Source organism: Carassius auratus, chromosome 23 (genome assembly GCF_003368295.1).
Source record: "Carassius auratus strain Wakin chromosome 23, ASM336829v1, whole genome shotgun sequence".
NCBI lineage: Eukaryota > Metazoa > Chordata > Actinopteri > Cypriniformes > Cyprinidae > Carassius > Carassius auratus.
In genome coordinates, this window is record NC_039265.1 from 10,916,472 (window position 1) to 11,189,416 (window position 272,945).

At 36.7% G+C, this 272,945-nt stretch overlaps 15 protein-coding genes across 32 annotated transcripts; 8 read left to right on the forward strand and 7 right to left on the reverse strand.

Annotated features, from left to right (window-relative positions):
• Positions 1-1,764: 1,764 nt before the first annotated feature.
• map7b (microtubule-associated protein 7b) lies at positions 1,765-34,052 on the forward strand. Of its 8 annotated transcripts, XM_026199735.1 has the most exons (20): positions 5,657-6,108; positions 16,979-17,101; positions 17,201-17,275; positions 19,503-19,666; positions 19,870-19,984; positions 20,897-20,995; positions 21,846-21,956; positions 22,121-22,222; positions 23,721-23,837; positions 25,134-25,315; positions 25,507-25,649; positions 28,163-28,386; positions 29,261-29,411; positions 29,490-29,658; positions 30,613-30,717; positions 30,793-30,834; positions 30,949-31,003; positions 31,124-31,262; positions 31,731-31,951; positions 32,033-34,052. In XM_026199735.1, the coding sequence occupies exons 1-19, from the start codon at positions 5,991-5,993 to the stop codon at positions 31,942-31,944; spliced, it is 2,448 nt and encodes an 815-aa protein (XP_026055520.1). In that variant the 5' UTR covers positions 5,657-5,990; the 3' UTR covers positions 31,945-31,951; positions 32,033-34,052. The 8 variants fall into 8 exon arrangements, with proteins under 8 accessions (XP_026055522.1, XP_026055520.1, XP_026055519.1 ...); XM_026199737.1 differs by lacking the exon at positions 5,657-6,108 and adding an exon at positions 1,765-1,874 and having other exon boundaries at positions 31,731-34,047; XM_026199734.1 differs by having other exon boundaries at positions 5,658-6,108; positions 31,731-34,050.
• A 333-nt stretch (positions 34,053-34,385) lies between these two features.
• On the reverse strand, positions 34,386-36,007 carry LOC113041749 (chemokine XC receptor 1-like). The gene is made up of 2 exons (XM_026200389.1): positions 35,732-36,007; positions 34,386-35,620 (listed from the first exon to the last, which is right to left on the reverse strand). The coding sequence occupies exon 2, from the start codon at positions 35,610-35,612 to the stop codon at positions 34,686-34,688; it is 927 nt and encodes a 308-aa protein (XP_026056174.1). The 5' UTR covers positions 35,613-35,620; positions 35,732-36,007; the 3' UTR covers positions 34,386-34,685.
• Positions 36,008-36,214: 207 nt separating this feature from the next.
• Positions 36,215-38,320, reverse strand: LOC113041750 (chemokine XC receptor 1-like). Its single transcript, XM_026200390.1, has 2 exons — positions 38,027-38,320; positions 36,215-37,794 (listed from the first exon to the last, which is right to left on the reverse strand). Exon 2 carries the CDS (start codon positions 37,737-37,739, stop codon positions 36,825-36,827), a length of 915 nt encoding a protein of 304 aa, XP_026056175.1. The 5' UTR covers positions 37,740-37,794; positions 38,027-38,320; the 3' UTR covers positions 36,215-36,824.
• Positions 38,321-44,687: 6,367 nt separating this feature from the next.
• LOC113041751 (chemokine XC receptor 1-like) lies at positions 44,688-45,578 on the reverse strand. Its single transcript, XM_026200391.1, has one exon. The coding sequence runs from the start codon at positions 45,576-45,578 to the stop codon at positions 44,688-44,690; it is 891 nt and encodes a 296-aa protein (XP_026056176.1).
• Positions 45,579-50,644: 5,066 nt separating this feature from the next.
• LOC113041291 (chemokine XC receptor 1-like) lies at positions 50,645-52,376 on the reverse strand. Its single transcript, XM_026199743.1, has 2 exons — positions 52,230-52,376; positions 50,645-52,101 (listed from the first exon to the last, which is right to left on the reverse strand). Exon 2 carries the CDS (start codon positions 52,008-52,010, stop codon positions 51,033-51,035), a length of 978 nt encoding a protein of 325 aa, XP_026055528.1. The 5' UTR covers positions 52,011-52,101; positions 52,230-52,376; the 3' UTR covers positions 50,645-51,032.
• Positions 52,377-55,318: 2,942 nt separating this feature from the next.
• LOC113041292 (FYVE and coiled-coil domain-containing protein 1-like) lies at positions 55,319-80,495 on the forward strand. Of its 5 annotated transcripts, none has more exons than XM_026199746.1 (18): positions 55,319-55,369; positions 57,216-57,325; positions 57,684-57,790; positions 59,321-59,446; positions 61,635-61,741; positions 64,957-65,100; positions 65,285-65,378; positions 65,516-68,002; positions 68,602-68,694; positions 69,513-69,631; positions 69,811-69,978; positions 71,044-71,196; positions 72,195-72,418; positions 73,739-73,880; positions 76,372-76,464; positions 76,548-76,758; positions 78,449-78,558; positions 79,391-80,495. In XM_026199746.1, the coding sequence occupies exons 2-18, from the start codon at positions 57,265-57,267 to the stop codon at positions 79,464-79,466; spliced, it is 4,515 nt and encodes a 1,504-aa protein (XP_026055531.1). In that variant the 5' UTR covers positions 55,319-55,369; positions 57,216-57,264; the 3' UTR covers positions 79,467-80,495. The 5 variants fall into 5 exon arrangements, with proteins under 5 accessions (XP_026055531.1, XP_026055532.1, XP_026055529.1 ...); XM_026199747.1 differs by having other exon boundaries at positions 55,329-55,369; positions 57,219-57,325; XM_026199744.1 differs by lacking the exon at positions 55,319-55,369 and adding an exon at positions 55,394-55,567.
• Positions 80,496-81,832: 1,337 nt separating this feature from the next.
• ghrhrl (growth hormone releasing hormone receptor, like) lies at positions 81,833-114,154 on the forward strand. Its single transcript, XM_026199071.1, has 14 exons — positions 81,833-81,853; positions 82,489-82,602; positions 96,089-96,197; positions 97,082-97,189; positions 98,836-98,927; positions 100,046-100,143; positions 100,946-101,078; positions 102,202-102,355; positions 106,003-106,063; positions 106,514-106,583; positions 106,674-106,765; positions 108,551-108,680; positions 111,694-111,735; positions 112,465-114,154. The coding sequence occupies exons 1-14, from the start codon at positions 81,833-81,835 to the stop codon at positions 112,564-112,566; spliced, it is 1,326 nt and encodes a 441-aa protein (XP_026054856.1). The 3' UTR covers positions 112,567-114,154.
• Positions 114,155-129,350: 15,196 nt separating this feature from the next.
• On the forward strand, positions 129,351-150,156 carry LOC113041294 (G-protein-signaling modulator 2-like). 4 transcript variants are annotated; one of them, XM_026199749.1, is made up of 15 exons: positions 129,367-129,490; positions 136,756-136,823; positions 142,236-142,457; positions 142,550-142,685; positions 143,999-144,138; positions 144,339-144,462; positions 144,768-144,883; positions 145,608-145,763; positions 145,859-145,967; positions 146,945-147,083; positions 147,504-147,580; positions 147,670-147,930; positions 148,050-148,209; positions 149,133-149,353; positions 149,439-150,156. In XM_026199749.1, exons 1-15 carry the CDS (start codon positions 129,404-129,406, stop codon positions 149,610-149,612), a joined length of 2,190 nt encoding a protein of 729 aa, XP_026055534.1. In that variant the 5' UTR covers positions 129,367-129,403; the 3' UTR covers positions 149,613-150,156. The 4 variants fall into 4 exon arrangements, with proteins under 4 accessions (XP_026055537.1, XP_026055534.1, XP_026055536.1 ...); XM_026199751.1 differs by having other exon boundaries at positions 147,733-147,930; positions 149,439-150,151; XM_026199752.1 differs by lacking the exon at positions 136,756-136,823 and having other exon boundaries at positions 129,351-129,490; positions 149,439-150,150.
• A 404-nt stretch (positions 150,157-150,560) lies between these two features.
• LOC113041295 (protein-glutamine gamma-glutamyltransferase K) lies at positions 150,561-154,714 on the reverse strand. Its single transcript, XM_026199753.1, has 13 exons — positions 153,994-154,714; positions 153,679-153,870; positions 153,302-153,553; positions 153,084-153,202; positions 152,872-152,979; positions 152,579-152,756; positions 152,351-152,489; positions 152,071-152,263; positions 151,833-151,986; positions 151,413-151,697; positions 151,130-151,290; positions 150,902-151,038; positions 150,561-150,734 (listed from the first exon to the last, which is right to left on the reverse strand). The coding sequence occupies exons 1-13, from the start codon at positions 154,355-154,357 to the stop codon at positions 150,587-150,589; spliced, it is 2,430 nt and encodes an 809-aa protein (XP_026055538.1). The 5' UTR covers positions 154,358-154,714; the 3' UTR covers positions 150,561-150,586.
• A 9,216-nt stretch (positions 154,715-163,930) lies between these two features.
• Positions 163,931-168,501, reverse strand: tgm1l3 (transglutaminase 1 like 3). The gene is made up of 12 exons (XM_026199072.1): positions 168,201-168,501; positions 167,938-168,129; positions 167,601-167,852; positions 167,152-167,270; positions 166,893-167,000; positions 166,605-166,782; positions 166,377-166,515; positions 165,602-165,794; positions 165,263-165,416; positions 164,898-165,182; positions 164,256-164,416; positions 163,931-163,936 (listed from the first exon to the last, which is right to left on the reverse strand). The coding sequence occupies exons 1-12, from the start codon at positions 168,499-168,501 to the stop codon at positions 163,931-163,933; spliced, it is 2,088 nt and encodes a 695-aa protein (XP_026054857.1).
• An 8,879-nt stretch (positions 168,502-177,380) lies between these two features.
• Positions 177,381-182,095, forward strand: LOC113041296 (terminal nucleotidyltransferase 5A-like). The gene is made up of 3 exons (XM_026199754.1): positions 177,381-177,465; positions 177,577-178,381; positions 179,266-182,095. Exons 2-3 carry the CDS (start codon positions 177,995-177,997, stop codon positions 180,046-180,048), a joined length of 1,170 nt encoding a protein of 389 aa, XP_026055539.1. The 5' UTR covers positions 177,381-177,465; positions 177,577-177,994; the 3' UTR covers positions 180,049-182,095.
• A 6,419-nt stretch (positions 182,096-188,514) lies between these two features.
• On the reverse strand, positions 188,515-194,407 carry LOC113040873 (uncharacterized). Its single transcript, XM_026199073.1, has 4 exons — positions 194,109-194,407; positions 191,693-194,007; positions 188,705-190,900; positions 188,515-188,603 (listed from the first exon to the last, which is right to left on the reverse strand). The coding sequence occupies exons 2-3, from the start codon at positions 193,308-193,310 to the stop codon at positions 189,372-189,374; spliced, it is 3,147 nt and encodes a 1,048-aa protein (XP_026054858.1). The 5' UTR covers positions 193,311-194,007; positions 194,109-194,407; the 3' UTR covers positions 188,515-188,603; positions 188,705-189,371.
• A 37,731-nt stretch (positions 194,408-232,138) lies between these two features.
• On the forward strand, positions 232,139-239,806 carry elovl4b (ELOVL fatty acid elongase 4b). The gene is made up of 7 exons (XM_026199755.1): positions 232,139-232,360; positions 234,699-234,789; positions 234,877-235,064; positions 236,046-236,126; positions 236,861-237,032; positions 237,821-237,948; positions 238,479-239,806. The coding sequence occupies exons 2-7, from the start codon at positions 234,723-234,725 to the stop codon at positions 238,743-238,745; spliced, it is 903 nt and encodes a 300-aa protein (XP_026055540.1). The 5' UTR covers positions 232,139-232,360; positions 234,699-234,722; the 3' UTR covers positions 238,746-239,806.
• Positions 239,807-247,330: 7,524 nt separating this feature from the next.
• Positions 247,331-255,285, forward strand: LOC113041299 (protein SOGA3-like). Of its 2 annotated transcripts, none has more exons than XM_026199756.1 (6): positions 247,331-248,014; positions 251,589-251,813; positions 252,074-252,232; positions 252,328-252,393; positions 252,811-254,043; positions 255,018-255,285. In XM_026199756.1, the coding sequence occupies exons 1-6, from the start codon at positions 247,346-247,348 to the stop codon at positions 255,261-255,263; spliced, it is 2,598 nt and encodes an 865-aa protein (XP_026055541.1). In that variant the 5' UTR covers positions 247,331-247,345; the 3' UTR covers positions 255,264-255,285. The 2 variants fall into 2 exon arrangements, with proteins under 2 accessions (XP_026055541.1, XP_026055542.1); XM_026199757.1 differs by having other exon boundaries at positions 254,885-255,137.
• Positions 255,286-255,360: 75 nt separating this feature from the next.
• On the forward strand, positions 255,361-262,173 carry LOC113041300 (uncharacterized). Of its 3 annotated transcripts, none has more exons than XM_026199759.1 (6): positions 255,361-255,487; positions 258,386-258,621; positions 258,995-259,405; positions 259,513-259,586; positions 259,730-260,600; positions 261,069-262,173. In XM_026199759.1, exons 2-6 carry the CDS (start codon positions 258,478-258,480, stop codon positions 261,270-261,272), a joined length of 1,704 nt encoding a protein of 567 aa, XP_026055544.1. In that variant the 5' UTR covers positions 255,361-255,487; positions 258,386-258,477; the 3' UTR covers positions 261,273-262,173. The 3 variants fall into 3 exon arrangements, with proteins under 3 accessions (XP_026055544.1, XP_026055545.1, XP_026055543.1); XM_026199760.1 differs by lacking the exon at positions 255,361-255,487 and adding an exon at positions 256,846-257,186 and having other exon boundaries at positions 259,733-260,600; XM_026199758.1 differs by lacking the exon at positions 255,361-255,487 and adding an exon at positions 256,853-257,186.
• Positions 262,174-272,945: the final 10,772 nt, after the last annotated feature.

Consider the following 272,945-nt stretch of genomic DNA (forward strand, 5'->3'; position numbering starts at 1 on the left):
TATACTTATTTTGCAGTTAGTTTGACTGCAATCTCATCCTCTCAGAGTATACAGCGTAATTTCACTGAGTCATCCGGAGAAAAAAATTAACAATTCAATACTTCAAATTGTGTAAAGAATATTTGTTTTGTAGTGGTGTATTTGGGGCAGACATGAAGAAAGTGTTTCTTATCCTCTATTTGATTTAAGTCACAGTGTCTGCATAGTTGCTGTTCTCTCGGTATCCAGGATTTTTATATCTTCCCTTCTCTCTCTCTCTCTCTCTCTTTCTCTCTCTATCAAAATATGATATGAAACAATACATAGAATACAATACACATGCAGGTGGAGTATAAACACGTGTAAACAAAGGAAAACAGGTAAATCGTGTGACACCCACATGATCTTCCAGAAAAACTTGTCCTGGTTTACAAATCAAATGTATATTTCAGCTGAGAAAGACTTGTCTGTGTTAGGTGTGTTATGTCGCTACAGATGTGTGCTTGTATGTTAGAGGGGAGCTGAGGTCAGCGCTTCAGAGTGATAGAGGAGAATGAGGAGAGAAAGTGTTCAGGGCTTATATAACTTAATGAAACTCCCACTAATGAGATGGCCCAGTCCCAAAACACCAGTGCTGTTCTAGAAAGAGAACAAGAGAGGCTGAGGGAGAGAGATGTAGTACCTTCATGTTCCCATTTATCTAGTTTATAATGCTTCTTAATAACCATGTGGGAAGCATGACGTATGTCAGCAGCCAGGGTGAGGGATTGGTAGACAAGAAGCATGGGGGTGCGTGTATGTGGATTAGAGGTTATCCGGGGATATCAATATTAAACCATCCAATCCAAAAATACGCGGCTTATTGTTCTGTTTTTGTACATTCTGTGTTAAGCTGAACCAAACAATTCTCCGAAGTATTTATTTTCTGATATTTTATCCATTTGTTTGTTTGTAAAAGACAGTGGTATCAAATGATGTCACTTCCAAAAAATAACAACTGGTTTAACACACAAGTCACACACACTCACAGACACCCACACTCACATATCACATGATGGTGCACAAGGACAGTTTATATTCGTATATAATAAATATGATACATTCTTATATGTGTAATTTTCATGTTGAGATCATGGAGTTCCAGATGGTGGATTTTCTTCATATTTTGAAGTTGTGGAAGTGTACTGTAAACTGCTGCCATCTTCTGGATATGTCATGATATTACCAAGGAAAACAAACACCTAAAAAAATAAAATTAAAATAAAGATCATATAAAGTATAGGTAAAACAGTAGTGTGTAGACTACTTAAAATGCTAGCTTTACAGTGAGGGGAACGTGAATAAACATAACATGAAAATACATAACCACTAGATGGCAACACAATGATGTAAGTGCATGCTAACACTCAAAGACAAATTTGTCTTTAAGATATTAAGTGTATTATTAATTATTAAAATATGTTATTAAAATGTTAAAATATGTATAGTAATTGTTATATTATATTATGAAATAATTAAAATATAATTCATGCATATTTTTATACAAAATTAATCTAAATAATAATATACAAATACTTCATAAAATACAAAATTATATAAATAATAAAAAACATTAACATTTAACGTTAACATTTAAAAGAAATATATAAAAAACGATATATAGGCCTATATAAACATACAGTTGCAATTACACAGATATATTAAATATTTAAAACTAATAATGTAATTATCAATAATCATTAAAAATGGACATTCTTGGACATTACTGTTATTCTGCACCTGTCCGCTAGAGGCGCGTAACACTTTTGTACTAGCGCGCGCTCTAATCCTCTCATGTGACGTCGGTGAAATGGCGGAGCGGGATGGAAGGGACGCCTGTCAGAGCTCAAGCCAAGGTGAGAGTTTATTTATTTAACGTAAAGTTTGTCTGAAAGTACTGTCCCGATTCCAGACGAGTGTACCAAACCCTTGTCTGTTTTTAAAGCTGGTTGGTTATACTTGTCACGAAATAAAACACTTTTAACTCAGAAACAGTGCGAGCCGGTCAGAGGAAAGGGATTAAATCAGTAAATCAGGCTAAACGCTGAACCAGAGCACTGTCAGCGGGTGTTTACACCAGTTATTACGAAGAAAACGATTGGTTTATGTTTTGATATGGTTTGGTGCTGTTTAATTTATACTCGTTTAAATGCCTTTGAAGCCGTTTTGAGCAGAGCACCTGTTACGTGCACGCGCGCGCGCGCTCTGGGTGATCACATTTAACGTAATGTTAGATATAACGTTTTATATCTGTCGTATTTTACTCGTGCTGTTGTTTTATTTGTGCAGTCATGTAAATATCGCGAAACTAGCTCTTTAAAAATTCTAGTGCAGTCTTCCCATCTTCATTTGTTTTGTTTGTTTGATAAATATTCTCGAGATTGATTTACGTTGTCTTTAGACGTAGATTACTCATATCTCATATACTTCATATCCATTTTATTATCCACTGATAAATTTTCTTATTTGTCTTCATCCTGGTGATTAAAATGTCTGAAACAACTTAAATTAAAAAAAAAAAAAGTTTTGTGTCTGCAGTGCATTGGTTTAAAGTGATTCTTATGTAAGTCTATTTTGACAATAATCAGATATATTACTTATCCCCTTTGGTTTACAAAATCTACCAATAGCTTGGTCTGTGGATTGTAGGCAAAAGCAACAACCGTGTTACTGATTAAAGTGTAAGGTTACTGTCTGTCTTGGGCCCAGAGGGGCAAAGATCAGATTCCTGTGTCTCTTCTGTTATGAACTGAGAAAAATAAGACACGTATAGATGGAGAATAGGTGGATGATCATGATAGTGTGTGTTTTACTATGTATTGATATACAAATAAATATTGATTACTGTTATAAATTTGAAGATGATTGATTATTATCAGCATCAGCTCAAAACATATTTTCTTTGCTAATTAGTATAAGCATTAAAGGAATAGTTTACCCAAAAATTTATTTTGATGAAAATGTACCCACACTCAGGCAATCCGAGATTGTTTCTTCATCACAACAGTGCTCATCAGTGGATCCTCTGCAGTGAATGGGTGCCGTCAGAATGACAGCTGATTAAAACATTACAATATACCATAATAATTGTACATCTTGGGAAGTGACAAGCTTTAATTTTAACTTCAAATCATAACTTCCAGCTAAAATACAAGTCCTCTGTCTATAATATTGCATCTTATGGCCAGAAGTAATGATGCAAAGTTAACATCATATTGGTAAACTTGTTTTTATTACAAACACACTGATTTTCGTTTCACAAGATGTTAACTGATGGACTGGAGTTATGTGGATTTGGATTATTGTGATGTTTTTATCAGCTGTTTGGACTCTCATTCTGACGGCACCCATTCACTGCAGAGGATCTATTTTTGAGCAAGAGATGTAATGCTACATTTCTCCAAATCTGTTCCTGTGGAGAAACAAACTATTTAACATCTTGAAAGCCCTGAAAATGAGCATATTTTCTGCAAATTTTATTTTTGGGTGGCGAATTATTTATTAAACATGGTGTAATGAACCTTGCATACTACAAAGTTATATTTTTCACATGTTTTTAATAAATTTCTTGTAAATATTGTGTAGTCGAGCATAATGGAATGGGAAAAAAGCAATTGTTTTTGTATTTGACTGAAGCTGGTTTATGAGAAGCCCTGATGACGGCTTCGATGTAGCTATGCTAATCGTATCCCCGTTTTCTTGTGTTAAATGAGTTCTCTAAATGAATCCAACCTCTCCAGTTATGAGTGCTAAATGCAGATTTTTGTGTTTATTTGCTTTCAGCAATAAACAATGTAAAAAAAATAAAAGAAAAATGACACGTGTATAAATGCATTTTTAGTGTTGACATATATCACGTTCTTAAAAGCATGAAATTCATATAGTCAACCGGGAATGATTTTTAAACAGGCTGCTAACCTGACTTTCAGCATTTGAATAGTCTGTTTAATGTTTACCAATAAAGACAGATGGTTATCATTACAATGTTTGCTTATGCAGTTTTATGGATTTAGTGCACATACGATTATCAGGTATTGGCTTGTTCATGCAACATGCATCAATGTTTAAGGCTACAGACAGTAGGGCTGTAGCAATACACTAATCTCACGATACGATACAATATATATCACAATACTCAGCCAACGAGACGGTCCGATATAATTCAATACGATTCTATATAATTCGATACGCTTACATCATTTTCTGATAAAGGGGGACAGAGTGATTTTGGTGACATCTTGTGAGTGTCTCATTTACTTGGATTTAATTATTAATTGACTTGCAAAATAAATGCTGGACAAAATTAATCAAAGATGTGTTGAGAAAATAAACTATGGCAGCCAGACAATAATATCCTCACTCTGACTTGGTAAACAGGAAGAGGTAGATGTCTTCGTCTGTGTAAAGTTAGTATGGGTAACTTGCTCTACAGCAACACTAGCGGCTGGCTGACCAAATCGCTTTTCCTGCAAAGCGAATGGGGGTCAACATGGGGGATTTAAAGGGGACGTATGTATCGATGCTCGTGGCTAAAAAATCTATACTTTCTGGAAAAAAATAACGATTAATATCGCAAAATTGCCTAGCCCTAACAGACAGTGTATGTTAACAGTCTCTTATATGTTTAAGAGACCATGTTTTAGATTTAGTCTTACAGTGAGTTTTGAGTAGTTGAGGAAAAGGAGGATTTGCAGTAGCAATCATTTAGTGGTTTTAGTCGACTGTGCATTGCATGTCAAATGGGATCAAATGACAGTTTTCATTACTGCATCTGTTCTGTGTTTGTGAGTCGTATGCAATACTTTTCAGTTCGCAGTATGTCATATATTGATCTTCACGTGTCATTCACCCGTGTTGGCTGTAAACTAACTATCAGCTGTTTCTCATTCATAAACACACACACTCACTCTTATCCGCTGACAGTAAAGGGTGGGACACAGGTGATAACTGCTCTGATGGATTCAGTATCTCATTACACTGATTCCAAACATTAACTTTGAATCAGGCTGTTTGTTTTTGCACACCGCCAGCAAATACAACACAATGGAAAGATGTTGTACCCCATTCTTTTGACTCATCACATTCAGTTTGAGCTCTTTTGATGTTTGAGCGCTGCTGAATGGCTAGGCGATCACCCCGACCCATCCCTATAGCTTGTGTATTTGAGTTTTGTGTACATTGTAGCCACAGTGAGTGTGGGATGACTGTCTTCATGTGCGATCACATCTAGCATTGCATTGGTTGGTGAATTTTCATGTGTGAAATCCAGTCATTTCATAGGAATCTAGAATTTTTTTCTTGCAGATCTCACAGCCAATCGAGTTTTTGGTCATTTTTTGTTTTTGAAATTCTGCAAAAAATGTGTTAATGTGACTGCATCTTTAACAGAGAGAATAAGTGCTCTTTACATTGGATAGGCTTTAATTAATCTCTTCCCAGTCAACTTTATCCTACTATTCTGAGTCCTGTAACTGTGGTGTCTGTTAATCTGCTGACTCACCTTGCTGGTCTTCATACTAAATATTTCAGTAGGAAACAGAGAAGTGTGTGAGTGTGAGGCAGTGTTTCAGTGCATTTGACAGTCTGTAGTACTTTCTCTATAAGGGCCTGAGAGAGAGAGAGATAGAGATAGAGAGAGAGAGAGAGAGTGAGTAAGACAGACCTGGATAGAGACAGTGGCAGCATCAGCAACTAGAGCAGCCCAGGCGTGTCTCTCAGGCTTAAGGAAGAAGAGAGCCAGCCGCTTCTGTGGATTACAGGAACGTCAGTAAACCAGGCTGGACTGGAAGGAGTTTTGACACATTTCTCTTTCCTTTCAATCTGTCCTGCCGCGTTTTTCCAGCTCTTAATGTGTCAGTTACTCTTCCTACTGTGTGCTGTGTCATCTGAGATCATTCAGAAGAGATGTGTGGGATGCTAGCTGTTAGCAGCGCTGGGTACTGAGAGAGAGAGGCACAGGAGAAGAGGGAAGGATGCCGGCCCCCCTCAGGTTGAGGAGGGGGGCCTGCAGGTCAGCTATCCCATCTCTCTCCACCATCGCTGAGGAAGAGGAGGGACAGCGGAGCCGCAAGAGACGAAGGAAAGGAGGAGGTACGTGGGAGGTCAGGATAGGAAAGATTAAAAAGGTTGAAATAAAACACTCTGGGGTTGTGCTCTCAGGGGTGCCAAGCTAAAACCTGGCCTATTAAGTGATCAATGTGTCTGTTTGTTTTCTATTTTGCAAAAGTGTTTCAGAACTGGTATGTGCCATCCAGATGATGTCATAGCAGTGCAGGGTTAATGATATGCATGCAGACGTTACTGTTTTTATATATGTAATATAGAATAGTATGTAGTTTGTATGTATATACACAATTATATAAATATAACATTATTTTGACAGATTACATGGAATATATATTTGAGATTTATTTGTCACTATGTGAAACTGCAAACAAGGGTTACACTCTAAAGAAACACATTTTTCCTCATACAATCATTCAAATTTGAGTCTTCAGGGAAACCAAAAGACAAGCAATCCAATATGTCTTTGTGAGAATTCAGGACAACCTCTTTTTAGAGCCCTGATTCAATAACTAAATGTGTGTTAAGGAAAGTGTGGCCTTAATACTCCGTTGCTAACAGCTTCAGATTGAGTTTCTTTTAGGTTTGTGTCTGAAGGGGTGGGTGATATGAGCTAACATTCATATCACAATATTTTACACTGTCCAGGCAATATTAATTGGACAAAGACCTGAAAAGTCTTTTTCTTTTTTTGTGCCATTGTTTTTCTCAAAAAGTGCAAACGTGCAACAAGAGGTAGGCCTGTATGAATTAAATTAAATTAAATTAAATATTGTGTGTTTTGGCCAGTGGTTCCCAAACTTTTTCTGCCGGGTTTTCTGGTTTAGTGCCCACCCCTAGTATATGTACTGACATTTGTTTGTCTATGGATGAGCCTTAAAACTTAAAAACACAACAATTTTGAGCATCATAGGTGTGATGCTTAAAAGCGCATTCTAGTTAGGCAGCTTACAAGGTTTTAAGGCTCTGTTAGTTCTGGACTTCTCATCCTTGACTATGACCTAAAATACAAAAATATGTTTGTAAATGTTTAGTTAGATAATTGTAAGTAATTAGTTCATTTTACTGGCTAATCAGGTTGTTTCAGTTATTTTGTTTTGAGTATCCTCGTGAGCTGATTTCTGCTAGTATTTGTTCGTCTAAATATTACTAAGTATTAATGGCAGTTTTGTGGATACGGACTGAGATGATGTCATTGAGTCTAGAGTGAGCTTTAGCATCATATCGGTTACACCTTTAGTGGAGATAAACACATTTATTAGTCTTGAGTGTCAATTTTAGCACCGCTTCTACTGAGCAGGGAAAGATTGTTGCTCTCTTTACTGGTTGGGAGTGACGGTTTTGCCCCACCCATTGTCGCTACAGCAATGGCAGATGACTGACAAGTTGGACAGGATGCCCTGGGCTGTGGGTGGGTCACATGACCACCAGGAAGTGGAATGTAAACAGCAGCACAGCTCTGTAAACTGATTGGAAGGATCCACATAGAGCTGGATAGGACTGTTTGGACTGAGGCTAAAGGCTTTACATTTGAATTAGGAATGTAGGTTAATGCTCACATTCAGTATTTTCATTTCTAGATCTAAAATGACATCTCTTTCTATGAGGAATCACTATGTAAGCTTTCTGATAACATTTAGCCTAAATCACCTAACGTTGAAACATAAAGCAAACATGCTTCAGTCTATGAGGTCTGACTCCTGTTTGGCTTTTCACATGCTCGGATTTGGGTCACAAGACTACAATCAGCTGGGACAAAAATCCCTCTGAACTCAAAACACCGCTGCCTCATGGGAGCTAATGCTGGAGGCATTACACACATACACTCTCAGGCTACGTTCAGATTTTTTTTGTGGGGTAACTCAGGATGTTCTGGTAACTCAGTAATGGAGAAATGGGCTGTGTGCCATTTTAGAGATTTTATATCCAGTCACAAGCAACTAACACCTGGTTATTTTTAGAAAACCTGTGCCGAACGTGTCCCTAGGAAGTGGCACGTCTGGTCACCTTAGTTTGTGGTCACTGAATAGTTTTTTTTTTTCTTTTTTCTGAGGTAATTGTGTCATTGTTTACAAGCTGTTATAATGGCTTTGTTTAGATGGTGCATTAGTGGTTAAACCACTGATTCATTGATTACATGAGACATTATACAGATATACAGTACCATTGTACTCTTTCTTTTAACAAACCTTTGAATGTTTTTTTCATGCTGTAACTGGTATAAATGCCGAGGAGATGATCAGTTCAAGTGTGTTTCACTACAGTGATCTGTCACTCAACGTTAAACATTGCCAAAATGGTGTTTGGATGGTTTGAAAATTGTAATAAGATAAACTTTGAAATCAAGTAGAATTTGATCAAGAATATAATTCTTTCTATTCTATTCAGAATATAATATAATTTTTCAAATAGAATTTGAAATCTGAGACGGTGTTTGATATTTAACATAACATAAAGCACAAGTTTATTGTGATTTATTGGATGGGAGGCTTGCTACAATGTTCCATTCCTTTACTGAATAGAGGCAAGACTAATCGATTCTTTGGACTTAAGCATCAATATTATTTTTCAGACATGAGAATTTCTGTATCTGAACCTGTAATTAAATCTGTATTTTTTTTTATTTATTTTTTTAAACCTAGTCCTAATTGAATAGGGCCTTCGGTATTTGAGCAGATCTTTATTTAGCTGTTGTACGAACAGGACATTTCAAACAGTCATGCCTTTTTTAGTAAATGCAGTTGTCAACCCCAAAAACTGAATGTGAAAGTAACCTTGGTCTGTACTCTGACACTGTGTTGCTATGCTGTGGTTTATTTCTTGTACATTTCCCAAAGTGCTCATTGGATAAACTAGCACCCCATTGTTTTGCGGTGGAGGAAGGGCAGTAAATCTAGACCAAAATCTGTCCAAGCTGCTTATTGGAATACTTGCTGAGAGAAAAACTGCATTCAAGGGAAAATGTGTTAAGTTAAAGAAACAATATGTCTACTTTATTGAACCCCATGTGGAAATTCAAACTCAAATTGACTTGCATACTTGTTTCTTTCATTTCACATTGTTTTGATGAATCATTATTCTGAATGTTAGGTGGTGTAAAATCCTGTAGATGTTGTCTGACACACCCTGGAATAGTATAATGGGTTAAATTAAGTCCTGTTTGATTTGTACTTGTACTGGTTGGTGAGGGTAAGGCTCCTCTGCTCTCTCTTCTGCTCTCTGTAAGCCTAACATTAGCTGCTGCTAAGCTTCTCAGATCTCTGAGGCTTCCCACCCCAATACACACACACACACACACACACACACACACTCACACGTATCCTGGTGCCATGTTGAGAATTGCACTCTAATCGCTGATCTCTCTCGCTTTCTCTCTCCCTCTCTCTCTCTCTCTTTAATCTTGTATTTGGTCTGTACTGGACACACAGAAATCACACACACAATTGTGATTTTTAATCTCACATTTACACGCTCAAAGAGGGGGATCTACTGTCTCCTCTCGAAAAGTCTCAGTCTGATTGAAGGGGTTGGGTGAAAGTCCAGTTTTTCCTCATCCATGTCTCCATATTCCTCTCTTTATTTGACCATAAATGAGCACACACATAATCAGCAGCATATGATGGATGTTGCATCCTTTGGACTTTGTGCATGCATGCATGAGTTTGTGTCTGATGTATTGGATAAGGATGGCTTTCTTGGTGATGTAGACAAGAGGTTTGCATGAGATTGTCCAGTATTCTCCAAAACTATGGGTGAGATTCAAGGTAAGAGCTGTCAGTGATGTGCATTCTTAGACCAGATGTTTTTAAGTTTTTTTTAATGCAGTTAATAAAATTCCCTCAAATATTTTAGTCCTCTTTGCAAGGAAACTGTAAAAATGTAAAGGAAGTAAAATATTATTTTATTTATGAACAAATATGCATTCTAGATGTTTTTTTTTTAGATGTTAAACTTTCAAAAGTAAAAGATTTGTCATTTTCCTAAAGCTAAATATTATTTAATTAATATAACATGTTTGAATTTTACATAATACATTTTGTTAAATTATTAGCAAAATGCATTTTTATTTAGATAGAATGTTAAGGATAAAAAGGATGAAAAAGGTTAAGCGTAAATTTTTTTCCCCTCACAATTCTGAATTTTATGAAATAGTTCAAGTTATGAAATAAAAAGTTGTAATTATTTTATTTTAATCCTTGGTGCAAATGGGCTTCCATAAGTTTTTCTCCATATAAATTTTTTTTTTGAAATTGTGCTTTTTCACGTTTTCTTGTTTTTTTTTTTTTTTTTTACATTTACATATTCTATTATTTCTTGCTTTTTTTGTGTACCCCCAGCACCATTTTTGAGGCCTTTTTGCAGGTTAATGATGGACAGCAGAAGTCGTTAAGGTTTATATAGACCCCTTAATCGCCTACCTCACTGTGACATCACCGCTCTAGCTGGAGGCAAAACATAAGACAGAACTCATTGCAGGTGCGCTAAAAGTTTGAGGTTTTGACTTTAAAATGTCTTCTTGTTGGGTTTTTGGCTGCCAGAATAGAAGGAACAGTACTTTTGTTTCAAAATTTAAGTTTTACCGGATCCTAGCAGACAGTCCTTCACAGAAATCAAGAAGACAATCGTGGTTGAATGCAATATGGCGTACAGACTGGACGGAGATGATCATAAATAATGCTCGTGTTTGCAGTGCACACTTCATATCAGGTAATATAATCTATGCATATGAACTGGTGTGTTGGTTTTATCTAGTAAATCAGCAAGTTTCTTTTTTATAGGTGAAAAGTCGCCAACCTTCAGCGCACTAGCTAATTTAAATGTTAAACAAACATACAGCAATAGATGTGTGTGCCATCCTTTGAATGGTCTCTTAAAATAATACACATTGCTAATTATAGTTAGCCCAGCAATAGGTTACATTAGAAAATAAGCCTTGACGAAATTCCCCATACCACCCAAAAGTAATTCATATGGCCGTATGGCATACGGGTCAGGTAGCCTGCTTCCATCCGTGAGAGTTAATAAAAAAAAAAAAATGCTGTCACGGTCCCACAGAGTCAGGGACTGTACATATTTGGACAGTTCCGAACCTTCTTCTGGATCCACATTTAATAAATCCCTCCTAAAACGTGCTAGCTTACGCTTGTCAACATTGCGTCCGCGCCTCTTTTTGCCTCCAGCTAAGCCCCGCCCACCCGGAGATGTTGGAATGTTTACAAACTTTTAAGGGGTCTATTTGTAGCAATAAATTAAGCAGTTCCTCCTCAAAATCAAACTATGATAGTCTCCATGATTATAGTTTAAATGTTTAGTCGAGTTATGTTACTTGCTCACAATAATCAAACACAAGGTACTCTACTGTTGGATTCTGGATTGTGTTTGTAAATCTGATTGTGCCACGTGAAGATGTTTTCCATTTACCCTGATTAAAGCATGCACCGTAGGTAGGGGGTAAAGACTTGTTATTGGTCGCATTTAATTTCATAAATGCGTCAGTGTTCCCACAAACAGGTGAACTCAAGGTCAGTGACACAAGACTCAACCCTGACCTTTGCCCCTAAAGTTGGATCATCTGACACCTGGGAAACAGGAAGATGCTCCTGTAGCCTGTAGCATGAAGCAAGATGAAAAATTAAGAGTTGCAGAGTAAGTTTTGAGTTGGCAAAACCCGAAAAAGCCAACCTGGTTTAGATCAGGGTTCACCGGGCTCACAAAGCTTGATATAAATGTTCTCTGTCAACTTTCAAGTTTTGAACCAGAGTTTGTGATTCAATTCTTGCGAGAGTCAGCGCAATTCACTTTTCTGCTTAAGATTAAGGGATGTTGTTATTAAATAATTAATAAATGTAAATACATTTACAAGGCAGGAATGAACACTTCTAATGCAGCAAATGTTTGGCATCATAAAGAAAATATGACTATTCAAAGGAATCAACTGTATTTAATTATTATATAGCCTATAGTTTCAAACGTAGCTCAAAAGAAAAACAGTTTAAGTTTAGTCATCTTAAAGCTTACACACACACACACACACACACACACACACACACACACACATATATATATAAATTTCTAACCGGCTCCGGAGCAGTTACCTTGGTGATTAAACCCACTCAAAACCTATCCATCTTCTTGAGCCCAAAAATGTAGAGTTTGCACAAACTAAACGTGAACTTGCCTGGGTAAAAACTGAAACCGGCTTTGTGCTACAGGCCACTGGACACCATTCAGATTCTTTGCAAAGTTATGTGTGACACATTACACCTAATCTGATGTTATTTTGGAAGGATGGTGTGAAAATTTAGATTTTGCAGCACATACAAAATTGGCTAGTAAGATGGTAAACAAGCATTCAGTTTTAACAAGTATCTTTCTTTTCCCTTCTTCCATATATTATCTTGTGTAACAAAAGCAGGCTCCTGATTTACATAGCATTTATCCAATGTTTTGTCTTTGGACCTCTGCAGTTCTTCTTCACTGCACACACTGGCATGGAAACCGTTCTCAGCAGAGCCAAGATGTTCAACATCGACAGCAGTAAAAATAAAAAGGGCTACTGCTGTCACACACTGCATGTGTGCCTGTGTTTGTATTTTAATTTGCCAAGACTAAATTTGTCCCATTTCATGTAATCTATTCGTAAATATTGACAAGTGCAAACAAGGGGAGGACACCCACACAGGGGTGCACGTTAAGAGGTAAACTGAAAATTGATAGTTTACTATTGTAATATTGCATTATTGACACTTTTTTTCTAATTAATATTGCAAAGTTGTGGAAAAGTTCAAAACTAAAATTGTGAAACGCACCAATTCACCACAAATCATCTCAATCTCTCAAATCATTTCCACAACATTCTAATTTATTGAGATGCACCTGTACTGTACATTTAAATTTGAGACAAAAGTCACAATTGCATTTATTTATTTATTATTCTTTTATTTCATGGTAGAAGCAGGCTTCCATAAGAGTCATTGTGCACTAACAACACTTCTTGGACTTAATTACTAGTATGGTTGTTTAAAATGCTGTAAGCTTTCATGTTGAGCCCTGTTCATCATTACTTTATTTGTTGGCTAAACAACTGAATATGCTAAAGTGTGACTACCTTAATATGATTTCATCAATACTGTTAGCTGCTGTAGGTTGGTGCCTGTGTACTCTTCTTGTTTATTCTGTTCTGCCGTCACTACATACTAAACCAGCCCGCGCAGACCAGCATTCAGGACACAGATTAGTAAGCTAATCAGGCATGGGCCTCAGAGCAAAGGTTCATGCGCTGGTAGAATTTTATGTCCTGTGCTGGAATGGAGAGAAAATGCTAGAGAAAGTGTTCAAAACCTGCTAGAACAGGCTCAGTTTTCATGCATTTTATGTCTAATCTCGAGAGGAAAGGTTTCATGGTACTGTAACTATGCAAACAGGTCTATCTTTTGTCTCATGAAGTATAGACTAGTTGATATTGACTTCGTTCAGAGCTTTGGTTGTTTTTGCACCCCTTGGGCATATATGGGTCGAATGAAAAGCTTTTATTAGTGAGCTACATGAAGGCAAAATCAGTTGTTCACACAAACACGCCCCACAGGTGTCAGGTTAAAGGCACAATGGCCTGGTGTTTATTTAGATGCTGCATATGTCGGATGATTTCAGTCACACTCGGATGCTAATAATGACATTTACTAACGATCAAACCCAATGAGGTAGCAGATGTTTAGGATTGTTTTTGCATTTTTATAAGCCGCATAAAGCTTAAAGTTTGAAGTGTCTGTAACACTTAAGCTTGCGATTTCAGATTTGCTGTCAGGTCATTTCTGGGTTAAACACCACTGGGTCTCCCTTACCATCAAGTAATGAGCTAAAACCTTGACACGCACACACATACAGACTCATTTTTAGGCTTTACATCCTCTTAGGGATTGATAAACATGTATGCTGCTTTATAATAAGTCTCAGCGGAGACCTGATAACTCCAGGTCTGATTACTGTAGTAATGAGGTCGTGTGTTTCTTTTCAGAGCTGGTAGAAACTGAGGTGATCCTTTCTGAATGAAAAGTGAAACAATGATGACTTTTTATCAAGATTTGTTCCTTTTTCTGGAATGGTATATTTTCAGAAATTACCTTAGTATTAATTTGAGACCTTGCCCATTGTTTGTCTCAGAAAGGTGATATCTTGCGGTTTTGGAAAGCGTGTAAAATGGGTCAGACAGAGTTTGGCCTGGGATAAATCAGGAGCAGCATTGTCCTGGAATCTAGAGCAAGTGACAGCCGTTTCAGTTCCATCTCTTCAGGGATCACACACGGAAATAGATCGAATAATATCACAATAGCTCTGTTCTAACATGTAATGAGCTACCTGAGTAGACCGCATCCTAAAGTCATGGAACCTCTTTAGCATGTACGTTTTCCAAAAGTGATTTTTTCATAAAATTGAATTGTGTGTATATATATTTTATGAAAAAATCACTTTTGGAAAACGTGCATCCTAAAGAGGTTCCATGATTTTAGGATGCTGTCTACTCAGGCAGCTCATTACGTGTTAGAACATGTTAGAACATAGAACATAGAATTTCTTTTTTTTTTTTTTTTTGGAAGGAATTAGGAGTTTGTGATGTTCAAATGTGTATTAGGGCCCTATGACCCCCCCCCCCCCATTTCTGTTTTGTTTTTTCTTTAAAGGAATATGCCAAAGAAAACCACCAAACACTTCCATGTTTTCCCTGTTTAAAGATGGTTACATGAGTAGTGACACGAGTAAGTATGGTGACCCAAAGTAAAACGTGGCGATTTTCTAAGCGGATAAAAAGTGATAAGTATAATGTATGGCGGAAGAGCACTTCACAGCACTTCAACCTCTGCACAGTGATATCATCACTTGTGAATCCTCTTCACGTTGGTTGTAATGAAGTTGGAGGGGGGGGGCTTTCAGGAGTGATGCTATTACTGCACCGAGGTCGAAGTGCTGCAAAGTGCATCACTGTTTGGATCCTAAACTAATGCCAGTATAATGGCACCGTGCTGCACTGAGAAGGAGAGGTACGTATCAACTCGTCTAAGTTGAGGGAAGGACATAGTGGAATATCGAAAGAAGGTGGCGTTTTCCTTAAAGTTTTCTGAATACCATTTTAATGAAAATAAAAAATCAAAAAGCACGTCTAATTAATTTAATTCATTAAACCTGAACAAGCAAATAGTTTATTTAAATTGTAACAATTATGAAACATTTTCTTTTCTATAATTTTTTTTCTGAATTCCTAACAATTCCTTTTTTCTGAATATTTTATAATTTAATGCATGGTGGTAATCAATAAATGCATAAAATATATATATAATATACATAAAATTAATGTAATCAAATGGATTTTTTTTTAACAAACAGTGCTGCATTACAGAGGTTTATAGTTTAAATCAAAACGTAGATGTAAAATGATTGTGTGATATTTCTTAAAATAATATTTTAATAAATTGTATTGTTATCAGAACATTCTACTATATAGTATTAATATATTTATGTTAATTTCTTCAAGTTAAACCTTTATTTTGATGAGACTTTTAAATATTCAAAGACACCAGTCCAATTTAATTGCATTTTAATAATACAGTCCTACTTTTGATTTATTCATCTATTTTGTTAAGTTTTAGTTTCATGACTGGATTCCTTTTGCATTGAAATCACAGGACCATAGTTTATTAGGAAGAAAAGGATGCTTAGTTTTTGGCATGAGTCATCATCAATGACTTTGGCTAAAATGTTCTTTGCTCGTTTTGATTGTTTTTGTCCTTTTATCTATTACCTCCTCGTCTAGACACACCATCTGCCCATGGCTTGTTCATCCCCTCCTCCCCCACTGTGGAATTATGGGTAGCAATGTTTAAAGATCACAGTTTGTGGGAGCTATAATACACGCTAGCATGTGGGTGTTATTTGTTGGAAGGCTTCTTATAACGTGTTTGAATTTTGAATGTTACAATTGCTACAGAAATGGCTTTGTACCTCATTTGTATTTAGGATATTATTCTGAAACAAGATGCATAACCAAGTTAATTGAGGGATGTTGTGTTCTGTTTCATAAGTTTGTATGATAAATCATGATGCAGCACAACAAGATGATACATAACTATTATTGACTGATGCGTGTGATGGTGCTCACAGTAGGAGGTTGATTGCTTTTATAGTGGGGGTATCATGAACACGATTTAACCAGTTTGCTGATTCTGACATGTTACTGATCACAGGAAGCTTGCAGAGACCTGATTATAGTTACAGTACAAATACACTTTCTGTCTGTAGATGGTTAAACCTTCTCAAGCCATATACTTTATATGTTTACCAATGGATTCAAAAACCTATCTGGCACCTGTTTTCAAGGAAATGTTTACTGCTCAGGCTTGAAGTCTGTCAGGACATAAACCTTCTTACAGTCCCTTCCTAAAAGAGTATGAGAGGGTCTTTGAACAAGTCAACACTATGTAGAGTACACAACTTTGCTTTTTGACACTGCTTTGGTGCTAATAAAAATGTAAATAATTAATTCAGTTTTCCAGTTTATAAATGTCAACATAAGATGAGTATGTGTGCAGTGCTTGACATTTTGCCATTTTATCATGTTTACTTAAAGTACTATAAAGTAAAAATGTTGAAATCATTCCTCTTAATATATAAATTATCCATATTTTATGTTTTTATATTTTGTATTATATTAATATTTATTATTATATATTTAATGTTTCATGTTTAATTGTTATATTTAGACCACCGATGCAATTGATTACAACAGCTATAAATCGTCTTGGGTGTTTCACTCACTTTGTATTTTCACTTTCTCTTTTTCTTCATTCTCGATATAGTGATGAATAAACAGCTTGGGTTTTCCCTCTTCTTTGTCTTTGTCATTTAGGCTCTGACTACCTTTCTAGAGCAGATGACAAGTCATCATGGAGTCGACCGGACTCCTCAGCCTCTGGACGGTACACCTACACCATTCCCAGCCCTACAGAGATCCCCATCGTTACCAGACCAGGTCAGACACACACCACACATACTGCTCGCTGTACATGCGTGCAGACATCTCCCAACGTTATTCTCAGAGCTCATCCAGCATTTGTGTGCTTGTTTGCAGAGCCTCTGATGCTGAAGAATGACGAAAGGCAGAGACTCGCCCGTGAACGGAGGGAGGAGCTGGAGAAGCAGAATGGTATGACAAACATGCGAGCGTTGTCTTTAAAGACAACATGAAAGTGTTTGATACACAATTCCGATTTCCTTAATTTGACACATTTCAGAACCAAGCAGTATTTTAAGTGTGAAATTCATTACAATGATTTTAGGATTGATTGCCACGTTATTTTGGTTTTGATTGTAATTACCATGTCATATGCATTTTTGTTATTTTTGGTCAGGAAAGAAGTGACACATTGGGCAATTTCATATTTATCCTCTAAACTGATTTTCTTAGTGGCACTACAACAAAACCAATTTGGTGTGTTTTTGAAGCCTACTTTGTTTTTAATCACTCTGATGTTAAAAATGATGGGAAAAATACTTTGGTCATGCGAGACCTTAGCTATTCTTCACCCACAGAATGTTAAAAACAACAATCACAGCTGAAATGTCACACTGACAGCTTGATATTTTGTTCTCATAAATAACAATCATTAGCTTTTGTTACATATTTAATTGATACACGTCCAGGCACGACGGAAGTGGCGCTCACGCACATCATATTTTTGGTTGGACTTAAATCATCATATGAAAAAAGTCCTTGAGGTCATATGCTTGGTCATGATGTCACGCTGCCTTGAGGAGACACAGTGGTTTACTATGAAAATGCACAAATTCTTTAGAAAGGACCTTTGATCAGAGACTAACTCGATCCTGATCAAAGTCTTAATGGGTAAAAAGTGTAGCCTAAAGCAAAGTTAGATGTTTTTGTATTGTTTGTATAATTCAGTAAATCATGTGAATTTGTATGTCAAAACAGATCTTCTTACCCTGAATGTAAAGGGTTACATTTCTTGCTGATTTGACCCAGTTTGTTCTCTCTTGTGTCTGTCTGTAACTGCATGACTAACCGGATGGGGCAGGTTGCTGTGGTGTGGGGCAGTGGTTATGTGAACTCTTGGCGAGGTGGTTACCAGGACAGACAGTTTTATGTGAGGGGTCGAAGCCAGGACAGAGAGGACAGAGAGATTGACGGATTAGTTATGCTCCCTTTACTGAAGTGATTGGACGCTAATGAAATTGATAATCCACAATTTTGATTATTAACATCTGCCTTTCTTCATATTTGGTCCATTTTCCACCTTTTCTCTGAGCTGTAGCATTAAACTGATTTCTTTTTGCAACTGTACCTTTAAGACTTGTTATAATTAGCAAATATTTGTTAATTGAGTAACACTTTGTGAGGATTGTGGAGTCTATTATAGTTGTGCTGCCCCGTCCTTCAATTACAGCCTTTTTCGACAATTGAAAAACAAAGAGAAAAGTTCAAAAGCCTTGAACTTAAATGTTTGTTGGTCTTATGATAAAATAGATAGAACAATGGCTGGATGGATGGTTAGATGAATAGATAGAATGATTTCCAGAATCCTTTACACACTTGAATAGGAAAAAGTTGAAATTATAAACAGATCCCAGATTTTCCAGCAGGCATTTCTACATATATAGTTGCCATAGAGTTATAGGGCTAACAAAAATAATAATAATAATAATTTTCTTAATTAAGGGAATTCATTTGTGATGATTTCAGATGATGCCAACATGTGCAAGGACTCCAGATGATAGCAACTTTGGGTCGACATATAAAGTAGTTAAATATTTTACTACCTAATCATTACTAGAATAAGCTGTATTGTCTGCTGAACACATTCAAAATGTTGCATAATGAGTAGGGATGCACGATAATATCGGCACAACATCGGTATCGGCCGATAAAAGCTTAAAATGACCATTATCGGTATCGGTCGATATGAATATTTCTGCCGATGAGCCAAACCGATATTCTCCAAGTGAAATAATTGACCTGTTTTTCAGATGTGAATGTCTGTCTACATTTGTAAAATAATAAATTTATGGTAGAATCAGTACAGAAGAGATACATGGATTTCTCTTCAGTAAAATGAAAGTTTAAATATATCAGTATATATTTGTATATATATCGATTTCGTTATCGGCATCGGCCAAAATTATTTAGAAAATATCGGCATATCGAATATCGGCCAAAATCCAATATCGTGCATCCCTAATAATGAGTTATCTTATACCTGCATATTACACATGAAGATAACCTTGATGCACTCAGGTTTGGCTGATGTTTCCTAATTGTAACAGAAAAAAGAATCTTCTTTAAGTGTTTTAAAAAAAAATTATGTATTGAGAAAAGAATTAAACAAATAAACTTAAACTGAATTTTGTATGTGCAGCTGCAAAGGGTTCCAAGTGGTTGGAGAGAGAGGAAAGAGCCCGACAGTTTCATGAGAGACAGCTGGAGGAGCGCAGGAAGAAGCTGGAGGAGCAGCGAGTGAAGGAGGAGAGGAAACACGCTGCTGTGGAGGAGAAACGACGGCAGAAACTAGAGGAGGAGAAGGTGGCTGATTGTCATAACTGTGAATATATATACAGAGACCATTTTTTAGTATTGTAAAGAAAATACTAAAGGTGAACCATACGTGTTGTAAAAAAAAAAAAAGTGATGTGCGTTTGTTAGAGGGTGGATGTACAGGATAAATTCTTGAAAAACTAAATAATTAAATACTCTCCAGAATGAGGAAGTCTCTGTGTGTGTTCCAGGCCCGGTATGAGGCTGCTATCAGGAGGACCATGGAGAGGGGTCGGAGAGCCCGTCCCAACTCAAACCGCTGGAGCTGGGGTGGAACGCTCCCTGCTAGCACCTCACACAACAATGGTAAACACACACGCAAACACACGTGCACAGAAGGTCAATATGGTTATACCGAATAAAAAGATTCTTGACAAATACTCAAACATCAGATGATGTGGCTTGTTGTATATAGGTGAGCTTAGAGTTATAACATATTCCCATTTTCATCCTTTCAATTTTTGTCTGGAGGACAATAAAATAGAGACACACACATAAAATACTGGGAATGTTTGAACCCAAGTAAGTTGCTTGCTGGTGCAGAACATTATATTTTGCACCTAAAAGTGCCACTCAGAAATTATAAACATTTAGTGTAATACATTCTAGGGCTGCACAATGTTGGCAAAATTTGTTTTGTTTATTCCCTGATTAAAATTTGAGGTTACAACTTGAAACATAATTATTATTACTGTTAAATAAGAAATTACTATTATACTTTTCTCTGTAATTAAAAAATTAGGTATTTAAGAAAAACAATAATAGAATAATAATTGTATTTAACAGTGCAGATAGAATTGTAAAATGAAAATACTAAGATTTATGAATGTATTAATTTATTTTTAAATGTAAAACAGTTAAGCTTTTATTTAGTTGGAATAATCCCGGAAGGCCTTAAAACGTTTCTCTTGTATCAGATTTCAGTTGCTTTTTGATTAATTGTGCAGCCCAAGTATGAGCTCACTTTATTCTGTTTTTAGGATTTAAAGTCCTAATATTTGTGCTTTAAAATGTTTAAATTCATATTGTTTGCAGTACAGCATATTTCTTTGCTTTGCTCACATGTGCTGAGTCAGAGCCATGAGCTTACTGCACACTCCCTTTGTTTCCTTTATTTACTGCTCCATCAATATCTCTCCCTCTCTTTCTCTCTGTATGCATTCTGTATCCATCCTTCTCTCCTCTCTCTCACTGCTTCACTCTATCTTTATCTCTCAGGTTTTGATGATTCAGATCTCTTTTCATTGGATCTAGCTGGGCTGGAGCACTATCATGGTGTTTACAGCTTGGCGCGACAGCAGCAGTTTCAATCGAAATGTGAATATAATAATCCATGTAGAGCAGCAGACTAGCAGCACTAGCTAAAGCTTGTAGCGTCACCCATAATCACCCTGCCAGCAGTTAGCATGGAGCCAGAAACACAAACTGCTTAACCAATAGTGTGTAATATGTGACTTCTAGCTATTTTGTAGAGTCCGTTTCAAAGCGGCCATTTATCTTTTGTCACTTTTTTTTCTTTATAGTCCATCATCTTTTATTTTTTCATTTAGGTTTAAATTTTTTGCTATTACACTTTTAAGATTAACATATTATATGTATTGACCTGTAATGACTGATGGTTAATACATAGATAGTAACTGTAGTAAAATAGTTTTGTAAATATATAAATTCACTTTTTTTTTGTCTACTAAACTAATTTCAAGAATTATAACTTAAGCCTTTAGATCAACTTTTTTAAATATATAAATACTGACTAGTTTTGTACATGAATGTCTTTTTATTTTTCATTATATGAAGTCTGGTAATGTCGATATTGGTGATGCTAGATCATTTTGTAGGTGTTTAAAGACATCACAGATGTCCTGCTAGTTTTAAAGCCGTCAATGTGTCTGTCCATTCTGGGACACACAGATGGAAGGCAAGATTGTGAGCATTAAGCAGATGAGTGTGTCGTCATCTACTGTAGTTTTTAGTATATGCAGCTAAGCATTTTTCCTAACTTAAAAATTAGCATCCCTAAACTGCAGTAGAAAAAGTCTTAGTAAAGCCTCTTATGCCCTCTTCCTCATTTTCTATCTCCCTTTAGTCCTTTTTTTTAGTGCATTTGTCAGTATTATGCCTTTAAGGTGTGCATCTGATGTTGTATCTTTCATCTGTGTGTTCGTAGATACGGACAGAAGGTCAGTCTCCACTGTGAATCTGTCCAAACCCACAGATCCAGTCATTTCCAAACGCCTGTCATCTTCCTCGGCCACCCTGCTGAATTCACCAGATAGAGGTAAACACGCACACAAATCTCTTTACGTTTTACACAATCAGTCACATAGCTAAATCAGGTTTTTGTTTTCTTTTTTGAATAGTTTAATAAAAATCTCTTTGTTGAATTGATGTTGTCTTTGTGTGTGTGTATTTGTGTTGTGTGATTGTGCTGTACCGTCCAAGCCTTACAGAAGCAGACATCTCTCTCGTCGTCTTGCTTGATTAAAAAAACACAATCTAAATCCCAAATCTCCAAAGAGAAGATACCTCAGGACAAACCAGCAGGTTGATTTCAGAAATCCAGGAATCTTTCTTGATGCTTTCCTACTGGGTTCAAGCCTGTGCTGTCCGGGGCTCCAGACTATAAATAAAATAATCATAAATGAAAAATACAAACCCCTGAATTAACAGTTCTCAGAACAATCAATTACAAAACCGTTGTGTCAGTATAGTTACATATATATAGCATTTCTTTAAAAAGCATGCCTTTTGCTCCCTCACAGTACACAGTAACTGTTGGAAGAGAAGTAACTTGTTAAAGTAAGAAGCTTTGCACTCAATGAAGTGCATATTCTGTTTCAATGTAGACATTACCATTGCTTCTACACAATGTGAGCATGACCAAGTGCTTCTTAAAAAACAAGTCTTTAATCAAACAATTCTGTAATTTGTAGTTTTCAGTCTTGAGCCCTGGTTAACACAACTCTGGAATCATGTGATGTCTACCAGTATTTACAATTATTGCATGTTAGTTTATATAAGTTAGTTTATAAACGTTAAAAATTATTTATTCTTTTGCAAACAATAATTTGTCTATAACAATAATGGGAAAAGGTTCTACTGTGTGTGCATGCTGCATGCTTGATTTTACTATATTGTTTACATGTTTTGATAATTGATGTTTTTCCTCCAGCAGTTTGCAAGCTTTTTTTTAAAGACAACATGAAATCAAAATAGATTTACTTTTTAATGTCAAATTGTGCACAATTTATCAGTGCGTCTTATTTTAAAACTCACTTTTCATGGTCAGATCGAATCCTGATGGATAACATCAGGTCCTGCCCAAAAAATTATCTCAATTAAAAATATTGCACACATTAAATGGGTTGTGACTGTAGTTTCATGTTGTCTTTTCACACGTGGTTAAGTTTATGGTAACAAACCCGGTTTCTTTTTTATTCACTGGTTTTAACTTAAAGAAATAGTTCTCCCAAAAAGGAAAATTTGCTGGAAATGTGGTCCCCCTCAAGCTATCCAAGTCATAAGTTTGTTTCGTCATCAAAATCAATTTTGAGAAATGTAGCATTACATCCCTTGCTCACCACAAAACTGCATTTTAGCATTCTAAAATTGTCCTGTTTCAATATATATATATATATATATATATATATAAAAAAAAAAAACTCACCTACTGTCTTGGATGGCCTGAAATTAAGTAAATCTGCAGCAAATTTTCATTTTTGTGTAACTTATTCCTTTAAATGGGTTGCAATTACAATTTCATGTCTTTCTGCTAGCGGTTATGTTTAAGGTAAAAAAAAAATCCTGTATTTCCTTTATTGGTCTCGTTCAACATAAAAGATGCATGATTCACTATCACCAGCAGATTATGCTAATAGGTAACCTGTTCTGGGCATTATGAATACATGTGATGCATCTGTGTCAGTTGCTCTACTGTTGCATGTGCAAACTACTTTTTAGCATTTTGTGCCTGGACAACCAAATATTTCCTTTCACTAACAATGGCAGTAAATAAGAGAAAATGTGCATGTGTGTTGTCCAGGTATGCGTCGCATGCCTCTTACAGCATGGGAGAATACAGTGATCAGTCGACTTCAGACACCAACACACTCCTACCTGGCCAGGAGTCGCAGCGCCATGTCTTTGTCTGGAGAAGCAGGTAATTGCTTAAAAAAAAAAAGAAGGTAATTCCAACATTTATCTCATGATTATGGGACCAAAAGTCAGAAGCAGTTCCTAAAAGAAAAATCTGCATTGTGAGATAAACCTAAGATAAATGTCAAATTTTGTTGTTATTATTACTAAACTAACACAATCGCGAGATATAAAATGAGAATTCTAAGAAAAACAAGTCTAAATTGCCAGATATAAACTCACATTTATTGGTTTTGAGCTTGTAATTGCAAGTTATCTTTTAAATATTCAATTCTATGGTGGGCTTCCATTCCTATCCTAAAACAAAACACCCTTTTCAGACTTTTCTCTCAGCAACAGCCTAGCTGCTGCCAACTTCATCTTAAACTGACGTGTATGTGTGTGTGTTTGTGTGTTTGTGTGTGTGTGTGTGTGTGTGTGTGTGTGTGTGCGCGCGCTCACAAATGGACCTGATGCTTTGCTAATCTCTCGGTGGCTTGTGTCTCTTGCTAATCGTTTGGTGTGTTTTTTTTCTGGTTGGGGATGCTATTATCAACTGATTACATTTTAACGTGCAATAGCTTCATCACTGACTCAGAAATTAAAGTGTCTGTGTCGTTCAGAATGAAATACTACCTCACTGTTTACTGCATACTGTGCCGTACTATTTACTGCCTGCTGTTTTTAGAATCATGTGTGAAACACTTTGCAGTGTGAATACATATTTCAAACAATAAGTATGCTATAAGTTTACCTCATTTCATTTTATTTTTATTGTTGTAGATCTAAATGATGTCCAGTTTTTGTCTCTGAATTAAAAATTTTTTTTTGCATTTTGATTCCAATTTCAGTCAAATCCAATAATTAGTTAATGGCATTGTAGAATCACATAATACAGTATATTTTTCCTAGTTCATTTGTCAAGCAAAAAATGTCTAGTGCATTGCATTATATGATATAATTTGCCACTCCATGTGTTCTGGCTGTATATTTAATATTTTGGCAATGCCAGTTCCTTGCATACAGTACATGTACCCATTGAGCACAGTATACATCATGCATACTGTGAAAATAGTTTGGTAGTATGCCATTCTGAATGTCCTCCCTACAGTGATGGATGATTTCTTCCTAAAGCTTTGTAGAAACTAATACACACTTTCTTTTTCTCCCTTTCCACTATTTCATCACTCATTCACCCCGTTTTAACCCTTTTCTTTTGCACAACTGCCTCCTTCCCTGTCGCTCCTCTTGTCCATATTGAATCAATTTATTTATCCCATAATACTCCCTGGTCGGTTGGTTAAACTTGCCTGTGGTACAGTGACCCCCGTTTGTCCTCGCTCAGCCTCCTGTCATCCAATGAGCTCCACGTCCTTCAAGTCCATCCAGTCACGCAGTGCTGAGCGACCAATCAAAGCAGGCCTTAATCTAGAGAGACCAATCAGAGCAGGGTTCATCCCTCTGGATGGCAGCACCCGCAGAAAGACCACACAGAATTTGCCGGTAAGTAAACACACAAAATGAGTTATTGCTGTACATTAATTGTGTTATTTTTCTGTGCCTGTACAAGTGCCATATGCTTTAAAAGTATTTCTTATGGTAACCAATTGAAGTGTGTTGATCTTTGTATTATGTAGTATGGAAGTAGCGTAGATGTCTCTCTAAGGATGTATTTTGTGTGTTTCTTTGGGCAGATTGACAGGAAGGATAAGGACAGTGTGAGAAAGTCATGGAGTAACCTGTCATATCCAACTCCCAATCTGAGCTTGTTCACACCCAAGAGATCTCTTTCACCGGTCGGTCGTCACAGCAGGGTCAGCAATCCATCCCCCAACAGGTAGAAGTCCCATTTTTACCATGAAAACAAGATTGTAAAGAATAATATACAAGTATAGAAGTATCAGCTGGGCTTTTTTAGACAGAAAATGTGTGTATATATTAAAATAAATTCATATTTGCATAATCAATGATCTTTAGTCAAGCAAGTCATTTAATTTTTGAGAAATATACAGGTTCCAAAGAAAAAATATCAGCATATTATAATGATTTCTGAAGGATCATGTGACACTTTATCCTGGAGTAATGGCTGATGAACATTCAGCTTTTTATCACACAAATAAATTATATTTGAAAGTATATTAAAATAGAAACCTTTAATTTATATTGTAAAAACATTTCACAATATAACCGTTTTTTAATCAAATAAATGCAGACTTTATGAGTAAGTAATTTTAATTTATAAAGCACATTTACACGCAGCGCCAAACTGACCAAAGTGCTGTACAATGATTAGCTAAAAAGACAATAAAAATATAAACACATAGATTGAATAATCATAATTATATAAAACATTAATAAAAATAAGCCTTCAATATCACGTCACACAACACAGAAATACAGAAAACAAACAGAGATACCAGGTTAGGGAACAAGGAAAGCCAATGAATAAAAATGAGTTTTTAACCTGGATTTGAATGTAGCAATGGAGGGGGCAGATCTAATATCCTGGGGGAGCTGGTTCCACAAACGTGGGGCAGCAACTGCAAAGGCTCTGTCACCTCTCTGTTTAAGCCGTGAGCGCGGCACAAGCAGGAGCCCTTTGTTTGAGGATCTTAGTGACCTTTGAACCGAGTATGGTTGTACAAGGTTGGTGATATAGGTCGGGGCGAGCCCATTAAGTGCCTTAAAAACAAACAATAAAACTTTAAACTGAATCCTAAAAGGAACTGGAAGCCAATGCAAAGATGCCAAAATGGGGGTGACGTGCTCGTGCCTCCTAGTGCCAGTTAAAAGACGCGCTGCTGCGTTTTGTACTAACTGCAGACGTCTAAGTGATGATTGTGGGAGGCCCAAGTAGAGGGAATTGCAATAATCCAGCCGTGATGTAATAAAGGCATGGATAACTGTCTCAAGATCGTTGAAAGATAGGAATGACTTCAGGTGGGAAATCATTCTGAGCTGGTAAAAACTATTTTTAACAACAGAACTAATCTGTTTGTCAAGGCAGAGTTCTGAGTCAAGAATGACACCCAAATTTCTAGCATAGGGTTTGATAAATGGAGTGAAGTTACCTTAATGTTGTACCACAGTGCATCTTGCCTTGGGAGAACCAAAAACAATCACCTCTGTCTTGTCACTGTTTAACTGGAGAAAGTTATTAACCATCCAAGTTTTAATGTCTTGGAGACAGGCCAGAAGAGATTGTATGGAATCCCTAGATTTTAGAGGCAAGTACAACTGTGAATCATCTGCATAGAGATGAAAAGAGATGTTATGCTTCCTTATGATGTCACCCAGTGGGAGCATATACAGGCTAAAAAGCATAGGACCCAAGATGGATCCCTGAGGGACCCCATATAAAACAGAAGAAGAAGCAGAGGATGAGGAGAACTTGCCAATAGATACTGAGAAAGTCCTATCATTGAGATAGGAACGGAACCAAAGTAATGCAGTCTCCCTAATGCCCACCTGCTGATCAAGGCGAGTAAGGCGGATGTTGTGATCGATAGTGTCGAAGGCGGCACTAAGATCCAATAATATCAGGATGGCACTATCACCTGAATCTAGTGTAAGGAGAAGATCATTGGTTACTTTGAACAGAGCGGTTTCAGTACTATGAAATGATCTAAAACCTGACTGAAAAGGTTCTAGTATATTGTGAGTGGTCAAAAAGGGGAGCACCTGTGACAGAACGGCTTTTTCCAAAATTTTAGAGATAAAAGGAAGTTTGGAAATGGGACGGTAGTTATTTAGGAGTTTAACATCGAGATCATGTTTTTTGAGCAGGGGCTGGACAACCGCATGCTTAAAACATGTAGGGACAGTGCCGGATGCAAGACATAGATTTAAGATGACCAGAATGGAGGGACCGACTACATCAAAAACATCCTTTATAATAGAAGAGGGGATAGAATCAAAAGTTGAGCATAAGATACTTCTTTAAAAAAAGAGTCGTACTGATCCCAAAATTTTGAACAGGTGTGTGTGTGTGTGTGTGTGTGTGTGTGTGTGTGTGTGTGTGTGTGTGTGTGTGTATGTATATATATATATATATATATATATATATATATACATACATACACACACTACTGTTCACACTATTTTTTTTTTTTATTTATCAATCATTTCATGATGTTAGAATTCCTCTTACAGTATTTGAGAGATGTTAGTAAATAATTATAGAAATTAATTTCTTATTAATATTTGCTAAAACTAAGACTAAAATATATAACCATAAACTATAAAGTATATAACAATAGAATAGAGTCTATATAATAAAACCTGCACTAAAAGACAAGTTTCTAAACAACCTTTTGCTTAATGATTGATTTGTTGTTTTCTGTTCGTCAGGGGCTCTACTACTAAACCCCCTCAGAAGACACCTAACCCCAAAAAGTCCAGGTCTCCACCTCCTCCAGCATCGATTCCTCTGTCTCCTAGTAATCCGTCTTTATTGGCAGGCAATCTCAGGCCTAACAGAGTGACATCAGAGAGCCCGAGAGCAACTCCAGAAGGACAGGGGGACAAAAACGGAGAACCAGAGTCTCCTGCAACTAAACAGGAGCCTTCTGCCGGTCTGTAATGCTGCACAACCATTAGTAGGGACCTGTGAAATCACTTTTAGTTTTTCTCAAATTCGGTTTCATTTTTTTCCAAATTTAGTTTTTCCATTTAAATTTTTCTGGATTCCATTTCTTTCCATTTTCATTTTTTTAAATGGTTAAATTAAATGTATTAATCAAAAGGATATCTAATTAATTTAAATCATGAAACTTGAATGAATTTATTGGAAGTTTTACCAAAATTACATGCTAAGGGCCCTATGAATTATTTTTTTCTTAGCTTATGTTTTATTGTTAACCATATCTGAGAGATACCCATTTGTTCTTAATATCAGCCTTCTTTGTTGTGTATTTAATTGTTTCTGCCTATCAAATGAAGGCATAAAACATATTTGTGAAAAAAAAAAAAAATGTTTTGTGATTTATTCCTTAGAAAATAAAGTTGTAATAATTTTAGTAGTAGTAGTATTACGTACATTCTACTGAACAAAATAGTAATATATTTCTGGCACGATGTCTTCAAGTTAAACCAAACTATTATTTTTACGGGTTGCCGTGAATACCTTTAAATTTTCTTTGTGCATATGATTCGACGCTAAGTGTTAGTTTTACTCAAATGAAATGGTAAAATGCTCATGAAGCACTCCAAGAGCAGTTCTGGAAATTTTACATGTAATGAGCTACTTTTGATCATTTAATTCAAACTTTGATCAATTCTGTGACATTCCACGTTAAACATTAAATTCCATTTTTAAGGACTGGATTCCATGATTCCATCCACATTTTCTGCATCGCGGAAATCATAGGGCCCTACATCAGTGTACCATCACGGTCAATTAAATTTGCATCGTTTATTCTAATCCTATACCTTTTTCTGGTTTTGTAGAAGGATCTGGAAGTCCTCCAACAACACGGCCCTCTGCAGGCACAACAGATCCTGAGGAGGCATCACGTCTGCTGGCTGAGAAACGACGGCAGGCCAGAGAACAAAGAGAAAGAGAAGAGGAGGAGAAGAGACAGCAGGAAGAGGCTGAACGGTGTGTGTGAGACACAGCCAAACCTAAGCAACAAACACACATTTATTTTGAAATCATTATGTGGCTGTGTGTATGCAGGCGCAGCAGGGAGGAGATGGCCCGCAGGAAGGCAGAGGAGCGGGCGAAGAGAGAGGAGGAGGCACAGCGGCAGGCTGAAGAGAAGAAGAGACGAGAAGAGGAGGCGAAGCGTTTAGAAGAGGAGAAAGCACAGAGGGAGAGAGAGGAAGCTGAACGCCTGCAGAAACAGGTGTACACAACATTCTCCTTCATTACTCGCTCCAGACCGATCAATAAACACTCAGCACTCACTGTCTGCTTCAGTAAGATAACCTGTGAACATCAGGCCTGTAAATAGATGGAAAAAAATGGTGATAAATCTTAAGATATGTTAGTAGATAATTCTTGAAGGAGAATTTATTAATAATATATACACTATCGTTCAAAAGTTTAGATTTAAAAAAAAAAGTAATTAATAGTTTTATTTAGCATGGATGAAATACATTTATTTATAATGATATAATTTTGAATTTTACAAAAGATTTATATTGCATTGTAGCAGACACTTTTACCCAAAGTTACTTGAAGTTCTTTTGGACTGTTATTTTGAACGTTTTATTTATCAGAGAATCCTGAATAAAAATGTATTATGGTTTCCACAAAAAAGAAATCAACTGTTCTGAGATGAGAAATGAGACCAAAGTAATGATGAAAATGCAGTTTTGAATCGCAAGAGTACATTACAGGAATAAATATTCTCAAATAGAAAACATTTCTTTTAAATTGTAATAATATTATGCAATGTTTTTGTATGTTTTTTATTTTGTTTTATAAAATCAATGCAGCCATGATGAGCAGAAAAGGCTTATAAAACATTAAAAAACTTATCAACCCCAAACATCTGAATGATAGTGTGTATATTTATGTAATTTGCTAATGCATTCATTGTGTACTGTAGAGCATAGATAAAGGCTTTAATCATAGAGCTATGCATTTAGAGCATATATTAAGGTTTAATGATATACAAATTTTCCCTTATAGTCACTTATATGAATATGTGTGCTAGCTAGCATTAAACATGTAATTAGTCTCAATAACATGTTTTGTTTGACAATCCTAAAGTAAATGCATGCTAATTTTATACATTTTTATAAGTACAATTTTTCTAAATGTTTTTTTTTTTTTTGTGGCTCTGTATGTTCAGAAAGAGGAAGAGGAGGCTCGCCAGAGAGAAGAGGCAGAGCGTTTGCGCCTGGAGAGAGAGAAACACTTCCAGAAAGAGGAGGCGGAGAGAATGGAGAGGAAGAAGGTAAGCTCATTTCATTTTGAGTGCTTTTAAAGAAATGGCAGGGTTTAAATGTTATCTGAATCTTCTCTGTCACAGCGCCTTGAGGAAATTATGAAACGCACACGCCGATCTGATCAGGTAAGATGTAATATCTGCAAGCGATTGCTTACCTCTTTTTAGCATCGTTACCTCTAATTTTAAGTTCTGGCTCTTCACTAACACAATTTCTATTTATTCATTTACGTTTTGAAGAAAACCACCCCACAGAGAAATGGCGATGTCAGCCAGCAGAGTGGACAGAATTCAGGTGATTTGTGATTTTTGCATTTACATGTGCACCAGTGCTTCCTTACTCTGACATGACATTTACAAGTTATGATGCCTGTTGTGAATCTGACATCTCTAACTTCCCACTCTCTTGTCTTAGAGAGTTCAGTATCCAGCAGCACTTCAGTGACCGTGTCGACCCCTCAGGCTCCGGAGACCTCTGAGACAGTATGCAGTGACAGTAACGGACACATGGGGCCCAGCTGCATTACACCCATACTGCCCTCATCAGGTCACAGGTGAGACCAGAGTTCATATGTGTGTATATGTACATATAGTGAGAGAGAGAGATTAAACAGTTGTTCATTTTTATTTTTAGATGTTGTTTTTATTGGGTAGCTTACTGCACATTCACTGTCCCTGTTTATTTTTTACTTATTTATAAAAAAAAAAAATATATTGCTTTTATTTGTCCTCATTTCAAATTCCCTTTGGATAGTTATTTGCTAAATGGATCAGTGTACTGTAGTAAATGAATCTCTCCCGCCCTCTACTGGTGATAGGAGGAACTCCAACTTGTTTATTCTTTTATAAGAACTTTAGATAATTAGTTTACACACAGTATGAGCACCGTTTCCGTTTATTAATTTAGTAGACACTACTGTATTGAGAATACAAGAACAGTCATTCAAGCCAAGAAGATGTTGAGGAACTCAAACTTGATGTAAAAACAGTTTGTAATCTCTGGCACCTTTCTTCACTTCAAGTGTGGCGGCCCAGCTCAGAGAAAACGGCACTGTTGCAGAGGCTTTCGAGGAGGTCATAGAGGTTCCCGTGGGGACCAAACTGTCCCGTCAAGATGGAGATGGAGAGGAGGTGGAAAATGAAGAAGAGGAGAAGAGAAAGGTTCCCTTATTGGCTTTCAGAGAGAATGGCAGCATGCATAATGTGAGTGGACTGGAGGAAAACCCGGCACAGTAAAGTTCAGGTCAGTTAGTCCGGACACAACGTGGATTTGGGGTGACCTGCGATGGCCCCTGTACCTTATTTAGATTTTTTCCCATTATAGATGTATGAATGTTTATAATGGTGGGAATGCAACATGCAACACAGGAATGAAAGAAAAACGAGTCGGAGGGAGACCCCCCTCTATGCACTCTCCCTCTTTTGACACTAAAATGGCAAAGAGAAATTACGAAATGAAGATCTCTTGGCTTTTACTTTCTGTAATCAGCTCCTGTTTCCTCAAACTGAAGTGGTGCACCTTAGGAACCACATCTGTTTTTTTTTTTCCAATACTTGAAGAAAGTGTCATCGCTGTCGTGGAAGCTCCTGTGAAGTGCTAACCATAAGAAATGTGTGGAAAAAAAAGTTTGTTGATTTATGGCAAAACATTGTAGTTTTGCTCTCCTTATGCCAGCAATTCAGTGGATGAACTCTCTGCTTAGTTTTATAATTATTGTTCAAATGAAGAGAACATATTTTCTTTCCTCTTTGCGAAGCTTGAACAGATTTTTGCCTCTTGGATTATGAATTTCGATATGGTTTGCAAAGACCTCATCTCACTCCGCCTCAGTGTACGGCTCTCTGCACAGTCTGAGCGTAGCAAAACTGTCATTCTCATTTCTCTTTTTTTTTTCTGACTTTCTCAGGAACATATCCATGATATGTTTAACTCAAAATGAAATGGAAAAAAAGTATAAACGTTTAAATTAAGCACACCCTTTAATTTTTTTTTATTACAGTAATTGTGGGAAAAATTATTATATATTATGTAAAGTGTGAAGTTTGTACATTTTGTAAAAAGTTGTTCTATTGCCTGTAACTGATGCTGATTCAAGTAAAACGTTTTATAAAACCTTTTTTCCATTCGATTTTGGGATGAAATGTGACCTGGATGTGTTTTTGTGAGATTCACGCTGCGGTTGTTTTCAGTAGCATTAATCACTGACATCCGAAAGCATATTGTGCTATAGAAACATATGCTGTTATATTCCTTACATTAAATATAATGTCTATTTCATCAGTAGAAACCGATAGAAGCTAATGGTTAAAATCCTTCAAAAGTAATCATAATGTAGTAAAAAATGAGCAGAACCTCTTTAAATTGAAATGCTGCTACCCATGTCTTTCCTCTGCCTTATCAGATGAAGTCAAGTTTTGAGGATTTGTTAAAGGGCTGATATGTTTTTTAGTTTTTAAACTCCAATTCATCATTAAGCTCTTATCACATGACACCACCATCAATAGTTAACAGGGCTTATGAAAAACGTATCCTATATAGGACTTATTATAAAGCGAATTATCTTACAAAAGACCATCTCAGTTTGTTTTTGTTGTAGTCCGTATCAGTGGATGGTCAGTGGACGCCATGCAACAAAAAAAAGAAAAAAAGAAGCAGGGATCAATTACATATCTTGAAACCTAGAAACTGTAAATCTTGATATGCAAATGCTAAAGAAGAATGCATAAATGTTGCACAACATCTGTTTGTAAGAGGCTGGGTGAAGGTTTCAAACAAACACTACTTGTTTACTGAGACGTCAGGGACAGATTTCTCAGTGAAGAAAGAGCACTTCTGATAAAGCTCCCATGTGCCCTTGCCCTAACCAACAGCACTGAGTACCACTTTACAAAAACTGAAGCGGTTTCTCCCAACCAACTCAACCTATATGCATGTGCAAATGATGGAAATCAATAAAGTTTTCTTCTGGAAACAACAAAGGCTGCTTTGTTCATGTGTTTGTGTCAAATGAAGTTGTCATAGAAAATCACTGCTGTGGTTATGCAATATGCAAGTTTTATTTTTTTATTAAAAAAATGTATTGTATATCTTGCTGGCCTGGATTAAACGTTTGCAAGTGAAACGATTTGATGTTAAGATTCAGTCGTGGTTTATATGGTCCCAAAGTGAAGCTTGACCCCCACCACTCACCCACTGAGGTTTAAATGTTTGAGAAAACCATGCCAACTTTCATTTTCTTACGAACAGGGATCTAAACCTTTTCAGTGGTTTTCAGCAAAATGCCACAGATGTTGTCAATCAAGCTTTTATTTAATGTAGAGTATTTCTCTACACATTTGTTCTTAGGGAACAAAAATTTGTATTTCAACTAACTATGGAGAAGTATGTTTGCCCTGAAGAAGGTTCATGCTTGCTAAAATATGAATCAAAAAATATATTTTTAATGTATAATCAATTATATGATCTACTAATAAATATTAAAGATATATAGTATAATGTAAGCACCATTTGAAATGTTTTTTTTTTTAATCGTATAAAAGCTGAATTTATTTGATTAAAAAATACAGTAAAAGCCGCAATATGGTGAAATATTATTATAATATAACTGTTTTCTATTTAAATATATTTTAAAACATAATTTATTCCCACGATGAAAAGCTCATTTTTCAGCATCATTACTCCAGTCTTCAGTGTTATTTTATTCTAATTCTAATGCTGATATTAATATGTATGCTGATATCAATGTTGAACAGCATTTATTTCAAATAGAAATCTTAACATTCGTAAGATTGTAAATATCTTTACTTTTACTCTTGATCAATTTAATGCATCTTTGCTGGGCCGAGTATTAATAAAAAAAGAATTTGCCACAACATTTTGAGTGGTAGTCTATATCATATGCATTGTGAGATTTGTTGCATTTAACAAACACACCAAAACCAACGAGTCGTTTGTCTCAGGATAGGTCAGAATTGCTTTATTTTGAACATATTTTCTTCAATATTGTTTGTAAATGTTTCTGAAATTTTTCTCCAATTAGAGCATAAAGCACTGGGTTAAAGCAGGAATGTGAAAAAGCCAACAGCCTGCAAGAGTAAAATGCATAATCAAGATTATTGGATACATTACAGTCTAGAAATGAAGGCCATTCATAATCCTGCAGAATTCTCAAGAACATAACTATGTTGTATGGAGCCCAACCGATGAAGAATACCAGCCCAATGCAGAATATCAGTTTGATAGTCTTGTGTCGCCCCTTTGTTTGGGATCGTGTGATTGTCTGGAACATTCTAACATGACAAAATCCCATGATGCAAAATGCAATCAAGAAGAAAACATTTTGAAAATAAACATCGGCATGTTTTGCTTCGAAACTGCTAAATTCACAATAAAGATTCTCTTCATTTTCTAAGACTTGGCTGTGAAGGGAGACTAACAGTGCAGCTGTTCCACTCAACATCCATATGATAAAGGGAGCAACTGAAAACCCTCTGCATCTCTCCCAGTCGGACAGCGAATGAACCACTGCCATGTAACGCTGAACGGTCATTAGAGTCAAGAACAACACGCTGCTGTAAAAACCCAGAGAGAACAGAAACTTCACAGCTTTGCAGCCAGCATCTCCAAATGTCCAACCCCAGACGAAGTACGAAGCCCAAAATGGAAGTCCAAAAGTGAACACCAGATCTGACACGGCTAAATTGAAGATCAGGATGTTGACCAGCAATCTAAACTTCTCATACAGCACCAGGATGACCAGAACCAGCAGGTTACCAATGCAACTACACACAACCAGAACAACAACGAAAACCGGAATAACAATGGATCCAGCTTTGACCACCTCTTCTTTGTGACACAGTTGGTTTTCTGTATCCTGAGTATATTCTCTATACTCTTCAGTCATGATGTTTTCTGTATAATCATATTCATTTTGTCATTAGAATGTATTGTTGTATTTAATGAATTTGAAATATTTAATTCATACATTTATTTATCAATAAATAATAAGAAGACCATTCTTACCTTAATTGTTTGTGAGTTCTGTGTGTATTTATATGACTAAAAACTGGCAAACTGAAGCCCACAGCAAACTGAGGCTAATTTGTAGTGTTATGGATTATTTGAATGGGATATTTGAGTGATTTTATGTTGAGTGGGACTGTTACAGACTCCAACCTCAAACTCTGCCATTTCTCTTTTCCTTAAAAAAGTGAAATGAAAGTATCGTTTTCACAATGAAAGTAGTGTTGTAGCAATTCCTAATATTTTAAGGTCATTTCAAGTGAATGGGAAGTTTCAAAACTGCTGGTTTACATAACAGGAATCACATGATTTGTTTAACTTTGATCTTAATAAGTAAAACAGCCTAGCTCTAGTCCCTTGCTTTTGCTTCAAGTTTAAAGCCAGTAGTAGAACAGACTCAATAAATACATGAAGAAACCGCTTTCTAATCATCTGATTATTTCATAAGACTATTTAAAAAGCTGTAAAAGGTTGTTGCTTTTATAAAAGTGATAAGATCTTGGCATCTCATGTTCAGTATGTATTCTAAAAACATACTAATATTTACCTGTCTAAAAATTAGATGCAAGAAATAAGTTTGGTATGTTCTCAAATCTTCCATTTTCCTGTTTAAATAGGTCAATGATGATGCTGTGCTTCCTTCCACAGACCACAATTTACACTTTGTCACGTGAAAGAAAAGCAGTCAACTTCCGGTCATGGTTACATTTGACATATTTCACTGCATAAAAACAAAACTGCATAATCTGCATTTTCGCTAACAGTTGTCATGGTTTATTTTACAGTAATTTTAGGTGGGAGTATCCGAGAAGTTTACAACACTTCATTCAAAACATATTTTCCTTGAAATATTGCCTTGTTACTCTTGTGCATTCAAATTAGAACATGCTTTTAAACAGATATATAGCACTGAACATTTTTGTTTTCAGGTGTTCTTTGTATTTAGTTTAATATGTTGACCCCATGTGCAAACAGATACTTCAATCTTCATTGTTATCTTACAAATTTTTTAATTAATAATTCACACAAAAATATGAATTATTAAAAAAAAAGTTCCTATTATATTGTTTGTAACAAAAATAAAAATGTATATTTATTCATACTTTACACAAAACAAAACCTCCTTGAAATTCTTAAAAAACTTTGCATCTGCAAAAACAAAAATCACTGGGTTTATGCAACAGTGGGAGAAAGCTAACATTCGACAAGAATAATATGCATAGTCAAGTCTTATGCTTACTTCACAGTCTGTGAATGGATGGATTGTCAAAGATTTTAAGAACATGACAATGTTATATGGAGCCCAACCGATAAAAAACACCAGCACGATAAAAAATATTAGTCTAACCTTGTGTTTCTTCTTAGTCCGTGATTTTGAGATCGTCCGAAGCATTCTGCCACAGCAGTAACCCATGATCACAAATCCAATGAAGAAAAAAGCATTTTGAAAATAAGCAATGCCGGTTTTCCATTTAATGCTGCCATATTCACAGTATAGGCTGCCAGATTCTATCATGACTTCACTTTGAAGTGAACCGAGCAGTGCAACCGTTAAACTCAGGATCCAAACGATATAAGGAGATAAAGAAAGGCCTCTGGATCTCTCCCAGTCGGACAGAGGATGAACCACTGCCATGTAACGCTGAACGGTCATTAGAGTCAAGAAAAACACGCTGCTGTAAAAGCCCAAATAGAAGAGAAACTTCACAGCTTTACAGCCAGCATCTCCAAATGTCCAACCCCAGACATAGTACGAGGCCCAGAATGGAAGTCCAATAGTGAACAGCAGATCTGACACAGCTAAATTGAGGATGAAGACTTTGGTCAGGCACCTGAACTTTTTGCAGAGTGCAATGAAAACCAGAACGAAGATGTTGCCGATGCAGCTCAATACAACCAGTGCTGTGAAAAAGAATGGAATGACAATAGATCCAACCTTTACCACCTCCTCTTTGCGACACAACTGGTCTTCATAGTAATCGGTGTAGTTGTAAATGTCCTCAGTCATGTTGTGCCGCAGTCACAAACTGGCCAGAACAGATCAGACCAGGTTCAGGTCTTTGCTGTTTGTACATAAATAAAGTACTTTTAATTAGAATTTTCTTGTAAAGTTTAGAAATAATTACAAAGAAATGTTAAGTTATGCTGATTTCTTTTAAAACATGGTTCAGTTGATTTTGTTTTACTTAAAACTTCTACTCAATACAATCCTATGACATCAATGCAATCCTTATGCAAACATTAATACTGTATCTAGGGAAAATGTGTATTAGCTATAATATATAAAAGACTTACCTGAATTCTTGATGATCCTGTAGAGCACAATGATGATCATAACTCACTAACTGATCACGGCAGACAACCACAATCTCTAGTATAAAATGAAATATATTTTTTAGATCAACCAACTATGCTAACTGCAGTTTGTATGAATGTACCATATTAGTGAATCTCAAAAGGGCAGCGTTATTGTTCTGGTGATTTCTGAGAGATGTTTGTATGATAGATAAATATCATACATCCTCCCTCAAACCTCAGACTCGGAATCCTTTCATCTCACATGCTGAAAGGAAGCTGAAGTGGCTTTGTGATCTTTACACTTGACGTAACTGATCTAAGAGGCAACCAATAAAATAAGAAAAACACCTGCTTTCTCACGAGCAAAAGATCCAAATGATGTGTGTGTGTGTGTGTTATCGTGTAGCTTCATAAGAGAGCCACATGAGCTCAAATTTTCCAAGAAAACAAGTTTTTTAATGAAAAGTAATAGTCATTTGGTTTGTTACGTCATTTGCTATTATAATGGGGGGAATTAAGTCACATTTACTTGATAAAAGCTAGTGAACAAATTTTCCCTTTCAGTCACAAAAACATTTAAACTATCCTATTACTTTTTCCCACTTTTTGTTTTAACACTGAAGTGCTTGCGAACTGTCCATTTACACTCAAAAAAATATTTAAACACAAAAGTTAAAACTTATTTAATTCAATTAGATGTCAATTTTCCATCCAATGTAATCACATAAATCCAACGCAAAAGTTAATATTTGTTTAAGCTTCACCTTTTCACGTTCAGTTAACGTAAATGAATTAAATACATTTTATGAAAACTGATGAACTGTGATTTAAGCTTGTATAATACATAAACTTTACTCATTTTCAATAACTTATTGTTACTTGCTTTATATAAGCACCTTACATTTTCTTAATTCTATTAAATAAATGGACAAAACATGTTACATTTTCAAACCTTTATTGTTGTAATTGAAAGTGACAAAAGTGCAAGTGACGTGGCATTCAGCCAAGTATGGTGACCCATACTCAGAATTTGTGCTCTGCATTTAACCCATCCGAAGTGCACACACACAGAGCAATGAACACACACACACACACTGTGAGCACACACCTGAAACAGTGGGCAGCCATTTATGCTGCGGCACCCGGGGTGGCAGTTGAACTGTATATGCACTCCCCCCACCCACAATTCTTGCCGGCCCAAGACTCAAACTCACAACTTTTCGAGTGCCAATCCGATTCTAACCATTGGGCCTCAACTTTCCTATTTTTATATTTTTATCTGACTTGGCAGGTCCTCAACCCAACCACAAGCTCCACACTTCACCACAATGCTAACTCGACACAAAATACACCAATATAAAGTTGTTTAAAATGCCCACATAATAGAGCATTAGACATGAAAAAGTCTCCTTATTATCACATTTTACTAAAAACTGCATAAAATAAGACTTTATTTCAACTTTTTCTCTCCCCATATCCAGTCCTGTGCAAAGCATGATGGGAAGTGTAAAACTTATTTTGAGGTACTTGATTGAAACGTTCTTTCAAAATGAAAACTTTATGTTAAACTAATGAGTGACAGTTTTAAGTCAGTTTAACATGACACAATCATGTTGAACTGAAAAATAGCCAAAATGGCATTAATTCAACATGAATTGTTCAGGTAAAGTGAACAAAACTGAAAAATCATTTTTTTGAGTGTAGCTGCTTTTGGCTTTTGCAAACATAATTGCATTTACTTAAACGTGTGACTCTACACTCAAATGTATATTTCTACCCAGACAGATGCTGTCACTCACCACAACCTTGACCTCTGTAGAGCGAAACTGATGTTACACCAAAGTACATAATGGACATAAACATCCGTTATAACCCTGTTAGTGTTCTAGATTATTCTTTTAAAGCATGGCTCTTTATGGAACCTTATAAAAAGGGTTTAAAAAGTGCTCCAAAAGTGTTTACACTTGGCATTGGCATCACTGTTTTTTAGAGGGGGGTCAGAATGGTAATTTTGATTCAGAGAATCAGAGCCAAATTACAGGGGGTTAAAATTACTTAAGAAAGATGGCAGCATAATGATATTTTTACAAAGAGATTGGTGGATCTATCAGTAAAATCTGTTGACTTTAGCCATCTTTGTTGTAAAGTGTGCCAATGGTGACCATTCAAAACTGGGGAAACAACACTTTTCAAAAGTTTCTCCAAAGTTTGCATGCCTGTAACTCAAGAGGTATTTAAGATATCGTAATGTCCTTTTAGACACTGAGTCTCAACAAACTTTCCTTTTATATTAATTTTTAAGGTCCTAATTGCATTAAACATGCCTGTCTGAGTCCTTTTCCAAAGTTTCTGTGCATATAACTCAATAAGTATTAAAGATATCACAACATGATTTTGGATTCTATCTTAATTTTCAAGGTCCTGCATCATTCAGTCCCAGAGATATGAGCAACTCAATGAGGCTCCATTTTCAGATTGTTGGATATGACCTTTTTTTCAGTGCTTGAAAACCAAATGTCACTTTACATGCAGCTGATTCTATTTAAAGCAAAATGTCTGAGGAATAAGTAATGCTGAAACTAGAAATGTATTTTGTTTCTCTCTGTCAAAACAATTTTATAGGATATACCTGAGTATCATAAAATGTGTAACTCAAGAAGTATTTAATTTATCTATGATTGAAGTTCCCAAGAACTTTTCTTTTGAAAAATTCTTTTTTAAGGCCCTGCATGGTTTAATCCCATAGATATTATCTCAAGGCAGCTCCTAGTCCAAATTTAGTATCCCTACCCATTTTCAATTGTCAAAAACCAAATGTGGTTTTGTGTTTATCTTGTCATCACAGTTGACAATGATATTCAATGCAAATAATAACAACAGCCCAGGGTTTATGAATGTACAGTGTGACACGTCAGACTATGAATGACCAGGATTAATTGTTAACCCTAAGCAAAGTATGAACAGTGTGAAATGCAAAGTAAGATTACGCAGGATCCCATTTACTTAGGGTTTAGAACTTTTTAAATATTTTTATATACTGAAATAGTAAGTAAATTTTATTTATATAGCACATTAAATATAGCAAAGCTATCCAAAGTGCTGAACAATGTAAAATAAAATTTGAAGTAAGAGGAAACACCGAAAAGAACAAACAAGATAATACAATAAAACAGCAATGAAGTGAAATTAAAATGCTAAGGAGAAAAGATACGTTTTAAAAATGGTAATGGAAGATGCAAGGCGGCAGTCTAGAGGCAGTTGGTTCCACAGACGGGGAGCAGTGACTGAAAAGGCTCTGTCACCCTTAGTTTTCATACGGGAAAAATAAAAATGGACTACAGGGTGAGTTCAAATACAGGTTTGAGAGCGGTGAAGTAAAAGCGAATAAGTGAATGGCACACACTTTGTCAACAAAAAATCCCAAAAAATTCTCACAGAGCCCTGCTAATGGCTCCCTAGAGAACTGGGATTTCGGATTAAAAACTGAATTTATTGTGGATAATAAAACCCTAGGTCTATGACAGTGTGCGCGGTAATCAGTTCTGAAAAATATTTCGATCTTGCTGACTTAGCAGCACTCTGAAACTTAACCAGACAATCTTTAAAAATCCCAAGAGACACAGTAAGATGATCAGTCTTCCATCTCCTCTCTGCTTTATGGCACGCCTGTCTAAGAGAGCGAGCATTGTCATCCAACCAATAAAAAGATTTTATCTTAGATTGTTTAACTTTAAAAGGAGCAATAGAATCTAAGATATTAGAACAAACTGTGTAAAACGGAGAAATCAAATCATCAGACCCATAGGATGCCTTTGCAGCATGCAAGATAGATTTTTCAACAGCATTAGCTAGATAGTCATCATTGAACTGAGAAACAGTCACTGAGCTTATAAAACGAGAATAAAAACCAGCAGGCTTATTACCAGTAGCAGAGATAACAGCAGGAACCTTAAAAAGAATGGGTTTGTGATCAGAGAAGGAAGCATCATCAATGACAACATCAACTACAACGGAACCATGTGACATTATAAGAACATGAGTTGCTTGATTTATATGTTGAGAAAAGCAGAACGAGTCCAAGTAATTACAAAACTCAGCAACCAAAGGACGCCCCGGGCAGCAAAGATGTATATTAAAATCAACTAGAAACAACATACGATAATTTTTTTGCAGGATTAAACATAATTAAGCAGACACAACTTTTCCAAAATTTTAGTTTGAAATAGGCCTATAATTTGCCAGTTCACTAGGATCTAGCTGTGGTTTCTTTATAAGAGGCTTAATAACCGCCAGCTTGAATGGTTTTGGGATGTGACCTAAAAATAACGATATTGAGAAGCAGTTCTTCTACTACAGGTAACAACTCCTTCAGTATAGTGGGTACAGGATCTAATAATAATGATGGGGTGGTGTTGGCGCAGTGAATAAGACACATGCCTTTGTGTGAGAGACCCCGGATAGAATCCACTGTGAGACACCAATGTGTCCCTGAGCAAGACGCTTAACCCCTAGTTGCTCCAGAGGCGTGCGACCTCTGACATATATAGCAATTGTAAGTTGCTTTGGATAAAAGCTAAACATGTTGTTGGTTTAGAAGTTTATTTATGGTTATTTTATTTAAGGCCTAATGGTTAGAGAGTTGGACTTAGAATCGGAGGGTTGTGAGTTCAAGTCTCGGGCTGGCAGGAATTGTAGGTTGGGGGGAGTGCATGTACAGTGCTCTCGCCACCTTCAATACCACGACTGAGGTGACCTTGAGCAAGACACTGAACCCCAGGCGCCGCAGCATAAATGGCTGCCCACTGCTGTGTGTGTGTGTGTGTGTGTGTGTGTGTGTGTGTGTGTGTGTACGTGTGTGTACGTGCGTGCGTGTTCACTGCTGTGTGTGTACACTTGGGTTAAAAGCAGAGCACGAATTCTGAGTATGGGTCACCATACTTGGCTGTATGGCACTTTCACTCTTTGGGTGCGATGGATGAAACTGAAGTGTTAGACGCTGTATAATCTTCATTTGTTATTGTATTTCTGATCTTATCTATTTTATCAGAAGAATTCATAAAGTCATTACTATTAAATGTTGATGGAATATTTGAATCAGGTGGCGTCTGGTAATTTGTTTATTTAGCCACTGTGCTAAATAAAAACCTTGGATTGTTTTGGTTACTTTCAATGAGTTTGTGGATATGCTCTGCCATGTCAGTTTTTAGAGCTGTTTATAGCAGGACATGTTGTTTTGTCCACACAGTTCTAAAAACTTTAGAATTTTTCTCCATTTGCGTTCAAGACTACAAGTTTCTTTCTTGAGAGAGTGAGTATTATTGTTATGCCATGGCACAGTACGTTTTTCTCTAACCTTTTTAATTTGATGGGGGCATGGCTTCTAATGTATTACAGAAAATAGTGCCCATGTTGCCACTTATTTTGTGTAGTTCATGTGTATTTTTGGGTACACATAGCAGTTGAGATAAATCAGGCAGGTTATTTGTAAATCTGTCTTTGTTGGGTAAGTACATCCCCCTCAAACCTCAGACTCTAAATATTTTATTTCACATGTTCAGAGGAAGCTGAAGTGGTTTTGTGTTCTATAGAAGTAAATACTCTGCTTAAACCATTTTTTATGACAGACGAAGCAACAAATACAACAAGAAAGTACTTGCTTTCTCAACAGCAAGACCCAAGGAATGTCATACATTATGTGTCTTCTAGCTTCATAAGAGTTATATGTAATTACATTTTTCAAGAAAACTAATTTTGCAATCAAAAGTCATAGCTATTTGGGTTGCAGCCACAATTGCTATTCCCAGCAGGTACTTTGAAATCAATTTGATGTCAAATTTTAGTGAAGATCTGATCAAGATTTTGTAACAACATTTTAAATTCATATTTAACAGCAAAGTCTTCTAGTGGTAATTGGGTGAAAATAGGAAGTTAATCCCACACTGAAATATTTAGGCAATATGTTTGATGTTCAATTTACATCAAATCAGCCTCATGTCAAGTTTTGGATGTCAGTTTTATTAGCAATTTTTTTTTACATCAAATTTGATCTGAGGCCTTAACATTAATTGTATTATACTGGGAAAAATTTAGTAGGATTTATCAGACAGAAATCTAGGAAACAATTGGTGAATTTCACAATTTCAAAGAAATGGAAAGTATTTAGTGAGTAAAATTCCAAACAGAAGATTGAAATAGTATTTGTACTAATCTTTGTTTCATTTGCAACTTTGAAATAATTTTTAAGGTATCAGTCAAGTTATATGTTAGCTAAATATTTAGCTCATTCAGATTTAGAGACAGCATTATTACTTTTTGTATGCAAAGAAAATAAAAATAACTTTATACAACAATCCATCTCCTTTGAGTTATTTTTGTTTTCTTTGCATACAAAAAGTATTCTCCTATAGCTTGTAAAATTACAGTTGAACCCCTGATGTCACATGGGTAATTTTACCGATCTCTTTGCTATGTTTCTGGACCTTGACCATTGTAATTTGCTGTCTATGAGAGGGTCAGAGAGCGCTCAGAATGCATCAAAAATATCTTAATTTGTGCTGTGAAAATGAGGTTGTACGGGTTTAGAACAAGTAATGACAGAATTTTCATTTTTGGAAGAACTATCCTTTTAAATGTTTACACAAAACTTCCTTGGAATTGCTCATAAACTATTGCGGAACCTTCCATCTGCAAAAACTAAAAACACAACAGTGTGCACAAAACACTGTGTAACAGCTAAAATTCGGCATGCATAATATTTGGCATGGTCCAGTCTTATGCTTACTTCACAGTCTGTGAATGGAGAGAAGGTCAAAGATTTTAAGAACATGACAATGTTATATGGAGCCCAACCGATAAAAAACACCAGCACAATAAAAAATATTAGTCTAACAGTCTTGTGTCTGTTATTAGTCCGTGATTTTGTGATCGTCTGATGCATTCTGCCATAGCAGTAACCTATTATCACAAATGCAATGAAGAAAAAAGCATTTTGAAAATAAGCAATGCCGGTTTTCCATTCAATGCTGCCATATTCACAGTATAGGCTGCCAGATTCTATCATGACTTCACTTTGAAGTGAACCGAGCAGTGCAACCGTTAAACTCAGAATCCAAACGATAAAAGGAGAGATTAAAAGGCCTCTGCATCTCTCCCAGTCGGTCAGAGAATGAACCACTGCCATGTAACGCTGAACTGTCATTAGAGTCAAGAACAACACGCTGCTGTAAAAGCCCAAATAGAAGAGGAGCTTCTCAGCTTTACAGTAAGCCTCTCCAAATGTCCAACCCCAGTAGTATGAGACATGAAACAGAAGTCCAAACGTGAACAGCAGATTTGACACAGCTAAATTGAGGAAAAAAACACTGGTCAGGGATCTAAGGTTCTCATGGAGTGCAAGGAAAACCAGAAAAAGGATGTCACGGATGCAGCTCAACACAACCACTGAAATGAAAAGGAGTGGAATAGATGCGTCTTTCACCCCAACCTCTTTGCGACACAACAGGGCTTCATATTCTGTGACATAGTCGTATGTTGTGTTCTCATCAGTCATGTTTTGATTTGTTCTGGTTTAATTCTTTGCTCTTTGAACACAGAAAAAACACAGCTTTAAAATGCTTGTAATTTTCTGAAATAATTACAAAGAAATGGCAAGTAGGACAACAAATAAAACATTACATTTGTATGCAGAAATACAATCTTGGTATTTTTTTGCAGTGTATATAGAAAAAAAAAATCTATATATTTTCCTCAGAAGAAACATCAAGTTCCAAACTAAATTAAAAATGTTTTTTTTTTTTTTTGGTAGAAAAGCAAAAATCAAATTTTCTTGTAAAACAGTTTTTACTTCTAAAAATAATTTGTAAAAGTATAGAGGATGTTTATGGAAAGAGATTAATAAAATCTCTGTCTTTTCATCAGAGGAGAAAATAAGTTATAGCAATGAATGTAACTTGAATAACATATTCAAATGAAATGACTTACCTGAATTAACTTAAATCTTACAGAGTACAGTGATGATCAGAACAGCTCATTAACTGATCACTGCAGACAACCACAATCTCTAGTATAAAATGAACTGGAATTTCAGGAACCGTTAATAGATCAACTATTAGTAACTGCAAGTTGTAAAAACGTACCCAATCAATGAATCAAAAAAAAAAACAGCATTATTGTTTTTGTGATTTCTGAGTGATGTTTATATGATGGGGAAGCAAATAAATGTGACCTCAAACCTCAAACTCTAAATCGTCATTTCTCATGCACAGAGGAAGCTGAAGTGGCTTTGAGATCTTTACACCAAGTGCTCTGCTTAGAAAATTTTGTAACGTCAGACTAGTCAACAAATACAGTGCTGTGAAAAAGTTTATTTTTTATTTTTTTAACGTCACATTTAAAAGATTCAGATCATTAAACAATTTTTTTAATAACACAAAGATAACTCGAGTAAAAATAAAATTCAGTTATAAAATAATGATTTCATTTATTAAGGGCAAAAAGCTGTCCGAACCTGCCTAGCACTACGTGAAAAAGTAATTGCCCCCTAAAATCTAATACTTGGTTGTGCCACCCTTGGCAGCAACATCTGCAATCAAGCGTTTCTGATAACTGGCAATGAGTCTTTCACATCCCTGAGGAATTTTGGCCCACTCTATTTTGTAGAATTGTTTTAATTCAGCCACATTGGAGGGTTTTTATAGCATAAATGGACTGTTTAAGGTCATGCCAGAGCATCTAAATCAGATTTAAGTCCGGACTTTGATTTGGTCACTCCAAACCTTAATATAGTTTTTCTTGAGCCATTCAGAGGTGGAGTAGCTGCTGTGTTTGGGCTCATTATCCTGCTGCATAACCCAAGTGCGCTTGAGCTTGAGGTCACAAACTAACGGCCGGACATTCTAACTATTAGAGCAGAATTCATAGTTCCATTAATTATGGCAAGTCGTCCAGATCCTGAAGCTGCAAAGCAGCCTAAGACCATCACACTACCATCACCATGTTTGACTTCTGGCATGATCTTCTGATTATGAAATCCTGTGTTGGTTTTACATCAGATGTTAACGGGACACACACCTTCCAAAAAGTTCAACTTATGTCTCAATTTTGTCTTGGACCTCTCCCATGGATGCTGTTTTGGCCCATTCTCTTTCTTATTGTTGAATCATGAACACTGAACTTAATTGAGGCGAGTGAGGCCTGCAGTTCTTTAGATGTGGGTTCTTTCATACCTCCTGGATGAGTAATCGTTGCACTCTTGGAGTAATTTTGGTTGGCCAGCCTCACCTGGGAAGGTTCACCACTGTTCCAAGTTTTCTCTGTTTGTAGATAATGGCTTTGACCGTGGTTCACTGGAGCCCCAAAGCCTTAGAAATGACTTTATAACCCTTTCCAGACTGATACATGTCAACTATATTTCTAATTAGATGGTGGCATGATGTGTTGCTCTTTAAGCATGCTTCACTTTATCAGACAGGTTTTATTTAAGTGATTTCTTGATTTAACAGGTCAGTAATCATGCCTGTGTGTGGCTAGTGAAAATTAACTCAGCTTTCTAAAATAATGTGGTTAATCACAGTCCTTACATGATTTAACCAGAGGGGGCAATTAATTTTACATGTAGGGCCAGGTAGATTTGGACAGCTTTTATTCCTTAATAAATTAAATCATCATATAAAAACTCCATTTTGTATTTACTTGCATTATTTTTGTGTAATATTAAATTAGGTTTGATGATCCAAATCTTTTAAGTGTGACAAATATGCAAAAAATAAAAACTGCGCTATACCATAGAAAAATCACCTGCTTCCTCATGAGCAAAAGACCCAAAGACTGTCAAATGTGTCTGTTCTTCTCTGCAGTAATGACTAAGCATTTGTTAGTGGGGTTCATTACGTACTTTCAGTTATACTTTTATATGCAAAACTGAGAACTTAAGGACAAAAAAAGAAGAACACTTTTTTTGCAAATGTCAGAAATAATGACAAGAAACAGAAGGAAACATTTAACAATTTTTTTTCCATTTTAGATAAGTCATCACAAAGTTAAACATTGTTCATTCAGATTTATAGACAGTATGGTTTATTTTACATTTTACACTTGTGTTTCCCACTAATTCCTTTGCTGGAAAACAGAAAGAGCATCTTCAGTAACTTGAGGCAGAATTTCTGAGGATATAAACCTGATTGGATGTAAAACTTGCATAGCTTTGGTGCCTAATATGTGATTCTGTGGATGCGAATTCATTTCTGACTGTTGATTTACCCTGCTGTAAGTTGAGAAGGGTAATTATTCCACTGATAAATACACTCTAAAAAGAGGTTCTTTACACTTAGTAACAGTTCTATTTAGAACCATATTGTCCTGAAGAGCCATGATTTTGTGTGCGTTAGACTGTAGGGTTCTTTTCCATGCCTTTTGGCTTTTTAAATCTGTAACTGTCAAAAATTATTTCAAAACCACCTCATTATTGATTTTCTGGAGCTCAACCATCCAGCTAGAGCTAGACAGACTACAAATGTCAACTTGTAACTGGTATCAAATATCAGTCATGTCTCTTTTTATTTTGTTAAACAGAAAATGTACAGTAAGTGTGATCAACTCCATTCAGTCAGTGATACTTCTCTCTTCTTCTCCACTAAGTGAGTAAATGACAGATATTAATACTCAATTTTATGTTAGCTATTTCTTGGGTTTCTGTATGCCCAGTGACACAAAACATCAAAGTTATCCAATGATTACACACAAAGACATATTTTTCAGATGATGTCACTCCACACAACCTCATCATCTGCAGAAAGAAACTGGCACTCAATTACACTAAAATACATGACAGACTTAAATATTCTTCATAGCACCATTTCTATACAACACTCTCAAAGCATGGTTCTTTATGGAACGGAACCTTATAAAAATTTATTATTTAACACCCAAAAAAGGTTCTGCTATTTTTACAAACTGAAGAACCATATCTGGTATCATAAACAACCATTTTGATGTAAAACAAATGTTAATAGTCATTTTTAACCACAAAACTGACCACACTCTTAAAAATCTAAATTTTTTTTTTTTTTTTGCAGCAATGTCATTGAAGAACCATTTTTGGTTCTCCAAAGAACCGTTAATAAGTGAACAATTCCTTCCTAGTTTGAAGAATATTTGTATAATCTATATTTTTATCATTCGAAAGAATCTTTTCTTTAATGAAAAGATTCAATGGATACTAAAGGTTGTTCACTACTACAGATGCCAATAAACCTTTATTTTTAAGAGTGCGTAATAGCAGATGGTTTATAACTGGACTCATACTTCATGCTCATGCAGTTTATCTACTCTGCATTATCCATTTAACAAACCGTACAGGCAGTGACATAAACATGAAAGTCATACAGTAGTACACAGTGATGGGAATAACGGCGTTATAAATAACGGCGTTACTAACGGCATTACTTTTTCCAGTAACGAGTAATCTAATTGATTACTCTTCTCATCTTAATTACGCCGTTACCGTTACTGCCAAAAAATGCGGCGCGTTACTATAACTGATGATGAAGCTGTTTTTTTTTTATTCATCAGACCAACTAGATCTCTACTGTTCTTCCTTGGTTAGTGGGCAGAGCACGAGACAAGCGCATAAATGCTGACGATTGGCTGAGGTAGAGTAAAATTTCATTGTAAGCCAATCAGAGGTAGAGTTGGGCGGGTTTTCGAAAGCACGCATAGTAGTGATGGGAATTCGGCTCTTTTGACTCAGCTCACTGAAAAGAGCCGGCTCTTTGGCTCACAAACGGCTCTTTAAATGACTTTGACTATAATATTTCAATTTTTATTTCATAATTATTTAATTTCTATAGGCTAAATTTGAAAAAATAGAGTTGGCTCTTCAGATATGCGAGCCAGCTCCCGAAGTTCAACTAAAAAAGCCGGCTCTTAGAGTCGGCTCATTCGCGAATCGCGAACGACTCATCAAAAGCTCATTCGCGAACGACTCGATCCATCATCACTAACGCTCATTCGCGAACGACCCATCATCGGACAGGACAGGACACACAACGAACAACACAAGCCAGTCAGTCAACGAGAGACAGGTATGGCGACGAGCCCAAATAATCCAAAAGTAGCCTTCTCTAAATAGAAGTATATACATTACTTTTTCCTTCAAGAAATTAAAGAAACAATAAAAGGAAATATCAAAAGTTCCCAAAAATCTATCTTGTTATTTGCATTGATCCACTATATAAACATAATATCTACATACATGCCATTTGATTGGAGGCTAGTCTCACTTTGTCCCACAGCAACTTTTTTTTTTAGATGTGTGTACAATGTTTCATGTTTCTGTTAATAATGTATTGTATTAAGTGTCCATTTCATTATAATATTCAGATTTATCATAAATAATTGAACATGCACATGTATTTTAAGTTCCTTTAAAGAGGGGTAGAGGTGGGGTCACGTTTGAGCATTTAAAATTTAATTTTACTTGAAAGTAACGCAATAGTTACTTTCTTAAGTAACTAGTTACTTTAAAAATTTGTAACTGAGTTACTAATTTAGTTACTTTTTGGAAGAAGTAACTAGTAACTGTAACTAATTACTTTTTAAAAGTAACTTGCCCAACACTGGTAGTACATGCAAGAAGGTAAATCGATTTAATTTAGTTTAGTGTAGAAATTGTTTCTTCATTAATGACTACACATTTGTTGGTTCTTCCATTACTTACTTTAAGCTATTTTTACATAGAAAAAAATGAGAACTTTAACCACAAAAATAAGAAAACTGATTATAATTTACAACTGAATGCTTGATAAAGCAGGGAATTCTCCTGCAAAATGGCACTTTATTTGAATTTTAATCAAGCAGATCAGGTTGTAATAATCAATTCCAGCATATTAACAATAATAATAATAAAAAAATTACAACAGCATCTCTATGTACATCATTCAAACAGTATTTTAACACTCCAAATAAGTTGGTTCGCTGCAATTGGTAAAAGTACTTGAGTTTTCTCTCAGTAAATTGAACCCTGCGACTGCATTTTTCCCTCTGTGGCTTGGAGTTTTTTTTTTTTTTGAATGAGCTTCTGCAGAATCATTTTTAGATGATTCCTGAATTTTACGCCAACAAAAACATAAAACACAGGGTTCAAGCAACAGTGGGAGAAGGCTATCATTCGGCAAGCATAATATGCGTAGTCAAGTCTTTTGCTTACTTCACAGTCTGTCAATGGAGGGATGGCCAAAGATCTTAGGAACACGACTATGTTATATGGAGCCCAACCGATAAAAAACACCATTGCGATGGAGAATATTAGTCTAACAGTCTTGTGTTTCTTCTTAGTCCGTGATTTTGAGATCGTCCGAAGCATTCTGCCATAGCAGTAACCCATGATTACAAATCCAATGAAGAAAAAAACATTTTGAAAATAAGCAATGCTGGTTTTCCATTCAATGCTGCCATATTCACAGTATAGGCTGCCAGATTCTATCATGACTTCACTTTGAAGTGAACCGAGCAGTGCAACCGTTAAACTCAGGATCCAAACGATATAAGGAGATAAAGAAAGGCCTCTGGATCTCTCCCAGTCGGACAGAGGATGAACCACTGCCATGTAACGCTGAACGGTCATTAGAGTCAAGAACAACACGCTGCTGTAAAAGCCCAAATAGAAGAAGAACTTCACAGCTTTACAGCCAGCATCTCCAAATGTCCAACCCCGGACATAGTACGAGGCCCAGAATGGAAGTCCAATAGTGAACAGCAGATCTGACACGGCTAAATTGAGGATGAAGAAATTGGTCAGGGGTTTGATGCTCTCATAGAGTGCAAGGATTATCAAAACGAGGATGTTACCAATGCAGCTCAATACAACCACTGCTGTGAAAAAAATTGGAATAATAATGGATCCAATTTTTACCATCTGCTCTTTGCGACACAGTTGGTCATCATATTCTGTGACATAGTCGTATGTTGTATTCTCATCAGTCATGTTGTCTGCAGTTGGAAACTACCAGATCAGAGTCGGTTCTTTGTTCCCTTTCAACATTTTCTGTTTAGAATATGCTCCAGAACAAATCTGCCTTTTTATTTAGACAAAAAAAGAAAAATGTTAGTTAATCAGTAATTAATTATCAGTTATTAATCAATGTATCTACATTTATTACTGTGTGAATATACTAAATTAGTTGACTAAATATTTAGTTCTTACCTGCTTCTTTCAGGGATGGTTTACAAGACAATAAACTGTCTCATCTCTAACTAAATGGGATCAAACCCGTCTGATATGAAATATATAAAACCCCCACAAATTTTTTAAGTTCTTTCTTCTTGTCTAGTTGACAGCTGATCAGAGAAGTGGAAGATAAGTTTAAATTGTTCAAATTTATACTGACAGAAGATTCAGTTCCTCTTTCTGTTATAAGACAGCTACAGTCAGTCAGACTTTTAATCGAAGGGTTGTGACTTTGAGTCTCAGGCCGGACGGAATTGTGGGTGGGGGGAGTGTATGTACAGTGCTCTCTCCACCTTCAATACCACGACTTAGGTGCCCTTGAGCAAGGCACTGAACCCCAACTGCTCCCACTGCTCCGGGTGTGTTTTCACAGTGTGTGTGTGTGTTCATTGCTGTGTGTGTGCACTTTGAATGGGTTAAAAGCAGAGCACGAATTCTGAGTATGGGTCACCATACTTGGCTGTATGGCACTTTCACACTTCACTACTGTACACTGTAGGCAGGGCTTGACATTAACTTTTTTGATTTTCCAAATTCTCTTTGTTCTAGTCATAGCATAACGGTGAAAATCAATAGTAGATTTGAAGTCCAACAGTTTAACTCCAGTATGGGGCATAAACAAACACATTAAATATAACGTAAGCAATTCAAAACAGGTAAGTCATTTGGAATAAAGGTGAATTGAACTGATGCATCAGTCATACAGCACTCCGGACTGTGCACTTCATGACAAACTCGACGCACCGCTACAGAAACATGAGTGGGAGGCATTCTAACATAACTGTGGCATTAAACTCAGTTAGCGAGGGCTCGTTTAAAATATTGCACATACAGTATATAGGCCATTCAGATTACTTGTTAAAGTGCAATGAAATACCTTATATCTGCAGACGATGTACGTCTGTTTGTGGACTTCATTGGCTACACGCGCTAATCCTCATTCGGCGCGCATGTCTGAAATGCGGTGCTGAAATGAAATAGCTGGGCAGTTCGATAGCTGAATTATAAAAGGTTGCCTCATAACCTGCGGGTCGGGTAAGGAAATTTTACTTTATTTGCGGTGCGGGCAAATTATTTTCATAAAAGCAGGATCCGCGGGTTGGAAAAAACCCTGACCCTCGCATCACCAGTGTGCAGGTAATAGGCTACTCATGGGAGTCGTAGTGTCACACTACAATATGGCTTATTTCAGATGCCTTTTAAAAACACTACAATTATTCAACCAGCCAAAGTGGCTAGTTGGAGTCACTGTGTTACCCGCCACGAGCAAAATCCACCCGCATTTGGTGGGTTGGTGTTCTTGTCAAACCCTGTCTGTAGGTATGATTTTAACATTGGTGGGGCATAACAGCAGACAATGGCGTTGTCAATATTGTTTAACATTCATGACCGTCTTTTTAGCACAATTTCAAGTCATCCATTGCTATTGTAGCCAATATAAGTAATGGTATTATTAACTATGGTAGCCAGCATTCTCCAAATTAATAAAGATCTTTTTATGTTAGCCTCAGAGTACTGGGTGTTTTAATGAGGCTTTACATCATTTTATATTAATATAAAAAATGAATTGGACCAATGATATTTCTGTTGCTGTAGTAACGAATGCAACCTTCACCTCATCTGATTGACAGATAAATCACTCATTCTTTTTCCAGTGTTTTTTTTTTTTCAGCTAACAGTTTGCTTTGTACATTCAGTTTAACAACATTCAATTAACTGAATTGTCCACATGTTTTAAAGGGGTGGTTGACAGATTTTTTTAAGTAGTATATAATGTTGCTGTTTGAGTATAAACAATAGCTAGGCCATATGTTTCCATCCAAAGATTTGAATTAAACATATGCGCAAAACTGGAATATCGCATAGAACATTTTTCGAATAAAGTGCTGTTTTTGCTAAATAGCGTAAGCTGCCTGCCTTAAACTCATATTCTCCAAGATGGAGACTAATGCAGATGGACTAATATGATGACGTCTTTCATACTTTTCTGGACCTTAACAGTGTAATTTACTTGGCAGTTTATGGGACAGTTACAAGCCTCCCGGTTTTCATCCAAAATATCTTAAATTGTGTTTTGTAGACTAACTAAGCTTGGAACGACATGGGGGTAAGTTAATGACTAAATGACAAAATTTTCATTTTGGGGTGGAGTATACCTTTAACTTACCATCTGTTAAACCCTGAACTGTTGGTTAACATACCAGCTGTTAACCCAAACCTTGCTTACTTGAGGTATGTTGTTTCCAAAATCACATCCAGGAGTAAGTTCATTCAACCCAGAGTAAGAGGCTTACAAAACATTCTCAACAATGCTATGTACCAACGGAAACTGATGCTAAGTCTGTATCCCAGTGTGCATGCTACACATTCTAAATTCTGTGATATTGGACAATTTAATACTACTTAGGGCAGATAGGGTGGATAGTATGCACAAGGGCATGAAGGGTAAGAAAAAGTATGCCATATACTTCGTTCTTTTTTTTCTGTTCGAAGGCCATGTGCATTTTGGTTCATATCTCCAATCTTTATCAGTAATCTGCCACGCTCACTGAACTCTGGTCAGCAGGTCACGCATGATGGCGCTGAAGTAAGATAACCCCGAAACAGAACATACTCTGGAGCAGGTTATGTTCAGAGAGAAAGTTGCTATGGTTATTTAGTAACCTCGGTTTTTGCAACTGAAAGCTGATTTTATCTGCTTACAGGGGCGGACTTGGGCCAAAAAGTGGTCATGGACTTTTTGGCACAGAGTTGCCCTCCAAACCCAGTCTGCAACACAACTGTACCACACCATAATAGACAGACATTATTTTTGCATTATAATGCAGGGGGCAGGGTTTAATGCAAGATTCGGTGGGTGATTTAGATTTCTCTTGGCACAGCTAATAGAAGACTTACAATTGTCAGGTATCTCACGTGACATCTACGTCATCAAGATCAGTTTGAGTCTGCGCAGTACGCTCGACCCCCAGGAAGTGCGTGCTTCTAATTGACTTCACTTGTCTCCGTTGAATCCAGTGGGGTCGCTGTGTCCATTTATTTTACTGTCTATGGATATACCCGAACGATGAACTAATCAATTATCTTTTCGGCTCAGACTGCATTGATTGACACAGGTGAATTACTACTAGCGAACAGAACCTATAGATTATTGCGCATGCGCGACTGAACGAATCACCCCCCGAGACGACTCGTTCTTCCCGAGTCACATTAAAGATTTGTTCAAAATGAACGAATCGTTCAAGAACGACACATCACATTACTGTGACGATGTAAACTAAAAGAGGACCTTTCGGATCCTTACGAAAGCTAAAGTATGTTCGCTTCTTATTTTTCACTTTCAAGACATTTATCACACTTCCCCACTGTTGTACATACATGCTAACTTCAGTCTAAAACCGCGTTTATCTGGACATGTCATCCTGTGCGTGACGGGCTGTTGAGCCCTTTGAATTCTTGACTGAACTTTTATACAGTTGTTCGTTATTATTATTATATATATATATATATATTATTTAAATCTAGTTTCTATGGCAACAAAAGGCTGTTCCAAAAACTCGTTCTCTTTCATTTGAATTAAAAACTCAAAGGAATAATATGTGAGAGAACGCCGACTCTCTTTGTTTACATTTAAAAACAGCTGTTTCTAGTGTTGTTGTGTAACGTTAATCGAACAGTACAGTAAATATGCATGTTATTGTTTCTCTCAGAGGTCTTTCTGTACCACTCTGATGGTTTAGATGCCATATATGTGATCTTTTTGAATCTTGATATTTATAATTAAGTTAGTTAGTCATAAATTCTCAGAAACAAACAGTAGACGCAGTGAATGTAATTTCACTATTTAAAAAGAACTAGTGTAGTTAATACATTTATATCTATCTGTCTATCTAGCTCTCTAAGTAGGCTATATATAGAATCAGCACGGTCAACACAATTTAAAGTTTTAGTATTTTTGTTCCTCAGAATCGTTACTAAACCACTGTATAGACCAACTATTAAAATAGATTAGAGAAATAGGTTTGCCCTACCATATTTAAAATTATCTTTAGCTTGCAATTGATACATTTTTAGTAATTCCTTGTAGTTCCTGTATTTCTTTTTTTATCACCAGATGCCAGATACCCCGGTATCTGCTTAACAAGATTCTTAGTTTACCACAGACTTTCAAGACATCTGATAGATGACATCCCTTTGTATTTAAGCATTCACTCCAGTTTTTGTCCTGTCACCATTGCTGTTACTAACTGATGTTGCACATTGCTTACTTGTAATGAGAAAGAAGACACTTTGGCCTTAACTATAGTTATTTGTATGCTAAATTGTTGGTTATCATAAGAGAGAAATACTGAGATCCTTATTTGTGGCCTTGTGAATTGAACCAATGAGCCTGATTATAGCCGAAAACCAATTTAACCAGCGATATTATTTATCTGTACAATTTTAAAAATAGGTAATTCATGCATGGAAACGCTAAACTTGACTTTAAAACATTATAAATGTACAATCAGACTTAAGTATAAGCACTAATAATGATGCTTGATTTAAAGGAATATTTCACTCAAATGGGTGCCCTCAGAATCCAAACATCTGATAAAAACATCACAATAATCCACATGATTCAAGTCCATCAGTAAACATCTTGTGAAGTAAAAAGCTGTGTTTGTAAGAAACAAATCCATCGTTAAGCCGTTTTCAACTTCAAAACATTGCTTCCGGATGAAATGCAAGTCCTCTATCCATAACATTGCTTCATCTAGTGAAAAGCATAGATCATGCACAGTTTACAAGCAAAAACAGTTCTAAACAAATATGTCAGTGGATTCTAATGGGAGAGGACAAAAGGCGATGCCACTTAAAATCACCAATGTGACCGATGTATCGTGCTTCTTCTCTATAAATAAATATAAATGTGCATGTCAAATGTGAGTTATCTGTTGTCACTGTGATTCTTTTACTCAGCAGACTACAGATGACCTCGTGACCCCGTTGGCAGGAAGCTAGTCACACCATGGCCGCTGGTGCTGCAGTCGGGGAGGGTCAGATCCAACGGATTATCAGAGATCTGCATGGTACGGATGTGCATTGCCCTTAATGAGAGAGGCAAAGCTATTGTTTAGAGAGTAAAATGAAAAACGGTGGACCTTGGTGGAGCACCAGCAATTGTAATTCTCAGGGTGCTGGTTTTCAACATGGGGGAAAGAGAAGTGCATAACGAGAGAGACCTGCGTGTCAGAGTTCAACCCTAATGCGTGCCGTTTCAGTTCCTGAGGTGGATGAAAAGCAGTTCTTAAACCCTTGAAAAATTACTATAAAGTTTTGTTTTGTTGCCTGTGATCATTGTTAACTACAGTATATCCCTCTGAAATTGTTTTAAAATGTGATTTAGGTATTTTTGATGTGCTTCATTCTCATGATCTTTCTTTATAGATGCTGTATCAGAACTGACAAAGGAGTATAAGGAGAACGGCGAGCCCATTACAGATGACAGCTCCAGTCTGCACAAGTTCTCCTACAAACTGGAGTACCTGCTTCAGGTCAGAGACGCATAGACACAGAAAACAGGTGTAAAGTAGACAGAAATGTGTGTGATTACATTGCATATTGCATATATAACAAAACAGTACTGCATACTCACCTGACAATCGAATGTTTTGCTAAAATAAGGATTTTAAACTTACACTGATATGTGTGGGTTTAAACTAAAAAAAAAGTGTAAAAATTAAATAAAATAAAGTTCAGGTCATATGACAGTGTCTTAAGTTGCACTTTCACAAATGAAGGCCTTAAAAGGGCCCTGAATCAGAGCAGGAAGTCATGGCATTAAATGTTGCACACTTTGGAAAAAGAAATCTTCTTTAGTATTTTTTTTTTTTTTTATAGAAATATACAAACATCCTTAAATTCAGATATATTTACTGGTGCAAATGTAAAATGTCTTGGAAAGATTGAACAAGAATATCGTTCAGTGGGTTATGAAAACATGTTTCCCCTTTGATTTTGTTTTGAACCCACTGACGATAATGTTTTTGTTGGAAACTCAGAAGCGAAGACCAGGGGACATTGGGATATCTTTCACACAGAAGTTCCTCTTTATGGAGGACTCACTGTGCGTTGCTGCAGTAATCCAAGTCTCACCAAAGCAATGATACTTTTGAGATTTTATACATTCAAGTGGGAGGGATACATACAGTAGAGGTGGATACAATTTAAACAAAGCATCCAAATTGAATACAGGGATCCGCCAAATACTGGCCATTTTCCCATCTTTGGTCTTATCAGCATAACAGTGTCATTTAAATACAGAGGTGCTTGACCGTGTCGCTGATACCTTCACATTATCATAGACACAAAGGCACAGCTGTGTTTTGAGCTTCGGTCAGGAAGAGGTCATTAGCAAGACATCTGAGCTTCCTGATTTGATCTTTTAGAAGTGTCATCCTTTTTACCTCACAATGTATATAACTTTTTCATTTAACATTTTATAAATTTGCAATCCCACATTTTCTTGTTTTAATCAGGAACTCACTTTTTTTTGTAGTTTTGCTGAAAACAAGACTTCTTATTTGTTATTTTGCTTCTCACAGAAATGCATCTTGATTAAATCATCTATAGATATTTCTACTGGAAAACAAGACAAAAAAAGGAAGGACATATTTTTTTGCAGTAATGAAGAATTTCACTGAGATTAGGTAACAAAAGTGCTTTATTTTTTTAATTTCTGGTGCTTTAATTTTTGTGTATGATGTGCCAGACGTATTTAGTCACAGAATGGGAAACCTTGCTTTGATTAAACCCAACCACAAGTGATCACAGGAGATGCATGGTAATATCAGGTGTAAATGACAATGTCTCTGCCGACAACTTGGGATCTGATCAGCTGCAACGGATGCTAATACCAAGTGTGAAGTGGGCTATGGATGTACTCCAACTCTCTAATCATGCAAGATGAGACCCATGCTGTCCCTAAAGGCCTTGAACATTTTCCATTGAAACTTCTTTGAGTCTGTTTTTAAGATGTTTCACAGTCATTTTTCTGAAAGTTATGTTATTATTATGTTGCTCAGTTTGACCAGAAAGAGAAAACAACATTTCTGGGATCCAGAAAAGACTACTGGGATTACTTCAGTGACTGTCTGGCCAAAATCAAAGGAGCAAACGATGGAATCCGTTTTGTTAAATCAATTCCAGAGGTAAACATTTTCACTTATCTTCACTTCCCACTTCGAACACCAACATCTGAGCAGCTTTTTTCTGAGTGACATACTAAATATTGCATCTAAAACTACATTGCTGTTTTTAACCTACTCCTATTTTTATTTTTATTATAACAAAATAATTTATTAATAATAACAATAGTGTAGGTGTATAATATATAATACAGAAATGTGATATAATAATGTAATGATGATATAAAAATATTTATTAAACTTAATTCATAAAAAGTAAATACCAGTTTATAATATAATATAATATAATATAATATAATATAATATAATATAATATAATATAATATAATATAATATAATACAATAATAGTGCTAATAAAAACTGTTTTTTAAAGCATCTTTAAAAGTAGCTTCTCAAAGCACTTTACATAATAAATCTACATTGTTAGCAACAAAAACATTGCAAACTAATGCAACTACATAAACGTAATAAAAATACATAGATATGTGTCATTCACATTCACGTATAAATATGAACAATAATAACTTACTAATACTACTACTATTTTGTTATTCATATATACTAATAATTAGTGATGCATGATTATGACAAAAGTAGTAATTGCGATTATTCATTTTCACAATTTAAAATGAATCATTTGTTTACCATTGTTTGAAGCAACAACCTACCATATTATTAGATGAAAATAAACAAGCTGAAAACACTCTAAATGAAATAGTTGTGTTGCTTTTCTAGTATTAAGCCTCAAATGTCAACTTTACATTGCATTGGTTTAAAATAATGATGGTAATATGTTATACTAAAACTAAAATTAACACAATGGAAAACCCCTTGACATAACCTGTAGAAAGAAAAAAAAGCAAATCTTAAGCACACAGAATAACATAAGTGGACTTTGAAAGATTAATTACCACTTTAAACGATTATGTAATTGTGGCATCCGTAATTGTAATAACAATAGAAATTAAATTAATTGTGCAGTCCTACTAAAAATACCGTTTATGTTTATTATTCTTTTTATTGCATAGGCATTAAAAAGTGGTAAATGTCCACGTTAACTACTCTTTTTTTTGTTGTTTAAACAAATGTTCCAATCAGAATTGTACAGTTCCGTTTTTCTCACTAAAACACAAGAAATTTTGGTGGTGCTATTGATTAGGTTGTTCCTTGTTTTGCCCACATGAAACACGGATCTAAATGCCAAGTTCTTTTTAAAAGAACCACTTCCACGCTTGATATTGTCCAGAGCTAAATTCATATTTGTATTATCTTGATGCTGAGCTGAATGCTATAGTGGTGACCAGCTTGTCTTGTATTCTCTTCTCTTGTAGATACCTAACTTTGACCAAGTTACTGGTAAAAGTCTATGCGTAGGCAAATGTATAAAAAAACACTGCATGTTCTTCACTTGTGTAAATTAGATAACTATTTCTTTTTATTAAAGTTATAGAAGAGATTTAGTCAAAAGGAATGAGATTTTCTCTGTTTTGTTGTTTGATTAACATGAATGACATACTGCAGGAATATTAGACTGCAGTCACTTTAAGAGCTACCCGGATCCAATATTCTGTTACACGTGATTTCTTCCTCAACTGTTTGCTTTAACTTAAGATCTAATTTACTTACTGCATTTACAAGAATACTTTCAAAGATGGGCATTTTTTTACAAATACAAATCGGTTTATTCAACCATTCATGGCCATTCAATTGGCAAAAGAAACTCCCAAAAATAACATTCAATACTTCCCATGTTTAAGTCTCTGACAGCGCACGGAAACAGCGAAATGAGTTTCACTGCTGATTACATTATAGTGGTTTAAAATCACTTTCTTTTAAACAGAAATGCTTAAAAACACTTGCAAATGAAATGTTTTTGTGACCACTTAGCACAGAAACGTTACGTGAGTGTGTAACTGTGATCTCTAACTGAAAATCTCAGCTTTTCATGTCTACCTATATATTACCCAACCCTAATATCCATCAATTTAAAAGCAAAAAATAAATAAAAATACTGTCAATTGAAAAGCATTAATTACGTAAAAAGTCCACCCAAAACGTCCTAGCAACCACTTGTCGAAAATGTAAAACAAACAAAATAAAAAAGATCTGTTGTCATTCATATTTTTTAAAAGGGACAGATATGTTTTGGGCCACTGTAAATTCTGGAGTGATGTTCTTTTTCTCTCTTAGCTGAAGACATCTCTGGGTAAAGGCCGAGCATTTCTCCGTTACTCGCTTGTGCATCAGCGGCTGGCAGACACACTCCAGCAGTGCCTCATGAACCACAGGGTCACCAGGTAACACTTCACGGTCCCCTCGTCTGTCATGTTGCTCATCTTTTTCCATAAACATTGAATTTACTATTCAGACCCTTAGTCAATCCTTTGATTTTGGAGTTCCAAATATTACACTCAAATGTTGTCCTTTTGATATTATTAAATAGTTTTTGTTTCAAAATAAAGAGAATGAAAAACTGTGTATCTGTGCAATATTTCCTAATGTAGGTTTATAACAAATCATATATAACATGGATTAATACAATATTTGACTAAAGTTTGGAAATGTTTCTGAATAAGAAGTATCTTATGCTCACCAAGGCTGCATTCATGTACAGAATACAGAAAAAAAAACAGTTATATTGTGAAATAGAATTACAATTTAAGTTTTCTTTTGCATTGAAATGTAATTTGTTCATGTGATGCAAAGTGGATTTTTTTGCCTCATTACTCCAGTCTTCAGTGTCACATAATCAAATAAGCAGATTTGCTGCTCACGAAACATTTCTTATTATTAGGGACTTTAAGCATCAGCTGCAAATCGAACGGCTACAGCGACCGGAAGTTTGCCGTCACACCGCCGTAGCCAAGAACGTAAAAATCACTAAGCAACGGTAAACAGGACAGCGCAACGCGGCATTTATTTATTTATTGAGATACAAAAAAATGTAATTTAAAAAAGCAAGAGAAGGATTGCTTTTGTTGTTAAATGACAATCTTTTGTCAGAAGAGGAGTTTTTAATATTGTATGATGTAAATAAGTCTAAAAACCTAGATTTACCATGTAAGCAATACTTGCCTTTTAACCTTGATTACATGGAGGAAGACGAATGCTTAAATGAATTTCATGTCAGAAAATGTGACCTACCAATTCTGGTAGATGTTCTCGGGATTCCCAATGAGATAGTTTGTTATCAGACAATCATAAACTGATGCAAATTACAGTGTCATATGCCATGAAACATAACATTTATTTACCTAACCTCTCACGTTGTAGCGACTCCGGCAAATCAGCTGTTCTCCCGTAGTACACCGTTAAAGTAGAACGTCACAAAGTAGCAGTTAAATTCGCGCATGCGCAATATAACGCAGGACTGGTGTTGCCGTTCCACAAGAGGCTGTTGCTTAAAGTCCCTATTATCAGTGATGAAAACGGTTGTTTTACTATGATATACTACCATTCAAATGTTTGGGGTATGTTTGTGTGTGTGTATGTGTTTTAATATAAATTAGCAAAGTAGTTTGAAAAACTGGAGTAATGATGCTGAAAATTCAGCATTGCGAAAAGTTGACATCCCTACTATGCTTCACTGATTTTTTCAGTACTTTTATTTTTCTTCCTCTTTCTCTGTATAAGTGGACGGTTTCATGGCATCTGTTTGTACATAGTTCTATTGAACTTTGACTTGTGATTTATTTCTGAAAGTGAAATTAATCTGAATAAAAATGTTGATCACACAAAAAAAATTCTGCATTGCATCACAGAAATAAATTACATGTTAAAATATATATATAAAAAAACAAAGCATTTCACATTACTGCTGTTTTTACAGCAGTTTTGATCCAATAATCGCAACCTTGGTGAGCAAAGGAGACTTTCAAACTGTAGACAAGTACTGTATACATAATGGGCATTAGGATTATAAATACAATAATTATAGTTCCAATGATACTGATAAACTTGTATTGTGTATGACAAATATGGATATATATATATATATATATATATATATATATATATATATATATATATATATATATATATATATATATATATATATATATATATATATATTATAGATTTACACATTTGTATTAAATACTTTATATGGACATTTTAAATAATAAATGTCATAATAATCAACTATTACTGCACTTTTAGAAGTAGCGTCTTAAAGTACTTTACATAGTAAAAACAGTCTTAACAATACAAACATTACAAATGAATGAAAATTATAAAGCATGCAATTAAAATGTGTATGTACTTGTATATGTTATAGTATATGTTGCAGTGTGTGATTTGTATTTTTAATCATGGCAGTAAATTATATATGTTACTTTATTTAATAATTTAAAATGGTAATTTAAAACTTGATATTCTGTAAGGAAGGTAAATCATTTAATCAAATGACCTTAACCTTTTGTAATTCAACATTTGTATTCTAAAGTTTATCAAACACACACACTGTTTTATGCAGCGATTATGGAGAAATGGCACCTGTCCCATCATAGCTGACGCATGTTGGTGTTCACCATCTAAACCAAAAAAGGCGAAAACTTGAACATAACCTATCATTTCCTCATGTTCTAGTTAGCAATACAGCTTAATTCATTAGAAACAATACTAAGAATGGAGTTTTACTTCTTTAAATGGCTTCCCTGTTTTAAGAGAACACTATTTCAGGTTAGTGGGTTTGTGCTATTTGAATACCAGCTTAATGTGAGCTTCCTTATTTTTTATAATAATTTATTAATTCTTAGACAGTGTAGTGCTTGTGATGAATACATGGCATGATAACCCATGGCGAGATTGAATTAATATGGCCAGTACAATGTAATTTGATATCTGGTAAGTTTGCACTTAATCTGTAGATATTGTGGTCTTCTTTCAGATGCATGCCTCATTAGGGATGTGAGATTAAAGTTAACCTGCAATAAAGCATCCCAGTTCATATTCTTCTACTATGCACTTACTGTATGTACTATCCTGGTTATGCTGGAGTAGTTAAAGCAAACTAAGTTAACCAACAACTGTCATAAACTTTTGTGCAACCGGTTGTTGTAAGTTACATTAGCCAAAACTACTTGCATTAATGAATACACATTTTAAAATGCTTTTTGAAATAGTTTGGGATTCTGCGAGGCTTTAAAAGGTTTGGTTTTGGTTTTCAGGTAAATGTAACTTTATTTAATTATTTTAGACATTTGTACTGGGAAAACAAGAACCTTTTTTGTGATCAGAAAATATAATAATATAATAAACATTATTTCCATATTCTAGAATTATTCAAGGTTTACTTTATTTGTATTTTTTTTTTCTTAGATTAATGGAGATGTGTTGGAATTTTCATTTTCAAACTTTGAAGCATTGCTTATACAAGACATTTACACTTAGAGAACACATTGATGTGTTTAATTGGTCTTAAAAAGTCTTGAGGTTTAGAGCGCCATAATTTTTCTGTCTCATTGGAGAGTTAGATTATGTTTTCCAATGTTCTACTGGTGTTCCTCTGTAGTGACTGGTATAATTCCCGGAGTCCATTTCTCAAACCCCATCTCAGTGTGGACATCATTAATTACCTCTATGAGCTGAATGATGTTCAGTTTGATGTGGCATCCAGGGGTCATGACCTTGACTCAGAATGGCCCACCTTTGCCAGGTAAGAGCATGCTGTCATTTTGTAAAGTAGATTAATACAAAAAAACATTGGCACAAAAATAATGCTCCTAATTTATAGTCCATTTGTCATGATTGGTAATAGTTTGTTTGTGAATGCATTTCAATCAGCAGACTGATGTCCAGTTAAGTTGATTTAAAATTAATAAAAAACAAATGTCACACAGGAGGACATTGGGAATGACTAGCTCCCCCAGTCACACTTGGAAACCACTGAGTCGTAGTTCCAGCATCAACAGTCTAGCCAGCACGTACTCACAGGTACCAGCACATCTTAAGAAGTTTCAATATTATATCCAGTAGATGGCAGTGTTTGTCTCAAATCTGCTCTGAATCTGTTTTTATTCTTTTGTTTATGTGCATTCCCTCTCACAAACATTAATTCTCAAACCTTTTAGCAGGCCCATGAGTTCCCAGGCAGTCCAGACTTTGGACCTGGGCTTGTATCAGACATTTCTATCCAAAACTCCAGTGGACTAAATGATTCTTCCATCAGTGCTATAGATGAGCTCCGTCTGGAGCTGGACCAATCTGAATTAAAGCAAAGAGATCTCCTTGACCAGGTTCAGCAGTTAGGCAGTGAAGCGGGTGAACTCCGAGGGGTTGTGGTAGACCTCCAAAGGCAGCTGGATGTCTCTCTAGCTGCCCAAGGTAACCGTCAGGAGCTCCAGCTGAAACTGGAGGTGCTAGCTGAGAGTGAACGTGCTCTATCCCATGAGCTGGAGGTCTTGAGGGGACAAGAGACTGTCAGGGAGGCCTCCTTTAAGGACCTCCAAGACATTTTGGCAGCCGTTGAGCGTAAAAATGAGGAATTGATGGCAAGGCTAGATGGAGTATTGGATGAGAAAGGCCAGAAGGCGGCCAGTGACTTCAACTCTGCCCAAAAGATTCACAAATTGTTGAATGAATTGAAAGAGGCTGAGAAGGGAAGGATAGATGCTCTGGCAGAAGGAGAAGAAAGGAGGAGGCAGGCAGAACAGCTGGCTGAGAAAGTCAGAATGAAGGATGAAGCACTCAAAGAGGCTGAGGTAAAAATGGCAGCTTGGATGATAAAGGGTGAACAGCTGCAAACCAGGGCAGAAGAGCACCGTAACGTCATGGACAAACTTCAAGGGGCACTTGGCGTGCGAGAGGAGGAGACCAGCAACCTGCAGAAGCAACAGCAAGATCTCCAGCACTCTTTGGAAACTATGGAAAAGCAAGCCAAAGTGGAGCGGAAGGAAATGCAAGCGGATAAAGAAGAGCTTGAGAAAAAGATGAGTGGTCTGGTAGAGAAGTTGCAAACATTGCGGACACAGTTGAAGGCTAAGGAGTCCAATCTTCTCTCCAGTACCAAGAGAGTCCAGTTTTTGGAGAAGGAATCAGAGAAGCTTAAAAGCGACACACAAAGTCTGAGAGAAACCATGTCTGAACTGGAGAACAACACAAAAGAACAGGCCAAGAAGATTGTAGAGTACAAAGATAGCTGTGCCAAGTTAATGGAGGAAAAGAGTAAGCTCCTCCAGATGGTGAACAAGAATGAAGAAACCAAGAAGGAGTTGCTTGAAAACAAATCTTCCCTGGAGAGTGAGCTGGCTGGATTGAAGGCTTCGGAGAAGCAGTTGCGAGCACAAATTGATGATGCCAAAGTTTCTGTAGATGAACGAGAGCAGCGGCTCAGAGAGGAGAACAGAAGTCTGGATGAAAGTCTTCATAAGGCCAATATGCAGTTGGAGGAATCCAAAAGTGCAGTTTGCCAACTGAAACTGGAGAACAAGGACCTCATGGAGGTCCAGGTCACTCTTAAAGCATCTCTTACAGCAATGCAGGAGGAGATACGCAACGTCAACAGCCAGAATGCTGAACTTGAGAAGAGTCTTGGAGCTGCAAGATGCAATGAGGCAAACCTGATGGCACAGCTTAAAGATAAGGATTCCCAATTGGGGGATCAGGAGAAGCTCTATGAGGAGCTCCAGGGAAGGGTGGAAGAACTTGAAGGTCGGGAGAAGGATTTAGAAGTGGAGAAGGCAAAGGCAGAAAGAGCCTTTGTCAAACAAACAGAGATGATTAAGAGTCTGGAGGTCCAGAGGAAGGCTGCAGAGAAGGTCCAACTTGAGCAGAGTGCATGCCAGGCTAAAGAAACTCAAGAGATGGCCTCAAAAGTGACTCTCCTGGAAGATCAGCTGGGACTGAATGTGAAAGAGGTTTCTAGGCTTCAAAAGGAGGTGCTCGATCTCAGGGCTAAACTCCACAGTGCCGTAGAGGAAAAGGAAAAGACCCAAGCAAAGCTGGATGTCACTGAGGCTTCCTGTACAGAACTACGAACCTTGACTGAGCAGTTGAAAAAGCAGGCAGAGGAGCAGAATCGACTGCATGTGAAAGAGCTGCTGCAGTCTAGCGAACAGGTAAAAGCAATAACTTTGCATCTGAATCAGGAGACATCCACATGCAAGAAAACAACTGCCGAACTCACTTCAGCCCAAGAGGAGCTGGCAGAGGTCAAGGCCCAGAATGAAAGGTTGGTTCTGGAGAATGCTGAGACCAGAGAGGGGCTCCATCGTGTCAACACAGAAATGGCAGAGTTGGGAATGACAATTTGCAAGCTCACTGCAGAACGGGAAGAAGCCCGGCAACAATGGGCTGCCGAAGCTGCCCGGATCAAAGAACTTCAACAGCAGGGAGAGAAGGAAACAGAAAGACTTAATGCCAGCTTGGCGGCTCTTAACCATGAAAACTCTAGTCTGCAAGAAGAGCTCCAGCAGACAGAGAAACTTTCAGAAACTCTCCTGGAGCTAAAGGAGCTGCTGGACAAAACTGGGGGTGAACGGGATGCTGCTCGAGAAGAGATCACCGCAGTGAAATTTCAGATGAGCATGGAGAACATGACTCTCAAAAACCAGATAAAGGTAAAATTAGTTCATAATCATCAGTCACTATCAATTCGAGTCTATTCTGTCAAATACTTCTGCTGCGTTCATGTCATGGTAGAATTACCATAATTACAAGTGGACAACTCTACTCTGCACAAGCTCTCTGAAATAATTTGTTTCTATGGTAACAGTCTTAATGCAAAATGCATTAAATGTATCAGACTTTGATGTTGATTTGCCATATTTATATCTGCTTACTGTATTAATTAATAATAGTAAAATTAGAAGAAATATAAATTAGAAATATATAACATACTTTTTTCTATCACAACCTTTTTTATTAAATTTTTTATACATGTCACAGCATTAAAGTGAGATAAATTGCTCTCAATTCGGGTTCAACAATGTGAATGCAATTTACAAGGCAAGAACTCATAATTACAGTAATTCTGACTTGATATGAATGAATGCAGCATTTCCAGTCGACTTTAGTGATGTTTTATCTGATTTACTTTGTGATTAAAAGTAATCCAAGTACTTTTCATGGAAAATTGTGACTCATAGTGACTATTAAATTTTTTTTTAATACTTAATCTATAATTCTTGATATAATTAATATTATGTTTTTAACCTAGAGCCTTAATGAAGAGATTGAGGGCTTGAAAACTCAGCTAGACGTGGAGTTGAAGAAGACATCTGAGCTGGAGGCCAAATTATCAGAGTTAGAGGTATGTAAATGTTGAGCCAGGTGACGATTGACTAATATCATCACTTTTAATACTTTCATTTCTATTATCTACATGATTCTTTTTGCATACCAGCATGTGAATGATTATTATTCATCTCTGTTGGCTGATAACACTGATATTAGTAGGTGATGAATGTCTGATCTCCTGCTGCTCCTTTTGTTCCCGGTCATTGGAGACCCACTGTGCGAGACAGTGGAACAGAAGACAAGAGTTTGGGGTTAATTGCTAGACAGTGATGAATAATTTACTTCTCATTAGGTCTAAAATTAGGAGCAGTGCAGACTGTTACCTGCAGATATTAGTCAATTAGAGTACAAGTGCCACTGTAATTTTTTTCTAAAATAATGTTCCTCCAATTGTGCAGCTTTTTGGAACAATAAAACTTATGTTGTTGTAAGTTTTTTCACTTTGTTATTTTGGTTTGCTTTACTGTTTATTGGAAGTACAGTTATAAAGTGATGGTATTTGATGATAAAACCATGATGCTGAATTATACCATATTTACTTGGTATTTTAGAGAACACCACAAACGGTATTCCCTCACAAAAAGCAGTTTGGTGGTACCATGGTATAGAAGTGATTTTACACTGTGGTGCCTTAAAAATGTATAATATGCATGTATTTAATAATGATAATATGCATGATAATATGCATGTCCAAAATACCACTGTTGTACAAACAACCCTGATTAAACCGATTAAACAAAAATTGATTGAACATTGTCTAGATATGCAATTATTTGATGTTTCTGTGTACAGATTGTGTTCATGCTTTTAGCTGTTTGTTCGTGTGTTCAGGCAGTAAATGTTGAATACTCTCGTCTGATTGCTGAAAAAGACTCTCACATCACTGACTGTGAGACTCGGATGCGTGAGAGTGAGTGTGAGACGCAGCAATTGCAGGAAAGTGTATCAAGGTGAGCATTCACAAACACAATAGGAGGGTTAATGCAGCACAGATAATGGATTTGCACTAATGGATTTCCAAATGGATCTTCATGGGGATTTCTTGGAGCATGGAAGAGATTCAGTTTGAGTAATTATTGGTCAGGTTATGCATTATTATGAACTTCCATTTTCTTTTTCTCTCCTTTAGTACCAAGGAGGCGCTTAGTGAAGTACAGAAAGAGAGGAAAGAACTAAAGCAGAAATTGGACAAGGTGTTGACAGAGGCTCAGAATCAGCAGCTTCAGATGTCTGCGGAGCTGGAGGATCTGGGCCAAACCAAAGTCAATCTGGAGGAACGGCTCATCGAACTTATTAGGTCTGTATAACACTTGCACTTCAGGTTTAGCTTCTTTTACTTTACCTAAAAAAAAAGGTTATTTAATTGTTTATGATTAGCTAGCGTGTTTCATGACTATAGGGTAGGTTTCAACTTTATCCAGTTTTCCTAAATAAAATACTTTTAATTAGTTTGATGCAACAAAGTATTTTTGTTATTCTTTTGAAGGTTAGATGTGAAAATCATTTGATGATTTTTGTGGTAGATTGTTTTCCATTTTTCATTTGGATTTTTTTTTCTTTTTTTTCTCACTTTAAAAATAGTTTTCGAATGAAAATTATCGGACAATTTTTGCTGGAATTTTTTCAAATATTCTATACATAATTTTTTTTTATATTCCTTTTATAATTTTTCTTAATAAAGATGACGATGGAAGTCCCTTAATTTATTTAACTACTTTGGTCATACATGTTATCTTGTACTGCATGAAATAAAAAGCTCCGGTCATGCTTCTGGGAAGAGAAACAAAAAAATTAAAAAGACTTAAAACTATTTTACAGATGAATTAACTTGAATTCTCAATTAGATGTTAAGAAAGACTGATAATGGTGGTGAGAAGTGCGTGTATATCAAAATACACGAAGCACAAGTTAAAGCAGGTCAAGAGCCTGTTCTCAGCTGCTGGATTGTTGTTACTCCATCTCTGTTTAATTCAGTTCCCGCCACATTCACCCACAAGCAAATTTGTTATTTGCTCTTTTTAAGTGTATGGTTTATTAATTTCTAGAGGTTTGTAAGGTAATTCTCTTTAATTCTCAGTGAGAGCTGGACTGCTGCGTAGAAACCCAATCAAACAAATATAAAGGTGCTGGTGCCACAGAAGGAACTTACATAAGCATTCCATTTTTTGATGAAATATGCAGTTCAGTATGAATAAAATTATTCACATAATCAAATGCTGGCAGATGTTATAAAACTTTACCCTTGACATGAAATGGAAATAAAGCATGAAAGGTGCTTTAAGACATTGAGGACCCAAGAGACAAAAGAGAAGCAAAGAGATTGTCTTTATTTCTCACCTCCTCCTTTCTCTCTGTGGTTCAGGGATAAGGATGCTCTGTGGCAGAAATCGGATGCTCTGGAGTTCGAGCAGAAGCTTAGAGCGGAGGAGCAGTGGTGGCTGGTTGATAAAGAAGCCACACATTGTCTGGGCTGCCAGGGCCAGTTCACGTGGTGGCTGCGGCGCCATCACTGCAGGTGGGCAATCAACAAACACCCACTCTGATCTCAAGCTAGAAGTCAAGTGAACTGCAAAGGAATGCAGAAAATACATTAAAGTTAAGGAAAGTAGAAGTACTGTATTGTACAGATTTGTTGAAGAAAGGCTCTGAAAGACTTGCCAAATCATGTTAAAGTATTTCGCAATGCCAATGTTTTTTGTTGGAGCATTTTTAATATTTCTTTAAATTAAAGTAATATTTTGTTAAATGATGCAAATACATTTATGCATTTTGAGTGAGATTTGAGTGTCCCAAAGCTTTTTGATTCATCTGTTTGTGCAGGTTTTGCACTGGAGGTTTTAAATTGAAGGATTGTCTTTTTTCTGGGTTTGCTTTGCTTCCTGATCTGCATAATGACTTTAGTCAATCCGGCTGAAACAATGCAGACAAAGCATGCAAATAAATACATCACAGAGAAATTCATTCTTAGTCAATCCTCACCTCGTGTCTTTTAGACACATACTGAGGTTTTGATGGCAATTCTTTGAGTACATTAAAAGACTAGTTCACCCAGAAATGGAAATTTGCTCAAAATGCACTTACCCTCAGGATGTAGATTTTGATGATATGAAAAAAAAGGATGAGTTTGTTTTGAAGAAATTTAGCTCTACATCACTTGCTCACCATCGGATCCTGCAGTGAATGGGTGCCGTCAGAATGAGAGTACAAACAGCTGATAAAAACATTAAATAAACCCCAAATAGTCCACACAACAGAAGCGATGATTTAATGATGGTTTTGTTTCTTACAAACATGCACCTTTCAATTTACAAGACATTAATTGATTTGTCAACAATTTTCTGCTACAGAACTATTTACACAGGGTCAGAATTTTTCATCAACCTCAGCAAAATATGTTTGGACTTCTGAATTGACTCAAAACGTTCATCATAGGACAGTATTTCAGACTCTGTATTAGTGATGTGTTGTTTGGTGCCAGATATTTGGAGTGATGTTATTCTGTGTTCCTGGCAGGCTGTGTGGACGTATCTTCTGTTACTACTGCAGCAATAATTATGTGATGACAAAAAACTCCAAGAAGGAGCGCTGCTGTCGAGAGTGCTACACACAGCACAGCGCTGTGGTGGAAAGATTTACGAAGGCTGAACTCAACAGCTTGTCAGAGAATCCTCCACTGCCTCATGCAAACACTGCCGGTCAACCACTACCACCGTATATACCCACACCTAGAGTTACAGGTACAGATACATCTGAAAACAGATCCTAAAAACATGAGTTGATTGCACATGAATGCCACCTTAACATTATATTACAACTGTGAATGTTAACTGTGTAGTTTAGATTGCATGCAATTTGTTGGTGAAGAGTGGCCAGAAAACACTAGTCATTTAGCTGATTCATGAGAACAGACGTGTGCAATCAACTTGTATTTCTCAAGATAGATAAAACTTAAATTACACACCAATTTTGCATCCTTTGCTCCTCATTGTGTTGCATTAGTGCTAAAAAGCTTTCAGCCTCATGACAGTAAAAAAAGACAAATTTGAAAATGTTCATTTTATTCTTTATTATATCATAGTTGCGGTCTTGTAAGAAGAAACTCCCCAAGAGTCTTGCATGTAAAATTACTTGAGTTGTTATTCTTTATGTTTTAAATTCAGGAAACTTTTCCATTTAAGAGCACCTCAAAACTCCCTTAGCAAGCATAAAACTTATTTTCCTTTCTCTCTACGTAAGTGCTGATAACAAAGGTGCTGTCAACATCGAGTGGGTTTTTCATACAGCAGCACATATGATTGAGAGAACCTTCAGATACTTAAATATATTGTTCTGTCTGGCATTCATCTTTTGTGATTGAAGATTGTCTTTATGAATGGATTGAATGGGCTAGAAGTCCATTCTTGAATGCTAAAGATCAGGATTTTGCTACAGAGAGCTTTGTTTTTAACATGCGTCATTGTAATTGGCAGGAAAATGTCACGAATTTGTCTTGACTGTAACAAGCAGTCCTGTCATTGATGTCGAGTGAATATTGTTTGTTAATTAATGTTTCTGTATGTCTTTCTCAATGGGGTGCTTGATGGTTCAAAAAGTCACATTCAGTAAAAATCCTGACATTTGAAAGGAGTGTAACAGAAAAGTTACACTTCATGTGACAGAGCCATCTACGTATCATTAATAATTCAAACCTGAATTATGATACTTAGAAAGAGCCACCTAGTGTTCTTTTAATATTATTTATATACGTACATCATTTTTCTTTTTTCTTTTGTACAGATTTTGATTCAGCTTGAATTTATTTTTATTTAAGTTTTATTCGTAGTAATTGTAGTACTTTTTTCAGTTAGTTTATAAGGCTTTTTTAAGTTTTTCGTCTAATAGTTATGTTTTATTTCAGCTTGATTTAAATAAAAGAAATACATTTAACAGTTTTAGTTAAACATAACAACACAACCACACTTACAGGTCCCTTTCTCAATGCTAATGCTCACTTCTTCCATTTCTCATGGGTTGATCTCGTACTGAGGCTGATAATGTCCTCCTGTCCTGACTTGCAGTTACAGATCCTGGTGAGAAACTGGATGATGGAGCGTTTGACATCATAACAGATGAGGAAGTGAATGAGATTTATGACAGTGACTCGCGCACCACCACTGGGTCACTGGAGGAAGAAGGAGATGGAGGACAAACTGGAGACCTGTAAGGACACACACACACACACACACAAACAAATAATCCTAGACAACACTTACGGTATATACACAAATGTTTAGAAATTTGGTTTCAGTAAGATAAAAAAAAGAAACCTTTCACTCAGCAAGGATGCATTAAATTTAAGCGACAGTAAAGATATTTATAATGCTACAAAAGATTTCTGTTAAAAAATAAGCTGTTCTTTTGAACTTTCTGCTCCTCGAATAATACTGAAAGGAAAAAAAAGAACAACTGATTTCAACATTGATAGTAAGAACTATTTCTTGAGCTGTAAATCATTAGAATGAGATCTGAAGGATCATGTGACACAAGACAGGAGTAATGATGCTGAAAATACCATTTGAAAAAATAAAAAATGTAAAATGTATAATAATTTTTATTATATTTTGCATAAGACTTCAAAAACATTTTTGTAAAAATCTTACAGACACCTAACTTTTAAACGGTACTGTACGTGGTGAGCTAATCTAGCTCAAACTTTAAACCTGGCTTTCAGATATGCTTCTGCCATTTGAATAAATGTAAAAGTAAACAAAAATACATTTATGTCACATATACAGTCTGCCTAAGACGTGTAGTTTCAGCAAATAAAGCTTATTTTTGCAATAAGGCTATGTGATGCTAGATGTATCTTTTTATTGCTTGACATTTTCCATTCTTTTAAAAGAACTGCATTTATCAAATGAAATCTGATTTTTAAAAAATGTTCGTTTCTGTATGCATTGTGCACAAATATACACACAAAAAGAAGTGACAATAGATTCGCTAAAACAGTCCCATGTTCACAATCTCACTCAGAATGGTCCACTTTATAGCAGTGTTATCAAGATTCCCCAGGCTGCATCACTGGGCCTCCTTTTAGAAAATTGGGCTGTGATGCTTCCTCAAATAAGTGTTACAGGCAGACAGGAAGTCCTGCCGGGAGATTGATTGCGGGGGGAAGATGACTGTCAATTTATGCATACATTTCCTAACATTTGTCACTCTGAGATGAGCACCTGCCTGGCATATAATTCTAAAGCAACCTCAAAAGAGCATTTTCCTGTGTGTGAGCGAGGTTTCCGTAATTACACACACTCCATGGGAAAGGAGATGGTTTTAATGGAAAGATTTTTATTTTTGATCATTTAGGGTTTTTTTGTTTTTCCCTTATTATTTGCATCAAACACATAATATGTTAATTACTCTTCTTTTTTGTAGCCGCTGTGCCTTTAAGAGCTTGATGCATACACCATTTTTGCATTTGAATTAAAAATGCTACTTATAGTTTTGCTTTTGGGCCCAATTTAGATTTTGGCTGCTCTATCCTTCAATAACAGTCTCTCTGCAAAGCTACGTTACGTTACTTTTCCAAAACAATTGAAACCGAAATGTGCCACACAACCTATAAATAATATTATGCAGCACAACTGTTTTCAGTACAGTTAATAAGAGATGTTTGGATTGGCATGCATTTGCATACTGGAATGATTTCTGAAGGATAATGTGACACTAGCTATGTTTCCATTCATCTTATATTGCATAACATTTTTGGGATGGAAATTCTAAAAATGTGCATAAAAACTCAACTAAGTTGCATACATTTCTCATCTAATAAGAAAACATGCACATAAAGTATGAAGGAAGTACTTTTACTGAATCAGTTCCTTAATGCATATCAGAAAAGACATCTACTTGACTTTGTAATGGAACAGCATAAAACTGGACCAACCAACGGAATGATGTCATCGCACAACATCTGAAATTCTAGTTTTGTCATTCCAAAATCTCATCAAAGTGCTTAATATACTTTAACTTCCAGAACTGCGTTCCCAAATAGCAGGCTCTGAAAATAAGATAACATGACCCACTGCATGCTCTGAAGCTCAGAATTTATTGTATAGAAATTTTTATTAGATATTCCAATTTTGCATATAAGTTTAATTCGTAACTTCGGATGGAAGCATAGCTACTGAAGACTAGAGTAATGATGCTGAGAATTAAGCTTTGCATCACAGGAATGAATAACATTTTAACATACTGTATATGTTAAACAGTTATTTTAAATTGTAATAATATTCTACAATTACAGTTTTTGCTTTTTTTATGATCAAATAAGTGCAGCCTTTTGAGCAAAAAAGACTTTATATGTTATTTGTATTATTTTTATTCTTTTATAATTACTATATTATTTAGATATAATAAATAATACAGCTGCACAAATTCAGAAGGGCAATTTTTTTAAGCTTAGTTCTTGTATTGTAAAGTTTTGAGATCCAGAATGGTTTAAAAGTTGAACTTATTTAAAAAAACAAAAACAAAAACGTTTGAATTTTTTTTTGACAGTTTAGACATAAGAGCAGGTTTTTGTTTATGACATCTAGCAACCCATTAACAAGCATTCAAACCCCATCATGCCAACATCCAGGAAACCATTATGAACAATCCATAAAAAAAACTATTTATGGTTGGTTGTAATTATCGTGTTTTACTGTAGCATATCGAGTGACGTGACCGCTGATGAACAGGAAGAGATGGTCCCTGCTGTACAGGATGCAGAAATCACCCTCCTCAAATCAGGAGAACTCACGTTAGTATATGCCAACAGAACACCACATGCACACTCATCTGGCTATTATTATTGATGATAATTGGGTGCGTGTCTTTGTGTAGTGCCTCTGTGCCTCTGGACATAGATGAGATTCCTCATTTCGGCAATGGTTCCCATGAACTGTTTGTCAAGTCCAGTTGCTATAGTGCCATTCCCATCACTGTGGGCGACTGCGGGCCCATCATCAGCTGGGTTTTCTCTTCCGAGCCCAAGAGCATCTCCTTCACTGTGGTGTACAGAGAGACACTTGACACACCTGTTGAGCAGGCCAAGGTAACAAACACACACATACATGCCCTTCAACACCTATTTGTTATGCAGAGGTTTGCATACCAAACAACTTGAACTCATCCTCATTCACATGTGCACGTGCATAAGCTGTAAAATATGGCCTTGTTACAGTGCTGCTCGAGTAGTTCATGAAAAACCTAGTTATAGTTGTCTCTGTTTTAAAACCTGATTTCTCAGATCACTGCTTTAAATATTGCCCATTTGCTGGAGAGTAACAAATTAATTAGAAAAAACATTCTAATATTATAATTTTCATTATTTACTTTTGACTTTCTTCTGTGGAGAAAGGGGTCTTTTTTTAAATTATATGGAGAAAATCTGAAGAACTTTTCCCAAACAATAGAATGAAAACAAGGCTTTCAAGTAGGGGTGCTCCGATCACGATCGGCCGATCGTTATGCGCATCTCGTCAGTAAAGCCGGTTCTCTAATCAGCGGTTAATTCCATCAGGTGCGTGATTTCACATAGAGCAGCTGTTACTACACAGAGCCGTTGTTAATAGAGAAGATGCGCAAATCCACTTCATTTTCAGCGTTTTTTGGTGCATCTTCTCTATTAACAACGGCTCCGTGTAGTAACAGCTGCTCTATGTGAAATCACACACCTGATGCAATTAACCAGCTAATTAGAGAACCGGCTTTACTGACGAGATGCGCATTAACGATCGGCCGATCGTGATCGGAGCACCCCTACTTTCAAGCTTCAAAAAGAAGGCAAAGAAACATAAAACCTTTTGCTTTTAAAATTTATTGCAAATTCTGTGTTTATTATTCATTAGTTCAATTTAGGAATATTTTGTGTGCACTTTAGATGCATTGACCTAAATTTACATTCTGATTGTTTCTCTGTAAATTGAGTTCTGCCAGAAATCTGCCAGAGAAAAAAAAAAGACTAAATAATCCCTGCTTTAATGTAATTAGCTACTTTATGTTTGTTAACTTTTAGTCATTGTTATTTTAGTATTAATTACTATTTTGAATTAGCTTTTATGTATATATTTCAGTTTGCATTAAAATTTTAAGTTTTGTCAATTTTATGTTCTTTTGTCATTTATATTAGTTTTGTTTATTGATTTAAAAATTGTTATGTTTAAGTTACATTTCAGTTTTAGTTTAGTATTAGTATTTCAACTTTTTCTGTTTAGCTGTAGTGTTTAAACTTATTTAAACTGAAGATTTGTACATTTTCAATTAATACTCAGATTACTTTACACTTTTGCTTTATCTCAATGAATGAAAACTATTTTTACTAGGTAATGTAGTTTCCCCAACATTGGCTGCTTTGTTATTCACAGTAAATTATAGTGTGTGTGATAACTGTATGTTGAACTCTATGTGTTCCTGTAGCTCAACTCAACACATGATAGGTAAAAATTGATAGCCTGAATGCACTGTAAGTCGCTTTGGATAAAAGTGGCTGCTAAATGCATAAATGTAAATGAATAATAATCAGTTAGGATAATGCAAAGTGCTGCAGGCTGCATGTCCTCGCAAGCATCACAGGCACTGCATCAGCTTGCATTATCACATCTCTTCAGTGTGGCAGCATCTAAAATGCATCCCTATTTTTATCTTCTGGAAGCCGTTCTCACTCTTTGAAATGACGAGCATAAATCCTAGCAGCCCTTTTACTTCGTAGAGTGCTAAATCTATTTGATGTCCCTGTGGTTCAGGTTCTGATTCCTCTCACACGCTGTAACTCACACAAAGAGACCATACAGGGCCAGCTGAAAGTCCGCAGTCCTGGAGTCTATGCGCTCATCTTTGATAACTCGTTTTCCAGGTACAGTAACACACAGCTGACATTTACACACTCCAGGAAACCTTTCAGAGCTTTTGTGCTTCTCAGAAAATATCTACCCCTTTGACTAATAGAATTTTGCTGATATTTAAGGCAGTTTCAGATGCAGTGCATTTTACAGGGTTTCTGTTGGTCAAAAAAAAAAGTATAAATTGACACATTTACAAATTATAGCTTTAAAAAGACAGAAAATCTTAAATTCATAGTCATGGCATTATATGTTGCATGCACTGCCAAAAATTGTTTTCAAGCTGTTCCTCCGTTTTTGTCTTGTTCCAAACATGTTTAAAATCAAGACATATTTACTTGAGATAATTAAAGTCTTATTTTCTAAGTTACTGATCAAATTTAAGTGAGAGAATAAAAACTTTTTTTTTATTATTTGAATTAAGTAGATTTTTCTGGTCCCACTGGAAAATGTTTGTTCATGTTTTAGTCATAAATAAAAAATAAAAAAAACTCCCTTTACATTCACATTTAGAGAACATATTGACCCCTTAAATGTATTCCTTAAATGACTGTTCTTTACTTGGTCTTAAAAGGGTCTTCAATTCACTCGCATAAAGTTTAAAAGGTGTAGAAACAATATTCACAGAAGAATTCCAGTAAATTTGCACACAGTTACAAAGAAACAGTAAGCAAGACATTGAACACGTGAAATTTTGAAGTAGGAAAATGGAAATAGCCTTTTCTTTTCAAACATAATGCACTAATCTGTTTTATTTGTAACTTTGAACTTTTTTTACAGCGTTGTTATTAACAGGAAAGATGGAATGCAACAATCACTGCTTCTCCTGTGTTTTCTTTTCCGTAGATTTCTGTCCAAGAAGGTCAACTACCAGCTGACCATTGAGAAGCCCATCATCTACGATGGAAGTGACTTCCCTTAAATGTGGCTTTGTGGTGTGTAGCGTCCTCGTGGGAACTTGATGTGTTTTATTTTTATCCTTATTCACTTCAGACCTGTTCCTGTGTGCCAAGGGTTTCCGTTTTATAGTTTTATGGGTTAGTATAGTATTAGATGTTTTATTGCTGATAGCATTAAGGTTATCTGTGGTGACCTGAGTTAAGTGTTATGAAGGGCTTTCTACAGAACTTTCTATGGTACTTATTGGAAGAGGATTGTTTGCTTTTGATGAATCTTTTTTTGTGGGTTATATTTTACTTGTGCATTCAATATTTTAAAATGATTTTACAAACACTAAAGGTGATTTTAAAGCACAGTTGAAGCTCACATGGGTAAGTGTTTAAAGAAAGTGAGAAAATTGCAAATTAAGCTTAAAAAAATAATTTACCCAAAACTGAAAAACAAAATGCTGAAAATATACTCACTTTGAGGCCATCCAAGACATAGATACATTTGTTTCTTCTGCAGAATAGATGTGGAGAAATTTAGCATCAGTTGCTAACCAGTTGGTCCATTACAGTGAATGGGTGCCATCAGAATAAGTCCAAACAGCTGATAAAAACATCACAATAATCCACAAGACACCAGTTTATCAGTTGACTTCTTATGAAATAAAAAGCTGCATGTTTGAAACAAACAAATCTATCAAGACATTTTAACTTTAAACTGCTTCCAGCTAAAATATGAGTCTTTTATCAATAATATGGCTTTTTCCAGTGAAAAAAGTCTGAATCAGGAGTGAAATATGCACAGATCAAGCACCATTTGCAAGCGAAACTAGTCCAAAAGAGTTCTTATCATGTGTGTGGATTTTGATGTGAGAGGACAAGAGATGGACTTTTTCACTTTTTCTGCAGGAACTTACTATGGAATTTGTCCAGAAGCAACAGTCTCTTAATGATAGATTTGTTTCTATCAAACATGCAGCTTTTCAACTGACAAGATGTTAATTGATGGTCTGGAGTGGTTTGGATAACTTGTGGATTATTGTGATATTTTTATCATCTATTTGGAGTCTCATTTTGACGGCACCCATTCACTGCAGAGGATCCACTGGTGAGCAAGTGACATAATGCTACATTTCTCCAAATCTGTTCCGATGAAGTAGCAAACTCATCTACATCCATCTTGAGTGGCCTAAGGGTGAGTACATTTTTAGCAAATTTTAATTTTGGTTGAACTATTCCTTTAAAAGATATCACACTACACTTCTACTACAGATGTCCGACAAAATACTATATTCTCAGAGTTGTGGTTATTTTGGAGTATTTTCTTTTAAGAAATGCTGCATTAGACTTTTTTTATAAAAACATGAAAATTTAATACAAGGTACATCTATAAAAGCAATAGGCACATCAAGTTTATATGCCTTTAAAACACTAGTTTTTTTTTTTTTTTTTCAAAGCCGGATGGTAAGATATTGTGTCATTTTTTTTTACTTTTTATGGTCCCCAACAACTAGGTCAGGTGGTAAGACAGCAGTAGAACTATTTAAATACTTACTATTCTTGGTTCAGCTATACTGTTTTATATTCACCATTTATAAATACATAAATGGCACTTTTTAAAAATTGAATCTATTCCATGCAGTAATGTTTTTGCCAATAGAAGTCTGTCAGTTTTTAGATCTGCTAAAATTGGTTTACTGATGCTCAGATACATTATATTTTTTTGGCATGTTCAATTTTAATGCCTCTTGATGGTACATCATCAAATATTAGAAAAATGAACACTAAGGCTGTTAAATGTGCATTTAATGAACTTTCTCGCTTTGTTTAGTTTGTTTATGCAAACACTAAAGCACATATGCAGGACACATGTTTATTCAGGTCTAAGGGTCAAATAATTTTCCAGGTGACAAAGCTGAACAAAACTGCTGCTCTGAAGATCTGTTACTATATTTATATCTCAAGCTCCTTTTTGAACTGTGTGCAATTTTAAATACTTTCCTAATACGACTTGTTCTTTTGCAAGAGTTTTAAAATGGTATTTTAAATAAACTGATGCTTTTGAAAGCACTTTTTAAAAGCTGTTGTTCAGGAAATTGTGAATACATAATGAATGTCACTGAATTTAATATCTGTGAATCTATGCAATCACAGTGCAATGTTTACAAACTGCAGAACCTTTAAGTGTAATAAAGTTGTATTGTATAATTTTAAGTGTATAAATGTCCATGCATGCACATGATGATAAACAGACTTTTTATATTTTTATGACTAGGCCTAATTGAAATCTCTAAATCTTTATTGGGAAGATTATGTGACGTGTTGCTCACTAGATCTATAGATCATATTTCTGCTAGTAATTTGGTGGTTTTCGTGACATCGCTGGTCATGTGATGTCAGCATGAGGGGCCGCCTTCTCCATGTAGAATACATTTTCTGGGAGAGTAAATACATTTCATGTAAGTGTACATCGTTAAATATATATATATATATATATATATATATATATATATATATATATATATATATATATATATATATATATATATATATATATATATATATATATATATATGCTATTAATTTCTTTAGATTTACCAAAAAATACTGAGTCCACCATTTAAGTGCATTTAAAAAAGTACATTGACAATAAAACATTTCGCATCACTTTGTGGCGAACAGATACTGTGCGTGGAGGAGCGCACATACACGGACTCTTGTTATTGTCCTTGGTGACTTTAACAAAGGAAAACTCACAATTGAACTCCCCCAATACAGACAATCTATTAAATGTCCTACCAGATGAGAACATTCTGGACCACTGCTACATTAACAGTGAGCAGTGCCAATCACGCCGTCCCTCGTGAAAGGGGGGGATGGAGCTTTGCAAACTTAATTGCCCCCCAAAAAACCCAGGATCACAGCTCTAAATGACTACAGACCTGTGAGGTTCTTGTCTGTCTGGTTTGAGGAGTGTTAGAATTCCTGTCTGCAGCAGAGATGCAGTGGTTCGAGCTGGATTATGAATGATGTGCTCTCTCTCCTCTGATTGGTCAGAGTCAGTCTATAAAGCATTCGATCCAACTACTGCTGTCAGCGCGCGCTGTGGACACGACTGGAGACATGCGCTCGTGGGTTCGCGGGATCCTGTGGTTGTCATCTTTTACAACTGTGAGTACCCACAACCTCGTGTATTTATTCACCCATTCACAGTCGTGGAATGCACTTTTTACAATGCACATTTGTGGGAGAATCATCTTCATAACTAGGGCTTACTTTTAATCGGTTGTTTGTGGTCTGGCAGGCTAATTATATATATATAATTAGCCTGCCAGACAGATAAATAAATAAATATATATATATATATATGTGTGTGTGTGTGTGTGTGTATGTATGCATGTATGTATTCGCGTGTTAAGAACGAAGACCGTGCTTTGTGTCTTCTCCGTATCTCCTGTGCTAACTTTGTACTGTTTTGCAAAATATTATTTTGGGCTCTGTGAAAATATGATTGCAATCTTAATTCATTATAGTGCATGTTTGCTCACCAGATGATGCGCTTCCTCAGAGGTGGAGTAAATGTTTGTTTTTCCAAACCTGTTTCGCTAAATATAGAAAAAGAGACTGCGGAGCCAATTAGAATACGTGGGCAATCAAGAAGACTCTTTACCTGTCAATCATTTGACGTTCTGGAGTTTTGTCAGCAGGTCGTCTGATATAGCTTTGGAGGGCGGGGTTTTCAGCTGGCTTTTATTTTATTTTATCTATTTTTTTTGTTAAAGATAATTCATTATTGTGTGAATTAAAAATAATATTTAGTTAAATTAGACTACAAGTGTACCGTACTGCATAGTACTCTCTGCTGCTTACTATTGTAGTCGAAACCGTGTGCAACGAATCATTCAAGTGCAGTGTTCTTTTCATTATATAAGTCCAGGGAAGTTTGACATTTCTGTCTGTATCTTGGAGCTCATTTAAGCCACTGCGTTCAAAGTGTGATTCATACTAGTTACAAGTGCTTAAATGCCAAGGCTGTTATCTTTGCAGCACAAACAGAAATGCGTAGTTTGGTAAGGTTTGAAATGTTCAAATTCACCTCATAGTTCAGGTTAGTTGTAACACACCCTGGGGGACATGTGACGATATGATATCCACCTGGGAGAGATGTAACATTATGCAACAAGGATTAATAAAAAAAAATAAAAAAAATAAAAATTGAAACTTTCTATTCAGCACTTGACTTAATTAAAACATAATTTTCAACAGAATATGAGATACCCCTTGGTCTGGACTTTTTCTTCCAAGACCTGAAAGGCATACTGAAAACCAGGGGTGGTTCTAGGGTGAGTGGAGATCCGGGGCTTAGCCCAGAAAAAATCCATGTATGTGACTTTTTATTTGAATAAATCAGAAAGATTTACCTTGTTTAAAATCTACAAAAACAAATTTAAAACATTTATTTAAAGTATTGAGGAAAATACATTTGCTTTTTGCAAACAAAAATTAAGAATTGCAAAACAAATGAAACAGCGCGAAAGCAATGATTTTGCCATGGTCATATCTATGAAATTATTTGCAACGCTGCTTTTATTTTGCGTGTCAGTCTAGTTTGAGCTTGCAATACCATTTTTCCTTTGCGCTTCACTTTTCAGCACGTCTCTCTTTGTGGCACTGTTTTGACGTGGGGGCGGAGTCAACGGACGGGGGCGTGTACAACATGCCTCCATGGAAGTGACGTCATCGGCCCGAGACGCAGCTCACTGATCCAGGTCCTGTCATGAGCAGAGACTTTCGAGTGGATCCTTTATTTTTATTCAGTAGCAGTAAAAAAAAATAATTCAGTAAAAAAATCATGTTTTCGTTTTATTTACTTTATTAACAAATGTATGTGTATAAGCAGCGTTTGCTCAAGTTAAAGAAGTTGTTAACATGAACATCTGCTGTTTATTTCTCTCAATGTGCACACTTTTATAGCATTATGTGTATTGGGATCGCAAATCATTTGAGTCATTTTGGGAGTTCGTAACGGCTTCGCGAATCATTTGAGTCAGTTCGGGAGTTCGTAGCTGGTTCGCGAATCATTTGAGTAATTTCGGGAGTTCGTAGCGGGATCGCGAATCATTTGAGACAGTTCGGGAGTTCGGAGCGGGATCGCGAATCATTTGAGTCAATTTGGGGATCGCGAATCATTTGAATAAGTTCGGGAGTTCGTAGCGGGATCGCGAATCATTTGAGTCATCTGACTCCAGTTTGGGAGTTCGTAATGGGTTCGCGAATCATTTGAGTCAGTTCGGGAGCTCGTAGCGGGTTCGCGAATCATTTGAGTCAGTTTGGGGATCGCAAATCATTTGAATCAGTTCGGGAGTTCGTAGCGGGTTCGCGAATCATTTGAGTCAATTTGGGGATCGTGAATCATTTGAATCAGTTCGGGAGTTCGTAGCGGGTTCGCGAATCATTTGAGTCAGCTCGGGAGTTCGTAGTGGGTTCGCGAATCATTTGAGTCAGTTTGGGGATCGCAAATCATTTGAATCAGTTCGGGAGTTCGTAGCGGGTTCACGAATCATTTGAGTTATGGGGATAGCGAATCATTTGAGTCAGTTCGGGAGTTCGTTGCGGTTTCGCGAATCATTTGAGTCAGTTTGGGGTTCGCGAATCATAGCTGTATATGGATAGGCATTTTTAACAAATTTAGTAGCTAGTTATAATTACGATTTCCACGCTTGTTTAGGTCTGAAATGTGAACTCGTATTTTTTGTTTTAATGATGTGCCTTTTAACAGTATCAAGTATATTAAAAAAATATTAAAAAACTAAACAAATCGTGCCTAAAAAGTGCCTGCATATAGGCTAATGTAAAGTTACATAATGAAGTCATACTAGTGCGCGTGTGCATTTTGAGTGCGTTCTTTCACTGCATTATTCGGTGTATTCAAATGCATTTATGAATGCATGTGAATGATCACAAAATTCAAGATATGAACCCTTTGTGCCAAAAGGGTTCTTTCTTGTCATTATAGAACCTTTTTAGCATAAAAGGTTCTTTGGAGTTGAGTAAAGAACCCTATGGTTCTATATAGAACCCCAATGATCCCTTTCTTCTAACAGTTTGTTGTGAAAACCTATAAATAAAACAAAATTTTTTGGACTAAGTTCTAATATGTTTTATTGATGTTATAACTAACCCCGAGTCTTGATGTTACCAATATCCCAGAGTCTTCTATCCATAAACTAGATTACCTTACAGCTAACAGCCAAAGCATTGGCAGCTTGCATGAAAAATATCTTCACACAGACACACAATAAATATAATTTAACTTCGATGAGTTTAACTACAAAGCAGGAACAGTCATCACAAAAAATCAATAAAATATCAACTATCCTACAAAATCTGCTGTGTCTGCCACAGGGCTCTATTTCCTCAAATTTGGAATAAGGACTAAACTGAGAATGTGTGAAGTGAATTAGGTGATTTGTAAATTATTTCTTATTTGAGAAATCAGAAGTGTTCCAATTGCCCTGTGTTCCAACTATCCCACTGCACATTTGGACATTTTGGCACAGTTTGCTCCTACAGCACATTTGGGTAATATATTGAAACAAGTGTGCAAACATCTTTAGAAATTTGTGTTTGAACTTCTTTTTTGATATAGCTCTATAAGAGTTTGATGAGAGGGTCTGTATTACTCACTATTGTAGAAAGCATAATGGCTAACTTGGATCATGTGTGCCTTAATAACCAATCACATTACAGCCTTGACGTCATTGTATTCAGCCGTTTACGGTTACCTTAGAAATGAATGACAAGTGCCATAAGCTGAAATCCCACCTGTTGTAAAAAGTTAGTGACTTTTCTTATAAAACAGCCATTTATTTTTGTGGTAATCTCATAAAAAAGGTGGGATTCAGCTTATGACACTTGTCATTCATTTCGGTATACATAAACATCACCCTAGCACCATTTTGGAGGGTATACACTGAACGCAAACAGCATATGTTGTTCTGTGTCAGCTGTGCACAAGGATTGTTGTTTGTTTTGTATATTTAATCTTGGATAGTTATTTGAATGCTGTTATTTGCAGTAGTTCAGGGGATTGTAGTTCTCTCCCTCATTGAAGCGGTTACATACATAGTCTTGTACCTTTTGTCTTTTTGTCTGATTTTCACATACTTTATTGCTTCAAATAAAAGTTTGCTGGTTTGGTTCAAGGATTATAGTGCTTTTATGAAGACTTTTTTTTTTCTTTTCTTTTTTTTTTGAAAATGATTGGAGAAACCAGCGCTGATGAGAAAGCGTGCAGGCACTGTTACATTCTGTATGACCGTGCGTAAAGTTTCATTGTTAAATGTAATGGCCAGAAAACGTATCCTTTTTTTCCCACCCGAGGCAGCTAATGGTCTTCCTCTATCACCTGCGTCCGTGTGTTTTAGCCACTCTGAACTCCAGCACTGATGGAAAACAGAAATTGCAACACTTCTGATGTCAAGGTTGCTATCTGGGGTCGAGCTTAGAGAATGAAAAAGAAAAGAGAAAACCACAAAAGAGTCTTTTGTGGAGTGTTAAATTCTCATTTGTCAATGGCGGGTTTGAGAGCAAGTCAAAATGACTTCAGGTATTTTTGGACACGTCTAATTTTTCTCTCAGAAAAGGGCGTTAGTTCATCTCTCTGTGTTGGATATTCTGGCTTCTTCTGTTTCACGATGACTTTTAGTTTTTGAGTTATCCATTACGTCTCCTGCAGCAGCTGGTAAATTCAGGTGTATGTGAATTTTGTCACCAGGAGAAGGCTTTGAAATGATCTCGGGCTTTCTCACTGTCAAAAATAAGTAAGCACTCGACTTTCCTCTGGTGCATTTGGTTGTGCACTAGTGCACCCATTCCCCTGGCAACTGCACAGCAAAACCTCTATATAAAGTAAATGTGGAGGCACAAGCGGCATCTGCGAACTGAACTGGGGGACCCTTCTTGAAAACGGGGCAGTTAATGGATCTGTGTGCTGTCCTGTAGAATGGAGATGAATGTTCTCCAGGGAGGATGCACGTAGAGCTCTCTGTAAGCGAGACAGCTGGTTTAATATGGCGCAGGTGTTTTTTTCTGAGTGCCTGTACAAATATGCGTTTTCTTTTTCAATTTCTTTGCTGAAGCACATTAACATCTCAGGCCTTTGGAATTCATCAATGGAATCAGTGGTTCGGCTGGTGTGACATTTTCAGATTTTTAAAGCGGTGGTGTTTCATCAGTTTCAAAAAGTTTGCCCTATTTTGATACTCTTGGATATAAATGGTTTTTACAAAGCTGCACATGCAATAAAGATCTACTTTGTCATTGACAAATGATAGAAGACATTTGCAAGTGTTGTTTTCTACAACAAGATATCCCTGCTCTTTTTGTTATATCTACCTTGTACTGAATCACAAACAATTCACACCTTTTCACAAATTCGTTTGGCTGATTAGAAAAAAAGAGTGATTCATCTGTGAATCTGAAGAATATTCTTTAACAGCTGATAGAAAATACAAGTGTATATATAGTTGTGAAATATTATCAGGATAAATTATTCTCAGATCGTTATATGCTTATCTTCACTGGTATATCATATAAGGATTTATCAATAAGTGAAATAAAATATGATATAAAACTTATTTCAGCTTCAACATTTCTTAGTTTAACTTGATTTACTAAAATGACTAAAAACTAAAATTAAAACTGAAAAAAATGTATATATATACTAGGGGTGTAACGATACGCGTATTCGTATTGAACCGTTCGGTACGACGCTTTCGGTTCGGTACGCGGTACGCATTACGTATACCGAACGGTTCGTTGGAGTAATTAATTATATTTGAAAAAAAAAAAAAAGAGAGAGAGAGAGAGAAATATAATGATATGCGTTCAACAAGGTAGCCCAATAACCCAAACAACGTAACAGGCAACGCCCCTGACACTCCCGAAGAAGAAAAAAACACCATCTTATATGTTTATGTTAGGCTACTCAGCAGGCGCTCGCTCACTCAGTACGCGCTGCAGGCTCGTTGCAAAATAGCCAATGCGTTGAACAGACTAGAAATGAGAAGATCCTCCAATAACCAACAGGTCTGGTTCACATATCGTGCCTAAAAACGCATGGAAAACGCTAAGCGCGTCTTTCTCCTCCTTTCCAAAGCGCTCGGGCAGAAGCGCTCATGAGGCGTCTGTCTTTGCTAAGCAACAATGACGTGCTCTCTCCATGAGACACGGAAATTTCAGCGAAGGATAAATGGATTTGCAGCTCTAAAAATCGCTTGCAGTAGCTCTGCTACTAAATTTATTTCAAAATTGCAATCCATATACAACTATGATCAGCTGTTCCTTCATCTTGGCTGAGCTCTCAACGTTGTTACGGGAAAGGATGAAGCTGATTGGTTGGTTCTTGTCACATGACCCGCGGTGCGCTTGCGGCATTCTGAAAAGTTGAGATGTTTTTGCATTTTGCTGTATCTAAAACGTATCGAACCAAACCGAACCGAACCGTGACATCAGTGTATCGTATCGAACCGAACCGTGAATTTTGTGAACCGTTACACCCCTAATATATACTAAAATGTACAAAAACAAATGACTAAAACTTTCATTAAAATTAAAAAAAAAAGTTACCAAAATTACACTCAACAATTTTTTCAAAATTCTTTTTAACATTAAAAATAAAAGTTTTTTGAGCAGCAAATCAGCATATTATAATGATTTAAGAAGGATCATGTGAGTTTTTGAAAACAGAATTGTAGTAATATTTCACAACAATTCTGTTTTAACAGAATTTGTGATCAAATAAATGCAGCCCTGGTGAAAACCTTGTGCTCTCATGGCTGAATACTGTGAAGTGCTGCTGTTTTGCAGCTCAGGATCAAAACCATTAAGTAAAAGCCCATAATAGTATTTAATTGTTTTGATGAAATGCATTCTTTAATAGCAGGAAGAGAGAAATAAAACACAGACAGAAGAGCGTGTTGGCTAAAATATCCACAGGGTGCAGCTCTGAAATCCACGGAATTCAAATGTGAGTGATGTCATAGTAACAGCATGAATGCAATTATGGGCTTTCTTTTTAGTTCATGTCCAGAGAATCAAAAGCATTAGTGACAAAAGCACTGGCTCTCTTCTATCCTTTTTACACTAATTAAACCGATTGTGGCTCTGAACACGGCGGAGCATCCAGGTCAAGTTAAGCAACTGGCAGTATTAGATGTAAATGGGTGTTGAACATGGGGGTAAGCGTAAATATTTCCTTTGTGTAATGAAGAGGGCATGAGACTTTATGAATGGAGAGAGACCTTAAATATGCTGCTTGCTTACAAATCAACTCTGACTAATATATTAGAAATACTTTACAGAGTCAGTGCTGATTCAATTACTGCTTGCACTGTCAGTTATTATGAGCAACAACTCAAACAGAGGTTTAATTACTTTTATGATCATGCATAAACCCGGTCAAAGGACTGCATTAGTTTAAACCGCATGATACTACATGAATGACTCTTAAAGAGAAACATCATAGTCAGATTTCACTTGCATTATGACTTTATTTATATGACAGTCGGGCACATTTTCCCTCCAAATTCTCAATACTTAAAAAAAAAGAAAGAAAGAAAGAGAGAGAACTAATGCATTGTATTAATCATAATACAAGATTAGAAATCAGCCTGTCTGGACACAGAAAACATGAGCAGAACAAATTGTACAACAAGCCAAAAACATAACACGATCATATTTATATTATTGGAAAATTAATGCAAAAATTAACCCAAATGAAAATTGTCACAATGCAAAAAATATATGTGCTAAAAAAAATATTAACTTAATTCAAATTTAATTTGCTTCACTATTCAATAAATAATATAAAAAAATTATTTATTAACATTGTCAAAATATGCAAAAATAGTTTTCATGTACCTGAAATAAATCATTTACTGTTTTTCCTATGTACTTACACACTTCTATTTATACACTTTTTTTTTTAAATAAAAACAAATAAATTAAAATCGAAGTGCTCAAAATCTCACAGAATCTAGTTGCAGAAAAATAGGCTTCTTGTACTTAACGTAAAATGTGATTTATTGTTTTTCTTTTGATTTTGGGGGTGAAATATGACCCAGACAGCATTCATAAGCTTCACCCAAATAGTAACCTAATTCTGCTGTTTCCCCACAGATAACATAACCTTGAAGAAACAACTTGAAGCAACACTCACATAAAAGCACTCAGGGGAGGCTTGTGTCACAAACTCAATTCAAGTCCAGAGCGTTTTGGAATGTTTCTAGTCTTGCTTTCTAAAAATAGTATAAAGCGTACAGTATAATGGTTTCAGAGCGCTGTCTGGATTACTGCTATCAGAGCAGAGTTTGGGCAGCTTAGAGAAACTGAAGAGGTGATGTTGAGCTTGACCTGCTTTCATTAGCACTAACAGTACATTGTGCTTCTGCTTCGTTTTCACCTTTTCTTTCTACTAGCAGAGAATGCAGGAGAATATCTGGTGAGGTTATATACACCTGACCTGAGAAGTTTGTTACAAACACACACCGACTCCTGTAGCAAAACAGTGAGTGTTTCAACATTTCATCAAATTTTCTGCTAGTGTTTCTTCAAGACGTATAGCAGTAGAACGATTCAGCTGTCTAGGATACTGCTGATGATAATGACATGGATGTGTGGCAGGCTTTCATCTGGGTTATGGATAAGGTGACAGCACTGTTCTCCTTCAGAAAATCTCACAGTGGCGAAAACCACCATATAAATGCTAATTTTTTATAGGCCAAAATCAGGAGATGAGCATTTTAGCACTTCTGGTTGTGTCCTCCTGAAGTCAGCATTTTTATTTTTTAATGGGTTTTTGGTTAAACACCTGATCTAAGGTCTCTGGTTAACAAGCTCAAGATATTTTCACATTTTAATGATTTTTTGAAATGCTTTTACTTGTCTTGAAAAATAAGGTGTGCTATTGCTAAAAAGTGGGACTACAGAGTTTGTTAAACTTTTTCTAACTGAGCAGATAAACTCATCTACTCACTAGTCGCTTTCACAGGCTCCTTGTGTTTATAATCATGCTCTTACAAACTATTCTGCAATCATTTGAGTTTGCCTACAAAAATACACACTATTGTCCCTTGGTTTGATTTATCCACCTTATTTTTTAATGCAGAAGTAAGCTGTTTTCTCTGAATGTGCAAGACTAACAGTTCATTATTCACACTAGGGAAATAACAAGAAGAAGAACAAAGTGCAGACAGTAAAACTGTTTGCACTACAAACCACTGTGTTCATAATTAAGATAATATGAAAAAAAAAGTAAGACACCAGTTAGCAATATAAAGCAGCAAAATGAGCTGTTTTCTTCAGCTAAACATAGCTGGAAGTGAATGACTGCGAAAGACCGCTCTTACTTGAAAAATAAGGTGGATTATGCTGTGTTAATAGTTTTATGTTGCAATAATTTCACATTCATTCTTTAACTTATGCAGTAGTGTAGAAACAACATAAGGGCAGTATGTTTTTGATATTGTATTTTATGACTGAAGGCAACTAATTTTATTGATGTCTCTATGAAATTAGAATTTTCATTCAACATTACAGTATAATTAAGAACTATCAATTTTAAAAAGTATTATACTGTACTTATAAAAATAAAATAACTTGAACTTAAAACAAACTTCATATTATTTGGCTGCTATTATTCTAAGAGCTGCTTCTACTGAACGTGACGTGGATCTGACACACATGCTTTTCATTTCATTCGCACTTTAATATGAAATGATATAGGATACTGCGCGATGGCATATTTGTGTGTGCAGTTGACACACAGTATGGCCTAACAACATCTCACCTGACTGCAGTTCACTCTTGTTCTACTGAAGCTCCGTCGTCACCTTTTCTGTTTCCACGATTATTTGATTAGCATCTGATGCTGAGGTGAAGTTGAAGAGCGCATCTGTAAAGTCCCCCTTTTAATGTGGTGGTAAAGATGGTCTGCATTTAAATTAAATGCAATTCTTGTCAAGAAAAAAAGAGACTGCAAATGGGGTGGCCAACCTCCGTCCCTGCGTTAAATATGTTTAATGCCATTAAAGGGTTAGTTCACCCAAAAATGACAATTAGGCTGTGTTTTACTTACACCCGAGGCATCCTATGACTTTCATCTTTCAGACGAATCCAGTTGTTGATCGAGGGCACTATGAAATCTGTTTTATTTTTTCCTAAATTCCATTTTATTTTATTTTTAAATTCAGTTTTTTTCTGTTTTAAGATTTCTCTTTGTTAATTTAAAGTTTTATTAATCAAAAAGTGTCTAATTAATTAAAACCATGAAACTTATACATATTCACATCAATTTAATAAAAGTTTAACAAAAATGTTTAGGGCCCTATGAAATGTTTTTTTTTTCTTAACCATATTTTTTATTGTTACCAAATTCTGTGTTTTAGCATGTCTAATTATTTGAATGCATAAAAAAAACTTTTTTTTTCTTTTTTTTCTTTTTTAAAGTAGTCCCCCCCCCCCCCCATAAAACAGGAACCCATTAAACAGGAAAAATGAATCGGCTGCATTATCCCTCTAAATATAGACAGCATTATTTTACTGATATGGGTATACAGGCTACTATGATGAGACAAACAGCCGTTCACTAGATGATGCTATTGTTTCGCTTCTTGAAGTGGTAGTTGGCTGGGCTCCTCAGAGGACAAATGTCCAGAGCTCAGAGATTGCGTTTCATTTAATCTTGCTTCCGTTTGAATCATTTTGAAGGGCTCTCCATAGTTTTTCATCATGTGAGATGAATAGAATAATTAGATTTATAAGGCTGCTGTAGTTCTTAGGATAGCCTCGTAAAGAATGTTCCAGGACGGAGGTTTTTGATCGTAAGTACTGCTTTGGTTCAAAGCGGGATAGAATGAACTCCTGGTGGAAAGTCAATCTTTCGACGGCTCTCCAAAGCTGTCATCTCTGGAAGACCTCTCAAGAAGACTATTCCCTCGGTTGCTTCATTTTTAGAATCATTTCCATCAGCTCGCGATTTCTCTGCCTCTCTTGTTCTCTCTAAATCTTTTTATGTACGTATACTACCAGTCAAGGTTTTTGAAAGAAATGTCTTAAAAAAATAAAAAGATACAGTAAAAACAGTTAAATTGTGAAATATTATTGTAATTCGAACAACAATTTTCTATGTGAATGTATTTTAAAATGTAATTTATTCCTGGGATGCATCTTTACTCACATGATCATTCAGAAATTATTCTTATTTGCTGCTTGAGAAAAATCTCTTATTATTATCAATGATGAAAGTAGATGTCCTGCTTAATATTTTTGTGGAAACCATCATTTTAGATTTTTGATGACTACAAAGTTCATAATAACAGCATTTATTTGAAATATAATTTTTTATAATATTAAAATTGATTTATTGTGACTTCTAAAGAATTGTATTTGTCCTTCTGAATAACAATTTTAATTTCGAATTAAATTCTGTAATATATTTTTTGTCATTTTTATTCAGTTTTTGTTTCGTTTATTATATTACTATAGGGTTCATGTATTTTTATTGCACTTTAAGTTTTCATGTAAGTTGTTCATTCAATTTTTATTTATTTCACTTGGTTATTTTGGTGCTTCTGCTCAAACATATTTCAGTTAGTTGCCAAGGCACCAAGGTGACTTTTAAATCTTTTATTTAGTTTAAGTCTAAAATACCCCTCCCATATATTTATTTCTCTAATATTTATATTTAAAAAAAATTGTTCAGCTATGTCAGGTCAAAATCTTTTAGATTCTATAATAACCCTGCTGTACTGTGCAATAACAGAATTAATCTAAAAAAAATCCACTTTCTCTTCTTCTCTCCACTTCTGTTTTCCTTAAGACACTGAAAATGGCAAGTGATAATATCTCCCTGCGTCTCTAAGGATTAGCAGATATAGAGAGATAAATGTTGAGAAAAACCAGCGCATATGAGATCGAGCTGCTGTATGAGACTAAAGAACCTGACGCAGATAGGAACACACACACCGTCTGCTTCCTCTCTAGACTTGTTTACGATCTTGATCGGCTCAGTGTTTTTGAAGACATCTTTTAATGAACAATACCCAGACGCTGACCTGTATTTTTCATTCAATGAAAGCTCCCCCTTGTAGCAGAGAGACGTGAGCACTTTGGAGATGATTTACCTCTAAAGACAGAATATAAGCACGTACAACCAGCCTTATCGAGCGGCCTGTGAAGAGCAAAGTGTTGAACTTATACCTTCTCTTGCCTAAAATAATATTTATTGAACTTTTCAGAATGTTATTGCCAAAATCTTATATCAAACTAAATGTTATATGGCGGGTGTAAATCACAAGAAATGGTGCTGTGTGTGCGTCATTGACTTACTATTGATGTGAATACACTGTTGGGGGCGGTTTTTGAAAGATTTTATACTTTTATTTAAGAAGAATTCATTAAATTGATCAAAAGCGACAGCAAAGACGTTCATAATATTACAAAAGATTTTTGTTTCAAATAAATGCTGTTCTTTTGAACTTTCTATTCTTTTTTTTCGTGAGCAGCAAATCAGCATATTAGAGTGTTTTCTGATGGACACTGAAGACTGGAATGAGGCGTAAAATTCAGTTTGATCATGTGAATAAATTACATTTTAAAATGTATTAGAATAGAAAACACTTATTTTAAATTGCAAAAATATTTTACAATATTGAGGTGTTTTATTTTTATCAAATAAATGTAGCTTTTTTGTTGGCCATGAGACTTTTAAAAAAAAAATGGCTTTGTATAAATATGGATATACATGTGAAATATTGTGTTAGATCAGTTCTCTTTTCATTTCAGCTATGGAGTATTATGAACTATTGGTACCACATGTTTACAACTCATTGGGGATTTAATAGTTTATAAAAAGGCCATTGAAAACGTATATTTGTTACGCAGAGATCTCCCTACACTGCTTCTGTAATATCTGGACCTGTTACTTTGAGCCTGAGGTGCTGCAATACTAGTTTCTTAAACCTTTTTGAACAATAATACAAATTTCCCTGAATATTTCCCTGAGCGTTTCCCGAGAGTAAGCCATGAGTCTTTGATTGTGATTGCTTTCAAAAGCTGCTAGAGCTCACAATAACATTTGAACTCTTAAACCGCAAAGATTCACTCTGAAGTGTTTGATTGGAGTGTGATCACATGTTCATAGTTAATGAATGCATATGTTTGTGCATGCCATATGTTGAAATGGTTTTTGACGAGGGCTACTTCATTAACAGCCACTCTAAAAGAAACAATGATTTGAAATGAAAGATGGGGGTATTTTTGAAATGGCCTATCTGATTTCTTTTCAATAACTTCAGTATAGCGCAACAACTATCCATTGAAAAGAAGAAATCTCACCTTTGTGCTAATGCAATCAGAAGTGATGTTTTTCAGTGCTGTTATTACCATTACAATTTCAATCTATTTTACTTTGCACCTAAGCATATGCCCTCTTTGTCTGCATCTAGAAAAAATGTGTCAGGATTGAGTCTGCAATTTAATTCTTTTTTTTTTTTTTTTAGCATGAGTGTCTGAAGAGGGATCTTTAAGTGATGTGTTATAAGCTAGACCTGCATTTTAATGCATCACTCACTCTTTTAATATTCTGTCTCTGCAGGTGTTGTCTAGTTTGCATCCTGAGTGTGAGTATATCTTTCAGCTGGCAAGAGATGAGCAGCGGTGTCTCAGAGAGATCACAGATCTTGGAAACCTCAGCAGCTCTTCAGGTAGAAACAAACAGACGCTCCTGATGAGATGTTGAAGGGCTTTTTACTCCCAGCATGTGAAATGCATGCTAAACAGAACTGAGGTTTAATTGAGAGCAAATGGAGACTTTTCTTCCTTCTCAGATTTGTTAGAGATATACATTTCTGCAATCAAAAGCCAGAGGTCTCCGAATGCACTCAAACATTCCTCAGTTTTATCCAAGGCTAAATAACATGACCATTCAGAAGTTTATTATCAGTGTTGAAAACCGTTATGCTGATGTGAAAACCATTATACATTATTTTTCAGTATTCTTTGATAAATAGAATGTTCGAAAGAACTGCATTTATTTGCAATAGATGTCTTACTGTCACTTTTCACAGAAATCTTTATTAAATTATTCAAGTACTTACCTCAATCCTGAAAGAATATACTATATTTTTTTCTTCTGTAAACCATACCATCATGAGTAATTTCTGTTGTCAAGCATTTGAACTTTTACACTTTTTTTTTTTATTTGAAATGACATGAAAATTTTAAATAAATCACATCTGCATAGCATTTAACACTGCCATAAGCTGCCAGTGGTGACAATCATAGACAGAGTTTAGGATGAGATCACACTCATTGTTATGCAGTGCCATGTGTTTGTGTTTCCCAGTGGATCCCAGAAGTGAAGGGTGTGTTTGGCAGCAGCTTTGCAGGAGATTCACATGCACAGATGTACTTATGGAGATCCAACATGGCAAACTGGACATTGATAAAGCAAACTCTAGCTGTTATGTGCCACAGAAAGACTTTGTTTCGGATGCATTGTTTTCTTGATGTTTGGTGATGGAGTGCATGGGTAAAAACAATCTCTTTGTGTGTGTGTGTGTGTGTGTGTGTGTGTGTGTGTGTGAAGGTTGTCTGCCAGTATGGGATGCTGTAGTGTGTTGGCCCAGAGCTGCAGTGGGTGAGACGGTCCACTTGCTGTGTCCTGCTGTTTTCTCTCTCTTCAAGAACAACACAGGTGACACACATACACACCATCCACATCAAACTTGTGCATGATTCAAAACTGAAGTTAAAAATTACAGTTCAGTACCTGAATGTAAATTAGGTAAAGGTAGCAAACTGGATGCATAATTGAAATATGAATTTAAATTGAAATAAATAATAAATAAATAGAATTAATAGCTGATATAATTCATATTCATATAACATTGTTTGGCAAATAAATGAAATTAAACTTTTTCATTTATAAAATAATATTGATAGGTCATTTTCTGTGTCTGTGAATATATACATGCATGCATACATACATATATTTGTGTGTGTATTATATTTTATATAATTTAATTAAGAATGAAATTTAAACATTTTACTGTTTTAGTTAGTGCAAATGCAAAGAAACGTATGTACCAGTATTATATGATTAATGATTTTTTTCATTTGATATCCATGCATTTTATTATTAAATTAATAACCAATATTTTAGATAACCATTCATATTTGTTAAATAAAAATAGTTTTTATTATTAATTAAAATATATGTATTATATGAATAACCAATTCAATTTGATTAAATGTTTTATGTGATTTATCCATGTACATAATTTTATAGCATTATATTAAAACATTTTATTATTATAACCGACATTTGATATGTAACAATTTATACAACTATATAATACAATCAATTAAAATATCGAATTTGTCATTATGAATTATCCATGCATTTTTAAAATTATTATTTATATAATAAAATGTAAATTATTTTTTAAAGCAATTTTTTTTCGAGAAATTAGTATCAATTTCCCTTGATTAGCTTCTTAATTAACTAACTTTAATTTTAATGGAATAGTTGAAAACTATTAAAAAGAATGTTGTGGGCATTTTGTGGTGCTGTTTGGCAAAATTAAAACATTTTTGATTGGCAGTGTTAATTGTTTTGACATCACTAAAAGCACTTAATGAAATACACATAATAAAAACAGAACTGGGCAAATGATGTGCTTATTTTTGTTTTGATAGAACTCCAAATGTCTGGAACAGCTGAATTGTTTCTGTCTAATTAACTGAAAGAGAGTTTGCTCGACCCTGCTCCATACATGCATTTCCAGATTAACAGCTTCTGCGAGCAAACCAGTTGGTTTCAGTCTGTGAGCTTTAACAATAGACACATCTAGCTTGAGAATATAAATGGAGTCCTGCAATGGTAAAACGCTCAGCCTCAATTTCAAGGCTTAGTAACTTTGAACCAAAGTAGGCAGGTTTTCATATTAGCCACTGTAATAATATTGCACAGAGTCTCCACAGATCCAGCAGAATAACAAACGAAGCTCGGTCTGAGCCCGGCCAAACACTGCTTTCAAATCTGAAAGCTTTCAAATGAAATTGTGCTGCTGCAGTTTCGTCTGATGGCGACTAAAGCAGCACTCCATCATTGTATCTCTGTCTCGTGTAGAAAAGGATACAGACCCGATTTCACATCCAGCTTTAGCACAAGCTAAATTTATGCATTGCTTCTCATTCTCTAGAGAAAGAAATCAGTGCAAATCGCATGAAATGCCAACTTGTGTTTATTCATTTATTTTGAAGAACTTTTTTGAAAAGCTCGCAGAGATTGTTTTGAATTCTTGTCATTGACCTTTGACCTTTAATTCATTGCTCTAGGTATAGTGAGTCGTAACTGCACGGCTGGCGGCTGGTCACATCCGTTCCCTCCTTACCACGAGGCCTGCATTGTTGAGGATGAAATCCCTGAGGTCAGACATATTCTGAAACTCATATTCACATATATTTGATAGTCATTTCTTATTTATCCATACACTTTTGCTTAAATCTCCTGCTTCTCAGGTTGTTCTTCAGAGTGAAAAAACACAGTAATCTCACAAGAGCATCCTCTAGTTTAGGAAGAGATCTCAACGACCTCTCAAACTTTGTTTAGATTTGTAAAGACAGTCAATAATCTCAAAATCAACTTGAACATTTCACATCAAATTACTCCAAGACCAGTGGCTCTATAGTCGTACTGTATATCAACAGTTGTCTTTTTTTTGTATACATATTTTAGGCATCTGAGACAACTGAAACTTATATGAGACACAATTGAGATCTTCATTAATGATGTCCCCTGTTTATGAACATCTTTATCTATATGCATACAGCATATCATAATTCTCACGAGGAATAGTACTTAATGGCTTATAGTTTTAAAAGTGCTTTGAAAGTTTTTAATTTTATGATTAAATAAATGTTGTTAATATACAGTGTTAATAATTGAATATTTATTATATTTAATATTTATATGTATGTAATATTATTTCTTTCTTTAGACTTTCACACTCATGTCTGTCTCCATTACTGCAATTGGCTTATAGTTCAATAAGTTTTTAATTTTATTATTGAATAAAAAAAATGTAGTTAATTTACAAATATATGAACATATTAATTATAAAGTCATTGAAATGACTATAATATTTAAAAGACTCCATTTAAATTGAATGATTCATATGTATATGTATATGTGTGTGTATATATATATGTATTTATATGTACATATAATTATTATTATTATTATTATTATTTTATTTTTTATTTTTTTTACTAAAAATGGAAACCAAATCTATAATATTTTATTATGCTTGTTTTGAGGCTTTAGGCTTTCACAGTTATGTCTGTCTGTCTTAACTGGTAATTAAATGAAATCAAATAATTTTTCATTCATTTCATCATTTCTAGTGTAGGATTTATTGGCTGACTGATGTGCAGATTGATTGGTTTAGCTCTTTCATCTAAAGGAATGTTTATTGTATAGAAACAGACTCTCTGATCTGAACATGATCATTCTGATGGAACTGAATTCCGCTCGTTTGTCCCTCAGGAGTCGTATTTCTTCACTGTGAAACTGATCTACACTGTTGGTTACGGAGCATCACTGCTGTCGCTCTCTGTTGCCGTGGTAATACTGCTGCTCTTCAGGTACTGCGCTCTACAGTGCATTCTTACCATAGATACAAACTCTTCATCTTTAGGTGACAACTCACTTTTTTAAGATCCAAATAGGTCACCTATAAGATTTGCTTCGATCCATTGAGAAAGTGTTTTGGGTGGTGAGGGTCGGGGGCCATTGCAGACTGGTTATAACTTATTATATTCAGTTATGAAAAGGTAGACTGGTCTTATATGTATTGGAAATGACTCATAACCACTTGGCTACTGCTAGTAAATTTTCTATATTATTTTCTTTACTCTTTCTAAAATATATTGGTCTAATCAGCACTCCAGCTTTTATAACATGTGATTCTGACCAGATATATTCAGTCTTGGTTTTTGTAAAATATTTCAACCAGATGTTATTTTGTTTGTGTGTGTAAAAAAATTACAGTTTTGGACCTATAAGTTAATAAAATATTTTTTAAAATACCTTAAAGTAACTACAATTCAGCATGTACTGTAAGACAAATATATTTAACAAAACATCCATGTGGAGCATGCCCCACCTTTTTCCCCATCCCCCCCCCTTACCTGTTTGCATCTCTTCTTACTGATGGACTATAAAACCCCCCAAATCCCACACGCATTGCTGATATAACCCAAGTTATTATAAATAATTGCTTTGATATAGTTAGACTTATGTGAGTATCCTTTAGCATGTTTAGCTACTTTTTTTACACAAACTTGTCATCATTACCTCTTTAAAGAAGCTTGTAGCTTGGAAACTATTTTGAAAGTAGTTACTGCAGCACTGGACAAAGTCTTAACTGTTGTTTGTATTCTGTAGGCGATTGCACTGCGCTCGAAACTACATCCACATGCAGCTGTTTTTCACCTTCATCCTGAAATCGGTGGCTGTGTTTGTCAAGGATGCTATGCTGTTCTCCAGTGACGACACGGATCACTGCACACTCTCCACAGTGAGTCTCTGATCTAACAGCCTTTAAACCTGGTTTCCTGTGAAAAGAACAAAACAGACGCTGCTTGTGACCTCGGATCTGGGACTGTATTGTTTTTATACTCTTATTTGACATTTCTCCTGACTCCATTCACCATCTTACTTGATTTTTGTCAGTAGTTACAATGCATTCTGGGATTGGCTTCTTCAGGAATGATAAATGCGATGCTGTGCATCTTAACCAGGCACAATGTGACAACAACAACAAAATCACAGCCGATCAGAAGACTATGCTTAAGGGGAGAGAAAAAACTGAATTTAAATTATTAACTGAATTTAAATATCTTTTAAAGCTTTTCAAAAGTTTGGGGTCTGTAAAGTTAATAAAGTAAAAACTATAAAAAAATACAAAATTACCAAGTATGTATTTATTTGAGAAAAAAATAAACATTATAAACATAGTAAAAAAAAATTTGTATAAAAAATACACTTTAACATTAATAATAAAAAAGTGATACAAAGCTGTATTTTCAGCATCATTCCTTCAGTCTTCAGTGTCACATGATCCTTCAGAAATCATTCTAATATGATGATTTGCTGCTCAAGAAACATTTTTGGTTATTATTAATGTAGAAAACAGTTGTGCTTCTTCACTTATCTCAGGATTCTTTAACGACTACTAAGTTTAAGAATATAAATAACTTTGCTGACACTTTATCAATTTAATGAATTCTTTATTAAATCTAAATTCTTTATTAAAATATATATATATATATATATATATACACACACACACACACACACACACACACACACACACATATACTTTATATATGTGTGTATGTCCTTGTGGGGGAAAAGCATTAATTACTTTCTTAAAAAAATAATTAGAGGTTAAACACCTCTGAAAATTTCAGAAAAAAACACACACCTACTAAAAAAACAACATTTTTCTGACCCTATTTTCAAGGAAAAGAAAGCTGCATTCATTTTTAAATAGTAATTTTCACCTTCCTTTATTTCCTGCTGAGTTTCTACTTTCTTCATCCGCTTACGGAATGTCTTCCTCTCTAGTTTTTTGCCGTCACGGCCTGTTTATCATTCTCAGCATCTCTCTCTCTCTCTCTCTCTCTCTCTCTCCACAGGCAGCCTGTAAGGCGTCAGTGGTGTTTTGTCATTACTGTATCATGACTAATTTCTTCTGGTTGCTGGTTGAAGCTGTGTATCTGAACTCTCTGCTGGTCTCAGACTTCCCGCGCAGCCGCCGCTGTCTCTGGAGTTTCGCTCTGCTGGGCTGGGGTGAGACGCTCGTATCTCTGTCCCTAGAGCCATCCACCCCGTCCTCTCTTTCCTCTGGCCATCACAGATGAGGTTTATCTTAATAGTTTAGACTATGTGAGTTACTGAATGAACAAAAACAGAAATGTAGTTTGTAGTCCTGATATCATTTCTTTGACTAAAGGTTCATTCACAACAACACAGAGAACAATAACTAAATGGTCCAGCTCTTTTAAAGCATGATGGATTCTGATTGCCTGTGAATTTTGTTATTGTTCATCTGTGGGAAAGAAAATATATATATTTCTAAAGTGATTCCAATTATACTGTTTTCTGTGTTAATATTGTTATAGTTGTGGTGTGACAAAAAATAAATGTGAGCAAAGACTAAATTAAATAGCTGAAATAATGACAAACACATCCCATCTGCTATTGGTGAGATTAATAGTCCTGCCCCAACCTCACGCTGTTGGCTATATGAATGTTTTTGTGTCAGTGTTTATAATGGTTGTGGCAGAAGCTAAAAATAAATTATTATTATTAATTATTTAATTATTATTTGTATCCCTTCTAGCCTTAACCTTTTAAAACTTTTGGTGGAATTGAGTCAAGTGCGATTTTCTTTTTTTTCTTCTTTTTTTTATTAATACTTTTAATTCACCAAGGATGCATAATATTGATCAAAAGTGACAGTAAAGACACTTTATAATGTAAATATTTTTTTTTATAAAAAAAATGCTCATGTTCATTTATCAAAGAATTTCTTAAAAGTTATGGTTTCCACAAAAATATGACGCACCATAACGGTGCCATTATAATAAGGCAGGGGTTCTCAAAGTCTACATTCAAAGGTCCAAATCTGAATTTTCAACAATGAGAAAGGTCCGGAACTATTGGTCATTACAAAACTTGTTTTTAATCAACATGTATTACAAATTAATATTCGTTTTATGAAAAAATAAGGTCGCTGCATTCAAAATACATGAATAACGTGCAAACGTGGCAAAACAATTAATTTAAGGGTCTGGATTTTTCTTAACAAAACACCACAAGAGTAACATAGAGCACAGAGCAGTTTAATGTGAGAAATGGCACTGTCTCCCATCAGCTGCCGTGGCACAAAAGGTGTGGTTTCTAGACTGGAGACACTGGCCTAAATGTTCATTAGTCAAGCTGCTGCGGTGTGAGTTCTTTAAGTTTACAGCATTCATTGCTGAGAATGCAGACTTACACCGATAGGTTGACCCAAACATGGTTAGAACACAGATGACTACTTTCTGTAGATTGGGTAAATTTTCAGCTGGGACCATTTTAGTCCAAATAGCTCTGTCTTGCTGTCACAGCTCTGTTTTGGGGGAAGTCGTGGCCTAATGGTTAGAGGGTTGGACTCCCAATCGAAGGGTTGTGAGTTCTAGTCTCGGGCCGGACGGAATTGTGGGTGGGGGTAGTGCATGTACAGCTCTCTCTCCACCTTCAATACCACGACTTAGGTGCCCTTGAGCAAGGCATCGAACCCCCAACTGCTCCCCGGGCGCCGCAGCATAAATGGCTGCCCACTGCTCCGGGTGTGTGCTCACAGTGTGTGTGTGTGTTCACTGCTCTGTGTTTGTGCATTTCGGATGGGTTAAATGCAGAGCACAAATTCTGAGTATGGGTCACCATACTTGGCTGAATGTCACTTCACTTTTGTTTCATAATGCCGTTTGACGTTTCCACTCACAACTCCAACTGTCTCGTTACAAATCAAACAGAATGGCCTAGTGCTGGATTGGGGCAAAATGAACGCATACCTCTCTGTCCAATCATCTTTGAAAACTCTATTTTCTTGGTCAACTTTTATTTTCCTGGACAATGACATCCTCCACGAACATTCAAACGCTTATATTACTGAGGTGAAGTGTCGCGTCGCGCGACTCGCGCCCAATTACGTCAAACGTTCCGTACGTATTACGTACACTCACTGGATGTCATGGCAACTGAATCACGGAGGAAAACTTTCAATATATCGCCTTCGCTTTAATTGCGGAACATCTCCAAAAAGACATTAAACACTAAACAAATGATTTTGACATGCGTTTACTAAAGTAGGAAATCCAGACTTTTAATCCCTTACATACAATTACTTGTTGTCGAAATATGAAATGGAGGCGGGTCCGGATTGAATTCTCTCCAGGTCCGGATCCGGACCGGAGTCCGGACAAGGTAAAAAATACAGTGAAATAGTAATAATGTGAAATATTATTGCATGTGAAATAATAATGTGAATAATGTGAAATATTATAACGTGACATTATTACTATTTCACTGTATTTTTGCGCTCATAAATGCAGGCTTGGATGGCATAAAACACTTGTTTCCAAAAAATTTAAAGATCTTACCAACTCTAATTCTTTGTATTGTAGCATATGTATTTTAAAGAATAATACATGTGCTTTGTGACACGTCGCAGCCCCTCTAGGGTTTTATTTTTGCAGTAATGTCCATTTTATTACCGACTAGATTATGATGCTTATTTCTGAAACCTGTTATTTTTTCTCATGTTAGCAGCTATTACAGTCTCACTGACTCCAATCAGTGAAGTACAGCATGATCCTTTTGTTGTTCTGTTACTCAATTTCCATTTATATTCTCTCTCTCTCTTTTTCCTGCTGTCTGTTACCCTGGGAGGGCTGAGGAGTGTCAGAAGAACTCTTGTGATTGGCATCTCTATCTTCTCTGATTTGAGCAGACGATTGAAAGAACAAACAGTTCAAATCACATTGTCAATGCAGTTCTCAACATAGACGTGCAAATTACTTCTTGTTCTTATACATGTTCCTGTAAGCTGCTACCAGGAGTCTGTTCAGGGAGATAAAGAGAGGTGTAACATGGGCTCTTTTGGGGTCGTTGCATTCTTAATCATTTGTGAAGGTTTGATTGTGCATGATGATAGTCCAGCCAGAAGAGTATTACAGTAGTCCTGCCTAGAAATAACAAGGTCCTGGACAAAAAGATGTGCAGCATGCTCCGTCTGAATGGGCCTGATCTTTCTGATGTTGTACAATGCAAACCTCCAAGATTGAGTCGTTTTTGCAAGGTGGACTTTGGAAGTCAGCTGGCCATCAATGATTACACCAAGATTTCTGGCCGAACTTGATGGGTTAGAGCTGTAGGTGATGTTCTTTCATCCATGCCGAGATGTCCACCAGGCAGCCAGAGATCCGTGCAGCTACCGTTGGGTCATCTGATTGAAATGAGAGATAGAGCTTGTGTGTCAGCAGCATAGCAATGGTAGGAGAAGCCATGTACCTGTATGATTGGACCCAGTGATATAGAGTATATGGAGAAGAGAAGGGGTCCAATAACCGATCCCTGAGGAACTCCAGTGAGCAGTTGATGTGCTTTGGAAACCTCCCCTCCTAATTTAACTACAAGGCACTTCATGTTTCATACAGCATAGCTCTGATTCTTTCAATGTGCTTCTGTCTGGATATCACTCAATAAAGTCTATAAACTGCTTCAGATTCTACAGTACATTTAGTGTCATTATCGTGATCATCATTGATAATAATAGCTTCTAGGTTTATTATCCCTGCTCATTTATAACAGAGTTGCATTGAACACTCTTTGTAAGATTCCATTTCACTAACAGCATAATCTTTTTTTTCTCTCTTGTCTTTTTTTCCCAGGCTTTCCACTGGTTTGCATTGTCCTCTGGATCTGTTCCAGACTGTATTTTGAGGACACAGAGTAAGTGCGCATTTCCCTGCCTTACTTAGTGGTGCTCGGTAATACAAGCTACAAGTTAGGGATTTAAACAAGCCCCTAAAGCCAAGTGCACAGCACAGAAATAAGTCTCATCGCCTTTAATGTTTTCTGCCAGCTGCTACAGTAGTCTGCTATAAGAAGTCCCAAACTGACACCCGTGCAACACTGTTCTAGAATGAAAGACAGCCCTATGATAAAGCAATGACTTTTGTCATTTGCTGCTTTATTGTAAATTACTGGTTAGGACATTGAGGGTGTCTATCTAGAAACCAGAATATCACAAGCAGTGACCCAGAACACCCCAGCAACCACATAGAAACACAGTAATTCCAATAATAGGACCGGAAATTAGACTTTTAATGGATTGTGAGAGCAGAGAAGGTGCAGATTTTAATCAGCTCTGTCTTATCCAGGCCTTTGGGTTTTTTCCAGGTGCTGGGACATAAATGAAGACTCTCCTTATTGGTGGATCATCAAGGGTCCCATTGTAGTTTCCATAGGGGTGAGATAAAGCACGAGGACATGGACAAATGGGTTTGGCTCACACACACTTATTTTCAGCTCATATTTTCCTGTTTTCCTGCCCAACCAGGTGAACTTCCTTCTCTTCATGAACATTATCAGGATTCTGGTGCAGAAACTGAACCCCCGCTTGATCCAATTCAACAATTCAGCTCAGTACAGGTATAGAAAACAAGACAACAAAACAAACCCATGATAAGGGGCTATCAGAAACGGGACAGGAACTGCATGTGCCCTAGTTACGTGGCGATGAGTGGTTGCTTTTAGCTCATTCTCTGTGAGGATTGTGGGATTGACAGTGTAGCTCAAGCGGTAAAAACTTTACAATAAGCCTAACAAATTACTGGGTTCAATACATCAATTTATGTAAATGCATTAGGTGTTATGAACTGAAAATATAGATATACTGTAGTTCATTTTAGTTCATAATTCATTAATGTTATCATATCGGTGTTATTTGCGTATTTATTTACAATATAGTATTTATTAATCATTTGCATTTGAATTTAAAGTAAAGATCATGTTCCATGAAGATATTTTGTAAATTTCCTAGTGTAAATATATCAAAACTTAACTTTTGCTTACTAATATGCATTGGTAAGAATTCATTTGGACAACTTTAAAGGTGATTTTCTCAGTATTTGGATTTTTTTGCACCCTCAGATTCCAGATTTTCAAATAGTTGTATCTCAGCCAAATATTGTCCGATCCGAGTAAACCATACTTCAATGGAAAGCTTCAAGATTCAAGATTTTTATTCGTCACATACAAAATTATATATAGCATATATAACCAGCAGTGAAATGTGAGTGATTGAGCTTATTTATTCATCATATCTCAATATAGAAAAATTGATAAGACTGGTTTTATGGTCCAGGGTCACATATTTATTTAGATTTTTTTTTTCAGATGTCAAATTTTACTTAATTTAATGTGGGAATGAAATTCACAGATAAGCACTACAGATGTAAAGCTGAAGCAAACCTTGCATGCTGAAAGGAAATAGAATTGAGTTCCCAGAACACTGCTGAAGGAGATTGTTGAGGACTTGAGACATCATTGTCACTGTGAGGATGCTTTGATAATGTTTAGCTACGGAAGTGTGATTTTCTTAAGCCGAGTTCAGACTGCGCAATTTTAGCCCAGTTTTTGGCTCGCCGGCAGGTTTTGAGAAATCACAGACAAATGCCTGAAATCACATTCACGTGCTCATTCACTTTTTTGTATTAAAACTGTGTGCAGTGGTGCTAATATAGTAAAACACGGCGAGTTCATTGCTCCGTGTGTGATTTGAATTTTAATACAGTAAGGGACCTCAAATAATTAATATTTAAATTAATAGATCACCTTATATGAAAACAAAAAGGTTTTGCCATTAAATTTCAGTGAACAAACTTTCAATTTCACACAAAGTTGACTTCAGAAGACTTGGAATATAGTGTACAAGTTATATAGACTATACTTTTATGCTACAGTTCTTCATATAGATTTGTTTTATGAAAAAAAAAAAAAAACCTAAATTTCTCTTTTGCATTCTATGAAGAATTAGCAGAGCAATTATAATAACCACTGCACATATGTTTACATTCATGCATATTAACTCTTTTCTGGCTCACAAATAAAGAACATACAAACACAAGAAATGATATTACTGGAAGCTATATATACAACACTACTTAGTATTCACATCAGTGTGCAAATATAGAGGACACTTCACCCTAAAAAAAAAACACCATGCAGGTTAGGAATGACAGGTAAATAGTAAATATCAACAGTATTTAGATTTTTCATGAACTATTCCTTTACGGTGTTGTCTGAAGTCATGCCTTATCATGTTCTTACTCGTTTGAATCCAGGAAGTCCACTCCCCAGAATCTCTCAGCACTAATCTGCCCAATAACACTCTTACCCTTCCTCCTCTTCATCCTTTATCTCTCCTCCCCTCAGGCGACTGACCAAGTCCACCCTCCTCCTCATCCCTCTCTTCGGCACTCATTACATGGTCTTCAACTTCCTCCCAGACTACTTCAACGTGAGCCTGCGGCTTTGCATCGAGCTGTGTCTGGGCTCCTTCCAGGTTATCAGCACAACACAGCTTAAACACAAACCAAGCATGAATACACTTATTAAGGCTGGACTTAAACTACACATATTTTGCCCAGATAGATGTGTTGACGCTAGTTGGCAAAAACCAAAACCAGTCTGCAGATAGTGTGTGATTCACAAACAAATTACTCTTTCTGATTGGCTCTTGTTAGTGAATCAGAATCATGCAGCACATACTGTATAGTCCAATTCATGAACAAATGAATTCAGTCTGTTCAAATTTCAGTCTGTTCTTTATTGAATGAAAACTTCCAGCACAACCAGTGTAGTCTGATTAACTAACAAATGAATCAAAAACATGAAAAGTAACCGGTGTAGTTCACATATGAGTTAAGACCGAATGTAACTACTTATTTTTATTTAATTAGAACACAGAGTACAAACAGTCAGCAAGCCGCTTCGGCCCAGATCCGGCTCAGATGTGTCCCGCGTGAAATCCATACGGGCCAGATGTGGGCCGGATCTGGGCCGAAAATGCTAGCTGTCTGAGTCTGATTCACACACAAATTACTCTTTTCAAATGGTTCTTTTTAGTGAACCACACACATACAGTACAGTTCAAACAGTGTAGTCCAATTAACTAACAAATGACTCTTTTAAAATGGTTCTTTTTAGTGAATCAGAAACATACAAAGCAACCTTTGTAGCCTGGTTCATAAATAAATGATTCATTCAAACCAGTTTTTTATTCAATCAAAAACATGCAGCACAAAAAGTATAGTACTATTTACGCACTAATTACTTTTAGTCAATCATAAACATACAAAGCAACCAGCGTAGTCTGATTCACGGACAAATGACTCTTTTACAACTGTTCTTTTAGTCAATCAAAAACACCTAGCTAGAGCCGATTGTCCCTAAAACACAGAATATGAAAGCTGGGTAGTTACCCTGAAACACCCTCCTCTCAAAGATGATTTAAAGAGCCAGTAAGATGAAAATTCTAAGCTTCCTATCACTGTTTATAAGTCCCGTACATTAGGTTTAAATCCATCCAAGGTTAAAAAACATTGTCATTTTGTCAAAATATCATTTTAAAATTACCTCAATTCTCAGAGATCCCCAAACGGTTCGTGCGAAGCTGTTCTAAAGATTCAGTTTCCTTAAACCCCACCTTTTGGTTGCATACTGTGTTCTGATTGGTCAACTGACATAGTTTTGATTGGTTGTTACGCACACAACCATGCGTTAGCATCTTTTTTGGGTGAATTATGTCTTATTCTTCTCACCGTGAAGCAAACAGTAAAATAAAAAACTTGAGCAGTCTCGCTGCTTTTTCTTCTGTGTGGGTGTATTCAAGCCGCGCGCTTCAGTTTGAATCTGAATAGCGCGTTCAGCGCGGGACGTGGTCACATTAGATATAATGAAGGGAGACATGAAAAACAGACATAGCGTTGTTTTCCTATGGATTACTTTATCACAGAATATCTGTTTTCGCCAGCACTTGTTTAGTTTTAAAGTAGACATGTCAAGCTTTCTATGGATATCTCTCTCATGTCTCTTCGTTGAGTATTCACGGAGTTACACTTCATTTTAATGACGTGTTTGTAAATGAAGATCAGCGCAGACAGGCTGCAGACAGCACACATACTCATAAGATGCTCGGGAGAAAACAAACACATAATTTCATAATCATACTTCGGAGATGCTTGTTTCAGCGATTCAGAGTTGACTCCTTACTTTAGAAGCCAATAACTTTATAAATCGTTTACTTTTTGGTTTAATTACTTTGCACATTGTTTACACCGATGGACAGCTACATCATACACTGTAATACAGGTAATTTTTGCACAAGCACAAACTGTATAGTCTGAATCACGAACAAATGACTCTATTAAACCAGTTCTTTTCATTGACCTCATACTCACCTTTGATCTCTTGAGATAGGAGATGGACATGGGGGCTTTAGAGATATTACTTAGTTAGATGGAACACTAATTGAGTTTCCTGAAGAGCCAACGACTAATTTTAAAAATGAATTCCATGCAGGAGTTCGAGAAAGATAACAGGAAGGCTGTTACCTTCTTGTAAAGGTTTAATATGATGTCCGTGATGCGTTTTTTTTTCTTCGTGCTAATTACTTTTTTGAGAAGGGTAACATTGAACTGTGTCATTTATCTTGAGATGAATGTGCAAAATGACTGTCAGGCAAAGAGGCAACTCAAGTTTTCAGATTTCTATTTGCTGTTTACAGGCTATGGCGGTCCTAGTGACAGGTTCGATATCTATATATACAACCTGTAGAAATTTGAAGAGTATGGATAGAAGATGGATACCATCTTTAAACTCAATTTCTTGTGCTAGACATTGATTATAATGTGCTAAATTATTCATTTGCTTGTTTATCAGACTACACTGGTTGTTTGGTCTGTTTTTGATCATCTATAATAACGTTATTCTATTTAAAAGAGTCATTTCTTTGAGAAAATGACTTCATTAGTTGTGCTGTATGTTTTTAACTCGCTAAAACAAGCAGTTTAGAAAAGTCGTTTGTTCATTAATTGGACTTCAGTTTCTGCGCTGTGTGTTTTTGATTTGATTAAAAATAACAAATTTGACATTTAACTCAAAAGCACAAACATTCTTCAGAATTGTTCCTTTTGAATTCTACAGAACGATTAACAGCATTAGAATTAATGAACGATTCCTATCATGTTTATATGACACCTGCAAAATGTGTAAGCTGTTGGATGTTAACTTATTAGTGTGGAATTATCCGCTTCTCCAGAACGTCATACACTTAATCTCATGGATACTTCTGAAGGCTTAGAATCTGATCCAGATGACTCCAGAAACATAGATACATGCATGATTATGCATGAATGGTGTAACCAGTTTTAACAGCATAAAATAGTTTTGTCTCAAAACACTGAGATGAAAGGGAGAGGGAGAGAAATGGAGCTATAATATTTGTAGATATTTGATCTGAAGAACATTTTATTCAATTTACAGAAAATGACTTTGTCTTCAATGATTTTCTTAAGGGCCTCATTGTGGCAGTTCTCTACTGTTTCCTGAACCAGGAGGTGAGTGATCATTGTGTGGCAGCTCTCACACATCAGAAAAATACAAAACAAACACCAAAATTCAAATAATGTGCTGAAAGCTAGATTCCAAAAGTGCAATGCCCTTTTGCTTTTAACAAATGTAAAAATGCATGCAAGTATCTGGACTTAATCAGCTTGTTTAATGTCGATTCTGCAAGTCATGTTTGTTTTTGAATGGAGATAATCAGAGTCCTCAGATGCCTAAACAAGATTTGTACTCAAAATCTGGCCTAATAAAATCTTTCACAAACATGTTTGCCAGTCTTTGTTAATTTGATTAAGAAACAGACTGGGGAATTAACAAGAGGACTGCTTAAAGGCCAATACACAATTAAGGATGAATAATAATAATGCATTGTATTTCAGCCTTGCATTTAATGAAAATCATTTTTAACAGCCAATATATTAAAGGAACAGTTCACTCAAAAACTTTAATTTGCTGAAAATGTACTTCACCTCAGGCCATCCAAGATGTAGATGAGTTTGTTCCTTCATCAGAACAGATTTAAAGAAATGTAGCATTACATCACTTTCTCGCCAATGGATCCTCTGCATTGAATGGGTGCCATCAGAATGAGAGTCCAAACAGCTGATTAAAACATCAGAATAAAAGTAAATGATAATGTTATATTTCAGTTTTGTTTTGATCAAAGTGTCTCCTGAGATTTTGTGTTTATATATTATGCAGTACATGTGTTTGTCTGTTAGGTTCAGAAAGAAATACGCTTACGTTGGATGCGATATCAAGAGGGGAGTTACATTGTCGTCCCTGTTGGAGCCAAAGGAAGTCAAATGGACACTCCATTCTAGAGTCATTAAAATTCACCGGTGCCTCTAATATACAGACCTCAACACCTCCAGAAACCATGAACATCTGAATCCAACAGTTTTATTTAATACAGATTGTATTGCTCAGTCGATATGACAACAAATGGCTTAAACAGCCAGAATATACAGTATTTGGGCTGCAGTATATCTGTGAATTAACACACTTAACAGAGTTCATTAGAGAGCATGGTAAAAATGTGCAATTCATCAGAACAAAACTGCTGCTTTTGGGGGTTTCTTGGTGGGTTTAATTAAAGTATGTACATATATAGAGAAAAGCCTATCAAAATATACTACTGCTGCCCTTCAAATTATTTATTACTTTAAGGGGAATGTTAAACTGAAATATGGCAGTTTTGAATGTGTATGTATTTAGCTGTATGTATGTACATGTTTACAGTATTAACATTTGTAAAGAGAAATATTAAGATTTTTGAGTGAGATAGGCCTACAGGTAACCAGGCAAGTTATGTTTTATATGTTTAATTCTGCAAAATTTGTTAACTTCAACTTCGATTGGCAAAAACAGTGGTTTGATATTTCCTTATCATTTCACAAGTTGCTTTGTGTTTTTAACTGTATTTATATTTTGCTGAAACGCCTGTTATAGGCTGTTTAATCAATGTCAAGTTCCCTTAGTGTGACAACACGCCTGCAATTTGCTCATCATATGTTCCTGTATCTTTCCCCCTGTCATATACATGTTCAAAATCATATTTGTAGCAAAGACCCACTCTCAAAATGACTATTTTGAGCTAAAGGAGTGTAACAACTGGCCCTGGTTTCTCCTTTCTGCTGCTTGATTCTTTTATTTTTAATACTTAAAAATGACATTAGTATTAAAATGTTGCAGCTATCCACCTTAACTCGTGCATCCATTTGTAACTTGATGTGCGAGGCTTCCGGTGCCATTAGCTTTCAGTTATTTTAGCTCTACTAAAATACTACGTTAAGCTGCAAACTGGTGTTTGTTATGATATTATTTTAACTCATTATCATATAATCATAAACACACTGGTTTGTTGCACAAATAGTCCTACCGTTTACTGTTGGTTTGTTATACTTTTAGTATAATGTAAGTGTTGTACATTCAAAGAAAATTAGAGAAGAGATATTTAAATGCCAAATGTGTTTAGCAGTGGGATGTTTTCATATGTCCAAAGACTGCTGTTGTGTTGCTTTATATGTAGCCTTCTCTTCTAATTCTCACCAAATGTGCATTTATACTCTATTGCCTATAAACAGCTAGTAAAATCACTGTACACTTTTTAATATACTGTATTATAGCCTACTGTATATTTTCTTGCCTTGATACATTATTTATTTGTTTGTCTGTTTTCAGATGCTCTTTGAGTAGTTTTAAATGCATCAAATCAGAGTGCATTACAGAGATGGAAATATTATCCATTTTATGCTCTATCTGTGTAATGGATTTGATCCTTTTTTAACTTTAATAGTGCAATTAAGGTCACTCCTGTGTGCTTGCTATTATGTTTGTATATGTGCGTAAGCAAGCTTGCCAAATGTGTGCGTGTATCTATTTTTGAGCTCAAGTTTAGATTTTTCTGCTTTAATATGTATAATATAATTACTTAAAAAAAGGGGGGGGGGGGGGGGGAGGGGGGACTGTTTACATAAAAGGTCTTTCTGCTGAATTTATCTGTCACTAGTAAGCTAGACACTGACCCCTGCTGGTCAGTACATCACACTACTTACTCACTATCATTATTTTAATAAGATTTTAGTCATGTTTCAGGTTTTGAAAGATTTGGTTTTTTTTTTCTTCTATATTCCTTTTTGCTAACAATTATAACCAAATTGAGGTGCAGAAAAAAATGGTCCTCCGTTTATTTATTTTGTTTATTTTTATTTTTATTTTGGAATGCTTTAACAAGTTTTTTAATCTGATCATCCACAAAATGTTGACCCAACTTTTCAATAAATTTTGCCAAGTAATTTGGATCTAGGAGCACTTGGACGTCCAATTCATTTTAGCGAATTGATTCTTTCACATAATCAGTTCAATGAATAGATTCACCGTGAGTCCTCACTTGTTTTACGCTCTATTTTTATTGTTAAAATGTCTTTTGGATTAGTTTTATAGCCCAGCCACGTGTGCTTTAAAAAAAAAACAAAAAAAACAACAACAACACTTTTTTTTTTTTTTATAATTCTACAATATTGCTCCCCTTCAGGTTTTATGACAATTTGTGAACAGTGTTGTGGGTAACGCGTTACAAAGTAACGCGTTACAAAGTAACGCGTTAGAGTACTCTAATTACTTTGTTCCTGAAATTTGTAACTTAACGCGTTAGTTTCGTGCGTAAGTAATCAGTAACTTCGTTATTTTTTTAAAAAAAATAATCCGTTATTTTAAGGAAAGGAAAATCCCGACTGCAGCCTGCTTTTTGTCAGACAGTAGTCCTAGGTCTACTGTGCCACCTGCGGATGTATCAGCGGAGCCGAAACTCTGTGATCGTAAAGTCAATGGCTGTGATGCGTCTGTGCCCTGCGCCTGACCCTGTGTGTGTGTGGTGTTCTTTTTTCGAACTCCCGGCAAGATGGCAGAGAGGACAGCGTTTGGTTTATGGAAGTACGCACATTATTTTCAATTTGTCAACGAAAAAGAAAAGAACATAACGGTAAAATTGCACACTCTGCTTTGGTGAAAAGCTTCTGTCGACCGCCAAAAATTCTACCTCAAATTTAACGCTACGTTTTAATCACTACTTTGAAGAGTACACAGAGGACTGTGTTAAAGCGAATTTAGGCTTGTGACTGTGAGTGACACTTTAATAATAATTAGTTCGGCTATTAAGCGATTTGTCATTTGCCTGTGTGGCAGTGAAGGATTTAATTCGGTTTGTTATCATTTTTGTTTGATAGGCAGCTGTTTATTTCTGTTAGATAATTGGCTGGCTGGTTGTTCATCATTTTTAAATGGATTTAAATCTGCAAGCCTGTTTAAGGTTGTGTTTACAAGTAAGCATACTTGTACTTTGATAACTGCATTATTTAAAGTAAAAGAAAAATCAGGAGTTATCTTGTGGTGCTCATAATATACAGTAGCTACCCAGGCTGGGTAGGTGCGAATTTTGATTAATAATATGTTCTGTGATAATAAATAAATAAAACGCCATGTGGAATAGCCGATTGCTGACTGTCTTTCCTGTTATTGTTATCCTGCAGTGTTAATTTAGTCGGATGACTGACGTTATTCATTGTCGGGAGTCACGACTTCTAGGTGCATTTAAAGGGGCCGGGGGCTGTGTCTGTCATGTGTGAGCCGCTGCGAACTGCTTTTAATTTGTTGGCAACGCATGAGTACTCTAACGCGTTACTTTTATGAATAGGTAACGCTGTATCATAACTGATTACTTTTAATTGATGGTAACGTTGTAACCTAACTAACTACTTTCCAAAGTAACTATACCCAACACTGTTTGTGAATCACTTTCCGAAACCATAGACGAAACTATATAAATACCTAAACGCCTCATTTGCATAGACAGTAAAAGAAAGCTAATTTGGCCGCTTTGAGCCGTTGCCGCGATACGTCAACGCGTCCGCCATGTTAGTGAGGGCAAGACTGCCTTAAAACAAATGAAAGTAAACCGGGGAGCTGCGGTTTTTACTAAATAAAAACACGATAACGTTCACATTTATCAACCGATTTCAGAGGTTTGTGATCTATGTGCAGTTAAAAAAAACTTTGCCTCCAGTTAGTTAGGTTTGGAAAATTATTAACTGAAAGCTCACATTTGTCTCACTTGTTGATTTTTTTTTTTCGGTTTACAAATCTGTTAATTTAGTATAACTGTAACATATTCATGTAATGTAATTTGAATGTACCTTGAAGATTGAAAATATTTATTTTTTGAGACCCCAGGAGCCCAAATTCAGACCCAGAACAATAAAACCCACAGAAGAGGTGGGAGTTCAAAAGAGGATTCTTTATATTACCAAACTGAATGGAGAGGAAGAGTATATAGCTATAAGTCATGATCTGCAAGATTAACCACAATCTAAGGCATCGGAGCGAGTTCGCAAAACATTCGATTCAGATCGGGACTCCGAAGCGCGTTTCGCGAATCATTTGATTGGGGCTTCGGAACGAGTTCGCAAAAAAATTGATTTAGATCGCGACTCCGAAACGCGTTTCGCGAATGATTGGGGCTTCAAACCTAATTCGCAAAATATTTGATTCAGATCGGGACTCCGAATCGCGTTTCGCGAATCATTTGATCGGGGCTTCGGATGCGAGTTCGCAAAATATTTGATTCAGATCTGGATTCCGAAGCGCGTTTCGCGAATCATTTGATTGGGGCTTCGAAGCGAGTTCGCAAAACATTCATTTCAGATCGGGATTTCGAATCGCCTTTCACGAATCATTTGAGGGGCTTCGGAGCGAGTTCGCAAAACATTTTATTCAGATCGGGACTCCGAAGCGCGTTTTGCGAATCATTTGATTGGGGCTTTGGAACGAGTTTGCAAAAAAATTGATTCAGATCGCGACTCCGAAACGCGTTTCGCGAATGATTGGGGCTTCGGACCTAATTCGCAAAATATTTGATTCAGATCGGGACTCCGAATCGCGTTTTGCGAATCATTTGATCGGGGCTTCGGATGCGAGTTCGCAAAATATTTGATTCAGATCTGGATTCCGAAGCGCGTTTCGCGAATCCTTTGATTGGGGCTTCGGAGCGAGTTTGCAAAACATTTGATTCAGATCGGGACTCCGAAACGCGTTATGCTGATGTCACTAGCATGTGTGTAGATGATACTGATGTCACTAGAAGGTGAGGAGGAGCATGATGTCACTAGCAGGTGAGGAGGAGCATGATGTCACTAGCAGGTGTGTAGAGGAGCATGATGTCACTAGCAGGTGTGTAGATGATGCTGATGTCACTAGCAGGTGTGTAGATGATGCTGATGTCACTAGCATGTGTGCAGATGATGCTGATGTCACTAGCATGTGTGTATATGATGCTGATGTCACTAGAAGGTGAGGAGGAGCATGATGTCACTAGCAGGTGAGGAGGAGCATGATGTCACTAGCAGGTGAGTAACGCATCTCTTTCGCCAAGCATTCCAATAATGTATCTCTTAAATTGTGAGTGTAGTTGCATCTGATCAATGTGCATTCTTATTCATTAGCTTGGGTTTAAACTAATTTTACTTTGTTGGATCAGCAGCATGCTAATGATGTCTCTATTTTGTTTTTATGTTTTGCCACGGTAACAAGGATTTACACAAGCTCCAGTCTGGATCAAGAACACCTGGGAAGAGATGATGCTGACCCTCAGAGGACCCCAGAGGATGCTAACCCTGAATCAACAAACAGAACTAACAAATATTGCTACAAGTGTGACTGCATCATATAATAATTATAAATTAATAATATTAATAATGTTCGTCGTCTGGCTGACTACACCTTGTATTAATTTTTCTAAAAATCCTGTCAAACATGCACAAACTGACAGTCACCAACATAAGCTACTACTAAATATTGTAGAAACATAATTTTCTGTAAAGTTGCTTTGTAACTATTTGTATTGTAAAAAGCGCTATACAAATAAACTTGAATTGAACTGAATTGAGTAGATGATGCTGATGTCAGTAGCAGGTGTGTAGATGATGCTGATGTCAGTAGCAGGTGTGTAGATGATGCTGATGTCAGTAGCAGGTGTGTAGATGATGCTGATGTCACTAGCAGGTGTGTAGATGATGCTGATGTCACTAGCATGTGTGTAGATGATGCTGATGTCATTAGCAGGTGTTTTTTCCAGCTCCTTTATTTTTCCCATGCCTCAGCAAGAGCACTTAATTAACATAAAGCAAACAACAATATATGTATTATTTTTTGTTAAATAACACTTTAATAAAAACAACTCATTCATTTGGAAAGTTACTTAGAACATCAATTCAAAGTTAAATAACCTACAACCTATAATAAAATAATTTTAATTCTGCTTTTACAACAGATGTTTGTTCAACTGCTCGTATTTCCTACATTGTTGTGGATTTTATTGATAACTTTAAATGTCTTTGTTAATTTTGTGTGACTTCAGCCAGAAGGAGAGCAGTATTAAAGGGTGATGGCAAAAGTATAAAAACACCGCTTCACTAACCTGCTCGACTTTTAGCATAACTGCTACCATGTGCTACATTAAATGTATAATGTTAGATCTAACAATACAAATAAAACATACTATATTTGATTAATGTCTAGTTGCCGATACGCTTTTAATATAAGTTATTGTTTTAGTTAACACATTACACTCACCTGGAACTGGACGGCTGTTGTAATCATGCTCCTGCACCATCTCACATTTACTGCTCTGCACCACAAACATCCCGTTTTGACGCGTGATTTAACGTCTCCGCAACTTTTCCACGCAAATCTGAAAGGCACAGCCCACGGTGCGAGATCGACCGTACTGCGGTTGGACACTGACGTCATCCTCCGTGCTTAGCACACACTAAAGTACCTTTCCTCACAGTAATTGTCGCCTCCTCCTCTTGCCTTAGCCCAATTTCAACGCTTTTTTTTTATTATCGTCGGTGGGAACACTATGAAATGATAAATACGTTTTTTTTTTATATTAGAACACAAAGGCACACTATACCAGTGGCGTAGCCTAAAACCTAAAAATAGATGCAGAATTATTTTTTTATAGTCTCAATAAAAAATGTTTACTAAACTTGGGCTATTGTTGTTCACTTAGAATATATATATATATATATATATATATATATATATATATATATATATATATATATATATATATATATATATATATATATATTTTTTTTTTTTTTTTGTTCGCGACTCGGTTGATTCAGATCGGCACTTCGGAGCCTGTTCGCGACTCGGTTGATTCAGATCGGCACTTCGGAGCCTGTTCGCGACTCGGATCGGCACTTCGGAGCCTGTTCGCCACTCGGTTGATTCAGATCGGGACTTCGGAGCATGTTCGCGACTCCGTTGATTCAGATCGGACTCTGTTGATTCAGATCGGCGCTTCGGAGCCTGTTCGAGACTGGTTGATTCAGATCGGCACTTCGGAGCCTGTTCGCGACTCGGTTGATTCAGATCGGCACTTCGGAGCATGTTCGCGACTCGGTTGATTCAGATCGGCACTTCGGAGCATGTTCGCGACTCGGTTGATTCAGATCGGGACTTCGGAGCATGTTCGCGACTCCGTTGATTCAGATCGGCACTTCGGAGCCTGTTCGCGACTCGATTGATTCAGATCGGCACTTCGGAGCCTGTTCGGACCAGGTTGATTCAGATCGGCACTTCGGAGCCTGTTCGCGACTCGGTTGATTCAGATCGGAACTTCGTAGCATGTTTGAGATTTTTTTAAATTCAGATCTGGACATCGAAGCAGGAAGTGTTTGTCAAACAGTTAATTGGTGATAAATGAACATTTGGACTTGAGGCTTTTTTTTTTTACCTGTCGATTCAGCATGTACATGGACCAAGACAAAAAGGTGGACACACTCTAGACGGGTGTGCCAGGTAGTGTGACCACCCGTTCTGCGTAGCGCGTGCGCGTACAGCGTTTGAAGCCCAATACATGCGTCCCACAAATTGAGACTGTGACACGCATAATCAATACTTGCTCAAAAAAAGTTGGTCGCTATATCTGGAGTCACCAACCCATCGATCGCGATCGACAAGTCGATCATGGAAGCATTTTAATCGCGAAGATTTTTCAAAATCTGAGAAAAAAGGTGTGAGCCTCCGTTGCGAGTTGACTGCGCACGCACCTCCCGAAACAGATGAAACTGTTTTAGACTGAAAACCAGACCATACAACTGATTTAGACGCGGGTGCCGGTGTGATGAGATGTACTCATATCCGTCTGCTCGGGCATGAGGCCTGTAATTGATTGATTATTGAGGTAATAGGGATGGCACGGTTCGCTGAAAAACCGTTCGGTTCACCACACACGGTTCGGCACGCGTTTTAACTTAAATCTGACAAAGCATCTGTAATATCATCTGTAATATGGCTTGCTATAAATGGCACGTAAAAAAAACAGGGTTCAGCTAACAAATGTTTCTGTTGATGCATGTGCATTCTGGCTTCCCAGACATTACAAAAACATGAAAAAAAAACCCTGGACAAATCATTCACTCTTGTTCAACGCGAATGCTGTATATGAGCAGTAATTTATTCCGTCATCACCTGGGTGCTGCTGATATCTGTGTTTAAACTAAACTTATTTAAGCTTTGTCAGTTTAAACATTTAAGAGCCAGAGGCAGCGAGTTCGCGCGTGCAGTGAGAAGATTTGTGCATGCGCTCATCCGAAGCGCGCAAACCTGCGCCTCAGCACGCAAATATAAGATCTATATTGAGCAGCTACAATTCATTTTAATCCTATAATTATATATTATAACTTATTTAAAGTGAATAAATTGTAATGAAAAATAAACATAATGAAATAGCTAAAGTTCAAAATTATTGTATTTGGAAGAAAATTATTACATTTAACAATTAACTACATTTTGACACGACCTGCAAATTAACACTAGGAGTATGGTTGGACTGAAGCAGTGTGACAAAAATACTATCCCATAATTTTGCACAGTAATCTGACAATAAATGTGTCACACCCAGATTTTCATATGCACACCCAGAGTCTCTTTTCTGGCTACACTACTGCACTATACACATCTGAATACTTTTGGTCTCCGCCATTTTTCGGCAAGCGAATGAACGCTTTCACAGGAAAATAACTGAGATCTGGGATTTGGAGCGAGTTCGCAAAACATTTGATTCAGATCGGGACTCCGAAGCGCATTTCGCGAATCATTTGATCGGGGCTTCGGAGTTCGCAAAACATTTGATTCAGATCGGGACTCCGAAGCGCATTTCGCGAATCATTTGATCGGGGCTTCGGAGTTCGCAAAACATTTGATTCAGAGCGGGACTCCGAAGCGCGTTTCGCGAATCATTTGATCGGGGCTTCGGAGTTCGCTAAACATTTGATTCAGATAGGGACTCCGAAGCGTGTTTAATCACGAATCATTTGAGGTCAGGCCTTTCATGCGGATTTGCAAAACATTTGATTATATCATGTATTTGTCTAGATCAACTTTTAATAAAGAGAAAAGAGGTTTAGAGACAGATTTTTGTTAATAGCCTGTTAGTAATCCCACAGTCCATAGCATCAGTAACTGTATAATGGAAAATGAAAACAAAATAGGATGAGTTTCAATTTTTATTTTATTTTTGTAGCAATGGTCATCTTAACCTCTGTGCAGTGTTCAGGGTATTTCAGGACCCCAAATTAAATTCTAATTCTAATATTGCATCATACAAGAAAGTGTTTATTTGAGTTGAATATTTCAGTATTCATGTAAGGAAACAAAGCCATAATTTGATAAGTTTACATTTACATTTATTCATTTAGCAGACGCTTTTATCCAAAGCGACTTACATATGAGGATAAAAACAACACAACACAACAAAACAAAAACAACAAAAAGTTTATAAGCTAGAATAAACAAGATGCATGCAAAATGAAGGCACATATTGTCTGATATGTTAAGAAATAATAAAAAATAAAAATGCCAAAAAATTTTGCCAAAATATTTGACTCAAAAAGTCCAGATGATTCAAGCTGTTCGTGACTGTGAGTGTAACAGCAGCAGCAGAGATTATTAACGATTTAATTAACGATTTAAAAAAAAAAGTAGCAAAACATTACATTCAGATGATATGTAGAACTCTCTGTGATTATCAGTGTCAGAGTGTGTGTGTTGTTTTGTCCGGGGCTAGTGGGACAGGCGAACTACTCTGGCTGTGACATCATCATCCTGGGGAGGGACTTTGAGAGGATTCAGATCATCCCAGGAGCCACACACGGGAACATCCAGGTAAACACAAACACACACACACACACACACACACACACACACACACACACACACACACACACACGGTTCTGGAGTCCAAACAACATCAAGGTCTTTATAAACTGTTACAGCACTTACTCAGAGTGACACATACCATAGCTTTTAGCCTCATGGTTGCAGTTTGAGGTTTAGGAATTAGTTTTATAATTTTTTTTTAGCCTTTATGTTTATGTCAGTTTTAATAATTTTAGCATTTCAACTTTTTGTAAAAAGTTACTACTTTAATTTTAGTACTGTTTTCATTTAATGTATAGTGCTTTTTACTTTACAAATTATTACAACGCAACTTTACAGAAAATTAAGTTTCTACAATATTTAGTAGTAGCTTACACGATTTATCTATATCATTTTACTTTAGCTTTATTTCAATTACAGAAAACTGTTTTTAGTAGTTTCAGTCTTAGTTAACAACAATGACACATAGTTGGTTGGTTTGGGAATTACTAGTTAGGAATAAAAGTTTAACTGTGTGTGCTTATACATATATATTTTTTTGTAATAAAATGTAAAAATTATATATTTTTTTTGTACGAGTTTCTGTCTTGTGCTGAATGCTAAAAAGATGATGCTTTAAACACCAAACGGTTGATGGTACCCATTCACTTCCATAGTATTTCTTCCTCTATTATAGAAGTCAATGGGTGCCGTCAACTGTTCGCACTCAAAAAAACATCTTCTTTAGTGTTCAGCAGAAAAAAAAACACTTGTTCAGGCTGAGGAAGAGTAAACTATCGCAGGATTTGATTGTTTGATTCCTCTCACACAGACAATCAGTCCCTCAAGAAAAACGCGATTATGCGATCGCATGATTTTATGCATAATCAGCCATGGGCTGCATATTTATGCGGGGGTCGCATTTTTTCAAATACGCCGCACTTTCACCGCATAAAATCCCAATTTCAGGAAGCAAAATATGCGTTGGTAGCATGATTTCATAATAATAATAATTTTCGTTGCAAAAAAGTCACATATAGCAGAAAGTTGAAAAATGTTGAGTTTACTTCACACAAGTAAATCGCCATTATTTCCAAATGGGAATCTAATTAAGTGACGTAATTGCGCGACGTGAACATCATCTGTGAAGCCCGCGGTGAAACCAGGGTGAAGCACGCAAATCATTCTCATCTGCCAACAAAAATAAGCGCAAAAGACCGCGCGAAGCAGTTACCCGGTGTGATACATGACAGTGGGGGCAAATTATTTTGAGAGAGGGATGAGGATGGCGAATGCTAGGCCAGTGTTAACGGCTACGCAGTTAGCTTTCATTTTCACACTGGACTGTTGTGGTTTCATTCAGAAGTTGATGCACCTCTACAGTAGTAAGATTGTACTTTTTTGTTACAGAATAGTACCAAAACCTTACAGTAGTAAGTATAGAGCTCGGGCGTAGACGTCATGGAATGGTGCATTGTGGGTAACGGCGGCCATTTTAGAGGCATCGCAAAGAAGTTTTTTAATAAGATAATAGCCAGTCTCCAGAAAAAGTTATAGAACGTGACAAAAAAAGTTGCCTATACCTATAAGGACAAACTTAATAATGAAGCCAAACAACGCTACTTAAAAAAAAAAGAGGTTGTAGGCGGAATCGATCCCTATGAACACATGAAAGTTTACCAAGCCTCAGTTTCCCTGATAATTTATCCTACCGGGTCTGTGGAGTGAGCGTTTACACCTCCGATCAATTTAAAAATGTCACTTTCACTTTTTAAAAAGTCACTGGAGGCTCACCTGCAGATCATAAATGGATCTGCAAATTAAACGTGGAGAAAACAATCTTTTTCACTAAGGAAATGTTAACATTAACCAAGCATCAGTGGTGACACACACACACACACACACACACACACACACTTATCAGATTCTGCGAGCTATGAAGCTTGTCTATGCGGGTTTGTTACACTTCAGGAGTAATTACTCACCTATCATACTTGCAAAAATCCACTGTTTTCCTCCGGTAGTTCTGTAATCCGGTATAATATTGACGAACATTCACCTCAGACACAACCCACCATTCACCAAAACAAGACGCTTAACTTCCTATTTTGAAGTTCGTTCCAGTTTTTTTTTTTTTTTTTTTTAAACAAGTTGTTCAAATTTGTTAAATACAGTCAGCACAAAAATATCAAAAAGCAAATTAAGTTCAGGATTGGGTCAAAAGAAAATGTTTAAACAAAAAATACAGACACTAAACTGACTCCCTTACTGGCCAAAAACTAGAGAAAACGTAATGTGTTTGTGTCCGAGTTTGTGTGTGTGTATGTGTGAGAGAGAGAGAGACCATACACAACATGTCTCACCATAACTATGTATTATAATATTATCGAAGGTGATGGTTTCCCTCCGTACAGTGGCGACCCAAGCCATCTGACGCCTCTTGGTGATTTCAGACACCTTGTGTTTTTTTTCCAAGTAGGAAAATGTTGAAAACTAATATGATTCACGAGGCGTTTGCCCTGACGATCATGAAACCGATTACAGCAGTTCACAATACAGCAATACTGAACCATTTTCCAAAAAATAATCAAAATTAATGACCAAATGACCAACGTTACCTAATGCCTACTATACAGTACATCTACTTCTGTACCGCGATTCCCACAATGCATTGCGACGTGACGCAACGATCCCGACCTCTATATTAGTAGAATGTAAAATAATTTACGTTGCAATAAGAGATTGCACTTTGCAATTCCTGTAAAACAGCATTTGTATATTTGTGCGTATATTTTATTTGTATTCATTTTTACAGAAGTAGTTGAATATTCCTTTTGTAAAGCTAGAGAACTTGTTTGACTCAATGTTTTGCATGGGGGGGGGGGTCGCCTTTTTTTCTCTTTTTCATCAAACCACAGTTTTTGCAAGTTCCCACAATTTCATCGCATAAGATTGAAAAAATTATCCCGCATATTCCATCGCATTTTTTAAGAAAACCTGCCGCAAAATCAAGGATTTTTGCCCGCAACAATCACAAAAAAAATCCTCGTTTTTCTGGAGGGACTGGACAATACAGTTATATGAGTGTTAATCTAAACTGTGTTTGAATATGAAGCACTTTTTGTGTGTGAAGACATTTGTGAATCAACCAATCAGCTGTCAGTTGATTTCAGAGCCGCTAACAAGAATAAGATCACAGCTACTTTTATTTTCAGTATAAATATGGAGTTGAACACAAGGCTTCACTCAAAAAAATCATGGAAAGGATTTCCACATGATTAATTTGCTTTATTTCAGCATTATGCAATTCTGTTACTCCAATTTAATGTACTTACATTGGGTCAACTTAATTTATTAAGGTTGATTCAACTTATTTACTATGGTTGGGCAAAGCTTAATTTAATAGTGTCAGCCCAACTAATCTGCAATGTTTTGGACAATGTTTTTAATAATTAAGTTCATTTTACAAAATAAGTTTAAGTAAACTTAAGAACCCTTAATAGAGTCAACAAACAACAAATGAGTTAATTGTACCTGAAAATGTTAAATAATGATGACATAAAATTTGAATAATGCCATTTTAGGAATGCAACCCCCTTGCATTAGGATCATGAGCAGCTGATTAAAATTACTTTTCATTAAAACCTTTCTATAATTACAGCTTATCAAGCATATCACAAACATATTTAAATTACAAAGCAACATTTCAAACCGTTTGTTTCTTTGTTTGTTTTTTTCTAAAACTTATTAGAACAACTTAATTGCTATAAATTGTATTACTCATCTACCTATCTAATGGTGCTACACTTCTCCAAGAGGGTGACAGAATAACAATTACCCATAATCAGGCCCGTCGCAACAAGGCAGGCAAACCAAGCAATTGCTTGGGGCCCCGAGCTGACCTGGGGCCCCAAGACAACGACTGGTTAAGAATAAAATGCAACGACACTGTGTGAGCGCCCCTTTGATCGTCAATGCAGTAAGGTGTAATGACACTGTTATCGGGATCCCCCTCAAGGGGGCCCCTCTCAGTAGTCTCTGACAGCAGCCAGCCAACCAAGTCAAGTGATCTCTGCTTTTTTTTTTTTTTTTCGAACGGAAGGAATATGGTTACTGTAGTATGTTTTTTTTTTTTTTACGGGATAAGGAAAACGCAGATCAGAAATCGCAGACTGCAAGGAGTCAGCAGTGTTTTGATTTGAGGGCTCAGGCAAACATAAAGAGAACGTCGTGGCGTGTTTCGATTGCAAGAATCGCGGAATCCAGTCATAAAAACGGAATTTACAATTTAACGCAGAATGACACGTAATTTGCCAAATTTTGAATGAATGAATTAAAAATAGGTCATTGCGCTTACATCAAACCACGATACGGACTAATATCTGTAAATATTAAGCAGGAACAGTCTGTTTAAATATGAATCCTGCATGTTCTGCGTGTCTCTGTTAATGAAAGGAGCAGAAGCGCGTCTTCCTTGAAGACGCACTGAAGCGTGCGTGACGCTCGCGGTGATTTCAGTCTCGCTTCTGATGTCTCACTAAATAAGGATGTGAACACATGAACAACATCTACAGAACTGCTCTTAACAAAAACTTTAGTTTGCTTAATTTTCAATAATTAAAAGATAAATTAATGTTTGGTGTTTAATGTGCATCTCAGAAAATGCTTTATTTAAAAACCCACCTGAATGGCACTTAAATGCACTTAATTAATCTGTCAACTTTATTGCCATTGTTCAAAGTACAAGTACAGACAGAGAAACGGGGGGCCTCTATGTCCATTTTGCTTGGGGCACCCAAATTCTTTCAAACGGCCCTGCCCATAATACACTACAGAAATCCTCAGCCAATGAGATGCAAGTCTGTGTTGGTTTCACTTATATGTTACCTTTACGCAAAAATGTTATGTTGGCTGAACAAATAATTTTTAAGTAAAGCTGACAATACACACTTTTTTGTTGAATGAACTAGATTAAATCAAGTTCACATTGTTAAATAAATTTTTTTAAGTAATCATAACATGAACGGATTAAGTAAAATTAGCAAAGGTGAAAGTACATTTTTTTGAGTGTTGATGAAAAAATACTGTGATAAAGATAAAGCATATTTATAATCATTGAGGCTTCTGCAGATTTATGTTTTAGGAAGATTGTCCAGGGTTTATTTTTTTACTCTTTTCTTTCACCGTTCGACTCGGACACAAACACAAGAGATTTTAATTTGATGAAGGTCATGCATGGTGTTCTTCTTCACCGCAGAGAATGATGCTCTTGCTCTTGTTTTCCAGCTCAAATATCTGAACATCCTTAAATCGAGAAGCATTTACTGAAATATAAATGAGTTCATGTTTAAAACAAGAACAAATATCTGTCAGCGGCTAAGAAAAACAATATTTTTGACCTTTTTTTAAGAATTAACCAATAAAAATCTAAAAATGTATATATTGAGTAGATTATATATCTGAGGTCATTATGCATCTCCTGCAAATGTCTTGGTTTCACGATGTTCATATATTAGCACTGGAATACAGAGTGTAATAATTTTTTCTTCCCCAGACTATTGCTGATGTGAGGAAGCAGTGAGGAATCCGCTGTATAGTGATCATGCTCTCTGCCCTTAAACCTCTCAAATCTGAATATATACGCCAATGAATCTAATTTTATATAGAGTATGAAGAGATCTGTAATATACTCGACTGTATGTAATGAGAAAATAAATTACTTAATGCAACATCCATTATTTCTTTGCTGGGTTTAAGTTTTTTTTTAAGAATGATTGTCATCTTTTATTATAAACATGAGTGCAGTATTAGCATTTGTATCAACATTATTAGAAATGTCTGAATGAATCAGAATCAAACGATTAAGTGATTAATGCAGAGATTTTCTTCCTTAGTATTTTTGTCTTGTTTTCTGGTATAAATTAATGCTTTCAAACGATTAATCGCTTTAGAATATGAGCTGGATCATTCTGTCGATTCATTCAGGGTTGCTCGGGGTTTAGTACAAACACAACATTAGTCTAGGGAGGTATTGTCTTGTCTCTTGGAAATGCAGAGAACAGCTTTCCTTAAGGCTGTCCTTGTCCTGTTTGCAAATGGCTAAAAGGGAAGAAAAAAGAATACATAGAATAAGTTCAATGTTTGTTCATTGTTTGTTCATGTTCGTTAATGAATTAACTAACATTAACTAAAGGACTATTATTCTAAAGTGTTACCACTTCATCTTTGGAAATAAGTAACGGTAGTGAAATTAAAGAGATAAGCTTCAGCTCCATCATTAATCTAGACATTCAAAGTGCTCACTCTGTATATTGTGCTCAAAACATCATTTAGCTTATTATATAATTGGCAATATAGCCTAAGTAAAAACGTAATAAGAATTCATTTAAACCTTGAATTCTTATAAAGTCTCAGCTTTCACTGCTAACTACGTTAGCGATATAGCTAGCTATATATATTAATAGTCTGACACTGGTGGTTAATTAAGCTGTCAACATAATGTTAAAAATGACCAAAAAACATCGAGAAAGAACAGCTGAGTCTTACCTGTGAGGGATAACACCCCGAGATCTGTTTTTATTATCGTGTGACGGTTTGTAGGTGTCCAATCTGTCTATGAGTCAGGTACGTTTTCTTCTGTCCTGATGTGAGAGTTGCCCGCTCCAATATGGCGGCGACGTTGACATGCGGTCGAGTGGCGTCGATGTATTTATATGTCTATGGACGAAACGGTTCGACTGAATCATTTTAAAGATTCGGTTAATAAACGATTCGTTCGCGAGCATTACTTTAGCACTGAAGCATTATGATGGCGAGGCGTGGCGTTTACAAACTCCTGTGTAATGATTGGCGTGCCAAAGTAAAAGACGTTTTCCTTTTTTCCGAGAAAAAAAAAAAAAACTTAGGAAAGTGTCTTGAGAAAACATGGCGGAGTAAGAGAAATAAACTTTACTGATGCTTCCTGAAAAAGCCAGAAACTCTCCCACCACAGGACATGTAGCGCGGTTACACACTTTAAAGCTGTTCAAATCTGAAACTGAGGTATGAGTTTGATTTCGTTTCTCATTGGCATATTTATGTTTGTGCCCAAACAGCTTGACTTCTCCTTCTCTGAACTATTTTGTAGCATATGCGTTGCAATGTTTACTTCCTCGTCTTTTTAAAGTAGCCTATGTTCCTGCATACATTTTTTTAAGGTCTAAGGCAGTTTCATCCAAAAACGCTTTTCTGCCAGACAAAATTATCTTTACAGTTTATCTCAAAGACACGTCAGTAGGCTTTATGCTAACCAGGGCATATGAGTATGTTAGTAAGTATATGGTAACTACAATCGGTTTGTGTCAAAACATGAAAAAAAATATTATTTTTAATTAATTTGTTTATTTATTTTTTTAAATAAAAAAGATTTCTTGTGGTATCATTAACCACATTTTCAATACTGGAGTCCCCAGTAAAAATAAACATATAATATTTACATTTCAATGTATTTATAACAATAGGCCTAACATAATATAAAGTAATATATAGCTTTTATTTTATGTCTATTTTAAAGCATTTTATTAATTTATTTGTTTACTTCAAATAGTCTAGACAGGGTGGTTTTCATCAGTAAGACTCATAATTGACAGTAATGAGAATTACAAGTAAGAAATGTAGAAGTAAAGCAGTGTTTTTTTTATTAAAATGAGAATTGAGCAAAAAAAAAAAAAAAAAATGTGTGAGCTGAGTTCCAAAGCATCCTGTGAGATTTTATGAGAAACACCTGGAAAGGCTCCGGCTGCAAAAATGGACACAGCAGCTCTTGTGTTTGTGTGCTGGAGTCTTAATGAATCGCAGGCGTTTACAGTGTACAGGCTGAAACTTTGTGTTTTATTCTGTTCACAAAGCTATTGTCACTATTGTAGAGACTTTGAATGCGTGGCTCAATGACTCTGGAACTGTTAGCATAAAGAAAACATGAATTGAAATGATGGTGCAGTTGTTTCTTTATGAAAGTGGTGCAATATTCCTGGCATGACTGTTTAGTGAAATTACCCTGCAAAGGATGTTGAAATCTCAGCCAAAAAGGAAAAATCATAGAGCATGTCTTTATCACATGCTTGAGTAAAGACATGGTTGGACATGGCCTGGGCTTTGCTTGACCAACTGGCTCAGGATTTTAGGAAAGGAGCCAAAACCACAGTGTTTGGCCTAATGTGGTTTAAAATACAGAAGTGTTTACAATTCATATCAAATGAAATATTTTTTTTATTTTTATTTGTTACTCAATACAGCAGAGATGGAGGACTCGGCCCTTTCCTGAGTATTCAGATTATTGGTTGATCTAGTTTTGAATGTGAACAATGCTTTTAGATTTCTGCTCAATACAAGGAATTCCTGAAGTACAAACAAATATGATTTATGTTCATGTTGTGTTTTCACACTGTTCTGTTTCTGCTCAGGATAAAGTTAATTCAAAGATAAAAGTGATATCATTGTTAACTCGCACTCTTGCATTCCCAAACTTAGGACATTCTCCTTTGCAGTATTATTTTAGTATTGTTTATAAATATACTATTGAATAATTGAATTAGCTTTTATATATATTTTTTATTTTAGGTCAAAAAATGTTAGCAATTTTGTTATGACTTATGTTTTGTTAGTTTTTTTTTTTAGATTAAATTTTTTCTTCAGGTTAAGCATATTTTATATCAATTGCAAGACAACGTTTCTAGTGTTTTCATGTGTTTTTTTTATGTTTTTAAACTAATATTGATAGATTAGATTTATTAAAAATATTTTTACAATAATTTGAACTTTATTTCAGTTAAAAATTAATAATAATGCTAATGTTATTTATTAAATCATCTTAGTTTTTAGTTTAGTTTTAGTTAACAAGGATATGGCTGAGTCTGTGGAATACAAAAGAAAATATTTTACAGATGCCAATGACCAAAAATAATGATAAAGATCTTGCAACTCAAGTTCAAGTATTCTGAAGTCATACGAACATTGAGTGATAAAATCATTAAAAATCCATCCATCCTCTTCCTCTTGATGTGGAGGAGCAGCGGCTCTACGCTGAGCTCTTTCCGAGTGGCGGAGCTCCTCACCCTGGGTGCTCCTAAGGGAGCATAGGTGAGAGTGACCATTAGGGCTGGGATAAACTATTATTTTTTTAAACGATTAATCTAGCGATTATTTTTTCGATTCATCGATTAATCTAACGATTAATTTTTCAGACCGATTCGATTTCGATTATCTCCCCATTAACTGACTACTAACAATTTATAAATGTTGATTTACATATCTGAATGAAAAAAACAGGAATTCTTTAACATTGCAATATATGTTTATTGCTCTTAAAATTACAAAATAAAAGACTGACTAAGAATGCAGTACTTTGCACTTGTATAGAGATAGCATTCAATAAAACCTTGAAAACACATAGCTTACTGAACGCATAGGCCTAGCTTACTGAAAAAAAGTTCTTCTTTCAGATGAAAATAACAACTTGATGTCTAGCATTCAATAAAAATGTCATGGAGGAAAAAAAAATCTCCGAATGCTCCACGTGAAACTTTGGCGTTCCGCTCTTTTTCTATCGTGTCTAATGATTTTGGTTAATATCTCGTGTAGTTTGAAGACTGTGAGTGCGCGAGAGCGCATGAAACTTTGGTGTTTCTCCCTTTTTCTATCGTGTTTAAAGGGGGGGTGAAATGCTATTTCATGCATACTGAGTTTTTTACACTGTTAAAGAGTTGGATTCCCATGCTAAACATGGACAAAGTTTCAAAAATTAAGTTGTACGTTTGAAGGAGTATTTTTGTTCCCAAAATACTCCTTCCAGTTTGTCACAAGTTTCGGAAAGTTTTTTTCGAGTATGGCTCTGTGTGACGTTAGATGGAGCGGCATTTCCTTATATGGGTCCTGACGCACTTCTGCCGGAAGAGTGCGCTCCCGTAAAGCACAGCACTGAGAGGCTGAGCACAGACAATCACTGATCAGAGCGAGAGCGTCGCGAAATGTCACAAAAGGAGTGTGTTTTTGGTTGCCAGGGCAAGACAACCCTGCACAGATTACCAAAAGAGAAACAGCATTAAGGGACCAGTGAATGGAGTTTATTTTTACAGAGCATCAACGGAGTTGTGCAAGTGTTTTTGTTTGTTCCCTGCATTTCGAAGATGCTTGTTTTACAAACAAGGCCCAGTTTGACGCCGGATTTGTGTATCGTTTATTTCTTAAGGACGATGCAATCCCAACGAAAAAGGGTCACGATCGTGTGTTGGAACCGCAGGCGGTGAGTAAAACTGCTTAAAATATCTCTGCCTCCTTGTTAGTGCGTCCCCTCCCATGCCGGAGACCCGGGTTCGAGCCCCGCTCGGAGCGAGTCGTTGCTGCTGCTGCTCTCGTTCAGTTTCAGCCTCGGAATCTGATTCTGGATCATAAATAAACGGCTGAATCTGACTGTAAGCCATGGTTTGTTTTGGATGATGGTTTTTCCCTCATGGTAATGACACAGCTTCCACATGCTCTCAACGCAAAAGCCTACTCGCGCTCTTGATTCTTTAGCTCCGCCCACACATCACACCTCCAGCCGGTCGTGTTTTTCCAGTAAAAATCGGTACAGACTATCACAAGGGAGAGAGAGCAAGAAGCACTCGTGTTGTTTGAAGACTGAGAGTGCGCGCAGCCGGTGCTCTCTCTCGTACACGCCCGGTCATCATACAAAATCAGACATCAGAAGACTACAGAGAACTGTTCGGACTGCTGAAAGGATTATTGGTGCTCCCCTGCCCACCCTTCAAGAACTGTATACATCCAGAGTGAGGAAAAGGGCTCAGAAAATCACTCTGGATCCCTCACATCCAAGTCACCCCATCTTTGAACTTTTGCCATCTGGCCGGCGCCTCAGAGCCGCAAACACCAGAACAGCAAGGCACAAGTACAGTTTCTTCCCCCAGGCAATCTACCTCATGAACAGTTAAATGTTCCCTACTTATGCTTATAAACGTGCAATATCCTTATATTTATTTGTTAACCCTCCATCCTAGAACATTCCTGCATCTCACTCAATCCTATTCCATTATCATTTATAGCACAATTGTTTATACACTTATTTATTTGCCAATTTGTAAATCTCTTTTTTTTCTGTGTGTTGTTGTCTCTGTGTACTGGAAGCTTATGTCACTAAAACAAATTCCTTGTATGCGTAAGCATACTTGGCAATAAAGCTCTTTCTGATTCTGATTCTGATTCTGATCACTCACGGATCAAATAAGGCTTTGACACCCGCCAAAAAAAAAAAAAAGATCAATGCAGAAAAACCCCTAGATTGGTTATAACGTTGGACAGAATGTTGATTCGGCCATCGCGTATATTCAGCGCACATAAGGTAAACGTTTTGCAAACGTTTTAGAGAAATAAAAACAGGTCGACGAATCGTTGCGCATATTTTGCGTCAACGTATTTTTTGCATCGACGTCATCGATGACCTCGACGCGTTGTCCCAGCCCTAGTGACCATAGGTGAGAGTAGGAATGTAGATCAACCAGTAAATCGAGAGCTTCACTTGCAACTCTTTCTTTACCACGACAGACAGATACATCGACCGCATCACTGCAGAAGCTGCACTGTCTGTCAATCTCCCGCTCCATCCTTCCCTCACTCGTTAGCAAGACCACAATGTACTTAAACTCCTCCACTTGAGGCAAGAACTCTCTACCAACCTGAAGGGGACAAACCACCCTTTTCCGGCTGAGAACCATGGCCTCGGACTTGGAGGTGCTGATTCTCAACCCAGCTGCTTCATACTCTGCTGCAAACCATCCCAGTGCACCCTGGCCTGATGAAGCCAACATTACAACATCATCTGAAAAAAGCAGAGATGAAATCAATTCGTCCCCAATCCGGACATCCTCCAACCCCTGGCTGCGCTTAGAAATCCTGTCCATAAAAATAATGAACAGGACTAAATAAAGGGCAGCCCTGCCGGAGTCCAACATGCACCAAGAACAAATCTGTCTTACTGCCGGCAATACGAACCAAGCTCCTGCTGTGGTCATACAGGGACCGGACAGGCCTTAACAGAAGGCCCTGGACCCCATATTCCTGGAGTACACCACCCATAGCATGCAGCAAGGGACATGGTTGAATGCCTTCTCCAAATCCACAAAGCACATGTGGATTGGTTGGGCAAACTCCCATTAACCCTCCAGCACCCCAGCAAGGGTATAGAGCTGGTCCAGTGTTCCACGACCGGGACGAAAGCCGCATTGTTCCTCCTGCCGAATTCTCCTCTCCAGTACCCTGGCATAGATACAGACGGTTGGTCTGGGAACGCCCCCGGGAATGCCCCGTCACGTGATGTGATTTTAGCCCATGGGGGAAACCATTGCCTTGGCGCCAATTGAAATAAACGGGACAATCCCGCCGAAGAGTTGCTGTGTCGTTTTCTGTACCTCCAATAAACTAACAAATTATGAATTGAAGTTCTACATCCTTCCTAATAAACATACAGAGCCGGAAAGGATTACTAAATGGCTACAAGCAATACGTTTTGAGGATGGTCAAGGGAAGTTGTGGAATCCCAAGTGTGTGTGCAGTCGGCATTCATCACAGGCAGGCTATATTAACATCGTGTTCATTATTAACGTTATCAAAACTGTGTAAGGTTGTTTCAGAAAGTGGAATGCATATATAATTAGCCTTATCATTCTACCTGAAGCAAAACTATGTAACGTTAGCCGTGGACACGTAACAAATTACTTTTGTGTCAGAACTTTTACACTTTCATTCATAAATTGGCCCCATCTGTGTTTGCGAAACGATTGAATCGCGGAATCCAGTCAAAAATAGAGCTTGCTGTATAAAGCAGAACGTCACGGGATTTGGCTATTTTTGAATGAATACATATACATTAGGGCTGTAAAATTAATCAAATATCGATATGGACTAGTGTATATGAATATTAAAGTTAAAAGAGACTACAATTGTTCTACGTGTCTCTGGGAATGAGCGCTCAATATGTGCATTTTGCCATTCAGATACACACGATGCTCGCAGTGTTTTCCCCCACGCCGACTCCGCCCTCGCCACGCCCCCAGCTATGACTAGATGCCGACTGTAGAGTGTAGTTGGAACCATAGACAGTAAAAGAAATGGACACAGCGACCCCATTGGAACTCAATTGAGACAAATGAAGCCCAGTTTTAGCGTTTTTTAGCACTTCCGTTTCTGACGCGCAGACTCAAATGAAGCTTGACGACGTCAGCAACCTGTCTGACAGATGTAGATCTTCTAGTAGCTGTGCTTGCAAACTGCCATCGTTAATCTTGCAGAGACGGCGAGCTTGAGCGGGGAGTTCTTTGTCGTGAGTGAGCAGGAGTAAGTATTCTGATTAATTATTTTGTATAGTATTTTAAAATGTAACACCAGTACGCCATGTTAAGATAATTGCCTGCGAGCTTCTCCTCCTGTCTGTACGGTAATGCCACAGAGAGTCAAGTGGTTATGACGCAATCGTTAGCCTATTTTTTACAAAAACTGTTTATACGGGGCCATAATGTAACATAGAAGGTAATGGAGCCCTTTATACATTGTCGTGTATCTTTAGAAATAAATAATGGACAAACAGAGTCTTTAAACGCCTCAGATGTAAAGTTATTCGCTGTCAAAGTGACGCCAAAATGAATGGGAGTCAATGGGAATGCTAACGCAAGTGAAGTTCTGCTAAAAGATGGCAGCCTCCACCCGACTTCAACTTCCGGTCGAGTTCCTTGCCCCTTGGTTGGAACAAACCCTCCAGTCCCCCTTTTTGAAAAGGGGGTCCACCAACCCGGTCTGTACCCGGTATGCACCGAACCGAATCAGATCGCAGATTTCGCTGCTTTATTTCAGTGCCTCCTAAATGTCTGAGCGATAGATTGAAATATTTGTCCTAGTTCTCCGAAATGTACACAAGAAGCATGGGCATCGCTAGGCTTTTTAAGCGGGGCTATAGCACAGACAGCACTCATTTGAAAATGAGTAAGCTTGGGAAATGAGAGCATCCAAAGAGTGTGTGAATGCTATGGATTTATTTTAAATCTTTTTAATGTTCTTTAATGTTATCCTTTTTAGTCTTTTTTTAATAAATAAATGTATTTATTTTTATAGAAGTATTGGTTCAGGCACCGTTTAGGCACCGGTACTGTTTTAAAAGTATCGGAATAGCACCTGTATGGTATAAAACCCAATCGATATCCAACCCTACACTTGAGAAAGTTGGGGCGGATCTCATCCACCCTTGGTGCCACGTCACTAAGGCCAGTTTTTCATGTCCACAGAGCCGAGCTGCCTTCAACCGCTGCCTGATCCACAAAGCACCAGCCCCTTACGGTTCCTCCCTCAGATGGTGGGTCCACGGGAGGTACCATATTAATCGTCTTAGTTTTAGTTAACAATGACATGGCTGCGTCTGTGGAATACAAAAGGAAATATTTTACATACGTCAATCAAAAAAATTATGATAAAGATCTTGCAACTCAAGCTCAAGTATTCTGAGGTCATACAAACTTTGAGTGAGAAAAACATAAAAAAATATAAGTAATTATTTTGTCAAAAATGCTTATTTGCAAAAATGCATAACCATATTCAAACATATTGTATAAAGAAGCATTGCATCAGGTTTAATATCAGCAGTGCCAAGTGGCGTTGAGTCCTTGGTATTTTCCTCACACAAACCTATCATATGACTTCAGAAGACGTATAGTTTGTGAGTCATATGGGCTTTTTATGATGTTTTTTTTTTGTCAACTTTGTAGCTAGACAGGTTCTAGCCACTTGAAAGTACATTTTTGAAAGTATAACCACTTGTGTTGCTTGGAACAAATCAACTCATAAGGGTCATCTGAGTCCCTTCAGATGAAAGCATTAATCAAGATTATAAATGGTGATGTTGGTCTCAGTCTTCATTTTAAATTAAAAACCATTGTTTTTCCCATGCGCTGGTTTGTCCGACACTTGCCTGGTTCATGTCAAACAGCCACTCTTTGCAATAACCTTCCACCCCCCCAAAAAAAGGGTATTTTGATGATCGGATGGTTGCTCGCGGGGAAGTCAAGAGACTTCCTTATGTTCACCCATCCACATGAGATGCAATATGATACATACTAAGTCAGAATTAGTTTGTAGGGTGGAAGTGTAGCATGTTGTGATTAATCAGTCATTGACTGTTTTCTTAGTGAAATCATTACTTACACCTCTGTGTGTGTGTGGGGGGGGGGGGGTTGTGGGAGAGAGAGAGAGAGGCTCAAATTTCTTAGACTCTTTCTTTAGTGTCGCTCGCCTGCCAGATGGACGAGGGTTCAGATCCGATCCGTAGATCTGCATGGACATCTTCACTCTTATGTTTGTCTATTGTTTTAGAGTTATGATGACATGATATTGGATTATTTCAAAATCTGCAGGTTTGCTGTTGGGTTTTTTGTTTTAAACTTGGACTTTTACTATGAATTTAAATGGATGTGATTGCAAAAGACGAGGATCAAGCATTTCATGTTCGTTCCAGGTAGGAGAACAGACCCGTCTTACCATATGTTAACTCGTTTTACAGGTCATCCGTTCTCTTCTACCTCTATCTTTATCTGGTCTAAGCAACCAAAAGATTTCAAATATGTCGTTCAGCGCTAGAGTTTGTCATTCATGTGATCCACTGACGTGCACTTGTTTTTCCATCAGATAAACAGGGTTTGAAATGTAATACAGTGTGTGGGTGGAGGCCAGTGAATGAGGGCTCAGGTTTGTCGAGAGATCTCCTGTGTGTGCATTTTTAATAGGTGTGTTTAATAATTAAAAGGGTGGGTCATCCGTTGTTGCACTAGTATTTTGTCCGTTTGTTTTGCTGTCGTTCATCCTGAAATACTGCAGGAGCATTTTACAATGGACCTGAAAGATGAGTCAAGGGCCTGTGTTTCTTCCCACATATCCAGCTGTTACAGAAAATATTGGCGAGAGCGGGGAATGGGATTGAATCTGGCATAATTTGGAGCACATGCACAAACCACTACCCCACGGCTCCAACAGGGTCTTGAAGTTTGGATGGGATGGTTCATCTAAACTTGAACATTTCATCATCATTTGCTCACCTTTATGTAACTGCAAACCTTTCTTTTGTAGAACAGAAAAGGAGATGGTTGAAAAGATTCTTACATTGCTCTGAAAAGCATGAAAAACACGAGCATAACAGGAATCCATGCGTGCATTTTATTCCAAGTCTTCCAAAGCTGTACAGAGACTGTTCCACTATTTTATGGTAAAAAAGTAATTTAGTGAGTATCTTTACTGCTATCAGAAATCATTTCCCAATCTAAACTGTTGCATTTGGTCATCACCTTATTATTTTTAAGTTTTAGTAATTTGTTTTAAGATTTAGTGCTTTTGTCATTTTTATTAGTATTTTCTTTCTGTTTTAGTAATTGTTTTAGTAATTGTAGTTTATTCACTAAAATCATTTCTGAACATGTTTACTTAACAACAATGATAGCAGCTTAATTTACAACTTGGACATGCACCTCACACAATGCTCTGGTTTGGCTTTGGAAGACTTGTAATATAGCTTCTGATTTAAGTGTACTATTATAATACTTAAAAGTAAGTCACAACTCATTTTGTATGGAAAAAGGGACATTGTGCTAAACCATCTCCTTTTAAGTTCCACAGAACTTAAGAAGATTTGAGGGTGAATAAATAATCATAACATTTTCATTTTACATTAAACGGCCCCTTTAAAGACTGAGTTTTAGAAATGAATGGAAATAACGAACAACATATGTCTGGCGTTTTAGTAAGTATCAATGAAATTCATGACTTCATGAGGAGTATGAGTTAAGCTCGGCCTGCATCCCACTTCGCTGAGGATAAAAGAGTTTAGAACATGTGAACACGGCCAGCCTTCAGCTGAGGACACTCTGGGCAAAGCGCAGGATTTAATGGATTTTCCCGGCGTGGCCCTGGTTACCCGAGTGTTTCTCTGGCTGGAGTCGATTCGTTCTTCATGATAAAATCTCACTCTACTTCAGCAGAAGATTAATCGATTCTGGCAGGTTTTATTCCTTCACAGCTCTAAAGCCTTTACCTTCTCTTTCTCTTGCTAATTGTGGTTTCCAAGGGCTTCTCTGTTGTTTGCCAGGAGGATGTTTGAGTACAACCCAAGTTAATCACTGTTCAAAAGTTTGTGGTCAGTAAGGTTTTTTTTCTGTATCTACTTTTATACATCAAGGATGCATTAAATTGATCAAAAGTAACAGTAAAACTATTTATAATATTAGAAAAGATTTCTCCTTCACAAAAACACTAATGGCCCAAGCCAAAAGTCTAACTAGACCCTCATGTCTACTTATGTTTTGTGTCCTTCATTCAGTGTTGCCTATTGTATTATGACTATTTAAACTATCCTCAACAAGTCACATGATTGGAGGTATCATTCATGTGTGTTACGGAAATGGTGTAGTGTCAAAGCTTAATTCTCAGGCTTATGGGTTTGTTCTAATCCTTAACCTTGAGTATGAGTAAGGAATAGTAATGCATGCCTTAGCAAGCAAAGCTAATTAATTACACTTGGTTCCAAAATGGGTTTTTCACAGTTCTTAAAATAACCTTTCTATCTTAGTTTGAAGAACAAAGTTTGTACAATGGAATGATTCCATAATTTCTCCATGGAACCATTGCCGTTTTAAAAATAAGGTTCCAAAAGTTCTAAAAAGGTTCTTAAAGGTTATAGAACTAATATACCAACAAAGATTCTTTATTTTTAAGGGTGTAAGTGTACATTTTTTTTTTTATGAGGTTGGCCCATCCAACTGGAACAATGGGTGTAGGAGCTGTTCAAGATTTCCTCTCTTTCCATCCTTTGCGTGTGATAATCTCCATTTGCCCTCTCACTCATAATTGGAATTGACGCTTGCCACCAGGTGTCCGTAGATGACACTGGCACGTCGCACTGTTGCATCTGTTATCAGCAGGCTTACCGCTGACCCTCCGTTTATGTGTCCGAGACCCGGCATAATCTGCCTCTGCATGTCAACAACAAAACATTTGACTAGCTACAGCCTGGTTTGGTTGTGCAGAGGCTTCTCACAGGCGTAGAGGCTTGAGAAAGGTTTCACAGTGTCTTTTGGAAGAGGTCGGTCTGTTTCGGGATGTGTCTGAGAGGGTGGAAGCCGTGGGTCTCATGCATCACCCTGTGGAGAACTAAACATGTCTATCACACCGGAGGAAAGAAATGCATGAAAAAGATTAAGATGTTTAGACGGTGCTCTGAAAGTTCCAAAACGAAAAAGGAAAAAAGGTGAGGTTTGTGAGATTTCCTGCACACATATGTGGTTGCTAAGGTGTTGCCGGGGTGTTGGAGGTGATTGCTCATTGTTTTTAAAAGCCATTCAAAAGTTTGGTGTTAGTAACATTTTGTTTTTTTTATTACTATTATTATTATGTAACTTTTGATCAATTTAATCAAAATCAAACATTATTATAGTTTTTTACACAAGATAAGCTTATGCTTTAAATAAATGTTGTGTATCATGGTTTCAACATACACAAACATATCAACAGCATAACTGTTTTTTATCATTGATAATGGCAAATTGGCATATTAAAATAATTTCTGAAGGATCATGTGACTGAAGACTGGAGTAATGACGCTGAAAATACAGCTTTGCATCATAGAAATAAATAATACTTTTTAGTATCATTGTATTCAAATACAACATGCATGTTTATATTTTGCAAGTATTTTGTCATGCTTTAGACAGTTTAGAAGTATTGAAGTCAGCCTTCTGGTGATTGGTTCATGCTGACATTCTTAGTCACTCTGTGAAACTCTTTCAACTGCTCATAAGGGAGTCGTCATGTTTTAAGTGTGTGTCAGCCAAAAAGACCTTTTCAAGAACTTGTGTAGACAAAGACCTAATGGTGCTAGTGTTGTAATAATTCTTTCTAAATTTTGCTGCCGTTTCTGTGGAATACTGTGCATTTGCCACAGACACAGGAAACATATTTACAGTAAAGACTTAAAATGAAAGCTTTTATGATGATCTGGGCCCCTCATATTTCCTCATCTGTGAGGCCTCTGTATGTAAATATAAAAGTAGAGTATCTGACTGTAAATCTTGAATATAATTAAACACAAATACTAAACTGCTTATTAGGTTTAAGTTGCTCTTTTGTTTTACTAGTCTTATTAAAGTGACAGTATTAAATAGTCTCTGTGCTCATCCTAGTTACAGCTGTGGTAAACCGATGTTTGGTTGAAAATTAACCAATAAAATGTGTATGTTTGACTGTTTGATTTAATTTAAAATGTAACTTATATTTTTTTTTAATTCATTATTTATCTGCTACCTTTTTTTCTTGACTTATTTTATTTTATTTATTTTAGTTTAATTTTTTTTATATTATTGATTTATTTTGAGTTTGAGTTTTTATTAATTTATTGCATTTATTTAGCATTTTCCAAAGGGCACCTATTATGCCTCATTTTACAAATCTTGGGTGTCCCCAGAATGTGTCTGTGAAGTTTCAGCCCAAAATACCCCACGGATAATTTATAATAGCCGCTAGAAAATGTCTTTTTCGGGGTGTGTCTAAAAAAAGAGCAGAATCAAAATACTTTGATAATGTACGCGCACAAACACGGTTAAAACAATAAGTACTATAGTGAAATGATAATCCCAAAGCAGTATGAAGTGATAAATCTATTCAGGTAGATTTTGAAGCAAATTTTTTTATTATTTTTAACAAAACAACAATTTTCTACTGTCCCGTGCAGGATGGAGGCCTCATGTCTGGAACTAGCTCTGGAAGGTGAGCGTCTGTGTAAAGTGGGAGATTACCATGTAGGTGTCTCCTTTTTTGAGTCGGCCATCCAGGTGGGCACGGAAGACCTGCAGATTTTGAGCGCCATCTACAGTCAGCTGGGCAATGCCTACTTCCACCTGCATGAGTACAACAAGGCGCTGGAATACCATCGGCATGACCTCACGCTTACCAGGTCTGAATCTGGACGCTTATGTCACTGTTTCAAAGCTAGTAGGATTATGTCCTTATCTGAAATAACATGTTTTGTTATTCTGTCTCTTTCAGAACTATCGGAGATCAGCTGGGAGAAGCTAAAGCCAGTGGTAATCTTGGAAACACTTTGAAGGTTTTGGGTCGCTATGATGAAGCAGCAGTTTGTTGCCAAAGACATCTGGACATTTCCAGGATGCTCCATGATAAGGTAAGGGGGTTTAACACAACCAAAGGGCCTTTCAATGCAATAGCTAAACCCAAAATTAAGTTTTGGTCGTCATTAATCATTTGAAAAGCAAAATATGATATTTCAAAGAATCTACAGTATAATTCTCATGAACCAGTGGCATTCTGTATTGATGTCAAACCTGGATTTTCAAGGCACAGTGTACATACGTGCGATGTGTTCGTGTGAATTAGATCTGATGGCTATCATACAGCTGTCATCATCAGGATGAGAATATCACGTATTGAATGGTATTGACTAATTTTATGGCACTTTTTTGTACTTTTTTTTGTCATGATATGCTTGCAGAACCAAAGAAAAACAACATGCATTTATTAACTGATTTAATTTATTTACTAATGCAACAATACAATTTATTTACTTATTTATTGATAAACTGTTAATAAATGAATAAAATTGTTTGTATTATGTTTTTTGATCAAATACAATTTTTACTTTTTTAAATAGAAGACTTAAAATAGATACATAAATAAAATAGTAATGTTTTATTAACTGATCAAATGAAACTGACTGTTCAAGCAAATAAATAATAACTGGATTGTGAGTATTAACTAATTTTGTTTTATTTTTTATCACTTTCCCATCAAATGTTAATGTATTGTTATCAACAAAATATTTTTTAAATGCATTTATGGACTGCAAATATTGATTTAGGAATGTAAATAATAATTCAATTAAAATTGAATAAATGAAATAGTACAAATAATACAAAATAAAATAATATAAAAAAACTCAAAATTACTGACTTACTAGCTAATAAAACAACTGTTTAAAATAATTTACTTTTGCTGATATAATTTGCTCATTGTTTAAAATAGAGATGTAAATCATATATAATAAAAAGATAAAATGTTCAAAGATTTGTTGACTGATAATGTTTTTTTAGTAAAGTAAATAATAATTATTTATTGATAAAAATAAGCTATTCAAAAAAATATTAAACAAACAACCAAACTGATGGGATTACTTTGGAAATCATCATGAAGATACATTCTTCATATTTTTAAACACTTTTTTCTATCTCCAATGTTTAAGGGTGAGTACATGATGACAAAATCTTTCTATTCCTTTAAACTCTGTTTGAATAGTTCATGGCCAAGTCTGCCTCGGATGTTTTTGGAAGTCCTGTTATCCCGAGACACCACTTGATCTATTTTAACAGACCATAAACCTAGTTTAAATGCAAGCCGTCTATCAAGCCGTTTTAGGTGTGTAATGAGTGTGGACTGACTGTTGTGTGTGTGTGTGTGCGTGTGTGTGTGTGGTTTTGTTAGGTGGGGCAGGCCCGGGCACTGTATAATTATGGGAATGTGTACCACGCCAAGGGGAAGAACATATGTTGGAGTGGTATGGACCCTGGAGAGTTTCCCGAGGAGGCACGCATCGCTCTGAAGAAAGCAACAGAGTACTACGAGTGAGACAGCCTGCATTAGTTTTTTTATTTTTTCATTCCTTTGAACACCCAAACCAGTGTGTAGACGACATTTCAGAAAATATTTTTTAGAGAGAGCATTGCAGAGACTGCAGTAGTGTTTTCCAAAGCTTTCCAAAAGCTAAAGCTTATATTGTTTTATCCCTGCCTCTGTATCTAATACTGCACCTCTCGGTTTGAAGAGCGAATCTGGCCATCGTGAAAGAGCTGGGGGACAGAGCGGCACAGGGCAGGACCTATGGCAACCTTGGCAACTCACACTATTTGCTCGGAAACTTCCAGGATGCTGTTCTGGCTCACGAACAGGTATTTCATACGGAGAGTTTCCTAAATGAACAAGCCTGTTCACTCAAAAAACTGAAAGTGTCATAAAAATGATGGATAAAAATGCATAAACTGGCAAATGTCGCATTACTGCACAGAAAAGGTCTGTATTGTTATGTTTACAATTTTGTATATGTATTGCAACTGTAAATATTTACTAGATATACAATAATAATGCAGATCTTGCAGTGTTGTACTCCGTACGTCTGTCATGCAGAAAATGCTCTTGATTTCATGAGTTATGCCTAATGTGAAAATGTGTTTTGTTTGTTTGTTTGATTTTACAGCGTCTTCTTATTGCAAAGGAGTTTGGAGACAGAGCTGCAGAGCGGAGAGCTTATTGTAACCTCGGAAATGCATACATATTCCTTGGAAAATTTGACGATGCAGCTGAACATTACAAGTCAGTTGGCATTTTATTTTGTTTATTTATTTTTTCTCTATTTTAGTCCAAGTTTTTAACATAATATACAAAGCAAGGAAAACAAACAAAGCAGCACGCAATTTTTTTGACAAATATTTTATTACTTAATATCTAGAGCTAGGAATACGAAACAAAGCAACAACTGTGATAATTTAATTTAATAATTAATACATTTTCCTCTTTTCTCTTTAATTTATTTTATTACAGACGTTATATTTAACCCCTAAAAGTAATGTTCAAATTACATTTTTGTCATCGCAAGACAGAGAGAAAAAAAGTAACAACCGTGATTATTCCCCCCTTTTTACATTAATGTTTATTTTATTATAATTCATTTACAAATTATAATTTATTTACTTTCCACTTTCCTATTTATTTAACTTCCATTAATATAGACATTATATTATAGCCATTATAACCCATGTTTGTTTTTGTTTTTTCTCGCAAGGCAGAGAGATAAACCTGTATTAATCGAAACCTTGAACCTTAACCAAAATTGAGCATATATAGAAATCTGAATAGACTGGGGTCAGATATACTGGGAGCCTCATGCATGGATTTCTTCAGCAGTCTTATATACAAGTGCAATGGCTAAAATATGATATTACCATGGTACAAGTCAATAAAAACGTCAGCATGTCTGTACTTTGCTGTTAGACGAGCGGGAGTCATATGATGAGTTGATTCTGGTGTTTTCCTGCAGGCGGACGCTGCAGTTGGCGCGGCAGCTGAAGGACAGGGCCGTGGAGGCTCAGGCCTGCTACAGTCTGGGTAACACCTACACACTCCTGCGGGACTACGAGAGAGCCATAGACTATCACCTCAAACATCTCATCATAGCTCAAGACCTCAAGGACAGGTACACTGTCACTGACACTTCCTGCGTGTGCTGCTGCTCTTCCTGACGTCTGACGCTGGCTCTGGCTCTGTTTGTGTGTGTGTGTGTGTGTGTAGGATCGGAGAAGGAAGAGCATGCTGGAGTTTAGGGAACGCCTACACCGCGCTGGGAAACCACGAGCAGGCCATGAGCTTCTCTGAAAAACATCTGGAGATCTCCAAAGAGGTGTGTGTGTGTGTGTGTGTGCACTGAGATAACACCAACACACTTCCTGTCTGCACAGTAAAGCCCACTGGTGAATCTCAAGGAAAAAAACAGTAGAAAAAGAAAGAATGGCAAGAAATTATGTTTTAAATCGGAAAAAGAAGATTGTTTTAGGATTATGATTTTTGTATTATGATTATTATGGTATTTTAATATAATTACCGTACTATTATAATTTTAATTCACATTCTGAATTAAATATTTTTTTTTTTATATTTTATGTTTTCATTTTAATATTTCTTAAAGTTTTTCTCTCTCTACAATTTTAGTCATTAAACTTAAATGTAAAGAAAACAAGGAATGTTGCCTTGACAGCTAGCTTTTTGTATATTATTTCAGCTAATGGTTGTTTTCTTTCTAGTAATACAATTTTTTGGGGGGGTTTTTAGTTAACAATAGTAACTCTGATCATGATATAATTTTTATGTCAATTAAAATTTTCAGTTTTTCACCCAAATTCTCAGTTCTTAAAAGCAAGCTCCCATTTTGTCCCGTTACTGTCTCTGATACATTTCTTTGATTTAATCAGCTTAAATTAACACGTTTGTGATTAAAAACAAATTTAACATCAAAATCGAACAGATTTCTTAATGCACACTCCTGATCTTATTGTGAATGCTTTGTCATAGTTATTCCACTGGAATCTAAATAATTTCCTCTCAAGTGACTTTTCTTTTCTCCTTATGTAGCATTAGACCTGTTTTAATACAGTTAGCTTCATTAGAACACTAGATTTGAATGGGAAACAAGCTAGAGCAGAGGTGAAATGCAAAAAAGCAGAAGTGGACTGTTTCTGCTTAATTTTCATTAACATAATGTGAATGGTAAATATTCTTATTTCTTTCATTAGATTTCATTAGTGGTTGAATTGAGTGTGTGTTTTCTGGGGAAGCACTTCCAGTAATGTTTTTTCCTTCCTGTGTGTGTGCGCTGCTCAGATTGGAGACCGTAGTGGGGAGCTGACGGCTCGAATGAACGTATCTGATCTGCAGTTAGTTTTGGGTCTGAAGCAGAATAATTCAACCACTAACAGCTCTGCCTTCATAGAGAGTCCAACCGGTGACAGCAGTCTGCCTGGTAACTATCCTCAAACATTAAACACACAGACGGCTGTTGCATTTGTATTTTGTACAAGAATCCTGAAAAGTGCACAACGTTTGGTTAGACTTTATTTCATGCTGTCCTTGTTACAGTGTGCTGTATTTTGGCATATTGAAAAGTTTAGTTTGAGAGGACCATATGTTTGGTGTTAGGAGTTTGGTGGTAGTGCCACCTACTGGGGGAAAGCTTGAATATCCTCAAGGTTTGAATATCCTCCTTGTGCTTTTCTTTAATTTTCAGGATCATAATAATATATACATTTAAGTTATACTAAATAACTTTGTGCGTGGTCAATATGCTTGACAGAAACAAATACTAGTACATTTATGCAATATATGCTTTTAATACTCCTGATCTACAGAATGAGTCACAGCCAGCTTCTTTGTGCTTTTGTAGATGGAAGATCCAGAGGAAGCAGGAGACACAGCATGGAGAACATGGAGCTCATGAAACTCAGCTCTGACAAAAACATGGTGAGAGATGCGCTGTGGTGCCTTTATGAGTGTGCTGAATACGGACTCTAATGTTTTTGGATGGTTTTACTTTTCTTTGTTCGTGTCAGTGTCAGGATTCAGACTTGCATATCAAATCGTTTGCTGACAAAAGTGTTGCCTCATCTGTCCAGGACCAGGCCTTTGAGGAGTCTACAACCCCTCAGCAAACCAAATCGCCAACCAAATCATCCATAGCCAAGACATCTTCTAAACTTTTCTTCATCAATCGCTTTAGGAGCAAAAAACACAGGCCGAATGGGTCAAACTCCAGTCCACCAGCTGAGAACCACAGCACCAGCAGCCCACCTTCAGCCCGTCCCAACAAACAGGTCAAATACTGATCTTTTCTGAATGACACATGAGCAATAGAAAGTTGTCATTTTAAATGATAAATTATACAAAATATTTATTATGAGTGTTATCATTCCTTGAATGGCTTTTCCCACAGTATCCCCCAGACACTCTTGGTGACGATGGCTTTTTTGATCTTCTGAGTCGTTTTCAAGGCAGTCGCATGGATGACCAAAGGTGCTCGTTACAGGAAAGCCTAAGCCGTGTTCCCGCCGCTTCCGTTCCCTGTGAAAGCCCACCTGTAGCCTCGAACAAACGTGAGTCGTCCTCCCTCACTGACCTCTATACTTGGATATGAAGGAGCATTGACATGACAGTGATTTAACGCAGAAAAGTAGGAGCAGGTGATTTGAAATGAAAAAATAGGAGCAGCAACTTACAGACAATGACAGTAAGAACGCACCTTTAGTTTATAATAATAATACCAGTGTATAGCAGCGCATACAGTGACAAGCAATGTGTAGACTGAACACTATAGTGTTGTCACATGACAAAATCACAGCCAATCATACTTGAGGTTTCAAATACAGTAGCTGTTACAAACAGAAACCAAAATGTCCTGTTGTTTATAGCAAAATGTCAGCCTTCTACTTTTGCACATTAAAACATAAACACACACATACATTTTTTTCCCCATGCTTTTATTTTTTAACAAAATAAAAAGACCGGGGTCTGTAAGATTAATGTTTTTAAAAGAATTCATACTCTTAAAGGCTGCTGTTATTCAGTCAAAAAATTCAGTAAAAACATAATCATTTAAAATAAAATTGTAATCTATTGTAATATTTTGTAAAAATGTAATTTATTCCTGTGATCAAAGCTGAATTTCAGCATCGTTACTCCAGTCTTCAGTGTCACATTATCCTTCAGAAATCAGTCTAATATGCTGCTCAATAAACATTTCTGATTATCGGTTGTGCTGCTTTATATTTTTGTAGATATTTTTCTTTCAGGATCCTTTGATGAATAGTTAAAAAAAACACCCTTTGTTATAAGATTAATATCTTTACTGACACCATTTGACCAATTTATTGTTTTCTTGTTGAATAAAAGTATACATTTCTGTTAAAAAAACACATTTCACAACAACAAACATCAGTTGTGTTGTGTGTATTTTAGTGTGTATGTATTTTAGCAATGTTTAAATGGACCGCTTTGCTCTGTTTTGAACCTCGTTTAGCTATTTCCACGTCCGGAGCGGAGGCCTCGGCACAGCCTGGCCATTTCCTAGACCTGCTGGCCAGCTCACAGAGCCGACGGCTGGACGAGCAGCGGGCCAGTGTGGACAGTCTCCCGGGTCTCCGGCTGGACCAGCGCCACAGCCAGGACGTTCTCAGCAAACTCATGGCCGATGACAAAGAACCAGATGAAGACTTCTTCGACATGCTGATTCAGTGCCAGGTTAATGTTGTTTGTTATATGTGTGCATGGAACTATTAACTCTTCCTGAAAGCGTATGTTCAATAGCTGTTTTTGGCTTGTACAGGGATCCAGACTGGATGATCAGAGATGTGCTCCTCCACCTCCTCCCACCAGAGGCCCTACAGTCCCAGACGAAGACTTCTTCAGCCTCATCCTTCGCTCCCAGGCCAAACAGATAGATGAGCAGAGAGTCATCTTACCTACAGACACAAGACCACTTCAGAGCAATCCTGACTGACATGTTCTTTATGAAGCCAGAATAATATTTTAGGACCTTGCAACCTCACTGAAGTCTTACTCCTGAATCATTGCCTTGATGAAAATCAGAGCCTACAAGATGATTTCTCCTCTCACTTAACAAGGTTTTTGTAAGAGGAGATGCATGAAGTTCTTTTATTCTCTCTTCTACCATGATCTGAACTGGATTCAGATATTCAGACATAAGACATACGCTAATATTCAGACCACGACCGCAGTCTCTTTCTCAGGGATTCAGTACAATGCACTGAAAGTATTTCATTCACCTGGATAACTGGATGGACTTACTCAGCGGTGGATTAGGATGTCTGAACTTTTTATATATATTTTTAACACTAAACATATATTAGTTCTGTTTGGATTCTTTCTTTGACTTGAAATGTTATGTTATATATTTTAATACCAGAGGAGCAATACTCTATATTCATATTTTTAGGTTGTACATCAAGCAGTCTGCAAAAGTTTGGATTTATGTGAATATAAAATTCTAGGTTCTGGAAAGTGTATAAGACAAGAATGTGTTACTCATTTTAAATGACAAGAGGAATAAAGCCTCGTTTGAATAGATCCCGCTCAATTACACATCACAAACTGAGTTTAGTATGCTGGAAATATTTTATTTGAAGCTGAAGCTGCACAGGACAGAGTAACCAACACCATGAAATAATTACTTGAGTTTCCAAATGGGGGGAAAAATGGTTAATGACAATTCAGAAGGATATGTGCAGTCTCTCAAACTCATAAATGCCAATTCCCAAAAAATCTTAAAATATAAAGACTGTCTTGCAAAAAGAATAAGTGCACTTGTCCTACATAAAGACTAAATGCACCGTAAGAAGTTTATTGGTTAAGAGAAACTGAGTGTTCATTTATTTTAGAAAGAATCAATATAATGTGAGCACTTTCTGTTCAATGGAGCCATGACGTTTCCTCTGTTCTGGCAATTTGATTGGTTTAACAGTGCTGTTTGACAACAATGTTGGCCAATCCATGCACCTGAGTGAGCTGAGGACAATCAAAAGATGCCAGAAGTTTGTGTGAGCCGTGACACTTGGGAATAAACTTCTCGGTCAGGCACACTGTGGCATGCCCTGCAATGTCACTGTGAAAGAAAGAATGATTATTTAACACTACTGTGCTTATTGCATTGACCTTTTTTGATTAAATAATCACTGTTTGAGTTTAGCAATCATAATTTATACAATTAAGTGAAAATTAAACATAATGCGACATTTATTATTTAATTAAAAATAATTAAATTAATTTTACCCATAGTTAACAACTCTGGCATGCTGCAGTCCAAGACCCACAAAGCGGAATACAGTGTTCTTCAGGACACAAGGCAGCGGATTCTGGAAAGTGATTTTGACTGGCACTTCTTGACCCACGACGGCGTCACATACAGCCTGAGAAGAACCACATACAAGACACACATCAGCATGAAATGATTTCAAACAATCAAAAGATTTATCAGTTGAACAATACATTTGAACTCACAGCGATAACAAGATCTGGTGTGCGCAGTCTGAAGTTGTACTGGGTGGCCAGAACCTGCTTCGTCTGAGCCACGTGTCCGAAGAGGTTGAGCATCAGTGAGGCGTGATCCACCAGGTGTTCCTTATACTCATCATAACTCAGGGTCCATTCCAGAGGTCTGCCTATTGTGGGGAAAAGTGACAAATATTGAATGAATACGTCTCTTTACCCATAAGCTGCATTATACCAACTGTGTAGACTCATGTATTGCAAATCTTTGATTTCAGATTTAATGATTTCTCACATTCAGAGGGCTTGAGCTCAATGCATGTGTGGTCTCTCTTCAGGAAGGTCTTCCTGACTCCGGTGTAGTACGTGGCTGCAGCCTGGCTGTAGAGGGTGACGCTACGAGGTGAGCTGCACTTGTTTTTTAGATTGATGCAAAGCACGGCATCTTTGCCCACGCATGATCCATCCCCTTTTAGGTTGACTTCACAGACAACATCCTCAGCACATGGCAGTGGGTATGTGCATCTTCTCAAGCCATGACGAAGAGCTGTTTCCAAAGCAGCACACTTCTCAGAAGAATCTGATCAAGGAAAGTAAAAGGAACGTTTAGAGAGGGATGAAACTCAGGAAAAACACCAACGTTCATCATTAGTATAAGCAGCATGGTTTAAAGTGTTGAGTGTTGGAATAGATAGAAACGCATGTGTTTTTTCACCTTCTGGGTGTTTGTAGAGATTTGTGATATCCACACGTTGATCTGAGCCGACAGCCTTGGTGCTGATGCAGTGACCTACTACATCCTTCTCAACATGGACAACACCAAATGTACCATCACATTTCCTCTGCCAGTAAACTTTATCATTATTCACCTAGAACACATAGAGACAAACAAGCATCATAAGCATCATATCATTTTTGTATGACACAAAGGTAAATTCAAGGAATTAACGCACTTCAGTGAAAAGGAAGGGCACATCATGCTTCAGGAAGACTTGTCCACTGCGGATCGCAGCAACAGAGGTTGGGCCGCAGCGGAAGAAGCCCTGGCTGGTCAGTTGAGGAGTGGAATCAACCACCTGCCAACCTCCGAAACCAGATGGCAGATCCGGTCGAGTCATCCAGGCCTCATTCCACACGTGGTAGTTCCTACATGGAAGACAAGAAGAAAGAAATAGAAACACTTCATGCACATTGAGAACTCTTTAGGACATCACAAATGGCAATTACACTTACCAGATTGAATCACGGTTCATGTGATCGATCAGTTGGAATTTCTCATCCAAATAGACGTCAGATGTCAAACAAACATCAGTGTCATGAGCAGAACTGAAGTTTGAGACCGGACGAGCTGGAATACCCAAACACCTCAACACTACGAGAAAGAGAGGAGAAGTAGATGCATTACATCTATAATCACTTTCTCAAATCTTTTCTCCTGGTCCAGTCTGCAGGAACTCTTACGTGTGTTGGTGACTCCAGCGAAGGCCAAGCTCTGTCCATATTTAACAGGTATTCCTCCACATTTGTGGTATTGTTTCAGGATGGCACTGCTGCTGCACCAGGACGTCGGAGCAGTTCCATCTCCATAGCAGTTTGACCAGTTACCCACCAGAACACCACAGTCTTTGTTGGCAATAACCTGACAAGGTAATTGAAAATATAATAGAAGTACTGACTTCAGAAGAGAACAAATTAGACCGTTGTGCCGGGCTTTCATAGATGAAATCAGGGTACTGAAGAAAATGAAGACTCACCATGTCAGACACCACTCTGGAAATGTTAACGGGGTTTCCCCATCCTGAGCACGGTGTACAGCTCTTCTCCAACACATACATACACGCAGACAAGATTCCTTCCTCAAACTAAGATTCCCAGATCAGAGAGGAAGGAAATTAGATATTGTTATTCAACCTTCATGCTATTTTATGCACTTGTTGTAATATATTTATACATTTTTGACTCTTACTTGACCAAAGTTCCATGTTCTGCAGCCAATCTGCTGCTTAGTTCCATAGTAGATCCTTCCCATGTCATTCAGCACATACTCAGCTCTCTCCGCCTCATCACTCAGGTACACACAGTCATCTGATAAAGAGAACATTGGACTTTAAATTGAAAAGCTTCATTAGGTTTTAAAAGTGCTCACTTTACTCATCCTATTACATGTTCATATTTAGGTTTTACCTTTACACCAGGGGTTGAACAGCATGTAAATATCATTTTCAGGAACATATGGTAAAGTGAATCTTCCTCCTGGACAGTGTGTCACGATGCTGAGCTGGTATCGTCCAACACAAGCAGTCGGAACAGAGTGCACACACAGTTTGATTCGGTTTTGTCCTTGTTCCACAATCTTTGCCCCCCAGCAGTCTTTCTTGAATTCTTCCACTATTGGAACGATCACATAAGTGCCGTCCCGGATGGATGGGATGTGACCTGTTAAACACACAGAAGAACAAAAGATTTCAATAATGGTAGGAATGCTGGTTCAGCTCCTCACGTCATCTTCCGGTTCATGTTATTTCTTGGCATGCTTCTACGTGCTGTTGGTCATAACTAACCTAGTTTGAGCTCCAGGTGAAGCTTGTCACAACTGGGATTGAAAGGACGGCAAAGATCAACCCACATATTGAAACACTGTCCTCTGCGGACGATGAGATGGTCATCAAGGAAACAATGTGTGTGATGCTCCTGACGATTCTGTGCAGTCTTGCATTTGAGAAGGTCAACTTTACTCACCCGGAGGACAGCATCTGCGAAAATGAAAAAAGCAGAAATCGAGTAATTAATTATTAAACAGATCATTCACTGAGTTATTATGAATAAGGATAATTCCCATCATTTATTAGAGGACAAAGATAAAAAAAGACCCTTACCCTCGACCCCACAGACTCGCTTGCTTGTACAATCCTCCTTGACACATTCCTTGACAACTTCCTTTGTCTCATAATCACGGCATGGAGTAACAAAGCCGCAAGAGTTAGGGTATGGAGCAGCACAAGGGTTAACACAGGGGTTGATGCATGGGTTAACACAAGGGTTAACATATGGGTAAGCATAAGGGATATTGCAAGGGTTTGCCAAAGGGTTTACATAAGGTTTAGAGCAAGGGTGGACACAAGGGTTGTTGTAAACCTGTGTGTAGCATGCTGCTTTCCTACAGTCATCCTCCTGCAGTTTAATGGTTGGGAAACGACCAACGGTGCAGAGATTTTTGTCTGGATTGTATACAAAAGGCATGCTGGGGAAAAAGAAAAAGAAAAAGAGAGAGACATGAGTGTCATTTGTAATGTGTCAGTAGATTGATGTTAATTCATAAATAAGAAATCTCTTAGAAATCAGATCTCCAGTTTCTTTTAAGTTTGGTTTCTTGACAACATAAGGCTGTTCCAAAAAGGCCAAAATCTGTAACTATACACAAACTGAATATTCATACCAGAAAAGGAATGTCTTTAGAAATAATAAACCATGTTTTTAACCAACTCTAAATTCCAGATGTCAGCTTTCTAATAGCAATTCATAATTAGTTGCATACAATGTCCGAGATGATTACTTACATGATTTTAGTCCTTGTCTGTTCAAGAGAAATTGACCTGAAAACTTGAAGTGCTGCAGCAAGTGAACCTGTGGTGTTTGTCTCCACAGCAGATGGGATATTTATACTACATCTCCTTCTCCACCCCATCCACAGCTCATACGGAGCTGAAGAGTGAGAGCAATTGTCCTCTTAAGGAAAGGATAAAAGGATTCTGAGTCATGTTCATTTTTATTAATTAATGGGACAAGTGAACATCTTAGTTGAATTGTTCTGAACCTTTACATTTAAGGCAGAGTCATTTTCAGACTAACACCTTGTCTCCACTGGACATTAGCAGTGAGACACAACATGACTAAAGACATGATAATCTATTAAAATATGTGTGATACTGTCTACACTGAATACACCAAAATGATGAAAATAGTACTAAAACATATATATATATATATATATATATATATATATGTAGGTATATGCATTTATATGTATGTATTTGTATATGTATATATATACACACACTTTAATTTTATATCTTGAATTATACTTTTAAGCAGTATACCGTATATTAATATTCTCTCAGAGATCCTGTATCAGAAACATTCTATAAGCAAAGTATGTCTATATATTTATTAATGACCCTGTTTTTTATTTGATTTTGTTCTATTAAGTGAGCAGTGAGTAGCACAATGATTTATGCATCTTATACAATGCCAAAGATCATTTCTTTTACATACTTTTGAAGAAACTTTGCTACCTTTTGAAGAAACTTTGCTACTTTTAACAAAGTGATTAGACAAGTGGAAGTTGAAGCAAGGAATCTGATTTTATAACTTTAAATGAGTACATACATTTGGATTTATCAACTATAGTATAGAAGGCATCGTCAAGTATGTCATGATAATTGTTCACCATCCCCAACCGGACTGCTATGCTGCACCCAGAAGGCGTATGAGAAAATAAGGAGAAATAGCCTTTAATCTGACCAATTAAATCAAAATGACCCCAAAACACCCAGAACTCAACAGTTCAGCACATCATTAAACCAACAATGGGTTTTAGCAAATGTTTATGACATAACTATAGTCTATCTAGTAATTCTGGTCAAACTTGACAGAAAGCAATGGAAGGGACAATATTCATTCACAATATTTATTTCATCGTTCCGTCCATGCATGTATACACTCTTAAAACTAAAGGTGCTAAAAAAGGTTCTTCACAGCGATGCCATAGAAAAGCCATTTTTGGTTCCACAAAGAACCATCCAGTCAAAGGTTCTTTAAAGAATTATCCCTTTTTTACCTTTTTAAAATCTGTATAACTGTATTTCCGCCACAAAGAACCTCTAGTGAAAAAGAAAGTCCTTCAGATGTTAAAGGTGCTTTATGGAACCATTTAGACAAAAAGGTTCTTCTGGCATCGTGAAGCACCTTTATTTGTAAAAGTGTATGTGGGTCAATCCTGGGATTTGGTAACATTTCAACTTTTTTCAACTACATATTCATTTTCTAAAGTCCCCACATCATTAGCAAACTTCCAAAATCATCCAAATCATATTTTCCCAACTAAGACAATAAAGACTAATTTCAGTTCCTTTTTTTCAGATTTAGACACCTCTTTTTCAAAATGGAATTGGTTTAAAAAGGATTTTACACAGAACAAACATCTACCTACTGTTCATGTGTCCCTCATAACTTTAATGATGAACTAATGTAACATTAATTTTCACATTTTCACATGTATAAGACTGAAGCTAAAAAAAAAACATTGTGTGTGTGTGTCTAAGGTCTCTTTACTTTTGTAAAAAATATATATACAAAAATTATACTAGTTAAATAAAACCCACAATATTATTTTTTTAGTCCTTAACATGTCAGACGTCAATCAGCAAGAAATGCTTTCATTCTTAATTGTCTTCCTGATATTTTCCCTAATATATCAACGAGACAAGGTGTGTTGAGATTGAAGACATTTAAAGTGGTACATTGCCTTATATTTTGGTTTTGTTTCTCTCATATTGTCCCCATCTTTCTGGGTCAACATATCTGCATGTCCAACGCTGTCGTTCTGCTGCAAATGTAGGTGCAGTTTCTTATTTATTATACTTGTCAGTGTTTAAGTGGACATAGTTCCTCAAAAATACTATTTATAATAAAATATGAGTTGTCACGATGTTGGTAAGTATATATTTACTGAAACCATGACTATTTGCTTTCATTAATTTATCAATAAATGAAGTTTACAACCCCGTAACAATGAGAAATTGTTTTTTTTCTCTTAAAATTGCCACTGCTTCTCATGTAGTTTGGAGAGTAGACCATATATAGAAGCAATAAAATAAATACATTGTATATACTTATGAATTAAAACAAAATGTAAAAAATGTTTACATTTCCATCTTAATGTGATTTATGTGATGGGGCTGAGTTGTTAAGCTTGAAGGTACTGTCCCTGACTATAATATACTTCAGAAATATGGGTTGCACTTTATTTTACAGTACGTGTACTAACATGTACTTATAGTGTACTTACAGTGTATTTATCTAAGAAAGTTCTGTTAACACAAGGTAACTACATGGGGTAGGGTTAGGTTTAGGGGTAAGTTCAGGGTTAGTACCCAGTTATTACATAGTTATTGTAATTACTATAATAAGTACATAGTATGTACATGAGGAACAGGACTCTAAAATAAAGTGCTACCGAAATATGAATAATACGTATGATACTACTAACCTTTTTCTGCACCACTGTTAAAGAGACCTGAATGATGTCATTTCTGGTAAATGATGTTACATGTGAGTGGAATCTTAATTGTTATGGGCATTGACTCCGCACATTAGTGTGATGGGTTGAGTTCAGACTGAGGGATTTTATATATATATATATATATATATATATATATATATATATATATATATATATATATATATATATATATATATATATATATTACATTATTGCCAAAAATTTTTTTATATTTTGTTAACTGCTCATTGAAGTGCCTCTGGGAAAAGACAAAATGCTTGGTTTAAGATAGTTAAAAGATATAATTTTATGCTACAACAATTATTTGTATTCAGTATAATGGGCATGAAAAGCCTCTATCAACTCATTTTGGTGAACCACCACTTTAAAACTCCCAGGAATGACCCATGCATCATTATACACATTGTTCTATCGATTCATATTTCCATCCATCCATCCATCCATCCATCCATTGTCCTATTCAAAATCAATCCGTGTGGAAAGGTTTTAGATGTTCTTGCACTTATTAAGCAGTTACACTTAAAAATGGCCTTGTGTGAAATAATTTTAGTTCTTTTTTTTCCTGACAATTTGCAAGGCAATAAATGTCACGCTCAGAATGGTCAGGCTTGAAATGCCACTGGAAAAACAATGAGAACTAATTATATAACTATCAACATTGTAACAAGTTCTCCATTCCATTGTGTTTATCCCAAACCATAGTAATGTATTACAGGGCGGAGTGGCAAGTTGATGATGTTGGGTGGAAACCAAATAGCCCAAGTGCAAAATTTTCAAGAAGGGCTCATCACTGTACTTTTATAAACAGGGTTGCTCTGAAATGACCATCTATTGTAAAGCATTTTATAATCTCCTAAATTACTCTATTGCATTACAGACAATTATTATAATGCTCTGTCAGTCTTACCCATAATTAATTTGACATGTTGCAGACCAAGTCCATCAATACAGAAAAAAATCCAAGAAGGCAAGAACCACACAGGACAGTGTTGATGGTCATTGCATTTGTCTTGGAAAAGAAAACTATGTATTTGGAAAGGTTTCTCCTACTTAGCTACATCACACATAAAATTGTTAATTTTTTTTTTTTTTTTTTACCTTTCAGCCAGTATGTGATGCTGATGTGGGTCATGAAGTGCCAGTAAAAATCACATTCCAGAATCCGCTTTCTTGCAGTCTAAAGAAGGTGATATTCCGTATTGAGGGTCTGGGACTGAATCATGCCAGAATTGTTAAATATGGGTAAGATTAATTCAACCCTTAACTCACAGCAAAATGTATTTATTAATATTTCTACACGTAATAATTCTCTCTCTTCCTCAGTGATATTGCAGGCCTGGCCAAAGTGAACCTGACAGAGACATTTGTTCCAGTGCGGCATGGCACACATAAAATTCTGGCATCACTTGACTGTTCCCAACTTAATCAAGTGCATGGAGTTGCCAACATTACTGTTAAACAGTGAAAAAGTATTTAATTACCTGAAGAGAAGAAATTGCTTCTTCATGTTGAAAAACTTTAATTAAAAACCTTTGAAAGCTCCAATATTTGTGGTTTGACGAAAATTTGAGCAAAAAATGCTAAATATTCTGTCTTTGGCTGCACTGACGCGCACAGAACACTGTTTAGAGTCACAGTTGTTTACCTTCATAACTCGTGTGATTTTAACGTGAGCTTGTGTGTTAATGAGAAATTAGTTTAGCACTCGCATGCTGTGACATCCACTTTCTTTCCATGTGCTTCGGATGTGTGCTCTCAGAAAACCATATATCAGAAGTTTAAACTAATTTGGCTTTAAAACACATGATTTCCGTGTGATAAACATAATAATCAGAACCACAATTGATGTTTTTAGCAGGTACAAGCTGTAATGGTGCAGCTCCATTCTAGAAAAGGGGCAGGAGCAGCAGCTCATTTGCATTTAAAGAGACGCACGAAAAAACTGGTGTTTCATTTTTTTATAAAGCACATTTAAAAACAACAGCTGTTGGCCAAAGTGCTGTACAAAGTTTAAGCAAATACCCTAAATAAGTAAACATAGAACACACCAATAAACAATACACAACAGTTATACCACTACATCTACTTATGACCATGCAACAGTAAATAAATGAGTTTTAAGAAGAGATTTAAAATGGTGCAGTTTTCATTGGAATGGCAAATTGTTCCAAAGCTAAGGAGCAGCCACTGAAAAGGCATTGTCTCGTACTTTAAGCAGTCAACTATAAACTACTGGTTGACTGGAGTTCTCTGGATTCATTATGGGGAAACCATGAACATCATCATCATCATAATTATTATTATAATCTTTATTATTATCATTTTATACAGAAACCAGCAATTGTTTTCATTGCCTATTTTTTTTTTGCTTTTTTAACTCGTCCTTAACCCTGGACACTATCTGGTCTCAAGATTATGAAGTCATTCTTCTAAACAGTATCCGTTTACAACAGAACCTGTTATTCTTGAACAGCAAACAAATATTTTACATGAAGGCACTGAAAAATGGGTGCATATTTAAAAACAAATTAAGATGCAGACAGAGGAAGATGTGAAACCACATGAGTTATACAAAACTAATTACACTAAGTAGCACTAGTACACACCCAGTGCATTAACACTTACTATGCAAACCTGAAAAGCATAATGATGGCTCATATGTTCAGTTAGCAGTTCAAGAGGAGTGAAGCTGCTCTACTGCCCTAATTAACTCCCTGCATAATACTGTCTCACATTAAATGTGTTACTTTTGCTATGCATTATGTTTATTATTTGATCCTCGAAATTGCATGGCAATTTACTGTATATCCCCTATATATTAGGTGCACTTGTTAAAACTAGGCTATGATTGTTTTGCAAAAGAAACATTTTAAAACTTTAAGTAACAGATGTTGATGTATTTACAATGAAACGATTATTCTTATCTGCTTTAATCTAAAATGTATTTAATTAAAAAAAATGTTTTAATAAAAACAATAATTAATTTTTGGTTCTGCAATAATGCCATGAGCTTAAAGTAGAACTATACAGGTTAATTAATGTTCCTGGAATGTAAATATAAATTAAGCAGGCAAGCTCTTAATTTGGTGAAACACACTCTCTAAAAGACAGTCATAAATAAATATACAGAAGTAATAAATTACTTAAATTTCAGATTAAATACTTTTTTAACATGCATATAAAAATGCATTATATGAGAATTAAACAAGTAATTCTGTCGTCATTATAAATAAGCGTTTTCTCCTAACTCTGGAATCTCTCAATTACATATCATTCAGTCCACAACAGTTGACATTAATTTGACTTAACTCCCTAAAACAGAACATTTTAACATATGAAACAGAGCAAATTAACATATGTCACTGACCCAAAATCCTTTCTTCTTGCTCACAGAAGATGTGGATGGGGTGGAGATGGACATTGAGTATATATTTATCCAGGGCTGCAGTGGAAAGATGAGCTGGAGAAAGCAGGACTTACTGTTCACTTCTGTGAATCAACTCGTCTCTTCAGTTACTTGTTAAATACAAGGAGGTCTAAAATCATCCTTGATGTTACTTCATACCTATTTTCTGGTTTTATTTCGCACATATTCATTGGTTTCATGGATATTAAATAAGCCACAAGAAAACAGTTCACATTATTTACCTTCTAATAAATGTATCTAGAGAAGTACGTAAGTTCTACAAACCTGATTAAAGGGATTTAAAGGCTGAGCAAATGTATACATGAACCCATACAGTGTGAAAACATGTGTTAAGCTTTGCATTACTCCATGTGTTACTCCTTGCGCTATGCTTCTCCATACACTAATCCTTACGGCTTTGTCACTCCACGCTGTGATCATGAGACTAAAGAAGTCGTCATCAAGGAATGTGTGGATGATTGCACAAGCAAACAAGTTTGTGAAGGCAATGGTAAGAGTCATAGATCTTTGTCCTGCAAGGTATGCTGAGAATGAGCCGTACTCATTATAACTCAGTGATTGATCTGTAAATTACCTGTTTTCTGCTTTTTTCATCTTCGCAGATGCTGTCCTCCGGGTGAGTAAAGTTGACCTTCTCAAATGCAAGACTGGACAGAATCGTCAGGAGCATCACACACATTGTTTCCTTGATGATCATCTCATCTTCCGCAGAGGACAGTGTTTCAATATCAGAGTTTCAATCGCAGTTGTGACAAACTTCACCTGGAGCTCAAACTAGCTTTGATTCTATATGACCTATGAAAACTTTATTGGAAATGAAGTTCTGTTGTGAAAACCTGTAACAGTTCAACTTTCCAATGTGCATTTCACATGAATGTTTTGCAGACGGTTGACTTTGGTGACTTCTTGGAATTGGTTCTCCAAATATTAGCATTTTTTCATTCTCTAGATTTGTTGTTTTTCTTTATGTAATATAGTGAGATGTTGAATTGGTAATTTATTCTTCTGCAGATTATGATCATGCCTGATTGTGAATGTAATATGAGATACAGCTGAAGTGTCCATGTCTTAGTTGTATTAATTATATCTTAAAGCCATTTTTGTTAGCAGATTTTACTTTCTGTAATTATCATTATAAGCATTTTATATTACCTGGGGTTGACTTTTGGTTGTTTTCTAATGGTAATGCTAATGAAAACCTTATATCGTGTTCTAATCATGTTCTCTTTATCGTTAATCTTGTCTCAGTGCAGCGTTAATAATAATAATAATAATAATAATAATAATAATAATGAACCATATCGAATCATGTCTGTTTAACTCATGAAATTCTGATTTATTCTAAATATATAGGTAATAAAGTTTATGTATCAATTTTCTTTTAGAATAACTATTCTTTTAGCCTATATAGTTAAGAATGACAACACAGTTTAAGATAGAAAATATATACATACAGTACATACATATATATATATATATATATATATATATATATATATATATATATATATATATATATATATATATATATATGCACCTATGCATATAAAAAATGAATATATAGAAAATAGATTTTGTTTTTAACATTTAAAAATATAATATCATGCAAACACGTCACATTTAAAGATAAACTTTATTTGTTGCCTATACTGTATTTCGTTTTAACACATTGGAATAAAAATAAATGATCAACAAAGCCTAGACATAGGATACTGAAAAACTGGAAATATATTTTCCTGAAATACTGAAATACATTTTAAATATGTTTTGATATATGACATTTTAATCAAAACTTATTACAACGTTTTCAGCATATATTTAAAATGCATTTTGGACAGATAATTTCTTTATTAATTTTGTTCAGTTTTTTTATTCATTTTCCTCTGTATGGGAAACTTTTGCTTTTGGTACCACTAACCTAGCAAGTATTTTCCACATTATTCCACCTCTGGTATTTTTTATTATTATTTTCTCTCTATTTTATGACACATTTCTCAGGGTTTGGAAGTTTAAACTTTGTTAAAAAAAATCACTAAGTATCTCCTTATAAACATGAATCTATCTATACTGTAAAGCACAACAGCCTAATTAGAATCATAGTGTTGTTGTATGATGTAATGATCATTTCATCCACAGATTCATAGTTAAACATCACAAATACACTGCAAATAGTACTGCAAATGAATAACTTTTATTGATGCATCAGGGAGGACAGATTATCAGTGCAGCTAAAAGGTGTGAATAAATCAATGAACTCAACAACATACATCTTTTTTTTAGGCTGACTACTGTACAAAACGAAACAGCCGAAGTTGTGAATAATCAGAATGGTTCAATATTTGCAATCTCCCTTAAAAAAAAAAAAGTAAACTACAAATGTATCCCATATTCCAAAAAATTACTCCCATAAAACAATGACTGGCTTAAATCACCCTCTAAAAGTAAGATTCCGATATTAAATGCACCCTTTGGTTCAAATAAAGATAACTAAAATTCCCTTTATTAACTCTGCAAATCAATCCATGTGAAAAGCATGCTGTAAGCTTTCTGTTCCTCTACTTATTTGAGAGCTTCTTCACTTTTCTTTGACAACGACGTCGGTGAATCCATGTACCTGAGTCAGCTGAGGACAATCAAGTGAAGCCAGAAGTTTGTAAGAACCGGGACACTTCGGAATAAATGTCTCAGTCAGGTTCACTGAAGCCAGGCTTGCGATGTCACTAAGAAATAGATGGAAGTAAGACGTTTAACTTCATACCAATTTAAATGCACAGCAATCCTGTTATTTTGTATAGTTTAATAGTCAGTCAATCAGATTAATTTCCTACCCATAGTTAATCAATCTGCATGGCTTCATTCCCAGTCCCTCGATACGGAAAACTGCATTCTTCAGCACTCGGGGCAGTGGGTTCTGGAATGTGATTTTTACTGGCACTTCCTTGCCCACCACACAGTCACATTCAGGCTGAAAGGGAAAATCACAGTCTGCATTAATACCATTCAGGTCACAAATAATTATGAAATAGACTATAAATTATGAAATAGACTCCAAACCCAGCTAATAATCAGTTGTTTTTAATTCATTTCAGGCCTAGGATTGAATGATTTCACTAAACTGGGTCAGTTTTATCCATAAACACCAGCTGGTGAAGTATCCCTTACGAAAGGAAAATATATTTACCAATATATATATTGTGATATAGCCTATTGTAATATATTATTTTCCCTTTTTATTTTCTAATATTTAATATATTTGAATACATTTTATAGTATACCGCTTTCAATATATTGCAATATATTGGAAAAAATATATATAAGAATATATGCCTAATATATTACATGATATTTTCCAATATACTGCAATATATTTTTGTTTCATAAGGGATAGCTTTCAGGTTTTTCAAACTCACAGTAATAACAAGATCTGCTGTGCACAGTCTGAAGTTGAAGCGTTTGGCCACAATTTGCTTGGTCTGAGTGACCCGTCCAGCCACAGTGAGCATCATGGTTGAATGATCCACAAGGTGTTTCTTATAATCCTCATATCGCAGGCACCACTCCAGAACCTTGGCTAAAAATGGACAAGAGATACATACTGAATACAAACAAACTACTCTTGAATGCAGTGGTAAACGTCCTCATCACCACCATATCAGAACAATTTGTGTTATTACTATTTCAATTTAGTCTCTATTGAGTCTCTACACTCTTAAAAATAAAGAATCTTTAATTGCAATAAAGGTTCCATGAAGAACATTCCATTCAATAAAAGGTTCTTTCTAGTGGAACTGTAAAGAACATATCCTCTACTAAAATCAGATTTATGGTCTTTGGATGAAAGCTAATAAATTGAGCTTTTTTGAATGATTTTGTTTTTTTTATTTTATTTCCATTTTCCACTTATAGTTTCTAGAGAAGCATACGAAGCATATAGAAGCTCACGCAGCTCAGTCTTGAAAAGCTTATACGATTTTGTTCAAAATCAGTTTTGCAGTGGATCTGAATGGACTTTTGCATGTTTGCATTTCAAGCTCTGAGTAATTATTTCTTACTTTCACTGGCCTTGAGCTCAAAGCATGTCTGGTCCTTCTTCACCAAGGCCTTGTGGACTCCGGTGTAGTATGTGGCGGACACCTGGCTGTGGAGGGTGACGCTACGAGGTGAGCTGCATTTGTTCTTCAGAGCTATGCAGAGCACGGCATCCTTGCCCACACATGGTCTGTCACCCTTCATGGTGATATCACAGACTACATCCTCAGTGCAGGGCAGTGGGTATACGCATCTTCTGCAGCCATGACGAAGGGCCAATTCCAGAGCATGGCGTACCTCCTCTGAACCTGACGGACGATGGAAGCGGAGGTTAAATGAAAACTATTCCGAGTGAAAGAGTCTTTGAGTGATGTGTATGACTTTTCACCTTCTGGGTGTTTGTAGTGGTGTGTGATATCCACACGCTTGTCTGAGCCAACAGCCTTGGTGCTGATGCAGTGACCTACTGCGTTCTTGTCAACATGGATCACAGTGAATGTCCCACAAGCTGTCCGCTGCCAGAAGACTACATCACTGTTCACCTAGAGCAGGAACAGTTCATTGCTCATAATATATTCCTGTAAGGTTGTGTGTATGTGAGAATTTGAGAAAAAGATCCAACTTTCAGGAATAACTGCAATAACCTAACATATACAAGCTGGTATTTGTGACTAGTGACAATAAAGGGCTACTTGTATAATGTTCAAGTTACTAAGCATTTGCATACCTCTGCAAAAACGAAGGGTGTGTCATATTTGAGGAAGACCTGTCCGCTGCGGACGGCAGCAACAGAGGTGGGACCGCAGCGGAAGAAGCCCTGGCTGGTTTCCTGAGGAGTGGAATCAACCACCTGCCAACCTCCGAAACCAGACGGCAGATCGGGTCGAGTCATCCAGGCCTCATTCCACACGTGGTAGTTCCTACATTAAGAGGAGAAGAAAGAAGCATGATCTTTGTGAATGGATTCTAATATAGAAGAGGAGACAGAGAAACAATGTCTGTATATTGGATCATTTCCGTTTGCATAGTTCACATTAAAGTCACACAAGTAAACATTTGTCTTACAGTACGTTACAAACACCTTTTGCATAATAGTTTATTTTTGGATATATCATATACACACAGTTTTTCAAAACCTAAAGCTCTTCTTTCATGAGCTCCTATGTACATTTCTGTAAAAGATTGAAATTAATTGGCAGAGATATGTTGGAAAATTCATGGTAAACACAAAAGCAAGATTGAAATTAGACTTTTTTTTTAATGGATACAAGAAACTGCATACTGCATAATGCACACTTGCACACTAAATAAATATTCAGTGTATTTAGTGCATTTAAATGTTATCACCAACAGGTGGTGCTCACCAAACTGGTTATAACCTTGGAATTTGTTTTGTTTTGTTTTGCAATAATACAACTTTTGTGCACATCCCATGATGGTACTATAGCAGACACTAAAGGTGATGTTACAGTACATGACAAAAGTTTTCTGCAGAATCTTACCAGACTGAATCATGGTTCAAGTTCTCGATCAGATCGTAGTTCTCATCAAGATAAATGTCTACTGTCATAGACACATCAGTGTCATGAGCAGAACTGAAGTTTGAGACCGGACGAGCAGGAATACCCAAGCACCTCAACACTACGAGAAAGAGAGGAGAAATAGATGCATTACATCTATAATCACTTTCTCAAACCTTTTCTCCTGGTCCAGTCTGCAGGAACTCTTACGTGTGTTGGTGACTCCAGCGAAGGCCAAGCTCTGTCCATATTTAACAGGTATTCCTCCACATTTGTGGTATTGTTTCAGGATGGCACTGCTGCTGCACCAGGACGTCGGAGCAGTTCCATCTCCATAGCAGTTTGACCAGTTACCCACCAGAACACCACAGTCATCATTAGCATTAATCTGTGAAAACGAGACAGTCAAAATGACTATCTGTTCTCTTGCCAAACATCGTCTTCATTGATGTTTATTAGGTTTTTTGACATGCTAATGAAAGAATAGTCAAGACTCACTATGGCAGATATCACTCTGACCACATTAACAGGATCTCCCCATCCAGTGCAAGGCCCACCACTCTTCTCCAACACATAGAAACATGCAGCCAAGACTCCTTCATCAAACTAAGAATCGGAAAAATGATATACTAAGATGCTTGCTGTGAATTTTTTATAAAAAGAAAAAAGATTGCGCTATGCTTGTATTCCAAATCTATTCCACTACAAATCCTTTTTTCTTATTTTGACATGCATTAACAAAAAGTCTGGATCTTACCTGACCGAAGTTCCAGGTTCTGGAAGCGATCTGATGTTTAGTTCCATAGTAGATTTTTCCCACGTCATTCAGCACATACTCAGCTCTCTGGGCCTCGTCATCCAGATACACAGAGTCATCTAGGAAACAGATAGTGTTTACATTTCCTGATTATAAAGAATGTGACAGATGCTTGCTTAATCTGAGCAGTAGCATCCACTGTCATTCTTCAGTAAGATAACAATCAAGATCACAAAAACAAAAACATTTTTTTATGTATTTTCAGCATTGCTTCTGTGAATCTCTGTGCCATTCTATGATGCAGATTTGATCTTGTTTTCTGTGTGCAAGGTTTCCTACTAAAAATGAATTTACAAAACATGCCTCTGTTTGGAATTTCAGAAGTTAAGAAGGAACATTGGGATGTGGTTTAAAAGTCTAAGTCTAATATATATTGTATTCATACCTACCTTTACACCAGGGGTTGAACAGCATGTAAATGTCATTACAAGGGTTGCATGATGAAGTGGCCCTGCCCTTCGGGCCACACGTCACAATTGTGAGGCTGTATCGTCCAATACAAGCAGTTGGAAGGGAGTATACACACAGTTTGATTCGGTTTTGTACCCGTTCGACAATCTTGGCCTCCCAGCGGCATTTCTTGAATTCATCCACTAATGGAACAATCACCAGAGTGCCATTGCAAATTGATGGAACATTACCTGTGAAATAAAAACAACAAGAAAATACCAGAGTTAATAACATGAACTAAAACTAAACAAATCCGCACAAGATGACTTAACTGACCAAGTCTCAGCTCCAGGTGAAGTTGGTCACATTTAGGATTGAATGTCCGTGAAAGCTCAGTCCACATCTGGAAGCACTGTCCTCGACGGACAATGAGGTGATCACTGCGGAAACAACTGGTGTGATGCTCCTGGCGATTCTGAGACTTCCAGGATTTCATCAGGTCAACACAACGAACCTGCAGAACTAAATCTGAGAAAAGACAATCAATTAGGGACAAATTTTGCAAAATGCAGCTCAGGCCAAAGATCAACAACTCTTACCTTCGCAGGTGCGCACGACCTGGCAGTCTTTCACACAGTCCTTGAGGACAACCTCCTTGCAGTCATAATCACAGCGCGGCTTCACATAGTCGCAAGGGATAGCGCAAGGGTTGTTGCATGGGTTGACACAAGGACTGACTACAGGTTTCACGCAAGGATTGATGACAGGTTTCATGCAGGGGTTACTGTAAACCGGCACACAGCCAGACCCACTCCAGAAACTGTCCGACTCTAGTTTAATACCTGGGAAACGGCCGATGTTGCAGAAGTTGTTGCTCAGACCATACTTTACAATAGACATGCTGTGGGGTGCAAAAAAAGAAAGCATGAGAGTGATATTAGTTGTCATTTAAGTGGGTAAACATACAAAGTTGCACTGAGTGTATCAATTGCATACAGTTCAATTTCTCTTCAAATAACTGTGAAAGCATATGTGATTGTTTTTAGTTGAGTACTTACATGTCTGTAGTTCTTGCTCCGGTGTGATGTTGAATCGAAAGATTTTTTTTTTCCCTGTTTGGTAACAGAGTAACAATAGAGGTAAACTCTATTACTAAAACAAAGCAAGTCTGGCTGGAACCACGGCTTCTTGTTCTGGGACACTTCTCTACGTTTTAGTCTGGTATATATTCACTTCATTCCCAACCCATCCACATGAGTAATTCAGGTGCCTACACTTTTTCACTGCCTCGTGAAGGATTTTAGATGAATCACACAGGTTAATTTACAAACACGCTGTAATGGTGCAAATTTACGGCTTTTTTTTGTAGTGTAATTTTTCTGATAGATAATTGATATAAGAATAATCATAGGCAGAGCTGTAATTGAGCAATTCCAGCATAAAGGAGCACATAAGTGTGTTTACCTATGGAATGTATGTTTAATGTGAACTATACAGTAGCAGTTTAGACACGCCTACTCACTCTTTATTACTAGTTTCTACATTTTAGAATAATAGTTAAGTCATTATGTAAACACATTTTTCGAATTCACCATCCTAAGTCTATTCAAATATGCTTGGGATTACAAAAATAATAAAGTGTATACATTTTTTTTTATTTGTTGGCTTCACTCCTAATACCTATATCGAAATATCTTTAAATGGGAAAAATTTTAAATATATTTTTCTTCTTGTAATATAAATCTAACAAAATAAGTACAAACTGTATATTCTATGGCCCTACACCCTACACCTAACCCTAACCCTCACAGGAAACTTTGTGCATTTTTACTTTCTCAAAAAAACTCCTTCTGTATGATTTATAAGCATTTTAAAGAATGGGGACATGGGTTATGTCCTCATAAGTCACCCTCTCCTTGTAATACCTGTGTCATACCATGTCATTATACAGAGTTGTGTCCTGATATGTCACAAAAACATGCCCCCCCCCCCCACACACACACAAATATGTACATACACTGTATCAGCCTAATTTATATTTGTATATTTTTATAACTGCATGCATTTATGTACAGGCCCTTTTTGTATGTTAATCTTTTATTAACTTGAGAGAGATGATGCTTATATAAGTAAATAATATTTACCCTTTTAATTTGTGGTGTAGAAAAACTTTTCACTCAGATATTGCTAATAAGTTTCACAATTAATTACAAGGAAAGGGCATGTAACAAATGCCAAGTAACACATTGAATTAAAAATTCAAATGATATTTTAATCATAATATTTGACAAATATATATTTTCAATGAAAAACATTTGTAATTGTTTAGTACTCTGCAGTATGACATGCTAAACATCAAAATCTACATACATTTAATATCAAACTTAATGTTGGCAAAATCATTTCTTTCTGTGTTGGTCAGCTAACTGTAATTTACACACCCAAACTCAGTCTTTATGGAAGTCGTTAGAAAGACAGACACACCACGCCACAGGTGTGTAAACTGTTTAGTTTCATAACTGCTATAACAACCATAATCAAAACTGTCCCAAAAATGACACCACAAACAGATAACACGGCATAAAAGGAAGGAATTATAATGTTAAATTAAGTGCAACTAAAATAGTATTTTACGTCATAAACAAAAAACTAATCAGCAAAAAAAAAAAAACTAAAAGAAAATCTCATACTGTAAATGTTAGTTTGGCGATAACGCCATGCCATCAGTCAAATTATGTGTCCAGTCACTATTTCTTAAATGCACAATTTGTCTAATTTATGATCAGGGGTTGGACTCTTAAATTAAATATGAATGAAGGTTAGTGTTTTGTATGAATGATAAATCTAACCTTTCTCGATTTTTTGATCCGGGCTAAATGAACAGCTATTAAGCACAATTATCCTGCAGGTTTTCATTTCCATTTGCCCCTGCAGCAACATCTCATTTTACATTTAGTCATTTCATTTAGCAGACACTTTTACCCAAAGCCACTTACAAATGAGGACAATGGAAGCAATTAAAATCAACAAAAGAGCAATGATATATGTACTGTAAGTGCTATGAGAAGTCTCAGTTAGCTTAACTAAAGTTTCTTTTTTTATTATGTATAGAAAAAAAGAATGGCGAGACAGTTTTTTTAAAGAAAACAAGCAATTAGTAAATTAATAGGGTACAAGTCTAAAAGTTTTATTTTTTTTAAGAATAGAGAGTACAAAAGGTTTAAATAAAGATAGAAAGCATGTGTTTTTAGCTGATTCTTAAAGACGCAATGCTCGGATTGAGTTGTGCATTGCATCAGGAGGGAACAGGTCAGAGGCCAATGGGCGAATTTAGCCAGGATGCCAAGTTCACACCTCTACTCTTTTTGAAAGACATCCTGGGATTTTTAATGACCACAGAGAGTCAGGACCTTGATTTAACGTCTCATCCAAAGGACGGTGCTCGTTGACAGTATAGTGTCCCCATCACAACACTGGGGCGCTAGGACCCACACAGACCACAGGGTGAGCACCCCCTGCTGGCCTCACTAGCACCTCTTCCAGCAGCAACCTAGTTTTCTCCTGACCAGGCTCAGTCCTGCTTAGCTTCAGTGGGCAACCGGTCTTGTTCTCCAGGGTGATATGGCTGCCGGCCGGCTGTATTTTAATTTTGCTAAAGCATTGCTAAAAAGCAAACTTACTGGACATGCAAGCTCATTTGCTGCTCATGTGTGTCTCCTCCTCTGGGTGGTTCTTGCTCTTTGAAGCTTAGGCAGGATATAGGAAATTATGTTGTTATAGTATGGACGGGAAGGAGAATTACAGATTCAATTATTCAGTTTTGATACTAATTGCACTAATTAGGTCAGTAAAGTGTCTCATATACAGTATAAACTGACTGTACATATCAGATAGGGACACACAAAAATTCTTGATTATTCTCACAACAACACAACAAAAACATACATAGTATTGACATCACTTGAGCAAGAAAACAGGATCTATGCTCTAAGTTCTTTACCAGTTATCAGAAGAAAAAAAATGCCGAAGTACACTGGGGAATAGGGAGCAATGAACACTGTGTAGGGCCCTGTCAAGAAAAACACAGTTTGTGTATGGAGCTCTCTTTTAACGGGCTTGTTATCTGAATCAAGTGTGTTGAATAAGAGAGACATGAAAAATATGCAGAGCGTGGGGTCACGGGGTCTGGAATTGAGAAAAAATGTCTATGAGAACAAGTAGGTCTACTGGATGAGTAGATGCAATATCAGAAGCGGCCATAAGGGGGCTCCAGTGAGCAGATTAACCTTAGTTCCAATTGATTGAGATCAAGGCTGTGAGAGAAACCGCAGACTGCTGTCTCACTGTTTCACCATATCCACCGAGAAAAACAACGTCAACGTTAGTGTAAAAAACATTTATGAATTCATTAACCTTTAACTGTTCATTGAGATTCTACTTTTATTTTTTCAACTAAAATGGAAGACAAGATAAATGCATTTTAGCATACAGCTTTGTATGCAAACAATGAATTTGTATGTGCATCGCTATACTACCTAAATATACCTTTTAATCTTTGCAGTCAACAAACTTTTCCAAAATTATTATTATAATTTTTTTTTAATTGGTAGTCTTTCCAGTAGGGGGTAGGTGTATTCAACAGAGTGGTTCTTCTCTTAAACTAGTAGAAACATAACATAAGTTATGTATGCATGTTATGTACAATGTACAATGTACATGTACAATGCACATGTCTGTGTGAATAATATATATTAAAAAAATGTTACAAATCTATATATAAATAGGCCACAATTATACTATTCCGTGAAATACTCGCATTTGGAATGAGTTCCCCATCAGTGTGCTTTGTGTAAGACAGAGCATGAGTATGTGTTTATGTGTGAGTGTGAAACCACACACCACCAGGAAACTGAATCTGGTGAGAACATGCTATTTCAGCAGAACTGCACAAGTCATTTAACTTCCTCTCCATGTTGCTATAAGCAGCCAGTCTTCTGCTGGAGTCAGTCCATATTCCACAACATGCAGACAATAGTATCAGAACAACACTACCTCATTGAAATGTTCAACAATACAGTAATTCATAATTCAGTAATAATTAAGAAGAAGAATGATAGAAGAATCACTGGTGATTCACTTTTAGTCAGTTTGTGAACCCCTTGCAGAATCTGTGAAAATGTGAGTAATTTTGAGAAAATGAGAGAGATCATACTGAATGCATGTTTTATGGGTTTTTTTATTTTAGTACTGTCCTGAGTAAGCTAGGGGGAGAAAACTTTTTGAATTTGAATATTAGGGGACATTTAACTTAATTTGTCTTCTGGGAAACATGCAAGTATCATCTGTTGTTTCCGAAGGGGAGTACTAAATGTAAACAAATATATATAATTCTATAAACGAATACATTTTTTTAAATTTTCATCGTGTTCAAAAGAGTTCACCCCCCAACTCTTAATGCATCTTGTTTGCTTCTGGAGCATCAGTGAATGTTTGAACCTTTTTTAATAGTTGTGTTTGAGTGCCTCAGTGTGAAAAGATGGATCTCAAAATCATACAGTCACTGCTGGAAAGGGTTCAAATATGCAAAAACTGAAGAATCTGCAGGACCTTAAAGATTTTTCTGAAGAACAGAGCTCAGTTTAACTGTTCAGAACAAACAAGGGACTCATGCACAAGCATCACAAAAAAATAAATAAATAAAACACACAGTATTAAGAACCATTGAATTTGGTTATTTTAACAATTTCAACTTTTTTTGTCTTGTGGACTAAATGTAAACATATTTTATGTAAAATATCTTACTCAGGAAATAAACAAATTACACACTGTTTGTATGATCGCTCTTATTTTTTTCAAATTAAATTTTCACAGATTCTGCAAGGAGTTAACAAACTTTCAAGTGGCACTTGAAAACCTGATACAGGTTTTTATTATACATTCATATATGTAAAAAAGCACAACTGCATTAATGATTAATACCACAATCTTAATTTACTACAAGTAAAATATCATATTTCATACTTTTTGCCAATATCCTAAAAAAATATATGCTTGTTAGGTGGGTATACATTTTTTTAAGAAGTTTGATTTATATCAGAAATATGATTTAACATTACCTGACTACAGGAAATTACACCAACAAAAGGGTCTGTGAGGCACAGTAATAACTGCATATTGTAAAGTTTAAACATGTATGTAGTACATAGTTCTTCATAAAATGTGATGCAATAACAAACTTCAGGCTCATATATGTTTATCTTGCCTTGTTGCTTAAGCCTTGTTTTGGGCAGTTCCTTGGAATAAAAGCTGATGTTTTACTGCAGGATCAGCCTTGGTAAGAGGAAGACACACTTCCCTATGCAGAACGGAGGCCAAAGAGGTCAAAGCAGCTGCAGGCTGCATGCATGTCCACATAAAAACAACAATAGTCAGGCACAGGGCTCTATATGAATAATACTGAAGTGACATACAGCCAAGCATGGTGACCCATACTCAGAATTCATGCTGTGCATTTAACCCATCCAAAGTGCACACACACAGCAGTGAACACACACACACACACTGTGAACACACACCCTGCAGTGGGCAGCCATTTATGCTGCGGCGCCCGGGGAGCAGTTGGTGGTTCGGTGCCTTGCTCAAGGACACCTCAGTCGTGGTATTGCCGGCCAGAGACTCGAACCCACAACCCTAGGGCTAGGAGTCAAACTCTCTAAACATTAGGCCACAACTTCCCCATATTTTGATGCACGTCTGTCATTTTAAAAGCGTTCCAAAAGCATGGTCAAACTCTTTGTTTTATTCCTGATCTTTGAAGAGCTGACTTAAGAATTAAAGCCTCTATTTGACGTTATAATGTCACACCTCTTTTTTATTTTACCACATTTTACTCCCGCTTCACACAGAGACAGAAAACACAGCACGTACATTTCAGGCTACAGCTAACCACAAACCAGTCATGTACGCACTGAGGTTAGCATCATGAACAAACAAAACAAGCTCAAGATCTCTGGAAGATGTCAAACTGATAGACACAGATATCTGAGCAAATAAAAAATGATGATGCACTTATATATACAGTAGTAGCATCAATAAATAATGCATTTTGTAAATATTCATAATGAGCTAATCAGAAAAAACATCATACATTTTGTTTGTTAGTGGTGCTTTTTATGTGTCCATCTTCTCTCATTGGCTCTTTTTATATTGCCTATTACTCTATCTAGACTTATACAATCAGATACAGCAATCATTCCTCAAATATTTATTACAATATATACTGATAAACTTAACATTCACTTCAGTGGTATGAGATGACTGGATGCTTTCAACTTATTTTCTATGGAACTGTCAACAACTGAACTGCAGTGGTCAAACTATTAATAATATGGCGAATTAAACTACAAACTCAATCATAATGTACAGTGTTTCCATCTAAGGTGCAGCTCATCATGGATTGTTTTAACTAGTTAGCAGTAAACCGGTTACCTCACCTGAATGTTCAGAACGTAATAAAGCTCTCCTTTTACATACGGCACACAGAGAAAATGACATGTATATGACATGGGCAAATGCATAAAGCACAGAGAACATGCGATCGTGCTGGATACACACTTCACAAGATCTCACAGCTGGATTCAACAAAGTTAGCAAGGTCTTTGAAATTAAATGTTCATAAGTCATTCAATTATATAAATGCGTATTTTCCTTAATCCTGACGGCAAACGAGAAAGTATAATGTTTGTCTTTCTATAACTAATAGGCCTAATATAAAAACATCCTTTTAGTGTATCAAAAAATGGACAATAAAGAATGAACTTGACGGAGCGACTTTGCCATCTCGTCGTCATCCCACATCCACTCCTTTGTCCTCCTCCATCCATTCCTAATAAACCTTAAACTGTTTACGTGCTGCATTCGTCCAGTCAGTGACACTGCAAATATGCAAATTGGAACATACAGTATGGTTCATGGTTTATGATTGTGCATGATGATATTGTTAGTATGGGGGTTTTCTAAAACCCAGCCTGGCTGAAACAGGGTTAGTGGTCAAGGTTAGAAAGAGCGAGCGAGAGAAAGCGTGTAAGTCTCACACTGGTATAGCTGGGGTAGTGGATTGGCTAAACGTTCATTTGATCTCATTGCAGCAGTCAAATATAGGTCTCTGTATTACCTTTTAAATGAATAGAAAGGGTTCGAGAGACAGACACTATAATGTAGTAAGCTCTCACATTTCTATTTCCGTAACATATATTTTAGTGTGAGCTAAAGAGAAAGCATATGGGCAATTAAAAGAAAAACAGTTTGGTAAATTTTATGACTGTGGGTGAGTATGTGGAGAGAGAGAGACAGGAAACTCCTGACCGCTTCAGCTGACCCTGAGGAATGTCAGATTCCTATAGACCCATTCAACAACATCACATGCCAACAGCTAATGGGCCAGGTCACAGCTCACCCGAAAAGTAAAAAAAAAAAAAAAACAGTTTGTCAAAAGAAAACGAAGCATATTTAAGGACTATTACGTCTTTTTGCATTGTGTTTCATGACAATAAAGATTTATTTTTTATTATTTGTATCATTTCTATATAAACGCTTTATCTAAAAAGTAAATAATTTAATTAATAATGTCATCGTAAAAAATAATAAAATGTCAAGGAAGTGTTCTTTTCTTCTTCTTCTTTTTTCACCCTTACTAAGCATTGTGCAGTTCCACTAAATTCAACCAAATTCATCTCTCTCTCTAAACACACATTTTGTCTCCTTTTCTTCTCTCAAACACACACACTCAAACATTCAGAAGTGCTTCCAAGAGTCATGGTGCAGGGGGTAATCTAGAATAATCCTACTTTATTGGCTGTTACGGCTGTGACGCAGGTCCGCTCCCCCTGATAGATTCTGGGTGACATCTAGCCTGACCTGACATTACGGTCAGTCATTTATACACACACAGTTACCAAGTAGTCTTACACAGACACACACATCATTTCACACACGTCTGCCTCACTCCCTCACAAACACGGGTTTGTGTGGCCATCCAAACAGGGACTTCATTTACCCTTAAATTAAGCTAATTACAATTACTACAGACTAACCTAACCACACAATCCAAACCCTAAAATAAACCCTGCGGCACTTACAGAAGTGAATAAAAACATTACAGTCTTTATGAAACATTTTCTTTTTGAGAACGTCCACTTAGGATGTCAGATATTTAGTAGCTTATCTCGGGACATTTTTCTTTAAATGTGTTTTTTTCTGTAAAGCATGGTTTTCTTTTTCCTTCTTGTTTAATGTGCTTCAGAGACTGCAACCTCATTGCTCACCTGTATAAGGTGAAATTCGACTTCCAATATGATGTCTTTCTCTAGAGGGCAGCATTGACATTCAGTGTTGTCAATAAAGACAGAAAGGATGTTTTGCTAGTCAGCTTTAATTGATTAATGTATTATGTATGTCATGTATACCTTCACGCTATTTACCTTTAGAAACTTTGCCATTTTTGACTCAAATGCCAAGTTAATTTTTATTTTTTTGTGTGTCATATATCAGTGTAGTTGTTTGTTTACACCATGCAAAAAGAATAAACACTCAACACATTAAAAATAAATTACCAAGCTATACTTTTGCTTATTATAAATATTCAAGTACTGCTTTAACAGGTCGTACGTGGGTATAGCTGTGTAAAATATTACCGTAGGTGTGAAGCGCGTGTCTGGATTGGTGCGCGCAGCTGTCACTCAAACTCTCCGTCACTCCTGCTTTAGTTCACGGGTTAATCTCTATGCGTCCTCACTATGTGCAACCAAGATGACATGAGCAGCCAACACTTTACACAGAGTAGCAGCTGAAAATGTGATCATACAGGTAGGTCTTCCATTTACATATAACTGATTATGCGCATCTATATTCTTTCAGTGCTTAATTTAACAGGGTATGCACATTATTGGTTTACTATTTATGTATTTGTTTTTACAGAATAAAACAACATGTAAAGAGGCAAAGCTTTCGGCTTTTGCTTTAGCTGAGGAAAGGGACGGGGTATTCTGCTATTTGACATTCGTAATTCTGGAAAGGCGTGCCCTTTATTGTCGGACTCGAAAACTCGTCGTAATCATCCAGCAATCATTTTGATGATCACGGCCACCCCCCGAGAGCCGTGTGAACCCACGTTCACCGCCCTCGCCACGAGAACTTCAGCGCTGTGCGCAAAGGCGCAGACGGGACATCTGGAGAGCTTTTACGCACAGAGGTGAGGCGCAGCGGCAGCGCCCTGCATTCAACACGAATGATAGACGTGCATATAAACTCTCTGAATTATTGTAACATTTATTCCTTTCATCCGTTCATGTGATACGGCCAAATTGTAAGACAAACAAATCTGTAAACACTCGCAATGGAAGAGAATCTAAGTAATTTGAGCGTGCTGAACTGGGAGCAGGTAAAGCGTCTGGATGTCATCCTCACCGAATCCATCCCCATTCACGGCAAATGGAACTTTCCCACTTTGGAGATGAAACCCAGGGATATCGTCAAAGTCGTGCGGTGTCGCATGGAAGAGCGCAAGATTCACGTCCGGGAGGTCCGGCTGAACGGCTCCGCGGCCAGTCACGTTCTCCACGAGGACAGCGGTTTGGGCTACAAGGACTTGGACCTCATATTTTGCGCGGATCTGAAAGGCGAAGTGGAGTTTCAGACCGTCAAGGATATCGTTCTCGACTCCCTCCTGGATTTCCTGCCTGAAGCTGTGAATAAAGAGAAAATCACGCCAGTTACATTAAAGGTAAGCGTTTAGTGACTTTTATTTGTTTTAATGTGTTGTAGTTAAACCAGGAGAAACGGGTCTTTGCTGTTTTTTTTTTTTTTTTTTTTTTTTTTACATGTGGTTTTGTGCACTTTACAGTTAAAAAGTTCAGCAAACCTGCATAGTCTGTTTAAGAGGTTTTTAAGAAAGGTAGCTAAAAGTCCTGGCTAGTAATTAAAAAGTTGTGGATTCAAACCTTGCAGGAGTTTATTCATCACCCTCCCAGCACTTAACCTCAGGTTACTCCATCAGGACTGTCTTTAATTTATGTGTACTGTCACTCTGGATAAGAGAGATTCAGCTAAATGACTACTTAGTAACTGATATAATTCCATATGTTTAATGTGCTAAATAAAGGGGAAGTGCACGACATGCTATAATTTGACACAGACTTGACCTAGACATGTCCTAGAGAGCATATATTAGATTTAAGCTACAAGAGATAAGGACACTGGTAGTAAAAATGCTGGTTTCTACTACAAAGAGGATTTCTCTAAACCAATTTACGACGCATCCGTTTTCTCCTCTCTTTACTCAGTGTATGCAAAGGCAGACAGCCTTTTCATGTATGCAAATGATGCTGATATAATTTAGAGCAATAGCGATGCAATGGAAAGCCTTTACTGGATATGCAAAGTGACTTTACAATGACAAAATTAGCAGCTGTAGTCCTTTGCTATTGACAGTAGTAGTTTTTTTGCACACATTTAAAAAATGCAGAGGGGAATGATTTTTATCTGCTGAAATTTTTAACATTGTACCCTTTTGTGCATCTCAATCTTTTAATATTTGAACAAGTTTTTTATTAAAGAAATCTTAACGCTCACATTGTCCTCCTCCAAACCTTTTTTCTCTTTCCCCAGGAGGCTTACGTGCAGAAGATGGTGAAAGTGTGTAATGATTCAGACCGCTGGAGTCTAATCTCCCTCTCCAACAACAGCGGGAAGAACGTCGAACTGAAGTTTGTGGATTCCCTGCGGCGCCAGTTTGAGTTCAGCGTTGACTCTTTTCAAATCCGTCTGGACTCCCTCCTCCTCTTCTACAAGTGCTCTGAAAACCCCATGTCTGAGACATTCCACCCCTCCATCGTGGGAGAGAGCGTTTACGGAGACTTCAATGTAGCCTTGGACCACCTGCAACAGAAACTGATCTGCACGCGAAATCCAGAAGAGATTCGAGGTGGCGGCTTGCTGAAGTACTGCCACCTGTTGGTGCGAGGTTTCCGTGCGGCTTCGGAAGCCGAGATGAAGCTTCTCGAACGCTACATGTGTTCCCGGTTCTTCATCGACTTCTCAGATGTGGCGGAACAAAGGCGCAAGCTAGAGTCATATCTGCAGAATCACTTTGTGGGATTAGAGGACCGGAAGTACGAGTACTTGACCACCCTGTATAGTGTCGTCAATGAAAGTACAGTATGCTTGATGGGACACGAACGGCGACAGATTCTGAGCCTCATCACCATGTTGGCGATACGTGTTCTGGCGGAGCAGAATGTAATTCCCAATGTGGCTAACGTCACTTGCTATTACCAGCCTGCACCTTACATTGCAGATGGCAACTTTAGCAATTACTACATTGCTCAGGTGCAGCCAGTGTATGCCTGCCAGCCCGCCCACACATTCTCATCGTGGTTGCCCTGCAACTGACCAATTGTTAACTCACATTTGGTCCGACATGTCTAATTAGAGCACTCTCCCAATGAGACCAGTTGACAAGTCTGTATTTGTGTGCTCTACAATGTGAGAAAAACCTTTCCGAACTGGCTGCTGCCAGCTCACTGCAAGGAGAAGCTACAAGCGTGCCAGATGAAGAAAGAGGAAGGGGAGAGTGAGGTAACTTGGATTCGTTCCCATCGGGCAGCACATTCTACCTAGGCTTTCCATGGCTATGTGCCAGGCCTACAGAAGCACAACACTGGCTGAGAGGAAACACAATGGAAACTCTATGAGAGCAATACAGACACAAAAGGGACTATCTTTGTGTTTGTGTACATATGTGTGTTAGACATACTTGAAGAATCAAAGATGTCCTGCATATTGTGTTGAAAGGGCAGATAGATTAGCAAGAGAACTTTTTTGATGCCCACTACTCATGCTATCAGACTGAAATCAATGGACAATTTTCTCAAGCCAAGGATATTCTCATAGATTCCAGATACCCAAAAAACAGATTATCATTTAAGTGCCTTAAACTGGTTTTAATTTTATTATTTTTTTCCAAAGTATGTTGGTCAAGACATCTTTTTGGAGTCACATATGAATTAAGGTAGTGTACAATAGATGAGTTTTAAAGGTCACTTCCGACGGATAGTTTCAAGACCTATTTCTTGTAATGTATTCGTTTAGGGGCCTATATGAAAGTGTTGCATAAGATGCTTTTTACATCCGAGGCACTTGCAAGATTGGTATACCTGTGTGTAAGACTGTACATATGAGTTTTTCGCAGCTTCTTGTCTCATCTAAACTGACCTCAATGTACTGTTGGCTCAGTGCTGGCTTAGCTCAGATTAAAATGTCCAGGGCAATGCCATTACATCTAAGGCAGGGAAGTAAAACAGGTCGAGGCCGAACAGGAAGAGAACTAATGAAAGTTGTTGTTGTTATATCCAGGTTACCTGGCGTCTTTCTGAAGGCCTAATTATCACACAGCCACCAAATCCAGAGATTATACCTTTGACACATCTGACCTGCATATCCTGGGGGATTAAGACCAGCATAGACATAGCAGTGAGAGGCAGAAGCTTGTTTAAGGGAAGCAGAACATATACCAAAGATATTCTTGATATTCCTCAAGATTGTGAATCAACAATACTTGACGTAAAAGCATCTACATGCTGTTGGAACTCAATGCAACACAATCCCCCAGTTGAATGATTCCATAGAATCTGAATCTGAATGCTCTGACATATGTTAAGGCCCTGTCCCCAATGTTACCAGTTCCACACTTTGGTGATGCAATACTGCATAGACTGTCGAGTGGTGGTCCAAAGGTGCAGACAGGGCAAAAGAAGGGTATAAGGGGCACTCGGGAGCACCTTTCAGAAACAACAATGGGAGACCCTGTCCCAAAGGATACCCTAAGCCCTGGCTGTCCTCAGTTGGTTCTACACTCTGGTGATGCAATGCTGCATATACTGTCTGGTAGTAGTATAAAGGTGCATACTGATCAAAGGGGTGGGGGCATTCTATGCTCACATTCATATGAAGGTTGCCACAGATCTACAGAACAGCAAGTTGGGACAGGGCTTGAGAATGTCACATGTACTTAGGGATAAATTCTCCCTAACTGATCATACAAAGATGGACACGTTCCTCCCATACGCATACTCGCATATAATCATATCTCTTATTTTTCTACTGATTCTGCTATTTTTGTACATTTTGATGTTTGTGCTAAGGTCTTGGTTAGGACCTTACTCTAATGCTGTGAAAAGTACTGTTGTGTTTTATGAGTCCAAAGACCCGACTGAGCATTAGTGCAGCAAATTCTCAACAAACGTTGGTGTAAATTTTCATTTCGAGTCATTGCATTTGGGTGCCCACACAAGTGTGAATGTCTCAGTCTATGTGTGTTTTATCTTCTAAATTAAACTTGTATGTGAATTCAGATGTGATATTCTGAGCTCACTACTGTCAATATGTGTCATGTATTTTCCAACATGAATGACTCATTAAATGGTGATTTTAAAAGTTACATTGGCTCAGTGATGTTTGTTATCAACAAAACATCGCACAAGCCACTGTTTAACCCTGATCTCTTGTTGTTTGTCTATAGATGATCTCTTCCTGTTGTGCGGTTTTAACAAAACCAATGCACAGCATACGACATACATGACCTGCTGATAAGATTAGCATTTGCTGTGTTTTGTATGGTTTTGCTGGTTAATAGTATGCTTGACTAAAACTAGCACTTACTTGCATGAACAAGTCAGACATAAATGGTGCTATAAATTGATTATTTTGTCAGTAAACTAAAAAAAAAATCGACCAGTTTAACAATTTCTACATATATTCTTCAGCGTTTAATGCACTTTGGCGACAGTACGTCTCTCAACAGACCTGTAACTGTTAGCTAAGCAATACACAGTGCAAGAAGATTTATCGCAGCCTACGTCATGTTGCCGTGGACAGGATATTGCTCCAGCTGTCCCCAACTCTACCTCATTTACTTTCTCCCCTTTGTACTTTCTCATTAGGACTTGCTACTATAGCACACTTGACTTGGGTAAAAAACTTATATTTATATTTAGTAACTTGTGATATGTGCTGCTATCTAAAGGTTGTCTCACACATTCTCTTTTAATCTTCCTTCCACTGTCCATATTTCCACTAATTGGGGAAAAAATACCAATTAAACCAGCCTAAGTTGGTTTGCTGACATTCGCCTGGTCTTGCACAGTTTTGCAAAATTTAGAGTTACGTAATCTGAAAATTTGAATCGAGTTGGCCAGACCGCATGAGAAGTTGAAATGAAATGGCAAAAAGAGGAATTTACTGAACTGTAATTCTAAGAAAGTCAACAAAGGCAATGCATTGTGGGAAATACAGTGTTCTTCCACCCTGGTGCACAAAAGTTAAATGGTAACATAGGAATACATATTTCGATAGGTGGCATTTCAAGCTTTTTTTTTCAAATCAATTCAGCAAACTTTTAATTGATATGCTGATACAGGCCTATAAAAATATTTTGCATTTTATTTCTACCTTTTTGCATTTTAAATTCAAATTGAAAATAGGCATTTTATTTACTACTTCAATCCAAAACTGAATTGGAATTTAAAAGTCATTCTGGGAAATCAATAGACCAATTTAGGCTGGTTCAAACGAGATGCTTTTAATATTTATACTGTGATTCAGACAAATATTATTAATATTCCCTCTATGTTGGAAGATAAAATTCTGCACTTTTATAAAGAAAAATAACATTCTTGCTCAAAAAGGCTGAGGATGAGTCATTTGTCAAAAAATATAGCTTACTGTTGCTGAGTTCTTGTAGCTTAAATAATTCTTAAATAGTTCAATAGTTCATGTTGCGCATACATCAACAAAGTCATGGAGTTTGATTTTCAGGAAACTCAAATAAAGTTCATGCTATAATGCATGAAAGTAAACAGTGAGTGTTACATTTACATTTACATTTAGTCATTTAGCAGTCGCTTTTATCCAAAGCCACTTACAAATGAGGCAATGGAAGCTATCAAAATCAACAAAAGAGGAATGATATGCAAGTGCTATAACAAGTCCTAGTTGGCTTAATGCAGTACACGTACAGTAGCAAGGTTTTTCAGTGTTGAGTGTTACTTTAGCTATGAGGCAAAGGAAGCTAACTTAGCTAACATCTATGTTAATAGGAGACTAAACAGTTTAGCTCCTGCTTTGACATACGTACGCTAGCTTAGCTCGCCCTCCGGGTTCAGCTGGATGAGAAATTGGGTCTGAGGGCGTGTAACGTAGAGGGGGCTGGGCAGGGCTAATGTTATCCTTTAGTTAAGCGGCACTTTGAATATGCTATATTTAGCGCTCCATGAGAGGGATATTAACCCATCTCTCCTAATCTGATTAAACGCTTAATAGTCTTGTGCTCAACAGTCTAGGGTAGTTACAGCGTTTGGGTTTATGAGTATTGCACTGTAACACATACACCCTGGTGGGAGCACCTTCCCGTATTATCGAATTAAGATTGTTGGGTCAGTGTGCTCTAAATTTTGTTGAGTTGAAGATACGGGGGGGTGGGGGGGGGTGTTGGGGGGAGCTTGCTCTACTTTGCTGCAATCTTGGACAATTCGTCCACTGACCTATAGCCTCAAGCTAACCGTGTGACATGCTAATTAATCTGACAATCTGTTTTTACTTATTCATTTGTTCCATTTGTATGCAGTTCCTCATGCTAGGCGATCCCTTCTGAAGTGCCACTTCTTGTTTTATTTTGAGAGAATTGAAACCAACAGTCCCACTGTCTGTCTTGGTTCAATCTGGAGTGCCTCCTTGTGATAAAAATGACATACTGCATCCTGAAGAAGCTATGAAAAAAATACTTCAGCAGCTTCGCAATATTGCTGAAGATATATTGATTTAAATCCAATAAATCTGTAGGAGTTACAAGGGCCAATGAATACTGTTAAATGGCTTTGTACTTGCAAAACTGGTGTATGCCTAATTAGAGATGTCTGATTAATGGGTTACAGAAATGTTTTTTTTCTCATCAGTTCTCGAAAGCCTTGAATATTCTCTGGGTTTTGTCCAGATGTCATACGTTTTGTAACACAATGGATTCTGGTTCTTAACCATATATATTGTTCCTTCATTTATGAGTACTATTATTGGCCCTATGGACTATATACAGTATACAATATATACATAATATTCTGTCAGAACACAGTTACTTTTGAATGGATTTTGGATTATGCAGAAAATAGAACAAATGTTAATGATTCCTGCATGTTTTAATGATATTCTTCAGAAATTAATACACACTGTTTTATATAAATGTGATCACTAAAAGCAAAAAGACAAAAGACCTTAACATAGGCTTTTGACAACATGGTCACATGCCATCATCCAGTCTTCATTTAAAATCTACAAATTGGAAAATCTGCATTATTAGAGTTTTCAAGAGTGTTGTTATAAGAATGAAATGTTCAAAGTGACTAGTGAGTAGATGAGTTTTCATGCTCTGTGTGATAACATTTAATTTCGCAGACAACCTCAAAAAGTGTTTTGTCAGCAATCGCCAATTAATTTCATTCATTAGCATATTATTTATATATTTTATGTTTATTTGCTGTAGAATGAAATGTGAAAATATCTTTAGCTTTTGATAAACACAGACTTTATTTCAGACATTTAATCAGAAACCCATTCAAAAAGCTCATTGTCTTCAGCACAATGAACCAGAAGTGAATAAATGCATAATGATTTGTGAGTTTTAGGAGTTATTCATGAAGTAAGATGCATTCTGCAGCCGGACGATGCAGTTATTACATTCATTCCACCCCATGGTTAGATCTTACATTCGGTTACACCTTAAATACAATATATTTGTTTTAATGATATTTGAAGGATATTTGATAGCAAAATTGGAATGACTGTGCATTTGGAGTGTGTTTCTGGCCAAACTGTGACATAACTTCTTGTATTACGACGTTTTTACTTGACTGTTCTGTGTTGTACATATCCATATATGGAAAAACGTTTAAAAAGTCATGTTTTTAGAAAAACGATCTGTCTGTGATGTAAACCATGATAACTCCAGATGCTGGCATTGTTGTGGACACTGAGCATATGCCTCTGGTTCCCCCTCTTTCTAACAGAGCTTTTCTCTGCGTGAGACAATGACCTCTGACTCTTCACGGATCTCGACGGTTGGATTCTCATCAGACCAGTGAAGAATATTCCAGACGAGGATATCGCCGTTTGTCTGTGTGCGACAGTGAGAGAGGTTGGAAACAGGAGGGGGAGTAGGCTTTCACAAAATCATAAATGCTCGAGCCAGAAGCGATAATACAATCTACAGTTTAAAGCTCCAAAAACGTTCGCTGTCATTCAAAAATCCCATCCAAAATTAAAAAGACTTTATGGAGCCCAAATATTATAAATCAAAGCGCTGATCTCACATCTTGGTTTGCATAACAAAATTTGCCGTAAATGTAGCATTAGAAAGCACTCCGTTTTCAACAAAACATTCAAGTTAATGCTGGAAATCTTTCTGTAAACACAGACTGATGAAGGCCTCGAAAGAGAGCGAGAGATGTCGTTTGGGAAGCTAGTTGTTAGTGCATGCCGAAAGTAATATTCACTATATGACTGTCATTTTCCTTCTGCTGAATATTAACATGGATGTGTGTACTTGCTTACGCAGCGGGTGGGCATATGTGGCAGTAGACTCGATGGCAGAGTAATGTGAGATGAAAGTATTATGGTGATTGGCCAGACATCTGCGTAGGAATGAGGGGGCTTTTCCACTCCATCTATAAATCTGCTGATAAACGGGACAAGCCGAGTGCAAATCTGGCAAAAGCCACCGCTCCTCCGCGCACAGCCATATTCCTGTCTGAGAATGTCATTATGGGAGCCTGCAGAGGAATCAGAGTGATATTTCAGCTCTAGGGTTATTAAAGAAGCACGCTTGATGATGAATCTCTAGAAAACACCTGAGAAGATGCACAAGAAGGCATGCCCCCAAATACAGTGGCTGCTGCTGCTTATGCCACAATGTAAAGATTTATGAATTTTGAAAATTTAGTCCAAGTGGTTGTGTCCCATTCATAACCAAATTAAGAATTTGATTTGAATTAAGGTTGCAAACTGAATGCAAACTTTTTATTCAAATTAGAATGAAAGGAAATGAGTTGAAATGAATAATAAATTAATAATAAACTGACATTTTTAAGGATGGATGGATGGATAGATGGAAGCCTAGATGGATCTATAGACAGAGAAACTGAAGACTTGGAGTAATGATGCTGATAATTCAGCTTTGCATCAAATGAAGAAATGACATTTTAAAAATATGTTAAAAAAAAAAAAACATTATTTACAATTGTAAATAATATTTCACAGTATTACTGTTTCACTGTATTATTGATTAAATCAATTCAGCCTTGGTGAGTTTAAGAGACTTCTTTTAAAAACATAAAAAAGCTTGAGTGCTGTATTAAAAAATATATATATTGTAAAGCAGCACACAAATACAGTATAAATCAATTCATTGTATTGCATGTTGCATTGCATGTTGAATGCAGCAAATGCCATAACATTTTGATTGAGAAAATATATTTAATTTCAAAATAGTTCATACAGCTGCTTTTCTTTTCCCTTTTTTTCTTTTTTTCCCCCTTGCAGTTTAGTTATTCCCATCAAATGATCTGAAGAAAAAAGCAAAAAATATTGGATAATGTTTTTTTTCAACAGCCCCACTGGAAATGGACGGTCAAGAGCATTGCATTGCATTTAATGTGTAATGTGCTCAGTTTGACCTTCCATTTCCATACGCTTACATACACTCTATGCACACACAGGATATACTGTATGCTAAAGTAATAGAAAGAGTAGTACCACAGTATGCTATTCTAAAAAATTATGAAGTTAAACTCACCAACAGTGGTTGAGATTGTAACCAGAGTCATAAATTGCAATGTTTTCTTCAGAAGCGTTGACGTGATCGTTCCTATCTAAGAACATCTTGTAAAACAGAAAAGTGTACCATATTTCAAACTTGTGTGCAAACCACTGCTGAGATGGCAAATGTCTCCTCATAAACTCTGACATTATCGAATCAAATCCTAGGACAGAATGTACAAGCACAATATGAGCATTTGCAAATGAACGGATCTGTTGTTTTGTCATTACTCTCACATAGAATTTGTTAAAAAGCTAGAAATGATTATTTGTCTTTCACACAAACACAAAGACATGCTGTACAATTATACATATAAACGTCTCCCAAGACTGAATAGTGGAAACAACTTTCAATATTTCTCATGTTCTAATGCAATTTCTTCACAATCTTAGTTCTGCTGATGCTAGTCTCCACTGTCACAAATCATAGTCTTTATCACACCCACAAAATAATGTGCAAACACCTGTTCGGCCCGTACACACACCTGTTCTAAGATAAGTATAGCTTTTAACCATGAGGTAAAATGAAAACGTATCCGGCCCTTGAGAATTTGAGTAATGTGTCAGTGAAGTTCTGCTTGAGATCGGTCATAACGTACAGTATATGACAAAACTCGCAAATGTATCAGACGAACTGATGACCAGATTGTACATTTAAATATAACAAACCGTATTCATTTTTTTAAATATTCAAATATGCGAATATTGCTGAAAAACCCATTGTACACATTCTAATACATGCCTTCTGTCATCCAACTGATTTTTTAGCAAATAAAAGTCCTGTAAAACACCCCCCTTTTATTTCATATAGTAAAAACAACTTTTATACTGTTAGTAATATTTAAAAATTAATCATATTGAAGCCACTTACTGTAGGTTTTCTTGATTATAAATCGTTTTATTGAGAAATATGATGTATCAGGCTTTTGAGGAAAGTTTATTTGTTCATCTTTCAATCATCATTGAATTGCAATGCATTATATGGTTAAAAACCATTGTAACTACTCGCTGGTCATTAAACAGTCCATGTTTCCAAAATACTGATGTCCATTTGTTTTATTTATAGATATGGAACACCGTGAAAACTACATACAAACAGAAACACAAAAATATAGTTTTACACACACATAACAATTCGAAGGACATCAATGCAAATAAAGAAATCTACATAAATGAACACTTTTACCGTGTTGGCCTGGTTACCAGCAGTAGAATGGTGAAGAGCTCTAACAGGTGTATCTAAGTTTAAATCTCATCATTCAATTCGCAGCACTTCCAGGTTAAATCTAATCAGGAAGGTCACATGACCTTCAATTTAATAAAACTTAGCAGTACCACCAATTAAGCACATCAGAATTCATGCAATTGACACACATACACAATATTATATTTAAATTGTAAAGTCTTAAAAATACAAAAAAGGAGCAAAACCCTGATATTACAAATACCTCATACACAACCCATAAATGACCTATCAGTGTCAGCTACACTCCCACCAAATTACCCTTGATCTATTCAATAAACATAGAATGCAACAATTTGAATAATCAGTGGAAATTTCCAGGCATCAACACAATACATGAAAACAACTAACATGATTCTATCCCCACAATTCATTATTACACATTCTTCAGTTAAAATGAACAAATTGTTCACCATATCACATTGTTTTAATATTAAATGCAGTACACATCAACATGTGACCAAAATGCCAAGACCTACATGATATCAATACACCTGAATTTGAATAAAGTGATAAGGCAATTTAACTTTTAGTTAAATCACTGCTGCTGTTAACTCTAATCTTGGCATGGAGACAACTTGTGTGGGGACAACTCTCGCTTTCCCCGTAACTAAGGCACAATGTACCTTGGTACACTCACCAGCCTGAAATAGGAGCACTGACCATAACCTTTACTACTTGCATCAAAAAGGTGTTGCAACTCAGTTCTCAAGATCTTCCTGAAGTTTGAAGATGTTAAACCTATTGGTATCTGTACCTTTTCTAGATTAGACAAATCCTTCAACCAGCTCTCCCACCTTGATCTCAATTCAATGTGTAGTGGTTCATCCCAACTTATGCCCTTATGACACATCTCTTGCAGCACCTTCTTACCGGATATGATGAATGGAGCCAAGAACCCCAATGTATCATAAATGGAAGCCACAATGGAAAGAATACCACGTTGTGTGGCAGGTTTCTCATCAAGCACAGAATTAAAGGTAAAGGCGTCATTCTCCACATCCCACCTTACTCCCAGAACATTCTTAACTGGAAGATAATCATTATGGAAATCCACATTTTCCACCTCAACAGCACGGTCACTCTCACTGATGGACGCAAGCACTTTTCTATTGTTGGAAACAAATTTGTGAAGGTGTAGTTTTCCTTTAGCACACCGAGCCTGAGCTTCTTCCACCAGCCTAATTGCCAGCTCAACGGATTCCAGACTTATGAGACTATCATCTATATAGAAATTATTTGTGATGAAACTAGCAGCTAAAGGATACTCCCTCTCAATGCTGGCGAGACACTTCAGGCCATAATTGGCGCAACCTGGGGAGGATGATGCTCCAAAGAGATGTACTTTCATTCGATATTCTCTGGGCTCTGTGTTTAGATCACCATTTAACCACCACAGAAAACGCAGGTAATCCTGATCTTCCCTAATGACATGAAATCTATTAAACATTTTCTCAATGTCACACATGACAGCAATTTGATGTTTGCGGAAGCGACAAAGCACTCCAGTCAACCCATTGGTAAGATCGGGCCCAGTCAATAGATAGTCATTCAAAGCGGTACCTTTAAACGTGTCAGTACAATCGAAGACTACCCTGATCTTATTTGGCTTCTTTGGGTGATAAACACCTTGGTGTGGAATATAACACAAATTTCCCATATCTAGTTTCTCATCAGCTATTTCTGCATCCCCATCTCTTAAGACACCTTCCATAAACATCCTGTAATCACATTTGAATTGAGGATCCTTGTCCAATTTCCTTTTAAGATGCTTCAGTCGTACTAATGCAAGCTTCTTATTATTTGGAAGTTGGGGACTAGTTTCAAAGGGAAGGGGCATCTCAAGATGGCCACATTCATTATGATAAACGCCTTCCTTTAGAACCTGCAGAAACTGAACATCGTCCTGAGATATGCTCTTTTCTCCTAACCGACTATCTACCAAATCCAGCTCAAGGGCTCTAACAGCAGCAGGTGTCACAAGGGGAAGCTCCCTGACTGATATGCGGTGACATATACTAGTCACATCCTTGAAGTTCACACCATTTGGAGTACCTCCTATGATGCTCCAGCCCAGGTCGGTCTTAATGGCATAAGGCTCTTCATCACCTCCATTGATGACCTGTCGAGGTGCCAATGCTCTGGAGCAATCATAGCCAATCAAAAGACCTACTCCACAATCCATTAGTGCAGGCATTTCATCAGCAATGACTTCTAGATGTCTCCACCTTTTAGCAGTCTCACAGGTGGGAATATGGGTGCGCTCAAAAGGAATGAAATCCCTTGTATAAACGGGAGGCAGGTAGATAGAGCTATCTAAAGAAAACCCTCTCACTTGAAGTCCACAGACTCTCTGACTTTCTACAATGGAGTCTTTTCCCATCATCGTGGAAAGCTTTAGTTTTACTGGTTCCATTGATGCCCGCAAACTTTCACACACTTCCTGATCAATAAATGTGTGACTACTTTGAGTGTCTAATAAGGCATAAACAAGGATTTCAGACTCTGAGCCAGAAGACAGCCATACCGGAACAATCATTGATGTTGTACCACCTTCTCCTCCATTCACACAGCATGATAGAGAGGATGTACTCTCTTCAGCCTGCAAAACCATCTGTGAATGTAACTCATTTACTGGCTGACGATCTTCATGCAAAAGAGTTGGGTGGCGCTTCTTACATACAGCACATATGGACCGATTTCTACAATCTTTGGAGCCATGTCCCCTTCTTAAGCATGCAAAGCACAACTTATTCCCCCTAACAAACAGTCTCCTTTCCTCCACAGGCTCTTCCATTAATTTTTGACAGTCATGAACTGAATGACTCTCTCCACAGAACAAACATTTAACTAAAGTTGTGCCATGCACCAGTGTGCTCTTCAAATTACTAGACTCTTTAGTCTTGCGGTCAATAATATTGCTGGTATTACCCATAGCACATGCTGCATCTAAATCATTCACCGTGGTTGCCAACGTATTTACTCTTAAACGCTTGATCTCCTTGAAGGGCTTTTCTTCACAGATCTTCAATGCATACAACGATGACACAGGATTGCACGCTATGCGTGCTTCCTTTGAGACAAATGAAGCAAACTCACTAAAGCTTGGATAATCTTTATCTTGATCTAGCTGTTTTGTGACATAACGGTTCCACCTACTCGTCACCCAGTTGGGAAGTTTGACTAGTATCTTCTGATTCTCTTCGCAATCATTCAACACCTGAAGACCCTTGATGTGCGGCATAGCATCACTACATGATTGCAAGAAGTCACTGAACTCTCTTAGCTTAACGTACTCTGATGCACCAATCTTAGGCCACCTATTTAGTTTCTCTCTAAAGGCACGTTGCGCCACAAAGGAGTGACCATATCTAGCATTTAACTTCTCCCAGGCTTGCTGATAGGCTTGTTCATCTTTCCTATAAAAACTACCTTTCAAAACTGATCTTGCTTCACCATCAATATACTTTTGCAAATAGAACAGCCTGTCTGCTGAATTCAGACACCGTCTCTCTATAAGAGCCTTAAAGGTTGTGCTCCACTCTATAAACTTAAGTGGGTCACCAAAAAATACAAAAGGTTCTGGAACGGGAAGTCGAGATAGGGCCATTGACTCTTGCAATGCCTGTACTACGGATACCTCACCTTTTGTGACTTGCGGACTCAAACTTGATGTATTAGGAACCAGGGGACTGGGGTTGCTCACATCACTACATGCTGAACCACACTGCTGACTTCTTACTCTTAACTCCTCCTCAGTATACACTCGAAGCCTTGCTTCCATAACCTCAATGTCTCTAAGATTTTCAAGCTTCTTCAATCGCTGCCTTTGTGCATCAATGTCAGCCTCCATTTCCATTTCTGCTTTCTTTGCAGCTAACAACGCGGCAGTCTCTGCTCTTCTAGCGGAAATGCTTGCAGACTCTGAAGAGGGTTTAGAGTGATTACTAAAAACTGTGGCTCTAGAAACTGTGGATCCGTATATGGACCTAGCATACTCACAGTCCAACAACACACGCAATCTTGCCTTCTCAGCTTCAGCATCGAACTCCATGCCATCCTCCACTAAACGTACATTCATTATTTTAATCAAGTCTGCAGTCACAGCTGAACATGCATCCATTTTTCTTCTAATTTCTTGACTTGGTACTGCTTGGAGTCGCATGCTATCATATAGGCCTTTCAATTCAGATTCTCTCTTCTCAACCCCATCCATCATGTCACACAAATCACTTTCAGAACACTCCTGTTTTAACTTTAAACGAACCTCTCTGACATGGATCTTCCAACTATTATATGCAGATATGAACTTGCTTTCCCTTTGGACCAGTTCTTGTGCTTTTAACTCCTGCATCTTTGGTGTTAAATGTTTATCACGGGAAGATTTCCTAATTTCATTGGTCTTTAATAAAGTAGAATTAAGCTCTTTAAGTCTTGCCTCAGATTTTTCAGTACATGTGGTACATGATTCATGTCGATTTCTCACAACACACTCATTAACTTGTAATGGAGATTCATTTTGCTCTGCTAAATCACCCTGAACTGACATTTTCGCTCTTAAAAATTTAACACTTTAAACAACAATACAACACATAATAAAATAACAGTCAATAACAGTGAAACTCTTAAATAGAGTAATGCCACTTAAATGTTACTTTAAACACTATTTCAATTAAGCAAATTAAGAACCAATTGTCACTAGGACATTTCTTTCTTACATTGTTCTCTAATTATAGGCAGCTTTGTCTTGTAACAATTTTATTTTAACTTCTAAAACCATCCATTTACCAAAGATAACATTTAATATTTTATAGTCTGACCTGCTGATGCACGGATGAATCAGGCTGCGTGAGAAAGTCCTTCATCGGGATGTATCACAACTGTACGTAAAACCCGCAACAAACCACCGCGGGAAGACGCATAGTTGCACGCTGAAACTTGCAACAATCAGTCCTACGAAATGAGGCACCAGCTGCACGATGAACCCAGTTTGCACCACTCAAGGATCCAGGAATACCGCACTAGAATCGCGCGCCGAAGACAGCCGCCTCCATCACCGCAGGAAGCAGCCAACCACTCCGAAAGACCCAGACGCGAGAAGCCGCACGCTGAAGCCGAAGTAAACTTTGGTGGAATGGAATTAGGCCACGTTTTCACTGTAACTACTCGCTGGTCATTAAACAGTCCATGTTTCCAAAATACTGATGTCCATTTGTTTTATTTATAGATATGGAACACCGTGAAAACTACATACAAACAGAAACACAAAAATATAGTTTTACACACACATAACAATTCGAAGGACATCAATGCAAATAAAGAAATCTACATAAATGAACACTTTTACCGTGTTGGCCTGGTTACCAGCAGTAGAATGGTGAAGAGCTCTAACAGGTGTATCTAAGTTTAAATCTCATCATTCAATTCGCAGCACTTCCAGGTTAAATCTAATCAGGAAGGTCACATGACCTTCAATTTAATAAAACTTAGCAGTACCACCAATTAAGCACATCAGAATTCATGCAATTGACACACATACACAATATTATATTTAAATTGTAAAGTCTTAAAAATACAAAAAAGGAGCAAAACCCTGATATTACAAATACCTCATACACAACCCATAAATGACCTATCAGTGTCAGCTACAACCATCATCAAACAAGCCTTTTAAAAATCATCTTACAAAGATATAATGGTTTAATGAACTGCTTATATGTCGAAGTTAACTATAATCTGATGACTATGTTTGTTAATGTTATGAATGAAAGTTTTCTTAAAGGAAATAAAATCAAATTCAGAAAAATTGCAAGGTGGGACTTTAATTTATTCTTTGGTAGCTGATTGGACCATAAAAAGAGGGTGTTTCATTGGCCAAAAAGGAAATACTTTTCAAAGCTGGAGAAAGTTACTACATTTTGAGACGATTATTTCTCTGAAATAGTTCTTAATAAGACCAGACCTTAATAAGGTGTATTAAGAAAGTAAAACAGTAGGATATCAGAAAGTCTACAAGATGTATGAACTGTAAGATAGAGAAAGAGATAATTCTCTTGTTGTGAACTTGAACTTTTTATCTCCCATTGAATCTCGTGATTCTTTCTCCATCGGTCTGTAAATCTCATGTCCTCAAGCAGCTGTTGGGAAGGAAGACACACTTATTAATCCATTTCATCTTTGCCAGAAGGAGATGCAGTAAATCCGGCCTCTCTCACTCTCACAGCACCATTCAAACATTCAAAATGAACAAATCATATAGCAACTGCACTCCCATGACCGCTCACATTTCTCACATACAGTTCACCGTCATGCATTTTGCATAGCCCTGTTCTTTGTTGCAAAAGCAAGTGAGCTGCCATGCTGTCTACAGCTGTCGGAAGCATCATATACAGCAGTAGTGTAGCCAGAAAAGAGACTCTGGGTGTGCATATGAAAATCTGGGTGTGACACATTTATTGTCAGATTACTGTGCAAAATTATGGGATAGTATTTTTGTCACACTGCTTCTGTCCAACCATACTCCTAGTGTTAATTTGCAAGTCGTGTCAAAATGTAGTTAATTGTTAAATGTAATAATTTTCTTCCAAATACGATAATTTTGAACTTTAGCTATTTCATTATGTTTATTTTTCATTACAATTTATTCACTTTAAATAAATTATAATGCATAATTATAGGATTAAAATGAATTGTAGCTGCTCAATATAGATCTTATTTGCGCGCGTGCTGAGGCGCAGGTTTGCGCGCTTCGGATGAGCGCATGCACAAATCTTCTCACTGCGCGCGCGAACTCGCTGCCTCTGGCTCTTAAATGTTTAAACTGACAAAGCTTAAATGAGTTTAGTTTAAACACAGATATCAGCAGCACCCAGGTTATGACGGAATACATTACGGCCCATATACAGCATTCGCGTTGAACAAGAGTGAATGATTTGTCCAGGGTTTTTTTTTCATGTTTTTGTAATGTCTGGGAAGCCAGAATGCGCATGCATCAATAGAAACATTTATAAACTGAAGCCTGTTTTTTTACGTGTCATTTATAGCAAGCCATATTACAGATGATATTACAGATGCTTTGTCAGATTTAAGTTGAAGCGCGTGCCAACCGTGTGTGGTGAACCGAACGTTTTTTTTTTTTTTCAGCGAACCGTGCCATCCCTATTACCTCAATAATCAATCAATTACAGGCCTAAAACAATCATGCCCGAGCAGACGGATATTAGTACATCTCATCACACCGGCACCCGCGTCTAAATCAGTTGTACGGTCTGGTTTTCAGTCTAAAACAGTTTCATCTGTTTCGGGAGGTGCGTGCGCAGTCAACTCGCAACGGAGGCTCACACCTTTTTTTTCTCAGATTTAGAAAAATCTTCGCGATCGACTTAAAATGCTTCCAAAATCGACTTGTCGACCGCGATCGACGGGTTGGTGACTCCAGATATAGCGACCAACTTTTTTTGAGCAAGCATTGATTATGCGTGACACAGTCTCAATTTGTGGGACGCATGTATTGGGCTTCAAACGCTGGTAGGTCACCCTACCTGGCACACCCTTCTAGAGTGTGTCCACCTTTGTGTGTGGGTCCATGTACATGCTGAATCGGCAGGTAAAAAAGCCTCAAGTCCAAATATTCATTTATCACCAATTAACTGTTTGGCAAACACTTCCTGCTTCGATGTCCAGATCTGAATTAAAAAAAATCTCAATAATGCTCCGAAGTCCCGATCTGAATCAACCGAGTCGCGAACAAAAAAAAATATATATATATATTCTAAGTAAACAACAATAGCCCAAGTTATTGAGACTATAAAAAATAATTCTGCATCTATTTTTAGGTGTGCCAGCTGCCACTGTGGGTGGCACAGGCACACCCTGGCACACCCGTGGCTACGCCACTGATATACAGTAAGAAATTAATACTTTAATTAATCCAGGATGCATTAAAATGATCAAAAGTGACAGTAAATAAATTTACAATGTTACAAAAGATTTCCATTTCAAATAAATTATGTTCATTTGAATTTCTATCCATCAAATAATCCAAATACTAACATGAAAATTGATGAGCAGAAAATACTTCTTTCAAAAACAAAAATCATTCCAACCCAATTAGTAAACGTGAATATATAATAATACAGTGTTTCCAGTACATTTCTATGCCATTAAAATGTACTTAATAGAGTATTCTGTTGCATATTACTGATTAGCCTACTCCCCCTCTCAGCTTTTCTCACTGTCTTTAGTGCTCACTATTTCCAGGTTTTATATTTTTTTTTGCACAGCTGTTTTACACTTCATTTGCCACCTCATTTCTTGTTTGTTTAATGTTTTGTACACATTTGTGGATTCGCTCTCTCTCTCCCTCAATTAGTTTGTTTAAGGGGCGTAAAAAAAAAAAAAGCACATTTGCATTGTCAAAGCATTTCCAGCATACAGTAGCTGCACGGAGTCAAATAAAATAAAAATTCTATAGAAATAGCATACTTGACAAGATGATGTGTGGTAGATATAGATACATTAAAAAGTTCACACAATTCACACTAATAACTATAGTTGCTTATTAGCATGTCTATTATTAACATATTGGCTGTTTATTAGTGCTTATAAAGTACATATAATGCATTACATCCATAATCCTACCCAAGACCCTAAACTTAACAACTACCTTATAAACTATTATTAAGCAGCAAATAAGGAGTTAATTGAGGCAAAAGTCATAGTTAATGGCTAGTTAATAGTGAGAATTGGACCCTAAAATAAAGTGTGACCAAAAGTTCAAATGTTCAAGTTTGTGGCATGCATGTTTATGGAAGGATGATGGATGCTATGTCCAATGGGTAGCACAGTGAGATTTCCAGCTTTCATGTGGGTTCGTGTTCAGTTCCTCTTGGATGCTTTTGCTCAACCTCTATCTGCTGAGCCTGTAACTCATCAAGGTGATCCACAGTTTGTCCTTTCATCACGGACCAACAGTCTGTCATGCTGTAATGTCTTTTTGTACTTTATTTTAGTGTTTAGGTTTCCCAATAGGTTATATAATCATGATTCACTTGTGAGGAGATCTGGTTTAATCCAATTAAACCTGAGAACGTCAGGCTGTCAAGTGTTAATATATGTTTCATGCTAAACAAAATAGTTGATGTATCCTCTTTAGATAATTTTGTACACTTTTGAAAGATACTCAAGGGAAAAATCACAGAGGAATTTGTTTTGTTTCAGCCCAAAAACACTGAACTGGTTTGAAACGCTGCCCATCTGTTTTTTTTTTTTTTAAATGTACACAGTGCTGACAGATGTTTCAACCGCATGTGTCGTCATAGCAACTTTTCCACTGTAAAATGATTTTAATGACCCGGCTAGCCTGGACAGTAACATCATAAAAAGTCCTAGAGGGGCTGGGCCTTTACTCCTGAGATATGCAGAATCATCTTTATATGAACTGCTTTTACAGTTCCCCAATGATATAAAAGCTCACAAAAGGAAGTGTTGCACAGATCTCAGATATGTCTTGTTTTCCACACATGCAAAAGGAATGAGAGGGAGGGGGTTCACAAAGAATGAACATGTTATCTGTTGTTTTAGCACAAACATCCCGTTTATATCAAATTCTGCTCAGTGCCAGCTCTTTGTAGGTTATCGTTCAATCTTAGCCAAATTCTTCTGTGAAATCAACCTGCGAATGGTTGAAATCAAGTTGTTGCTTACACGTAAGCTGGCGTATGGAAAAGGACTCCTAGATCAACTTTAAATATGTATTGGATGCTTTGCACCCCCCTCCACCACCCGCTCCATCAAACTAGCTCAACATTTTTACAGTAAGAATTTTGACCGCAGTTTCATGTCATCTAAAGTCTTTATTTTTATCTATGGTAGCTAACATATTTTTTTATGATAGCATATTCATCAGACAATTATAGAGTCCCTAAAGGGACATTTGTAAAAAAATACAATAAAATATGTAGACTATTGCATGCTCATGAAAAACGTTTCTTGCGGGCACAGATTACAATGTCTGATTCAGGGCTTTGTAATACTATAACCTATAAATCCTTTTTCTGTCACTGCAGTTTTACTGTGAAGAAAATGAGAGTACGGATGAACATGACTGAATAAAGCAAAAATGTACTTTTATACCTTTATCACGGCCTTATGTCTGTTTTAAAACATAATGAGATGTCTGAGACAATCAAGGGGCCAGTAAACTTATATTACGGCCTTATGTCTGCTTTAACACATCCTCTGTGAAGCCAGAGAAAACTAGCGGTGAAATGGCTTGAATGGCACAATACGTGTGTGCACTGATCTTTAATTTTGCATTTAGAGAAGTTGTGGAGTCTTAGGCAGAATCCAACTCCTTATTTGTTTGTCATTTACTGAAGCGCCTTTATGTAACGAGATGCTTTGTCCATATACAGCACTGTCTGAAAAAGACACATCAAATCCAACAAAGTGGTTTCATAAAAATTTTGTGAAAGGAGTTACAGCCATTTTAAGCAAAGTATTTTGAGAGACTCAATAGTATTTGGACAGTTGACAAAGAAGGGGTTAATTGTCCATTTGTTGTCCATTCCCTCATTACGCCAAGACAAATTAAGCAGATGAAAGATCTAAATAATAATAATAATAATAATAATAATAAATAAATAAAATAAACCACACAACATGGTTAAAAGTTAGACCATGGTAACCACAAATTAACCATGTTTTTTTTATAAAATTACCATAGATTAACCCTGGTATTTGTAGTAAATTGTGGTTATACAAATTATAATCAATATGCCTATATATATATATATATATATATGTATATATGTATATATGTATATATATATATATATACATATATATATGTATATATGTATATATATACATATATATATATATGTATATATATATATATATATATATATATATATATATATATATATATATATATATATATATATACATATATATATATATGTATATATATACATATATATATATATACATGTATATATATATATATACATATATATATATATATATATATATATATATATATATATATATATATATATATATATATATACATGTATATATATATATACATATATACATATACACACACACACACACACACACACACACACACACACACACACACACACACACATATATATATATATATATATATATATATATATACATATATACACACACACACACACAAATATATATATATATATATATATATATATATATATATATATATATATATATATATATCTATATATATATATATATATATATATATATATATATATATATCTATCTATCTATCTATCTATATATATATATATATATATATATATATATATAATATTGGCATATTGATTATAATTTGTATAACCACAATTTATATATATATATATGGTTACTGCACTTAATAAAAAGATTTTCCAAAGTTCCAATCTGAATAAAATTGTTTGCGATATAATCTCCATAAGTCCTGATCTGAAAAATGATTAATGAACCTGCTCTGAAATTCTGATCTAAATTAAGTGATTCACGATTGATTTGAATCAGATGATTCATGATACACACTCCGAAGTCCAGATCTGAATCATGATTCACAAACCTGCTCTGAAGTTCTGAAGATCAAATGATGTGTGTTCCTCGCCCTGAAGTCCCAGTCTGAATCAAATGATTCATGAATCTGCTCTGAAATCCTAATCAATTAATCACAATAGGCTCTTCCAAAGTCCAAATCTGATTCTATTGATTCATGAACCCTCTTCGAAGTTCCTATCTAAATCGTATGATTTGTGATCCACGCTCCGAAGTCCTAATCTGAATAATTATTCATGAACCAACATTTCGGATCAGATTTTAGATAAACTACAGCAAAATTAATTTATCTCTTGGCAAAAACATTTTTGCATGTAAAGAGCATGAACCTTATGCGCTGATAAACAAGGCTGCAAGATAGTATAAACCAGGCAGATAGAGGAGTAAAAAACTGTTTTATTTATAATTTACCATAGAAAAAATAGTATAAAAAATAGTATAATACTGATATAAGTAATATAAATATAAGAACATTGTAATATTAATAAAAATAAATAAATAAAAATGTTCTTTAGTAAACAGCACTATACTGTATAACACTTTTGAAGCATGATTCTGTATGGAACCTTATAAAAAAGGGTTTTGCTATAGTTACAAGCCAAAGAACCCTAATTTGGTACAGTTTAGTACCATCCTAAGAGTCTAGGATGCTTAGGAGAAAAATCACTATATAGTTTGCATACTTTGGCATGCTTCAGGGTAAAGTCTGCGTCGCATTTAGTGAACTGGATTCTAAAACAAAACAGATTAAATTGCAATAAATGTCTTGTAGGATGCTTTGCATTCATCTGACATGCTCATTGAAAATGTAGAATTGACAGAAGAGAAAAACAGAACTAGATGTGTGAGGGAATGAGGAAGAAAAGCAGCCAATTATCCGGCCCTGGACCAGGTTTTGGACCAACTCTCAAAGCCCCACAGGTGAGGACTGGAGAGTGTTTGTCATCCAACGGACTCCTGTTTCTTGATGATGTGGGAGAGGAGAAAGCAAAGGCTGTTGTTCTGCAGTCTTAAATGAGTGTGACGTTCAGCAAGGATTGTAATGAGCTCTTTGGGCCCGTTCGTCATCCCCTGAGCCAGATTCGGTTCTGTCTGCAGGGTGAGGTAGACGGGAACATCAGAACCAGATGTGAGATCCAACTCGCTTTGGCTCGAACCGCATCAGGAACCACACTCTGCTGTTAGCGGATGACTCACCAGCTGCTATTGGCCAGTGACCACCGTCGACCAGCCAAAGCCTGAAGAAACCAGCCAACCAGGAGACTTCAAATGGGTTGGTTATAAATATAATACTAAAGGAAAGAGGCCATTGTCAACAAGACGCCTGCAGCTCATGTAAACATGATTATGTTTGTCAAGCTTTAGCAGAGAAGCGTTGTAGCGAGATTGTTTGTCTTGTTGCAGCTTTAGTTCAGAACCACTGAAACTTTAGAGGGGAACAAAATGTTTTTAATTAATAGTAGAAAAGATTTCCTTCAGATTTTGTCATTTTAAATGGTCTCATACGAGTTATAATCAAGATAAACTGCCTTGAAAAGACCATTACGGTTGATCACCAGCATATGTTGTTTTGGATGACATTCCCTTTAAACTTTTTAACTAGCTTAACCATCAAGACACCAGCTGTTCATAAACTAAACCAGCAAAAAAAAAAAAAAAAAAGTACAAATGTCTTATATATACAGTAGTAACATTCTTGAATCAAAATACAAAATCAAGATTATTTTTCTTAACCTATTAGCTAATGTTTTTCTCTTGTTTTAAGCCCTAAACCCACTTCAGATTTCACACCTTTAAAAAAAATTAAATATATGTCATTTTGATTCTGGAGTAAATGTATCTTGATTTAAGGATGTTTTGATATTTGTTCTGAATAAACAAGACAATTTTTTTTATTGCTGTATATATATATATATATATATATATATATTTAATTATTTTTATTTTTTTTGCTATCTGTTTTCACATATAGTATCATTTTGAAATGTTCCCTTAATCTCTATAATATCTATAGAGTAAAGCCACACACACACATGTTCAGATGTGAGATTTCACATGTATTTCTTGTAAACTTGTCACTTGTCACAATTGCTTGTCGAGCAATCTTTCCTACTCCACTAATCTGGGTGGTGAAATGAAAAACTGACAAAAAAAAAAAGTCTCTGGCATGCTATGTATTTAATTTTTTTTTAAACTTGGATATTTTTATTGAGCTATCCAGATTAGCATCAAAGCCTGCAGTGAATACAAGCAATTCATAGACAATCTCACATCTGAGCATGTGCATGGCTGAACATTTTGTTCTATAAAAGGTTTTAGTTAAAAAAAAAAAACAAGTGCATCACAAACTGAAGCATCCATCCATGCAGAACTTCTTGCTTTCCACTGAACAAAACAGGCTGTATGACAATGTTTTGGGGTAAATCACTTCAGTATTCCTCAAGTAAACATCTAAATTAAATAAATACATAATATTACTCTTTTAGTTTGCATGCCAGTGGTTGCCAACCAGTCCTAACATCATTCTGACAGTAATCAACCATGAGCACAAAATTAATGCTTCTCACAGAATATATGCAAAACAAAGCAACATTTTCCTTGCAGGCTCTCTGAGACAGTGCCAAACCCAAATATTATTATTTACTTATTTTTTTAAATGTATTTTCTTTAATGAAATTTGAGGGCAAAAACCGAACAAACAGAAACTTGACAGAATTTTTAACCTTAGTTTATGTGGGTTGGCAGTAACATAGTAACCAACATAAAACTTAAGTAATACCTCATGCTTGCCTAGACATACTACTGTTGAAAATTTGATGTCAGTAAGTTTTTTTTTTAAATGAAAGAAATACTTTTATTAAGCAAGGATGCATTACACTGATAAAAATGACAATAAAGACATTTACACTGTTATAGAAGATTTCAAATCAATGCTGTTCTTTTGAATAACAATAATAATAATGATAATAATAAATGTATTATGACACTGAAGACTAACTGAAGTAATGATGCTGAAAATTCAGCTGTGCATCACAGGAATAAATTACATTTCAAAATATATTCAATTAGAAAATGGTATGAATATTTCGCAATGTTTCTGTTTTTGCAACCATAATCAGCATACTCAGACCTCTTAGAAAAACACCGACCCCAAGCCATTATATGTTAATGTATACCAATTTAATCAGTGTGTTTGACATACATGTGACTGCAGGTGAAACGAGGTTAAACGTTGTTGTTTGGGATCCATGCTGGGGTGTATCAAAACCTCTGACACCAATAAACATCTCACTATTGCCTCATCATCCAGCTGTCCCAACACACGTGATTCATTTACTGCACAAAACAGCGTTAGTGCATGCGGGGTGTGCACGGTGGGCGCAAGGGGTCACTGGAGTTTATCGAAGCAATTGATTACATGTTTCCAGCCGTGCAGATGTGAATGGGACATGTAAAGCGCCGGAAAGGGAGACAGGATATGTTATGTTTTTTTTTTTTTTGAGGCCGAAGCATCAATGATGACCTGCAGTTGTGACTGTGTCCTTGGGTGTCCTGTAAAAGTGGACGGATGGGATAACCTGTATTTGGCTCTTCTTGACAGCTGTTATTTAGCCCAGACTTGTTATGCAGAAGGGTTCGGATCTCCTGCTCTCATCCTAATGTTACTGTAGGACATTATTAGATGCAGCTGTGGTGGTGCTGTCACAGTGACCACACTGCACTTGCTGTCATGAGATTCATTCAGGCTGATCGACTCCTGGATCTGGTTCAGTGTTACTGGACTTTTAAACTCAACACACTCAGCACTGAACACAAATTGACTTTTAATGCAACAAAGAGGTTTTTCTTTATCTTGGGCGAGCCACAAGTAACAGAATGCAACACATCCCTGCTAAGAAGTCAAAAAAGATGGATGACTTTATTTTGGCGTGTAGTTAGAACAATACGATATCGATTAGCAGAGGTTATAGAGGTTTCTATATGAGGATGTTTTTATTTTTCCTCACAAAGGATAGCTGGAGTTCCCACTTAGGTCATCAGCGCTGTCCGTTTTGTTAGTGCCTCGATGCTGCTACGCCAAGAATAATGGCTGTTATGGCAAACAGAAATTGTCTTATACTTCTTTCCTTTTGACAGTTATGGTAATTAATCTTTATTTTTGACAGCTCAAAGACTTATTTGAAGATTTTTTTCCTCATGTATTTGACCATAATGAGAAACAGGCTGAGTTTTATTCACAAGTCCTGTCTACTTCTATTCAGAAAATACATGTTTGAAAGTGTTTGCTTCAATAATCTCTATTGATTCAATAGACTTTGCATCGATTTAGCATGCTGCTAAGCTAATGGCGCTTGACAATTCATTAAGCATAATGCAGGAGCTGCCTACTGCTCCGGGTGTGTGTTCACGTGTGTGTGTGTGTGTGCACTTTGGATAGGTTAAATGCAGAGCACGAATTTCAAATGTTTTGCAGGAGACTTCAGGGAAAAGCAATAGTTTTGAGGTAGCATGCCAATGCATTGAAATTTAATTTTTCCTTTGAAATAATAAAAGATTTAAATAATCTTTTAATCCTTTCCTTACAGGCTCCATAAAAAAAAAAAAAAAAAAAAAAAAAAAAAAAAAAAGCCTGTGCGGTCAAAAGAAATGCCCTCATATTAAAGTTAAAAATGTGTCTAGAGAAAAAGAGAATTTCTCATGTTTCAAGTATTTTTAGATTTTTAAACTGCAAAATAAATCAAAGATGCTCATTAAGATTTTAACACAGTATTTGTAATATAATTTGCAATAAAACCCCAAAATCTCATATGCGTGGTTCAAGATCCGCTCTGTGCCAGATATCGGTGAAAGAATCGTGATTGTTTGTCAGTGGAGATGTGGTCATAGTCTTGAGACACACCAGAGCTCCTCTTGCTTCATTCAACAACACCCTGTTTTCTGAAACTATCCATCTCAATCCAATCATTACATAAACATCAAACTACATTGACAAATACTGATTTTTAAAGTGTGTTTGTTAGTGACTGCTTCCATGTGTTTGTTTGTTCATCAGTGATTGTGCATTTGTTGGTGCGATTGTGTTTATTTGTGTTTCTCTTATTAGAGAGAGTGAGTGAAAGTGCTGATTAAAGACAAAATCAGCTCTTTGTTCAGCTGGAAATATCTGGTTGTTATCATCCACAGTTCACATCATCCCATAACACCCGGATGTGTTTGGCGGTTTTGGATTCAAAGGGCAGGGCACCTCTACCAAGTTTGGGTCCCATGAAAGAATATGAGGTAGGCTATTATTAACTATGAATAATAATTATTATTTTAAAAACATGCATCATAAAAATGCAATGTTTATAAATAACAACAACAACAAAAACAAAAACAGTATTTGCTAATGCTTGACAAAAAAAATAAAAATAAAAATAAAAATAAATTATTATAAGAAAAAAAGACAGGCCTGAAACCTGGAAGAGCAGAAAATTGAATCATGCCTCATTTTTAAAGCATGCAAAAAACAAACAAACAACAACATCGACAAAACGGAGCAATAGTATGTTTTACAATTAAACTTCATGATGAGAAACACATTTTTAGGATAATTTCACTGACTAATAGAACAAATTGGAGGCCTGATACAAGCACTACCAAGTCCGAATCCCAGAGCATGAATACAATGCAGCAAAACTTTTACACACTTAAGTGTTTTGTTGTTGTGCATTAGTTTGCTGACAAAGGTTTTTGACTATCAATGGGGACTTGTTAAGAGTGGAAAATCTGGTACAAATCAAAAACACAAGTTCTTGTTGTCATAACCTCTCTCTTAAATCACAGACAGCGGAGGACAGGTCATTTTGGTCTTAATTGAATCAAGCTCAGATTTTCCCCATAATCGCTTCCCATAACAGCTGCCAATGAACTTCAGTCCCAGGAGCGTTAAAACATCGAGGCCATCTGAAACAAAAGCCAACATGCAGTCAGTGAGAAGCAGTTGACTTCACTCAGTTTAAAGCATTATGTTAAATATTTTATTCTCTTAGAGACAACTGACAGTAAGACATTGGCAGTTTGATTTCCTGGAAGAGTGTAAACACTGCAACGCTGTCGCACTTTCAGCATTGCTCTATTTGTTTGTGTGCTTCAACCAAGGAGGTCTATAATGCCTGTCATTCCCATTCATCACCGGCTGTTGCTCATCTGGGTGGGAAACACAGAAAATTGAATTTCATGCTTTTAAAAGACTGCAAATAAGAATCAGCCACCGGTCTACTTTAATATAATGAAGTATTAGTGATATGCATTATCATTTAAATGTTTGGGGTTCGTAAGATTTTTAAAAAAGTATACTTCTATCTATCTATCCATCCATCCATCCATCCATCCATCCATCCATCTGTTTCATTCTTCAATTTTCAGCTGGCATCCTAAACTCAAAAACGTTGGAAACAATGACTTGAATTGGCATTTATGAGGAGAGCCTTCAGTTTAGTTTGGTGCTTTATGTGAGTCAGATGTGCGCAGAAGAGATAAATTAAGAGCAGAATATATTTTTATGAAATCGCTAGTGAATCTGGGTTCTCAAGCACATGCCAGCTGTGTAGTGACCACAGACTGGCCACAGAAGAACTACGGACAGGGAGGAACACATGGGAGCACATCAACTAAGAAACAAAAAAAGAGGATGAAAATGATAGAAGAAGTGGGCAAATATATGTTCTAATTGTGCTATTAATAATCACAAATTAGATATTTAATATTGCAGCCATTTCTCAAAGCAAATTCATGGAGCTTTATTGAAGAAAATGTCTTGTCTAGAGTTTGAAAGTAGATCTGAACTGTGCTCAGATTTGCCAAGATCAATCAAAAGTCATAGATCTCATATGAACTCAAACATTTCTCCACAGATTCATCCAAAAGCATATGATCGGAGTTGTTATCAGCATTCATTTTATACTGTATGTCAACAATTGTCTCCATTTGTGTCCTAAGGGCACCTTAAGACATAATTGATTCTACCAAGAAGCCCATCAAGTCTCAAAGAGGAATGTCTGAGCCTATATACAGAGCTGCTGAGACCGAGACTCCATTAGACATATGGTCTTCATTGAAGTTTGACTGACTGCTCTAATTCTCCTGTTCTTGGTTCTTCTTTCAGTTGTTCCTGGCCCTATGACACAACACATAAAAAAAATATTCCAATAAAATTCCATATTAAAGACTCCAGCATTTTAACACTTTCAGTTCATCAAACCTGCAGACTGTCACTCACACACTGTGCCCATGCTGACCAGCATATTAATGCTGGGTAACCGAAAAGTAGCTCTGTTCACATCTGCGCCATATTTAAACATGCATTCCACACATTTTCTGCTCTAACCACAGCCTTGGCCTTCAAAAGCTCAGACACACGTTTAGCACAGGCAAGCGCCTTTATCTGCTTAGATGGCAACACTAATATGGGAATTTCAACCTTTAAACACTTTGCATTCATCTGATCTCTGTTTATTTCGTTACTGCGTAGAGGATATTCTATAAAGGATTGGACAGAATGCTTTTGATTTTACTGGATTTAATGGCTTGTCCCGTAATTCGTATGTTTCTCATACCCAAAGGATGTGTTGAGTGTTTCACCAAAGCAGATCCATATGCAAAGATGAAAAGGCCATATATGTCTACATGAATTTCTAAAATAGTTGGAACAAGAATGTGATCTGATGGATGTTATGGTAAAGGCTGTTCAAAGTCAAACAAGGACAGAGGCATCATGCACTTCATATTTTTGTAGTGGGTACCAAGTGAGCCAGAATTACCATTGGTGTTACAGAATATCTAAATATGTATAAATATATACTGTGCAAACACAAAACACGTGTGTGTGTGTGTGTGTGTGTGTGTGTGTGTGGGCATGTTTTTGTGACATATCAGGACACAACTCTGTATATTGACATGGGTATAACACAGGTATTACAAGGAGAGGGTGCCCTATGAGGACATAACCCATGTCCCCATCTTTCAAAACGCTTATAAATCATCCAGAATTAGTTTTTTTTGAGAAAGTAAAAATGCACAAAGTTTCCTGTGAGGGTTAGGGTTAGGTGTAGGGTGTAGGGCCATAGAATATACAGTTTGTACAGTATAAAAACCATTACGCCTATGGGATGAGCCCACTTTTCACAAAAACAAACGTGTGTGTGTGTGTGTGTGTGTGTGTGTGTGTGTGTGTATGTGTGTGAGACCATGGACCACAAAACCAAGTCTAAAGTGTACATTTTTCGAAATTGAGATTTATAGATCTTCTGAAAGTTGAATAAATAAGCTTTTCATTGATCTATGGTTTATTAGGATTGGACAATATTTGGCCGAGATACAACTATTTTAAAATCTGGAATCTGAGGGTACAAAAAAAATCGAAATGTTGAGAAATTCACCTGTGAAGTTGTCCAAATGAATTCATAACAATGCATATTAGCTAATCAAAATTAAGTTTTAATACATGAACAGTAGGAAATGTAAAAAATATCTTCATGGAACATGATCTTTACTTAATATCCTAACGATTGTTGGCATAAAAGAAAAATCAATAAGTTTGACCCATACAATGTTTTTTGGGGAAATTGCAACAAATATACCCCAGCGACTTAAGACCGGTTTTGTGCTCCACGGTCACATATGCTGTACTTTTGTGCTGTAGGAAGGAATCTTTTTCTGCTGTGGGAAACACATTAAAGGACACATAAATGATTATGTTCAACAAAAGATTAACAATAACAATAACAATCTCCTGCTTTGTTTCATACAATACATGTTACAGTGTTGTATCCATTACCACTGAGCCTACAGGCAAGTCACATCCAATCTGGACACAGACAACAACTGCTTTAGTGAGGAGAACAAAGGGAGGATGAGAGAAGGAAAAGATGGGAGAGTTTTGTCAGAGACAGACAAAACAAGATCCATGTTCCGATTCGCTGTTTCCTTGTAATTATTTGTAAAATTTACTAGCAAATTCTAAGTGTAAATTGTCTTTATGCCAAATTGATCTCAGTGTAGCATGTAACGTATGCAAACAGATGGAAATAATGTGTGGTTGATTTCAAACTTCGAAGCAAAGGCATTAGGATTATGACCTGGATTGACTGGCACCACCACGACTTAAATATTTACATATCAGAAAATACTCACATTTAAATGACGAAGCTTCAAATGAAAGTATGCAGCCCTTCTCCAGAGGACCCATTTACTGGAGAATGTCAGAAGTCTGAATGTTATCCATCTGGTAAATTTGCTCTTTGGCGACGGCAGGGCTGGACTTCTGTTTTGTAAAACCAAGTTTGAACCGACTGAAAGGTTACTGAAATAAAACAACCAGGCTTAATACAATTAGTTTTTATATACGAGTCATATTGAGCCATCTGCAGCTGTAAATTGTATAGTTTATTATATCCAGTCTTGAACAGATTCAATATGTAGTTATTTGGAGCACCAACATCTCTAGTCTTATGTAGACTTACGCATTTACTTCTGGCATAAAATAAGGCCCACACTGCATCTTATTCAGCAGAAACAGTGTCGCTAACTAAAACTGAAATCATTCAAATATATTTCTAATAAAGAAATATTAGATGAAAAACAATTCTTTTTTCAAGCAACAGATGAATACAACATAAATATAACATTTCATTACATTAAATGTTTTGATACTGAAATAATTTTCCTGCACCTACGTACAGTTAATTAATCACATGACCTTTATGTCTCAGGTGACTGGCTGAGAAGTTCTATTGCTCAGATCTGATCATCCATAAGAAAAATAAAAAAACATATATACTAATAACTTTACCCATATATACTAGGGTTAAAGTTTTTATTTAAATTCAATTTAAATTTTTTGTTTAGAGTTTTCTAATTTAGCATTTTCATTTTATTGCGTTTTTTTTTTTTATTTGTTACTGTTTTATATATGCTTACTTACATAGGCATAATTTACTTAAGTTAATGTTTATTTTATTTCAAATAACGAAAATGCGTATTATGGATTTAGCTTTATTTTCATAACCCTGGATGTTCTCTCTTTTTTTGCCGGGTTTAGAGAAGAGTAAATCCAAAATTATATTCAATATTCAGCATCTTCTAGATGTGAATCGCTTGTGCTTCTATTGTAAATTTCTATGATTAAAAGCATCTGCCAAAATGCATAAATTCAAAAGTGAAGAAAATGTTTCAAACCAAACCATTAAAGGGATAATCCAGCCTAAAAATGAATATCTTGTGTTTGCTGTTTAACACAAGAAATAAATTCATGCAAATTTACAACGACATGATGGCGGAAAATTACAGAACTTTCATTTTTGAGTGAAGCTGTCTTTTAAACATCCTCCAAAGATTCCATTACAATTACAAAAACCTCCAGTGACTAAGACCTTCCTTGATGATGAACACAGTCTGGGAACTAGAAAACAAGGATTTGTTTACCATTGAACTCAAAAAACCTGTGCACTGTAACTCATGGACCTTAAATGATCTAATGCCATGCAGACAATGTCAGGATCAAAACACCCGAGCCATATGCTAACAGCAACTACACTGACATAAGCTTTTACTGGTTTCTCAGCACAAAATCTCCATTCCAAAGCATTTCAGAAGTCTGCATTAAAGATCAGACTAGTCTCTACTCATCAGCGAGACATGCTTGCACCAAACAATAAAGCAGAGTGAAAGGTTTGAGAGCTGACACACCACATGAGAGAAGCTAGTGACTCACGGGGAAGGCAATGGGGATGGCGCACAGGGGCCATGTTAGTGGTTGGAGTGACTGAGCAAGAGACAGCTTTATGTTCTTGAACATATTTTTGGGGCCCATTAGCAGAACCTCCAGTGGACGCTCCGCCATGTCTCTGTCTCAGTCCTTATTATTTTGCAAAGAAATATTTTTCATAATTACTCATTTTTCCTATCACTAGATTAGATTAGCAATTCTAAGATCAGAATTAAAAAACATAAAGGTTAAGATATTTTAAGAAATTAATCTCAAAATAAAATATGTGGTCATACTTACTGTCGTCCGGCAGAAGTTTTGCAGGCAAAATCCTATCATTTGAATATAAATTCAAGCAACTGGGTCATTCCTGGAAAATCACTTTGTTTGAGGGGAACAATTTTCCTGCATCGGTTTTGCAATGGTTTCAAGATAGTAACGCAGGTTCGTTTGTGTTGACCAATAGAAAACTGTTTGGTTTGCAAGTCATTTCTGTGTGAGCTACACTACTGATAAAATAAAATGGACCTTTTGCCACTCTAATTAAGATAATGTGACCTCACCTTAATGCAATCGATTTTTGACACCAAAAAAAAAAAATATAATAATAATAATTAGCATTTATTTGTAAGAGAGTGATGGAAAAATAAGAGCTAACTGAACATTTCTTTGGAGCATCCGTGGTGGCAAGACAAATTCCCAGCCAGCAGAACAACACTACACCTGGACCGAATTCACCCACCAATGGAAAATCAACTCAAGAACGGTGGCATCTAACAGATAAAATATGACTGTGACAATGGGCCCACCAACATCTCCTACTGTAGGCGTTTGGAGGAGGTGGACAGAAGAGCTCTAAACATCTTTCGAGGAGTAAGAGTCTGGAGCGTGATGTGAGTCATAAGAACTCCACTTCCCAAATATTATTCATCTCAATTAGTGTCTGGATACAAGCAGCCAAGCCAATGATTGACTCGTTCAACTCAAAGTTTTCTACTTTTCTTGTCAGAGCCAGATCATTATAAAACATGATTCACAGCGGGGTCAAGGTTTGGCTGGTTATATGTGGCCTCATTAAGCCCTGCTGGCAAATACCAAAACTACATCATCTGGACACTTCTTCCGTTATTCCAAATTAGTCAGGAATTTTATTTTTCGCCCTATTTTTGGACGCAAAATGGAATTTTACTTTTATTCTTATGGCGTAAAATCAAATACTTTCAGAGATAAATTGAGAAAATAATGTGAATTCAGAATTTTTGCCTCTGGTGGCAGACCACTTATCTTACATTAACAAAAAATATTATTTAATTTTTTTGGGTGGGCAAAAAACAAAAAAACAAAAAAATATTTCAAAAATTTTTAGAAGTATTTAGTAGAAGTATACACAGTGGCAGGCAGGAATATTTTGGATTTTTCAAGTATTTTTGAAATATTTTTTTTATGCTCACCAAGGTTGCATTTATTTGATTCAAATACAAAGAAATGGTTATATTGTGAAATATTATTACAATTTAAAACAAAAACTAAGCTGAATTTTCAGCAGCCATTACTCCACTCTTCATCGTCACATTAATAATGTTTTATGATTTTTTCTGCTTAATATTTCTGTGGAAAGTCAATTTAATATTTCCTTGGCTGCTGAATAACAAAATAAAAAAATTCAAAGTACAGGTAAAACACCTTTTAAAAAATAATTATGGAAAATTCCTTCATTTTAATAAAGCACAGTACTTTATCAGCTATTTTCATGGATTTTTTAAATGTATATTTTACGTTTAATGCTGGTAAACAATACCATATTATTACTTCTAAACTGGGACACAAATATGTGTGTACATATCCTAACATGTAACATTATGAGATTATGCAGGTGCTGACATCCCTGACCACTGCAGTGGAAAACGAAAATAGAAGGAAATGTCAAAGGAAATCGAGTGGAGCTCAATATCAGTATCAAATTCACTGTATTTTCATAATCACTTCAGAAACGAAGGCATTAAACTTTCTTTGGGCCAATAGTGTAACATTAAACCAGCCTTCAATGGGTCTTCTGAGAATTCAAACACACTGTACACTTTAGAAACCTGTAGAAAACAAATTAAACTTGCACCAAGACATGCACTGTGGTCTCTTTGCAGTAATGGAGCTGGCTGGCTGCAGCAATGACATGCTAACAGCTTCTGCAGGGAAGTAGTGATCGCTTAATGTGTGTCTGAAAGCACCATCATGCACTTATAAACATACAGTGCTTTTGATCTCCATGTCTGCACCGCAGATATTGTGTGACTAAATTATGATGCAAACACATAAACTGCTGTCAAGGGCGGACAGAGAAATGAGTTGCTGCCTTAATCTTCTTAATCTATTTGTGAAATGAAATCTGACATCATCTTTATATTTAATTTACTGGATTTACAGTACAGCCAAAATATACTATTATTTTCATGAGAGAAAGTACAAAACAATACAGACCAAAAGAAACGAACCCTGCTGAATTTCCGCTCTAGTCCTGGCTAGTTTGCCTGTTACTAATTTAGCTGTTATATTAGAATAATAATGTTAAAGCATGAATGTAATTTTACATTTCAGAAATAGATTATTATTTAAATTACACAAATATGGCATATACAATTCAAATATAATCAATTTTGTGTGTGTGTGTATCATAAAACATACATACTGTATATACTGTAACAACATACATTTTTAGTGAACTGTTGGCCTTCTGGAAAGTATGTACTTATTTACTGTACTCAATACTTGGTAGGGGCTCTTTTTGCTTTAATTACTGCCTCAATTCGGCATGGCATGGAGGTGATCAGTTTGTGGCACTGCTGAGGTGTTATGGAAGCCCAGGCTTCTGTGACAGTGGACTTCAGCTCATCTGCATTTTTTGGTCTCTTGTTTCTCAGTGAAATCAGCATCTTCAAAAAGCTGGTCAGCAGAAGGAAGCATGAAGTGCTCCAAAATGTATTGGTAAACAGGTGTAGTGTTTTCAAAAAACACAATGGACCAACACCAGCAGATGACATTGCACCCCAGATCATCACAGACTGTGGAAACTATACACTGGACTTCAAGCAGCTTGTGCTATGAGCTTCTCCACCCTTCCTCCAGACTCTAGGACCTTGGTTTCCAAATGAAATACAAAATTTGCTCTCATCTGAAAAGAGGATTTTGGACCACTGGGCAACAGTCCATTTCTTCTTCTCCTGAGCCCAGGTAAGATGCCTCTGACGCTGGTTCAGGACCAACACCAGCAGATGAAATTGCACCCCAAATCATCACAGACTGTGGAAACTTAACACTGGACTTCAAGCAACTTGGGCTATGAGCTTACAACTGTAGCCAAATTCCTTGACACATCTGTATGCCTTGACCCCAGCCTCATTACATTCCTTGTGAAGTTCACTCAAATTCTTGAATTGATTTTCCACTCAACTTTCTGTTAACATACTTGGATACAGCACTCTGTGATCAAACCAGCTTCTTTGGCAATGAATGTTTGTGGCTTACCATTTTTGTGAAGGGTGTCAATGATTGTCTTCTGGACAACTGTCAGATCAGCAGTCTTCCCCATGATTGTGTAGCTCAGTGAACCAAACTGAGAGACCATTTTGAAAGCTCGGGAAACCTTTGCAGGTGTTTTGAGTTGATAGCTAGCTCAGCGGTTTTCAATTCCAGTCCTCGCACCCCACTGCTCTGCACATTTTGTACGTTTCTCTTATTGCTTCAGACATTTGTTCTATTAGAACATATGTGTCCTGCGAAGTGGACCTCACAGGATATTCGCCATGATTCCAGTTCGTATCGAACATACAGTATATGTTCCATTCAAAGTGCATTGAAGTGTGCGAGACGTGAATTTAAATTGTATTGATTTACGGAGGTATATGATGTTACACAGTGTGCAGATGGAGGTTGTGCAACGCAAATCCGTGAATGAATGTTCCGAAGTGAAGTAAACTTCAACAGATTTCCCCTGCTCAGGGAGTAGGGAGCAGTAAACACTCTGTAGAGACCATGTCAGTCAGAACACAGTTCATGCATGGAACTCACTTCTAACGAGCTGATTATCTGAATCAGGTGTGTAAACAAAGAGAGACATACAATATGTGCAGAGCAGTGGGGCGCGAGGACTGGAAATGAGAACCGCTGAGCTATAGCTGATGTCACCATATTCTAATTTGTTGAGATGAATTGGTGGGTTTTTGTTAAATGTGAGCCAAAATCATCACAATTAAAAGAAACAAAGACTTCTTCAGTCTATGTGCATTGAATTTTTTTTCATTCAAGTTTCACAGTTTGAGCTGAATTACTGAAATAAATGAAATTTTCCATGACATTTTTATTTTTTTAGATGTACCTGTATATATATATGTATGACCCTAGACCACAAAACCAGTCTTAAATCGCTGGAGTATATTTTTATCAATTGCCCAAAAAACATTAGATGGGTCAAAATTATCGATTTTTCTTTTATGGCAAAATCATTAGGATATTAAGTAAAGATCATGTTCTATGAAGATGTTTGATAAATTTCCTACCGTAAATATATCAAAACATATTTTTTGATTAGTAATATGCATTGCTTAGAATTCATTTGGACAACTTTAAAGGCAATTTTCTCAGTATTTAGATTTTTTTTTGCACCCTCAGAACACTGTCTGATTCAGAGGTTAGTGCTCTGCTGGGTTCGGCCCGGAAAGAGCATGAGATGTCTGAGGATGGCGAAGAAGCTGAGGCCGAGCCTTCTCAGTCCTCCTCCCCTGCATATGATAAGCTGTTGGAGGTTATGGATTGCGCCACGGAAGGTGACGCTGCGAGGTTGTCTCGGCGAAGGTTTTCTTTCTGACTATTGCCCTCCAGCTCAGGTGAGCTTTCCATTTCTTCCTGATCTCCATAAAGAGATCGAGAAGGAATAGGAGAAGCTGTTTTCCTCAAGCAAGTGTCTTGCTCCCTCAGCTAAGTAAATTACTGCTAGCTGTTACAGCTTTGGAACACGCAGTAGGTCGAGCTCCACTCTCATTTGAGAGCTGGGTGTTTGCACCTCCCCTAAGCTAGATATTTACTGATAGCCCCTCCAGCATTATACTATAGACAGAGTGATGACTATCAAACATATTGGTTTTGGGATGCACTAGTCCATCTATGAGCTGCTCTTTCAGAATGCCCCGAGAGCCTAGAATGGTAGAATGGTATCCTAAAATCCATATTATGGTAAGTGTGCACATTAAGCCTTTGCGAACTTACTAAAATCCACACTGTGGTAAGCTTCGCACAGTTGCTTCATGCCCTTTCTCGAGTTGGTAAAGCCCCATTTATCTTGGGTGTCACTCGACCAATGTATCCTCAGAGTACCTATTTAAACAGGGTGTTGCTACTAGGGATCTGTTGTGACAGTTCCTTCAGCAAGCTTACGCTAAAGCAGGTGGTAGTCCCTGTGTTACAGGCCAAGACTTAGTATGATGCTAGGCTCTTGGTTGTATCCCTTTGAAGGAATCTATTCTTGATTCCAAGCCTTGAGCTCTACCTTGGGCCCAGGAGTCTGGCCCTAACAGGTAAGTTTGGGTACGTAGCCTAGGCCTTCGGCCATAAGGAATAATGTTACTCCCATGGAAATGGAAGACTTGGTACTTAGTGCTCACCATGGTTCTGGCCTGCACTCCCCTTAGCATGGTGGCGTCTGTATACCGCTCCCCATAGCGACCCCTAGAGGACACTGTTCAAAGTTCCCTAGAAAGGGAATGTCTCAGAGTTCATATGTAAACATGGTTCTCTGAGTAAGGAATATGACACTGCATCCTCTAGGTTTCTTGCCACGCTTCGGACGCAGGTTTCAGATGAAGAAGTGAATGACGTGTTCTCCTTATGCCTATTTATACAATAATCACACCGCTAGTGACGTCATGGGCTGTCGCCGGCCAATATGTTGTTGGTGCTTTTTCAATGTATGCTTCATACACAGGTCACGATGAGGCATTCCCCATAGAGAACCCTAGAGGACGCAGTGTCTCATGCCCTAATCAAGGAACCATGGTTACATAAGTAACCTGAGACGTTTTGTGATCCATGGACACACACACACACACACAGTATATATATATATTTGTTACATTTATATAGCGCTTTTCTGGGCACTCAAAGTGCTTACATGAATGCTTAGGAGGCCATGATGGTCAGAGGCCAATGGGCAAATTTGGCCAGGATGCGGGGGTTATACCCCTACTCATTTTCAAAGGACAACCTGGGATTTTTAATGACCACAGAGAGTCAGGGTCTTGGTTGAACGTCTCATTGAACAAGAGTGCTTTTTACAGTATAGTGTCCCCATCATTACTGTATACTGGGGCTTTTGGACCAACAGACTGGCCAAACGAACACATTTTCCAGTTGTTTGAACAGGGCTAGTTTGCAGCAGTCAATTATGTGTGTATGTATTAAACAGATACATTTATAGTGTGCAAACACACAAAAAATGGTTCAATGTTTTAGTCACACAGATGCTTATGAGTCACATATCACATTGCACTGGGTGTTTTCCTCCCTGAATTTGATTATAAGTATAAGTGACTGCTGCAAACCTGAAATCAGGAAGAGTAAAGAACACAATGATCCCTCACAACAGCTATAAATCAAAAACCATAATCAACATTGCCGAGTGCAAATGGACAGCAGCGCTCTGTCCCACTGACCCCAGCCCTGTCCCAAACAACCTCAAGGAATGACTTACTCACATCAAAGACATTCCTGCTCTGAAGGATGGGACTAAAGAAAAGTAGACTGGATCATATTTGTGTGTTTGCAAAGTGGAACACAACTGCTCTGCAGACTAAAAGCGTTTACTCATGTACAGGATGGGCAGGAGGAGCAGATTACAGAGAGAAGAAGGGCTGGAAAAGAACCATTGGCTCCAGTCTTGAAAAACCCAGGAGAAAAAGGTTTCTGCTCAGAGCAGGGGGTCAAGGTTTGGCTGGTTAGCTGCAGAAGTTAGCCTCTGCTGGTAGATGCTGCATCTACATCATTATATATAAAAAAAAAAAGTTTTTTTTTTTTCATTTTCATATATATGAATCCTTTAGGCACCACAAATTCTTTAATACATATACTTATATATGAGTGTATATATATATATATATATATATATATATATATATATATATATATATATATATATATACACTCACCTAAAGGATTATTAGGAACACCTGTTCAATTTATCATTAATGCAATTATCTAATCAACCAATCACATGGCATTTGTTTCAATGCATTTAGGGATGTGGTCCTGGTCAAGACAATCTCATGATCTCCAAAATGAATGTCAGAATGGGAAAGAAAGGTGATTTAAGCAATTTTGAGCGTGGCATGGTTGTTGGTGCCAGATGGGTCGGTCTGAGTATTTCACAATCTGCTCAGTTACTGTGATTTTCACGCACAACCATTTCTAGGGTTTACAAAGAATGGTGGGAAAAGAGAAAAACATCCAGTATGTGACAGTCCTGTGGGCGAAAATGCTTTGTTGATGCTAGAGGTCAGAGGAGAATGGGCCGACTGATTCAAGCTGATAGACGAGCAACTTTGACTGAAATAACCACTCATTACAACCGAGGTATGCAGTAAAGCATTTGTGAAGCCACAACACGCACAACCTTGAGGTGGATGGGCAACATCAGCAGAAGACCACACCGGGTACCACTCATCTCCACTACAAATAGGAAAAAGAGGCTACAATTTGCACGAGCTCACCAAACTTGGACAGTTGAAGACTGCAAAAATGTTGCGTGGTCTGATGAGTCTCTGATGATTTCTGTTGAGACATTCAGATGGTAGAGTCAGAATTTGGCGTAAACAGAATGAGAACATGGATCCATCATGCCTTGTTACCACTGTGCAGGCTGCTGGTGGTGGTGTAATGGTGTGGGGGATGTTTTCTTGGCACAGTTTAGGCCCCTTATGGTGCCAATTGGGCATCATTTAAATACCACGGCCTACCTGAGCATTGTTTCTGACCATGTCCATCCCTTAATGACCACCACGTACCCATCCTCTGATGGCTACTTCCAGCAGGATAATGCACCATGTCACAAAGCTAGAATCATTTCAGATTGGTTTCTTGAACATGACAATGAGTTCACTGTGCTAAAATGGCCCCACAGTCACCAGATCTCAACCCAATAGAGCATCTTTGGGATGTGGTGGAACGGGAGCTTCATGCCCTGGATGTGCATCCCACAAATCTCCATCAACTGCAAGATGCTATCCTATCAATATGGGCCAACATTTCTAAAGAATGCTTTCAGCACCTTCTTGAATTTAATGCCACATAGAATTAAGGCAGTTCTGAAGGCCAAAGGGGGTCAAACACAGTATTAGTATGGTGTTCCTAATAATCCTTTAGGTGAGTGTGTATATGTATATATATATATATATATATATATATATATATATATATATATATGTGTGTGTGTATGTGTGTGTGTGTGTGTAAATTTAGTACTGCCCTTCAGAAGCTACAGAAAATAGTTATATGTTTCCCAGAAAACTAAATAAAATAATTTTCCAAGATCTTCAAATTCAAAGTTTTCCCCTCCAGGCTCTCAAAGGAACAATTCACCCAATAAAGAACATTTTGTCATCATTTACTTACTCTCATGTGATTGCAAACCTGTATGAGTTTCTTTCCTATGTTGAACAAGAAGAAGATATTCTGAAGAATGCTTGTAAACAAATAGCTGATAATCTCCATCAACTTCTGCAGTATTTCTTTCCCTACTACGGAAGTCAAAGGGGACCAACAACTGTTTGGTTCTTCAAAACTTATACAGGTTTGGCACAAAAGGAGGGTGTGAAAATGATGACAAAATTTTGGGGTGAACTATGACTTTAATGCCTGTTTTTTAATCTAATTATTTTGACCCATGCATGCTCTAGGCTGAACCCGCAGCTGTTCTGCATGGGACTGTGCACGTGTTCAGGAAAAATAAGAGCTGTTGTCTCACAGGGACCCAGGTTTGAGTCTGGCCTGGGTCACGTCCTGATCTCCCAGCCCCACTTTCCTGTCTACACTCTACAGTCCTATAAAAATGGCTACAAAATAATAAATAAATAATTAAATACTGGGCCAATTATCATAACTGCCAATCCATCTTTATTTTATAAAGTTTACTTTTTCAAACTGCATTGTGTCAGTGCAGAACTCTGTCCAGGCAAAACCATGAAAATGTAGAAGGATGAGTCAAAACCATTTGATTTACAGTCAGCCTGTCCATGTTCTAGAGTGTGTTTGTGCTTCAAAGAATGATTGGTGCTCTGTTTTCATGCAGGCATGTGAATTACTGAGTCATAATTTATGAATCTATTACAGGTTTTGGATTTGAGTCCCGCCAAAATGAACTTCAGTGGAGGAAATTATTCCATCCGGATGTAACCTGCTACACCAAATATACTATTAAACAACATATCACATCAAATATAAACTGTAATTGAAAATACAGAGTGTGAACTCAAAGTCCTTCCTGTCAGACAGGCCAGAAGAATTACATACTGAAAAAATTGTACGGTGAGACCTGGAAACTCAAATCCAGCCAAAGTGGATGCTGTGCATGTGTGTTGTTCAGTATGATTTGTTTTGAATTAAATGCATACTTTTATTATTTTTTTTTTTTTATGAATTAAACGGATCAAAAGTGATAGGAAAGACATTAATAATGTTACAAAAGAATTTTCAGACAATCTATTGATACACACAGGAGATAATTATTATATTAGTAACTAGTTACTAAAAAATACTGACAAGCATATTTAGTCTCAGTGCATTTAGCAAAATAAAGACCTTTGAGAAACATAAAAGTTCTTCACCATCATAACTTATGCTTCATTATTGGTATTTTTACAGATACATCAGATGAAAATCATATCATTCTGACTGGTGATTACTGTACTTCCCTTGCAAATAATTAACCATTTACACACTTAACACAAGTCACTTATATTAAATTAAAAAGTCTTGAACTTTAGACTGTAAATTAAAGTGTCAATTAAACTGTTGGGTGACTTTGTGACAGGCTAATTTTTGTGTTAAATAAATATTATATTTGCAGTAATATTCTGCTACGGTTTTGTGTGCTGCTCCACATCTCTGCATCAGAAGAATCTCCTTCTTTAAGTGTGTGTATAATTCAGCTCTCAAATAATTCAGCAACAAGACCAAACAGTCCTCACAAAATGAGTTTTGCTGTTTTATTTCCAGTTCAGAGTCAGAATATTGAGGCCATAGATATTGTTTAGTGTGGTTTTTTACTCTGTGGCTGTAAGAAATAGGATTTATTTTTCTTCCGTTTAGCTGTTTTGGCTGAAGCACTGTTTGTACAGGCTTTGACTTTGTGGAAAATGTGCTACAAATCACAAAAAGGGCAGAAACCTTTAATTCCAGGAGCTTCTATATAACTGTAATCAGTGTAAGGAATGGAATAATTATGAAGAATTTTAATGAAGATGTCATTCATCTTTATGCTTACCGTGTAAGTTACATGACAGAAAGTAATGAGCAATTAACAGCTACTAATTAATTTTCTTAAATGCTGCTCGGTTTAATTTATTTGAGTTTATAAACAAATTTGTGAGCGCTTCAATTTGACAAACATTCACTGCTGTAATGGATTTGTTGGCTTGTCATATGGACAAATCATCTCTCAGAATGCTTTATCTTTGCAATGCACAGACACATTTTCTCGTGTCACTTGACAAAGTCAAGAGTTAATTTTTCTTTTCTTTTCTTTGCTTGTTACCATGGTAATAAGAACCCTCCCACGTTGCACCATCATTAGAAGCACCTGTTAGCACTGTCATGGTGATAAGCGGGTGCTAATGTGACCCGCACTGACGTGGATATTGACCCTGGATGTGAGGGGAGCTATGGGTAAGTGCACAGGGTTACTGGCGCATGGCTTTGTGAGGCTTACCTCTAACACAAAATGACGGAGTTCAGCGGATTACATCCTCTAGAATACCAGCAGAGCTGATTAGCTGGCCTGTCAATCAGCCAAAATGTCATAATATATGACTACGCCCCCTACAAAACTAAACCCCTCCCAACTTAAATGCCAACGAGACATAAGTCAGAGTAACTTAACCTTACCTAACCTAACCTAACCCGACCCAGCCCAGCCCATCCCAACCTAACCTAACCTAACCTAACCTAACCTAACCTAACCTAACCTAACCTAACATAATCTAACCTAATCTAACCTAACCTAACCTAACCTAACCTAAACTAACCTAAACTAACCCAGCCCAACCCAACCCAACCCCAGCCCAGCCAAGCCCAGCCCAGCCCAGCCCAACCCAACCCAGCCCTGCCCAACCCCAGCCCAGCTCAGCTCAGCCCAGCCCAAACCAACCCAACCCAACCCAACCCAACCCAACACAACCCCACCCCAGCTCGGACCAGCCTAACCTAATCTAACCTAACCTAACCTAACCTAACCCAGCCCAACCCAACCCAACCCAACCCCAGCCCAACCCAGCCCAGCCCAGCCCAAACCCAACCCAACCCAACCCAACCCCAGCCCTGCCCAGCCCAGCCCACCAAAACCCAACCCAACACCAGCCCAGCTCGGACCAGCCTAACCTAACCTAACCCAGCCCAGCCCAACCCAACACCAGCCCAGCCCAGCCCAACCAAACCCAACCCCAGCCCAGCCCAACTCAACCTAACCCAGCCCAGCCCAGCCCAAACCCAACCCAACCCCAGCCCTGCCCAGCCCAGCCCACCAAAACCCAACCCAACACCAGCCCAGCTCGGACCAGCCTAACCTAACCTAACCTAACCCAGCCCAGCCCAACCCAACACCAGCCCAGCCCAGCCCAACCAAACCCAACCCCAGCCCAGCCCAACTCAACCTAACCTAACCCAACCCAACCCCAGCCCAACCTAACCTAACCCAGCCCAGCCCAGCCCAGCCCAACCCAACCCAACACCAGCCCAGCCCAACCAAACCCAACCCAACCCAACCCAACCCAACCCAACCCAACCCCAGCCCAGCCCAGCCCAACTCAACCTAACCTAACCCAGCCCAGCCCGGACCAGCCTAACCTAACCTGCCAACTGAGGGCTGAACTATCTGCATTTTTTCTTGACAAAAAATACAACTAATAATAAGACTTCAAAAAATCTCTAGTTTTGCTGTGTTTGTTTTTAGGGGTGAGAATTTAAAACTAACATATATAAATACTATATTTATAAAATGTTATAAGTTTGAATAAGTTTAACAAAATATAATTTTACCAATATGTTTTACCACACTTTTTTCTTTCTCTTTTCAACTTAGGAACAGTTTGAACTTCTAAACCGGTACTAACCAAAAAACCTCAGTGGAAATATTGAGTTCCAGCGGGCTTTGCAGTTTGCAGGTGGAAGTATCAGTATTTCTCAATAAGCCTTTGAGGATACAGACTTTATGCCTAAAGACACTAAAGAGCAGATGAGGATTGTGGGAGTTTTCAGGGGACATTTGTATAGAAGTAAGAAAACATATCATTCCAGTCTCTCTGGCCTCCTCAGATTGTGTCTCCATGCAACTAATTTTACATCAAATTTACTTGGCCTCTAGTTTGTTTGTGTAAAACTAAGGCAGTTTTTTGAACTTCAGGCTGGTTTCAGGTTGGGTTTTTGATAGTTAAGTCACTTCTTAACTTGCCAAACCTGATGGACACCAATGCAGGGAGACCAACTAAGACCAGAAGACCAACTTAGGCTATTTTTTAGGTTGTCTTTTCTGCCTGTGAGTGAGTGTTGCATTGCTCACTTTCAGACATCTGAACTCAATGTACCATAGTTTTTTCCTTTCTTTTTGTAACCATACACAGAAGAGAAACTCACCAAATTTTCCAAAAGAGACCCTCCAGCCACGACAGTCCACAAGGCTTGAGTAGCAGGAAACTTTCCCAACAAAATATTAGTCTCTAGGCAAAGGATGCTGGCAGGTCTGTTTGGCTCCAATTTTACCCTGGAAGTCCGCTAGCCGTTGGAGTACACATTATGGGAAAAAGGACACACCATCTGAGCACTGGAGAGAAGCGCACCCAGTTTCTTCCAGAACTTTTACACACAATGCAGAATAAATTTTACTGTTCAATCTGGCTTGACATAACTCAGTTTGAGAGCATCTACCACATACACAAAACATTATGTCCAGAGCAGAACAATAAATTTATTACAAGCAACCATAAACTGATTTTACAAGGTGCCCTTTACATAAAGCTCTTTTCGGTTCTGTTTTTACCATGAAGGCCATCCATGCGTCAAGATAAAAAAAGGTCAACATAACTGATGCCAAAAAGGCGCTGCTTCCCGTATGTGTAGTACAAGATTGCACTTATACACTTGCAATCAGTATAATATAACAATTTTTAATGCACGATGCAACCTAGTAGTAAGCTTCAGAAAAGATGAGATTATCAGTGAATAACTGATAGTGGATAAACTGACAGTGGACAGCATGACACAGTCCAAAACAAAAACAGACATTCTGACACGGAACACACGTTTCAAAGTAGAATAACATTGTTTTTCAGAGAAACAAGTTTGCACACAGCATGTTTCCTAAATATTTCTGCAAACATATGATATTTTTATGCTTTAGTAATACATACAAAACCTTTAATTACAGTATCAGTTGCATCATGATATTACTGCTGGTTTAATACAGTAGTTCTATCGTAAAACAACTGAAGTGTCTGGTATTCACAATCGGTTTCTGTGAATGGCAAAGCCCTGCTTTCTTTGATTTGATTGGCCACCGCAATCATTTAGACTTTGATGAGCATGGTTACAGCCCTGATTAAAAACAAAAACAAAAAAACAACACGATTTAGTACATCATGGCAAATCCTAAAGGAACAACTGACCAAGTACATTATGTTTTTAAAGACCGTTTGCTTATTTTGACAGAAGCGGATTCACGGAAGGATCAGAGTGCTGCAGTATGATTTACCGATTCACGGTGTCGGGACGAACGGGTCATGACTGTTTGTTCCATAACAACATGAGTCCGACTCTCCATCAGGATGCATTAGACTGATTAGCCAGACGTTTGATAAACTGGGCCATGATCAAAAGATAAGTCAATACGTGCTGGATGGCAGTGCTTATTCCATGCTGGATCACTTTACATGAAACAAAAAGGTCAACACGCCTCCTCTAGATTATGCAGCCTCGCCTGTCAACACGGCAACGACCTTTACAGGCAGGTCTTATTTTCATGAATACAATAATTAGTTTCTGAGAATGAGTTACAAAGATGAGGGCAAAGTTGGGCCCTTCTTGTTGAAAAACAACATATTCAGAACAAAGTAGAATCATAGAGAGAAAGACTCTTAAATTCAGTGAGAAGGATTATGTTAAAATCAATTCAAATCAATGGTTATTTTCTTAATGAATTACATTATTTTTTTATTGCATTGCATTATCTTTTTTGTTTGCTAATACTACTGTTTTGCACATTGTTATTTAATTTGATGTGTTATTTAATTTTAGCATTAGTATTAATTTTATTTTTGTTTAGCATTTTATTTTATTTTCTCATTTTACTTGCTTTTATGCCATTGTTATTTAATTGTATTATTATTATTATTATTATCATTTCTTATGTTAAATTTAATAAATGTATTATTAATAGTGCTGTAGTTAATTGGTTAGCTGCATTTGGACTTATTGATATATATGATTATTTTTTCATTATTTAATGATTACTTATTTTATTTTGTATATTTTTTAATTTGATAATATCACTTGTTCACTGCATTTGTACTTAACTTGCATTTACTTACCATGTTACATTTCTCTTGCTGAATTTTAATATATTGTTTTTTTTTTAATATTATACTAATATATATGTAATGCATTTGGACTTTTGCTTATTTTAATATACTTATGATTTCTTGTAATGATTACTTTCTTAGCGTATTAGGTTATTTTATTTTGCATTATTTAGTTTGTTTGCAATTATTACTGGGTTGCGCTATTGCATTTGTAATGTTGTTATTTAATTTTTTTTTTTTTAATTTAACCTTATTTGACCTTTTCTGTTTCTGTTTCATTCTTTTTTAATATATTTACATTTCAATGTAACTGTACTTGCTTGCTGCATTTGGACTACCATTTTTTACTATTTATTTTCATTTTATTTTGCACCATTTCTCATTGTACACAGCTAAGCTGTAAACACTCTCTGGCAACACAAATGAAAATTTTTCTCATGGTAATAAAACAACTGCAATAGAAACTGAGTTTAGGGATAGAAAGAAAAAGGAGAAAAAAGAAAACGAGAGAGATACAGACTGGATAAATAGTGTGTCTCTGGTCCACATGTTCCAGCCTGTGTCTGAGGGTGTGTCCTATTCTGAGTTCATTTAAGGACTCGAGCTGTTTTGCTGCATATATGCGACACTGATTGCACCCTTCTTCTGACCCATGTTCAGCACATTCGCTCTCTTACACACTCTTACTGTGCTTTTACAACCGATAAAAACCTCTGGAAAAAAGAGCTCTCGTTCCAGCTGAAATAACAACGTGCTGTAAGCCACAATGTCTTTGTCCAATCAGAACGCTGCTCTGGACATAAACACACATGCACGCATTCACACTAACATTAACTTGTAAACTTTTGATCTATAGTTACATTGGTTAAAAATACACAGTGCATAGAAACTAACATTCTGGGCAAGTACCTTTTTATCAAAGCTTCGTTCAAGCTAAACATCTCTTTCTCTTTCATAGACACTCATGGTCTCACACTTACCCAGGTAAAACAAAACATGATACATGCTGTCACGTGTGAGCGTCTCTCAGCGTGCTGTGCTTTATAACATTGTGAGAATGAGAACCATTCACATCTTGACTGAGTTAAACTTCACATGCGCACATGGCTTCATCACTTTTGTAGGCACAACACACAGTCAATCCAAGGCTCACTGCAGTTTAAGTCACTCACACACACACACACACACACACACACACACACACACACACACACACACACACCTGGGACATTATTATGTCCATCATATATATATATATATATATATATATATATATATATATATATATATATATATATATATATATACACACACACATATATATATATTGTATATTTAATAAAATATATATAAAAAAAAATAGTTCACTCAGAAATGAACATTTGCCGAAACGCCCTTAGGCCATCCAAGATGCAGATGAGTTTGTTTCTTCATGGGAATAGATTTGGAGAAATTTAGCATTACATCACTTGCGCACCATTGAATCCTCTGCAGTGAATGGGTGCCATCAGATTGAGAGTCCAAACAGCTGATAAAAGAAAAAAAACCACGCAAAATTACACAAGCAATACACATGAACTCCAGGCACAGTATATGCACAGGTCAAGTACCGTCAACAAACAAGAGCAGTTAAACAGTTCAACACAACCAAGTTAAAGTGTGTGAGTGCATATATATATATATATATATATATATATATATATATATATATATATATATATATATAAAACTTGGTTGTAATTTAATTATTTTTACATATATGCACGTTTTTGGGTTGACATGAAACGCAGCCAGTGTCTACTGCGCTGCATCACCAGACTGTTCTCTCTCACGATGATACTCTCATTATTGTTCCCTCTGTGTTCTGTGTTCCTTGTGCCATACAGGGGTGCTTTACATTTCCATGTGCCAGTCGCCCCGGAGCGTTTGATTCGCAGGATACAAACAGAACAACTTTATTCTATTTAATGGAGTGCACATACTAAACAAATCAGCATTGCTTTCAGGAGACTCATCACCTCTGCTCTGTATAATCAAAACAGCCTTTCTCTCTTTTTCATCTCACTTTAAAACAATAGACACACATTAAACTCCCAAGAGCTGAAATGTGAGAATCCTTTGGTTTGTTTGGATGATCTCAGTTAAGCTTTATAAAATGGAGAGGGAAAAGCCCTTAGAGACAGAATATGAAATCAGTTTGTGAATGAGAACCAGACAGCAGACAAACGGACCTCAACTCACATTCTGGAAAGACTATACTGGCTTTATTGTCTGGACATGGATGAAGTTACAAAATATGAACGTTTTGCATGTAATAGTCACTTCAAAATAACTTGCAGGTTTGTATGCATGTGTATCCAGGAGATACTGAGGAAATAAGGAATAATGAACTACTGAACATTATTTTGTGGACTAATGGCAATAAAAAATAACAAAAATCATTTACATGCTAAATATATTCGAACATGAAAACAGTTATTTTAAATTCTCAAAATATTTCAAAATGCTATTGTATTTTTGCTAAAAAAAAGAAAGAAATTGCATCATGTTGTTGCTGTTTGTTTCTTTCCACTGCTGTGCATAAAAACACATGCAGTCTTTACCCATGATTTTATGACTCAGAATACATTTCTATCCAAATGTAAGTGAGCAATAGTTGCAGGTGACTCAGAAAGCAACAGATGTTGAATTTATGTCCTAGAAATCTCAACACAGACATAAAGTGAGAAACAGCTTCTTTGACTTAACTGAATGAATCTGAGAAAGAAAGAAAGAAAGAAAGAAAGAAAGAAAGAAAGAAAGAAAGAAAGAAAGAAAGAAAGAAAAAGAAAGAAAGAAAGAAAAGGATGTTTTATAAATATTTTTTATAAGGTCATTTATGCTAAACAAGGTTGCATTTATTTGATCAAAAATACAGTAAAACAGCAATATTGTGAAATATTATTACAACTTCAAATAACTTTTTTCTAGTTAAATATATTTAAAAATGTAACTTAGTAATGCTGTTACTGAATATTAGCTGGAGTGCCCATGAGCTCCTCCAGAGGGCAATCCACCTCTCACTGTTGTCACTCCCTCAAAACTTCATTCCCCATAATTCTTTGCCTGAACTCTTGCTCATTGATTGCATTCACCTGTGTCTTTGTTACCTTATCAGTCTCACCCTATTTAAAGCCTGTTTTTTCCAGTGGTGGAAAATAAGTTTTTAAAGTGGCTTTTAGTCAGAAAACATAAAGAAGATGACACACATACAGCAAGATATTATAATTTCACTTACCAGGCCTATCACTTGAAGCAAACATCCATCCCTTCTTAAAAGTCTGTGTTACAAGAGAGCTGCTTGTTGTGCGATTTAATTAAGCATGTTCTCAGTTTATTTTTAATTAGTATATATACTATTTGAATGTCAGCTTGGTAAATCTGTTGGCGATCAAATATTCAATATCGCTACTCACAATAAGTAGGCTACATGGTACATTACCAGCGCGGTGGGAGATGTTCAAACTAATATCACGTAATTCACGTCTCTGTGAAGATTGGTTGATATACCAGAAGGGAGGCTAGCCTCCCCTACGAGCTTTCTTTCTTTTCTCAACACTCCTCAGCGCTGAAAGTAAACACTCGATGCTTATTGACCATATATATATATATGATTGTCTGCTCTAATGTCCTAACCAATGTCTAAATCAAACCTAAACCCTAATTTTACTGTCACATTTAATCAATTCAATGCATCCTTGCAGAATAAAATATTGATTTCTGACTACTGTTGTAATTAATATGTACAAAAATATCACAGTAAGTGAGGAAGCAAGAACTGTACTGTGGAAAAATTAAGGACAAATGTACTGTGCATGAAAGACTGCAAACCTGAGTAGTGCGGTGTTTTGTACAGTGCGGTGTTATGTTACACTGCTGTTGTTCATCTGTCAGTGTGACACAGGTGAGATGATCATCATCTCCTGCTGCTCCTGCTTCTCTCAATCACTGCACATCTGCTCCTGTAGCGCCGCGGCCCGCTGTGAATGATCACAGACCAACTGCTGCTAACCGAACACCTGTGAGCCGCTAAAACACACGATCACAGAGCTGAGCCGTCATGCAATTAGCCCTCACCCTGCTGGCTCCTCACCTCAACGTCTGCACACACACATTTTCATTTCACACCTCGCTCAGACTAGGTCATAAATTTGCCTTTAAACAGGGTCATGAATTGAGAAATCAAAATTCTCTTGATCTTTCGATAAATAAAAGGTTTTGGTGGCAAAACATTCTGTAAGTTTCAGAACTCAAAACTTTCTTGTTAGTCTAAAAACAGTTTAAATTGAAGCCAATCTGCCAAAATGACAGCTTGTGGAATGTGGCATTTTAGAAACACAGCTTCTGCAGAAGATCAACACCTGCTTCTACATCGCGCCTGTTCAGCTCCACCCATTCTGATGAGGGGGTCAAAACAGGAGAGAAAATTGCCTATTTCTAAAAAAAAAACAATTTGATGTAAAATCTTTATAACATTAAGCGGACCTCAGAGAACAGTACAAAATAACAAAAATGTTGGGACTGCCATGGCATACGAGCAATTTTTTGACCCATTATTTGATTGGTCAGTAAAAATAGGTTGTTAAATGAAAAGTAACCTTTTAATTTCAGAGATAATTGGACTCCAATAGCTGAATTAACCATGCAACATAAAAAAAGCTTTAACAATTTATGATTTTCATTGTTTTCATACAATAATGATTCACATGTCTGCATAAAAACATATATTTGGATTTTTTTGATTGATGTTTAGATGTAGTTACACTGTAAAATAAGGTAAATAAGATTAGTGAGTTTTACAATAAAATATTATTTCAGTCTACTAAAAACCTACAAAACCTACACCTTTTTCCACCCCATCTGTGAACTTGTTCTCTAGAGTTTGTTGCCACCTTGTGACTACATTGTGTTCTCGCAGTGGGATAAAACAGTCTCAGCAACAGGTTATCCCTCAGTCTGTAGGCCTATAGAATTGGAGATTTAATTGAGAGAGGGCCTATCAGTGGAAGAAATTATCATTAAGTTACATTATATTACATTAATGAATATCTATATAATGTGATTTATACAATGTGATGTAGAATATAAAATATATTGATTATACACAAGGTATTAAATATGGAAACAAATTATTAAATAACAATTAATAAAATATTATTCAGAAAATTACAATTAATAAAATATTATTATGTATTAAATTTGTATAAATGTAATTTACATTTATAAACATTTAAAACAGAATAATATTTCTGTCAGAGAAAAGGAAATTGCATTAAATTATTTTATAACAATAGAATGACTACATGCCTATTTAAAATAGTATGCAGAACTAAATACAATAATAATATTATATTTGATCATATTATAATTATTAGATATTAAATATTAAATATAAAAATTGGTTATACAAATTGAGTACAGAATAATATAATGTAATGATTAAACCTGGATAAAACGTGTATTTTCTAAAACATTGCACTACATTGATGTTGAAAAATATGAATTCAGAATAATAATTAGATAATGTATTATAGCTTAATATAATGATAAAATAATAAATTATTTAATATGAAAGCAATTATGTTTATACAAATAAAGTAAATAATAATACATCAAACTTGTTAAAATGTAAAAAAATGATTAAATGTATAAATGCATAAAATAATACCTAAATAATATGAGAATATTATAATTATATTACATTATTAAATATGGAAACAATTATGTATAACTTATACAAATAATATAAAAATTATGTGAATAAAATATTTAATTTATTAAAATATTGAATTAGACGTTACACTATAATGATGTTGAAAAAAACATGTAGGCTATCTGTGTATAATAATAATAATAATAATAATAATAATAATAATAATAATAATAATAATAATAATAATTTATATATACTGAATAGGCTAAAAAAAGTTATCTAATGATCCAACAAAAATATGTAGTCAGTTTAAACCTTGTGTCTATTACAAATATTTTTGCTACGTCCCAAACAGATAAACTTTATGTTAAGATAAATGCTGCTTATGCGTCTGTTGACCCGCCGTACAAGATTTGCGCTTTAACGCCTAAACAAAGGAATTATCCGAGCGCACCGGCACGAGCCCCCACATGGCGCGTGTCGACTGCGCATGCTCAGTGCCGGACAGCCCGGTCTCCAGTCAGTGTCAGACACTCTGATCAGATGCGTTTACCTCATATGCTCCAGTCCCGTTACATTCAGTTTGACTTCGCGTATTTATTCCCAAACCTCGGGGTTGATGTGTTTAAACGCACACTGTAGATTTAAATCCAGACAATTATTTACTCGCATATTTTACCTGGGCTGCACAGCACCTGATGTCGGCATAGGCACGCGCTCGCAAGGTAAGACTGTGTGTGTGTCAAGAATGCATTTTTTCTGCATCGGTACCAGATTTCAGTCTATTTGGCTTGGAAATGTGCATGCATTTCAATGCAAATGACAGTTCACTGCAAACTGTCAGATACAGTTAAATCGCTTTAATGGAGATTAGTCATGTTCCCTAACGGAACCATTCAGTAGCACTTGTTGAAAGCCTGTAAGTTTGTCTGCAGGCTTTAAAATAAAAAGGTTTAGAGTTTGATATAATAGGCGAATATTTGAGAGATGCACAAATAACTTTTTACTAGTTCTTGAGTAAACCATCTTGTACTAATGCTTTTAAAGAACCCAGAACCCAACGTACTGATCTGAGGAAGCTGTAAAGAAACATTCATCTCAAAACTCACTGTTATGGTTGGTTTTACATCATAGAAAAAATATATTATTTATTAAAATTATTATAATCAACAGTAGAGCAAATAGTTGCATCTCAGCCAGACACTGTTCTATCCTAACAAACCATGCATCAATGGAAAGCTTATTTATTCAGCTTTCAGATGATGTATAAATCTCAATTTTGGAAAATTGACACTTATGACTGGTTTTGGTACAGATGGACAGTTGCAAATTGATTTTCTTAGGAGTTTCTGGAAAAGTTTTAGGCCTTGTAGCTTGTAGTTGGGGCGTCTGGTGGTGATAACCTTCATGGCGATCATCCCTCTGAGTGCTGCGGCCTCAGATGTGGGTCGATGGGCATTCGTACTTACACTTTAAGCTCGTAGATCAAAAGGAATTAAAGCCTGACTGACAAATGCTGGTGAAACCTGCTGACACACGCGGACAGAGGCTTTTGTCTTCAGCGGGGATGCACAGGAACTTTGCACTGCATGTCCGCATGTTTATTCGAACAGCTCCATCTCTTCCATTTTATAGTGCAGAATCATTTATGCCATCCTTGCATGTTAAGTAGCCTCAAAACATAGTTGCAGACTTGATCTAAACTACAAATTGTCTGATTGGCATTGCATTAGATACAAAATATCAAACTAAGAGGTATTAAGAGGTATAAAGCACATACTACTAGTAACAAAGTAGTTTGTTAGGGTTTAAATTCTTAAACAACATACAATCTTAGAAAAAAGCGACAAAAGCTGTCACAGAGTCAGTATCTTTTTGAAAGGAACAAATATGGACATTGTAAGTACATATATGCACCTATTAGGATTAAAAAATCTATTGAACATTTCCAATGTTACTGTCCAGAAATAACAATACACAATAGTGAAGCAGGTTGTCACATTATATGGGGTACAAACGGCCATTAAACAGCAAATTATAGACTTTTTAAGTAGGAAATGCAAAAACGTGAAAATACTAAACCAGCGTTTTGGTCAACAGAAATTGCGATTAATAAACTGTATAAAGAAAACAACAACAACAATGACAACAACATTCAACACATGACAGCTTGCCTCAATATAAATGTGATGACCTGAACCAACCTGAAAAACACTCTTGTCCTAAGAACAGTTCAATCTTCAGTTCGAATATGCCTTCATTAGATAACTAACTCTTATCTGAATGCATTTTAGTGCATTTTTATTATGTACACTTGTTAGATTTAACAAAATTATGATGTTGGAATTTTTACTCAAAAGCTTATCGTTTTTGAGATTATGACATTGTGACAACTATGAATATGAAGACAAGAGTATTCTGTGACTGTGCTTGTATTTCATACACGCATAAGCATACTTTGCTTCATTTGACTATTTTCTTCCGCAAAGCTTAGTTTAACCTGATGTAACCCCAAGTATTTTTAAGCAAAGATTATTCTTTAAGTTTCACCTGTGAATTGGACAATTTTGCATGTGTGTTAAAATTGGGACCATATACAGCTATCCTGTTTTCCTTCCGTTTGTCTCAGTCACTAACGAGAGGGCAGCTAAATACTGCACGGGTGTCAGCAGGACTGATTATGTAATGAGACTGGTGGACTGTGACTTTTATTAATTCTGCTTACCTGGCGCTCAGGTGTGGAATGTGGTTTAGTTGCTGATTTAAAATAGTGACACTCAGTAACACGTACATGTCTGTCACTATATTCTTGTGTTCGCCTTTTGGTGCAATAAATCTGTAAAAAAAAAAACAGCATCAGTTTTTAGCGTGCTGTTACCTACATCCTACATTTAAGCTCAGTTATTGTTTAACAGTATCTTATTATAGCACATTTATATTGCACATGAGTAATGATTTAATAAATAATTGTATTGTCCGACAGATTTTGTCCTTAAGGAATTGTCTTCATACTGTGCAAGGAAAAGACTTTAAAAAGCGTCTATTCTGTTTGTTTCTTCACAGGATTATCATCTTAGAACTAGAGCCATGGAGACAGTCATTCACTTTATGAATGACTCTGTAGAGTTTTATAAATGGAGCCTTACCATAGCAGGTGAGAATCTTTTTACATGTATTTTTAAGAAAATGAAACTAGCTAAATATTCTGATTGGAATTGGGTTTTGTGTGTTTAAATCTCAGATAAGCGTGTGGAGGAATGGCCCATGATGTCGTCTCCGCTCCCCACACTGGGGATCAGTGTTCTATACCTGCTCTTCCTGTGGGTCGGACCCCTTTACATGCAGAACCGGGAGCCTTTTCAGCTCAGAAAAACCCTCATTGTGTACAACTTCAGCATGGTGCTGCTTAACTTCTACATCTGCAAAGAGGTCTGCTGAACTCCCGCTCAATCCATTTGAATCTAGTAGCACCAGTCATGTTTATAGAGGCCTCACAAGCATAGTTGCATGGAACCAGAAAATAGTACTGGTATGACAGGATTCTTTCTAAATACAGTTGCACTACAATATGTATGGTAAAAAAATTAAGAAATTCCACATTATACATAAGTTTTTCCAACTTTACACTATGAAGACTGAAATCACAATGCTCTTATCTGTTTGTGCTCCTTGCTTAAATATATAAGCTTGTTCTCCTGTATACAGATATAGAAAATATACTCACAAAAGCAAATGTATCATATCATTATTTTATTAATTTTTTTAATTCAGTTATCTTCCTTTTGCTATTGGCAAATTGTTGTTTGCAAATATTTATGTGCAAAAGCAAAAGCAGAAATCTAACTTAATGTAGTGTAGTTAATTTTTTAAACAAGACATATTTGTACATTATATATGTACACAGTATATCTATCTATCTATCTATCTATCTATGTTCATGCAAAGTATTTTGTTATTTTATATTAAATATTGTTCAAAATCTAACATAATATAAATAATAATAATAAACTGCAGGACTTCCCACATATGCAACGATCCTGTCTGATATTAATTATTATGCAATATCATTTTAGCATTACCATGTTTTTAAAGTGCTCACTGTGTAACAAACATCAATAGTAAAATAGCAGTGATTTCAGCCCAACATGTGCAAGACTGTACCACAGACAGGTCAAGGACGTTTGCCACAAGATCACTGCTTCAATAAAAAAGTGACACATTTTACTTCTTACACAGGCAGTCTGTTGCTTGTTTCGCAAGTACAACTTTTACATGCACAAGCAAAATGCTATGAAGGGACGCTGAAATGTGCAGATTATGTTTTCCCAAAGCATAAGGAATAAACTGTGGCCATTAACAATTCTATGGGCACAAAAATAATAATAATGAATAATGTGTTTTTGCCTCTAGCTGCTTCTGGGCTCCAGAGCGGCTGGATACAGTTACCTCTGCCAGCCTGTGAACTACTCCAATGATGTGAATGAAGTCAGGGTAAGAGATACACTGTTTTCCCTTAAACACTTTTACTTAATTGAAGACATACCATGCTATTGTTTCATATAAAGTGAATTATACACAGACTAACCCAATCAATTCACAAATCAGATTGAAGCCATGATCTTGTAGAGTAGTAGCGCCTCAGAGGGTACAGTTGTGGGGAAAAGGGAGAGAGTTGAGTAGAGCTCTGTGAGAGCGAGGCTTAACTGTAATCAAGAGGCCGCTTTCACTGACGTTGGTTAGAGTTCCCTCATGCTGTTGTCTTGGCATGCATCGTCACCCTCATTAGCAAGCTTGGTTTCCCTGGTTACGCGAGGACAGAGATGAGGTCAGGAGTCTCCCCACCTGTAGGCCACGCCTCCATTCTCATGGCTCTTGTTACCAGTATACCTAAACTGCAAATGAATTGCAATGTATAATTTTATACCTATATCCAAAGTGACTTCAGCAAAGCTTAGGTTGTATGTCTTGATCAAGGCTTCAATGGTTATTTGACAGAACATAAAATGATAGAACAAACAGTAGATCGAAAGACACACAGTTGGATGGATGGTGAGAAATAAAGAAAACATAAATTGAAAACAAATGATAGAATTATGGATCTAATGATAGATAGATAGATAGATAGATAGATAGATAGATAGATAGATAGATAGATAGATAGATAGATAGATAGATAGATAGATAGATAGATGCGTATCATCACTGATACCGGGGTGTTTCTGCAGATAGCGTCAGCACTATGGTGGTACTACATCTCTAAAGGGGTGGAGTTTCTGGACACAGTTTTCTTCATCATGAGGAAGAAGTTTAATCAGGTCAGCTTCCTGCACGTCTATCACCACTGCACAATGTTCATCCTGTGGTGGATCGGCATCAAGTGGGTTCCTGGCGGACAGTGTGAGTATATATACACACACACACATATCCATTGATTAAGAAGACCTAAATATACCCAAATAACTACATTACTGCTATTGTTGTCAAATTAAGCCACTTGTGATTATTATAGGCTAGACCAAAGCCTGAAGTCCTAATGCTAACCTAAGACTAAGCCTATATTAAGCCTAAAATGAGGCCAAAATATATTGTAGAACTGAACAAAGATATGACAAAGTCCCTTAATGAATGATTTATCAATAGGACATCATGTTTTCGTGTTTTTCATGCTTTTATCTGAAGTTACTTAAAGGCTAGTTCACCAAAAAAATCGAAATTCTGTCATCATTTGAAGGTGGGTTTCTGTTCCCTTGACTTCCAGAGTATTTCTTTCCGTACTGTGGAAGTCAATGGGGACCAACAACAGTTTGGTTACCAACATTTTTCAAAATATCTTCTTTTGTGTTTAACAGAAGAAAGAAACTCATACAGGTTTGGAACAAATTAAGGGTGTGTAAATGATGACAGTTTTCGTGTTTGAGTGAACTATCCCATTTATTTGCAAACATAAAAGTAAACATAAAAGTACTTAAAAGTAAAAGTAAAAGTAACAGTTCATGCATTTCTCGTTTTGAGATTTGAGGAAAGGTTACAGATATTCAAAAGGTTAATCTTGTGTCTCAACAAATGTTGGTGACACATCCAGAAGATTTCAAATTCAGTGCTTGATCTTTAATAGCGCTCAATATTTTGTTGGAACAACATATTTTTGATGTTATATCCAACTAAATCTCCTTCCCTCTTCACAGCTTTCTTTGGTGCTACGATTAATTCAGGCATTCACGTTCTGATGTACGGATACTACGGCTTGGCAGCGTTTGGACCGAAGATCCAGAAGTACCTGTGGTGGAAGAAATACCTCACTATTATTCAGATGGTACAAAAACACTCCTCAGCCCTATTAAAGTGGTGTATATAAAATTATCATCTACCAAACTGATACGGATTGCTTAGCTCAAGGTACATAATTCTATAGAAGCCTGTTTTCGTCATGAAAAAAAAAAAATAGGTTAACTTCACCTTTTCTCTCACAATGACATTGTGCAGTTGTGTGAGTTTATATCTCGCAATTTGTAATAAAATACACTGATTCAAAAATCTAATTCATAAAAAATCATTCGTTCTCTGAGTCTATAAATGTACAATCAATCTGGTGTATTTTTCTCAGAAGTCCACTACATTATTCATAGTGCATACAGTTACAGTTCATCAATAAATTGATTTAAAACAGTATCTCGGCCAAATAATTTAGCAAATAATTACAATCGGTTGAATACAGTGAATCATTATTTCAGTGAATCACTACTGAGGTCAAACAGAACACTTCTTGGTATACTTTAAATTCTTCTAGACTACTTTGTAGCATTCAAAGAGGCTGTGGATTTCTGTTTTTTTGCCTGTGTTTAGATCCAGTTCCACGTCACCATTGGCCACGCCGCTCATTCTCTCTACACGGGTTGCCCATTCCCGGCCTGGATGCAGTGGGCTCTGATTGGCTACGCCGTCACATTCATCATCCTGTTTGCCAATTTCTACTACCAGACCTACCGCCGCCAGCCACGCCTCAAGACGGCCAAAACTGCTGTGAACGGCATCTCCAATGGCACCAGCAAGACATCGGAGGTCACAGAAAACGGAAAGAAACAGAAGAAAGGAAAAGGAAAGCATGATTGAAAAGAAACAAGACAGTAAGAGGAAAAACACTGGGTCTCACGGGCTTCAAGAATAGCCATGTCTCAACTGCTACAGACTGTTTGGTAATTCATAGCAAACTACTCTGAGAAGTTTCGTTATCATTTGGTGGGAATAGTCCGTTTTCCTTCACAAAATCGCATGCTTTTCCACAAAAACAGAAAGCTAATTCTCTTGAATGTTTTTATTTAGTATAAGCAGCAGATGAAAGATTCTTACATAAATGGTTTGGCTGGACGCTTCACGTGTGCTTCCTCTGGTCTCGATGACAGCCAGCTTTCCTGAAAGACTGAGCCCTTCAACAAATGATAATGAGAAAGAGTCGTTATGCAAGTCTGAATCACTTCCATAAAACACGAGGATAATCCCACTTTCTAGTTTTTTTATAGCTATCATGATTGTCTGTTTGAATCTTCGGTTGTAGTGAAACAGTGGTGTTTAAGGGCTCAGGTCAATGTTATTAAAATGGCAACATGGTTCTACCAAAGAAAATTGCCGTACATTTGGTGGGTTTATATTCTTGCATTAGATCATGTCATTATTTGAATTTAATTTCCTGTTCAAAACAAGTTCCTGAGATTTGCGTGCAGTAATGTCAGTGTCATGGCTATATACTCAGGTAGTTTCAAAGGTTTTTGTTCCACATGTAAAATTGGACACATATACTGCATACAAACACACACTTGTGTCCTTAATGTCTGTTCGGGTATGTGTACTCCTATTGCTTTGTGCATGTAGCTTTTATTACGATTTTGCAAGTTATATTACATTACAGTTATACTTATTTTGCTTTTTGTTCCCTTTTATGAAAAAAAAAAAGGTTCCTGTGTTAATACAATCCCATGATTGGAAAAAAGGGTAGACAAAAGATGTTTGAAAACAGCTATATATTTTCTGTATGACAATCTTAAATTCACACAGGAAGCTGTGTTTGTGATCTGTAAATTGTGTACAACTGATTCTTACAAATGTCAACGTTCCTCTTATTGTAAACAAATATATCAGTTTATACAGAACTGAATGAAATAAACAGGATGTCAACCTCATTTTTTGTCTTCCCTCACTCTTTTCATGTGTGAATTTTCTAATTAGTTAGAAAATGATTCTCTCCATCTTTGTTTTGTTTTGTTAATTCAAGCATTATGTTTATGCCATAGAATAAAACAACTGAAAAAAGAATTTCAAGACAACTCCGAATTCAGACTTTTTTTCACAAATCATAAACCTCAAAAGGTTTTTTTTAATTTTTTTTTGCAATTCCAAGTTCATCGCACAGTTCTATCTTTTCCCCTGAATTCTGAAATCTCACAATTCTTTATTTTTTCAGCCATGACTTTTAAATTCAGTTGTTGTTTTTTTCATCAGGATTGCAAGATAAAGTTACAATGACATTTTTTTTTTATTCCATAGAGGAAATGGGTTTTCATACTGTAACAGTAGTTCATGATCAGCCAATCAGAATCATTCCAATGAGCTGGAGTATTTTGAAGAAACAGGTGACAAAACCACATTGCATGCTCATGATCAACAGATGTAATTGTGAGTTGGTGTGGATGCTAATATAGTTATGGTTCTTTGGTCTTTAAACTTAAAATCTTGCAATAGACCTTAGCTCGTCTCTTGCAAGCATCCATGACAGTTCATAATTGACTTTAATATGAGAGGGGGATGACAGTCTTATGTCTGACCGCTTATTTAAGCAGTTCACAGACCTTCTGCCTCCATCTCTCTCTTCCTGGACCTTTAATTAAGTGTACTCCGTCCGCAGTGGAGCTCCCAGGCCAGAGCTTTGAGGGGTTGGGCAGACAGATCTGGACTAATCAGGCTGTAAATTGGCTTTAGCTGTAAAAGAGCTTATATCCACGTCAGAGTTTGTAGCGCTATTCAGGTCACAGTGGGGGAAACCTACACTGGTATCCAACTAAAACTATTAAATAGACCAGATGGATACAATAAATATGACTTTACACATGACAGTAGCAATATCCACAATCCCCGAGAATTGTTCTATATAGTATGCCAGATAAGAAAATAAATGTCCATTATGCAGGACAAAAAGAAGAAGTAAATTCTGCTCTAAATAGAGAAAATATACTTAATGTTTTGGGGAATTTTATATTTGACTAATATATTAAAATAAAATAAATGTTATATATATATATATATATATATATATATATATATATATATATATATATATATATATATATATATATATATATATATATATATATATTATTATTATTATTATTATTTATTTGTATTTTTTTTTTGTCCAGCTACAAACAAACCAATCCATTTTTTTTTATTAGCAACATAATGGAACATTTCAATTCAAAATGTAAATGAAATATTCACTCTTTGATCTAAAGAAGTTTATTTAAATAATGCATTATTGCTTTATTATTTTAACTGTTAACTTTAAAAGGACAGTCTAAACTGTCTGACAATTGATTATTATTTTGACATGGTATAGCCAAACTGAAACGTTGGTATTAGTTAATCTAGTACCTTAAAGAAAATGAAATTGTTTACTCGTACTAGCTACCATCTTAAAATTCTTGCTCTCCAAACCCATTCTACAATTTCTCTCTCTCTCCCTGTGTCTGCTTAAGGATGTTCATCAGTAAGAGGATTGCAAACAGGCCAGAGATTTCCACTGGCCCTATTAACAGAAAGTGGTTTCACCTTTCACTCAACGTGTTCCTCTCATAATACACTCTATAAACACTCCCTGAGATAATTAGCTCTTCTCTGTATCCATACAACAACAAAAAAACCACCTATCATGGGCTGTTATGGTGACCATATGAGCCATTTTCCCAGGACGTGTCCTTGCCAGGATTTCTATATTGCCTAAAATATACTGATTTTGGCTTTTTGCGCTGTGCAGATCGATCATTGTATGACGTTCATAAGAGCTATAGAGAGCAGAGCAGACGGCTCCTTGTGTATTCAAATCACTCTCTTGGTACTTTGGCGCAGCGACGCTTCAAGTTGAATGAAACACCTAACATGTACAGTATTGTTCAAAATAATAGCAGTACAATGTGACTAACCAGAATAATCAAGGTTTTTAGTATATTTTTTATTGCTACGTGGCAAACAAGTTACCAGTAGGTTCAGTAGATTGTCAGAAAACAAACAAGACCCAGCATTCATGATATGCACGCTCTTAAGGCTGTGCAATTGGGCAATTAGTTGAAAGGGGTGTGTTCAAAAAAATAGCAGTGTCTACCTTTGACTGTACAAACTCAAAACTGTTTTGTACAAACATTTTTTTTTTTCTGGGATTTAGCAATCCTGTGAATCACTAAACTAATATTTAGTTGTATGACCACAGTTTTTTAAAACTGCTTGACATCTGTGTGGCATGGAGTCAACCAACTTGTGGCACCTCTCAGCTGTTATTCCACTCCATGATTCTTTAACAACATTCCACAATTCATTCACATTTCTTGGTTTTGCTTCAGAAACAGCATTTTTGATATCACCCCACAAGTTCTCAATTGGATTAAGGTCTGGAGATTGGGCTGGCCACTCCATAACATTAATTTTGTTGGTTTGGAACCAAGACTTTGCCCGTTTACTAGTGTGTTTTGGGTCATTGTCTTGTTGAAACAACCATTTCAAGGGCATGTCCTCTTCAGCATAGGGCAACATGACCTCTTCAAGTATTTTAACATATGCAAACTGATCCATGATCCCTGGTATGCGATAAATAGGCCCAACACCATAGTAGGAGAAACATGCCCATATCATGATGCTTGCACCTCCATGCTTCACTGTCTTCACTGTGTACTGTGGCTTGAATTCAGAGTTTGGGGGTCGTCTCACAAACTGCCTGTGGCCCTTGGACCCAAAAAGAACAATTTTACTCTCATCAGTCCACAAAATGTTCCTCCATTTCTCTTTAGGCCAGTTGATGTGTTCTTTGGCAAATTGTAACCTCTTCTGCACATGCCTTTTTTTTAACAGAGGGACTTTGCGGGGGATTCTTGAAAATAGATTAGCTTCACACAGACGTCTTCTAACTGTCACAGTACTTACAGGTAACTCCAGACTGTCTTTGATCATCCTGGAGGTGATCATTGGCTGAGCCTTTGCCATTCTGGTTATTCTTCTATCCATTTTGATGGTTGTCTTCCGTTTTCTTCCACGTCTCTCTGGTTTTGCTCTCCATTTTAAGGCATTGGAGATCATTTTAGCTGAACAGCCTATCATTTTTTGCACCTCTTTATAGGTTTTCCCCTCTCTAATCAACTTTTTAATCAAAGTACGCTGTTCTTCTGAACAATGTCTTGAACGACCCATTTTCCTCAGCTTTCAAATGCATGTTCAACAAGTGTTGGCTTCATCCTTAAATAGGGGCCACCTGATTCACACCTGTTTCTTCACAAAATTGATGACCTCAGTGATTGAATGCCACACTGCTATTTTTTTGAACACACCCCTTTCAACTAATTCAACTAATTGCCCAATTGCACAGCCTTAAGAGCGTGCATATCATGAATGCTGGGTCTCATTTGTTTTCTGAGAATCTACTGAACCTACTGGTAACTTGTTTGCCACGTAGCAATAAAAAAATATACGAAAAACCTTGATTATTCTGGTTAGTCACATTGTACTGCTATTATTTTGAACAATACTGTACGTGTATTTGCATTGTTTTGACCTATTCACACGCCACGATTGGTTGATTATGTAACATACCTGCATGTTATTGGTCAAACTACTTTGGATCAGTAGTGTAGCCAGAAAAGAGACTCTGGGTGTGCATATGAAAATCTGGGTGTGCCACATTTATTGTCAGATTACTGTGCAAAATTATGGGATAGTATTTTTGTCACACTGCTTCCGTCCAACCATACTCCTAGTGTTAATTTGCAGGTCGTATCAAAATGTAGTTAATTGTTAAATGTAATAATTTTCTTCCAAATACGATAATTTTGAACTTTAGCTATTTCATTTTGTTTATTTTTCATTACAATGTATTCACTTTAAATAAATTATAATACATAATTATAGTATTAAAATGAATTGTAGTTGCTCAATATAGATCTTATATTTGCGCGCGTGCTGAGGCGCAGGTTTGCGCGCTTCGGATGAGCGCATGCACAAATCTTCTCACTGCGCGCGCGAACTCGCTGCCTCTGGCTCTTAAATGTTTAAACTGACAAAGCTTAAATGAGTTTAGTTTAAACACAGATATCAGCAGCACCCAGGTGATGACGGAATAAATTACTGCTCATATACAGCATTCGCGTTGAACAAGAGTGAATGATTTGTTTTTGTTTTTTCATGTTTTTGTAATGTCTGGGAAGCCAGAATGCGCATGCATCAATAGAAACATTTGTTAGCTGAACCCTGTTTTTTTACGTGCCATTTAAAGCAAGCCATATTACAGATGATATTACAGATGCTTTGTCAGATTTAAGTTGAAGCGCGTGCCGAACCGTGTGTGATGAACCGAACGGTTTTTTTTTTTTTCAGCGAACCGTGCCATCCCTATTACCTCAATAATCAATCAATTACAGGCCTAAAACAATCATGCCCGAGCAGACGGATATAAGTACATCTCATCACACCGGCACCCGCGTCTAAATCAGTTTTATGGTCTGGTTTTCAGTCTAAAACAGTTGTGTCAAGTATAAATGTCTCATCTGTTTCGGGAGGTGCGTGCGCAGTCAGCGGAGGCTCGCACCTTTTTTTCTCAGATCTTGAAAAATCTTCGCGATCGACTTAAAATGCTTCCATGATCGACTTGTCGACCGCGATCGATGGGTTGGTGACTCCAGATATAGCGACCAACTTTTTTTGAGCAAGCATTGATTATGCGTGACACAGTCTCAAATTGTGGGACGCATGTATTGGGCTTCAAACGCTGTGCGCGCACGCGCTACACGGGAAGGGTGGTCACCCTACCTGGCACACCCGTCTAGAGTGTGTCCACCTTTGTGTGTGGGTCCATGTACATGCTGAATCGGCAGGTTAAAAAAAGCCTCAAGTCCAAATATTAATTTATCACCAATTAACTGTTTGACAAACACTTCCTGCTTCGATGTCCAGATCTGAATTTAAAAAAATCTCAAACATGCTACGAAGTCCCGATCTGAATCAACCGAGTCGCGAACAGGCTCCGAAGTGCCGATCTGAATCAACCGAGTCGCGAACAGGCTCCGAAGTGCCGATCTTAATCAACCGAGTCGTGAACAGGCTCCGAAGTGCCGATCTGAATCAACCGAGTCGCGAACAGGCTCCGAAGTCCCGATCTGAATCAATCGAGTCGCGAACAGGCTCCGATGTGCCGATCTGAATCAGCCGAGTCGCGAACAGGCTCCGAAGTGCCGATCTGAATCAACCGAGTCGCGAACAGGCTCCGAAGTGCCGATCTGAATCAACCGAGTCGCGAACAGGCTCCGATGTACCGATCTGAATCAACCGAGTCGCGAACAACAACAAAAAATATATTCTAAGTAAACAATAGCCCAAGTTTAGTAAACTTTTTTTATTGAGACTATAAAAAATAATTCTGCATCTATTTTTATTTAGGTGTGCCAGCTGCCACTGTGGGTGGCACAGGCACACCCTGGCACACCTGTGGCTATGCCACTGCTTTGGATGTTTTAGGCAATATAGAAATACTAGCAAGGACGCGTCCTGGCAAAATGGCTCATATGGTCAGCCTAGGCTGTGTATATACACGACAACGCAAATTCAGTACTAATGCACTTCTAAATGGTGCACTAAATCTGAATCGTTTACAAGAAACTTTTAAATTGCAGGAAATAGCATGCAGTGTGCAGAAGGATGGATCGATGTTGGACTAATTTACATATAAATCTATAACCCAGTTGAGACCCCCATATCTTCTTTTGATATAATAGGATATACAGATTATTTACAGTTGAAGTACACAGACAGACAGCGCCCTCTAGTGCTCATTATAACATCTACAGTTGCATTTTTGTATAATTTAGAGCATTTTATCAAAGTGATAGTTTTTAATATCTAAAAGAATGATTTATATACAGACCAAGACTGTTATTTTAGTTTAATTTTAATATTATTAGAGGTTTTAAGATTTTTTTACCTGTTTTAATATGTTTTATAATAAACATCAAATTTTATATAGTTTTTTAACCTGAAAAGTATATATGTATATATTTAAAATGTTTTAATGTGCTTTTTATTCATTTTATTTTTTTATTCGTTTTAGTTATTTTAATACATTATGTTAAACTAAATGAAAATTTTGCCTAGGTGAAATATAATTTGTTTAAGTTTTATTAAATTCTAATATTATTACACTAAAATCTTATTTAAAGTAACATTTTTCTTTTCTTTTCTTTTTTCTGGTTCTGCTCAGAGTCGTTAAGATTCTGGTTATATTTAACTAAACTAGTCCTGAAAAATCGAGAAAGCAGAAAACTAACATTAAAAAAAAAAGTAGTACATGGTCTTAATATATAGTGTTATTAAATTTGCAGTAAAAACGAAATAATAATAATAATAATTCCTAGATTCACTGCAGAGGTAGACTGCCTGTTGGGAGCACAAACTGCAGACTGATCTTTCGAATCTATTCATGCACAATAGTGTGAAGGGAATGACGCTGCATTTCCACCAGCTTAACTGTGAAGCAGCAAGCTTCAGCAGCATTCAGTCTTCCTCCCTCTCAGGTTTTAAAGGGAACCTTATAACATTAAACCTCTTTTAGAGGTCTTTTCCTCGACCTCTGAAAAATAAATAAAAAATAACAATTAATAAAAATTAACAATTAAATAATAATGATGATAATAAAATCGTTGTGAATTATAAAATGTATGTAATATATTAATATAAAAAATGTAATATACTTTTTACATGTAAACATTTAAATACAATGCTTATAGCACTTTAAGAACATTGGTATTTCAAGTATTTAAACAACGTGGTACTCACACTTCCTTAAATCCGTTGTTACGTCACCTCATGAATATTAAACGACCGTGTCTCGCGTGTTTAAGCAGTGCCTGGTACCCTTGAGCTGAAGTGAACTGTCTGACTCACACAGGAAATAAATGAGCACTCTTTATAACCAGGTAAGAAAACATCGCGATATTTAATTTTCTTGAAGAATAACTCAAATTAGGCCTGAGCTTATAATATATATATATATATATATATATATATATGTATATATATATATATATATATATATATATATATATATATATACGTATATATATATATATATATATATATATATATATATATATATATATATACATACATATATATATATATATATATATATATATATATATATATATATACATATATATATATATATATATATATACATATATATATATATATACATATATATATATATATATATATATATATATATATATATATATATATGCATAAATTATAGGCTATATGAAGACAACTGAAGGATTCAGATGCAAAAGCCTCTTAGTGCCGTTTGACATTTGTTCAGTTATTACACTTAAATGGCAATGAACATAACATATTCTTATTCTTATAAAGTGCACAAAATAATTTGAAGTGTTGTTGGAGGTCTATTACATGACATGATGAGTTCTGCCGCAAGTGGCGCTGCGGATTTTCCACCATCAGCGGACATTACCGAAGGGAGGAGGCGACCATCTCCAGGACAAACCCCCGCCAAACCGGCCTCAAAACCCAGCGGCAGCCGCTCATCATCATCCTCCGCGTCGAAGCTCGGAGGAAAAGTCACTAAAGGGCGCGAGGGAGAGCAGGCGGCTCAGGGAGCGCGTGTCCTGAAGGTGAGAGGCGCGGCACCTGTTCGTGGTGCTGAAGCTGAGGCGGTTTGGGAAACCGAGGAGCGGATTGATCGCGCTCCATCACCGGACACGAGCCGTGCGCTGCGTTTGCCGTGCATACACAGAGACTCGTTCTCGGAGCAGGCCGACGGCTCCTCCGGTGGAAGTGTGAGGGGGAGAGAGAGACAGAGTGAGGCCGCCGCGGGAGGAGAGTACGTGGGCTGCGGGCCGGCCTTCTGGGGCGGCGGCTGTCTGCATTCAGAGCTCATCCAGTATCACATCAACAAGCGCTTGAAGAAAAGCGGCAGGATGCAGAGCAGAGCATCAAGCGAGACGCAACCGGGACCGGTCCCGGCCGCACAGGCCGCGAGCAGCACCGACGAGCCCGTGACACCGCAGAATGAAGCCCTGGAGGACGAGATACAGAGACTGGAGGATGAAAACGAAGACCTTAGGGTTTGTTTGTTTGCTATGCTTGAGAAATGATGCCGATGAAATGTTTCATGTTAAAAAAAGGATGAATGGAATTGCTGGGAGGGTGGGTGGATGGATGGATGGATGGATGGATAGATAGATAGATAGATAGATAGATAGATAGATAGATAGATAGATAGATAGATATTAAGGTTAATAGCTGAGGATGGATAGGGTAAGAGATAAATATATTTCTATTTGATTCTGTACAGACAGACTTTGGGACTAATAAGATCGATAGATAGACAGACAGACAGACAGACAGACAGACAGATAGATAGACAGATAGATAGATAGATAGATAATTGTTTCAGAGGTGCCAGACACAACACATACGCAAGAATGTGCACGATACAACATACTTGGAATATGCATAATGCAAAAGGATAATAGCACAAATGTAAATATCCACATTAAACTGATTAGCAATACATATGTTGATAACCATTAGCTACATTGATTTATGATGCATATGCTTTCAATGAGTATACATTCTGTGGATCAGCATGTCAAATGTGACCCTGGACCACAAAACCTGGTCCTGGTCTTAAAGGGTTAGTTCACCAAATAATCAAAATTATGTAATTAATAACTCACCCTCATGTCGTTCCAAACCAGTGAGACGTCTGTTTGTCTTCAGAACACAGTTTAAGATATTTTAGATTTAGTCAGAGGGCTCTCAGTCCCTCCATTGAAGCTGTGTGTACGGTATACTGTCCATGTCCAGAAAGGTAAGAAAAACATCATCAAAGTAGTCCATGTGACATCAGAGGGTCAGTTAGAATATTTTGAAGCATCGAAAATACATTTTGGTCCAAAAATAGCAAAAACTACGGCTTTATTCATCGTTGTCTTCTCTTCCGTGTCTGTTGTGAGCGCGTTCACTGCAGTGTAGTGATATCTGGTTTGCGAACGAATCACTCGATGTAACCAGATCTTCTTGAACCAGTTCAAGAATTACATAATTTTGATTATTGGGTGAACTAACCCTTTAAGTGTACATTTTTCCAAATTGAGTATGATTATACTATTTGAATTTCTGGAATCTGAGGGTACAAAAAAAATCTAAATTCTGAGCCTTTGAAGTTGTCCAAATTAATTCTTAGCAATGCACATTACTAATCATATATTAAGTTTTATCAAAACCAGTGCTTTAAGGGGCCCAAAAGAGGTGCCGGTAGGCTACTCTATTATAGCCAAAAAAAAAAAAAAAAAAATCTTTTTTTTTTTTTTTGATGATTCCCCTCATCCCCTGATCCCCTGAGGTAAAAACAACTATATTGAAGGGCTTTATATACAGCAGTCAACAGGCGACCTTACTAATAAATCCTTTTATTAGTTTGTGGATTTGCTTGAGCTAGAAAGTACTGAACATAAATAAAAAGTGCAAAAGGATTTTGAAAAAATACCGTTAGAAAGAGCTACTGCATTACTGCAATCAAACTGATTCAAATGATTCGTGATCACCAAACTGACTCAAATGATTCGCGAACCCGCTTTGAACTCCCGAACTGACTCAAATGATTCGCAAACCCACTACGAACTCTCGAATTGATTAAAATGATCCGCGAAGCCGCTCTGAACTCCCGTACTGACTCAAATGATTCGCGATCCCGCTCCGAACTCCCAAACTGACTCAAATGATTCGCGAACCCGCTCCGAACTCTCGAATTGATTTAAATGATCAGCGAAGCCGGTCCGAACTCCCGAACTAATTAAAATGATTTGCGATCCCCAAACTGACTCAAATGATTCGCGAACCCGCTCCGAACTCCCGAACTTACTCAAATGATTTGCGATCCCGCTCCGAACTCCCAAACTGACTCAAATGATTCACGTTCCCCAAACTGACTCAAATGATTCGCGAACCCGCTCCGAACTCCCGAACTGGTTCAAATGATTCACGCTCCATACTCCGAACTAGGAAGAATTGGGAAGCGTGCATTGTGAAGGATTACCGGCCCACCGGCCCACTTAAAGCACTGGTCAAAACTGATCAGATCCCATACAGCATAAATCAATGTAGCATTTCTATACTTCTCTGTGTTGACCTGATCATCACTCTTTTGTGTTAATCACAATCTACTTCATATACACAACTTCATTTTAATGAAAAATAACAAATGAAAAAAAAATATAATCATAATCTATGATAAAATTACTATTATAAACTAGGTTAGAGGATAATTTAACAGCAAAAGATATAGTCTAGATTCTAGAAAAATCACGGGTGCACAATAATTGTATTAAATTAGTGAAATATTTTATTTACAAATAAAAGTAAATAAGTCTAAAATCTGGTAAAATGTTACACATTGCACTTTGTATTGTAAAAATACATTCATGAAAAAACAAGTGTATACATTTATATTGAAATCTAAAAGATGTTTCTTTTAAATGTATAGCACATTAATAAAGGCAGCAACATGTGATGGATAGGACAGAACAAGAAAGACTATTAATAATCTTTAAATGCACATAAAAGTATTATTATACTAAAGGCGCCAATACAGAGCAACACAGAGCATTTATGCGCATCCGTGCGCAGAATGATAAGCTTGAAACAACACAGAGTCACAGTGTGCAAGCTGCGCAGCCCTCCGAGTCCACATAGAGATATTGATACGTAGTGTATTAAATCTGTGCTTTAGTTTAATGAGCCTTTTCTTTGAACAGTTTTAAACCTTAGTTTACTGTGCGCTCTTGATGAGAGTTTCATAATTTGGACTGTAGTAACCAAACACAGCACACAGTTTGGTTGATGAATAGAGGATGACAGACAGCCGCAGCGGAGAGAAGAGTTTATTTGAACTCAAATTTAATGACTATCGAACAGCTTCAGAACACTTGAAATATGTGTATGAAAAAGTTTTGGTGCTTTACAATGTTTTTGTGCCTTTCGTGGGGCTCAGGAATAACAACGAATAGTATATGCACAATATCGGATTTGGATCAGTATTGTCTGAAAATGTCATTATCGGGGCCGATACCGATACTGAGTATCGAATCCATACATTCCTAATCAAAACATGTCTCTTCCTCTTAAAATGCCTTTTGGTGACTCCTCTTGATGAGGAGTGAATGGTAATATTGTTTTCCTAACAATTTTGGTTACCACTCAACCTGATAAATCAAAATACTGGTCATTAACAAAAAGAAAAGCCACAGTAAGCCTGCAGAGCTGTTGTTCATCCATCTTGAAATAACACTGATCATGAACCTAGAACATAAATGGCACATAAAGGTTAGAACAAATGAGGGGTACATTTGCTCAGGTGACTTGTATTAACAAATTCTGAACGATTTCTTTTTTAAATGTTGCCTTCTGAAAGTGAACAGAACCTTGAGGGAACTACAACGCTGTAACAAATTAGCCCTAGTTTCAGAACAAAGCAAACTACATTTATGAAAACGGCCTTGGTATATGCAAAATATGCAGTCACTAATTAACATTTTCAAGTAACAGTTTGCCAAGGACTCATTAAGAAAGTAGAAAGATTGAAAATAAGGGTTTCTCTTAATTTCTTTATTAATGTGCAAACTCTGGTTTTCATAGAATGAGATTGAGGAGATGCGGACAGAGATGGAGGAGATGCGTGACACCTTTTATGAGGAGGACACCTGTCAGTTACAAGATATGCGGCGCGAACTCGAGCGTGCAAATAAGAACTGTCGCATCCTTCAATATAGACTCCGCAAGGCTGAACGCAAACGACTTCGCTATGCACAAACTGGAGAAATTGACGAGGAACTCCTGAGGAGCTTAGAGCAAGATTTGAAGGCAAGTACCAATATTTTTATCTTTAAAGGAAAGCAGAGGAGGTCTATGATTAATTGCCCATCCCCATGTTCTTACTTGCACCATTTTTATCTAATTACTAATTTGTCATTTAGCTGATGCTTCTATCCAAAGGAACATTGCACCTATTAGCAAGATATTTTTCCTGAAGCAACCTAAGGTTAAGTGTTTTTCTCAACAGCACAGTGATACTTTATGAATCAGATCATTAACCACTAAGCCACACCACCACATTCTGACAGGTTGCCAAGGATGTGTCTGTAAGACTCCACCATGAGCTGGAGAATGTGGAGGAGAAACGAACAAAGACAGAAGAAGAAAACGAACGATTAAGACAGAAACTTATTGAGGTAGAAGTCACAAAACAGGCTCTGCAAAATGAGCTGGACAAAGCCAAAGAGGTATAAACGCAAACCCAAATCACTACAGAATCGAAATAGTTCTAAATACTATACATATTCATGGAATGGCTTTCATATAAATGTTTTTTGTCCAGTCTCAGAAACGAAGAGGAAGCAAAGATGCACAAAAACCTGAGCGGAAGACTCAGACTCCTACAGAGGTAAGCATAAAACATTGACATCAATTGGAATGCGGTCAAATGAAGGCTTTTAATGTACAGGATAAGTTCAAGTTACAACCAGTAATGCAATTTTATTTGTATTTTTTTGCAAAAATATGAAGTGCACTACATGCAAAAAAAAATAAATAATAATAATTATTACACCATAAAATGCAAAGCTGTTATCACATTTACAGTTGGTCTGTGAAGTTTCACGGGCAAAATCAAGTCATTTCAAAATAAATCCATACAATGTCTGTCTGCCAACAGAAAGGTGTTTGGTTTAAATGTGAATTGTATTTGAGCTGTCCATCATACATTGCAAAACCATTTAGGATGGGTCTATTTGCACAAAACAAAACCTGCCAAAATTCCTACTAATGTGCCAGGATCTTAATGCAACACTTCTGTCCACAGGAGGACAATGATGACCTGAAATGCCAGTTGGCCTTTATTAAAGAGGAGGCTACCTTAATGAGAAAGAAAATGGCCAAGATTGACAAGGAAAAAGACCGTTTGGAACAAGAGCTACAGAAGTATCGTTCCTTCTATGGGGATCTGGACAGCCCTCATCCAAAGGGGGAAGCTGGTGGCCCTCCCACTACAAGGGAATCTGAGCTCAAACTTCGCTTGCGATTGGTGGAGGAAGAGGCCAACATCCTGGGACGTAAAATTGTTGAATTGGAGGTGGAGAACCGTGGCTTGAGGGCAGAGTTGGATGATCTTCGAGGGGAAGAGTCATCTAATGGGGGCTTGTCCGGAGCAGAAGGAGGAATGGGGCGGGAGCAGGGGTCGGAGCTGTCGGAGCTTAGGCAACAGCTGCAATTGGTGGAGGATGAGGCAGAACTCCTAAGGAGGAACCTGGCTGATGTAGAGGAACAGAATAAGAGAGTGACATGTGAGCTGAACAAACTACGCTTTAAAGAGGGTACAAGGCACACCTCAGGTGGTAATGCGACGGGTGCCGCCAGTGGAGCAGGAGACAGCTCCAAAGCTGAGGCTTTGCAGGAGGAGCTGAAGGCAGCGAGGAAACAGATCAATGAATTGAGTGGGAAAGTGATGCAGCTGCAGTACGAGAACCGTGTGCTGCTTTCCAACATGCAACGGTATGATCTAGCATCTCACCTAGCCATCACGCCACGGGACAGTGACGCAGAGAGTGACAGCGGTCCTGGAATTGGAGGGCGTAGAGGTAGTGATGATGACTCATCTTCCTCTCGCCTCCCTCCTCATCGCAAACGTGAAGGTCCTGTCGGAGGTGAAAGTGACTCAGAAGAAGTTCGCAATGCTCGGTGCCTCACACCAACTCGTTCTCTTTATTCTCCTGATTCCGCCCGGCTCCTCTCACGTTCCATACGGGACAGGCAACAGATGATTGACATCCGTGCTGAAGCGGAGCGATTGGGACGAACCATTGACCACCTCATAGCTGACACCAGTACCATCATTGCAGAGGCGCGGGTGTTCGTAGCTAACGGGGATCTTTTTGGCCGTGTGGAAGATGATGATGATGGTGGGAGGATCAGGGAGCATGAGCTACTCTACCGCATCAATGCTCAAATGAAAGCCTTCAGGAAGGAGCTGCAGGGGTTTATAGACCGACTTGAAGTCCCAAAACCTGAGGAAAGAGATTCAGAAGAGCCATTATCTGTGAGTCTGGCAAGAGTCTGTGTGTCTATGTGAAGCACGAGAATAATGTTTGATACACCATAAAGGAATAGCTCACCCAAAAATCGAATTTCTTTTATTTACTCACCCTTGATTCTCTTTCTTCCGTGGGACAGTGACCGGTGGCTTTAAAGTTCCCAAAGGAGCAAAAAAGCACCATATAATTAGTATGTACAATGGACTCTTTTCTAAGTCTTCTTAAGCCATACCTTTGTATTTATCATTTGCATTCAAAGTGCACCATGTCAAGTTTGACATCAGTCGCATCTGGTCAAAAGACATGACAGAACATATGACATTTGAAGTTACTTATGTAAAACTTTACATGAATGAATGCAAACACAAATGAGATGTGAGGTACGTTGGCATTAACAAAAACTAAAACTAGAAATAATTGTGTGAATTGAAATAACACTATAATAGTGTAGAAATAATCATATAATACTGCAGCAGAATGGGTACAATTCATTGCATATATTTTGGTCTGTTTATCAAGCAAAGGTATTGTACAAGTTATACGTTTATTTAAATTCCACGTAAAGAAAGATAATCAAAACAGGGAATTGCAACCATTTTCATTTTGAGGTGAACTATTCCTTTAAAGGGAGTTAGTTTAATAGTGAAGAACAAGAAAGCACTACATAATTCAGAGTTATCTCCTGACTGCTTTTAACATTTTTTTGCCAAGATTTTTAAACTGTGCATAAAGAAAATTTTAATGGCTATAATATCTTAACCTTTCTCTCTTTCTCTCTGATCCTGTCTTCCCACGCACCCCTGTTTTTTAATGCATGTTCGTTAATCCTGTCGTTTATTCACCCAGATGTTTCAGCCCATCATTTTATTCATCCTCATTCTAGTGTTGTTCTCCTCGCTCTCTTATGCAACCATTTTTAAACTTGTATTCCTTTTTACCCTCTTTTTTGTCCTGTGATCACCATCCGTCCATTCATTAGCATAGTCTCGCCCTTTGTTTTGTTTGTTTGTCAATGTTGTGTATGTTCACCATGGTTGAAGAATCACAGGACAGTCACTTTCCAAGCACAGACTGCACGCTTAAGCACAGAAGTCTGCAAAACCTTAATTTCCAAAAAGCTGGAGAATGCTTTATCCAAATCGTACATATATGCCTGCATTGGAAGGTACACCATCGAGACAGGAGTTGTTGTTTTTTTGCAACTAAAGACTATCATACATCATAGGAAAACACTGAGCCACTGGAAACTACATTATCCAGAAGACATTTCTTTCATTGAGGACTATGAATGTCACTGACGCTTGCTTTGCCACCAAAGCCTTGCAATGAAATATGGAACTGAAGTTTACTACTAAGGGGCATGTTATCACAATTACCCAGAATGCCTGCCCCTGCACTCTAAGATACTGTACAGCAGCTGGAATGATTTCCTATCAGAAGCATGCAATGGTGAGTAAGAATATGGTATATAACTGTAAACTCAAAATAATTTACATACATGTGTATGGATGGATTATAATTAACAGGCTTTATATTTGACTGGAGATGTCTGGAATCATCCATAATTGTGTGATGATAACAACTTTTTTTGTATAGATTGATTGCACAATAATCTGAAGAAATTGCACAAAAAGATTCATGCAATATGCTTATGAACAGCTGTGGCTTTTATGGGGTGGGTGAATGGGGGTCCAAGTTCACATAAAGTGCCTGTGTACATGATGACACTGTGCACACATTAACTTCTGCTGCACTCTGTTGCACCAGACAGAGCAGGATCAGTCTACTGCTGAACATGCTTCTCATTCCTGCAAGCATGTCTTGGATCAGCAATTTGGAAATTAGAGCTTTCTTTCTTTATGAGTTTATTTAGCTTGTTGGCATCTCCAGTTTTAGTCTCAGTTGAAGCACCTGAGTGTTCAAGTTGTCGGCAGTTATTCCTAAATAAAATAAAAAGTTGTAAATAGATTAAAATAGCACAAAATAATACAAAAACAAGATCTGTGGAAGTGTTGGGTTCGCAATTTATTTGGAGCACAAATACATTTATTTTAGTTTGGATTAAGTGATTGACAAAAAAATTACACTTGGTAAACAACACCACATCTGTTTTTCTAGAGTGAGTTTGAGTCTTTTTGGGAATTGGAAGTCATTTTTTCTAAATTACCTGCCAGATGAAAGTAAACTCATTAGCGAAAACCATCAAAGATACGACTCTGTATTCAAATTTGCCAGTTTTAATGTGCCTTTATTCTCAGAGGCATTTGCTTTGTTGTTTTCCTAGTTCTCCATTATTGTGCCTGAAAACTATTTAAGTCAGCTGGCAATATTAGGGCTGAACTGTCGGCTGGCTGTTTATTGCGCAACAGCCGTGTGTCAAATAAATACAAGCGTGAGGCGACCATTAAGAACCGTGGACAGCACATTTAGTAGGATCAGCTAATTCTGTCCAATGGTATCTTAAAAATAAAATAGACTGTTTGTAGAGTGTTTTGAGAGTTCCAAATAGCCCAGTTGCCTGTGGGCATTAGTAGAAGTCGAAAAACAACTGGAATAGGAGTCACAAGACCACAATCTGCCAAGTCCTAAAAGCAGACTAGCAACAAGACAGTTTAACAGAGGTGGGGTAGAACTGGGCATTTTAAAATAGCCATGTAAACACTCTCCCTCTGCTTTGTAATTTTAACCTAGAATGTCGGTGACGACAGTCTCCTGCATGGAGACCACAAATGCCGGAATAAATCTGACATTATGACACCAGACACATGGCAGTTCTGACGTTACAGGGGTAAATACTTAGAGTCACTATAAAGCCCAGTGGCCCCCTCAGGACTACAGTTGTTTACCCCTCAGCCTCGGACAGGACCGGAGTACCGGAGAGAGAAAACATTTAAGATCCAATACACAGGATTTCTATGTCACGCCGTTGGAAGCGAGCCTTCATAGTCTTTGCACAGTTACGTCCCGTTTGAGTACAGGAGCTGTCAAAGGGGAGGCGGTACTGAAACAAACGCAATCTTGATTCAAGCAACAAACCTGTACTTGAACAGGTTACTAATACTCTACTTATATTCTGGATCGTCTGTTTCAATTCATCAAAAACTCATGAGAGGGAGTTACTGGAGGAGCCAATAATAAGATTTAACCGGTAAGGATTAAGAAAGCTTGTAGACAAGCACAGAACATAAACCTCAACAATTTTTAAACCTTTTTAAAGTATTCAAGTGTTACTACTTACAACTCTTTTCTGTGATCTTTCACTTGGGCTGAATATGTTGGATATATTTTAAGAACCTTTTTAGCCTCACTGGTAATATAAAAGTAAATTACTGTATTAACATATACAAGGACATATACTTGCTTAAGAAATACTAGCAAACAATATGTACTTAATATGTAAATATTTACGGAACTGTTGGTAAATTCACTTGAATTTACTACTGTTGTGATCATCTACTTTTACCTATAGAGAGTAAGTGTGTATCAATCATTAAAAGGTTCTATTATATATATTTTTATTCTATTCTTTATATTTTTTAGTTTTATAACACATAATTACAGAGGTTATAAATATCCTTCCATTCTAACATCATACGGTGGTACATTCTGGAAATTTCGTGAGCTAAACTAGGTGTCATGTTCCTTGATGGAAGGAAATTCCATCCCTAATACCCACAGTAAATCAAAGCTTCATTACAGAACAACTTAAATGACGTTACCACGGAAAGGATGCAACTATTCTGAGCTCATCCAAGCACGTAAATGGTTCTACACTTGCTTGGAACTTTGACCTCATGCATAACTCGAAAGAAGCAGTGTAACCTTGTACTCAAAGATCTAGACTGGTTGTAGGTGTAGGTTATGCAAGGGGCGACCTTGCTATTGTGCCTTTAGTCAAAAGAGATCATTTTACTCCAGGGAGACTGTCCATGTAATAAAACTGACTTCAGAATCCCCGAAGTCCCTTTAGGTAACTTGAGCATGTCTAATGAAGTTGGTGTCTAAAGAACATGCTGACAATTTTGACAGTTAAGGACTGGTTTGAAGAACAGGGAATGCATATAGAAATGAGTCAAAGCTTTAAAGCAGGTGTCCAGAGCAAATAGCTGGGATTTTGTTTCCTTCTTTGTACTCCAAACAAGGAGACGCAATCAAAAAGACTTCACTTATGTTCACATTTATAACACCCTTAAACTTTAAAGCAAGCCATGGTAGCCAGTAGCATTTTTTATAGTGACTTAATTTATTTGAGATACCAACTACTACCAGATACTCCGATTACTTAAGAGTACTATAAAGAATTAATAGGCTATTCCTCAATGATGAATATCACTTTTGTCTTCATAGAGGTATTGGTGGATTTGCCAATGTTGTCAATCCAGTGACCATTCAGAAATCGCAGCATAGGTTTCTGAGCACAGACACACATACACAGAAGAATGGCTACATTGGAATTGCACTCTGGACCAGAGCCTGGGAGTTGTGTGTGGGGTGGAGACAGAGCTGACCTGCTTGACAGTTTTGACTCCGAGATGCAGGAATGGGAAGATCAGCTACAGGACATGCAGAGGAAAATTGAAGAGGTAAGGAAAACTGAAGTGATGCCAATCAGTGTGACAGAATCCATATCCATATCTAGAGAGAGAGATTCTTATTCAAAAATGTAAATGCACTTCAAAAATATAGTGGTGTGATTTGACTATAAACCATTCCAAAAGATCCACTGGCACTGTTATCCTGCCTGTTCTAGAGCCATGGAATTGTTGATGTTGTGATAGTGGACACTTAACAAGAATTGTTAAACTTATGCACAGGTTGTAACTAATCCATGCAGTACCTTATGCCAGTTGTTTTTGCTAACTTGTGGATTTAAAACATTTGCTTTCATGTAGGTGGTCAAAAAAATCATACTTTATGAATGCTGAGTTTGGTTCTAACATTGTGATTGTATTTCAGCTGTATAATGAGGTCAAAGCAAGAAGAGAAGCTAGCGAGAGCAGCTTAAACAACACTACAAACAATAAAAACCTGGACATTACTTTGCTTCCAGTCATCTCTCAGTATAGCCACCAGGCCAATGGTTATCATGAACCCTGTGGTCACCCCAACAACAGCCTCCCAATTCATCAATACAGTGAAATAAGGGCAGATCCTACAGTAATGCAAAGCTTTGGGCTTCACCACCCCAATGAATACTGTAATGGTTCCAACAATATCATGCTTAATTCCCTGAGAAGTAGCAGCCATTACCCTGCTAGTTGTCATGATCTTGAAAGGCAAGATGCCACCCTAGACATACTAAGTGGATACCTTCAACAAGGCCCGCATTTTAGAAAGAACGTAGGGAATATCGGAGTTCCAAACACAGTGAGTATCTCTTTCACAACTGACAAATCTCTCCTTAAACTAGACTCTTACACCTCAATAATTTGTCTTTACACTTTAACCATTCATTGCCCCTCTTTTTTTTTTAGATCCAGAACCCTAAGGTATATCCAGTTACGCACAGTTATCAAGACAGCATGGAGACCAGCCTGGTAACAAACAGGTAAAACCTTTTCAATCTCAACCTATCAGACTCATTACTATTGTTGTCCTTTTATCATGCATGTTTCTTGTTGGTTATAGACCAACGCTTAGTGTTTTCCCAATTTCCTCTTGTGACTTCCTGGTTGATTTGTTTTTTCACAGTAGGACTGCCCCGTGTGTTGTTCTGGAGGAGACTGAGGCTGAGAACAAAAATAACAAGAAATCAAACTGGGATGACTCCCAAGCCCGCCATGTTAGCTGGAAAGACCCGGTTTCAACAAACAACCTTCCCCCTAAAAATACAGCTTCCAAACTGGCAATCAGACAGAGAGATGCTTCTCCTGTAACCTCCCGCTCCACTTACCATGAGTCATCACAACAACCTGATAAGAAATGCCTCTTGCTTGACAGGAAATCTGGCAGCCCATCAGTATTGCGCAAGTTTGGTGCCATGTTGCAGGAGAATGAGGGGAAAACCCTGATTGAGGATGGTCTTGTGACCACCGTTGTCTCCAGTGAAGCTCAGAGGCACACCAGCACTCCCATTTGCCAGAGCAAGTTTGATGCCAGACGGGCATCCTCACGTGTGCCCGTCCAGAAATGCCTTGCAGACTGTGATGCACTAGAAGCAGATCTGGAGGCCAGCCAGGAGTCTTGGACAGCTGGTCCTCCTAGACACCTCCTCAATGGAGACAAAGACAGTGGGAAGAGTGGTTGTGTTCTTGAACAGCATGGCTTGGCCTATAACTTAAGCCAGACAGAGTCTCACCTTAACTTGGGGTATCCTAAGGTGGCTTCACTGTCTAATTCCCACAAAGCAGGCTTCCAGAGTGAGAACCTATTTTCTGACTACCAGATGGTGGAAAGGATTCTGGGAGCAGGATCTCAAAACTTCAGTAAGATACACAGAGGACTTGGTGTCGACATGACGAGACTGGGAACTGACAACTTGGAGCAACTTCTGGAAATGATGGAAGTGGAGAACAACAGAAGCCATAGGACCACATTCACCCAGCAACTGGACAACAAGCAGGTGAAGAGGGTACAAATTTGATCAGCACACACACTAAATTTCAATGCAGTATTTATTTTTGTCTGAATCATTTTGCCCATGCTCTTGGCAAGTGTTCCTCATTCCTGATTCTGGAAAGCCACTTTCATGGATTTTATTTCCAAGTGTGCTCTAACATATCTGGTTTTTAGGTAAACCCAAAGACCTTGATTAGTTAATTCAAGCACATTTTTTATTTCAATGTGGTCTAAATTTAGCAGAAAAGTGGTTCTAAAGGACCAAGAATTAGGAGCCTTGATTTTGATGCATAGCAGCTGTGGTGCTCCCGATCTCATTCTCCCATCTCTCCCATACACTACTTTGATTTCTGTTTCTGCTAACCTGTCAAATAAAGTAATTATATGTTGGTAAATAAAATACAAGTAGATTAATCCAAGTATTGGTCATTTATCCAGAAAGATACTTACATTAAAACGTTTTCCTCTCTAGGTCAATCCTGAGTCATCTCCTGCACCCAGCAGTAGCAATTTTTCTCGTCCGGCTCGACCAGCCAATCAACGTCGTCCATCCAGATGGGCTAAGCATATTCACCCAAGCAAAATTGGCCAGACATCCTGCCCACCAAGCCCTGGTCTGAAAGCCAAACAATTCTTGAATTCATATTCCCGGCACACAGAAACGGTCATCATGTGACCAGGATACAACATCCTTCAAAGGTCATTTTCAATGGCAAAGACGAGACTTTGACCTTTTGTAGAACACAATCTACTTTTCTGTATATATAATATAACCACCACCACTACATCAAAGTACCTTATTGCAGCCCACTAGGATGGCCTATGGTATTTTCCTTAAATAACTTCAAAACGATACCACTTTCAGTTTAACTCTGCGCTGTTTGAAGTGCTTTGGAAAGAAATTTCAGTGGACATTTTTTGACCTGGTGAACTGTGCCTATATAAACCCTTCATTGCCATTTCTGTTTATTTCTTTTTAGCATTCTCAGTAAATTTTGTATTCTTTTATTCTGTTTTCTATTTTCCCGAGTGCTTTGTGTACAGTGCAGTTCTTGTGGTGCCATGTAGGGCATTTTTTGTAACCATAAAAGCATGTATGCAAACGGCATAACATGTATTTAAACATACATGGCAACAAGTTATTGAGCCTTATATATTATGCATAATCTGTAAAGGTGTGTGCAAGCATTTTGATGGTCTGTCATAAAGTCCATTTCAGTACTGCATTAGTGCTTCATAATAATGTAATGGAAGAGGTCCTACCAGGCTTATAATATTTTTTATAAGCCTTATTTGACTGTGCCTGATGTGGGCTGAAACTACTCGGTGCATGGCACCTTTTTTGCGGGAACATGTCTGCATTCGCCAGTTTTGTCAACAAAAAAAAATGCCAAATGCAGTTAATTATTCTTTAAGTTCAACATCTGTGAAGAGTAAAGTATATCTTTTGACCATATTATCATGAAGAAATGCTTTTGGAATGTTTATTTATTGTTGTGACATGACCCTTACAAAAACGTGATGCTTTTGGGGTTTTTCTTCCTCTGGATAATAAACGCAAGTGCTTTGATGAGTTAGTTTATTGTTTTTTAGTGGTGATTGCTAATGTTAGCATTTATATTTCTGCTCACTGTTACTTTTCTTTGCAATCTGACAAGCTTATTTTCAACTAGTGAACAACAAACCTACAGACTTATGGAGTCTGTAGACCAGAATCATCAAGGGCAATGACAGTCATTAACAACGTACCTTTAACCATTAGTTTGCTATAAGTGAAAGACGAGATAAGGTGAGCAAAAATAATACACAGCCCCCTATTTAATATTCAGTTTCAGTTGGAAATACATAACCATGTTAAAAGTTGGCAGCATCTTTTGATTCATGCATATTTTAAGGGTGGGTTTTGATTTTGGCCATTAAGTAACGAATTACCAATATGTTAATAACTCTATTAAACACATAGAAACAACCTAGCCACTACCTATAATATCCTATCAGCAACTTCTCCAAGGTCATGCACCACTGTATATATAAAATAAAATAAATTCCTGAAAATTTGACAACAGTGGGGTAAAACATTTTACAATTTCTTACATCACTTCTCCTTTCACTAAAAAAGCAAAAGTATACGATGCTTTATGCCAACATAGTAAAAAGTTCTCGCTTTAATTAGCTCCTTGTTAAGCAGTATTAACAGTATTAACATTGCTCGTGCCCCACGTTACTAAAAGCTATCAAAAAGCATCCTATTCCTCATTCAGAGTCCTAATGTAACCTGCTCTTACCATGCCTTAATATCTCTCTGTCCTGCTTTCACAGTTACTCGACCCGCTGCTGAAATGTGGCACCTGTGCCTGAAATAGGAAGCGTGACGTTGTTTTGGTGCCAGAAATCTTAGACGTGTCAGTGGAGGGCTGAGGGGGGAGGCGTCTGATGTTCAGGGGGCATCTCTGTCTCACTCTGAATCTGTAAATGAGTAATAAAGTCTTTCATGCACTATAACACCTCACTGGAAGCACGGAACAGCATCTTAATGAGGTCTTTAGATATAGATAGATGTTCACAACTTTCATGTGAGGTCTTCATAGCATGCCACATGGATTTATTATTATTGGAGTAACCTGGGGTTAAATGCCTATAGTGAGTGCTCATTGCTCACTTGTGGGATTTGAACCACCACCCTTCTGGTTACCAGCCCTGAGCCTTAACCCCTTAACCACCACCCTTGGGTCCTTGAAAACCTGAGGTTTGTTTGAGTGGTACTTACCAAACTAAACTCCCAGACTATGATGATACGGTGTTTGCAAGGTGGATGGAAAGGTTATTTCATCTGTAAAGGCAAGGCTAGTTACTTGCAGACCAAAGAGCCAAGGCCTTATGATATGCCGGCGCAAGCTGTGTACTGAAGTAATAGTAATAGCAATAGCGATGCTTTAGCATTGATGACTTGAATGATAAATGCCTAAAGGGTTAAATGGGCAGCTGGGCATTCTCCACAACGTCATAAAGACGTCTCTCTGGAATTGCTGAATTAATAAAGTCTAATCCTGGACAGCAGAACACAGACAACTTAGCTATATAAAGCTCTCTAAGTGAACACTGATCTCAGATCATCTTAGCCAGTGTCACCTGCTGTTGTAGAAGTGTTTGGGGAACCGCTTGAATGTGTAAGAGTTGCCCAGTAACACACCTGTGATGTCAGAGAGGAAAGACAACCAGTAAGGAGCCCTTCAGATGTCTCGCCATGTGTCTCCTGCTGCAGCACATTACATAAGAGAAAAAGAGGTATTATACTTCCATAAGTTGATAATGATTAAAGAGAGGCCCAAGTTAGCAAACTCAAATGCTTCTAGCTATGCAAGTTTGCATGTTAAGAGAATTTTATGAACACTTACAACTCCTCACCTCCACTAGATTCAAAACAATCAGTGACTGATATTTTAAGGTGGCTTCATTGCCCCATAAAATTGCCCCCATTGAATGCACTTAGGTTTGTATAATGGGAACATGTGCATGCAGAGCAGTGGCCAATAATCCACATCTGCATTTACTGTACATACTTGCATGGAGGTATAGCTGTGGTCTTAAAAGTAATTCAAACAAGTCATATCAACCTAAATGTTGTTTTAAGAGTCCAAAACTGGACATGCTATACAATGTTATTTTCTGGTAAACAAAAAGATTCACCCACATCTTAAAGAGCCCCAATATGTATATTTACTGCATTTTGAAAAAAGCAATGTGAGCCTCTTGGGATGTGTGTTTGAATAATAACTGAGTTTGTGAATATCACCCATATACTCGCATTAGTCCTTCAGTCAGTGTATAATAATTTATGTAAGTCTGCAAACATTAAGACAGTAATGCACTCGTCGTGCATTACTGTCGAAGTTGTGGCCTAATGGTTATAGAGTCGGACTCCCAATCGAAAAGTTGTGAGTTCGAGTCCCGGGCCGGCAGGAATTGTGGGTGGGGGTAGTGCATGTACAGTTCTCTCTCCACCTTCAATACCTCGACTTAGGTGCCCTTGAGCAATGCATCGAACCCCCAACTGCTCCCCGGGTGCCGCAGCATAAATGGCTGCCCACTGCTCTGGGTGTGTGCTCACAGTGTGTGTTTGTGTGTTCACTGCTCTCTGTGTGTGTGCACTTCGGATGGGTTAAATGCAGAGCACAAATTCTGAGTATGGGTCACCATACTTGGCTGAATGTCACGTCACTTTCACTTTTTTCACTCTACATAAATATGCAAATAAATGCAGAAGTGAATGAAAAGATGTTTCCAGGCTATGCTATGAATATGCATTGTTTCATATAGTAACTAAGCAAACTGTTCACCATGAAAAAATATATAATAGAAGGTGGTTTATGCTACTGCATGTTAAATCACTCCTAGTGAAATCTATGTGAATGAAAGTGAGAAAGAAATTGAAATGATGTGTGGCCAAGTATGGTGTCCCATACTCTGAATTTGTGCTCTGCATTTAACCCATCCAAGTGCACACACACACACAGCAGTGAACACACACCCGGAGCAGTGGGCAGCCAATGCTGCGGCACTTAAGGAGACGTTGAGGGTTCAGTGCCTTGCTCAAGGGTCTCATCTCAGTTGTGGTATTAAATGAGAGAGTGCTGTTTATTCACTCCCCCCACCTACAATTCCTGCCACCTGAGACTCGAACTCACTCCCTTCAAGTTACAACTTACAGTACAAGTCTCTCTCTATCCATTAGGCCACCCATGCAACAAGTTATTGTAATTTATGAATTGAGTTCTGCTAGAAGTGCTGGTGTTCAAGTGTAGACTGTATTTTATTATACAATTTTTGTTTACGAATAAACACCCTTTAAAGTCATTAGCATTAATGACACTTTTCAGACTCTTAAACAGCACTTATAAAATGTAAAATAAGCTACATATTACATAAGCCAGGAAAGTCACTTTCCTTTGCCCACAATATCAATAATCTGGTACAGGATTAAATATTATATGCTTCCATGAAAGACCTCTGTTATGTAACAAAACTTCAAGACTGAATGCCAAGAGCACACACCAAAAACAATAATTTCTACCTCCATGCCTCAGATTACTGACCTGACACTTTTACTGTGACGTCATCAGTAAACACTGATCAATCCAGCGTAGAGGAAAAACTCTAGAAATCACTAAGGGAAAAAAATACCATGGAGAAGTCGGTCTTGTGTATAACTACAATTAATTAAATAGCTACAGGTATAATTCAAATGTTGTTTTAACTGTTATTTTATGCATGTATTCTGTAGGCACTGAACATGCAGTATATTTAAGAATAGAAATAATGCTCTGAGATCATAACATTTTACTTTAACTGATCTGAGATCTGCTGGTTGTAATTCCCAATCCCAAAACACATGATAGTCACAGTTGCTGCTGGCAAATGTCAATTACAGCCACAAGGCTCCAGAGGGTCATTAATTGCTATAATGGTTGATAATAACATGTCGAAGGGCTTTATGTGTGTGGGCTAAACAACTGTGGCATGGACACACGAGCACCTCACGTTGAGACCCTGCCCCCCTCTGACCTGCGGATTAAAAGTTCACACACATACTGTATGCTCACACTCACTCACACACACACACACACCCACACACACACACACACACACACACACACACACACACACACACACACACACAGCAGGCATAACTCAGTACTGAAATAGACATCCAATAAAATCAAGAGACACAACAGAGAGTGAAACAGAAAGTGTGTCTGTGTGATAGAGAGAGATAATGTTAAGCAAAATGGAAGATAATTTTTAATTAATTTAATTTAAATTTTTATTGTGATCATCAAAATCTAATTTCTATTCCTGTAGGAAAATGTTCCATTGAGATGCAATTCTCACTTACAGTATTAAAATTATTGTTATTACTACTACTACTACTACAAAAAAGTTCAAGTAAATTAAAACATGAAAATAATAAAAAGTATTGGAAATTAGTCATGTATAAAAAAAATGGTTTTGGCAAATTGGTGGCTAATTTATATTTATATAAAAAAGTCAACATGAAGTTTAATTTGATGTCTGAATAAATTTTCTAGGTGTGAAATATCATGGGATTAAAAAATTTGTATTATTAAATAAGTCACATTAAAGGAAATTAAAACATGGACAGTAGGAATTATCACCCATTTAATAAGTCAGAGAGTGGGTGGAAAAAGATCAAGTGACAACACTCACTGAATACAACTTATTTGCAAAGATAAGCAACATGGACACCTCACAACCTTTGAGTCTTCCATGCACTTAGGATAAGATGTTGATATTGACAACTGCTTGTGACTGATATACCAGGTCTGGAGGGATCATGGGAATATCTGTCCTGTTTTCTAAAATAGAGAAAGGTTACAGAACATCCCTTTGAAAGGAGATACTCATCCACAAGTCTTTAAACAGTGGAAAGGACAGACCATTGGACCACACACAATTGTTCTAAGAAGCATATCAAGAGCAAACTACATGAGACTTGGACAAAGGCCTTCTGTCCTTGTCTCTAATAGAAATAGTTTGTGTTTGACTGACAGCTGTGGATCCACAGTCCATGTTGAGAACTTGGCATGAAATCTGTGGGACACAAGAGGATGACAGGCTGGAATGGGAGCGTTTGGGAGACTAACGAGAGATGGAAAGTTAGCTGGGCCAATTGAGCATGACTTTGCAAGAGTAAGGAAATGAATATTGTTATTTCACATGTGAAATTTTCTAAACTGCAGTTAAATTGGTGCCAGTTTTAATCAGTACAACTTTCAGCTATTGACATATTGTGGCTTTCCATCTTTTATGCAAATCGCTGCTACCATTTACATAACCATCAGCATCAAACTGCAGTTAAAACTCATAATTTGTCTTTGATCCTGTTTAAATCTAATTTTAGAAGGAGGCTAGTTAAATTTGTAATAATAATAATAATAACTGATTGTGAGTTCACAATATACAGTTTCATGAAAATGTTTTTGTCTCCTTTCTGGTTTTATTGATTTTGATTTGATTTTTTATGTATATGTGTCACACTTATAAGATTCAGATCATAAAACTAATTTTAATATTACACAAAGTTAATGCAAGTAAATATAAAATGCAGTATTTAAATTATGATTTCAAGGGAAAAAACTTACCTGGCCCTACATGTAAAATGAATTACCCCCTCCGTTTAAATCATGTAAGGACTGTGATTAACCACATTATTTTAGAAAGCTGAGTTAATTTTGACTAGCCACACAAAAGCATGATTACTGTCAGACCTGTTAAATCAAGAAATCACTTAAATAGAACCTGTCTGATAAAGTGAAGCACGCTTAAAGAGCAACACATCATGCCACCATCTAAAGAAATTCACGAACAGATGAGAAACAAAATAGTTGACATGTATCAGTCTGGAAAGGGCTATAAAGTCATTTTGGGACTCCAGTAACACAACCAAGTACTATATTATTAGTATAACTTGGCACAACCAAGTATTAGATTTTAGGGGGCAATTACTTTTTCACGTAGGGCTAGGTGGGTTTGGACAGCTTTTTGCCCTTAATAAATGAAATCATTATTTTATAACTGCATTTTATATTTACTCGAGTTATCTTTGTGTAATTAAAAAATTTGTTTAATGATCTGAATCTTTTAAATGTGACAAATATGCAACTTGTTTTCATGGCACTATTCACTACTATTAAATAGTTTAGGGTCAGTTAGTTTTATACATTTTTAAATAAATTCATATTGATTTTTCAGTAAGGATGCATTTATTTGCTACCAAATATTTTCCTTTAAAATAAATTCTGCCTATTAGAATGATTTCTGGAGGATCATGTGACACTGAAGACTAGAGTAATGATGCTGGAAATTCATCTTTGCTTCGAAGGGAATGAATTACATTTGAATACAAATTCAAATAGAAAACAGTATTTTAAATTATAATGCATTACTGTTTTATATAATTTTTTATCAAATAAATACAACCTCGCACAATTATGTTGTCAAACTGTGGGATGGTCTGAAATGAGTTTCACATGCTATCGATAGACCTTGACTTGTTTTGAACCCATATAACATTTCGTTTTACAATAAAAGAGTCACGTGACCTCTGCTTTGGAAAGTAAACAAGGGTAGCATGGAATTGCACATAAATAAAAAACGCAGCTCGCCCTTGAAGTTAAAAAAAACCCTCTCCACCTCTAATGACAGACGTTCTAGACACTTCCATTTAGTGCTGCACCGCAGAGCACAGACAGGTTAAAAGAGGTTGCTGATTGCGTGTTTATATCCAGAGAACTGTCCTCACATCAGATATAGCTCAGTCCTGTGTACAATACAGACCTGACAGTCACTCCTAAAGGCCGTCTATTCTGACAACTGGATTATTAGACTAAAAGTCAGCCTCTGATTGGTTTAGACTGTCAGCTGTTGCTATGGTGGTTCAGATGAAGCATATGTCACATATAATGCGCAACTGATTCAGGGGAGAATGTTATTAACTTCGTGTTCCAAAACGGTAATCATTTCTTTCTTCCGAAGAATGTGGTTATACAAACACTTCTTGGTCTCTAATTACTAAATACTATGGTAGTAATTAATTAGAGACCAAAAAGTGTTTGGTTACCCACTTAAGAGAAGAAAGAAAATCAAACAAGTTTGGAACAATTTGAGGGTGAGTAAAAAATGACAGAGTTTTCATTTTGAGGTGGATTATCTCTTTACAGTAGATATAGTAGTTCTCAAACTTCACAAGATATTGAATATATGACTAAATTTCTTGAGTATGAAAGCATACATGACACGTTTATGTGGCGCCTGAGCACATGTAAAGAGACAGTGAAGAATAGAGCAACTCAAGAGGGGGAGAAAATCACACTCTCAGTCAGTCTGAGACTTGGGAATGTGAACTCCACCAACAGCTGCTGTCAGAGAGAAGATTATCACCTGATCTCCATACTGTCCCTCAGACCAGTGTAATAACAGTACAGGAAACCAGAACCTCCTTACAGTAGCAAAATGTCTCATTTTCATATTTTGGTTAAATATTATATAATAAAAGGTATCTACCTAAGATAAATGCTGACACAGATAATCTAAAAGAAGTTCAAAATGATGCTAAATGCTAAAAAGGATTACATTTTTAAACATAAACAAGTGATACATAAACAATTTTGTATTTTTTTTTATGTTCATATAACGACAACAAAAAATGTTTAATATGGAGATCAATAAAGAGAAAAACCACCTAGACACTACAACGTCAAAACATAAACAGATTCAAAAATGGAATAGCATGCACAGGAGGGTATAATCCCACCGAAAAGCATAAATCGGCTTTTGCTTGAACTATTTATGAACTTTTCTTGACAAGAAAGAGAGAAAAAAGTTATTCAAATGACCTTAGTGCATGCTTAAATGTGCATCATAATGCCGAAAACTATGTGTAACGATATAAAAAAAGCTTGCAATCACGGGAAGAAGGAAGCGAGAAAAGGCGAACATTTAAATTAAACTTTCATAACATAATAAACACTAAACAGCACGACAGCCCCTCGCAGATGACTGCTGCGCACAAACAAAACCAAAACACAAAATAAAACCCAGGCCTTGACCTATTTCGTCCTTCACTGTCGTAACTCCTCTTTTATCCTTCCGGATCTCCTCTGTGGGACTCGGTGAGTGGCACAGGTGTCGCTCATTTCCAAACACTCCACTGGTCTTGCTCCGTTCCCACGGCTCTTGCCCCCGCCCCAGTCGTCACACTATGAAAAAATCAACTCATTATAAAAACCAGACAACACATAAGTCTGTAGTTTTGAACATCCATATGGGTCAGTCACATTAACACTCAATAATATGTACAAATTTAGGGAAGATACCTGTTTTTTCAACCAATGGAAGTCAGGAAAACTGTTGGGGAAGCCTGTTTGAAAACAGTGATTATTGTTTTGTAATGATACACACCTCTAAGATGAAAAAACTTCAGGCACCTAAACACCAAAGAGAACTCACCAAAGAGAGTGTTTGATAGGAAAGAGCAAGATAACAGCTATTCCTTTGTTATTTCTACATCAGTTAAAGGGGGGGTGAAATGCTATTTCATGCATACTGAGTTTTTTACACTGTTAAAGAGTTGGATTCCCATGCTAAACATGGACAAAGTTAAAAAAATTAAGTTGTACGTTTGAAGGAGCATTTTTGTTCCAAAAATACCTCTTCCGGTTTGTCACAAGTTTCGGAAAGTTTTTTTTGAGTATGGCTCTGTGTGACGTTAGATGGAGCGGAATTTCCTTATATGGGTCCTAAGGGCACTTCTGCCGGAAGAGCGTGCACTCCCGTATAGCAGAGCACTGAGAGCACAGACATTCACTGATCAGAGCGAGAGCGTCGTGAAAAGAAGTCACAAAAGAAGTGTGTTTTTGGTTGCCAGGGCAAGACAACCCTGCACAGATTACCAAAAAAAAAAACAGCATTAAGGGACCAGTGGATGGAGTTTATTTTTACAGAGCATCAACGGAGTTGTGCAAGTGTTTTTGTTTGTTCCCTGCATTTCGAAGATGCTTGTTTTACAAACAAGGCCCAGTTTGACGCCGGATTTGCGTATCGTTTATTTCTTAAGGATAATGCAGTCCCAACAAAAAAGGGTCACGATCGTGTGTTGGAACCACAGGCGGTGAGTAAAACTGCTTCAAATATCTCTGTGTTGTTAACTTAGCTATCAGCGCGTAAGCACATCAAGTAAACAACATGCGATGTTGTCATCAAACTGCACTTTCCACATGTACATCTTAAAAAAAAACAAAAAACACGACATTAAGTGGAACTTAGTCATTTTCCAAAACTTCTAAGCAAATATATACAGTTTCAGTACATAGCACATAGAGATGTCGTTGCTGATGCTGCTCTTGTTAAATTTCAGCCTCTGGATCTGATTCTGGATCATAAATATACGGCTGAATCTGACTTTTAGCCATGGTTTGTTTTGGATGTGTCACAGCTTCCAAACGCTCTCAACGCAAAAGCCTACTCGTGCTCGTGATTCTTTAGCTCCGCCCACACATCACGCCCCCAGTCAATCGTGTTTTTCCGCGAAAAAACGGTACAGTCTATCTTTCTCTTATGAATATAATAAAACTAAAGACTTTTTGGAGTTATGAAGGATGCAGTACTACTCTATAGGTACTCAAGATTAACAGGATATTGAGTGAGAACGAGCATTTCACCCCCCCCCCCTTTAAGCAAGTAAGTTCTGGAGATGATTTTAAGTGTGCCCTTTGCATTTGGAAACTGTTGCTCTGAACCAACATCATGCAGTCAAAGAATATTTCCATACAAGTAGGCTTCATAATCAATACAAGTCCATCAGATAGATAGCAGGAACATTAGGAGTGACCAAACATTCCGAGAAAAAAAAAAAAACCTCTGGTGAGCTCAGTAACAAGAAAGCCTGGATGTCCACTGAGGACAACAGTGGTGGATGATTGGAGAATCTTATCCTTGGTAAAGAAACACCCTTTCACAACATCCAGCCAAGAGAAGAACACTCTCCAGGAGGTAGACGTGTCGCTGTCAAAGTCTACAATCAAGAGAAGGCTTCACAAGAGCAAATACAGAGGCTTCAGCACAAGATGCAAACAAGGCCAGATTAGACTTTGCCAAAAACATCAAAAAAATCAAGACCATTCTGGAAAAGCATTTTTTGGAAGGCTGAAATGAAGACCATCCTGTACCAGAATGACAGGAAGAAATAAATAAATAAACTAACACCAGAAAAACCCACAAACAAACAACAACTGAAGTCAGCTGCAGCAAATGAATGGAAGTGTCACAAAGAAGGAACCCTAGTCTCTGGTGATGTCCATGAGTTCAAGACTTAAGCCAGTCATTGCTTGCAAAGTATTCTAAACAAAATATAAAAAATGAACATTTTATTTATGATTATATTTATTTGTATATTTATTTGTTATATTTGAGCCCCTGAAAATGGGGGCTGTGTATAAAAATGGGTGTAATTTCTAAGCATATTATATTTTTGTTCCACACACTTTGTGACAATTTGACAATTTCATGTCACTGTCCAAATATATGTGGATTTCACTGTATATATGTGTCTGTTTGTATGTAATTATATATATATATATATATATATATATATATATATATGTGTGTGTGTGTGTGTGTGTGTGTGTGTGTGTGTGTGTGTGTGTGTGTGTGTGTGTGTGTTTTGCAGTTGAAAATAAATTAAAATTAAATTAAATTAGTTTTACAAGAAGACTGCATTGTTTTAAGATGCATTCAGTGTGTTAATTGCTGTTTCTTGTACTTATTTAAGAAA

Coding starts and splice junctions, on each gene's coding strand:
- elovl4b (XM_026199755.1), top strand. CDS start 234,723: ATGGAGACAGTCATTCACTTTATGAATGACTCTGTAGAGTTTTATAAA. Junction 234,790..234,876: donor ATGGAGCCTTACCATAGCAG/GTGAGAATCTTT, acceptor TTTAAATCTCAG/ATAAGCGTGTGGAGGAATGG. Junction 237,033..237,820: donor GTGGGTTCCTGGCGGACAGT/GTGAGTATATAT, acceptor CCCTCTTCACAG/CTTTCTTTGGTGCTACGATT.
- LOC113041750 (XM_026200390.1), bottom strand. CDS start 37,739: ATGACTGAGGACATTTACAACTACACCGATTACTATGAAGACCAGTTG.
- LOC113040873 (XM_026199073.1), bottom strand. CDS start 193,310: ATGTCAGTTCAGGGTGATTTAGCAGAGCAAAATGAATCTCCATTACAA. Junction 190,901..191,692: donor AGATGCAGCATGTGCTATGG/GTAATACCAGCA, acceptor ATTGCTCCAGAG/CATTGGCACCTCGACAGGTC.
- map7b (XM_026199735.1), top strand. CDS start 5,991: ATGCCGGCCCCCCTCAGGTTGAGGAGGGGGGCCTGCAGGTCAGCTATC. Junction 19,985..20,896: donor TAGCACCTCACACAACAATG/GTAAACACACAC, acceptor TTTATCTCTCAG/GTTTTGATGATTCAGATCTC. Junction 21,957..22,120: donor GCTGAATTCACCAGATAGAG/GTAAACACGCAC, acceptor GTACCGTCCAAG/CCTTACAGAAGCAGACATCT.
- tgm1l3 (XM_026199072.1), bottom strand. CDS start 168,501: ATGTCTATTGTAAAGTATGGTCTGAGCAACAACTTCTGCAACATCGGC. Junction 166,516..166,604: donor CGCTGGAGTCACCAACACAC/GTAAGAGTTCCT, acceptor TCTTTCTCGTAG/TGTTGAGGTGCTTGGGTATT. Junction 165,795..166,376: donor TTGAACCATGATTCAGTCTG/GTAAGATTCTGC, acceptor CTCTTAATGTAG/GAACTACCACGTGTGGAATG.
- LOC113041295 (XM_026199753.1), bottom strand. CDS start 154,357: ATGCCTTTTGTATACAATCCAGACAAAAATCTCTGCACCGTTGGTCGT. Junction 152,757..152,871: donor CCAGAGTGGTGTCTGACATG/GTGAGTCTTCAT, acceptor TTACCTTGTCAG/GTTATTGCCAACAAAGACTG. Junction 152,264..152,350: donor ATGAACCGTGATTCAATCTG/GTAAGTGTAATT, acceptor TCTTCCATGTAG/GAACTACCACGTGTGGAATG.
- LOC113041299 (XM_026199756.1), top strand. CDS start 247,346: ATGATGAGTTCTGCCGCAAGTGGCGCTGCGGATTTTCCACCATCAGCG. Junction 248,015..251,588: donor ATGAAAACGAAGACCTTAGG/GTTTGTTTGTTT, acceptor TGGTTTTCATAG/AATGAGATTGAGGAGATGCG. Junction 252,394..252,810: donor AGACTCAGACTCCTACAGAG/GTAAGCATAAAA, acceptor TTCTGTCCACAG/GAGGACAATGATGACCTGAA.
- ghrhrl (XM_026199071.1), top strand. CDS start 81,833: ATGAGGGGCCGCCTTCTCCAT. Junction 100,144..100,945: donor GTAATACTGCTGCTCTTCAG/GTACTGCGCTCT, acceptor TGTATTCTGTAG/GCGATTGCACTGCGCTCGAA. Junction 111,736..112,464: donor ACTGTTTCCTGAACCAGGAG/GTGAGTGATCAT, acceptor TTTGTCTGTTAG/GTTCAGAAAGAAATACGCTT.
- LOC113041296 (XM_026199754.1), top strand. CDS start 177,995: ATGGAAGAGAATCTAAGTAATTTGAGCGTGCTGAACTGGGAGCAGGTA. Junction 178,382..179,265: donor TCACGCCAGTTACATTAAAG/GTAAGCGTTTAG, acceptor CTCTTTCCCCAG/GAGGCTTACGTGCAGAAGAT.
- LOC113041294 (XM_026199749.1), top strand. CDS start 129,404: ATGCTTCCTGAAAAAGCCAGAAACTCTCCCACCACAGGACATGTAGCG. Junction 129,491..136,755: donor TGTTCAAATCTGAAACTGAG/GTATGAGTTTGA, acceptor TCATGTCCACAG/AGCCGAGCTGCCTTCAACCG. Junction 142,458..142,549: donor CATGACCTCACGCTTACCAG/GTCTGAATCTGG, acceptor TGTCTCTTTCAG/AACTATCGGAGATCAGCTGG.
- LOC113041292 (XM_026199746.1), top strand. CDS start 57,265: ATGGCCGCTGGTGCTGCAGTCGGGGAGGGTCAGATCCAACGGATTATC. Junction 69,979..71,043: donor CGGCTCATCGAACTTATTAG/GTCTGTATAACA, acceptor TCTGTGGTTCAG/GGATAAGGATGCTCTGTGGC. Junction 76,465..76,547: donor CTCAAATCAGGAGAACTCAC/GTTAGTATATGC, acceptor GTCTTTGTGTAG/TGCCTCTGTGCCTCTGGACA.
- LOC113041751 (XM_026200391.1), bottom strand. CDS start 45,578: ATGACTGATGAGAACACAACATACGACTATGTCACAGAATATGAAGCC.
- LOC113041300 (XM_026199759.1), top strand. CDS start 258,478: ATGGCTACATTGGAATTGCACTCTGGACCAGAGCCTGGGAGTTGTGTG. Junction 258,622..258,994: donor TGCAGAGGAAAATTGAAGAG/GTAAGGAAAACT, acceptor ATTGTATTTCAG/CTGTATAATGAGGTCAAAGC. Junction 259,406..259,512: donor ATATCGGAGTTCCAAACACA/GTGAGTATCTCT, acceptor TTTTTTTTTTAG/ATCCAGAACCCTAAGGTATA.
- LOC113041749 (XM_026200389.1), bottom strand. CDS start 35,612: ATGACTGAAGAGTATAGAGAATATACTCAGGATACAGAAAACCAACTG.
- LOC113041291 (XM_026199743.1), bottom strand. CDS start 52,010: ATGACTGATGAGAATACAACATACGACTATGTCACAGAATATGATGAC.